Genomic DNA, 288,358 nt, shown 5'->3' on the forward strand with positions numbered 1-288,358 from the left:
TTTTGTAGCAGCAAAGATCTTCTAGTGTGGCACAAATAAGGTAGGGAGAGGTGGTGTTAACAGGGCCCTGTGCTTCACAAGCCTCTAACCCCAGCACACCCACGCACTGTCTTCTCATATCTGACAGGCAATGGCTTCTCTCACTGTGAAAAGAACCCTGCTCCATCGCTCTCTCCTGCTGCAAGCGCAAACCATGGAAACCCAGTAAATAAACAGAGCCATTGTATTCTCCATGAAATCAGGAATCAATGTTTTCATGAAACATTTTTATTAAAGCGTGGGGTTCGTCAAGAGGAATGTGTCTTTTTTTCCCTCAACATTTATGTAAATAGTTGCACTAATGATGAGCGAGCAGGCTAAAGGTATTCACATATTCATTCTCAGTTGGAGTTTAAATAAAAGATGAATCTTCACATGGCTAACGGGAGGGAAGGGAGAGCCTTTAAGCATTCCTGCAAATGCTGCACTCACGTGCCGCTGGAACTGCAGGGGTGGGAATGAGCGAGGAGGGGGCTGCCTGACCCATATTGGGTCTGATTGGTGTAAAACAAAACAAAAAGTAAGGGGAAGCATTGTGCTCGGAGCAGAGGAATATTTTCTTGTGGAAATGCGCTAACTCATGCTTATTGCTGTCTCTCATGCACTGTGTCATCACAATCTGATGAAATATTTAACCTATGACATTTTCTGCTGGTGCAACAACAACACAGCATTTGATTGCATCTAACGTTCCCCATTTTGGCTTCTCGTTTTGCGCTTTGCCACAGGAAGGTTAGCAGCTGATATCACGTGTTTAAATGTGTAGGTGGATTGGTGACTGATGGGCTTTGTATTGCTTGTAACATTTCTCTGTACTTCCTATATGTCACTGTGATGTTTAATCCATGTACAAATTTTAAGAAAAGATGACAGTTGCAATTGTAACCTGCTCAGTTGTGCACACAGCGATTCTATACTGGTTTTTCTTTATGCATCGCATGATCACTAATTTAATGAATTAAATATACAGCACTAAATATTTAATATAATTTGGGTTGTATATTTAATATATTACATTATTTAACATTTAAATATATTGAATAAAATTACATGCACATATTTTAAAGATATATTTAAATATACTAAATATTCCTATTTAATTTATTTTAATGTATTACATATTAATCCCCACAAATTGTTAAAATATTTATTTTACATTTTTAAATAACTCATTATTTACTATTTAATTTTTAATATATAAATGTCCAATATTGTATTTTCAAAATAATAAATATTTTTACATAAATAATTATTTAACTATTATATATACATACACTCTAAAAAATGGTGCTATATGGCACTAAAATAGGTTCTTTGGCTTGTAATCATATAGGGAACCATTTTAAGTGCTGTATAGCACCAAATCTTGGTGCTTCAGTGGTTCTTCAGCGGTTCTTTGGGATGACTGAGGTGCTATATAGCACCGCTATCATATACAGAACCTGTTAAGATATGATACTATATAGCACCAAAAGTGGTTCCCCTATGATTACGAGCCAAGAACCACTTTTAGTGCCATATAGCACCATTTTTTTAGATTGTACACTGCCCGGCCAAAAAAAAAGTCACTGTCTGGATGCAAATGATTCAGAGTCAATGATTGGATCATTATTGCAGTGCTTATTATGTTTCTAGCATGTTATATGTTTGGGAACAGTTCATCTAGCCCTAATTGACGGAGGGTGTAGCTTTTCATTTCTTAAACTTCCATGTAGGAAGACACATTATGGCCATATTCCAGGATGACAATGTCAAGATTCATCAGGCTCAAACTGTGAAAGAATGGTTGGGAAGGAGCATGAAGGATCATTTTCACACATGAATTGGCATCTCATAATCCAGACTCTGAAATCTCAAGAGGTGCATACATTTTTTGGTCAAGATCTTGTATTGACAATGCAAGAGTCCAGCACTCTGTAAAGTCTCCTCCAGCACATCCCAGATATTTCACTGTTGCCCATAATGTTCCAGTTGTAGGGGATGAATGGTGTCGAATAAAATGATATCCAAGCTCGTGTTGTAGCACTTAAACTGTTTGTTTGTATACTGGATACAGAAATCCTGGTAAATATTGATTCCCCTTGTCAGCAACATCCAACATCTGAGACACACATCTACTGCATGGAACCCCAGTATACACACACAGCCCACCATTTATAAAAAAGTATGACATATCAACACTTGTATATTCCTAAACATAATAATAACGGCTAAAAGGAAAGATATATCAAGGACAAAGGTTGCTAAGCAACTTTGCTTTTACCTGTCCTGCTTTGACTTAGCACAGTCACAATCCAGCACAATCCCTTTCGAAAGGGAACTCGCGCTGCGTCAGCTGACGCTACGGGGAACGCCTCCAGCGTGACAGGTGCCTGAAATCACAATTACAAAACGTCAATCCTATTGACCGGCGACAGCCTATGACGTCATCAAGGTGCAACCAGGAAGTATAAAAGGGCGCCTTGCCAACATGACAGTATCTTTTCGTCTTCAGGGACTGTTTGCCGATTTCACGTAAAGCGTCAGAAAGTTACAATCGAGAGAATGAAGTGTGCTCAGAAGCAACGCCACTTCCGCAGATGTGTGGACCCGTGTACCAGGTATCTTACACCTGAGGATACACACACACTCTGTGTTTACTGTCTGGGTGAGGAGCATGCACGGGAAGTTCTCGAGGGAGCTTCCTGTGCAAACTGCGAGCGTTTTCCCCTGAAGACGCTCCGCTCTCGTCTGGCTCTCTTCTCGAGGGGAGAGAGTTCAGCATCTGGGGACGGCCCCGCTCGAGCTGAGGCTGAGCGGCGTCTGAAGTCCTGGGGTTCCCAGATGGATCTGGCTCGTCGTCTGGAGACTGGTGTGGTGCTCGCAGATGACGATCCAGATCGCGAGGGGCAGACATCGGAGGAGGAGTGGGATTTGGGCTCCTCCTCCTCGTCTGCGGCTCTTCCGACTGAGCAAAGGATGGATGAAGAGGTTGGTGAGTCAGCTGAAGCTGAAACCTCACATCCATCCTGTCCCATGTACGGGGAGCTGGTTGAGGTCATGGAGCGCGCTGCAGGTAGACAGGTAAATCGTTTGGATGACCGGTTTCTCTCCGCTCATGACCGCCCAGCTCCCGGGAGTCTTCCATTTCTTCCAGATCTCCATCAGCAGATCTCGGGGGGATGGAAGAAGCCTTATTCAGCCCGCATCCATCGGCATCAGCGAGCTAACTTCGCTGATGTCGAGGGACTGGCGTTTGCCATCGGTCGTTCGATGGCGGCGATGGTAGCCACGGAGAGACATCTGTGGTTGAACCTGGCGGACATCGGGGAGAAAGAGAAGTCCTTTCTCCTGGATGCCCCGGTTTCGCCCTCTGAACTTTTCGGCACCTCCGTGGAGGCGGTGGTCGGAAAGTTCGGGGAGGCGAAGGCGCGCTTGGCGGCATTTAGAACATGCATCCCGCTGAGGTCCGGGACTGCGCCCAGGCAGCCGGGTGTCCCTGGCCCGTCACGATCGGAGGACTGGAGACGGGACCAGCGAACCAGCATCGCCTCTCGAGCGCCCCCTCCGTGGAGGACTGGTGCGCAGAGAAGGCGGGACACCCGCAACAGGAAGAGGAAGGAAGCCGGTGCTGGTAACTGGAACCAGCGTAGGCAGCGGACTCCGCCTCCCAGGGCGCGCAGATGAGCGCTGCCTTTTTCCCTTCCTCCTGTGCTTTCCCCTGGGCGCTTTACATCAGGCCGGTAGGCCAAGGACGAGCAGAAAATGTAAGATTCTGACGGCCCGCCTGGTTTGTTTGGTGAAAGCGCCCCCCTCAGGATGGTGGTCGTATACTAGCTTGATGGCTGGTTTGAAGCGCCGAGAAGAGCGAGTGGTGAGTCCCCCTCGAGAAGGGTGAAACATTTTCTACTAATGTTTTCAGGACTCCGTTTTTCGCTCTCCTGGGAGGGCTCGGGGGATTATGGAACATCGCTGGACATTGCAGGGCCTGCAGTGTTTAGCACCGCACCACTTGGCCTAGGCTTTGCTAAGGATGGGGGGCGCTTCCTTTAAAAGCAGGTATGTCGCCCTAGGCCTGTCTTTAAGTATAAGAACAGTGCATGTTTTTCTACATCCTTGATTCAGCCTCCTCTTATTACAGAGGAGTCCGGCCAAGGCCCGCCCACTTCTCTGCATTCTGGGGTTATTTAGTAATGCAGTGTAGGTGTTGCAGCAGGGATAGCGACCTTGCCAGTGGTCGTGGGGCCGGGCTGAGCGTCTTTCGCTGTGTGCGTCTAAGACTTTAGTTTTGCTGTGCCCAGACTTTCAGAGCTGGTGTGGCCACCACCTTCTGGTGGCCCCCGGCCTCATCCTGGAGGATGGTACGGCCGGTGGGTTACATTTTTGTATGATGTGTTTTACACTCTGCTCTATGTCCTCTGCTCCACCTTCTTTAGGGCTCGGGTCAAGCTGAACATCGCAACCTTCTGCAAAAAGCGGCGGTTTGATCGACTGCTCCCCTGAGGCCCGAGCATTACCAATGGCTGACGTCCTTGCACGAACGGCAGACCGCTGTATGAGAAAGTAAGGCGGCCGCCCTGAAGCAGGTGATGCAAGTTGTACTCCCCTCGCTTTAGAGGGTTCCTAAGCATTTGTTTGCTGAGTGCACTGCTGTTGGCAATGTGATTAGGTTCATGTCTGTAGGCACTGCCCTGTGAGACTGCGCTATCGCGGAGGCCCTTTAGCCTCTGGGATGGAGCCAGCCCCAGGTGCGGGCATATGAAGGCCAGCTGGTTGTGAGTAGCCAGCTTGGGCAGTCTGGGCAGCGGACTCTAGGACAAGAGAGTCTCGACGTCGTGGCCCATAGGTGGGCCCCGGAGGATTTTTTCCGTCTACGTCAACTTCAGCAGAAACCTCGTCAACTTGTAGGCCCTCTTTGGCCTCCTTGGGGATGAGTCCCCAGGTGATAACTGGATGTCCAGTTCTTCGTCAGCAGCAGACAGCTACCGTCAGCCCGGGTGCAGCAGCCAGCCTTCTTATATCCGCGGCAGGGTTCATAGAACCTGCAGACCTCCTATTTGGAGGTAGGCCCTGCCAGGCCTCCCTGAGGGGTAGGCTCCCGTTTTTGGGTTACCCTGGCTCAGATGGTAGGCCCCATCAGGCCTCCCTGAGAGCCTGCTGTGAGTAGCAGGCCTTGCCCGATCTCCCCCGAGGGGGTATTCCTGGGCATTAGTCCCTCGACGGCTGGCACGAGCTGCTAGTAGGTGGTAGGCGCTACCAAGCCTCCCTAAGGGCCTGCTGTGGGGTAAGCAGGCTCACTGGACCTCCTCTGAGGGGTTGGTCCCGGGCCCCAGTCACTGGATGGCTAGCACGAGCTGCTAGTAGGTAGTAGGCCTCACCCGGCCTCCCTGAGGGCGAGTTCCCGGTTCCCAGTCTCTGTGGCGGTGAGCACGGAGTGCTAGCAGGTAGTAGGCCTCACTAGGCCTCCCTGGAGGACTAGCACGTTCTGCTATCAGGTGGTAGGCGGCAAGCCTCCCTGAGATCGTTCCCCGGTCCCCAGTTCCGGTACCACATGGAAGCATGGGTTGCTAACAGGTAGCAAGAGGCACGGGCTTCCCTGGGGGATTCGCTATTGGATTGTAGGCCTCATCTGGCCTCCTCTAAGGGCATGTTCCGGTTTCGCAGTCACTAGATGAGTCTAGTCACTGTGAAAAAGCTATCTCTAGCGCACCTATTGTCAGGTGGCAGGCCTAACTAAGCCTCCCTGAAGGAACGCCCAATGACTAAACAGGTGGTAGGCCTCACTAGGCCTCCCTGACGGAGCGAGTTCCTGTTCTCCCAGCTACTTCGAGGGCTAGCTCGACTGCAGTCAGGTGGTAGGCCTGCTAGGCCTCCCTGAGGGCGAGCTCCGTGGTTTGGACACGCGAGCAGTCGGCACAGGTTACCAGGTGGAGGCCCCTTCTGGCCTCCCTGGGGGACGAGTTCCCCAGGTGGGAACACATAACTGGCTTCACGCTGACAGCTGGTGGTCACCTGCTATCAGGCGCCGGTTTCTAGCCGGTAGCACCTGAAGGCGGTGTTCATACCCTAGCATGACATGACGAGACGACGCTGCTACTATGCGGTCCCTACAGGAAGGGACTCTCATAGATCGCCTACAGCATGGTTACCTACCAGGCAGGCTTGGGAGCTCCTCTCAAGTGAGAGTCTTCTGTGAGCTGATAGCCGCTTGGCACTGATCCGTCGGTTGTAGGCCCCTCGAGACCTCCCAGCAAGGATCAGCCTGTAGGCCTGTTCGGCCTCCTGAGCACGTTTTAAAATAAGTGCTTGGTAGATCCTAGGATCGAGCGGCTAAACTCCCCTCGCTAGCAAGGGTTAGAAAGCACTTCGCTGAGCGCTGCTCTCCAGGATAACCCGTCTCTGAGGTCCGGCTGGTGGAGGACACTGCCTTTTTGCAGTACCCTAGCAGGATGTCTCTCCGGAGGCAAGTACCAGAGGCTCTGTACTTAAACAGACAGGGGTTGGCCAAACTGACGTGTCCCACATAGAGGTCGCTAGGTCAGGCCTCCTTGGTGGCATTCGGTGAATTCTTCCCGAATAGTGACTGGCACGGGTTCCCTCGGGTCCCCTTGCCACGTTCCCTTAAAGGAACCCCTTCTGTCGAATGGGCTGGTTCCAGGCCTTCGAGCGGCCAGGGTAGGACTTCATATGGTATGCGAAGGTTCCTTCTCAGGTTTATAGCTTGGGCTTTGACCGTAGGGAGCGCTGTCACTGACAGCCTAATGTGACCAGAAGGGGAGTGGTTCAGGCATTTCAGTTGAATTTGCTTGTCCTGACAGTTGTCACTGCCAGTGGGCATGCACTCCTTTCGGCATGGCGGCGTTGGTATATCGTTCCCCGTAGCGTCAGCTGACGCAGCGCGAGTTCCCTTTCGAAAGGGAACGTCTCTGGTTACGTATGTAACCTATGTTCCCTGAGAACAGGGAACGAGACGCTGCGTCGCTTTGCCATGCCTCAAGGCTTGCCTGCCAAACAGTCCCTTCAGACGTTTAGATACTGTCATGTTGGCAAGGCGCCCTTTTATACTTCCTGGTTGCACCTTGATGACGTCATAGGCTGTCGCCGGTCAATAGGATTGACGTTTTGTAATTGTGATTTCAGGCACCTGTCACGCTGGAGGCGTTCCCCGTAGCGTCAGCTGGCGCAGCGTCTCGTTCCCTGTTCTCAGGGAACATAGGTTACATACGTAACCAGAGACGGTTACCCAGTTGTTTATCACAGCACCTTATTTTCTCCCTGTTACTGTTAAACACTCAATGACATTAGAGCGCTGTTCTCCACACCACTCCATGCTCACTCGTGTCCACAGAAGATCAGACTGTCAAGGACACACTTCCAGCTCCAGTCTATACTTTAATGCAGGACAGTTAAATAGCTGTATTTGATTGGCCATTTTTGAACAGAAAGCATGGGCCTGAAAGGAGTCTCTATGGTGATGCAGTATTCCCATGATACTCTGTGGAGATATGCAGACGCGTACATCAGTGAATACTAATTAAAGCAAAGTGAAGAATATTTCACTTTACTTGTGGTGCAGAGACAAGCAACAACTCATGGCAACGGCATACTGGAGATCGCATTATAGACAGGCCAATAAACTATGCTAGCTAATTGTATTCAGGGTCATGAAGTGCTCTGAGCTGACCTTTAAAGAGACTGGTTACCTCTCTGTGTGTGTTATTGAGGGCTGACCTCTTTCTTTTCCAATAATGGTGTGTTATGAGAGGTCCCAGGGTTGGATAACATTCACCCTCAATGGCTCAGACGGTCCTTGCATTTCAGCTTTGTATGAAACGAGAAAATGTTACATTCATGCGGCTATCATCAAAATGTAGAATTTGTGAAATTGACACTATGCATACAATAGCTCATATGAGATGGGTCGTGGTGTGTGCAATGGAACGATTCATCAAAATGCATCAGGGAAAGTGCGTAAACAGAAATTCCTACAATATTGTTTTGACAGCATTTTGCTTTATCAGAGATTTCAATAGCGTATCATAAGCGGTCCATTTGTTGAACCTGTCAAAACTGTTCTTGCAGATAATGCAGTAGGATAAAAGCTGTCACTCAAAGAACAGTTTGAATGCTCCCCTCCTCCACACGCTCAAGCCAAACGGCATGTTTACATAAAGAAATGCATGTTTTTTTTATATCACTGATCTCTTTTTGCAGACATCTCAATGTCTGTGAAATCTCCAAACCCTGACAGCTCAGGAAGGCAAAACAGATCAGAGTTTGCTGTATCCCTCTCTCAAATCAACCAGAGTGGACACGGCGCACATGCACAAACAGGAAACCTGAGGTTTATTCGCACGTTAGAAAGACGAGAGATCTCTCGGCTGCTGTACGATGCGGTAACCTTGGTGATCATCCTCAGAGGAGGCGCAAATAGGCCATGCTTGATCTCTCTGTAATGACGATTGTTGGACGCTCTTGGGCAAGTGTCCCAAAAACAGGGGCAGTCCACTGAGTCAACAGCTGATACACCAACCGCAAGACCAGATGCCTGCTTAACTCTGCCAACATAACAGATGCATTTAGTACATATGATCATTGTCGCTGCCTCGCAGTGAACGTGGCACTTCGGAATGGCTTTTAAAACAAACACTTTGGCTGGAAGGATGCATTTTAGATTGTTGATTTTAATTCTGGATTTGTTTTTTGTTTTTTTAAAGGTATATTTGATGCATTTGCTTGTAAGGAACTCAAAACCTGGGAGTCCTTGAAATCCCTGTTGTGAATATGAATAACACACAAGCATAACCACATTACTAAATACTGATAAACGTCCCAATGTCTGCATAGTTCTATCCATTACGCTGCTCTAGCTTCATACATACAGCATCCATTCATCCAACGTCTAATCAACTCAAAGCAAGTGTCACCATTGCAAACGTATTGCATCACTCGCTCTAGTAGTTTTCATGTGCAACTTACACCTTGTGTGATACTTTCACACATTGAGCACAGAACCAGAAAGGTTTACAGATCTCCTGAGGTCTTCACGTCACACACAGAAGTCAATACTTACAACGAAATACAGAAACACACTGCAAATACTCACAATGCAACCAAATACAGAAACACACTGCAAACACTCACAATGCAATGAAATACAGAAACACACTGCAAATGCTCATAATGCAACCAAATTCAGAAACACACTGCAAACACTCACAATGCAATGAAATACAGAAACACACTGCAAATACTCACAATGCAAACAAATACAGAAACACACTGCAAATACTCACAACGCAACCAAATACAGAAACACACTGCAAACACTCACAATGCAACCAAATACAGAAACGTGCTGCAAATAAAAGTGCACACACATAAAGCCATCTCTCAGTACTAAATTGAGTTCTTTTTCGCTGCTTATTGTGCTTAAACAGTCAAATATACACAAAATAATGTCCAAATCTTGGTGAGTATTCATGTAAACACAGTCAGTTGTTTTAAGTGAAAGTGAACATAAACAGTTGAGAAAGAAAACGCATGTGTAACAGTATATAATGAATCTGTGCATCAGGTCTTCATACCAATAAAAATATCTATATGGCAGTTTTCCCCCATGGTATCGTAATAATGTGTCAATTTCTCTTCATGTGTCTGTTTTTTTTGGCAATTCACACAGCTTCACTGGGGCACAATTAGAGAACAAAAAGTGCATTTGCAGTAATGGTTTTTCCGTGTCTGCATCAGGAGAGGATTTTTACAAGCTGACACGGGATCCTGACAGTTGTCTGGGAAACCTTTTTAATCTCTGGTGCATATTACAGACATGCATGGAAGCTGTCGAGTGAGTGTTACATGAAGCTGGAAGTCTGCATCATAAATCACTGCGTCTCCTTGTCAGGATATGAGCTGAGCGTAAAATTATCTTGTAAAGTGTTTAAAGGAAGTATAGTGTTGTCCTTTCTCATTACACACACACAATCTGTGCCCAATCCAGACAACAGCCATCACTCACTCTTGGCAGACAGAGTCTGGTGACAGACTTTTGTGCGCATTATTCAGATGAGATGAATAGAGGCTTTATGGATCCCTCTTGACTTGGACAGTTAAATCCTATGACAAGCTCCAGATTTTGGTCAGTCTGATGGACATATAACATGTCAATTTTTTTACGTCATGGTGTCAGGTGTCATGTCATTCCATGTTGTCATAAAAATATATCATTGGCTGGTGAAATTGAGACAGTTCTGCTATTGGAAAAAATTAAAACTATATCATTCACCATGAATGAATGATCTGGTTGTCTGATGCAGTTTTCGATGACTGACTTAAGAGCATGATCTCTCTGGTTTGCTTCATTGAGACTGTGTGGTGCCTTTCATATTGTGTTTAGCAAACAACTCAATAAAACGTTTAATGAGAATGCTTTCACAAAGAAAAACCCACTGGAGATCTCAAAGCCTTGGATTACCGCTCAACACAGTTACTGATTTGCAAATGATGTCCAATCCTGGCAATGTGAACCGCTGTGACAGAGGCAAGAGGTGACTCATGTGTCTTCTAACAGTTAAGTTGCTGAATAAAAGCAAACTGCAAAGGATATCGTTCATTCGGATGGTCATTATCAGGAAATATTAGACCTTAAAAAGCTGTGACTAACCAATCAGAAACAAGTATTCCAGAAAACTGTGTAATAAACGTATTTATTCTGGTAAAAAATGCAAGCTCATGCCACTCTGTTGCTTTTGTCAAGATTATTATGACCAGTTCCACCCTAATGGAAATCAAATTAATGTTAGTATTAAGGCTCATGGATGAACGCTGCACTCTTCCTGACCTTCTTACTGACAGTCTAAAGGGTGAACTTGTACGTGACCCTTTCCTGCTACAGCTTGGACATCAGAGTATTACAAGAGGACATTTTGATGCAGTATGTTCAACGGACCTCTCTTCAAGGCCAGACATACAGTAGACCACCCCACACCAGGATAACTCATTCCAGGTCCTACTACCACTACATGACAGTTTATGATTTAGTTCCATCATAAGAGTGGGTGATAGCTTGTGTATTACACGGCTCCTCGGCTCCTTATTAGTTTACAACAGCTTCCCCTGAGCCCCGTGGAAAGATTCATGTTAGCTCTTGCAGTGGCAAAAAAATCCAAATAAGCGTTATGAGGTGTATAAATATGTCTCTGCTGTAGAACGTTTAGCCTTTGACCCTCCTGTTCTTTGGGGAATTTAGGAGTTAATGTCAAATATCAAGAACAGGGCTCTTATGCGCAGATTACATCATGTGTAGCAAGTCTGTCTGAAAGAAAAGTATCCTACAAATTGTTCCAGTTGCGCCTCAAACAAAAAGAAGAAAGAAAATTATATTTATGAGACTTCAACAGTCAGTGGTAGCACAAGTTTAAAGGGGGAAAGATATATTAAAGATATAGTTCACGTAAAAAGAAAAAAATCAGTTTGACAGTAGCCATTGACTTCCACAGAAGACAAAAATGGAAGTCAATGGCTACGGTCAACTGTTTGGTTTTCCACATTCTTCAAAATATATTCTGTGTTCAGCAGAAGAACGAAACTCATTCAAGTTTGGAACAACTTAACGGTGAGTAAATGATAAATGAGTAAATGAACTATCCCTTAAAACTCAGTATGAAATTTAAATTCACCCAATCTGTTTTGTAATGCATACTAAATGTTGATTTTTAAAAACTATGTTATATTTAATATATTGAAAATAACAAAAAAAAACATATTTTTAATTACATACTCCTAAATGCGAAATGCTGTTTTTTGACTGGTAAAACAAATTTATTAATTCACCAGCCATTGCCAATTGTGAAAAAAAAGGAAATTTTGTGCCCTTTTTGGATGTATGCACTTAAAAAAAAAATCCCCGTAAAATTTACGGTAAAAAATCGCAGCTGTGGTTGCCAGAACTTTACCGTAAAAAATACGGCAATAACGTTTTAGTTTTTTTTGGGACAGCACCATATAATTTAAAGGTTTATAATGTAATAATTACGTGTACACTATAAAAAAATGTACGGTAAATAACCATATTTCATTAACTGAAATCATGTTAAATTATCAACCTATTGAAATGATTTTACTGTGAATGATTCATCCATAATTTTTTTGACATTATTTTAAACTTGTATTGTTTAATTCAAATGTCAGAACTCGATCTGTACTGGACTTCTCCATCATTTAGACCAGGGGTGTCCAAACTCGGTCCTGGAGGGCCAGTGTCCTGCAGAGTTTAGCTTTTACTTGCCTCAACACCTGTCTGGAAGTTTCTAGTATGCCTAATAAGACCTTGATTAGCTAGTTCAGGTGTGTTATTTGGGGTTGGAGCTAAACTTTGCAGGACAGTGGCCCTCCAGAACACCCCTGATTTAGACCATTAAATATCCCACCCATTCTCAGTCGACTGCAAGCTTACATTCATTTTTGAGTGCAACATCCACATCTCAAAATCCATTAAAAAAACATTCTCAGTCCCTGCCCTACATTTTAGCCTTTTTCGATAATTCGTTTCACTCAGATGTACATTATACAGAAGAAAAGATCTGACGCTACTTCCATTTCATCACAAATTCAAGATTTCACAGAGTGAAATATCAAAGTCTAATGAATCTTTAGAATGCCTATACATAATACTTGTTGAAAAATCATTACAAGCTACCACTATCATGAAAGATCACGGTATTTGATAAGACCACATTTTAGAGCAGATATTGGAAATGGGGGATTTGTATTTAAAATAAAATAATTTAGGTTTATACTTTGATTTACTATGCATGATTATATGGTTAGATGCATTTGATAGATTGAATAACGTAAAAGGGAGAAGAAGAACAATTCCCATATTTTTCATTGTCGATGCCAAAGGCTGACACCCTAGCAAACTCAGAATTTTTGTGCAAATTCATCTGTCACTTGGTAAAAGATGCCAAATCAGGCAGATGCTGGCATAGGCAGTTTGTGTGACATGCCCTCATCCTCAAACATTCAACAAAACCAGACTAGATTAAATATGGGTAGCTGGTTTGAGCGTCACTTGATGTCCGCTGTAAAAATCTGGCTCATGAAGCAAAACCAGTTGAGAAGAACTCTTTGCTATGGGTTTCGTGACCATGTGAAAGTGACTACAGAGTGCTGACTGGAGGTGGTGGCTCAGTGGACGAACATTAGCTTGATTTTTGTCTTTTCCTCATTATTCCAGTGTTTTATTCCAACCTCAGCTAGTAGTTAGTGAATCAGTGAAGGCCATTCTCATTACCACTGGTTTTCTACCCACGGATGCATGAAATGTTTCTGCTATTTCACCTTCAAAAGACTGAACATAATTACTCTGTCCGCAAATGTTGGCATTGCATCTTTATTGTTGATATGTCTGGCAGATCAGATGTCTCTTTCTATACTGGAGGATTAAAGCGATGCAGAAGATCAAAACAAAAGAAAATCTGCATGACGTCTGTTTAATGAAGACTCTCATTGGGTTCTGCAAGTTGTTTTTCCCCCCTGACGATGTAACGTAGTATTATCTGTGTTAAACCAGCTCTGGACTGCAGGCCACATTCAGATTGCCGCAGTAAAGAAAGGCAAATTAAGAAAACATCCACCCTTAAGGAAGAATAAAACACGAGATGTTATATCAAATATCAGCAGTGAGAACCCTTGATCAAGAAGATTAGAAGATCGGAACCTGTTGAATAATAAGATATCCATGCCCATTGGATTACTTATTTCCGTCCCATCAATGGCTTTAATTAAAGGTCTACCGTCTTGTAAGGATGAGTTAAGTTATTTGTAAGCAGAAAGTGGTGGCCATGTCCAGATGGCTCCTCAGCCACCGGGATAATGACATGTGTAAACTAGAGGGTTAAAGCAGCTTTACAGATTGGAATGTACAGCTGCTATTCAAAAGATACCACATGACACGTTTGACTGCCTGCTTGAGCCAAGTGTGACGGAACACCTGATAGAACATTGGGATAAGAGCAGCTCCTGGATGAAAAGGGAGGGGAATTGAGGAGCAAATGGGGTGGTATAGTATTAACCACCCAGGGGATGATTGACAGGTTGGTATTCCTGCTTGCATCCGCCCCTGTCTGTGAGCACATGTCAGATTCTCTCACCACGGATATTGGAGTGGCTTTAGTTGACGCAGCACAACTGTTGGATGCTCACCAAACTGTGCAAACCCCTTGGCCCCAACAATCATCAAATCCACTTCAGTGTAATTTAAGCTACACACCTGTTTCCAGACTTGTCGATAGATCTTTGGTCTTAATCTTCCTCAATTAAAGAAGTGGTGGTGTAGAGTTGACACAGCTCAGGGAGTCATTAATAGTGGTTTCTCTTTCCTATTAAAAATCGCATAAATATGAATTGCATCTGACATCAAAATTTGTGTGTGTGTACAGTCAAACCAAAAATGATTCAGACACCAGATATAATATTTTACTAGTGGGTGCAGGACACTATAGTTAATGTATGTACAGTAAGTGAGGATAGCAAAATAAAGTTAACTGTGACATACCCAAAAATTCTTCATTCAGGGACTACCAGTAAAATTGATAAGAATTTAGGACCAAAATTATTCAGACACTTTGACCTGACCATGTTTTTTCTTTAATTGCTAATGCGACCTTTTGCACCACAGACTGAACAAAATTAAGCATTGCTTGGTCATTGGTTGACCTAAATTGGGATTATCTAATTGTGTACTTAAATTTAACAGCTGATTGGTTGATTGCAATCCATTACATACCTTTCTATCTGTTAGTTATGTGACATTATCAAGATTAGTTTGTTCTGACGCTCTCTCACACTCTGAGTTCTTTTTATATTTTATTACCATTTTCTAAACTATAGCGAATATACTGCGATCATTTGAGAAAATGTTGAAGGTGTCTGAATACATTTTGGTTTGACTGTCTGTATATGGTGAATGCGATTTCACTAAGATGTTCCTGGATCAACATTCCAGTCAACCAAACAGATTTGAGAGAATAGTTTACAGTTGATTAAGTTTAGGCTTACAACCAGGATTAGGGGCTACATCAGTGTTATTCACCTATCATTTCCCAATGATTTAAGGGATAAGTTATGGGAAGGGGTTAGGATAGCATTTTTGCATGCTGTTCTACCAGAAAGGGCAGATGAACGTTTACATGGTATTTATTCAATAAAGTATTAAAGGGTTAGTTCACCCAAAAATGAAAATTCTGTCATTAATTACTTACCCTCATGTCGTTCGACACCCGTAAGACCTCCGTTCGTCTTCGGAACACAAATGAAGATATTTTAGTTGAAATCTGATGGCTCTGAAAGGCCTCCATTGGCACAATGCACGGTTCACTCTCAAGACCCTTAAAAGGTACTAAAGACGTCGTTACAAAGTCCATCTCACTACAGTGGTTCTACAATAACTTTATGAATCGGCGAGAATAGTTTTTGTGCGCAAAAAAACCCTAAATAACGACTTATATAGTGATGACAATTTCAAAACACGGCCTCATGAAGCTTCGAAGCGTTATGAATCAGTGAGTCGAATCATGATTCGGATCGCGTGTCAAACCGCCAAACTGCTGAAATGTGGCGATCCAAACTGCTCATTCGAATTTTCATTTTTGGATGAACTAACCCTTTAACAGATGGTAGTGAACGTCTCGGTTACGTATGGTAACCCTCGTTCCCTGAAGGAGGGAACGGAGACGTACGTCGGTAATACCGACGAATTGGGATCACTTCAGAGAGCCCCTATCAGCTTCGAGAACTTAAGAACAGGCCAATGAACAATTGGCGTGCGAGGTTTGCATCTCGCGCTCCGCCCCGCGCCGCGGGTATAAACAGGAAGCGAGAGCATCGCACTGACGTTTTTCACTGAGGAGCCGAACCAGTGACTCGGCCATGCAGTGATGGAAGGAACTGTGGCGACGGGACGTACGTCTCCGTTCCCTCCTTCAGGGAACGAGGGTTACCATACGTAACCGAGACGTTCCCTTTCAGTCGGTCACTACGACGTACGTCGGTGATACCGACGAATTGGGATCCCTATGGAAAGCGCCACAGTTACTACCACTACCAGCGCCCAGCGAGAGCCCCTCAGACCCCGTTCAGAAGCGGGCGGGGAGATTCACGCCAGGAGAGTCATACTGCTGTTCCGCAAGACCCATTCAGCAGACTGATTGGATAACGCTGGGAAAGCGTGCCCGAAGGACGCTGCGGGAGCCACATCATGCCCAGAGGGAGTTACCATGTGGAAAGAAACGTATGGGCTGGCCGTGGGCAGCTCGACATACGAAAGTCCCAGGGGTGACCCCGGCCTAATGCAGGCGGGGGACGACACCGTACTGAGACGGCAGAGGAACTCTGCCAAGGGAAAGACACAAGCTCGCCGTAGGGAGCTGTACCGTGGAAAATACACGTATGGGACCGCCGTAGGGGTCACGACATACGGAACCCAGTCTGACACAAGTTCCACCAATGCATACGAGTGCCAGACCTGGCGTCGGACGCTCCGCAACATCCGACTGCCGAGGGGTGCGGAGGACTCAACAGGGTTCGCCAATCCTGGGGAACTCGACTGGAGAAAATAAGCACACGTATCCGTTCCAGGGGAAGGGAATGGCGCAGCAAGCCGACACTAGAACGGGCACTTCAGTGAAGCTGACTATGGGAAGCGAGCACACGAGAAGCCACCGGCTCTACACGCAGACTATGAAACCTAGCGAACGTGTTAGGTGTCGCCCAGCCCGCAGCTCTACAAATGTCTGTCAGCGAGGCGCCACGAGCCAGCGCCCAGGAAGAAGCTACACCCCTGGTGGAGTGAGCTCTAACCCCGAGCGGGCAGGGCACGTCTTGGGATTCATACGCCAAGACGATGGCATCCACTATCCAGTGGGCCATCCTCTGCTTGGAGACAGCCTTTCCCTTCTGCTGTCCTCCGTAACAGACGAAGAGCTGCTCTGAGGTCCTAAAGCTTTGCGTTCTGTCAACATAGACGCGCAGAGCATGAACTGGACAGAGAAAAGCCAGGGCTGGGTCTGCCTCCTCCGAAGGCAGCGCTTGCAGGCTCACCACTTGGTCCCGGAAGGGAGTAGTGGGAACCTTGGGCACGTATCCAGGCCGGGGTCTCAGGGTCACCTGAGAATCACCCGGCCCGAATTCCAGGCACGATTCGTCGACCAAAAATGCCTGCAGGTCCCCTACCCTCTTAACTGAGGCCAATGCAATCAGGAGGATTGTCTTTAGAGACAAGATCTTAAGCTCTACTGACTGTAAAGGCTCGAAGGGCGCCCTCTGCAGTGCGGTCAGCACCAGAGTCAAGTCCCAAGAGGGTATAGAGGAGGGGCGAGGAGGATTTAGTCTCCTTGCTCCCCTCAGGAACCTGACGATCAGATCATGCTTGCCTAAGGACTCACCATAAATGAGGTCATGGCTTGCGGCGATAGCGGCAACATATACCTTGAGGGTGGAGGGAGACAGCCTTCGCTCCAACCCGTCTTGAAGGAAAGATAGCACAGATCCGATCGAACACTTCCGGGGGTCTTCTTGGCGAGAAGAGCACCAGTCGACGAACAGGTTCCACTTCAACGCATATAGCCGTCTCGTAGAGGGGGCTCTGGCGGAAGCGATGGTGTCGACTACCGCTTGCGGTAGGTCACCTAGAACCTCAGCGTCCCGTCCAGGGACCAGACATGGAGTTTCCAGAGGTCTGGACGCGGGTGCCAAAGGGTGCCCCGTCTCTGAGACAGGAGGTCCTGCCTCAGAGGAATGGGCCAAGGAGGTGCTGTCGCGAGGAGCACTAGTTCCGGGAACCACGTCCTGTTGGGCCAGTACGGAGCTACCAAGAGGAGTTGCTCCTCGTCCTCCCTGACCTTGCACAGTGTTTGTGCAAGAAGGCTCACTGGGGGAAACGCATATTTGCGCAGAGCCCGGGGCCAGCTGTGTGCCAGTGCATCCGTGCCGAGGGTCCCCTCGGTCAGGGAATAAAACAACTGGCAGTGGGTCGTGTCGTGGGCGGCAAACAGATCGATCTGTGCGGCCCCAAAGCGACTTCAAATCAGCTGGACCACCTGGGGGTGGAGTCGCCACTCTCCGGGGAACACTGGCAACCGTGACAGCTCGTCGGCCGCACGATTGATCAGGCCCGGAATGTGAATAGCACGAAGGGACCTCAGATGCTTCTGACTCCACAGGAGGAGATGGCGGGCGAGTTGGGACAAACGGCGGGAGCGTAGACCACCTTGTTTGTTGATGTACGCAACGGCCGTCGTGCTGTCCGTCCGGACCAGAACGTGCTTGTCTTTGAGCGACCCCTTGAGGTGGCCGAGAGCAAGACGAACTGCCAGCAACTCTAGGCAATTAATATGCCATTGCAGTTGGGGCCCCGTCCACAGACCCGATACTGCAAGCCCGTTGTACGTGGCACCCCAACCCGTGGGTGAGGCATCCGTGGAGACCACATGATGCCTGGACACTTGTTCTAGAGGCACTCCTGCCCGTAGAAATGAAGGGTCCGACCACGGGGTGAGGGTTTGGCGGCATCTCGGCGTCACTTGGACACGGAGGGACCCTGTGCCACGCCCATCTCGGGATTCGGTCGTGTAGCCAGTGCTGAAGCGGTCTCATATGGAGCAGCCCTAGTTACTGCGGCTGCTGCAGCCATATGCCCCAGGAGCCTCTGAAAATGTTTCAGTGGAGCCGCTGTACTGCGTTTGAGCGTACTCAAGCAGCTCAGCACCGACTGGACGCGCTCCTCTGTGAGGCGCGCAGTCATGGCGACCGAGTCGATCTCCATCCCGAGAAAAGAGATCCTCTGTACGGGACAGAGTTTGCTCTTCTCCCAGTTGACCCGAAGACCCAACTGGCTGAGGTGCCGGAGCACCATGTCCCTGTGTTCGCACAACTGCTCCCGCGACTGGGCAAGAATCAGCCAGTCGTCGAGATAGTTGAGGATGCGAACACCACGCTCTCTCATGGGAGCAATGGTCGCCCCCGCGACTTTCGTGAAGACACGGGGCGACAGGGACAGCCCGAAGGGCAGGACTTTGTACTGGTATGCCCGTCCGTCGAAAGCAAAGCGTAGAAACGGTCTGTGTCGAGGGAGAATCGAGACATGAAAGTACGCGTCCTTCAGGTCGATCGCTGCAAAGCAATCCTGGGGACGGATGCACCTGAAGATGCGTTTCTGCGTTAGCATTCGGAACGGCATCCTGTGGAGGGAGCGGTTCAGGTTATGCAGGTCCAGGATCGGTCGTAACCCGCCACCTTTCTTGGGTACAATGAAGTACGGGCTGTAGAACCCGGACTTCATATCGGCTGGAGGGAACGGCTCTATCGCGTCCTTCGCCAATAGGACAGCGATCTCCGCCTGAAGCACCGGGGCGCCCTCCTTCGGTATAGATGTGAAGTGGACACCCCTGAACTTCGGGGGACGCCGGGCGAACTGAATCGCATAGCCGAGTCTGATGGTGCGGATGATCCAGCGAGACGGGCTGGGGAGCGCTAGCCAGGCCCCCAGAGACCGAGCAAGCGGGATCATCGGCACCACGGACGTACCCGGAGCGGGGCAGCGCAGCGGAACGCAGGGGCCCCAGGACGACATGGGAGTGGTCCATGCAGGGGTCTGGGTCTGACACACGACCTGCATCCGCTGAGGGGACGGGCGAGCGTGGGGAGGCACATTGTGTGCGTCCGCACAACCGACGCCCCCTGTTGGCGAGGAGAGAGGTGTCTGAGGGGTACGAGGCATGGTAGCGTCGCATACCGCCAGACGCGCTCACTTGGCACCCAGAGATGTTGGAAACTGCTCTTTTATTGAAAATTTGGGTGCCACTGGCACTGAGGCCAGTGGCGGAACAGACAAACAAATGGTGTTCCCCCGGCCCTCCACCGGGGGAAGGAGTGGTGCTGCAGCCATCTCCTGAAGAGCAGTTTCCTCCATCTCTGGGCGGCCCGTCTCAGGGTCTCTTCCGACGACGCTTGCCACCTGGCTTGGCAGCGGCCTGAGCGGGCTGGGTCCGTCGCCGCCCGGAGCTCCCGGAGGAGCTCTGGGTCAGACCTACCCTCGTGCATGTCCATGAGTGCCTGGGCCTGGTGCACCTGGAGCAACGCCATGGCATGCAAGGCAGACGCGGCCTGTCCGCAGGACCTGTAGGCCTTCGCAGTCAGACTGGACGAAAGTCTACAGGCTTTGGACGGGAGACGAGGATCACCACGCCACTCGGAGGCGGTCGCCGGACGCAGCTGCATCGCGACGGAGCGTTCGACTGGCGGGATCCTCTCGTAACCCTTGGCCTGTCCACCGTCAAGGGTAGTGAGGAGGGAGGAGCCTCCAGGTCTGTTTCTGGCACTGAAGGGTGTCGTCCACGACCTGGAAAGCTCCTCATGCACCTCCGGGAAGAATGGCACTGGGGCGGGACGCTGAGAACCAGCGCGACCCCCCCCCCACCCCCCCCAGGAACCAATCATCCAACCTAGAAGGTTCGGGACGTGGTGGAGGGTTCCACACAAGCCCGACCTTTCCGGCGGCCCGGGAAAGCATAGCCGTCAACTCGGGGTCCCAACTCGGGAACTCAACCGTTGCCACTCTCCCAGAGGGAGGCAGTACAGCTGAGTCCTCATCCTCCGAGGACTGGAACTCCCCCTCCGATGGTGCAATCGACATCTGCTCGTCCGCGGGCGCTCCGAAAGAGATGACTGGGCGCCCGTGGGCGGGACCAGCGATCTCTTCCGGTGGCACCACCAGCAGCGTTGCTTGTGAGGGTTCAGGGACCTGCGTAGGGACACTAGGCGGGTTTGTCCTGAACGTTATCCTCAGATCACCCCGGTCATCCGTCGAAGTAGGTCTATCCTGGTTAGGGATAGCTCTAGATCGAGGTATGGGGAGGGGGACTCCGCCTTCCCGGAGGTAGGAGAGTCTGGATCTAAGCACCGCAATAGTCATGTTCCCGCAGTGAGAACACGAACTATTCACAAACGCTGCCTCAGCGTGCTGTAAGCCCAGGCACGTGATGCAGTGAGTGTGGCCGTCAGCGGGCGAGAGGGAACGACCGCATCCAGAAACGCACGGGTGGAATGACATCTTGAGAAAGACGCAGTCACACCCATGTTGCTCTTTTTGTGAGGAAACGCTCTTTTAGAGAGTGCTGAAGCACCCAGGGAAACCGCGGCAACACACAGGGGATGGTGCAGCCTGTGTTTGCTCTCAAAAAATGGAACGCCCACCGATACCTACAGGTTGCTGTGATAACAGCAGTTGTTCCTTCTTTGCAGCTTGAGTTCGCGGTCCCGCTGGAGAGTGCCGTCACACCAACACACGATCCTCTTCGTTCTCTGATACCTTTTGCTGAATTCAATCAGGAAAGCAGTCTGTACTTCAAAACGCCGGTTCGGCTCCGAAGTGAATGACGTCAGTGCGATGCTCTCGCTTCCTGTTTATACCCGCGGCGCGGGCGGAGCGCGAGATGCAAATCTCGCACGCCAATTGTTCATTGGCCTGTTCTTAAGTTCTCGAAGCTGATAGGGGCTCTCTGAAGTGATCCCAATTCGTCGGTATTACCAACGTACGTCGTAGTGACCGACTGAAAGGGAACTACAATGATTCATGTTTGGTTATATAGAAGTTTTTCGGCATTGCCCCTGTCCTTAGTCCAAATCCTAGGGATGCAGATATGACTGATCTTGCCTGAAGATGAAGGCAGGGGCGGAGCCCACCCCCGATGGATGGACCAGGCCAACCTGGTGGTGGTGGGGAGGATGGAGGGGAACGTCAGCATCATCAACTGCGAACGTGAAACAGAGAATTCAGTGCTCATAGGCTACTTCAGGTGTCGAGCAGTGATTGGGGAGACCTATTATTATGAATGAATGACATGGCATTAGAATCTTCCTAAAGCTATTTCCAGAATCAACAAAATATGTTGATGCAGGAACATGTCTTACTTGGCAACATGGATACAGTATATGCAATGTATATACAAACATTATTATTATTATGGCTAAAAAACCCACAGTTTTTAAACAGGCATGTGAAATTATGCTTATAGGCTTCATCTCTTCCATCTGATGTTATCATATTGTGAATTTCTGCAGTAGCCAGGCTCATGTGATATCCATTAAAAGCTTTTTTTTCTTCCGAATTATGTTTTGCTGTACTCATTTACAAGATAACTTGAGCGTGGAAGGAAAGCATGTAGACTCGCCCACTGCCTCTCAATAATGCATTCAGTCCATATATCTTTCACTGCTGTTGTACAGCACATGTGCAAGCTAAATCCAGCAAAACCCCAGAGCTGCTATCAGTGGCCACCACATGCTTACCCTGAGCTTAAGAGGTCATTCTCCCAAAAGCAGTGTATTGATTATCTCTGGAAATTAATTGATCTATTGGAGGTGATTTTTCTTCAAAATGACAGTTAATTTGCTGAGATTCTAGATGCCATGGAAACAGTGATACTATAAGCTGTAAAATGCTTTTCTCATGGATTTTTTGAAGACATATTGGGGTTACGGAGTGTCTAACCCTTTTGGAAGCAATATTAATTCATACTGAAACAATGGCTTATTATTCAGAACACAGGAAAGTGTGTTTTTAAATTTAAATTGACTAGCCTATATCAACTCACATGAGATGTTAAAAACAGCAAAATCCAGTACAGTAATCAATGTTGATATATATTATAATTAATAATTCACTCATTGGAGATGGGACAACTCATTTCTGATAATAAGCATCATGTTCTTTACATGAAGTATACCATTTGATTTCATTTTCTTTTTAATTTCTCGACAAGATTTCGGTTTTCTTATGTTTTGTCAACACTGGTAGATGTTTTAAAATCAGTTATTCTTTCTTCATCTTGAAGGTTTTATTTCACGTTCTACCTGATTTGAGCTTAACAAAGTCAAAGTCCGGTTGTTATAGCATATTATTATAATAATAATAATAATAATAATAATAATCATTATTATTATATTTAAAGTAATTGTGCCTATATTTTCTGTGTCTCAACCCAAAATGTCAGCTACATCACACATATTTTAAAGAAAATGTTTGGTTTATGGTATTTGTGACCATATGGTATACATGCAATTTTTTTATTACTTTAATGTACAGTATTATAATGAGTTTGCATTGAACAGTTGAGCTGCATTTCTAAATTATGGGTGGCAGATGAGAGAGTAGAGTTACCATGACAACTGCTGCGCATCTACAGACAGCAAAGGGCCGCTTGAGTCTCTCATTTACTGTTAAGGTTAGTTCAATTCATTAAATTTCATATCAAACCTTCTTGGGCCTGTGTATCACTTTCTCACATTTACGTGAAATTACTCGCCTGAGTTATTACCTGAGATGCTTACCTGACTTTTTTATACCTGAGATACTTGCCTGAGTTCAGCCAGTTGTGTGAAATAATCAGAGCATCTGCATACATATTGTTAGGCTTTCTTTCTTTCGTTCTTTACTGATTTATTATTATTTGATTTAAGTATTATAGCTGTAGGCCTATATGTATTTCATATAGCTACTGTACATTTAAAGTGTCGTGTTCACAGGATTGTAAATGCAATGCAAATTTTTGTTCATTTACATTTATACATTTTTAGTATTTAGTAAACTGCAATAAAAAGTGCTATTTATATGTTGAATTAGGCTATGTTTTTTTTTAACATAGGCTACGTGCAGAGTGTGACATAATTTGTGGCCGTTACAATGTCCGCTCTAACGTTAACCTTACTCCTGAATAAGTCAACCTGGTCTCATTGGAATAAGTCTTGGTGTTGTGTAAGGTAGGCAGATTTTATGTGTTCATTTTTATTTCCTGTTGCTGTGCATGCTTTTTTATTGTATATGATAGTGTAAACAGCACAATAACCCTTTTATTTAAAGGCTTAAAGCTGCAGTTCATAACTTTTTGCGCTCTAGCTGTTAATAAACAGAACTGCATGCGTCTTTCGGAAGAACATTGCAGCCGGAGCAACTTCTCTCTGTTTATGTCTATGGCGAGTCACGCAGGGACTGTGCTCCTCCGCAGTGGTTCATACAAGTCTGGTCTGAAATAGTCCCAATATAAACACTTATTATAAGTGTAACATAATGATTCAGGGTAAGCCAAAACACAGTTTGGAAAATGGATTCATGTTGTACATTCTCATTATATATTTTTTGTAAATCTTCAACACAAAAAAAGTTACGGACAACAGCTTTAATTTATGTCCTGTAGACCGCAGGGGCGGCGTTTGTATGGCAGAGTTTGGTAGTTGCCATAACCTGACATTCAGACAAAACAGGGGAATAAAAATAGCTCATAGTTGGCCTTTGGCAGAAATTTCAGCTTTTAAGCAAATTTAAACAGCCTAAAGGCCCTTTCACGTGGGACGCTGCAGTCGCGAGTGTCTAGTTCATTTTCAATAGGAGATGTGTAGAAAAGCAAATGATTTCGCATTTCCTCCATGTAAAGCCCTGCACCGGAATGCATCTATTTCCTTCAAATTATTTGAACCAAATGGTGGAAAAAATATTATTGATAATTAATGACAATAATTATTAATTGAATAATGGATGACAAAATGACACCATCACAAACATTTTCGATTTATTTATTGTTTGTTTGTTTGTCGATGATTGTATTTGTAACTAAGGCAAACGTCCCCCCGGGACCACAACAAATGCACAAAACGCTTCAACTAAAGCAGCAGCCCCGCGATGATTCCACCTGGCCAAGTCCCTTGTCAAAGGGCTTTTTAAATGCTGTGTCCTACTATAGACCGGTCCTACCAGATGCGATAAAAAAATTTTTATCGCATCTGGTAAAAACAATTTGTTCAAGCCAAAGTCATGACAAAATCGATCAAAAAATCACACCCAATCAGAAGAGAGTGTGGGCGGGCCTACACGTAGGCTACAAATTCCTAAATCATACACCATTCCATGATTAAAAATACATAGGCTACTGAGTGACTGAAACATTTTTCACCATTTTCAACATTTTCACTTTGTTCACCTTGAGTTTACAGTTCCTTTAATTTATTTTCAAGATCTGAGGCGAATTAGCCTATGTTGCTTTCAGTAGGCTATTTCTATAAAGGTCACGAAAAATGAAATTCAAACACACATTCAATTCTTTTGACATTAAATAAAGCACATAATCTGCATCTGAGATTATCATTGTCATACTTTGTAAAAAAAAATAAAAATAAAAAATAAATAAATAGGCTATATGTGCATTAAATAGGCTACATGTGTGTTTTGAATAGCTTACTTATTTTGTCACCAACATAAAATTGTTTGCTATGGCAAAATGGATCTGACAAACAGTTTGAGTCAGTTTTATTTTGTATAAATATTCGAAACATTTTGTAGCCTGTCTAACGGTGTAACACTTGAGTGACTGGCAAGAGAAACACGCATTCTGTGAGAATCAGATGATTGCACCTAAACATAAGTGAGTATCTCTGAACATGCTGAACGGATTCATCCGAAATCATTTCTTTACCCATACACTTTTATTATTTTCAGTAATTGTAGTCAGATTTTTCTCATGTCTATTGTGAATAGCCTGTCGATTGTAACATTGTTTAATTTCCATTTAAGCATGCTTTCAGCATGTCTAAAGATATTCCGTCTTAATAAGAATGATAAAAGAGTATCCGGTGTGAAGTAATGCGGGTAAAGCCAAATGAAGCGTCACGTGCTCGCGCGTTCTGCTCACTAGAAGTTTGGCGTGTCACATCAAGGGAGAATCCCGACCAACATAGATGCGCCAAACCCTTTCGCAGTTTTTTCTTTGGATAATGGCTTTTCTTGCTCCACACCTGAAACAGTCTGACATGTTTTGGGATAAATCACTCAAGATTTGTTCATTTTAAAGAAAATCGAAGGACTTACGTCGTTAAGAGACAAAAACTGCATTTGAAAGAGACAAATGGATCGCAGCGAGTCTCAGTCTCGCACCAGAACGGATTTTTCTGCGGTACACTGAAAGTAAAGGAGATGCTTATGGGAACCTCCAATTCCTTATCTATAAGGTGACTTGTTTGTTTTGTTTTGTTTTGTAAGTTGTGTTTAAAAACATTTTCCGTCACAGTAGGTTTTTGTGTAGGAAATTTGAAATAATGTAGAAAGATACAAATATTCATAGCAGCATTATTTTCCACGACAGCTGTGCGCAGATTTGTTGGGATAAGAAATAATTTTCGAAAGGTTTTTTTTTTCATTCAACTTCAGGACTGATTGATTCGTTATCCATGTTATTGTCTAATGTACAACTAGAAGGTTATTGTGATGGAGCTTGATATCTTGTCTATCTGAAGCGCTTATCTCTTCACTGTACAAAACCGCGACAATCAACTATCCTTCATTTAATACACACATATGGCAAGCCGAATTAACATTCACTTGTCTTCACTATTATATTTTATGTGTATTCAATTCAATTCTAGTTTCTATGGACTACGTTTAGTCACTGTTTCTCTAGCAATTCATTTGATGCTAGTAGGCTACTTATTCATTAGATGATATAGTGCATATTACAATATTTAGCACTGTCAATTTAATTGTTCACCATATATATATATATAGTTCTACTAGTAACATTTTGAAATTGAACTGTAACAACCATGGGGCTAGATACATAAAACAAGTAGCCTATAAAAATAACTGGTAGCTAAGATTTAAGAAACGTTAGTAACATTCATAGGTAGGCTACTAGCATAATTAACAGTGTGCTAGTAAAGCTGAATAATACTCTGTAACTCAGACTAGTCTAGTGACTACGAAATATGTTGTACTTAAAGTTAAAAGTAAAAACTGTACCAACAATAATTTACACAATTTACATGCATACTGGTTTTGAATGTTCGATATCTGAACTAGGCTATAGATCTCCATAGAATTCAATGGCAAATTTGCTATATTAGCTAACATTAATTGGGTAATAGTTATTACTACTGGGATTGAAGCAGGATCAAAATACCAAATAATAAAATAATAAATACCAAATAATAAAATAATAAAATAAGTTCCTGCTACACTTGTAGCAGGAACTAATGAATAATTGAATAGATAATGGTGATGGAACAAATACTAATATTCAATCAATAAGTATCCATACCTTGATACTAATTAAACTGAATTCTAATGAAATTTCAATACTAATGAAATTGAAAAAGATCTAGTCACTATTGGATTACTTACTACTTTGTTTTTTTTTACCTTAAACAAATTCGATTTTTTTCTATTAATGACTGAGACTTGGTTGAGGATGGGGGATTCAAGTTGTGCCCTCAGATGGCTCCACCTTGAACAGCCCTAGACTTTCTGGTAGAGGCGGTGGGCTTGCGTCTATTTTAAAAGCAGTTTTTGTTGCCGATCTTTAAAGACTGAATTGTTTACAAGCTTTGAAGTTCTCTTGTTTCAGCTATATATGGATCCGTTCGCCATTGCTATGGTCTATCGCCCTCCAAAACCTAATAAGAAGTTTTTAAATGAGGTTGCAAACTTCTTAGGAGACATTGTGGATCGGCTTTTGATTGAGCGGGACTTGAATATTCATATTTGTTGTGAGTCAAACCCCTTGGCTAAGGATTTTACCAACCTGATTAACTCTTTTGACTTTATTCAAATTTTGAATGGGCCAACCATTAGACCTTGTGTTGTTGTACGGTATTTTGATTTGTGAACTCGAAATCCTTGATCTGAGTTTTTCTGACCATATGCCTGTTACATTTACATGCTCCTTTCCAAATGAAGTTTCAAAAACTATGAGGGTTTCACAGCAGATTCGTACTTAACATTTATCTTCTAGTGATGATATCTCTGTTATTTTCAAGGATGCCTGTTAAACTTATAGTCTTGATTTCCTTTCTAATCTGTGTAATGTAGATGAACATATTGTGCTGTTTAATTCCATCAGGAACTACGTAATGAATTCTGTGGCTCCACTAAGAGAAAAACGGCAGAATTATAGACGGAATCTAGACGGTTTTGTTGTAGAGCTGAACGAAGGTGGAAAAAAGACAAATTACAAGTGTCTTATGAAATGGTACGCGAGTCACTCTCTGTATATCAAAAATCAGTCAAAGTGGCAAAAGTATTTTTCGGACATTACAGTGAAAAACTGCCATAAACCTAAAATGCTTTTTACTATTTTAAATTCTGTCATGAGTCATGTGAGTGCTGTCTGTTTTAATGCATCAACTAAGGTATGTGATAGCTTTTTAAAGATTTTCACAGATAAAATGATTGATATCAGACAGAATATTGTATTTTTAAATTATGATCCATCTGTTCTTTCTCTCTGTGTTTCAACTTTCAAGGAATTTTAAGCCAGTTTAATTTAATTAACTTAAAGATATCATTAAGCAGCTTAAACCTACCACATGTCTGCATGACATTATTCCAACACGTTTTTTACGGCAGGTCTTTGATGTTGTTGGGCCAAGAATTTTAGCTATAGTAAATAAGTCCCTTCGCACAGGTGTTGTTCCCAAATAACTAAAACATGCGACTGTTAAACCTTAGCTTAAAAAAACACATCTTGACCAAACCATCCTTTCCAATTATAGACCTATTTCAAACCTATCTTTTATTTCTAAAATCTTAGATAGGTTGTTTTGGAACAACTGCAGAGTTTTTGGAGTTCAATAGTGTTTTTGAAGAATTCCAATCTTGTTTTAGAAAACGGCATAGTACTGAGACGGCTTTATTAAAGGTTTTTAATGATATTTTATTGTCTGTTGAAAGATTCTGTGATACTCTTCTTACTCTTGGATTTAAGTACTGCCTATACTGTGGACCACATAAATCTTATCTCACGACTTGAACAATGTGGGTATTCAAGGTTGTGCTCTTAATTGGTTGAAGTCCTATCAGAATGATAGGACTTTTCTGTTTGTATTGATGGGTTTTCCTCTTTGGTTTCTGTTTTGGATTATTGAGTCTCTCAGGGCTCCATTCTGGCCCCTGTTTTATTCCCGTTATGATTTCCTTGGGTACTATTTTCTCTAAACATGGGATGTCATTCCACTTTTATGTTGATGACACCCACATTTATTTGCCAATAAATAAAAATACAAAAAAACACAAAAGCCTTAAGTTCATTATCAGCATGTTTTTGTGATATTAAGTCCTGGTTTTTCATAATTTTTTTGCATCTTAACGAGAGCAAAACTGAGGTTATAGTGTTTGGTACCTCGGGTATTTCAAGTACTTCTGATGGCGACCTGGGAGATTTGGTCCCCTATGTAAAGCATTCTGTGAAAAATGTGGGTGTTATTTTTGACTAAAATTTGATAAAGAGATAAATGCTGTAGTTAAATCTAGTAAAAAAAATTTTACAATTAAGATTATTGTCCAAGGCTAAGTGTTTCTTAATATTTTCAGAGTTTGAGAAAGTGATCCATGCGTTCATTTCGTCTAGACTTGACTATTGTAACTCTCTTTATATTGGAATCCAATCCAACATTAGTCGTCTTCAGAGGGTTCAAAATGCAGCAGCCAGACTTTTGACTGGTACCTGAAAATGAAATCATATCATATTATAGAATTGATTTAAAAATTCTGCTTTTTGTCTTTAAAGCCCTGAACGGATTAGCTCCAAAATATATTTCTGATCTTTTGAAATTGAATAACTTCAACAAAGATTGCTGATTGTTCCGAGATCTAGACTTAAGTTGAGGGGTGACCGTGCCTTTTCTATTGTTGGCCCAAAATTGTGGAATAGTCTTCCTCTATCCCTAAGATTAGTTTCCACAGTGTCTAAATTTTAAGTTAAAAACCTACCTTTTCTCCCATGCAGGCCTACAATTGTTTTTGAGTTTTAAGGTTGACATTTTTCTGATGGGTGTTTTGGATGTGAACTCCCTTTATCATTGTTTTGCCTTTGTTTTTTCTTATCTGTCCCTTGTTCATTATTTATCTTTTGTCTTTCTTTTTCTGTACAGCACAATGGTCAACTACTGTTGTTTTTATTGTGCTATATAAATAAAATTTTATTTTATTTGATACTAGCAGATACTTTCATGCTATATAATACACATTTTTCAATTGTAATCTTTTAAAACGGCATATAAAAATAATAAAATATAGTGCAATTTAGTGTTGTTGTCAATCACAGACCCATCCGATGAGCGCATGAGCACAATGGCCAGTCAGAGGTTTTTATGATTTCAGCTAAGCAGCGTTCAAAGTGGCACATTTTTAAAATTTCAGTGCCGACTTTGTATCGCGGTCGATACTTTTGACAACACTACAATATAGTGTTGTCAAAAATAAAAAAATTTCATTATGAAATATCTTAAATGCTTCTAATAATTTTTTTCTACAGAATAGATACACAGCTGCGCTTTCTCACTCTCTCATCTCTCCAAAAGAGTTAACACAAACCCGCCTCCCCTCCCTCACTCATCTCATAATTGCTCTTGATAACTATTGTTGGTGTTACAGGGCTTGAATTTTGGTGTGGGGTTGTGCATATTGCACATCATTTTACTCATTCCAGCAGATTTTGTGCTCACACCCAAAGTGCGCTCACCTCTCAGTTCTAAATTGAGTTTTTTTGCGCTGCGTATTAAACTTAAACAGTCAAATTCACACAAAATAATGTGGTCTCAGCGAGTATTCCCTTAGACATTATGCTTCAAGTGAACGTAAAGTTGAGAAAGAAAACGCATGTGTGTAACAGTATATAATGGATTTGTGCATCAGGTTTTAAAGTGACAGCAGCCTAATATACCTGCTGCCAAATTATGACATAATATTAAAAATATACAGTGAGGAAAATAAGTATTTGAACACCCTGCTATTTTGCAAGTTCTCCCACTTAGAAATCATGTAGGGGTCTGAAATTGTCATCGTAGGTGCATGAACACTGTGAGAGACATAATCTAAAAAAAAAAAATCCAGAAATCACAATGTATGATTTCTTAACTATTTATTTGTATGATACAGCTGCAAATAAGTATTTGAACACCTGAGAAAATCAATGTTAATATTTGGTACAGTAGCCATTGTTTGCAATTACAGAGGTCAAACGTTTTTCTGTAGTTTTTCACCAGGTTTGCACACACTGCAGGAGGGATTTTGGCCCACTCCTCCACAGGTTTCTGGCCTGTCGCTGAGAAACAGAGTTTGAGCTCCCTCCAAAGATTCTCTATTGGTTTTAGGTCTGGAGACTGGCTAGGCCACGCCAGAACCTTGATATGCTTCTTACAGAGCCACTCCTTGGTTATCCTGGCTGTGTGCTTCGGGTCATTGTCATGTTGGAAGACCCAGCCTCGACCCATCTTCAATGCTCTAACTGAGGGAAAGAGGTTGTTCCCCAAAATCTCACAATACATGGCCCTGGTCATCCTCTCCTTAATACAGTGCAGTCGCCCTGTCCCATGTGCAGAAAAACACCCCCAAAGCATGATGCTACCACCCCCATGCTTCACAGTAGGGATGGTGTTCTTGGGATAGTACTCATCATTCTTCTTTCTCCAAACACGTTTAGTGGAATTATTCTATTTTGGTCTCATCTGACCACATGACTTCCTCCTATGACTCCTCTGGATCATCCAAATGGTCATTGGCAAACTTAAGACGGGCCTGGACATGTGCTGGTTTAAGCAGGGGAACCTTCCATGCCATCCATGATTTCAAACCATGACGTCTTAGTGTATTACCAACAGTAACCTTGGAAACGGTGGTCCCAGCTCTTTTCAGGTCATTGACCAGCTCCTCCCGTGTAGTTCTGGGCTGATTTCTCACCTTTCTTAGGATCATTGAGACCCCACGAGGTGAGATCTTGCATGGAGCCCCATTCCGAGGGAGATTGACAGTCATGTTTAGCTTCTTCCATTTTCTAATGATTGCTCCAACAGTGGACCTTTTTTCACCAAGTTGCTTGGCAATTTCCCCGTAGCCCTTTTCAGCCTTGTGGAGGTGTACAATTTTGTCTCTAGTGTCTTTGGACAGCTCTTTGGTCTTGGCTATGTTAGTAGTTGGATTCTTACTGATTGTATGGGGTGGACAGGTGTCTTTATGCTGATAACGACCTCAAACAAGTGCATCTAATTTAGTATTAGTGGAGTGGAGGTGGACATTTTAAAGGCAGACTAACAGGTCTTTGAGGGTCAGAATTCTAGCTGATAGACAGGTGTTCAAATACTTATTTGCAGCTGTATCATACAAATAAATAGTTAAAAAAATCATATATTGTGATTTCTGGAATTTTTTTCTTTTAGATTATGTCTCTCACAGTGGACATGCACCAACGATGACAATTTCAGACCCCTCCATGATTTCCAAGTGGGAGAACTTGCAAAATAGCAGGGTGTTCAAATACTTATTTTCCTCACTGTATATGGCAGTTTTTCCCACTGGTATGTCCAAATTGTGGCAAGTGAAAATGCTGAGTGGCTAGTAACTTTGGAAAACCACAAGCCACAGTGATTGTGAGCAAAAAAGTGAATGTCAAGCCCTGATTACTAGTATTATAAAGCACTAGTAACATAAATGTATTCTAGTTATTTAGTATAAAAGAATAATTGTTAAATAGGCTTGCCATACAGTCATTGTTCATTTGACATTTTTGTTCTTTTACCTGTAGGATTCCATTGTCAGACGCTTTATCATGACTGATGGCGAGGGGAGAGAACACTTTCATTACTTGGAGAGAGGAGAGGTAAGAGTTCCTATTTCAGTCCTGTACCGGGCACCCGGTCCCAGTGAAGAGATTGGTGATGAGGAGGAAAAGAGCAGCACATGGATCCCCGTCCATGAGAGCTCTCAGGCACAGGGGTCCGGGGCTCGGGACCCCATTCCGGATTTGGTCTCCGATGAGGAGGAGCAGCCCCCCTACTCAATGCTTGCACCCGTGGTGTTCTTCTGCGTCAAACAGACCACTCGTCCACGGAGCTGGTGTCTCAGGATGGTTTGCAGCCCATATCCTTTAACTAATGTTTTCATCTGAAACTACTATTTAGCAGTTGAGTATGTGGTTCGAAAGTTTACGCCGATGATTGTGGCATTAATACACAATAGCGTATTAATTCCAGTTTAGTTTTTTTCTTGGACCTGACAGGACTTCGGTTTCAATTAAGATCTGTAGGTGTATGCTGAATGGCTGGCTCGTTGCAGTGGCAGCTTGCAGCTTCCTGTGTGTATTTTGACAGGAAACTTCAACAAATAAGAGCTGAGCTTGTTCTCCCCCGGTGTAGGCTTCCCAAAGATGCGTCCTTTTGGCAGTGTTGCAATTAAGAGCACTATTTTATAAATAGCTTCATTAGCTGTAGGGGCGGCTCAAGCTATCTGCTGAGTCTCTTTAGAAGTGATGCGCAAAATGCAGCCTGGCACTTTGTATATTACTTTATGATCTAGATAGAGATAAGATTAAATATAATGCTTATGATTTCTAGTTTTTAATGATGAAGTGGACTTGCTGGCCTCATATATGCACTGTTTCCTCCATTTTGTGGATTGCTTTTTGTTGCTTAGCAAATTACACTTAGGTTGTAATTGTGCTCTTATTACATTTGTGATGGCCGCATTGTGGTCTGAAGTGCATTATGTATTTCCTCACTTTTTGACTGACAGCTGTAAAGAGAGCAATTAAACCCATGATTAGTGCATATAGACGTAATATATTTGTTGTCATGCGGATCTGCTTGAATATAGAAAGCACTTTGTGGGATATTTGGAGGATGTGGAAAACCTCAATGCAATTTGTATTATTATTTTCCAATTGTGTTTTGCAGGCTTTTTTATGTGAGTTGTTTAAATTTTTCATGGTGGGGCACTTTATATATAATGCATATAAATGGCAGCTTCACTTGCTCAAATGTCTTTTGGATTATTATAATCGCCATTAGGATCCACGCATCAAGCATATAGTTCTGTGTGCAACATCAGAGAAATGGCAATATGCCTCACAGCAACTCTTAGCTGATTATTTATACAAATATACTGAAAACAAGTGAAATGTAAATGATGAGAGGATCTGCCATTTATCGCCAACCCCCCACCCCCTGTCAAAACACAAAGGGAAAATATTGTTATTTAATGGTTATTCATTAAATTACTATTAATAAGTTTGGGTCATGTATATTCTTCCATCTTTCTATCTCTCTTCTGTTTCTCTTGTTTTGTGTACTTGTTTTTGGGTCAGTTTGATACATCAGCATCAGTGTTCAACAGTGGCTGCAAACGAGCATGCTTGTCAGATGAAAGTATGTATCATCTTTATTTTGATTAGTCATACATGAGCTTTCCCGCCCTCAGGCACGTGTTGCGAGGCCATAACACTTGTTTACTGAGGTGATGATTAATCTGTATTCTGACATATTGTAGATATCAATGGCAGAATTAGGACTGTGTGTGTCGTTGTTTGGAATCGCCAACTCTTCTTGAAAAAATGGTTTGGAATATTTTATTAAACATGACTCGTTTTATTTATATTAATATTAATGGTCACATTTACCACTTACCTTTGCATGGAGATGATCTGTTTTCTCGCTATTTTGTTTTTTCTAGATAGATCAAAAGAGCTGCTCTCAAAGGACGAGAAAGGATTTGCATTCGCCTCTTAGGGAGTTATTAATGTGTTATATAGATCATGGGGTGGTTGCATAAACCGCTAAGACAGTTTTGACAGTTCATAACTTTGTTAGGTCAGTTACATAAAAATGTAGATTAGCCTAATTTGATACCAAAAAGTAAGATTGACTGCACCTTGACTAACTGCCCTTAAAAATCTAAATTCTGTCATGTCGTTCCAAACCTGTATGATTTATTTTTTCTTCTCTTTGACTACTTTTGTCTGTACAATGAATGTCAGTGGGGCTCCAAAACAATATTAGTCCCCATTGACTTTTATTGGATGGATAGAAAAGAACACATACATTTTTCAGAATATCTCATTTTATGTTCCACAGAAAAAAGAAAACCATACAGGTTTAGAATGACATGAGGGTGATCCCAGCTAATAGAAATTGAGCTAACGTTCTGGCAAGGTTTCTCATAAAGTTATGAGCAAACATTTTTTCCAGTAATGTTAACAATTAATGTTGTTACTTGTTTCAGAACGGTCAGAGAACATTCAAAAGTAACATTCCCATAATGTTTGGAATTTTTTTAAGTTGAATGTTACCTTAACATTTGCATAACCTAAAAAAACATGTTTAAAACAGAGAGCATCAAGCAATAACGTTTTCATAATTTAATGGGAATATAAGCATATTTTTGTTAGCTGGGATTAAATAATCTCAGAAATTTAGGTGAATTTAGGTGAACTGTCTCTTTAAGTAAAGATTGAAGTAAGACTGTTTGGTTGGGTTCAATTAGTAAAACTGGATTCATTTAATGAGCTTCCGTGTTCATAAGGAAACAAATATTATATCATCAAGAGGGTTTGTAGTGTGTAATCCCAAATTTTACTCTGCATCATACAAGGAGCAAATGACCAAAGAAACAACAATGATGGCTATCAGTATAATTTCCTCCATTATTAAGAATGTTGTAGCCTAGCACAAAGTGAGCTTGACTTGCTGCAGGTTTTATCTTTTTCCGTTCAGTGCAACTTCTCACTATTAAATGGAAGCATGTGTTTAAGGTGTGGATCATTCGGTTTGACTGTGAAGCTTGGCACTGTGGGATAGGTCATGTGTATCGCAGAGAAACAAAGAAAGGCTGTGCTGGCAGAGAACGGGAGAGACAGTGAGAAAGATTACGGTCTCTCAAAATGTTCTCATCGTTGGAAACCCTTCTCATGACACAACACAGACAGGAACAAATGCACTTATAGCTCACGACATAAGCCCACAGTACATTCTAATTTAGGATCGTCATGTTGCATCTGTATATATGTTTAAAGGATGAAATTAGACTGGACGTTTGGAGAGCTGATGCTGTTTCAGTTGAAGACAGCAGAGTCGGATGGGAATCAGTGCTTGTATAACCTCTAGTCTTTGAATGTAGCTATAGGAGAGGAAGCTGAATGATTTATTGGTCTAGGGCATATGGAGAAGAGGAGTCAGTTACAGCCAAAGCATGCTGATTAGAGTGTTTGAGGATTAATATCAGTTCAGCTGGATTTCTGTATATCCTTAGGCCTGCAGCTCGCAGAGTGTTTAGAGCAATGGCACGGAACTAACAAGGCCTGTACGAATCTGCTGTCTTCTCAGAGTTATATGACTTCAAATGAACAATAGCGATAAAGGCACATGCGTCTGTGCCTTTAAAGGACAGCTCGTACACATGGCTCAAATTAATGAACTGTTTCAGATTTGCAGCACAAGTGAGCTTCATGGGTCAGGTCATGACTCTAAACATTTATGCATGTTTAAACTTTCATACTGATCCTCCGGGGTGGTAAAATCTCTGGATGGCATTTTTATGACGCTGTGTGTTTGCGTCTAGATAATGATAATGGATCTCAGGCTGAACAGTAACAGAACAACACCTATTCGTGCCAAAGTCACTGAGGGGCAACGATCTGGATGTGTAGTTTAGACCTGACTTCAAGATTACAAATGATACAGCAGGTGGCAGCCTGTTCCCCGAAAGCAATTTGGACAGGTTTCACATGTTGGGGTTAGGATGGCCGATATTGTAGCTTTAGACTGCTGTTAAAATGCTGCTTGCTGGAACATCAGTCTCTCGAGTGATTTAAAGCTTTTTTATCTTCTGTATCTTAGCAACAGTTTTCTATATTGATATGTGGCCAGAATCTTAATCAAAGTAAAATGAAAACTGCTGTAATCAGTGCTAATCATCAACAAGAAAAGACGCATGACAATAAGTAAGCAATTTTAATTAGACCATATGGATGATGAAAATATAACGATAAAGAATTCACAAGTTCACACTTACAAATAATCAGATTTGAGACGTGTATTTGGCGTGCTGTCCCAGGGGAGGGCTCCGAGTACTGAATTTGACCACGAACCCAGAGTACTCCCCCCGTATCCCTGGCTGGGATAGGAACCATTTGAGAGTGAGTCAGGGTAGCGTAATAATACATGTAATTAGTTTCCCATTTATTTCCAATGAGGTCATTTTTTCACCACGAGTAGTACAAGTGTAACTTTGTAACTTTTTTTAGGACGATTTAACCTTTTCGAATAATGCATGTTTTTTTTTGTGTGTGTTTGCATAGCAAGTGCCAAAACCTTTACCAAATTTCGTACCATGAAGTAAAAATTGATAAAAAAAACAAAACCTAATATTTTTCTGTCAAAAATAACCGAAGAGCACCAGAGGGTTAATAGTAAGCACAAGCCTTTGCCAACCGATTTGATCAACAAAGCCTCAAAAAAACACGTAAACGGTTAGCGGAAATGCTAGCATAGTACCCACTTACCTGCTTTTCTACTAATCAGGGTGCAGATCACATCGCATATATTATATTTTATGTAATATATTATGTTTATACATTATATTTTATGTATGAGCTAAGCATAAGTTTTAAAATAGGACACCCCCACACACACATTTTTTGTTCCTCCGCCCCTGATTAAATATTCAAATCCTGTTGACTATGAAAACGCATTTAATTAATAATTTGTTACATTTATATAGCGCTTTTCTAGGCTCTCAAAGCACTTTAAATAGAAGGGGGGAATCTCCTCATCCACCACCACCAATGTGCAGCATCCACCTGGATGATGCAACGGCAGCCACATTGCGCCAAAACGCCCACCACACACACACACACCAGCTGATTGGTGGAGAGGAGACATCCTGGGATTTTTAATGACCATAGAGAGTCAGGTCCTCGGTTTGATGTCTCATCCGAAGGACGGTGCTTGTTACAGTATAGTGTCCCCATCACTATACTGGGGTGTTAGGACCCACACAGGCCACAGGGTGAGCACCCCCTGCTGGCCTCACTAACACCTCTACCAGTAGACACCTAGTTTTCCCAGTTGGTCTCCCATCCAGGTACTGACCAGGCTCAGCCCTTGGGCTACAGGGTGATATAGCTGCTGGCCAAGCATATCATTCATTTGAATTTTTAAAAGCCTAAAGTTCACCTGTGTGTTTGTTTCATTGTGTATGCCAGTGTAAGTTGTAATATTATGTTAATGTTGTGGGTATTGTATATAATTTCTTATGTATAGGATGCATTTGAATAAAATAAATAACCAGCTGGTTGTTCAGTTTACTGACATTCTTTTAAAGGGGTGGTAAAACACATTCTTTCGAAGGCTTGATTGTGTTTGTGGGGTGCACTGTAACATGTGTTCATGCTTCGTTTTTAAAAAATTGCATTATTTTTCATATATTTGACCTTTATTCTACACTGCTCTGTCCCTCCTTGTAAAAACGGTCTGATAGTTTCCGGGTTGTTTGAAGCCAGTCCCTCAAAAATACGCAATGGGCTCAGATTGGTTAGCTGGCCTGGCCCAGTGTGTTTTGATTCGCTAAACCGCAGTGCACGTTTGTCGGAAACGTCACGCCCCTTACCTTTACCGGTAGACTGTGCTTTGGGTAGTATTAGAAACAATGGCGTCAATAAAACCATACCAATCTGAGCCTGAATCAGACCCAGAACGTTTTAGTGAAGATGATCGAGCAGAACCTGTTCAACCTGTTCATTCCTCAAGAGTAAAGACCGTGGATCTATAGTGATCGCTACTGAATGGCACTGTTACTTTTGTATTTTTAGAACGATTATAGCCAAATATCTGTCGCAAGAACTATTAACCCAAAACGAACACTAAACATTGGCTTTACTAGCCAAATCACACACAGAACCATGTTTAGCATGCCTGTAGATAAACAATACATAAAAAATTTAATCAAAGAATAATTTACACTAATGCCAAGTTCGCTGTTGAGATTTTAACGTTAGGTGTTTGTAACGTTAGGTGTTCGTCGGATAACGTTAAGTATGAATGAGCATTTAACAGACTGGTTTGCAGAACAGCGTTGTCATCTGTTTACTTCCTTGCTACAACGTACAATAAACCTATTACAGGAAAACACATCGACGAAAAATAAATCATACTTACAGGTTGTGGCTCGTAAACAGCTTCTGTTTTTAAATCCATCTTTCAGGACAAGCCGTTGTGCAAATCCTGCATTGAACTCGCGAAGATTGTGGAAGCTTTCCTCCATAAAATGTGCAGCGGGAGCCGCGCGCGCCCGTCGTGCATCCACACACTGGCGGTGTTTGTCTCGCGCAGCTGAACCGCGGCTCGTGAATTGCAAATACAGACGAATATTGTCCATTATGTCAAATTTTTCAGTCTTCTCCTCCGACCCCTGTCTGTCTCGTGCTTTGATTTATGATGGGCAGCATATATCTGCTGCAAATGCGACCTGTTCCCCTCTGTCTCATACACACATGCATATAACATGCTGTATGTTAAACGCAGTGCAACGCACCCCCGTCCCTAGGAAGGCTGAACAAAGCAAGTACCCCAGACCTGCAATCCGGATGAAAATAACTGCGTTTTGTCGGCATTGCGGCAACAACACTCCAGCCTACTAACTACAACAACGCAGCGATACAAAATGGCCTCGCCCCCCCCTTATTTAATATTCTCGGAGGAGGGGTTTATGTAAATATTGGGGCTGGTGATGTCACCAACCCTGGAGGAATGTCTGTAGTCGCCTACTGGCCGTTTGCTGTAGTCCTTAGAAATTGATTTCTTTAAAAGCAAATATCTCCCTTTGCTTTAAACTTTGAACGTTGTAACTTTGCAGATGTTGTTTATGCTCAAGCAGCAACATTACACACTAGATAAAGTTAGAATAGTGAAATCGTGGTTTACCACCCCTTTAAAACCAACCAGTCCCTAATATGATTTGCACCCACTTACCTACTTTTCAGCAAATGATATTCATCAGGCAAGCCTATAGATTTTATAATATATCCTCCTGATTATGTAAACACAAATGACTATGAAAACTAATTTGAGTATTTAATAGATGTTGCATATTTTATGAATGTATTTATGAGTGAGCTTGAAGCACTGGGCCAACAGGCCCCCACAGCAAGACAAAACCCTCTCTCCTTACTCAGTCAACAGCTGACAATGTATATATCCTACATGTCACAGTCTCCAAGGTGTTGTTGATCTCAGTGGTTATTGATTTGTTCATGTAAGGTGTGGTGCAATAGACTTTTGTGATACATTCTCAACAGACAGTTATAAACAAAAGACAGAAAAGCAAAGGGCATAATTGAAAAACTAAGTGGCAATCGATTTTAAAGGCTGCCATGGACTGGTCCCTTTGGTGAACCTCAAATCCACCTGGCTCTGTGAAGTGTTTTTACGAGGTGAGAACTGAAAGGATGATATTTGAGTGGCTGGTGGGAGGTGGCTGTTTAGGTCGCAGTGGACCTCCCTGGGGAGCGGTGGCCAGCTGGGACGCGCTGCATTTGAGGGAGGTGGATGTATTCCGGCCTCAAGAGCCAACAGTGGCACCGTTTTCTGATTTCCCATTTGTGAAAATAAAGGCACTGCTACTTTTTGTTGTGTGACGGCCCCTGTCTGTATTTGCCACTCGACCCTAAACATGCTGGCAGTTTAAATTTTGATGTAAATTTAGTTTTTCTGTCACATTTGTACCCTTCTCCCCTTGTTTTGTCTTGGGATTTAAATATGGATAATGAATAATGCCTTTTTATGCAAGAAATTCCATAAAAGACTAAATATGCAGTCTTATGTTGTCAAGCTTATGAATATAATGCATTTTTAAAGATGTCTCTATATGTTTTGCAGTCTCATTGTGCGGCAGTAAATCTACTGCCAGAAATATCTGAGTTCAAAGAGAGGTTGAAAAGTAGTTCACTCTGAAATTTCCTGTTGTGATAAAATATCTGTGCATCTGATTATCATTTCCTTTTGGCCTTATTCAGAAATTAAATTATTAAAGGGTCAGTTCACCCGAAAACGAAAATTCTGTCATTAATTACTCAACCTCATGTCGTTCCAAACCCGTAAGACCTTCGTTCATCTTTGGAACACAAATTAAGATATTACTGATGAAACCCGAGAGCTTTCTGACCCCCTACTGCAACGTTATTACCAGTTTCAAGGTTAAAATAGCCCATGTGACAACAGTTGTTCAACATTATTGTTATGAAGACACAAAAAACACACAAAAATAATGACTTTTTTCAACAATTTATTCTCATCCGTGTCAGTCTCTGACGCTTTCACGTTGTAAACACAGTGCAGCGCTTCCGGGTTGTACGTCAGAACACCGGCTCAGTATTGCCCGGCCCTGTTCACAGCGACGCAGAATTAGCATTTTTGTGTGAACTAACCCTTTAATGATTACTGCACTTCTTATATGGTAAGGAATTATTTGCTTGGGTCTTGCTTAAATCTGCACATTAGCATCTTGCTCTTATTTGTGTTAAAATGACATCACCCTTGTGTTTTTCCAAACCTTGTTTTCCACAGTCCACTGTTGTTTTGGACTCCATTGGCTTTCATTGTATGCTAGAGAAAAAAAAGCTATAAATAATGTTCTTTATTGGGCACCGTTCCCCACATCTTCACACCTGCCTCAACCAGTCTTGCTGTTTCATGTGAGCTACAGCTCCTGCTTGGCTGTCAATCATGTGAGTTTGTGCTCTGTGTTCTCTGTGCACGATGAAAGCAGAAACTGATGAATAAATAAAAACTGCATTGCAAAAACTGGTGCTAACGGCAAGGTCTTTGTCCGCCACACTGAGGTTGTCATGGCAATGTGGACTATTAGTTTATATGGGGCTTATGAGGCATGTTCTCAGCACAGCAGCGAATTTTGCTGCATGACAGCAAAACTGTGTCCGTTCTGTATTTAGATCCATTTTAAAGCGGAGCTTTTATGCAATGCCGATGACACATTGATACGTGAAATTCAAGGAATCCCATTACAGCTAAAACTATTAGACGGTGCATCCGCACAGGATTTGTACATTTTTGGATTGGTGTGTGCTGAAATGAAGTAGGTAGTTTCGTTAAAGGTAAGTTGGGAGGGGCCTGGGGGCGGCACTTTGGGCTTTCACTGCATTATAGTATGAGGGGATTTCTCTGAGGAGAAGCACTTACTAGGAACTACCTGGTTGCCAGGCAACAGACGAGCTCATGCCTCACACTTCAAGAGAAAATACAGCACCCCTTCATCCTGAAAGCATTGCTGAGTCAATATCATACATTATTAATGACCTGGGTTATGAGATTGGTGTGGAGAGGGGGCAAAGGGGAATTGGGGTGGGAGAGGAAAGGGTGGAAATTGAAAATTCCGTTTGGACCAATTTAAGCCCTCTGTGTTCAATTGTGTTGGTCAAGCAAAAAATAAGCTGCGGTAGATCCTTCAGATTTGAAGTCCTAAGAGCTTAAAATGGTCCCTATTTGGTGTTCTATACCTTGATTTAATCATTGATGTGATAATGTGCTGTCAGGTGTTTTACTCCAAACACTAGTTATTAGAAATTAGACCGTACTAGAGGTATTTTCCCCTATTAATTTTCTCGAATAGGAATATAAATTAATTCCTTAATAAAGAGTGTAATCATAAACCAAACCAAACAGTTCTGAGATTAATCACATTACAAATGTTGATTTGAAAAAGACAAAGAGACAATGAATTACATATCCCATGAAGCATTGCAAATAAATCAATTGACTCAAGAACGACCATACAATATAATTAATATTAAAATATATACAAATATATAAGTAGTTTGAAACTCTGTTACATTCAAAATGCTTCATGGGACAGTTAAGCTGTTTTGGTCTGGTTTGGGTTTCTGTGATAACAGTGACTTGGAGGATCTGATTGGAGGATCCAAGGAGAATCTCTCTCGGGATTCTGTTTAGTGTAGTTCTTCACTGGGAAGTTGGCTATTAGCGCTTTTTAAAAAAAAGTTTACTTTTATTTGCCATGACATGGCTTTTACAGAAGAATACTGTATATCTTCACTGAGCTCATGGTAGGGCTGTTTTTAAAGGTTTATACATAATCGTTAGAATCCATTTCTTCTTTTGGCATTTATGGTTCCATGAAGAGCCTTTAAAATCCATGGAAACTTTCAGTTGCACAAACCTTTGGAAAACGGTTCTTCGGATTATTAAAAAAATCCTTTTAAGAGCTCTTTATGGTGAAACTGAATGGGTCTTTAATGTCAAAACTCCACTGTTATACTCTATAGCCAGGCTTTCATATAAATCTGACTAATATCCAACAAGTTGCTGGTTTCAACCACAAATTAAGTGGTCATTGAGCTAGAAACCCCTTTGCAATCTTGACCCAGTGCTACTCCAGGGAGAATGCCTCTACTTTTATTGAAAACTTATTCTAGCTGTCCTGGTCCTGTTGTAGTAAATGTAGTTTTATTTGTTTTCAAAGTCACCATGAAATAAAAAATGGACAATTCTTATTTTTGTGGAATATTGCAGTATTTATCATAGATGATTTGTCTGTGCCCTCATTATTTTAATAATCAAAATAACTTCCTCTTGCAGCGACATCTCTTTTCTTCTCTGATGTGTTTACTGGCGCGAGGACGGGACAACCTGTCAGTCACATGACATCACTGCAATAGAAAACAATCAATTCCCGATGGACAAAATCAAGTCCTGCACTACATTTTTTCTTGTTCAAGAAGACGTTTCCCATGGCTATATATCACAATAGGGAAGAAAAGACCATCACAGTTTCAATTTCATGCCGACTTTGAGTTCCTCAGAAATCTAAAAGCGCAACATATAATTGCTTTTGACCTTGTAAATTAAGCATGCTGCTTCAGTGAAGCAAATCCATAATTTAGCCAGAATTCTTTGTAGTTTGGCTCACCGGATATGAAATGTAAGGCTGCACTTATGCAGGGTAGGCAACCCCACAGAGAGACTTGTGATAGCTGGCATTTTGTGGTAACTCAATGGTGTTTAAATTGCCATTTAAAAGCACATTAGCTAATGTCAATGATGTAATGAAAAAATGTTGATACTCATTAGCCTTCCCACTAGGCCAGATGGAGCTTTATTATTACTGTATAAAAAGCTCACATTTGCCAGCTCAGTCTACCATGATCCACTTGTATATGATAAAAAGCTTTTTATAGCCCACAAAACAACCAGCAATTGTACAATAAATGGCTTGCTGATAGTGATTTGTTTGAAGAGGCAGATGTAGTCGTCTTGAGAGAGTTGTGTTTCAAGTAGCCATGAGGTACAGCTACATGCCACAGAGCATATATTAGCTTATCTGACAGAACGCCTACGCTTATGCCCTGATCTTGTTTGTTCCAGTTCATGGCCCTGAAGTCAGTTCAGTCCTAACACTTCCTGTCTTGACCGTGTGCCGCCCATCTTGTTGTTTAGCACAGAGAGACAGCCGAAGTTAGTTATCTGTCATTATATGCAATAAGGAAGACAAGAATCACTATTTCTGTCTGCCCCTCATGGCCATGTGTCTCTGATTGTTATTGCTCAAAGGATATCAGATATTACTGTATTGTATTCCAGAGTGCAGTGTTAAAAACAACTTTTCACAAAGCTTAAAGGCAATAATTTGCATGGCTTTTTTTATGGAAACCCATTTCCACCACATAAGAAAAGAAAATAGTGCTTTGGTAAATCATAATTATGGCAAAATTGAGTCATAATTACGAGATAAAAAGTCAAAATTAACATTTTAGGTCAATTTGATATAAAAAAAGGTCATAATTACGACCTGAAAAGACCAAATTGACAAGACAAAATGATCACAAGTCATAATTATGATATAATAAGTCAAAATGATTACATATTAAGTCATTATTATGAGATAAGTCGAAATTATGAGAAAGTCGAGACTGAAGGTCATTGTTAAAGGGATAGTTCACCCAAAAATGAAAATTTTGTCATCATTTACTCACCCTCAAGTTGTTCCAAACCTGTATGAATTCTTTCTTCTGCTGAACACTTAAGAAGATGTTTGGAAGAATGTTTGTAACCAAGCAGATCTTGGCAGCCATTGACCACCATAGTATTTTTTCCCCCACTATGCTAGTCAATGAAATATTTTTCATAATTCTGACTTATGTCAATTCTGATTAATATCCAATCATTTCAACATTATATGTAATAATTATGATTTCCCAAAGCATGACTTTTTTATGCTTCCATCTTATTTACAGTTCATTTATTTAATCATACTTAAAGGTGCTTTAGGAGATCTGGGTAAATGCTAACTTTAGCCTGATAGCTCTGAAAGCGTTCAATCCCACCCTCCCTGCAAATCGCCGTCCAAAGCCACGCCTCCCGAAAGCATGAATGTGCACTGCCCAGAAGACCAGTGAAAATGTACTACTGCAATACATCATGTGTCATTCACCGGTGAGAAAACTTTATAGTAAAGTTAGTAACAGTACAACATAGCAAACTTTAAAAACGGAATTAGATGCAGAGAGTTTTCGGTTTGTTTAGCTAGCAAAACTTGTCAGTGTGTAATAATATTACTTGCATGCCAGGGGTTCCACGATGAGAGTCGGCTTCGCTCCGATGATGTCTCTATGGAGATAAGCACCTTGTCCGACTTGAGTGTACAGATGGACACAGGTCGTGCTAGGGGGCACATGTAGGGGCTTCCGCGGTCGGAGTAACGCTGAAGGAGCATTAGGACTTACACTGGAAGACGCACGTTGTGTTCAAAAACTGCACACCAGATGAATTGCAGATGAGCAGGTAACTGTAGAACGTTGTTTATTAAAACTTGTTAGAAGGCCACTTGTTGTCAGTTCTGAAGGAAGGTCAGGTTGTCGTTGTTGCTTGTCTGCCATTCTCTGCACAGCGTACATGAACGCGCTGATGACGTATAATGGCTGGTGGTGTGCAAACACACATTGACCGACAGGGAACACATTAGGGTGGCCATACGTCCGGATTTTGGCCGGACAGTCCAGATTTTAAGATCCCTTTCCGGCGCATCCTCAAGCCGGATACTCATTTGTCCTCCTTTTTGGAGTTGCGCTGAATCGGCCTATAAAAACCCGCTCTAGAATCTTTATTGGGAAGCAGCAGCATAGCGTCTAATGCCATAAGATCTCTGGTCAAACAAATGATTGGCTGAAAGCGGTGTCAAATAAATATCTGATATATCATTGGTTAAAAATGTAAACAAGCCTCCACGACGTGCTGGCTACGTCATATCATAACGTTAACATGCCTAAACATCAGACGCTCAGACCTCATTTAATCCGGAATGGAAAAAAGAGCACGAATTAATAAAAAAGTACACTGTGTGTCTCTGTGAAGTGGACGTTATTAGTCAAGGGAAAGCATCCATTGACCGACATGCCAGCACGGAAAAACATAAACGTAACATCATCTCAGGATGACAAAATCTCCGCTGCAGAGCTTTGTAAAGTCTACAATGCAGTCATGCATCACCAGTCATACTGTATAAAAGAAATACATAAATAACCAAATAATGAATGCGAAAAATAAATAAATGCACATTTCAGTTCTTAACGAAGAGCTGCCTGAGCTGCTGCAGAGGGTGAACTTCTTTGTTAAGAACTTAAATGTGTATTTATTTATTTTTCGCATTCATTATTTGTTTAATTATGAATTTCTGTTATTTCCAGAAGTCCAGAAATGTTATGTTTTCAGGCACTGTGCACTTTATGTTGTGCACTGAAAGGCAGGTTCATCTCAGTGGTCAGTTTTTGAAACAGACATCACAATGTCTTGAATAAATACAAATACTGTGAACAAACACTTTTTTGCCTCTTCTGTTACACATAGGTCCACATTAAGATATATTGTAGATCAAATTATCTGGCAATGAATAGAGTAGGCTATTGCAGAATCACTGTGTCTCGAAACCATCGATATGATGGACAAAATTCCAATGCAATTATTCTTGCCCCACTAAATTCCGCAAAGTGTCCTCCTTTTTGGTGTTATGGAAATGGCAACCCTAGAACACATGCTGTAGGATCGTTCGGACCGCAAGGATTGAACGAACATTTTATGGTCCTACGCCTTCCACAGACGATATATATTTATAAAAATACATTTAGACCGCTTAACAGAGTGATTGCTATCAGGATATGACTTTCAACCAGCATAACAAAGACATTTCTGCAGAGAATCACCTACAGCACCTTTAATCAAGTACATGTCTTAAAATGTCAAGTTGCCATGATTTAAAATTTGCTATCTTTTAATTAACTATTTATATTAATTTCCTCCAGTTGTCATCTTAAACAGAGGCTTAAGCAAATTGTTCCCTTCATTTAACATGATTTTAAATTGTTCAGTTTTAAATGAAAAATGTAAAATAACAAAACAACCATTTACTAAATGTGACAACAATATTAACAAAACCTGTGTACATAAAAACTATATATATATATATATATATATATATATATATATATATATATATATATATATATATATATATATATATATATATATATATATATATATATATATATATATATATATATATATATATTTGTGCTTCTTAATTTAATATTTAAGCTCTGTGTATTTTGTAATAGAAAAACTGCATTGAAATGAAGGTTTTCTGCAATTGCACATTGGTTAAACTTTGGAATAATAATAATAATACATTTTTAGCATTCAGCATGTGATCTAAGACTCAGTGTCTCTAGATTATATCAGTTACACGTGTGACATTACAGTAGTGGACATTTGTTAACATGATTATGAGGGCAGAAAAGAAATATCCTGTGAAGCCATGTCATAATTCATCTTAGCGGTTGCGAGTAACAGAAATGTCCTATGGCAGTGAGGGCTATTTTAATACAGCTGTCATATTTGCTCATATTTAATGATGTGCTTGCTGTGACTTTCTGTGCTTTACCTTGTTATTTGAGATATCTGCACCTCTGTGTACCATAGCCAACCGTTATTAGAGCGTATGACCTTAACATTATCTATTGTATAAATAGCCCACATTTGGCCTATTCATAATCACAGGTTAATGACAAATGGGAGACACTTTCGTGGTACCGCGACACACTGATATATGGAGGTTGACTTTAAAATCAAGGCTCTTAGGGGCCACACAGGCGGACAGTCATTAGTTGGCACCCTTACTAGATGGCCCTATAGTGTAACTCACACGGTTTACAACGAGACCACCCGGGGGGCTTCAGAAAACACAGACAAACTGCTCAGGCTGCTTGTTTTGCAGTTGCTCGGCATCAGGGCTGTATTTACACACGTGTGTTTGTTGTTTTTCATTCGGCGCTGCTGGATGTTTGCATGACGGGCAGGATTCAATTCCTAATTAGGTAAATTATCAGAATGTGTTAGCGTGTTATAAATGTAAAATGCCAAGGTATCAGAAGATAAATCTTCCCTTACTCTAAACGGCGCATTCCTTTGTCTGTGCTGAGTATAAAGTGTTACTGTTTGTAAGCATTCCTCCCCCAAGCACTCTGGCAGACTGTCCAAATACAACCGCCTGCACCGGCAGACCTGCGGTCCCTCAGTCCGCGCCAGAAAGGAAGGACGAGGGGTTTGCGAACATGCGACTTTCACACAGCTGCTGAAATGTGACGTGCCCTCATGTTGTTTTTGATTTTCTGTTTAAGCCCACCCTATTCACTTACCTTTCAAGAGCTCTCTCAAGTTTAGAGTGTATGCCATGCTCAGTTTAGACTTACATAATTGAGAGGAGTCAGCTCAGGGCCAGCGCTCGAAACTTATGAAACTCCATGAGAGAAGACAGAGGAACATTCCCACTGTGTTTATATCCTGTGAAGTACAGACTGTTAATCCTTGCTGTGAAGAATCTCTCTGTTAGGGCCAACTGTTTATGTATTTGTATTCTCTTACATGGACGAATGTAAAAAAGGCATTGATGTATTGGATTGTGTGCTGGGAGGGATTGTGAAGAGTGACAATTAGGATTGAGATTTATCTTTACATACTTTTGAGTGGCCGATCCTCACAATTTGATTACCATGTAATTGAATCCTTTAAAATAATGAGAAGCTGGAATGATTGTTCATAGTTTCAGTGATGGCTGGATCATAGCCCAGACGGGCCCCTGATAGTCCTGGATTGCTCTGAACAAGCTTTTTATTGATTCTTCCCAATACTCCTGTCATTAACGGAATCTCGGCAGAATCTCCGAGTGAAGGGGAAAATAGTAACTGCAGTGTTTATCAGGCACTGAATGTTTATACTGTATATGAACAGAAATAGTGCAAAATACAGTTTTAAATACCTAACCATTCAAAAGTTTAGAGTTAGTACGATTTTTTTTTTAAATGTTTTTGAAAGAAGTATCTTAATAAAATGGTCAATATCAAACCGGATTCAAACTCCCATCGCCTGTATTAACACTTACTGCAAGGCTTTTTCTCCAACAAAGCTGGTGTGTGTTGTTGGTGCTGCTGCTTTTATCCTAAAATACTCTAATTGTGCCTTTTGCATTGAAGAAGAATCCAGTCTATTCTGGGATGACCTGTGCCTCTAGACACAAAACAATAAGCTGCTTCTCTACAGAACTTCCTGTTCTTCCAGGTATTAAAAAAATGCTGGCATTTTTGAGATCCCAATTCTGCCATATAAGGTTCAGTAAGTAATGGAGCTCAGAAATGACTTCCAAGATGCTCATAGTACAACCTTGAGATCCATGATAATGAAAATTCCCTATGGAGAGAGACTGAGCAGAATACTTTTATCTGTGTTCCGTCCCAAGCATGATGTGCAGTACTCTGCTCTGTGTCAGCTGACATATGTCAAGTGCTGCATCTTTATACAAATCCTCAGTTCTGATAAGAATTACACGCCGGGCAAAAACAAATCGCTTTGTAACCGTGTCAGCGCTGAAAGGCGGTCACTTGTTCCATGCTAAGATAATCATGTTTTATTGTGGCTGCTGTCTCCGCTCTTCTTGTTGCCTTGTTGTCAACCAGTAACGGTTATGAGCATGTTGTTGGGGGTGGAAAGATAGGTGCACTTACGGAGAACTGAAATGAACAAAGGAATTGCTGAAAAACCCCTAGATACTACTAATTTAATATAATAATGTGCAGCGCGGTGGAACGTCTGAGCAGCACCATTTCTCCTGCCGTGGAAATGTAATTAAGAGGCCAGACTCCGCTGCCATGGCTTCTCACACACTCACAGCTCTATTTCATGCTCAGGTAGTCAAACGCATTTGTTTTCTAATGGTTAGAGTCAGTCATTTCCACTCTTGCCGCTGTTTAGGAGATGTTGTTTATGTCATTGTAATTATCCAGAGGACACAATAAGTTAAATGGAGTACACAAGTTTGTTGTAACTTCCTTGCTCAGAGGGTGGTTTGACTGTGTTAATGAATGCATTGTTGCATGTTACACTGGCTTGCTTGGAAGACTCTGGTGCTGGACTTTGAGTACACTTGGAATGCCTATGTAGATGTATTATGAAATATGGCGTGAAAGTCCTTTAGTTATGTGTGCCACTCATCACAATGTCAGAGGGCCCTTCTGCTCACTGCTTCCTGTGGTGCTTTAAAGGGCTCGAGAGGAGCACTCTATAGGGATTCTCATTTGTCATTTTACTCTCATTTTTGTTGTCCGTCGAGGCGTAGAGTAGAGGAAAATTACAGGCAGCTCATAATTTGAGGGTCTTTACTCTCTAAGGACATTAAAGTTGAAGCGTTTTCTGAACAGTCACATCCTGAGAACATTCTGCTGAAGCCCATATTTAGGCACAAGAATAAAACCACAAAACTGTATAAAGGGAATTTATTGCACTACAAAAATCCTATTCTTAATCCTAGTGAAGTGATGTGAAGAAGTGACGTGACGTGAAGGCCAAGTATGGTAACCTATCCTTGGAATTTGTCCTCTGCATTTAACCAATCCGAGTTAGTGAACACAAACACACTGCAAGCCGTGGACACACACACCCGGAGCAGTGGGGAGCCATTCACTGCGGCACCCGGGGAGCGATTGGGGGTTAAGTGCCTAGCTCTGTCGTGGGTATTGAGGGAAGGAGAGAGCGCTGTTCGATCACTCCCTCCACCTATATGTTCCTGCCGGTATTGAGAATTGAACCCGCTACCTATGGGTTACACATCTAACTCTCTAACCACTAGGCTACAATTGCCCCACAACAGTGCTTGTAGTAAAAAGAGTTATCCCTAAAACGATTCAAATTTACTTTGTATTTCCACAGAGCAAAATACTAAAACTAATTTTTAGAGAATGTATTCTGAATAAGTGTATCTTGTCTTGGCTGATATTTTCAATGTGTTAGCGTAATTTCCACTGAAACAGGAAGACAGGGCGGGACTTATCAAACAGCTCCTCCCTTTTAAAAAAAAAATAACCAATAGCGTTTAGTTTATCACAGCTTGGCCAGAGCCGTTGAGTTCAGTAAAGCCGCAGTTTCCTCCTAATATCTACCCGTTTCTCCACCTAATCTCCTCCATGTCGCTTTCCTTCTCCATACTATTGTGTCTCTGGACCAGAGCAGACCGCGTGTGCGCTGTGGCGGTTCGCGTGACACTAGCGTGAAACCAGACTTCATTCGCCCCAATGGAAAACATATTTACACTGTCTGAATCATTCCATATCCCCTATAGACCTATTTTGTGTTGGCAAACAGCGATGACGTCTTTTTGTGGGCAGAGCCTACACTCTAAAGAAAAAAAATGGCGCTATATGGCACTAAAAGTGGTTCTTGACTCATAATCATAGGGGAACCACTTTTGGTGCTATATAGCACCATATCTTAACAGGTTCTGTATATGGTAGCGGTGCTAAATAACACATCATTCATCCCAAAGAACCGCTGAAGAACCACTGAAGCACCAAGATTTGGTGCTATACAGCACTTAAATTGGTTCCCTTATGATTACGAGCCAAAGAACCACTTATTTTTAGAGTGTACCTGGTTGCAGAAAATGACAGTTCTGCCACAGCAATCTGTGGAAGCCATGGAATAAAAGAAAAAAAAAGTAAATTTCGAGTTTATATCAAACAAGTCAGACTCTTTTCTCTGTTTAAAAGATATCTATGTAAAATGTTATAGGTTAAATATTATTAAATATTATTTCATGCTGTAACTGCTAAGTATGTATGTCCCCTATGAACTGCATATGTGAATATTTTGTAGACTTTCAAATTCATGCTTTAATATTAGACTAATCATTGCCGGTTTCATCAGTCCAGTCTGTGACTTACAACATAAACATCTGCGTTAAGCTTCAAAGGGGGATGGAATTCTATAAAAATGAGGGACGTGTCTTTTGCGATTCTGACATACAAAGGTACAGCAAAATATTTGTCTCTTATTCTGCGGATTTTGCCCATTTTCCACCTTAGCAGCAGCTTCAGCGTCTATTTATAATGTAGGGGCGGGATGCTTCGGATTCTAGAGAGCATTTGATTTGACATAAAATCTGATGGGAAGTGCAGAGTGATACCATCAAAATCGTTGATCCATATTGGCAGAAGTGAGAAACTGTTAGTTTTGAATGCTTATATCTTCTAAATATTAATTTTGTCATAGTTTTGGAGCACATTAGCTCATATATTATATTATTATAGCCATTGTTATTGTAACAATTTCCACTGGAGAGGCAAGTTTAGAACCCAAGTGCAGTTTATTCCAAATTATAAACATAAAACAAAGACTTGGCAAAACAAACAATAAACAAAAGACTTGGCTTGATTAAACTTCTTGACAACAGACTTGACTATAACAGAAAACTCACCAACAGTGGTTACACATACAATAACAGACGAAGACACATGGCAAACATGAGGGCTAAATACACACAGACTAATGAAAAGACAAGTGACACCTGTGAACAGTGATTAAACAATGAACCAATGACAGAACACGACGAGATCACATGAGGGCATGGGAAATCACATGACAAGACCAGGAAACCTGACAGAACATGACAAACTTAGAAACGACAGTAAACATGACATTGAACATGATAAACTAAAAACATGAAACATGAACCAACACCAAAACACCCTGTGACAGTTATGCAAATGTGGGCAGTAATTTGTACTCATGGTTGTGAAGTCAAGACCTATACTGTAGTATGAAGTAATTTAATTTAAGGTCATTTTAGTGTATGTCTACATAGTGCATTGAACTCTTATTTCTATAGAGCAGAGAAAATGATGTTGTCTGTGGTACAGTATGTCCGCTTTGAATAATGCAGTAATATTTGATAGCATGTGTTTGTTGACGTGTTATCTGCAGCACTCTTGGTCTGTTATCCGTGTAGCGCGGGAGGACTGTGTGTCTTCCAGCTGCTGCTCTGTGCTACTCTCTGACAGGCTTGTCAGGCTGTGGACACCAGCAGCTCTAATGGTTACGGGGGAATTCTCTGCTCCCCTGAAACCTCAAAGAAACCTGCCTTAATTGGACCCTATAGAGTAGCCAGATCTGTCCTGATTCAAACGGTCCGAATCCCGGCACCACCGCTACAGTCTGCAAAGCTTGTAACCAAGGCAACATTAGGATAAAAGTTAGTGATGAGCTCTCACATACAGAGACTTGTCTCTGGCCATGATAGAAGCGAGTTCTTCTTTAGCTGCAGGCCATTTCTGAAGTTCACCTAGGCTCGTGGACAATTAGTCAGACCACCGAGAGCATCTCATAATACACTCGCGTGTGTCACCGCGTCTACTATGGATGGATGCCAGAGAAGAGCCTGTAATGAGTCAACTCTCAGTGGATCACAGACTCCAGATCAGCCACATTTTCTTTTGCCTCTAATAAAGAAAAAAAAGCATCTGATCCCAGCCAAGAGGCATGCCTGTCTATATTTGTTCTGGAAGCGTTCACGCTCAGATGAAATATGCATAAACTTCTCAAGTGCTGTTTTGTTTAAGCTCCGAAAGGGACGAGCTTTGGTTTCAGGAGGCCTTGTGTGTTCCTCGCTGCATCCGCCTCAGTCTGCCTGTTTCCTTACTTGGAGGACAACGTGAGCACAGGAAGTGAGAAAATATCACTTTCTCAGAAATACGGGGGCAGCTCTGAAATGCTTCACTGGCAAGTTAAATCTGGTTGACAGAGGGAGATACATTTGCAGCACCTCTGTGAATGGATCTGGCAGCAAACTATTAACACCCTGCAAGGCTATCGCAGTCCTCAGCACAGTGACGGGGTCGAACTGAAAATGAAGCTTTCTGCAAGCCCTTCAAGATGCGTTTTGCACATGAAAAGGTGCGACTGACCCCGTTGTGGTGTGAAAGATCATGACCATGAACACACACCAATTAATGGCGGCCCCGTTTCAATCTTTGAGACATTCTTTTGTAGCACTTCACAGTATGTAATGTGAAAAAACTTTAGGCTCTCATTTTGATGGTGGTTTACAATCTTTTCCCTTGTTATTCGATAAAAGTGTGTGCCTTTCTGTTCTTTGCTTGTATTGAATTACATATTTATGCTTTTATATTTTCAGTTAGGCACAAAAGGGAAAAGCAAACAAATGCAGTCGAGTGGAAATGATTAGGCCAGCTAAAAGCTGTCGAGTAATAAGTGCAGCAGTACATGTCTTACACTTTGAGTATTATGGTCTGTATATTTAAAGTTGTGGAAATTGATGTACACTGTTGCCTGAAAAAGAAAAATAAGTTGATATATATTTATTGGAACTGAACAAGAAGACGTAAAATGCCTGGAGATAGCATTTCCATTCATCTCAATGGCAGTTGGTCGAATAGTTGGTATAATCTTGTCTAAGCTGTCAATGTCAATGCGACTAATCATTCTGGAGCCATGGGGAAATTATGTTATGACAACATTGATTGACTGATGCCGTCAGAAATAAACCGTCCTAAACTGTTCACTAGCAATATTCCTGATCTGTGATGGGAAAAGCAGTGCAAGATAAAATAATGTAAGTCCATTTCACATTTTTAACAGCCCTCCAAAAAGAATTGAACTCTGGTAAAATGTCTACATTAATATAATTAAATATTTATAATGTGTATGTTGCTCGCAACACATTTCCTTTAGATTATGCTGTATGACAACATTTCAATGGCTGTTAATGGGAGATATGCTTGTTACTAACTGTGCCATGGTAATCATGCTAACTCCTTTGCTGCCAAATTATTTAAAAATGTATTGGTGGTCATTGTTGTTACAAAAAATCAGGGCTATCAGATCATAAATATTGAGGGGTTTTTTTAGTTGTACTGCCCACATTTGTTTTGGTGAAGTATGTTACCTGTAGTACCAGGCTAGACTTACACAACCATTTAAGGATAAGTTTGCTAATTTTCAGCCAGCTTTGTATTGTTGCAATGTTGTTAGTACTGTATATTTAAATGAACAATGTGTGCTAATTTTTCATGTTATCTGCACCCAAATCTACACATTTACAAATAGATGTCTACTGGTTGACGCAAAATTGTGTGCAGACTTGTCTGCTCCAGCTGGGCTTTTGTTAAAAATACAGATGAATTTTTTGTATTCCCACCCAAGGACAGTCAGATCAGCGGAAGGGTGATGCCAAAATCAGAAGAGAATTATGAGTGTTTCATAGACAGCCACGTTTTATTAAAAGCCAAGGGTGAATTACCCCTTTATAGGGGTCATGAATTGAGAAATCAACTTTCCCTTGAGCTTTTGATATATAAAAGGTCATGGTAATTATAAGAATATCCTGTTTCAAAGTTTCAGAGCTGAAAACTTCAAAGAAAAGCTTTTATAGACACCAGACCCAGCAAATGATCGATTTCAGAATATGCCACACCTTGACGTCATCGTGTGGTGAAGCACCGCCTCAACAGAAAGAGAACAACGCCTATTTATGCAGCCCCGCCCACCGACTCGTGCCACTAACATAGAGCTAAACAGCATCGAACTTTTAAGCAATATACATACCACAAAAGCTTCATTCGGATTACAATATTATGAATGCATGGATGAACTTTATTTTAAATTAATATTCAGCTCACGTGGGTAAGACATTGCACGTCTGTTCCTTCATTTCACCACGGATTCGTTTGTAAACAAGAGACTGGATTTGCAGACAGGATGAGATTACATGAATGAATGAAGCAACACACTTATGGGCGAATATAATGGTTATATTCACCGATCGGGCAGGCCAAGTAATAAAAAAATTACATTCCAATCAATCGCGGGTGGATGAGAGATAAATCATTGTGTTTGTTTGATAAAGACATTTTGCAAGCCCTGTGGGTGATTCCTTCCAGTTGCCGTTTCTCCACATGCTTTCAAAACAATTCCCACATGTACTGACAGGGGAGCAGAAGCTCATTAAATATGCAAATCTGATCCAATCCTAGCCGTGGGCGTTTACTTCCAAGTCTTCAGTGCGGCACGCCCATTAACACTGAGCGTTTCTTGAGAGAGTCTCAAAACCAGGGGAGAAAATAGCCTATTACTTATTCATTATGATGTTTTTGAATGTAAAAACCACACAAACGTCATAAGTTGACCTCGGACAACAGTATAAAAATTTTTAAAAGCCAGTTCATGACCCCTTTAAACTGGTACTTCAAGCTTGAATTGCTCCTATAGTAGGAAAATCCATTATTGTGGAAATTAAATACAGGTACTTTAGTTTTTTTTATCTGATTTTTAAAAAATAATTAATCACTCTAAATGAGCATGCTTATTTGACAGTTAAATTATTATGCAATGGCTTGACCTGCGGCGAAGTGTTTCGTATTTGAAAGGAATGATTTGTTAGCTTCTTTTTTTTAGGTGAGGTGCACAGAAACATGTACGCTCTTATTAATAACAAGCTGTTTGGGGCGGTCTGACAGAACTGACCTTTCAGCGTACTACACTGATATTTTGCGCCACAGGGAGTTCGTTTCCTTGGGGTGAGCGGGAGATGGGTGGAGTTGAAGTGAGAAAACGTAAATGCTGTCAAGACTGATGTGGTCCTTGTGTGACAGCTGAAATGGGAGAGGAGTGGGCAGTCATCCATCCCGCTTTGTGCACGCCTGCGTACCTATGATTAACTGAGAACACCTGTGAGCACAGTGCAGCACATACACAATAAAGAGGACATCGACACGATCCGAGCATGTCACGACACAGACTGCTCTTGCTCTGGGAACATTAGTGCTCTATGATTATACACCTTATGCAATGACCACCATTACCATTACAGTCTAGTAAACAATACAGCCAGCTACCTCAGTGAAACAGACATGCTAAAAAAAATGTTTTAATAAATAAACAGCAAAACACTACAGTTTGGGTTTTTAATACTTTTTAAAAAATACGTTTTTAATATTTTTTAAAGAAATGTAGACTTTGATACTTTTTTTTTTTTTTTTACTTTCTATTCATCAAAGAATCCTGTAAAAATATGTATTGTTTATGCAGCACAACTATTTTCAATATTGGTAATAGCAAAAAACGTTTATTGAGTAATAAATCATCATATCAGAATGATTTATGAAGGATCATGTGACACTGAAGACTGGAGTAATGATGCTGAAAATTTAGCAGTGTCATCAAACTAATACATTACTTTTAAAATATATTCAAAAATTTGAAAAAAGTTAATTGAAATTTAAAAATAATTTCACAGTATTATTGTTTTCAATGTATTTTTGGTCAAATAAATGCAACCTTGGTGAGAATAATATACTTCTTTCAAAAATGTCCTCCAAATGGTAGAGTGTATATGAAATAATTTCAATGAACAATTTACTATACATGTCAATTGTTTACTTCTTTCAAAAAATTTCTATATTTAACTATTATTATTATTTATTTTTTAGCACTTTTGGCAGTGGACAGGGGTCAGCATGGGCACCCTGACTGGTCTCCGGCTATGCAGCCTCATACGCAGCAAATTGCGATGCACTGTGTATTCTGACACCTTTCTATCAGAACCAGCATGAACTTCTTGAGCAATTTGAGCTACATTAGCTCGTCTGATCGGACCACATGGGCCAGTCTTCGCTCCCCATGTGCATCAATGAGCCTTGGCCGCCCATGACCTTGTCGCCGGTTCACCACTGTTCCTTCCTTGGACCACTTTTGATAGATACTGACCACCCCATAGAACACCCCACAAGAGCTGCAGTTTTGTAGATGCTTTGACCCATCACAATTTCGTCTAGCCATCACAATTTGCCCCTTGTCAAACTCGCTCAAATCCTTACGTTTGCCCATTTCTCCTGCTTCTAACACATCAACTTTGAGGAAATGCCTAATATATCCCACCCACTAACAGGTACCATGATGAAGAGATAATCAGTGCGATTCACTTCACCTGTCAGTGGTCATAATGTTATGCCTGATTGGTGTATGTATATAGCTATATACAATAAGTGCTGCAGATTTTTTTTCAAGGTATACTGTGTATATCATGCATATGTTAGCACTTATTATTTTGGAGCTGCGCATCATTAGTCAATGAGCAGAATTTTGAGGGGAACAAAACTTTAACTATCCAATTTTTTTAAGTAATAAAAAATAACATTGAACATTTCAAAGAAATCTAGTCACCTTAATAAAAATGTACGAATCATGACAGACTGTAATGGTAAAGCAGTGCCAGCTTTTGAATACAAAAATTCTTTAAAAGCCATAGAGCAAAAGAGATTAGCAGGGTTAGCACAGATATACACAGCACATTCACACGCTTTTCTCTGCCCAGACTGAGCTGCTCTCTGTCATAGCAGCGTTACCTAACCGTGGGCCAGATCTCCACAGGTGATCCTCTGCAGATCTCAGGTCCTGCGCATGATGCCGCTGAGTGTGGAGGTGGCATTGGCACCGTTGCTCTGCCACACACCCATAATTAGCCTTGCAAACCTCATGACCAAACCTGACCACCCATACTATTTTGTGTGGGGTTTTTTTTGGATGCAATGACAGGGGGGGAAAAAACACAGTTTTGTTACACCATTTTACAGGAAGTTCCTAATTGGCTGCAGAAATCATAGTGCAGGATTGCGTAATGTCTGCCACAGTGTAGTCGTACAGAGAACCAGAGTCCATCAGAATTCAAGATTACAGTGCAATGAGTAGCGAGCTGCATCACTTTAAACGTACGTTGGTTTCGTACAGGCATACATTTGCATAAGCCTTAGAGGAAGCTTTCAGGATTTTGTGTATTATGAACTGTTGTACAGAAACCAATTGTATTAGATGAATTTTAATCTGCTCTATGTGAGTTTATCGGTCTACCTTAAAGGTTTTACACGCCAGAGGATTCCTGCAGCTAAAATGCAAATCAAACTATTGCATGACTCAAATTAATAGAATATGTTAATGGTAATCCTTGAGCACCTCTTGTAGGGTGTTGCAAGCTTGCATTGTGATGGCTATAATGAGTTTTAACATGGAGAAGAGGTGGCTTTTTTGCTTGTGTGAGTGGCTTTAGTTGGACATACATATATACGGGTTAGTCCATCAAGTGGAGTTTGACAATCTGAACTGAAGCTTTTGGAGTCTTGTCAATAGAGTAATCAGAAAAACAAAGCCTGGGGAAACCCTGTCCATTCGAATGCATGACAGTGTCTGTCTTTGCTTTGAGCTGCAGGATATGACACCCATGTGTCTTGGCCTCTGTCATAAGAAAGAATGTGACAAAACACAGACCGCTAAACATGCCACATAGTTAGAGCTAATGCTTTACTTCATCTGTGCTTAAGGAGGAAATCAAATCATAGTCATGCCCTTTGCTATCAAATAAAGGATGACAAACACTATTATCAATTAGCAGCTTGGCAAATTCAGTTTGCAAAATGTAATCAATGTCAGTTATGATTTATGTTGCCCCCCGTAATGTGTAGCACTAATATTGCTTAGATTAATAAGTTTGCTTTTCTATTTCTGTCATGTACTATCTATCTATCTATCTATCTATCTATCTATCTATCTATCTATCTATCTATCTATCTATCTATCTATCTATCTATCTATCTATCTATCTATCTATCTATCTATCTATCTATCTATCTATCTATCTATCTATCTATCTATCTATCTATCTATCTATCTATGTCTGTCTGTCTGTCTGTCTGTCTGTCTGTCTATCTATGTCCATCCGTCTCTATCTATCTATCTATCTATCTATCTATCTATCGATCTATCGATCTATCGATCGATCTATCGATCTATCGATCTATCGATCGATCTATCGATCTATCGATCTATCGATCTATCGATCTATCTATCTATCTATCTATCTATCTATCTATCTATCTATCTATCTATCTATCTATCTATCTATCTATCTATCTATCTATCTATCTATCTATCTATCTATCTATCTATCTATCTATCTATCTATCTATCTATCTATCTATCTATCTATCTATCTATCTATCTATCTAGATTATCTATCTATCTATCCATTTACAGTATATCCATCCATCCATCCATCCATCCATCCATCCATCTACAGTATCTATCTATCCATCTATCTTTCTTATCTTTTTTGTTTTGAAGAACAGCGTAGGCAAACCCGTTGCAATGTTCATCACGGCTCCGAATAATATCCAGTACATCCATAAAAATGTATTTTGAATTTGATGTGAGTGAGTAGATTAAAACAATGGCCGGTAACACATGGATACTGTATGCCTATCTGAGTGTGGTTATTAGCGAATAATCAGAATAATGAAAAATGCATGGTAACTGGAGTGAAGAGTTCTGCTCGTATCATGTAAACATCTTTCTGCAATTAAGACCTTACTCTGATTATTAGAAATAATTGCATTATGGGTGCACATGTAAACGTCGTCATTGATTAGTGCATTTATAGAATCGATAACTAGAAATGCATCCACTACTGCACTACTGCGTCATACTACTGCAATATCAATCAGCACGATATAAATAAATACAAAATGCCGAATGTGCCTTTTAAATAATCACAAAAAATGTTTAGCTCTTGAATGCACTGATGAAACAAGGTTACAATTTTATTGCAGGCATCAAAGTAAAAGACGGCGATGTGTCTTTGCTGACAAGCTCAGCATGAACATAGATTCCGTCTGCTCTGTCTTTTAAGTCTTTACCTCACCAGCATTCGGACAGAATTAATAATATCAGCATTTTCTCTTTTATCAGCATTATCAGTCTTTCTCTTTTTTTTTGGAACAGCTTAAAGTGTCTTTTTTAACATCATGACAAATTATGTCCACAACTGAGAAGTTCTGTGCCACCATCAGTGTTGCTGAACACACACACACACTTACACGCATGCCGACAGCGTCTTTCAGTCATGACACATTCATGTCCAGCATGTAACAATGTAATTTGACAGACTAAGCCATGAGAAAAGGAAAAGCTTTGTCCATTAGTCACGGGGTCGTATCAGTCGCATTTTCACCTGCACACGGATTCCATATTTTCATATTAGCACATCATATTGCTGCTTTGGTGCAATGAACTAATAATCTGAGATAAAGTGGCTGGGCAAAGAGACAGGGATAAAACGCATCTATGATGTACTGGAGGCTGTTTGAGCACAAATATTTGATAAAGGCCATAAGTTATTTATTAATCTTGTTTCATGGCTCTGTAGAGCCCACATCATTCTGAGGCTCATTAAGGCAGAGCTGTGCTGCAGCAGATTGGTGGCAGAGACAGCAGATAGTCCACCCACAGACCCAAACCCGAGACTTTTGTGCAGTTTGACATGCCTTGTGACAAAGCAGTGGTGCTCTTCTATTTGTTGCATTTGCATACATCACTTTTAGAAAAGCTTAGGGAGTACTCAAGCACAGGGTATCACATTTTATTTATTAGCAACTATTTTTATTTTACTTTACTTGGTCACACTATTTCGAATGTCTAAAGTGGACTATCAAAATAAAGTCTACTTTACTCTACACTACTTTATTTACAAGGAGAGGTTAGATCAAGTTGTACAATGTCATGTGTTGTGATTCTCCAGAAACGTAATTATATTTGTAAAGGCCTAAATCAAATAAATACATGAAAATAAACGTTAAAATGTTTTTGAAAATAAGAATGATATGTGTATACAGTATATATATATATATATATATATATATATATATATATATATATATATATATATATATATATATATATATATATATATATATATATATATATATATATATATATATATATATATATATATATATATATATATATATATATATGCACAAATGATTAATTCATGATATTAAAAAAATAATAATAATAATCATAACATTTTTCTTTTGTTTTATCTTATTTGTCACTGACCCATTTTCATTATGGAAAAAGGAGTATTTATTAATAACTACTGCAAGTGATCTGTGATTATAAAATATTTAAAAAATATATATTTTATGTTGGAGGCTGCATTCAAACTCCACTCCACTCACAAATTTGAGGGGGCACATACCCTCTCAGTTTGAACGATCATGGCGCTTCTGCCCATGTAGGGAGTCTTTTTTTTATCAGCTCGGTTTGAAACTCAACCCTCTGCAAGCATCAGTCTCCCTCAGCAGTCTCCAGAGCCTGAAAGGGTAGCACGCAGGGTGATGATGCCTTTATTTGAAAGCCCACGCCGGTTCCTCTGTCCCCTCTTCCTCTGGTGTGGCTTACAGCTGGGATTGACCGCAGAAAACCATTCATCCCGACAGGCATAAAAGGATGAGATCTTGCCTGGGACATCAAGGCAGAGCAGTATGTGTCAGCTGCGTAGCACAGCTGCTCTTAGACACTCAGGAGGAAGAAATTCAGTGTTTTACCTCCTTTAGCTCCTTATTTGTGGATGTGTTTTCACGTGTGTGTGTGCTCCCTGCAGAGTGAGGGGATTTGTTGGCTCAACTAGATCTAGGTCTCTAGAAGGAGATGTATCATTCCTAAGTCATAGGTTGGGACAGTACATTAAGGAAAGCAAATCATCACAAATTACACTCTTAAGGCTTTAAAGCAAAGGGGAAATGAAGGAGAACGTTTTGGCAGACACCATAGCTTGAATTTTATTATCTGTACGAGTACAGTTGTAGATCTAAACAGCGTTTTGAAGAGTGTGGAGGAGTGGTGATGTGACAGCACCTGCCAAACGTATCTCCTGTGCAATCGACACATGTGTGCATCCACTGGAAGAGAAACCCCAGGCCACGCTTTGTGATTAATACAGTCTGAGCCACCGCAAACCGTTTTCCTCTTGTCCCATGAGGTGAAAAAAAAAGTTCTGCAGTCGTGAGAAATGCAGGAGTTATACTGCGTCGCATCGAGGAACTGTCAGGGTGCTAAAATACGCAGGGGAGCTTTCGAACAGCTCAAAAGATGCGTGGGCGTTATAGCGGACTGTGGAAACGGAATTTCTCATTCAAGCAGATGCACAGTCACGTATCTCCATGGCAATAAGGAGTGTGCTAATTGCGTGTCTATGTGATTCCCCTCCACTGCGCTAATGCTAGTTGGAGAACTTACTGCACACACGTAGACTTGGACCAATCCGTTTCAGAGCTGAGGATCTGCTCTTATTGACAAAGTGCCTCTGTTTAAATATTCATTTACTAAGTAAAATTAGAAGCTGTTGTAGCACTTGGTTTTAAAGAGGAATGCGTGTTTTAATTACATGAGCTTTAGCATTTAGCAAAATGGAGCCAGAACTTCTATTGGGTTTAGAAAAATATATGCTGCCTTCAAGTGCACCTGGGAAACTTGTATTTTCCTTATTTTGTCATGTCACGCATTCAAGTGGGAAATAAATGGAAACATGTATTGTGAACAATACACGCAAATAACTACATCTGAATTCAAATATTCTTTCTATCATGTATGTATACTTTGTAAGCTATCAAAACGAAATATTTGCAAATCATGAAACTTGAGTGATTATCTTGTTGTCTATTAGCAGTTCCTTACATCCCATATTTAAAATGTGAAATACAGCATGTAAATGTACAAAAACTTACAAGATTGTTGGTAACACTATAACTAACCTGTATATTGTGATGAAATACTTAGAAATGATTTGCAAATTATTAGTTATAGTTTATTAATAGTTTATAAACTGTAGTTAATCCATTAATAGATTATATACAAATAGTGAGTTCTTCATTCTCTCTGTAATTAACAAATTATTATCGTTTAATTAGCTCATATGTAAAGAGTTAAATAATGCTTTGTTAAAAACGTATTAATTGTAAATAGTTCTCACTTTAGGTTGGGTCATTTTGGTTTACAGAAACTCTCCATATGCGTAATGGTTTTTATACTGTACAAACTGTATATTCCATCCCCCTACACTCACCCTACCCCTATACCCATCACACAAAACTTTCTGTGTTTTTACATTTTTATTGAACATTCATTTAGTATTTTTATTTTGTGTTTTGAATTATCGGCATGTCCTCATAATGTAGGGGGTGTGGCCTAAAACCTGAATACACACCACAATATAAGGACTTTATAAAGATGACAAAATGTAGGTCAGACCAGTTCACACACACACACACACACACATTGGGTTTCCATGTTTTATAGGGACTTTCCATATAAATAATGTTTTATACTGTACAAAACTGTATATTATTTCCCCTAAACGCGATAGGCATGATTTATTTGTAAACATTTTAACAAACTCTTAATAATAATGCAATTAATGTCTAATATAGGTTGGTTTTAAGCACTTAATGTAATTTTCCCATTTTTAAAATCTAATCTAAAGTGAGAACTATTTACAATTAATACATTGTTAAAAAGCATTATTTAACTTATTATGAGCTAATTAAACAATAACACTTTGTTAATTACTGTGACAATGAATGCAGAACTCACTATTTGTAGTCTATTAAATGTATTAACTACATCTATTTGCAAATGATTTGTAAATACTTTATTACATTATTACATTTCAGTTATTATAAAGTGTTACCAAATTGTTCATTATTATGCACTGCAGACATTTTGCTCACTGATCTCTAGATTAGATGATGTCGTCTGTATTTTCAGTGTTTCTGCCATGTTTCAAATCAACACAACCCTTCCAACATTCCAATTTGAAAACTAGGATTGTGTGTTTCCACTTGTAAAGTACTTCTTCACAGTCATTGATGTGCTCGGAACTCATAGTTATGATATTACCAACTCCAAAGGGGACAACAGTTGATGCTTTTAGTACTCTGGATGCTGTTTTTCCTCCTGGATGTTGCTTGTTTTTTGGAACGTTTTAGCTAATTTAATGTTGCTATTGTACGTGGGCTCTAATATTTGTGACCAATATCTGCTCCTGCGTCTGTTTTTCTATAATTTTAGTGTCATACTGTAACTAGTCCATGGCATGGTGCTGCTTCTGACATGCTTGAATTAATGTTGCACAATAATTAGGCTGTTCTTTCCATCTCTGCACCATTTGTAATTATGTTATATAAGTTGCAAATTTCCACACACAAATTAGGCAAGTGGCATATGGAAATATTGTTTATCATCAGCAGATGTGGGACAAAATATAGAGAGCGCTTTCATCTCTTACACCACTGTTGTGCCTGTCCCACTTTTAAAAGACTCTAAAAGTGCACAAGCTAGAATATGACAAATCTATTGTCGGACTAAAATTCAATCTGCTGTGCAAAATGGATCCCACTCTCTCTTTCAGAGGGGTTACATTTATAGTCACAAAAGCTGGTTGCTTTGCAGGTTTGAAGTACAATAAAATGTTGGAAAACATTGTGTGCAACCATCACTTGCAACCATAAGCATCATTCATATTTTTTTTTACCCTTAGACCAACTTGTCAACACGGAATCTCATTGAATCTTAGTAGTTATCAAACTACTTTTTACAAATTAATTTGAGCGAGGATGTCAGCAAGGATAATTTCTCATGCAAAGCACTGTATAATGAGAGATTATATATATATATATATATATATATATATATATATATATATATATATATATATATATATATATATATATATATATATATATATATATATATATATATATATATATATATATATATATATATAGTCTCTCTATGTGCTATTACAAGAACATTAAGAAAATGGCCATGCTTTTCCATACATTAAAAGTAAATGAGGACTAGGGGTGATGAGCTTAAAATGACAGAAAGGCTCCACAAAAGAATAAAAAAAAAAAAATCCATATGATTTGTGTGTTCCAAGTCTTAGGTCATATGTTAGATAGATTTGAGATAAATATTTCCAGTAAATCGGGTGATCCAATTAATACATGGATAATTCGTTCACAAATTGGTTTTCAGTTCAACTCACTGAATGCAGAGGTTAACAGCTCACTGGAGGGGAAAATTATTGGTGATTAACAACTTAATTTTAAGTCTACTAATCACACAAAACTATTGTATAACTTAAGAGAACCTGACATGTAACTTTTATGCAGAGGTGGGAAGAGTATCAAAAACTGTACTCAAGTAAAAGTACAAGTACTTATAGAAATATTTATTCAAAGTAAAAGTAATCCTATAGTTACTTGAGTAAGAGTAAAAAAGTAACAGCTAATCAATGTTTGTAACCAAGCAGATAGAGCAACTATTGACTACCATAGTTGGGAAAAAAATACTATGGTAGTCAATGGTTGCTCTCTCTGCTTTGTTAAAACATTCTTCAGCAGAACAAAGAAACTCATAGAGGTTTGGAACAACATGAGGTTGAGTAAATGATGACAGGATTTTCATTTTTGGGTGAACTATCCCTTTAAGGTGTGTAAACGATGACACGTTTTGCTTTTTCGTGTGAACTATCCCTTTAAAATGTTGTGCCAAACCACCCCATGTTATGCCCTTTTACAAAGTCTTGATTTAGTTTTTTTGGTCTTCTAGAACTGGTTTTTATGCTTAAATGTAAAAAAAAAAAACATTATTATTTACATTGCTGCAGCACCTCTCTTCCCTGTCTGTCAGTGACATTCTGTTTAGTGTCTGTCTCTATGAAGCCCCTCTTTCTGAAAAGTACAATGAGCTGTGATTGGTCATGTGGACCAGTTGTTGCATATGCCGTATTTTCTGTCTTCAATTGAATTATTCAGATGAGGAATATTGTGATGTGTACGTTCCCAGAAGGAAACTCGAGACTGCAATCGAGGCGTTTGTGGGAGTTCAGAAACTGTGCTATACTGCTATAGAGAATAACTCCCTTTGGAGTGACTTTGTAACCTTTTTCATGCTCAAACAGCAAGATTACACACTAAAGCATCATTTTAATAATCTTTAAAAGGTAGTTGTGGAGGTTCTTCTCTCTGTCTTTGTTGTCTTTTTGAGCAGAGCACTGACAGATGAAACAATGTGAAGGACATTAGACAGGGAAGCGCTCAGGGTGCAGAAGATTATAGGCCTGTTATGTGAAATTACAGCGTTGGCAATATCAGACGCTATTGTTTACACTGTATAGATATAATTTGTTGATTTAATTATTAATTCAAGCGAGCTGCAGGGCCTGCATATGATAATAGAAAAATAACCAAAGAACTTGTTGAATATTGCCAGCGGGGATGAGGTGCCAATAATGGTGGATGCTTCAATAGTTTAATGCAACGAACAGCATAAAACATTCTGCACTTATACAGAGCATTGTTTGGAATAATGTGTGTGTAATGGATACTGTAATGGAGTAACAGAAGATAGACACACATTAAAGTTAAGAGCATTGTAATATCTCTTAAAGGTGTTTTAAGGTGGGGTTTTTTTTTTTATTTAGACTCTTAATCTAATATAAGGAAGCAAAGGTTTGTGGGAAGGGAAGCTGCTGAACGCCCCAAGGCAGGCAAGTGTTCCTGTAGAGACAACCAAAGAGGAAACAAATTAGATTATTTTTCTCTGTGCTCCCTCCTTCTCTGTTTCTCCTCCTGATGTCTTTTCTTTCCTTATGAGAAAGGAGGGCAGTTTCAGCCATGTTCCTTTCTATGCTGCAAAAAGCTGAGATGACTGAATACAAGGCAGTGTTTAAAAGTACAGATGAGTGAGTCGGATAAAAGACAATTTTGAATGTCACTTACTGGCTGTTTACTAAGCTTGTTAACGCCACTGAATAAAACAATTTAAAGGATAATTGCGACTTTATCTCACAATTGTGGGATATAAACTTGCAATAAAGTCAGAATTATGATATATAACCTATATCTTGCAATTCTGACTTATTTTCTCAGAATTGTGAAATATAACAACTCCGAAGTCAAATTCTGAGTAAAAAGAATTTTCTTAGAATTGTGATATCTCAATTTATATATAGTATTTATTATGACTTTATAACTCGCAATTGCTAACTCATATCCTGTAATTCTGACTTTTATTTCTCATGTCTGACTTTTTTTCTCACAATTTTGACTATATAACTCACAATTGTGACTTTTTTTTCTTCCAATTGCAAGTTTATATCTCGCAATTCTGAGGGAAAAAAGTCATGATTGCAAGATAGAATGTCGCAAGTACCTTTTTTTTTTTAATCAGTGGCAGAAACAAGCTTCCATAGTTTGCAGCGTGTTTGCTACAGTCTATATTTGTGTAGCCATGTGTTTAAGTCACTTTACTATAATCCTGACGACTTTGGTGATTACAGAACAATATCATAGATATTATTTTTAAATTGATTATTGTATTGGCACAATGTAAAGTTTAGCTGAAATAGCAGATTTTGAATGTGGAATCGGGTTGAATTCAAATAGACTGTTGAATTCGCTCTCTTACAAGTTCGAACAGATATTATATTTTACAAATAGCTCACTGTGACGTAATAACTAAACTAATCTTGCTGTTTAAACCTAGAATTGACAAGATAAATGCTAATTTAGCATGTTACTGTACCCACTGTACACACTTTTTAAGAATTTTAAATTCTTTAAAGCATTAAAATAATAAAAGTAAGCATTAATAGATTTTTAAAGCGAAGAACTGTATACAAATGCTCTATACTGTATGTATTAAAAAGGAGGTTGAGTCAGGAACGTTTTGTGGATTTTGTTACTATAATCACGTTAGAGCGAGATTAGGCAAGTGCTTTTTAAAAGGATTGCAACTGAATATATTTTTCAATTAGCTTATATCGGTGAAAGCGAATGCGCATTTAAGCATTTCCTGGGATTTCCTTTTTCAAATGTTAGTAGTGCTGTTGTTTTTTGCCTCTCAGCATCTGCTTACAGATTTTTATGTTATACGTCATCAACTACTGACAGTCAGTGTCAGTGATATTCATGCAATAATAAGGTGATCTTGCACAGAAGACATAAAACTACAGCACTGCAGCTTCTCTCCCTCTCTAGTGGTTGTAGTCTTGGTGGGCTGGATCTCAGATGCCCATCTAGGACTTTAATGATAAAGTGTCAGTCTGTGATTCCACTTTCTGTTCCTGTATAAATCATTTCTCTGTTGGTGTGTCACACCGCAGATGGCCCGTCCCTGTCAACGGCTGTTCCTGCTGTTACCAAGCAACCAGAAAACTATACAACAGTATCGTTGGAGAATTTTTCATAAGCAATCTAATCAGTGCAATCAATGTTTGCTGCCTCTGTTGTCTCTGTTCCTGATAACCTTTTTAATTCGCTGCACGAAAAGGGGAATCATGCACCTATTTTTTTAGGTGGCGGTTTTGAAGATAAGACATGTCCGCATGAGAATAAAACATCTTTTTATCGGATTAGTAGTGATTTACATTAGTGTAATATACAAAAGTACACATTTTGTATGCAAAGTGTTTATATATACTGAACAGTATGGAGTTTTTGTATGATTTTATCCACTACTGTTCAAAAGTTTGGGGTCAGTATTTTGGAAACAAATGAATACCTTTATTCAGAAGGGACCTTTTATTAAGAAGATGAATTGAAGAAGTTGACTTTCAAAATCCGCTTTATTTATTTTATCTTATAAGTGTACTTGTGTGCTAAAACCAACTGCTGTTCACTTGCAGTCTCCGTGAAGTTTGAAGATTGCAAACATTCAATAACCTTTTATTTAACGTCACCGTTGTCTGTTTTTTCTCCTGTTTGGCAGGGGTGTAATACTCAAGATTATAATGCACACAGCTGGCAGCGGCTGCAGTGGTTCAGTTGAAATAAACGACATCTCAGCTCAAGGACACAGTGGAGGGGCACCACACAGGGCTTGTTTAATTGCCGCTGTACGTCCTTTAGAAACAGACGTAGGTTTAGCGGAGAGAACGGCCGGCACGTTAGCGAAGCCAGCGGTCGACACAGGGGTCTGCTGCAATTCCAGATGCTTCACTATTCCTGGATAGCCCAGGGCTCACGCACACGTCACATGTGCGTTCAGTGCTCTGACTTTCACCTTGGCCTGGTCTCTAGATCATTCTCACTGATGTGAATCCACACATGATGTATATAGGTGTAGAGAGCACATGCCCAGAGGGAGCGTCATGATAGCTTCAGCATTGCACGTAACGATTTCAATTCTCTATTGGAAAAATGAGAAATGTTAACCTTTTGTGAGTAATATTCCCTTTCCCTCAGATGTATGCTGCATTCATCTGAATGCTTTACCATAGATAATGCTCTAAGATAAATTTTCAAGCTGTAAAAATTGTAACCTTCAGAGAAACAAAAGTGCTAAACGTCCTCCTTGTTGAACTAAAAGCACTTCTTTGAGGTAATGATGACCTGGACATTTTTGCGCAAACATTGACTAGGCCTCATGTCATGTTTTTTTGTCATCTGATATTGTAGTGCTGGAAAGGAGCCTTAGTAATTGATTTTTAAAGACCGAAAATGTCCATACAGGAAAGTCTTTTATTTAAAGACATTTTCAAAAGGGTTGCCAGGTTTTGTAATTTATACACCCTGAGGACAGACATTTTTAAAACTGTAGTGGGCAGCATTGGCTGAAATTCGTAATGCATTTTTAAAAGGTTATCCTTTAAAGGTTTCAAAGACCTACGCATGGAAATGCAATACAGATGTCGTTAAATGGAAGATTTTTTTTTTTTTACACTAATCAATTTGCTAATAAATAAATATAAAGCAGGCTAAAATATGAGCAAGCTTGCAAAAATATTGATTTTTTTTTAAGTAAGATTACCTCATGACACCGCATGCTATACTATTCAAGCCTAGCTGTGCAATTTGCTAATAAACTTGAGTTTTTGTGTCACTTTACTATGTTAGAGTGACTTTGCCTGTCAATCAAACCCTGTGACCTCTATTTTCTGCACACAAAAGCATCTGCGGATTCTGGTTCACCAGTGATTGATAATTTGAGTTTGCCTTTGCTCCCGGGACCATTTCACCTTATTGTTCCTGTGGATGAAAGTATTTAGCAGCATGTTGTGGAGACTAAGAGGAACGATGATGGTTTGGATGTGATCAGCAGGTTTTCTTGCAATACAGCTGGCCTGGTGCGTTTCTCAGATCCGCTGGATCTTTCGTGGGAATTCAGCCACCTGACAATGATAAATGCCTCGTCTCTTGCAACTGCATTCTATAAACCTTTTACTTATCCAGGTCCGTGATCATTAAAAGCCACTCAGCTTGTAGAATCTAGTTTATATATCTGGTATATTCCCTGTCGAAAGGACCGACCAGGAATGAATTTCTGTACTGGTTGATGCTGGTTAATGATGGCATCTGGCTGTCGGCTAATTCCACGGCTGGAGAAACGGATGATAAAAGAGGTCAGACCTTCATCAGTATTTAATGTAAAGGATTAATGACGTTAAGTGGTGGTGAATAGAGAGCACAGGAAATGAGAATGAGATTATCTTATTTCTAAGAAGCCGCTTACACTATCACAGCCTGATACATCCACTAAAGCAGGGAGGCTTTATTGTATTTCAAGGCCAGGACTTATTCCTTCCCATCATACTGTCATAGTACATAAATAGTATGCTGAATCAGCGTTTTTAAGGCATGGGATCTGCCATCTCCATTGAAGTCTCCCCAAAGTCCCTTTAAAGCAAGTCATTTTATTCAACGTCCTTCTTGCTAATGGCCTGGGTAGCAATTTTCGATGTAGGTAGGTAGTATGTACAGACATGCACAGCTTCTATCTTCTTGAATGGAATATTCAGCTCTGGAAAAAATTAAGAGACCTGCACTTAACATTGATTTCTGAACTTGGAGTGGTCTCTTAATATTTTTCCAGAGCTGTATATACACATAATTATCACAATCAAGTGATCATTTATTTGCATCCTATTAGGCACCCCGCCAATTCTCTTGTCGGTGTGTAAATCAAGCTATACAATATTCAATAATAAGTCTTAAGTGCTTGAGCTTGACCAGAGAATATCTCTGTCTGGTACATACTTTAATTGTAAATACTTCCTTGAATTACAACAACAGCATATTCTTCGTATTCATATACTGTAAGTCGTAGAGTTCAAATTGTACTGCAAAACAGGAATGACCCAACAATATTGTGTCTGTCCCTGGGTTTTGGACCCTCTGACCTTACTGGAGAATGTTATTACAGACTGCCTTGATTGAATTAGAGGGGATCACTGCATCTCCACTTGCATTGTGATGAGTTGGCCAACTCAGAAGAACCCGGTCACCCTTGTGTCAGTGGGGTCCATTAGTCTAGGTGTCAGGCTGTGATGGAAATCTTGGCTTAATCAATGTGATGGCTTCATTAATCCTTTTCTCCAAAGCTAGCAACAAGCAAATAATCCAATTGTTAGCAGTGACAGTAAGTAGTGAGACTTATGTTTCTCAGAGTCCTTTTTTTTGGTCATGATGCTGCCAAGTAAAGGTGAAACCAGTGCTCAGCGAAAGCCCATTTATCATTTTGAAGGCTTCCGAGAAAAAGGAAACCTCACTTTAAGCTTTGACAGTGCACAATATTTGTATTAATAAAAAAGGAAGTGTATAATGTTTTTATTCTGTACTTCAGTCATTCATAGGTTGATTTCCTGCTACTGCGGCATTATAAAAACATTAATCTTTTAGTTTGAGCAAGAAAGATTTCGGCTGTGAACAAATCTATTTAATCAGTATTTTCTTGTCATATTCATCTTAAACGGGCTGAAAATGCATTTAATTTCCTAACCCTAATTTCCTAATCCTAACTTTCCTATAGCTCAAACAGTAGAGCATGGCGCTAGCAACGCCAAGGTCATGGGTTCGATTCCCAGGGAAAGCAAAAATTGACAAAATGTAAAATGTGTACCTTGAATGCAATGTAAGTCGCTTTGGATAAAAGCGTCTGCCAAATGTAAAAATGTAAATGGAATTTTACTCAACAAAAATAACTCTTTCAGTCTATTCAAACATTGGCAACACTTTATTTTGATGGTCCCTTTTGAACATTCTGTTGACTATAGCCTTGTTTCCACCGTAGGAACTTTCCCCAGGAACTAGGAACTTTGGGTTGGTACTCGGTGTGTTTCGACAGCAGGAACCAGGGTCTAAATGAAGTTCCGGGTAAATATTTCTCCCTCCAAACGGCCCTGCTCGCGAGGTAGTACTTTTTCAAAGTTCAGGATCTTTCAGGGTGGGACTTGGCCGCTGAACATGCTGATTGGTTGAGCTCACGCAGCATTTTATTTCAACCGGCATTTTTAAAAGTCTCGTTCTGCGTTCAGTAAAGATCAGTCTTGCTCTTTCTGTCCGATGGCGCGCGTTGTTTCAGCCATCTCACGGTCAATGTCTGTAATAGCTGATTATAACATACGTTGTCTTATTTTAAATCTAGTTTTTAGAATACGCTTTAGTATCAGTGCTCGTCTCTTTTCCGCTGTTTTGTTAATTACATTTTTAGTAAACCAATACATAACTAGCAAAAGCAGCGCTGCTTGCATCTCCTTTATACTTGTTATTGTTGCAGGCAGTGTTGCGCAAAAAATTATTACTGTCCGTCGCTGACTGGGAGGAGCAGCCGCGCGCAGTCCCGCGTCTCTGGACTAATTTGCCTAATCTTCACAGTACTTTAGACCGCAGTGGAAACGCAGACAGTAGCAGGTCTGGAGGGAAAAAAGTTCCTGTAAAAAAAGTTCCTGGTACAAATTGTACCGGGTAATTTCGGTGAAAACGGGGCTAATAAGTAACTTTGCAACTAAATGTCAACTAGCTCTCATTACAGTATTAGTAGACTGGCTGCTTAATATCTGCAAACTCTTTATTGTGATGGTCCTCCAACAGACATTCTACTGACTGCAACTTTGCAACTACATGTACACTTCTAACCCTAACTCTACCAGTCTACAAAAGCCCAGTTTCCACCGAAATTACCCGGAACCATTTGTACCAGGAACTTTTTTTACAGGAACTTTTTTCCAGCGCGCAACTGCTCCTCCCAGTCACCGACGGACAGTAATCATTTTTGCGCGACACTGCCTGCAACAATAACAAGTATGGAGGAGATTCAAGCAGCGCTGCTTTTGCTGGTTATATTGGTTTACTAAAGAATTAACAAAACGGCGGAAAAGAGACAAGCACTGATACTAAAGCGTATTCTGAAAGCTCATAAAGCTAGATTTAAAATAAGACAACGTATGTTATATTCAGCTATAACGGACATTGACCGTGAGATGGCTTGGACAACGCACGCAATCGGACAGAAAGAGTAAGACTGATATTTACTGAACACAGAACGAACCTCGCAAGACTTTTAAAAATGCTGGTTGAAATAAAATGCTGTGTGAGCAGAACCAATCAGCATGTTCAACGGCCAAGTCCCATCTCCGAAAGTTCCGGAACTTTGAAAAAGTACTACCTCGCGAGCAGAGCCGTTTGGAGGGGGAAATATTTACCTGGAACTTCATTTAGACCCTGGTTCCTGCGGTGGAAACACACCGAGTACCAACCCAAAGTTCCTAGTTCCTAGGGAAAGTTCCTGCGGTGGAAACGCGCCTTAATACTCTACTAACTCTCTAACTTATAGTCAACAGAATGTGTTAAAGGGACCATCAAAATCCAAGTGAAATCCAATCATTTTATATGTTGCTAAAACATCACTTGTAAAACACACGAGAATTTGGAATAACATTTCATATATAACAAATCATAGTTTTTTGCATTCCATTTGACTGTGTAGAAAGAATCTTTTTATTTTCTAAATAAGAAGTTCCAAAAAACTTAACTTAAAAAACAACATCACATAATGTTAAGAAGTTGTCACAGAATAAGAATATGTGAATAACTCAATTTTGACAAAAATGTCAGATAGAACCTTATAATTCCAAGGGGACGATTTTATAATAGACTTATTTGCAATGTATTCTGAATTCAGTATTGCCACTTACTGGGGCAATGATGTAATCGGCAGAAAAGTTCAGTGACTAGTCAGAATAAATCTTTTTAGTCCACTGATTCAAAAGTTTCAGTTAACTGGGAGATATAAAAAATTAAGCAAAAATTACACGCATACGCTTTTAAAAACCAGAACAGTCTTTTGTATATTTTTGACAAACTTTAATACTATTATAATATCGGTAGCTATCAGAGAGAAAACATAAAGGAGCTGCTACTAATAATCTGAACAGCAGTGCCAAAAACCCACATTAGCACCTAGATTGTGTAAATGAACACCTCTGTTAATTATGTATTATTACTATTGCTTTTTTTGCCAACTAAATGCCTCATATATTCAGCGACACAATGCCAACTGCTAGAAAAACAGGGATTTAAGCTCAAAGTGTGATTTCCAAACTTAATAGTTTTCCAGTGAGTCATGCATTTGCATGTTATTGGGTTTCAATCAGGGTGGTAGCTGCGGCTTCCTCAGAAAGGAGATGCTGAAGGTTTGTTCTAACACAGACACATTTTGCAACGCAGCCATATGGCAGATGTTCACAAGAGAGCGTGATAAAGAAGCCAGTCTGCCGTGGCTATGCCCCACTTAGTTGGCAGGATGAGTTCTTCAAGGACAGACAATGTCTTGCACAAACACTGTTCCATCTAGCCATCAAAGTCGTGCAACTTTTCTGTGATGTTGCAGAAAGCCCAGTAAATTACTGCATAAGCCCCATTTCTAGAGCTATCAGAAGACAATAACCGGAGGCTTCAGATGAAAAAACACTCAGACGAACCAGGTTTTTTGTTGTTGCTGTGTAGAGAATGAAGAAAATGAATGTACTGCACCTTTCACACTGACAGCAATTTTCATCACTGCAGGTGACCAGGTCGCTGTATGGATGCCCTAATACCCATAGCTTTTGGAAAATCTTGTCACATTGGAGATCTGTTGATTGGCAAGGTTTTGACAAGGAATCAGTTGAAATGTACATTGTGCAGGGGACGTGTTTGTATATGGCAGTGAATAATTCAATTCAATTCAATTCAAATTTATTTGTATAGCGCTTTTCACAATACACATTGTTTCAAAGCAGCTTTACAGAAAGTGCATTTCATAGATGTACAGTAAAAATGTTAGAAAGACAATGTTAAAGAATAATGTTCGAAAAAGTTAATCAATCGTGTATTGATTTAGGCCATAACAACGCTGGCGTTGAGTCGTCTCTTCACAGGCGTGGAGTCGTCTCATCACAGGTGTCGGGGCATCCGAAGTCTCCATGAGAGGCTGGATACAAACTGGAGCTGATGAACTATTTACCTCGGGACTAGTGTCCCGAGATAACAACAGAAAAGCAGATGGGAAATAATTAGCGTAGCTGCTGTTCAGAATATTAAATTAATGCTTTTGATCCGATTTAACTGTAGTATAAAAAGATAATTATAATGTGAATGCTTGGCTAAAGAGATGCGTCTTTAATCTAGTTTTAAACTGGGACAGCGAGTCTGAACCTCGAACAATATCAGGAAGACTATTCCAGAGTTTAGGAGCTAAATGTGAAAAAGCCCTCCCTCCTTTAGTGGACTTAGATATCCTAGGAATGACCAGAAGCCTAGAGTTTAGTGATCTTAAAGAGCGCGATGGATTGTAGGGCGATAGAAGATCCGTTAGATACACTGGAGCTAAACCATTTAGTGCTTTATAGGTCAGTAGCAATAGTTTGTAATTGATACGGAACTTCACAGGTAACCAGTGTAGAGATGATAAAATTGGTGTTATATGATCATATTTTCTTGACCTAGTAAGAACTCTAGCAGCCGCGTTTTGGACTAACTGTAGTTTGTTTATTGAGGATGCAGGACAACCAGCTAATAAAGCATTACAGTAATCTAATCTCGAGGTCATGAATGCATGAACTAACTTTTCTGCATCAGAAATAGATAGCATGTTACGTAGCTTAGCAATGTTTCTAAGATGGAAAAATGCCGTTCTTGTAACATATGAAATATGATTTTCGAATGTCAGGTTGCGGTCTAATATAACACCCAGGTCTTTTACTGTAGTGGATAAAGTGACAGGACATCCTTCCAAGGTAAAATTGTATTGCGAGAGGTTTTGTGGGCAGTTTTTTGGACCAATAAGTAACACCTCCGTTTTATCTGAATTTAATAGCAGAAAATTACACGTCATCCAGTATTTAATATCTTCAACACACGCTGTCAGTTTAGATAATTTAGCGTTTTCATCCGGTCGTGATGAAATATATAATTGAGTGTCATCAGCATAACAGTGGAAATTAATTCCATGTTTTCTTATAATATTACCAAGTGGCAGCATATATATAGAGAATAGCAGAGGGCCTAACACGGATCCTTGCGGCACCCCATAGTCTACTGACGTCATCTTTGATTTTTCCCCATTTAGACAGACAAAATGGTAGCGGTCTGATAAGTACGATCTAAACCAGTTTAATGCCTGTCCCTGAACACCAGTATAATTTTGAAGTCGATCTAAGAGTAGTTTATGATCTATAGTATCAAACGCAGCACTAAGATCGAGTAGAGCTAGTATTGAGATACAGCCTTGGTCAGAAGCTAGAAGTAAATCATTTGTGATTTTAACGAGTGCAGTTTCTGTGCTATGATGCGGCCTGAATCCTGATTGAAATTTTTAATGCACCATGTCATGAACAAGATGAACAATCAAAATGAATTCAACTCACAATACAGAATCTTATTGCTGTTGGTGGGCAGAGACAAATCATATATAAGAGTGTAATCATTCGAAATAACATTTAACTAAATTGCTAAAAATGACCTTGACCACAGACACACTTTTAATATATTTCTCTACAGGGAAAATGGACAAGACATATTGATGACTCAACCTGCACTACAAAGTTTTTTGACCAATCAGATGTTCTCTAGCATAAGAATGTCCCTCCCCTGATACTGACTGAATATCAAGTAGCAAGTCATGTTCCTGACTGTAATGTACGCTTGTGTTTAAAAGTTTGGGGTTAGTAATATATCTATTTTAAAAGAAATTCATACTTTTATTGAGCAAGGATGCATTAAATTGCTAAATAAAACAATTCCAAGTCAAATACATGTTTTTTTACTTTCTATCGTCAAAGAATAATATATAGCAGCACAACTTTTTCTACTGTTTTATTTGTAATCAAATAAATACAGCCTTGGTCAGTATAAGCAAATATTTAAAAAACATTAGCAATCTTACCAACCGCAAAATTTTGAATGGTTGTGTACATTAAGAGAGAGACAATCTTTTTAATATGTCCAGAAGAAATATGTCAACACAAGAACTGTGTTCTTCGAGTGATTTCATGGGTTCTTTATGTGCTTGTTTAGTAACTCTTATTTTACAGTAAGTTTCTATTAACTATAAAATCACTTGTCTTAAATTTCCAAATCACATCATGTGCAAAGTATTATGAAGCAGTGCATAGAATCTTGTTAGTGAATAATTACAAGAATAGTAGAAAAGGGGGAAGAATGGTGGAATATTAAAGGAGTAGAAAGAAGAAAACAATCTTCACAATGGTTGGGACATTTTGCCTCCTCCCTTGAGGCTCGTCTGCTGGTTGGAAAAATGTTATTTTAGCAGTAATGCATTTCCATTTACCTTTTAAGGGGATTGATAGACCATAGAGCTGGTAAACTTGGCCAGTTCATTTCAACCAGTGACAGATTATCAATTTAAGGCGCCCAAACTGTAGACTGTGTGTGGAAATTATAGCGTGTCATTCACCATGACCCTATCTTCCATGTGTGCCCTTCAGGTCTCTTAACCTCTGGCATGCATTATTAAAGTCCACTCCATTTCTCGCCTTTCCCTGGAGAGCGTAACCATTTTTGAGCAAGTTATGAAGTGGGATTTGGGACCTGGATCAGCTTGGAAGCATGACAGAGACATGATCTCTGGTCCAGCATCTTAGAAACACTTATCAAAGTTTTCCACACCCTGATTTACCACAGCCCCCTGGGCGGCCATTGTCCATCATGGGAAATCATGTCCAACTATAATTTTCTTCATTGTGTGCCAGTTGAATAGAAATACTTAGCTTTTTTTTTACACTTCTGTTGTTTGTGAAGCTCCGACAGAGGTGCGGTGACTTGAAAATCCTCAGGGTTCATCATCAGCTCCTGATTTCAGTCACTGCTCCATTGTGAGGGAGCACAACGTTATGACACCCACAATCCGAAGCTCTGTGATGGCTTATGGAAATGAGCAGTATTCAAATTTCTCATTTGTGTATAGCAAGTGCCCATTATTTGGCCCATTTAGATGAGCAGACCTGCATAAAACATGAGTTGCGAAGCAGTTGGTGGAATGAGGGTGTCATTTCAACACTAAGAAAGTTTATTGTGTCCTTGGAGGGTTTAAGCTCAGATGTTTTAAAGATTGTGTATGAATAGAGCCAGATGATCAGAAATGGTCTCGAGAACATCAGCATCCGCAGGGGCCTGTGGGTGTTGTTGGTGCTGATTGTGGTGTGCGTAGATGTGTGACGGTCGGCCGCTGGTCATGATGGACACGTTGGTCTTGATCTTCAGTGCAGCGGACAGCGCCGATGGAGGTGCTGATAGGTCATGCTTGGTGACAGCAGCAGCAGCTTGTTTCGGCCTCGTCTCTGACGGTTCTTATGGCATCTGACATCTCAGACAGCAGTGGAACCAATAGTCGTGCAGCTGAAACAGACATAACCCGGTTTCTGTTGCACTCACTAAATATTTCAGCAGATAAGCAGCGAAGAACATTTTATGTCTGCTTGGATCCTTGATATGGATGTATAGTTTATTGATGTCTTACGCATTACTCCTCCACTGGTGATAAAACAATGGAAACTACTTTTTATATTGACGCTTTATACACAACTGTTCAAAAGGCTGGGGTCAGCAAGATAAAAAAAAAATGTTTTGACTTTAATCGAGCAAGGATGCGTTAAATTGATCAAAAGTGATGGTAAAGACATTTATAATGATCATATCACAGATTGGAGTAATGATGCTGAAAATTCAGCTTTGAATCTCAATAAAATATGCATTTTAAAATGTATTCAAATAGAAATATTTTTTCACCATAATATGACAATTTTACTATATTTTTAAACAATAAATGAGCATTAGAACCTTCCTTCAAAGATCTTACCCACCCCAAACCTTTGACAGTAGTGTGTAACATTGATTTCTTCTACATGTCTTGGCTTTTACCATTTTATTGGAAATTGGTTTATTTTCATTGAATTTTAGATCTGTGTATGTGTTTTGGCCTTGAGGAAACCAAACAACTCAAATTAAAAGAGAAAAATGTTAAACTTTATTGAATCTGTAAATAATAGGCTTTGCACTCCTTAATCATGCTTTAGAAATTTTAATTAAAATCAGTCAGAAGGAAGGAAGGTTTTTCAATAATGTCCTTGAATCTTTTGCGAATCCATAGTGTTTGCTCCCTCTGTTTGTTAAAATAATTTGCTTTAAGTGAGGGATCAACTAAATCAATATTGGTGTTAGTACCAATATTGGTACTATGTATCTTTATTTTCCATAGAGAAATATTTATTTGCAATTGACTGAACACAATCCAAAAAAAAAAAACATGACTATTATGATCTCTGTGATGTATTCCCTTGACTCTTGTGCACATGGTTTGAGCATGTGAGCATGCTGGTGATTCTGTTGAACTGTGTGACTCTGGGCATGTACCAGCCATGTGAGGACCTCAAGTGCCAGTCCGAGTGGTGTGTCATCTTACAGGTAAGTCTTGCTCCCTTATACTATGAGAGATGGACTCTGATAGCTCATAATATGAAAATATGTCTTCAAACATCATTCAAAGATATAGTATTACCATAATGGTTTTGGGTAGATAGTAAATTGTGGATATAAGCAGGGCTCGATATGAGGGGGATGGCATAAAATTCTCTGTATGATAGTTTACAAAATATAAACAACGGCAATCAGCCAATCAGAAATCAATATTGCAATTAGCTCAAATCAATTTACCACAAGCTCAAATCATGCAAGTTGATTTTCTCGTTGTTCAAAATGACCAAGAGAACAGTTCAAACGCAAATTTTGAATTTCTTTAAAAATTCCCCAGACATAACGTTTGTGAGTATGTGTGTGTGAGAGAGAGACCGTAAGGATGCGTTCAAAAAAACGTCTTTACCGTCCATTGTTAGAGCTTTGGAGCACTCAAAAGTTAACTCATATTAAAGCAAAGAGCCTTCAGATGTCATGGTTTACAGTGCATTTAGAACAGGCTGGACGTGGAACGGAAAACCCCCTGTTGTGCTTACTGTAAACCACGGCTTCACAGGGCTTATTGCTTTAATATAATGGTTATTCAATAAAAATATTTATTTTATTGAGAGAAAATAAACACAGCAACAAAAATATAATGCTATTGATAAAAATGACTAGGCTTGGAGCCGATCACCTCCTTGGCAGCGCCAAAACATGCATCGTGGTTCATCTTCGGGAAACCAGAGTAACCAGAGTTAACAACATGGGGACAGTTTGGTTGGTGGGTCCCCCTCAATTGAAAGCGTGTTTCGAAAAGGGCACTTTCGCTTTCACGATTAAAGCGGCAGAGGCAAATTTTTTGCCTTGTTTTAGCCTAGACTTTAGGGCTGGCTGGATGGATGGCTATTAGACATCTTGTAAACGTAAAATTGCTTGCTGGTTCAGTTTATCCATTTTTTTTATTTTTTATAAAAAACTTTATACATGTTTAAAAAATATTATTAAAATTACAAAATTGCACAACAAGTTTACTAATACTGAAATAAAAAAAATGGAAAATATAAGGATAAAAATGTAGTCAAAATATTAATAAAAACTATAATAGTATCTCTATGATACTAAAATAACACTGGTGTGGATTATATGTCCAAAATACTTTTTGGGGCTGCTATGCATCAGAATTCACATTTTAGTCTTAAAACGTTTTGTTACCCTTTATTTTATTTGTTTATTTTATTATTTTTGTGTCCAATGTTTGTTTTAGGACTGTCCCACCATGAAGTTGGCGTTTAGCCCATGTTTTGTGGCATGCACAGATTTAGGGGTCACTGGAACCTTTGCCAGACATCAGAGACAAGCATTTTGCTGCTTTAGTTTTGTAATTCTCTGTCTTGCCCACGCTCCCACCAAAGTAAGCTTAGTTGTGTATATATGGTACTGTGGGAAATTTTTATGTCCAGAAGAGCCTGACATCAGCATCAGCAGGATTTAGAAGATTGGGTCGGCTGAGGCCAGAGCTGAATATACTAAACAACATGAATCATAGCTGATCTTCTCACTCTCTCCCTGTAAAATGCTCAAAGTGTGCCTAAATTTATATACAAGCTTCTGAAGGTCTTCGTGTCACAATCTATGTGTTCTGTTTCTTTTTCATTGACTTTTAGTTTGTTTATCTTCAGTTAACTGTTCCCTTTGTTTTGAGTTTCCCTTTGTTCTGGTCCTTGGTTACTATGGACACTCGTTCGTTAAGTTCCTCCTTATGTTCAGTTAATTGTCGGGAATTGTTGTGTGATGCACGCTGTTACATTGCCTTCTTGCATATGGATTACCTGAATTTGTTTTATTTTTGGACTTGTCTTCATTATCATATGGACTAAATTGTGACAGAATACCCAACCCGAAAGAAATTAAGATGGAAACCGCTTTCATGAATGTATCCCCATTGAGGAGCATTCACAAGCCCAATGGAGCTGTAATTTTTATTTTTCATGATAGAAGAGACCTTGAGGAGTTCATCAGCGTCAGCCACCTCGCCACAAGCGATGACGTCACACTGATGGAGGGGTTCTGGGTTGGACTCGATGAGGAGATCTGGCTGGTGATGCCCTGGGAAAACTCCTGCTGGACGCTGACCGAGTACATCAGTTTTGCCCTCTGGATAGAAAGATCTTCTTTTACTGTAGGCGATGAAGAAGAGGATTCCACTGCCAGCATCCAGCCCCACACTACATCCGTCATCACCCCAGAGCCAGACCCCATGCCCACTGCATAGACGCAGCTAATTCCTGTCAGAGATCATGCCTAGACTGATGCTCACTACAGAGCCAGAGCCAGCAACCACATCCGTCCCGGAGCAAATGTCTGAGGACTCGGCTGACCAGGTGTGTGAGCCAGCATAACATCTGTGCCAGGGGGAGTATTAGTGGAGCTGGATACAGATGGATGGCTGATTGACTGAGATACTGAGGAAGTGCTTCCCACCCTGCCCACCCACGAACCTTCCTCACCACCAGTCCCTTCCTGCAATAATGTGTGTTCATCGCCGCTGGTCCTGACCAGCACTACGCCTGTTTCATCACCCTGTGTCAGGTCTGTGTTATTGTCATTGACCCCACCCAGCCTCCCTCTCTCACCTCCACTACAAAATTCAGTCAGTCCATCAGCCCCGCTTCTGCTGGTTCCCTTCAACCCCTCGTCTTCTCTAACTCAATACTGTGTGGATAAGCCTTGGGTCTTCTGTTCTCCAGCACCACCCAGTCAAGTAGATCCTAAAACTCCGCCTCCAGCATCTGTGCCCATCACTCCACCTTGGCCCATTGGCCCCGTCTTGGCTCCTCCATCCTTTGGCTCCACCAGATACTATTGTACTCATGGCTCTACCGGGTCCTCGGTCGCACCGGCTTTTGCCTCAGTCCTCTGGTGCTCTGGTTCTACCTCGGATGCTCATCGCTATGGCTCGGCCTTGGTCTCCAGTGCCAATGGTGTCGCTCTGTCCTATCGGCTTTCGGTCTGTGCCCTGGGCTCCACTTCTAAGGGCTCCATCGCTGTCAGTCGTCCCCCTTGTGGCCACAGCCAAGACCCTACCATGGCTCCACCCTCCATGGACTCCACCGTGGGTTGTCATCTAGGTCCTTCCTCCATCCATTCCTCCATGGCTTTTTTCACCGTCTGGTTCATCCCGTCTGCTTCCCTACCGGTTCCCAGCACCTTGCCGGTCCCTTGTCCACCTCCACCATTCTACCCTCAATCAAGCCATCATGTCGCGACTGTCCCGAGAGGTGGTGTTCTGTCACATTCTGTTTAATTTTCATGGACTTTTAGTTTGGTTCTCTTCAGTTACCTGTTCCCATCGTCATTTAGTCCGTTATCACTGTGTCTTTAAGTTCCTCCTTTTGTTCAGTTCATTGTTGGGTATTGTTGTGTGATCTTTTATTCAATGGACCTTTTTGAGACTTTTTGGTTTTCATCATCATATGGAAAAAAATTGTGATGCTTTGCCTGTATAGAGCCCCTAAATTGACATTGTGATGAGAAAAAAAATAGATGGGATGATTCCAATGCTTTTGCATTCTTTCACAGAGATCACAATGCTTTTGTGATATAATGCAAAAATTGTGCAAGCAAATGCAAAAGCATTGAAATATAATAGTTTCTCCCATCTCATGTTCTGCCTCCTACAGTACGTAAAATGTCTGTCTTTCTATATGTTTGAAATGAATGTGGTTTTTGTCCACAGGCATTTGATGACTGCATCTTCGCCTTCTTTGCTGTGGAGATGGTCATCAAAATGATAGCCCTGGGGATTTTTGGATCAAAGTCTTACCTTGGCGACACATGGAACCGCCTGGACTTCTTCATTGTCATGGCAGGGTGAGGAATCCTGTCTCTTTTCTCACTTGTCACTCATGCATTCAGCCATTATCGCCACGGGAAAGCTGAGGGGACCCGCCATTCGATTTACAGGCTGTCAGTTGGGAAATAGAATTACTGTGAGATTTCCCAGCACTCCGATTCATTAACCATTTAAAAAAAAACGTTTTCTTTGTTGTTTAAAATGACCTTTAACTTGACACAAATTAACGCATTATCCTCACATAAGATTGACAAAAAGAAAGGTTATCGAGATTGACCTTTAGGCTATGTGTCCACCAAAGCGTTTTTTTCACGTGGCTGGCGCATCCAATTGTTTTTAATGGGAGCTCCATGTTTTTAGAACGCCATTGGCGTAACGAGGCGCTGAGTGAGTATTTCACACTAAAGCGCTGAACGCTCTGCGTTTTTTACTGGTCGCTGAGAGTTGAAGAATGTTCAACTTTGAATAAAACCAGCGCTAATCGCGGTCACTTTTCACCCAGCCGTCCAATCACAGTGGAGGAGAGGCGGGACAAATACAAAAACCAAATGCCACATTCTGCTTGTACAACGTCAACAGATGAAAACAAGCAGCATAATAACAAAACAAAATAATTTAAAACAAAAGCCAGAGCAAATAATTTACATTGTATCGACATTTTTATATAGAATCAATACAGAAACAAACTATCTGTCAAATGAGATACTAGCAAAGAGTCTCAACTGAAAAAAAAACGCTGCCCTGCCAAAATGCTCTCAAGCGCTCACAGCAAGGCGTTTCAGCTGACTAAAAACGCTTTGGTGGACACGCGGCCTTAGAGTCTGACTCTTGCAGTACGTTTCCTCTATTGTGCTTCCTCCAGGATGTTGGAGTATTCACTGGATGGTCATAACGCCAGCCTGTCAGCCATCCGGACTGTGCGAGTGCTCAGGCCCCTGCGAGCCATCAACAGAGTGCCTAGTAAGTGTCTTTCATGTTGGGAAATCCTAATAAAGTTATGTATTTATGGTCATTGATTGGTTCAAGATGGTTTAAACATATTGATCAACCAGGTTAAGTTGACTAGGTCACCTTGGCTGAGCTGCTGGGGATCCATGTTTGGTGTTTAGTCACATGACATTTACGGCTCAGCAATTGGCTTAAAACATGCCATATTTCAATTTGTATATTTCTGGGGAAATATTTATTTCTGCTATAAATTTCCTTGGCAGCAACAAACCAGCTATTATACTCCAAAAACGTCTCGGGTTATGACTATAACCCTTGTTCCCCGAGAAGGGGAACGAGAGACTGCGTCATCGTGACGACACTTTGGGGAACGCCCCTAGCGTAAAGCATCTGAAGAATGAATGGAATCAGCCCAATCCTGATTGGTGTTGCGTCATGACGTAGTATGTGACGGAATACCCGGAAGATACAAAGAGACGTCTGAACACAACAGAGATAGCGTTCTGCGATGAAGCGAGCACTCTGTCTGATTGGTGTGGACACGAGACGCAGTGTATCGTTCCCCTTCTCGGGGAACAAGGGTTATAGTCATAACCCGAGACGTTCTCCTTCGAGGGAACTCGCAGATCTCTTGCATAGAGGCTCCAAAAAGGAGGGCCACCGAGGAGGCCAGAGGAGGTGAAGTCTGCTCTCTTCCGCCGTCACGTGAGGTGGAGGATGGAAGGCCTGAAGAACCACTGACCGTGCCACATTAGATGGCACCTTGGGCACATAGCCCGGACTGGGATGCAAGATGGCCTTAACTCCGCCAGGGGCAAACTCCAGACAGGTTGGCTTGACAGCTGTGCCCGCATCAACGTCGAATCCCACACGACCCCCAGGAACGTGGTCCTCTGGGAGAGCATCAACACACTCTTCGTCGTGTTGAGTCTCAGCCCCAAGCACCTTATGTGGGCTAGAACGACATCTCGATGTCGAACCACCATATCGCGCGATATATCGATATAATTGAGTATACGGATGCCCTGGAGTCTCAACGGAGCCAGCGCTGCATCCATACACTTCGTGAAGGTGCGAGGGGAAAGAGCTAGACCGAAGGGAAGAACCCGATACTGGTACACTTCGCCCCCGAAAGTGAACCTCAGGAACTTCCTCTGAGATGGAAGGATGGAGATATGGAAGTATGCATCCTTCAGATCTATCGTGACGAACCAGTGCTCGAACTGGATCTGATTCACGATGGCTGGAATTGTAAGCATCCTGAACCTGTATCTCCTCAGAGACTAAGAAGTACTGGCTGTAGAACCCAGACTCCCTGTCTGGCAGAGGAATACGTTCTATAGCCTCCTTGACCAGCAGGGAGCGTACTTCCTGTTCCTTCCCCCGCACCTGCTCTGGGCCGACGACAGTCCGTACCACCCCGTTGAATTTCGGGGGAGGAAAACCGAACTGCAGCCTGTAACCCCGTTCTACAGTACGCAGGGCCCATGGAGATATACCCGGAAGGCATGACCATGCACCGAGATAATCTACTAAGGGAACAAGCCTCTCGGGGCCAGTCTCGGGTGTTGACCGAGCCTCCTCCCCAACCCCCTGAAGCGGCTGACCGGCAGGGCGAAGTTGGGGAAGAGATCCGGCGGGCGCACGCGATTGCTGGACCGCCGCAGGTCTTATTAGAGGCGGCTGGAACAGCGCGCGCGTGCAGGGAAGCGTCTTGGACGGCGTGAACGCAGCATCGATTCCCAGAGAGCCCCAGGGCGGAAGTGACCTCGATCGTTCCACCCTGTGGGGGACAGCTCTCATCAGCCCTGCCACAGCTAGGACCGCTTGGGAGCCTTCTTGGCCTGAATGACGTCCCTCAGGTCGCCTTTAGGCTGAGAAGGCTTCCTGCGAGAGCGCTGTCTCCTTTGCCAAGCTACCACGGGAGGGGCGCGGGAGGCGACACTCTGCTTCTGCACCTCACGGTGCGAGGAGCTGGATGAAGGCCCGGGCTACCCACTCAGACCGGTCTTCGCTGAGGAGCCCGAGCGGCGAGGGATGAACCTCTGGAAGGCGGCCTACTGCTTCTTCACCTCCTGAAACCTCTCGACGACAGTATCAACCGCACCGCCGAAGAGGCCAAAAGGCGAGATCGGGGCATCAAGGAGAAAGTGTTTCTCCCTCTCCTTGATCCCCGACAGAGTAAGCCAGAGATGTCTCTCGATGCATACCAGACCAGCCATGTAGCGGCCCACAGCACGGTCCGTGTCCTTGGTAATGCGGAGAGACAGGTCGGTCGCCTTCCGGTGCTCGGTGACATCATCCGGGAAGGGCCCCTCGACCCGCCGCACTAAAAGCCCTGCCAACCAACCTGGAGGTATCGCGGCAAGGTTTAGTGGGCAGTGTCGGGGCCTTCAATGATGCAGCGGCCCTGGGTGAGAGGTGGCCCGCAAGCGCCTCTTCAACCCGCGGCAACGCTGCATAACCCAACTCAGCCGCCCCCAGCACATTCGCAAAGTCCAGCACTGGGGGATTGGATAAACGGGCTGAGAAGGGTCTTTCCCACGATTTACACAACTCGTTGTGCAAATCGGGGAAGAAAGGAAGGCCCCGCCGTGGAGGCTGAACCCAACGCCTGAAAAAGCGTTCATCCAGCTTAGATGGCGGCTGGATGTCCACTATTTCCTGTGGCCAATCTAAATTAAACTTGGCCATGGCGTGGGTTATAACCTCCACAAGCTCCTCAATAGCGGGCGTGTGGAGTGGCGAAGGCTCCACATCATCCGCCTCGATTCCCATAGCGTCCGACTCCTCAGAGTCGGACAGCTTGAGAACCGGATCCTCCACCCCGAGGGAAGAAGCCGCAGCTCCCTCGAGAGCGGGCCGGGCGTGCTGCACACCGAGACACTGCACTCAGAGTTGATGTGTGTTCGTGCCTGTAATGTAGCGCGGACACGGAGGCACACCCAACCTGAAATGCTCGCTCACCATAATATGCTTGTGACAATCGCTGGTAGACAAACAACACCAAATAAGACTGGCAAACACAGAGCGCTAACGCTGAAGAGCAGAAAGCTATCTCTGTTGTGTTCAGACATCTCTTTGTATCTTCCGGGTATGCCGTCACATACTACGTCATGACGCAACACCAATCAGGATTGGGCTGATTCCATTCATTCTTCAGACGCTTTACGCTAGGGGCGTTCCCCAAAGTGTCGTCACGATGACGCAGTTCGAGTTCCCTCGAAGGGGAACCACCTTTAACCACCCAAGGCTGCTATGACCTGGTTTTTCCAGGAGGCTGATCTTTGGCTGCTAATGCTACCTGCCACTCAAAGACATTGTTATGTGTCATTTCATCTGTGATGAAAGGAGAAATCAGCTGCCTGATATATGACATCTGAAGAAGAGATAATCTCAGTAAATTACGTGATGAGCTTCCTGTGTGCAGGAAAGAAAATTTACTGAACACACTAGTCTAAAAATTACCCAGCAGAACATGTCCCACAAGCTAAGACAGGCATATTTATTTTAGTAATGAGCCTCTGTGTGGCAGACTGACAGTTATATTTGATCTCCTAGATCCTTGTCTATAGGAAAAATAATGAGTCCCATAATGTGTCCCATAAGTCAAAGGGCAAATAAAATTACAAGTGTGTCCCCTTTGCCTCTGGTTACTGTTAACAGACTTCTACAAAGGCAAGCGTACTATACTGTATATAGACAGTAGTACCGTTCAAAACTTGGGGTTGGGGGGCGATTCTAAGAGCCCATGCACTTTTGGGGCCCCCAGAGATCGGTTTTATTAGTAGTAACCATAGACTGTAAAAAAAAATATGGACATAGTGTCCGTAGATTTGAAGCTTCAAAGTCGGCCGTTGTCATTTTGGCAGTGCGTCACCACGTGTCACTCCCGGATAACAGAAAATGGGAAAAGAGGAATCCCACAAAGTGGCTGGAGCTGAGGTGAGATGATGACTAACAGACAGCAGACAACGGCAATCCACCTGTCATTCAAAGTGGCCACGCCCTTAATTATGCTCAACTTTAAGGCTTTATATAATGTAAACAAATGAGTTTAAAAACAATTCACCCCCCTAGCAATTGTCATGAAGGGAAAAATTTGCCGAATAGACCAACACCACAATTTGTACCAGGCTGTAAACATGTGTTTTTTTTCTGCTGTAAAGTTGGGCATTTTAACATGGGGCTCAATGAGATTCTGCTCCCTTCTGGTGCCTGTCCCTAGCGGCCAGATGAGGAAATGCAGCTTAAGTCACTTCTGTATTGGCTTCAAGAGAAACTGAGGGAGGTTGCCGCCTGGTAACAGTACTAGTAGTAAGGTAATAGAAATTATAAATGTATAATCTACCAAAGAGTAACAAATGAAACAAAATTACGACTTAGTTCTGCATTTCCGGCCAACCACTCCCGGATAGCACAACGCTTCAGTTACCGGCCATAAAGTGCGAGATAATATGTGTAGCTAATCTAAACAGCTGTGTTACGATAGACGTTTTAAATGAGAGACAGAAACAATCAGTTGCGAAGACTGTATCAAGCAAAGCTCAGCTTTGGGAAGGGAGATATGCAGGTCTGGAAGGATAAGGTGACTGAGAGAAGAAAGAGAGAAGGTGATGGAGATGAAAAACAGGTATTGTGCTATTTAACACAGATAATGTTGAAAATTGATAGCGGCTCCCCTGAGTCCTTGATTGTGATTGGTCAATAGCTGTGTTTTATTCACAATAAAACACGGCTGTGACCACTTCACCAAACGGTTCTCTGTATCACTGCACATATGTTTGTTCTCATTGAAGTTGCGTCTAGTGCCCATGTTCACACAACAAGTTTTCAGGCGGAAGGAAGGCTTTAAGTGATTTTACTTCATGAAAGTTGCATTTATACATGTATTTTGGCTTTAATATTTGTATTGTTTGGTTACCGTTTTATAAAAAGCAATAAGCCCTGTGAAGCCGTGGTTTACAGTGAATTTATATCCACGGACAACGCAACGCCCCTTAGCTGTTATAAATTCACTGTAAACCACAGCTTCTTGGAACTTATTGCTTTAATTTATTCCTGTGATGGTAAAGCTGAATTTTCAGCAGCATTTCACCAGTATGAAAGTGAGGCTAGATAGACTTGCCATGTGCTCCTAGATAATTTACAATTTTCCACAGCTCATGTTGTCTGGAGTTTTTGTCTACTGAAATATCTTGGAAAGATATTTTTGCGGTGTTTCATCATCAGAACAATCCAAATCCCTCACAGCCTTGCTTTCATTCCCGATAAAAATCAAAGATGGCACTGCTGTAAATAAGGCCTATAAGCGAGATAATGCATGGTTAGCTGTGCATTTAACGGTTTGAATGCTTCGTGTTGGGTAGTTCTTTGCCTACGTTGTGCATTTAAATAATTTAATGCATAGCTAGCTGTGGATTATCCCTTACTTATTATCAATGTTTAAAACAGTAGTTCTGCTTAATATTTTTGTGAAAACACAACATTAACATTGAATATAATGTTCAAAAGAACAGCTTCTATTTGAAGTAGATTTTTTTTGTAACAATGTCACTTTTGTTCAATTTAATGCATCCTTGCTGAATAAAAGTATACATTAGAACAAAAAAAATTATATACACTTATATATATACTGTATGTATATAGGTTTAAAAATCTTGACCGCATACTTTTATATGAAATGTTTTGAAAAACAAAAAAAAACACAGCATGTTTCTTTCGAGGACGCAAACATTTTAGTGCACTTGAATTTTAAGATTCCCTGGGCAGTGCACTCACTACTAAACTAGTGGGTGGATTGAGACACACCCCTGGAGCTGTAGATTTTAAGTATGAGTAAGTCTGCTCTACCACATCAGCTTTAATGACTCTGCTGTTGCCCAGATGGAAGACGAGATTTCGTGATTTATTTGTCTCGGCGGAGTGTTGCCGCCAGCAGAAGTGCTTTTAGTATGGAATGATATTACTATTCGCATCTGCGAATTGTGGATGTTAGTTTGAGTGCATGTTTGCGTCTACGTTATTTTTTTATTGCGGACATGCCATCTCACACACCTGAAGCCGTAATTCAAATACCAAGCTAGAAATGCATGGCAGAGCGATTCTCTATCTCCCCTCTATCTGTTTACGCGAGAGCGAGTTAGAATATTCATCCTCTTCCACTTTGTGACTGCACATTTCTCTAGGGAGCTCATTAGAGTGTCCGAGCGACACTGTGGCTCCACGCTGTCTTTGGTGGGAGGGATGCCTGCAATCGAGAAGATGTCCACACTCAGACAGGCCCATTTAAGGCCCTCTACTCCCCATATCATACACTTAAATTACATCTGCCACACACACCCACCTCAAACAAATTAGTCACACAGATCTACCGGATGCATTGCTTCTCTCCAGGGGCACTTCTCTCAGTGATGTTTGCTGATGTTTTTTATGCACTTGGTGTGAGGAGTACAGTCCTGTTCTTTTGCTCTTTGGTTTGTATTTTGTTAGGGCTGTCAATTGATTAATTTGGCAATTCACTCTATTGCCAAACGTTTTGGCATCCCATTCTTAATCTATAGGGTTTAATATGCAGTTGGCCCACCCTTTGCAGCTATAACAGCTTCAACTCTTCTGGGAAGGCTTTCCACAATGTTTAGGAGTGTGTTTATGGGAAGTTTTGACCATTCTTCTAGAACCGCATTTGTGAGGTCAGGCACTGATGTTGGACGAGAAGGCCTGGCTCGCAGTCTCCACTCTAATTCATCCCAAAGGTGTTCTATCGGTTGAGGTCAGGACTCAGTGCAGGCCAGTCAAGTTCCTCCACACTAAACTCGCTCATTCATGTCTTTATGGACCTTGCTTTGTGCACTGGTGCGCAGTCATGTTGGAACAGGAAAGGGGCTATGCCCAAACTATTCCCACAAAGTTGGGAGCATGAAATTGTCCAACACGTAGGGCTGGACGATTAACCGAAAACGAATCGAAACCGAAATTTAGAACCTCTAACGGACGTAATTTTCCCATGTCGGTTATTTCGGTTTTCACGTGACTCAGCCCCGTCAGTCACATCAAGTGCAGTTTGCAGGCACACAGAAAGATGCAGGAGCAGTTATCTTTGTTTATAGATGCTCAGAATTACTATGGTAATTGCATGTCTTACACAGTTTATACAGGTAAGTTAATCGCCGTTCTTATATGCGCTGGTACACACACAGAGACGGCGCGCAAGCCACGAAGCCAGATCACTTTCACTTGCTTAGTTTAAAGGCTTGCCAGTTTGAACATTAAAGCAGTTGTGCACTATTCAAGAACAACGTTATGGAAAACGTCTCAGGTTACGAATGTAACCATTGTTCCCTGAGAACAGGGAACGAGACGCTGCGTCAGCTTGACGCTACGGGGAACGCCTCCAGCGTGACTGGTGCCTGAAATCACAATGAAAAAACTTCAATCCTATTGACCGGCGACAGCCTATGATGTCATCAAGGTGCGACCAGGAAGTATATAAGGGCGCCTTGCCAGCATGACAGTATCTAATCGTCTGAAGGGACTGTTTTCGGCAGGCAGGCCCTGCGGCATGGCACAGCGACGCAGCGTCTCGTTCCCTGTTCTCAGGGAACAATGGTTACATTCGTAACCTGAGACGTTCCCTTTCGAAAGGGAACTCGCGCTGCGTCAGCTTGACGCTACGGGGAACGATATACCAACGCCGCCATGCCGACGGGAGTGCATGCCCACTGGCAGTGACAACTGTCAAGACAAGCAAATTCTACTGAGATGCCTGAACCACTCCCCTTCTGGTCACATTAGGCTGTCAGTGACAGCGCTCCCTACGGTCATAGCCCAAGCTATCGCCCAAGAAGGAACCTTCACACACATGAGGTCCTTCCCAGGCCCTGCTCGAAGGCCTGGAACCAGCCCATTCGACTTAGAAGGGGTTCCTTTAAGGGAACGTGGCAAGGGAACTACGAGGGAACCCTATGCCAGTCACTATTCGGGAGGTTCTCACCGAATGCCACCAGGGAGACCTGACCAGGTGACCCAGTCTGTTATGGGACACGTAATACGGTCAACCCTGTCTGTACAGTACAGAGCCTCTGGTACTCGCCTCCGAAGAGGCATCCCGCTAGGGTGCTGCAAAAAAGGCAGTGACATCCACTAGCCAGATCTCAGAGACGGGTTATCCCGGAGAGCAGCTCTCAGCGAAGTGCTATTTAACCCTTGCTAGCGAGGGGAGTTTAGCCGCTCGATCCTCGGATCTACCAAGCACCTACTTTAAAACGTGCTTAGGAGGCCAGAGGCCTTACAGGCTGATTATGCCAGGGAGGCCCCGAGGGGCCTACAACCCTTAACCAGCGCCAAGCGGCCGTAAGCTCATAGTAGACCCTCATTCGAGAGGAGCTCATAAGCCTGCCTGGTAGGTAACCATGCAGTAGGCAAACTATGAAAGTCCCCTCCCGTGGGGACCGCATAGCAGCAGTAAGTTCGTCGTGCTAGGGTAAGAACACCGCCTCCAGGTCTCGCGAACGGCCAGAGACCGGCGCCTGATAGCGGGTGACCACTAGCTGTCAGCGTAAAGCCAGTTGTGCGTTCCCGCCAGGGGAACTCGTTCCCCATGGAGGCCGAGAGGAGCCTACACCTGGTAACCCTTGCCGACTGCTCGCGTGTCCAACAGCGGAGCTCGCCCTCAGGAAGGCCAAACGGGCCTGAAACCTGATCGCAGTCGTGCTAGCCCTCGAGGTAGCAGGGAAGATAGGGACTCGCATCATCAGGGAGGCCTAACGGGCCTACCACCTGCAACAATGCCGGGCATTTCTCCATCACAGCCCTCTGCTCAGTGACTGGACCTATCCAGAGACCACGAGACAGGAGCGTGCCCTCAGAGGAGGCCACGTGGGGCCTACTACTCCAAGCGAATCCCACAGGGAAGCCCCGTGCAGCTTTGCCTGATAGCATCCCGTGCTACGATCCGTTACCAAACCTGGGGACCGGGGAACGATTTCAGGAAGGCGCAATGCCTCTACCTGATAGCAGAGCGAGCCGCCCAAGCCATAATGTGCTACTCATGGCACTTCATGGTCACCGCCCCAGCGGCTGCATTAGGGGAGGCCGGTTGAGGCCTACTACCTACTAGCACTCGTGCTAGCCATACAGCGCCTACTAGCAGCTTATACCAGCCATCGAGGGACTCAATGCCAGTCGTGCCCCCTCGGGGGAGACCAGGCAGTGCCTGCTGACCACAGCAGGCCCTCAGGGAGGCCAATCGGGCCTACCATCTGAGTAAAGGTAAACCAAACCAGGAGCCTACCCCTCAGGGCGGCCTTAAGAAGGCTGGCTGCTGCGCCTGGGCTGGCGGCAGCTGTCTGCTGCTGACAAAGCCTGGAAATCCAGTTCACACCTGGGAACTCATCCCCAAGGAGAGTAGCTGACGAGGTTACTGCTGACGTCGACACCAGTGGAGAAGAGCCTCCAGGGCCCACTCGTGGGCCACGGCGTCGAGACTTCCTTGCAGGGAGGCCGGTTGATGCCTACTACCTGTTCTGAAGTCCAACTGCCCAGACTGCCGAAGCTGGCTACTAACAACCAGCTGGCTCCTATGCCCGCACCTGGGCTGGCTCCATCCCAGAGGCAGCTAGGGACAACTTGCATCGCCGTGTCCTAGGGCCCCTAGGACGGCGCAGTCTCTCGGGCAGCGCCTACAAACATGGACCTAATCACATTGCCAACAGCGGTGTACTCAGCGAAAGTGCTTAAACAAAGACCCTCTAAAGCGAGGGGAGTACAACTTACGTCACCTGCCTCGGGGCGGCTGTCTTACTTTCCATGCAGCGGCCAACCATAAGTGCGAGGGCGTCAGCCATTGGTAATGCTCGGGCCTCAGGGGAGCATCCGACCAGAACCTTCACAGAGGTTTATCCGATGTTCAGTTCAACCCGAGCCCTAAAGGAGGTGGAGCAGAGACATAGAGCAAGGGTGAAACAATACCTTTTCTTTTTAGAAAATATAGAACCCACCGGCCGAACATCCTCCAGGAAGAGGCCGGGGGCCGCCAAAAGATGGCGGCCACCAAGCTCTGAAAGGCGGAAACGGCAGATAAAGTCTGATCGCAAAACCAGCGAAAGACGCTTCACTCCGCCCCACGACCACTGGCAAAGTCGCTGTCTGCTGCAACACCCCGACTGCGTTACTCGTAACCCCAGAACGCAGAGAAGAGGGCGGGCCTTGGCCGGACGACTCTGTAACAAGAGGAGGCTGAAACAAGGATGCATAAACCACGCCATGTTCTCATATCAAAGGACAGGCCAGGGGCGAACAACCTTCATTAAAAGGGAACGCCCCCATCCTTGACAAAGCCTAGGCCAAGTAGTGCGACATAAGAACGCACTAGATCTACTCAGGGCTCGGGAAAGAAATATTATCACCTCTAATATTACACATTGAGGCCCCGAACCCCTTTTCCCAAAGCCCCGCAGAGCTGGGCGCAGATCTTACTACAGCTCGCGCATTAGCGCGTACCCGGTCTTCAGCTACTTCCCACTTTTACGCTAGGAAAACACAGCTAGCCCTCTACACTACAAGCCCTCGGGCAAGAGCGCGAATTAATCACCCACATAGTGGGAAAAATAACACGGAGAGGCAGCAAGACTCAACTAGCAAAAGTGAGGCATACACACACAACCACATAATGTTGCAAAGAAGATCGTTCTTAGCTTACTCACGGGGAGCTGCAGGCCCTGCGAAATCCCTCGATGATCCAAAATCTCCCCAAGCAACCCCCCAGGGGAGCGACGGTCAAAAAGTCCTGAAAAACATAGTTTTGAAAATGTTTCGCCCTCATAGAGGGGGACTTACCAATCGCTCCTCGCGGTGCTTCAACCCAGCCATCGAGCTAGTATCCGCCCGCCATCCTGAGGGGGGCGCTTTTAACAAACAAACCAGGCGGGCCGGCAGAGTCTTACATTTTCTGCTCATCATAGGCCCACCGGCCTGATGTAAAGCGCCCGGGGGAAAGCCAGAGGAAGGGAAAAAGGCAGCGTTCATCTCCACGTCCTCGAGGGCGGAGTCCGCTGCCTGCGCTGGTTCCGGTTACCAGCCCTGGCTTCCTTCCTCTTCCTGTTGCGGGTGTCCCGCCTCCCCTGCGCCCCAGTCCTCCGCGGCGGGGCGCTCGAGAGGCGACGCTGGCTTGCTGTTCCCGTCTCCAGCCCTCAGACTGGAACGGGCCGGGGACACCCGACTGCCTGGGCGCGGTCCCGGACCTCAGCGGGATGCATGTTCTAAATGCTGCCGAGCACGCCTTTGTCACAGATGTCTCTCCGTGGCCACCGTCGCCGCCATCGGCGCAATCTGTACGGTGGCCCGGAGAGCGAAAACCGCGGTCCGGCGCGACTCGACTTCCGCCTCAGGGGGTCCCTCCCCCTGATCGAGGTCCCTCAGCAGGTCTGCCTGGTACGCCTGCAACACAGCTGTGGTGTGCAAAGCCGCCGCAGCGTGACCCACTGACATGTACGCCCTGCCATTCAAGCATTAGACCGGCAGGGTGGGAGCCACAGTGTCGCAGGCCGCCCAGAGGCGAGATAAACATAACATCTTGTCCACGGGCAGCCCCGACACATACCCAGCCAGGCAATCCCTCGACATCAGCGAAATTTAGCTCGCCGATGTCGACAGATGCAGGGCTGAGTATGGTTTCTTCCATCCCCTCGAGATCTGCTGATGGAGACCTGGAAGGAATGGAAGACTCCCAGGAGTTGGGAGGTCATGGGCGGAGAGAAACCGATCGTCCAAACTGTTTGGACGCTCAGCCTCTCTCCTCACGCGCCGCAAAGGCAGCTGCAGTCTACCCGCAGCGCGTTCCATGACTTCCAGCAACTCCCCGTACATGGGACAGGATGGTTTGAAAAGCTTCAGCATCTTTAACTGACTCACCCATCCTCTGCTCGAGCCTCTCGCAATCTGGATCGTCCTCAAGAACCATAACTGTCTCCAAGCGACGAGCCAGATCCATCTGGGAAGCGCATTTCAGACGCCGCTCAGCCTCAGCTCGAGCGTGGTCTTTCCCAGATGCTGAAACCTCTCCCCTCGAGAAGAGGTCCAGCCGAGTTGCATGCTCTTCTCCCAGACAGTAAACACAAAGTGTGTGTGTATCCAAAGCGCAAGCTACACGTTCAAAACACACTTCTGCAGAAGTGGCCTCAGCACACTTCATTGTTATCCTTCTTGTAGACGTTTCACGTGAAGACAGGCAAAACAGTCCCTGAAGACGAAGAGATACTGTCATGCTGGCAAGGCGCCCTTATATACTTCCTGGTCGCACCTTGATGACATCATAGGCTGTCGCCGGTCAATAGGATTGAAGTTTTTTCATTGTGATTTCAGGCACCAGTCACGCTGGAGGCGTTCCCCGTAGCGTCAAGCTGACGCAGCGCGAGTTCCCTTTCGAAAGGGAACTTCTCCGTTCAGTGCTCATGAGCGTTTTTCTGTGAGACGCGTTTGTCATGTCTCTGACAACGCGCGCCAGATCACTTTCACTTGCGTCCTTTGTCATTTGTATGTTTTAAGGCCTGCCAGTTTGAACATTGAAGCGATTTTAGACCATCAGATGTGTATTATGTTGAATTAATGGTAGATATATTGTGACACACGAACACTCACAGACAGTAGCTCGCACATCACGTGAAGATCGCGCGCAGAGAGGAGCGCAGAAACTCATTGTCAATGCTGTCCTGTGATGTATCACTAAAGTAGCTTAGAAACTCAACCGTTATAGCATAGATTTGTCTACCTTTGAAGTAACTACAAACAACAAATTCATAATTAATAGAGAAGGTAACAGTAATTCACACACACAATCACTCTCTCATTAATGCATTCAAATAAATGTAATGTAGGCCTATGTTCTAATTTGTCTGTATCTGATGTACAAAAAACGTAAATCTGTAAGAAATGTTACGACCCATAGACAATAACTGCTGAAACTGAGCTGTTTCCTTCAAGTATTTTAAAATCACAAAGAAATGCACTTTTTCCTTAGAAAAAAATATCCCACCTTTAATAGTTGAACATATTTACAGTACAAACCTTATCAGTGAACAATGAGGGCAAAAAAAGGAAAGCAAAAAAAAAGAGCAAAATAATCGTTCATTAATCGTAGTCGAGGTAAAATATGAAATTAATCAAGATTTTGATCTGAGGTCAAATCGTTCCAGCCCTAGTTGCTAGGGTCTTGCTATGTGGTTGCTACGGTGTTCTGAGTGGTGGTTAGCTTTTATTAGTGGTTGTAAAAACCTTCAGTGGAGGATAATGGGAATGAGTTTTTGTTCAGTAGTTTAAGTCTTTAATTTTCCATTAAATTTAGACTCAGACAGTCCCTGTGAACTGTGGTCCATCAGCAGTGCACTTAAAATATGCAATTTCTCTGCTCTGTCGAGCATTATTGCAAGTGGGACCAATTTAGTTTAAAGGTGTCATTCTACAACAAGTTTTTCCATTTGATTTACATTACACTACATACACAGTAAAACAATTTTTTTAGGTCCTCTCAACTATTTGTTTAAAAAAAATTGTCCTAAGTAACATTACTTTGTTTTGTCAATTTGAAATTTTCATTCACTAAATGCATTCGCTAAACTCATTCAGTCAATAAACTCATCAAGGCAACTACATGTAACTGTAAGCTGTCACACTTAACTCCCGACTATGTGTGCCTCACCCTTTTCACCATTCTTATTTATTCACACGCTCACATACAGATTGATTGTTCAACAATTTTCAATTAGCAACAAAATAAATCATTTTGGTAGCCATAGGGCCAGATTTACTAAACAGGGCAAATTAGCATGAGAGTGCAATCCTATAAATGCGTTAATGGGAGTGGAAAGTTCTGCGCGTGATCTACTGATGAAGCGCAAATTACAGAACACAGATCATGACCAACACAATCTAACAAGAGCAGTGCAAATTAGCGTCTAGTTTAAGACATGCTTCTTTTTGGGCTGTAAATAATGGTTCAAATTTAAATCAATTGAGCTCAAACCTTATTAAATTGTGTTGTGTGATTCACTTAAATACTCTCCTCCCATAAATTTTGTGTCCATGCCTTTTCAGCGCAAAGTTTTCACTGTGTCTTTAGTAAATCCTGACATTTTTTTTTAACGCCAAAAGTGTAACAATACTTGACAGCTACTGAAACAGTGAATCAACAGTCCTATAACAGTAACCGCATAATTTCTTTGTTCTGCAATGCATGCTGGGAACTCACAAAAACTGAATATTTCACACATATTATTCAATTTGAAATTCTTTCTTCCAACAACTGTTTCACTGGATGGAGCAACATTTAGGAGGATTCTGTTGGTCTTAATGTAGTTTCAAGTAAATCACATTTCTTAGTATTTGTGACTCAAAAGGTCCTGCAAAGTGGACAATGTAGTTGCACTTTTATTGTGTATATCTAGTGCTCCTTTAGTTAAAATAATGTATAAAAACTCACCTCATAAATGTGTCAATTTGCAATATGATATAATTTAATAACAAAATAGCTGAAATCAAGTCAAGTCAACTTTATTTATATAGCGCTTTTAACAATGTAGATTGTTTCAAAGCAGCTTTACAGTGTTAAACAGGAAAATAATGCAACAGAATTTTATTCAGCTGTATAGCCATTCCGGAGAAAACGGTGATGTCATCAGTTCATTTCAATTATCATACAGTGACAGTGTGGGCTTTAGATCAGTAATTTAGTTTATATGGTTAATTTAGTTTAATAATTAGATTTATTTGGATATTTAGTTGAAAAAATTTAGTGAAATTTAGTGCCCCCAACTGAGCATGCCAAGCCGGAGGCAACAGTGGCAAGGAAACCAAAACCCCATCAGGTGACCTAATGGAGAAAAATAAACCTTGGGAGAAACCAGGCTCAGTCGGGGTGCCAGTTCTCCTCTGGCCAAATCAAATGCACATTTACTTCTCAAAGTATTTAATTAAAATTCCCTCAAAAATTATATCCATTGGTAAATTTTGAACCGGTTATTGGTCAACAATTATCAGTTAACGTTGATAATCTCAAAATATTGTCTGATTAATCCATACACTGGTCTATCCACAGTTTATACCAGTACTTTCAAAAATAAAGCATAGATGTTATGAAAACCCTAAAAGCAGTATGGAGTTTGCACAGGAGAATTAAAATGCGTCTGTGTTCTCTTCTGCCTTTGTATTTCAGGTATGAGGATACTGGTGACTCTGCTTCTTGATACTCTGCCTATGTTAGGCAACGTCCTCCTGCTGTGCTTTTTTGTCTTCTTTATATTCGGCATTGTCGGGGTGCAGCTGTGGGCTGGACTTCTTAGGAATCGGTGTTTCATGCCAGATGACGTGAAAGCGTAAGTACTGTCCTGCTCTTATCTAACGGGCAGCCTTCTTCCCCTCTTCTCCTCTTTTACCCTCTCTCTGCTGGGAGCATGTCAGCGCTACCAACATGATCCAAAGTGGCAGCCAACTGTTGCCAGCAGCAATGGCATTTCAGCCACTGACAGTCTTGTAAACTGAACATTGCACCCTGGCGTCAAATCAGTGCTGAGCATTGGTCCCCGAGCACTGAAGGTACACACACCTCCAACAAGGGTACAAGAGTAAAACCACATTACATAGAAGAGTCTCTAGAGGCATTGATTAGTACAGACTGCAGTCATCAAAATGGGTTGAATTGTAAATCATATATTTTGATGTAATGGGACAAATTGGTGCTCTGTGAATGCATGTGTTTGTGTAATGGCCCTGCGATTCATACATGCTAGAGCAATAACTTTTTCACCTGCCAGTTCTTATTTTGCAGAAAAGACGAGCTAGTGAAATGTCTTGTTCTGAAGTTTATTTTTATTTGATTGAGATTAAATTATATTAAGCCCTGCATATGATGGCAGTAAAAGCAGAGTTTTGACCCGGTTCAGCCTTTTTATGCATTCAGTTGATACATTTTTTTCTTAGCAGTACCATTTGTGCCATGATATTCTCAAACCTTCCATGGCATTAGAGTATATTTTGTTTTAATAACAATGCTTGACCGTCATGTTCTGTTTTAAATTTAATAATAATTGTGAAATTAACTTATTTTTCTTTTAAATCGTACTTCTGATCTAATTTAGACATATTAGGTAGATGAATCAATGACAAGCAAGAGTATTCATGATAAAGAAAAAGAAAACATTTAAAGTGGGGATGAAATGCTGTTTCATGCATACTGAGATTTTTACACTGTTAAAGACTTGGATTCTCATGCTAAACATGGACAAAGTAAAAAAAAAAAAAAAGTTGGACGTTTGATGGAGTATTTCTATGGCAAAAATACTCCTTCCGGTTTCTCATAAGTTTCGGAAAGTTTTTTCCCGGAAGGGCGCACGCGCGACTAGAGCGAGAGAGAAATGCACGCCAATTATAGCGCTGTGCTCGGCTTTAAGGAAGCTGGGTGCGCTGCAGTCACAGGACAGGACGTAACAAAATCAACAATGTCACCAAAGATGTGTGTTTTTGGCTGTCCGGGACAACCCAAGACAACCCTGTACAGCTTCCCAAAGAACCCAGCGTTAATGGGACCCCTGCATTTTGGCGACGATCATTTTTTAAACAAGGCCCAGTTCAACTCCGGAATTGTAGCTCGTCTAACGCTGAAAGATGGAGCGGTTCCAGCGATTAAGATTGGAAGCAGGCGGTGAGTAAAACTGCTTCAAATGTCTTTGTGCAGAACGAACCTCGCAAAAGACTTTTAAAAAAATGCCGGTTGAAATAAAATGCTGCGTGAGTTTAACCAATCAGCATGCTCAGCGCCCAAGTCCCACCCCCAAAAGTTCCCGAACTTTGAAAAAATACTACCTCTGGAGCAGGGCCGTTTGGAGGGGGAAATATTTACCCGGAACTTCATTGAGACCCCGGTTCCTGCGGTCGAAACACACCGAGTACCACCCCAAAGTTCCTGGGGAAAGTTCCTGCGGTGGAAACGCAGCTTAGGTAAACACACACTAGTCTGACTTGCAAAACCGTTCCGCTTGCTACTGCTAACATTTAATCGCATACAATAGTCCATAAATCAAATTATGTCCTCATAAACCATGAGTAAACACACACAAATGTTGTAAAACTCGCGCATGACAAGCAGTTATAAGCAGGTAACGTTATATACAGTACATACCGTTGAGACGTCCTGCTGTAGTCGTCGTTGTTGCTTCTCCTGTTCAATTCCAGCCTCTAGATCTGATTCTGGATCATATATGTATCCATTTCCATGGTTTATTTAGGATAACGTTTTTTCCATGTTTAAGGATGTCACAGCTTTCAACGCAATCGCTGTGCACGCTCGTAATTCTTTAGTTCCGCCCACAAGATACGCCCCCAGCTGCTCGTTTTTTTTTCCGGAAAGACTCGGTACAGCGTATCTTTCTTTTATAAATATAATAAAACTAAAGACTTTTCGGAGATATGAAGGATGCAATACTACTCTATAGGCACTCAAGATTGACATGAGATTGACTGAAACTGAGTGTTTCACCCCCCCTTTAAAAAAAAATCTAGTTTAAAACACATTTGCCAAAAAAAATACTATTTGTGTCCTGTTGGTTTCAGGTGGTATTGGACAATGTTTATACCATTTTCAAGTTTAAATTGAATGACTCTAAAACCACTTTTCCACCGTCGGGCTGAACGGTTCCGTGCCAGTCCAGGCCAGCTGGTACAGTTCTGGTTTCCTTTTCCACTGGGGGGCTGTGGAGGGTCTTTGGAATGTAATACAAAAGCATCAGTCGTTGCCTTGGCAACACAACATTTACTGATGATATGAGATGTAAATAATGGCCACATTATAGAGGATGATCAGATATTTTTATTTTTATTTTATTATGAATTTTTGTTTACATTGCTCAAATAGAGTGCTTAGCCTGCTACAGAAAAACTGGTAGCCAGGCAACAGACAAGTGACCAATCCTGAGTTGCGACGTCACTTCACGGATTCTACCAGCACGATTCAGAGAATTCTTGGCCGTGAACAGTTTGTAATCGCTCCGTGCTGTACCAGGCTCAAGTGGAAACACAACTGAAACCATTCAGCCCGACGGTGGAAAAGTTGCTTACGTGTCAAGTGGTACAACCATAGTAACATATGTGTCAACATCTTAATCCATATTTAAAAAAATATTTTGTCAAGGTAAATATCATGAAATTAATTAATTCATAAATGTCATACTGTTTTGGGGGAATCGCACCACATGACATTTTACAAACTGAACCTGATATTTTAAGAGACTTATTGACCTTGGCACACAGTCATGAGGTTCTGCAGGGGTCCTCTCATGTAAATGACTTGTTTAAAGATAAGGAAGAAGCTGTGGTCTCAGTCCGGGCATATAATGTTTTAGCTACAGTCTGTTTTAGTAAGCAAATGTCAAATATTTCACTTTGTTTTTCATGTGTTTCCACAGCCTTTATAATCTGTCGTTCATGAGTCCATACTACATGAATGAAGACGGTGAGGACAACCCCTTCATCTGCTCCACCAATAAGGAGAACGGCATGCTGCGCTGCAGTGAGGTGCCCAACCTTAAGGAGGGTGTTGAGTGCACTTTAAATGCATATCCACCGGGACATGCCTACACTGGCCTGGATGGGACCAGCAACAGCAGCTGTGTTAACTGGAACCAGTATTACAGTGTGTGTAAGGCTGGGGAGCTCAACCCGCACAAAGGGGCAGTGAACTTTGATAATATTGGATATGCCTGGATTGCGATATTCCAGGTACATTCCTTTTGGAATCATATTTGTTATCCATTTTCCACATATCACTGATGGTCTTTTTGTTGGATGCTCTGGGAATGGGAATGCATTAGTAAGCGTTCTATTTCCTGAAGTCAAAGGCCCTAGTTATTCCAAAGATAGATGAGCCTTTTTACAACTTTTTATTGCTTGATTTTCTTCTTGAAAGAACAAAGTCTTGTTAAGCACGCGCCAACCACACCAAATAATTGAATCTCCACTGAGCAAATGTCTGTTTTAGTCATTTCTGCCCCTTTCCTGGAAGGAGCTGTGCAAAGTGATGAGATTTTTCGATGGGAAAGTGATATCTTGTATCGCAGCCTGTGGAAATTAAATAAAAAAAGAAAAAGCGTCCCGCTGCATATTAACTCATCAGTACTCTCAATCCATCCTCATCAGCAGAGTTGAATCACCACAGACAGACTTATGGCACAGATCCCTGTTTAAGAGTATTGAATATGCGCAGTCATGCTCTTGGTGGTGGGGCGCATTAGGCCCACTGTACGGACATACAATGTGACCTGTGCTCCATTCTGTGGAAATAATTGTCAGTCTCATTTGTCCAAGTGGGTCAGTCACGTGGTGTTCCTTTTTGCTGGGCTATAAAGACCATACAGGGTATGCAATTATAAAAGAGGGCCTAAAGGGTTTTCACCTGTGTCGACATAAGATTTTAATAGGACCTGGATTGTACTCATAAGATGCCACCTCAGGGAGAAGGTTATTCTAAAACAATCTTTTTTTTGTTAACCTATTTACCCTTTTATGTCCAGATAAACCTTTTATATAATGGTTACTGTAAAATTAAACTGACATAATTTATTTTTTATTCATTTTTTTTAATCCTTTTAGGTATATTTGTTTTCAAGTTGTTCTAGATCCAGACGTACATTTTTTAAATCCATACATTTTAAGATGGAGTCATGAATTGTAGCATGAATAATATTTTAGGATTTAATATTTATTGCGTGAAAATGGATTTATATCTGTTTATATAAAGAAAAGAAATGAAATTCAAGGTAGATTTCACTTGTGAGCAGAAGATTTTTATACATTTCAGATATTTTTAATTAGTATTTTCCTAAATTATTTTGAAAATATTAGCTAACTGTGTGTATTTAGAATGCATAAAATGCTATTTATGACATGTTTCTTAGCCACAAATAAAATGTATTCTAAAAAATATATATTTTTAAATTAACATTTCCATAAACTATTTCCATAAGAAATGCTATTAAACAATGCATCATTTGAGGTCTGTTGGAAATGTTGCTTTCAAAAAACAGAAACATTTCAGAAAAATTCTCTTGTGATGATTGTTTGTTGTTGGACATTGTTAGCAGGCAAGTCAAAACTAGTAAAAAGTGTTTTAAGAGAATTATCTTCTAAAGTTCTAAAACACCCACCACATAAGGAAATATTCAAGGATATTAGTGCTATGACCAGCTGAAACCAATCCAAGTAACAAGTTTTTGTTAGTCTGACATCCATTAAATCCTGAGCCCAAAAAACTGAACTTATGCCTGGTTTGGCTGTGTACAGTTTGTAAAAAGAGGCTATAATAAATTATGTAAAATTGTGTGTCTAGCAGTACAGTCTCATTTACAAAATGTAAATGTGGCTAAGTTTTGAATCAGCTATTTTAAAGCCAAGTGTGGATGCACTGCGGAAATCAAAAAAAGAAGATTCATGTTTTTTATTTTTATGTGAACAACAGAAATTAGTCTGTTTAAATAAAAAATGTCTACTTTCCAGAACCAGAAAATGAATCCAGTAGACAGCATAAAAAGAATGAGAAAAACTGGGGTTCAAACATGAGGTCTATGCTAAATGATACAGCTGGATGGGAATGAAATGCAGTGCTGCAGGCGCAGAGCTTCCAAAGCAAATGACTCAATGCTAATAGACGTAACCCTGCACTATACTTTTATTGCAATCAAACTAACAATCAGACCTCTGGCATCACTCTGTGCCATGAAGACTTTGCTATATTTCTCTCTGATTTATATGGCCTTTGTACTTTGTGTGCACTAAAGAGTCTTTATCTTAAAAAAATCTAAATGAATCCCTGGGAAGAAACGTAGTGCGTAGTGTTTAAGCCTAACACTTTGTGTTCAAGATAAAAAATAGAGATGTCTTGATCTGAGTGTGTAAACTAAGGTAATTTATTGAAAACCAAAGTGCAATAGCAGTGCTCTACATTTGAATTTGTTTGAACTTGAACTTTTGAATTTTCAATAACCTGCAGAAAAAAAATACACTAATTTTGCTGGCTTTCCATTCCCCAAACAAACTCTCAAAACTCAGTGTTTGAGCCACCAGCCATCTGCACAGTTGGAAATGTGAGCCAGGCCCCTGAGACTGCTATTCTGTTGGGCCAAACTCAAGATAATGATCACTTGAAGCTTCCGTCTTACAGCATTTCTTCTTAATTTCTCTTCTGTTTTTTTGCAGGTTATTACTTTGGAAGGATGGGTGGACATCATGTATTACGTTATGGATGCGCACTCCTTTTACAATTTTATATATTTTATATTTCTTATTATAGTAAGTATACTCTAATTGAACGTATTTCATATTTTCAGCCTGTTTCACCATATACATGAGTAGAGCACAATGACAGGAAGTGGAATTTACTAAATTACAATTCAGACCAATTTAACTCAACCCTGGTCCATACATTTGTGAAATATTAAGTAGTATATACAAATGTACAGGTGACATTACAAATAGATCTGTTTCTCAGTGTGACCTATAAAAGCTTAAAGTGAACCTTGTTTAGAATTCAGAAATTTGACTTGAGAATGGCTTTAAAATGACAGCTCAGTTCCTGAGTATGAATTGAGCAAATATACACACAACATCGATAATAATAAGAAATGTTTCTTGCATCAAATCAGCATATTAGAATGACTTCTGAAGAATCATGTGACACTGAAGAATAATGTAATGATGGTGAAAATTCAGCTTGGTCATCACAGGAATAATTACATTTTAAAATATTTTAAAATATTATTAATAATTAATACAAATTCATAATACTATTTTAATTTCAAGCAATAATATTTCACAATATTGCTGTTTTACTGGATTTTTTGATCAAATAAATGCAGCCTTGGTGAGCATTAGAGACTTCTTCAAAAAAGAAAAAATCTTGGCGACCCCAAACATTTGAATTGTAGTGTGTGTGCGCACCACTTACATGTGAGGTGTAAAACAGGCATTAAAGAGATTTCACACGTGCATGATGGTAAACTAAAGTGACTTTTGTTTCCCTCAGGTCGGTTCCTTCTTCATGATCAACCTGTGCCTGGTTGTAATAGCAACCCAGTTCGCAGAAACAAAGCAGCGTGAGAACCAGCTGATGCAGGAGCAGCGAGCATGCTACGTCTCCAATGACAGCACCCTTGCCAGCTACTCTGAGCCGGGGAGCTGCTACGAGGAGATGCTCAGGTACATCAGCCACCTGTACCGCAAGGTGAAGCGTCGCGCTTCCCGCATCTACAACGCCTGGCAGAGCAAGCGCAGAAAGAAGGTGAACCCCAACAGCGTGCTGAGTGGAGGAGGAGGAGGAGGAGGAGGAGGAGGAGGAGGAGGAGGAGGAGGCAGTGGCGGCGGGGTCAACGGTCACAGCAGGCACAGGGGTGGTGGACACTGGGTCCGTTCCATCCACAACCTCATCCAACAGCACCAACGACAGCACTGTCACCTCAGCAATGGCAACCCCAGTCCTGTGGCCTCTACTGGGCCCGGCGAGGCTCTGGAAATGAGGTCTAACACAACAGGGCCACAACTGGCCGTGTCCTCTCAGCCAACTGGCATGCACAATCTTTCTTCCAGGACTCAGTCAGTGCACAGCATTTATCAAGGTGACTTTCACGAGGCCCCACAAGGGCGAACGAGCGCCATGGTGGGTCTTCCAGCGCTTGGACGACTAAATGGGGGAATGAACTATCCAACCATCTTGCCCTCCCTCATCTGCACCTATACAGGCAGCAGTTCTTCAGGGAAAGGGAGGAGGGAATCGGATGCAAATACAGGATGTGATGCGATTGATCCTTTTGAGAAGCTGCACCAGCTCATGGGAGAACACAGTAAGTTTTTCATTGACTTCGTTTCCACTTCCAGTCAGGTCCAGTTGTACTCACCCTACACAGCCTGTTTCAGGATAAAGAAAGGCATTCTGAGAAGTAATTGTCAGGCAGTCCTTTATGAATGCGACAGAAAATCGATACCTCAAATGTTAAAGTCATTAATACAATCTTTTAAGGAGTGAGGCGACAGCTAGCACTCCAGCGATTGCGGCCGTCAAGCCCTTTGAAATCCTACGTCGACCGTTGATTCCTTCTGTACAATGGAGGCAGCTGGCTTATTCTGTCATTGGAGGGAAAAGATCAGTTGGTTTTCAATGATTTAGGCTGCTGAGGTTTCTAGTTGAGTAGCATTAAAGATTTAATTCACTCAAATAGAAAAAAAATTATCATCATCTCATGTCTTTCCCAACCCATATAACTTAATTTTTACCACAGCTCTCATTAAATCCACATTCACATATATTCACGCATGTCTGTAAGACGTCAGTGATCAGAAATGCCACTAGCTTGATAAAACTGGAAGTAAATGCATAAAGTCAAAATTAATATACTGTATACGTTTATGCTCTATAGGTGAATTTTCTATTTAAGTCGAAATTGACATTAAAGGTTGAGTTTTGACTGTCTGACACAGAATAAGAGGCAAGACACGGGGCATGAACCAAAGAGGAGTAGACAGTTTTCTTACTAGAGTATTAATCCAAGAAAGAATATCAGACGTTCATTATGCAAGCTGTTACACTCCTTTAGGCAAATGTTCAGAAATATGAAAGATTTGGAAAATGTGAAAGAATTGGATGGGAATGCAGTAACTGGTTCTTCTGTGTTTTGTAACCAATCGTAATGTGACAAATTTTACAATGCAGATTTTCATTGAATAATTATTTAAAGGGATAGTTCACAAAAAATTGACCTTATGTCAACATTTAATCACCATCATGTCATTCCAGGTTTGGATAAACATAAGAGATAAACATGAGATATTTTGAAAAATGTTTTTTTTTTTTTTTTTTTGTCTATACAGTGCAATAGAAGTCAAGGGTAACCAAAACTGTTTGGTTTCCAACATAATTTAAAATCATACAGGTTTAGAAGACATGGAAAATGGATAGAATTTATTGTTTTTTAGGTCAATTGCTCCTTTAAATCTATAATGAGTTTCAGTGACAAATTTACTGCAGGAGCAGTACTATATTCCAGTTTGGAATAAATAAGTAGAATTTAGTACATTTGGTTTTGCAATATATTGTTTGTTCAGCCCCAGAGAACCAAGGCATCTCTTTCAGTTTTCATTTCTATATCAGTCTGTTGCAGAGTGACTATTTGTGGATTTCTGTCTTGGAATATGCATGTTTCCTTTGAATTCACTGCCTTTGCCAGCAGTAATTTTTGATTGCTGCTCAAGTCACCTCCACTTCAGCTCATTACCACAGGCTAAAGTGGGACACTATGTATGATTATGTCCTCAGGAAACACATTAGTATAAGAGTACAGCCACAGACATACTCCGATTAGACTGATTCGTGTTATTTAAAGTAGTGAGATCACAAGGCCAAAAGAGGACTTACAGCATATATTGAGCACTGCCTTGACTGTGGCTAGAATGTAAACCAATAGACTAACTAGTTGAAGTAACTGGTAAAGTGGAACACATTAGGTCTAGATATGTGTAATCATTCAAAGAAGTGACCTTACATTAAATAAACGTTATACGCCAGGTTGAATAAATCATGTGAATGATTTAGACATCATGTTCCTCCTGAGAGATGTGCTCAATCTAGAAGGAAGTAATGGACAATGGCAACCGACAAATCAGCAATTGGTGTTTGGGAATGTTACTTTTAAAAACAACATGATTATTGCATTACAAACTACATTATAAAAAATAACTCTTATGGTCTTTTTATGTGAAGTAATGGAAAACACTTCATTAACATTTTAATTGTACCCTTATACATAACACGCATGTTAGCTTCCTAAAGCAAATGTAATGGTTCATTTGAGTTTCCTTAATGTATTGAAATGCATGAAACGCAGTAACTGTTGACTGACTGTGCTTTCCCCCCATGTAGGCCACAGTCGTGTGCTGTTGCAGATAGCTGGTGTGGTGCCCACTCCGTTGCTTCTTGAGCTCCTGAGTTGCCCATATTGCGCAAGGGCCCTAGAGACCATGGATCTGGAGCTCAGTGATTCAGAAGGGGACGTGGTGTACGAGTTCTCCCATGGAGCAGAGTTCAAACCCAGCCGTGTATCCCGTCATAAAATACTGGAGAAGCGTATCCGCCTGGCTCAGTACTGGGAGGACTTCCGGGACCGATTGACACGCATAGTGGATAGCAAATACTTTAATCAAGGAATCATGATTGCCATCCTTATCAACACCTTGAGTATGGGGATTGAATACCATGAGCAGGTGAGTGCAAGTGTGGGTTCCTTCAGGAATATTCTGAACGCTTGCATTGCTTTGATAGAGTGCTGCAGGGAGGACGTATTCTTGTTGGCCAAAACCCAAAAACTAGATAGCATTTTAGATTTTCCGGCTCTATTGGCATGAAGACAATAGGTTTTTAATGGGTTTTTGGTTAAATGCTTACAACAAGATCTTTGGTTAACACAAGCTAAAGATATTTTCTGATGTTTTATACATCAGTAATACCAGTGCACCACCCCCACACCCCCACTTGTGATTGAAATGAAGCTTTTACTTGTCTTGAAAAAGGCAGCATCTAAAACAGGGGTCACCAACATGGTCCAGATTGAAGCTGAATATATACTAGTGTCTGTAAATATTAAACTGCAAAATACTATTTAAATATTACTCCTGCATGTTCTGCGTCTGTGTGGATGACGGGCGCCGCGCACGCACTCGCTCTTGTAGTCTCTGCCGTGTGTAGTCTCTGCCGACACGAACATGTCACTTCATGAGAATTTACCGTTTCATTTGAGAAAACTGGGTGCGTCTCATTCAGCTCCCTGGTTCAGAAGTCAGGGCACTGATCAGGACACAAGTCAATGGGCTGATCCCTGATGATCAGTGCCCTGACTGAACTAGGGAGCTGATTGAGACGCGCACCCACTGTCATATCATGAACACAGACACTCAAAGGTATTCATGGTATTCACGGCAACCCGTCAAAATAAAAATTTGGTTTAACTTGAAGAAATTGACTACATATTGTAGCCTACAGTAAATTTAACTACGTCTCTATGTAATAATAATACATTTATAAATACTAATAATAATAATTATGAAATAAATAATACTAATTATATAATTTGTAATGGTTGCTTATTTTTCACTTGATCTTTCGTTTATAAACAATGTTTACTTTTAAACAGCATACAGCCTTTACATGTTTGTGTATTATTTACTTATGATTATCATCATAAATAATAAACATTGATTTAAAAAAAAATTGTTAAATAAAATAAAAATAAAAAACATTTTGCTGTGGTACCAAAATTGGTACAGAGTACCGTAAAATGTTTATGGTATTGGTACCGACTAGGGGTGGCACGGTACATGGAAAAAAACCGAACCGTTCGGTTCGCTTGTCTCGGTTCGGAGTGTGTGCGTCGCACGGTTCGACTCATGTACAATGTATCCTCGTGCCCGAATGTTACCTCAGACAATGGGTGTCCTTTTCGCGAGAAATAAGAGGTGTGTGTGTGTGTGTGTGTGTGGACAATACAGTAAAGTAAAAGTGGAGTGCTGCAGGTCACGTCACGTGTAGAAATGCAAGTGGGAGAGATAAGGAAGACTGCCCGGAGTTGTTGGAGGATGCGCTAGCGTCATATATAAGGCAGGGCAGATGCAGTGCGGAGAGCGGGAGCCGCGCGCGCCCTTTGCGCATACACACTGGCAGTGTTTGTCTCGCGCAGCTGAACCGCGGCTCATGTATTGCAAATACAGACAAATATAGTCCATTCTGTCACATTTTCCGGTGTTCTCCTCCGACCCCTGTCTGTCTCATGCTTTGATTTATGATGGCAGCATATATCTGCTACAAATGCGACCGTGTTCCCCTCTGTCTCATACACACATGCATTTATAACATGTTGTTATTAAGTAGTTCACATGATAAATGTAACATTTAAAAGTTAAGATATGCTTCTAGTTTTAAAAATGTAAACATGCCTTTGAAGTTTGGGCAAAAACTTCTGGCAGTGTTGTGTTTTCGTGTATTTTATTTTATTTTTTCAAAGCGCTGGATGTCATATGGTGATTGTGAAACACACGGAACACTTCATGGTGAAGTTTGTTAATCAGGTCAGCTGAATTAAAGCCACAGTGCATTGTTCTGATCAAAAAATGTATATGATTAACATGAAAAATGTTACGCCAATGTGTCGAACTCGGTAGACAGCCAGTTAGGAAACAACTTGATATAACAATTTTTTAATACTGTATCCTAAATTGTGGATGATTAAGCTATATATATCATGTGCTGAAGTACATTTCTGGAGTGTTAACGATGAAAAAAACCAACAAGAACCATACAGAACCGAAAACCGTGACCCTAAAACCGTGATACGAACCGAACCGTGGGTTTTGTGAACCGTGCCACCCCTAGTACCGACTACTGCAGGGGTGTCCAATCCTGCTCCTGGAGGGCCACTGTCCTGCAAAGTTTAGCTCCAACCCCAATTAAACACACCTGAACCAGCTAATCAAGGTCTTATTAGGCATACTAGAAACTTCCAGACAGGTGTTGAGGCAAGTAAGAGCTAAACTCAGCCGGACACTGGCCCTCCAGGACCGAGTTTGGACCCCCCTGGACTACTGGAACTACTACTTCACTCTTTCAGGAGTAAAACAGTTTGGATAGTTGTTAATATGAAAATTATGATGCAATATTTAAGAGTTTTAAGTATTATATAACATGAGTAGCTCTCTGTGACTTTCATTTTTTAAAAGTAGCTCTCAAATGAAAAAAGGTTGGAGACCCCTGATCTAAAAAGTATCTAAATAAGGGCTACGGAGGATGTCAGAGACATTAAACATCACACAGGAACAGGCAAACTCCTCTACTCACTAGTCAGCTTTTGAGCTTTGTTGTGTTTATTATTGCGTTCTTGCAAGCCATTCTAATTTAAAGTTTCAGGGAAAAAGTTTTTTTTTTTAAATCATACCTGAAAGAGATTTCAGAAGCTTACTGGTGGTGACGTTGAAGTTATTTGAATGTGGTGTAGGCCAACCTAGAATTTATCATCACCCTCGACAAAAAGCTAAAAGGGAAATTTTGGATTATTGCAGAAAATAAACTCTGTGAAACAACTCAAATGTATTGGTGTAAAGGAAAAACTAAATTATGATTGATTGTTAATGACAGTTAGTAATGAAAATAAAATAGTAATTTGCAGTTAAACTGACTATATCATAATGTATTCCCCAGCTAAATGTCATTGTGACATGCACAGAGGTTAGCTATCTATTTATTTTTCATTCATAAACAGTGATGAGGATAGCCTTATTGGGCAAACAGATCTCCTGGTGGTTACATAACTGTGTTGTGTTGCAATGCCTCGGACTGCACCTCTATCTCTCCTCACCATGTTGTTGGGATGTTACTACTCATGGTTTCGCACCCAATTCTGTGATTTGACGTTTAGCCAATCTGATAGAGGTCTCACAGAAAGGAATGTGTGTGGAAGCAGTTCTGACATTTTCTGCAGCTGGTATTGAGGATAATACTGAAGAATTGAGTCTTCTTGTATATAAAACTGAATACTGTTATGCGGCGGAAATTAAACATTTACTGACATTGTTGTAATAGTTATAAAATAAATACTTTACCTGGCCAACTGCCAGGGTTTCGGTTAGTTGACTCAAGTGCCAAGATACACTTTTTTTTATTCCTTGAAAACTGTGGTGTACTAAATGTTGCTGTCATTTTACTAGCTTTTTAACACAAAATTTTGTCAAAATGAGGGTTGTGCGCAACAAACTACCATATTCTGTAAAACAGGTTGCATCACTTCCGGTTCAGGTCTTTTGTATGTGCTTTATTAAAGCTGCTGTCCGTAACTTTTTTTTGTGTTCAAGATTTACAAAAATTATATAATGAGAATGTACAACATGAATCCATTTTCCAAACCGTGTTTTTGTCTTACCCTGAATCATTATAGTACACTTATAATAAGTGTTTATATTGGGACTATTTCAGACCAGTCTGGTAGGAACCACTGCGGAGGAGCACAGTCCCTGCGTGACTCGCCATAGACATAAACAGAGAGAAGTTGCTCCGGCTGCAATGTTCTTCCGCAAGACGCAGCAGTTCTGTTTATTAACCGCTAGAGCGCAAAAAGTTATGGACTGCAGCTTTAAATATAGATGTTTTACTCTAGATAGCTTCAAAAGAGCAAGCAAAGGTGAGCATAATCGATGAAAATCGCATATGCAATTGTGAGATGGTGGTCCAGTGGGTTAAACCATGGAACTGACACACAGAAGGTTGCTGGTTCGATCCCAGCGGTCACCACCAGTGTGTCCTTGAGCAAGGCACTTTACTCCATGTTGCTCCGGGGGGATTGTCCCTGTAATATGGGCACTGTAAGGCGCTTTGGATAAAAGGGTCTGCCAAATGCATAAATGTAAATATGCAGATTGATATCTAATAGTTTTTCTTATTTTTCTTCTTCTCACTAACATTTAGATATTTAAATCGAATAAAATTTGCCTAGAAATCTAGACGCACCCTAGCGGCTGAAAATGTATTTTGCCGCGAGTGTAGTCTAGCAACACTTGGTAGACCTGAGAGCTGGAAAAACTAAACTCTGGTCAGGCCAATCACATCGTGTATAGAGTCGGTGCTTAACATAATGACGGCACGTCACGGCCGAGTTGCGGAGGTTCTGCGTGCTACTCGTTAACAAAGAAGCTGACAAACAGCTGTCTTTTGAATCGGCTTTGGCCGCGACTCTGGAAGACTTGGAGTTAAGCTTTTCTTTGTGAAAAAAACAAAGAACGGCACTGAAGTCATTCTTAAGAAAAGAAGATATGTTCGAAGTTTTGCCTACCGGATACGGCGAAAGTCTATCAACTAACGTTAGCTGGGCTTCACCTTCTTCTTTGCTCTGGTTGGTTGTGGCGCTCATGGCGCTATCTTATTGCGTGCAGAGGGAATTTGAAAGACAACCGTTTATCCCACCCCTCGGATTGAGCCCTATCAATGGTGAGTTTCCAGACCCAACATCTTGATGTGGGTCTGGCTTGTCAGGCTAGAATAAAATGGCAACAATAAAAATAACTAGCTAGGTCTGCTGATTACCTTAAAAGTCCATAGAGATCGCCGTCAGTTCGTACAGCCAATGAGACCTGTTTTCCTGTTTGTTAATGTGACGTTCGCCATAGAGCCTAGTGCATAAAGGGCTTGTGATAAATATTGTTACTCTGCTTAAAGGTAGTTTGTAGAGCGATTGGTGTTGAAATAATGTTTAGCTGCACTGGTAGAAATAAGGGTTCAGCTGCACCAGTGCACCTTAACTTTACATCATTGAAAGAGCAATATTCACAATAGGAGGTAAGTACTCTAATAATAGATTTGAACAAACCCTTTTATCTTACATGTAATTATGTGCGATTATATATGATTGATTGGTTGCTCTTTGACTAAAGCGTGGCTTGTTGAATACCAATGCGGCGCCCAGATAGCACGTCTGCTTCTGAAGTGAAAATCTTTAATCATTATGGTACTTTAAAGAACAGTTCATGTTGTCTAATTAACCCAAGACATAAAATAGGGCTCTTTTAATCCTTATTTCAGAAGCAAAAGAGGTGAAAATTGTTAGCAGACATTTGTGACTCTGGGGTTTGGAGACTTCCTTGGACAGAGATTCTTAGATCCATTTTAAATTAACTTGAATTCTTCAGTAAAATGCTTGTTAGTTTTGTCTTTTAAGGAGGGACTACTTTTTTAGGTCGAAGAACTTGTGATTGTGTCACCAATGTCAGTGCTTTACAGTAAGTTAAACGCCGTATCCCGCCGCAAGTTTTTGAGTTATGCTTTTGAGTATGTCTGATAGTAGCACATTTTAAGCGTCTATTTATAGCGCTGCCTGCTTGCTGGCTAGTCTTCCATTATATGTGTACTTAATGTATAAATATCTTTCCAGTTTTAAATTATTGTTGGCATGTCACAAGCTGTTTCCATTTCAGTAAAAAAAAAAGGTTATTACGAGTTATATCACAACTGAATCTTTATTAAAGGAACACTCCACCGTTTTTAGAAATAGGGCTTATTCAACATCTTTCCTACATTTAGATATGTGGGCAAATGCATTTTTGTCTCAGTGCATGCATTGTTTTAGTTTGGCAGGGTCGCCGCTAGCTTAGCTTAGCATAATGAATGGAATCCTATGTTGCCAGCTAGCATGTCCCGAGTAAAAGTGATCCAAAAAAAACAACAACACCTAATTACTTCTTGTGGCCTGCGTATTCACAACGAATACAAATAGCGATGCAGATTAAGACTAGGCGATTTCCTAGGCAGATATTGACTTGGGACTATATTATGGGGAAGCCCAGGCGAAGCACTGCTACATGGGCTCAGAGATATCACGCAACACATGAAATCAAAGTTTCATGTGTTGCATGATATCTCTGCGCCCAAGTAGCAGTGCTTCGCCTGTGCTTCATCCTAATAAAGTGGATACGCAGGCCACAAGAAGTAATTAGTTGGGTTTTTTTTTTTTTGATTATACTGATTATACTGTATTTTTCAATTGCTTGAGGAAAGAGGTTGCCTGTAGTTATACTGTGTATGATGTGATAGACAGGTTGTTTACTGAGCAACTGCCGTTTATTTGAAATCAATTGTTTGCTTATCCATATAGGTGCTTGTTCTGTTCTGTCAGCTATTGGAATAAATTGTCACTACAGTAGTAATTGAGGGAGGATTACAGTAATGAGATAAGGCTGGCTGCATTGATCTATGTACTGAATGCTCTTGGCATAGTGGGGAGAAAGATCAGCGACTCAGCAGAGTCTCCACACTCTCGAGTCAATCAGCCACCTAATCGGATTTACATGGGGCCACTGACAGTCTTCATCATTACTGCATCAGTCAAAGTCACTCCACTGAGCCTACGCCACTGTTCACCCCATCACTGAAGTATGCATGGGAAGTTGACGTATCCTGCAGTCGGATGTGCTATTCCCCTTCTAAATTTTTTTTATTTTATTTTAAAGCCATTTGTTGGTTTGAACATCCTGACTAGCACAACGTGACAACAGTGGCTCAACCCATGGCACGAGTTTGGGGTGGGGCTATCTGTTTCTGTGACCAATGGCAGTGTTTGGTATTTCAGATTTGATCATTTTTCATTATTATTCAGCTTTTATAGCATCATATTAATTAAAAGACTATACAGAATGTTTTGTATGTTTACAAATGAATTTATCACAGTGCAAATGTGAGTATCACATACTGTTTTAATTATGCAAAGATAATTACTGTTTTCAAACAAGTTTCAAACACTCTCCTCATCTTCCATTAGTTGGTTAAACAATGTTATTATGTCTACTGAATTGAGCTGAATAATATCCTCTGTATTGGAAATGTTTCTTAATTGATTAATTGTACAACTTTAACAGTTGTTTACCTCTTTATTAAACCGTGTTTACACCAGATGCGATAAAAGCCGATTGAACTCATTCTAATCAGTGATGCTGTCTACACTGGATGTGGTGCGGCATTAGCCTGGTCCTACCAGACTCTCGTACATCTCATTTGTACAGAGAGTCTGGCCACTCTCCATTGACAAGCATTAACTTCCTTGAAGACGGGTACTCTGTTGAAGTTTAAAACTATTGGATCTGCCCAGAGCCACTATGGATCTGCCATAACCAATCGCTAACGTTTGGTCGTGACGCATGTCATCTCAAACTAGCGCACGACATCAACGTCATTGTTCTCAGCCACTTCCTCTGTTTGCTGATTGGACCGGTTAAATTTTGACCGGAGAAAACCAAAGAATATACCGCAATCCCAGACGGAGTACTGAAGGAAAATGAAAATTGAGCAGAAGTATGTAGGAGGGCGGAGGCAGGCTAGTAAACTGTAAACGGCTGCTCGGTTCTATATCTGATGTACTACAAGCTCTTGTGCTACTTCTGATACAAAGGACAAATGGATTTGCAACAGACGCTTTGTCACGTACACTTTGGATAGCTTCTAGCTGTTACGTTGCATACAAATTCATAAAAAAATATGTACATAGACTAGGGGTGTAACGGTACATGTATTCGTACCGAACCGTTTCGGTACAGGGCTTTCGGTTCGGTGCACGCGTGCAATCTTTAACAGTTAACAGTCGGCTTGTTTTAAGAGCGGAACACACTTCAATCCAAGTTCCCACACGAACATATTAAGTATTCAGTCCATTTTATCACAAAATTCAAACGATAAATGCCGTTTTGACACTTAATGTGGTGTGAATCACTGATCACAGTTCAAGCGGCCGTGCGACGCGATTGATCATCTCTTACTAAAGAATAAACATGAATGACCATCTGAAGGTATGCTGAGGATACATTACAACTGAAGGTCACGTATCATATGCGGTGTAATCGCTCAATCAGTGTTTCAACGGCGGAAAGACCTCAATATAACTGTAAACTAAACAATGTCATGTAGCATCACATTTACCTCAGGCAGTCATTCAGTGTCCACAGAATTTTATTCACTAGAGAAATCAACTCTTTCACTAAATATGTGCACTATATTTGTCACGGTCGTATCGTGCTGCAGTGAAGAGGCGATACGGGACTTCAACAAAGACAGGTATTTATTCAAAAGAACGCTGGACAGAACACAAAGCTGCATCAACATGACATGTAAACATAACTGAGACCAGACAAGGAATGAATGAACACGAGGGAACTAAATACAAACACTGATGACTTCCTAACGAGGGGCACAGGTGATACAGATAAGGATAACTAAACACAGCTGAACAGAACTAGACTAACGGAGAAAGTGGCGGGAAACATAGACAAAAGGAACATGTAACTAAAGCAAACAACATGACAGAAACACAGATATGTGACAATATTAGCCTATATATTCATTATATTCTACTTAACTGTATTCAACTTAGTGATGTCTTGATTATTTAATGTATGTTTAAATAAATAAGTCATGAAAATGACAGACAATGTGTATAAATGATTATATTTCAACAACAAATTGGAGAAGAAACTATTTTATAATTAGATTTAGAAGTTAATGCAAAAACTGCCTAATGTGAAGTTAATATGTTAATATGCATAAAATGTGTTATTTGAGTGTTGATTTATTATACCTAAAAATAAATAGCAACTGAATTTAGGCATATAGTTTGGGCTCTGTGTGAGTAAGGGCCCCCTATATAGCTTACATCAATATCTTCAATAAACTTTTTGTTATAATTTAATTCATTCAAGGACAGACACTTTTTTCCAGTAAACCATTGTTTAATAAAAATAAATAAAAAGCAATTTTGTAAATCTGCTGTACCGAACCCGTACCGAACCGTGACTTCAAAACCGGGGTCAGTTTTGTGTACCGCTACACCCCTAACATAGACACATTATGCATAATCTACTTAGCTTTACCCAGAAATGTATCATCATCATCATCATCATCATCATCACACATCTGTCTCATTATGCCGTGTTTATCTTGAAATTATTCTGGTCACTTGGGTTGGTTTAGAGCTGTAAAATGTTGAGCATTCTCAAATAGCCGTGAAAGTTACAGACAGTGTTGTTGTTTTTCATTCCTTTTGCCTTTTCTGAGTTTTTCTGCACTCAAGAGGTGCATAAAGAAGTGGGGAATGTGTGCTATATGCATCATGGGATATGATGGAGGAAGAGGGCAATAAAAGGTTGCTGCAGCCGACTCCCTTTGGAGAAGTGCAGCCATCCTCTGCTAACATCACTCTCCTTTAGTCTGCCATGTTGCCGCCACTGAAAGCCCAGTGTCCCGACATGCATTTTCACTGTCATTGCTTTTCCATTGCTCTGTCCAGCAAATGTGCCTGATGCAGCAGCAGTGGGAATTTGTAGCTTTGCACTCAGACCATTTTCAGGAAAGCTGGGATGGATATTCGATTTGTGTAGTGTAAATGTTTCAGTCGAAAATAAAAAAAATATTTACTCACCCTCATGTTGAAAGGATATTAAAAGGGTCTTATTAAAGTATTATAAAAAAAATAGTCCATACGCTATATTTCAAATCTGAACTGATACAATAGATTTGTGTGAGAAATAGACATTCACATAATTATTTACAGATAATCTTCCCATTTGGGTGTTACAATAATTGCTGCGATCATTGAGGATCATTAAGTCATTAAGGTCGAGACTCGAGAACCGAATTAGTCTGATTTGTGAACAAATCCATCAGACCACTTTTGTATAGTTTTGTATAATCATTCATTGATCTGACTTACAAGAATGATTTGTTCACGAATCGAACAGCGCTACTTCTCTCATAAACTCACATCATGCTCCAAGGAAATCTCAGTTGGATGACAAGATTGTCAGTAAATTATATTTTGGTTGTGATACTTTCATACCTGTAGTTCTTTAGAGGGTAGAACCCTCCATTGTTTTGTTGTGGCGGGATGAGCAAGAGGATCTGGGGAGAAGGGATCAACAACAATACAATTGTTTAATATTTTAAAACCAAAAATTCACTGATCCTCTCTGTCACTGGAAAAAAAAACACAGCATTTTGTTGGAAAAATTATGCACAGGCTGGAAGATTGTGTTTAGAATGAATCACGACTGAGCTCAGGCTATGGCACTGCATAATGGCACGTGTCTCACTTTATGAGGAAAATTACACTAAACAATGTTTTTGCCCCCTGGCATATTTTTGAATCTGTTGCTTCAAAGTTGTTCTGGCAAATTAGCATTATATTTTTATTTCAAGCCAAATTAGAGTTAACACACTTCAACAATCTTGGCACCTGAGGTGGTGTCCGCTGCTGGAATAATGATTCACAAAGCAACCGGTTCAACACGACACAAGCACATCTGTTTATGTATACATGTACATATGCATAAATTGTAAGCTTTAAATGGTAATTTTCCTACTGAAAATGTGACTACCATCTGTTTTATGTTGACACTGCTAGCTTATATTAGCAAATAGTCTAATATAGTCAGTTTTTTTTGTTGTTGTTTATTCTTGTTACCTTCAATACTAATGTAGCCTACAAAATTTGTGATGCTAAAATTGCGTAGAACTATATATTGGTATAATGAAAGGTTTTCATTTTTCTTTTACTAATCAGTTACTAATCTGTTGTTCCTGGGTAACAAGCAGTCTGGGGAAGTTGCTTATAAATATTCATGAAGTACATTGATTAATGTATGTAGATCAATGCAGGCAGCAGAGGCTGTAGAGCCCCCTAGTGGTGACCTGTCAGCACAATTTTACTTTTTAATGGGTTTATACCATGGTTTATCCTTGCAAACTTATTCAATTATGAGACAGGCATAGATAACCTATATTTTGTAATAGAAACTTATTTAATTGGTAACAATTTACAGCAAGGTTTCTCTCAGCATTCACTAAAATGAACTAAAAATAAACAACAATTTACAGCATTTATTAATCTAGATAATGTTAAGTGTAAATGTATTGTTCTTTGTTGATTCATGTTTGTTCATAATAGATTAACTAATGCTAATGTATACAACTTTAAATATTAAAAATGTGTTAGTATATGTAGAATACATACACCCTTTAAAAAAAAAAAAAAACGATCAATGGGGTTCAATATAGACGAGTTCTTTACTTTTAAAGAAACCGTTATGCCAAAAAAAAAGGTTCTATATAACGAGAAATGTCTTAAATGATTGTTTAATTTTCAAGTTTAATCAAGTTATTTTATTTTGTTTCTAGTGATATGAGTAGTTTAATTATTAAGATGTAATTAAAATAAAAATTAATTAAAACTAAATCCATTAAATAATCCCATGATGGGAACCTCTAAATGATGAAGCGTCTGAAAAACACTTTAAGGTTCTATATACCACTTCTTCTAAGAGTGTAGATTAGTAAATACTGTATAATTTTTTGTTATTTCATTATATGCTTTAATGCAGTTTTATGTTTCTGTAAAAGCGCCAATAGGAGAGAGAGAGAGATATCAGTAGCAGTGAAACCTTAAAGTACACTGTTTTATCTTTCTAAACGAAAGTGTTTAACGTGATGACTTTCAGTTTGCCCGTAGCAAGGGTGATTGTCTAACGGTTTGACGTATTGATTTTATAACAGTGTGTTAACGTGAACAGTATCCAGGTGAACGCCGAGGGTGGCTGCTCTTATAATGGGCAGCGGAACTAAGAGCTTCATATCATTTATGCTTCCTTAAGAATGTATTTATTGATTTGCACTGTGCTAAAGAACTGAAGAGTGCAGTGGTAATACTTCAGTCACAAGAGTTGGTACAGTCTGCATCAGCAAATGCAAGGAGACTAATTCTCTGGCCCTGAAACTGCTTATGATGGACAGATTTTAGAGGTATCGTCCGTCTGATTGATCTGTGTTGCTTTGCTCTCTCAATAAAAGAGCTTATAATGCTTTGGGTTTGATTTTGCTTATCTAAGCTCAGCGCTGGAGCTGTTTGTGTAAAACTGAACAATTGTAATATCTTTCTCATTTGGCCCAGAGGTACTGTGTTACATAAACGCTCCATTTATCATTTGACTGTGCTCCGTAGTTTTGCAGTTCTCTGTATTTATATACTGCACTCTGACTCGCACCCTCAGGCGTTTCACGTGATGATGTGAGAGTAAAGGTGTGTGAAGGTGCCAATATGAGGGTCAGTGATTAAGGTCACTCACATGTTGTATTCCCAGCAGTATCTTGGCATGACTTTGGTTTGCAGAAGGTAATGAGGTGTGGCTCTGTTTCCTCTCACAGCCCGATGTGCTGACAACTATTCTGGAGATCAGCAACATCGTCTTCACTAGCATGTTTGTCCTCGAAATGCTTTTCAAACTGCTGGCCTTTGGTACCTTTGGCTATATCAAGAACCCCTACAACATCTTTGATGGGATTATTGTAGTCATAAGGTAAGATCTGTTATACATCTATATCTATACCCCTGCTGAAAAATCCAGCATAAACCAGCATGAATTCCATGCTGGTCAGAGCTGGTATAGTGCTGGTCTAGCTAGCCATGCTGTTCTCAAGCAAAACCGAGCTGGTGTAGCTGTAGGTCATAACGTTTTCTATGTTCGTGACCAGCAACTAGCATCCCATATACCTTTTGCTGGTGACCGGCAATGCTGGCTGTTTCAGCAGGGAATTATATTATGTATTAAATGTATTATGTTGTAGCATTCAATAAATGGAAAATTGATAAAATACTTCAAATTTACACTACTTTTTTCACTACAGATGTTTTCAATTTTTTTGAAAGAATTATCTTATGCATTTATTGATCAATAATACAGTAAAAGCGGTATTATTGTGAAATATGTTTTCTATTTTAATATATTTTATTTTAATTACTTTGATTGTCCAGCTGAATTTTCAGCATCATTACTCCAGTCTTCAGTGTCACATGATCCTTCAGAAATCATTATAATATGATGATTTGATGCTCAAGAAACATTTATTATTTTCTCATTTCTTATCAATATCAAAAACAGTTGTGCTGCTTTATATTTCATATTTTTTTAGGATTCTTTGATTAATAGAAAGTTCAAATGTTTTTGTAACATTATACAAGTCTTTACTGTCATTCTTTATCAGTTAAATGCATCCTTGCTGAATAAAAGTATTACTATTATTAGTATGTTTCTTACAACAATAACAAAAATTGTATTGACCTCAAACTTTTGAACGATAGTGGATAATTAAATATTTTAATAAAATTATACAATTATTATTAAAGATTTTGTGATGATGAAATGAAACAATAAAAATACACTCACCTAAAGGATTATTAGGAACACCTGTTCAGTTTCTTATTAATGCAATTATCTAATCAACCAATCACATGGCAGTTGCTTCAATGCATTTAGGGGTGTGGTCCTGGTCAAGACAATCTCCTGAACTCCAAACTGAATGTCAGAATGAGAAAGAAAGGTGATTTAAGCAATTTTGAGCGTGGCATGGTTGTGGGTGCCAGACGGGCCGGTCTGAGTATTTCACAATCTGCTCAGTTACTGGGATATTCACCCAAAACCATTTCTAGGGTTTACAAAGAAGGTGTGAAAATGGAAAAACATCCAGTATGCGGCAGTCCTGTGGGCGAAAATGCCTTGTTGATGCTAGAGGTCAGAGGAGAATGGGCCGACTGATTCAAGCTGATAGAAGAGCAACTTTGACTGAAATAACCACTCGTTACAACCGAGGTATGCAGCAAAGCATTTGTGAAGCCACAACACGCACAACCTTGAGGCGGATGGGCTACAACAGCAGAAGACCCCACCGGGTACCACTCATCTCCACTACAAATAGGAAAAAGAGGCTACAATTTGCACAAGCTCACAAAAATTGGACAGTTGAAGACTGGAAAAATGTTGCCTGGTCTGATGAGTCTCGATATCTGTTGAGACATTCAGATGGTAGAGTCAGAATTTGGCGTAAACACAATGAAAACATGAATCCATCATGCCTTGTTACCACTGTGCAGGCTGGTGGTGGTGGTGTAATGGTGTGGGGGATGTTTTCTTGGCACACTTAGTGCCATTTGGGCATCTTTTAAATGCCACGGCTACCTGAGCATTGTTTCTGACCATGTCCATCCCTTTATGACCACCATGTACCCATCCACTGATGGCTACTTCCAGCAGGATAATGCACCATGTCACAAAGCTTGAATCATTTTAAATTGGTTTCTTGAACATGAAAATGAGTTCACTGTACTAAAATGGCCCCCACAGTCACCAGATCTCAACCCAATAGAGCATCTTTGGGATGTGGTGGAAACGGGAGCTTCGTGCCCTTGATGTGCATCCCACAAATCTCCATCAACTGCAAGATGCTATCCTATCAATATGGGCCAACATTTCTAAAGAATGCTTTCAGCACCTTGTTGAATTAATGCCACGTAGAATTAAGGCAGTTCTGAAGGCGAAAGGGGGTCAAATACAGTATTAGTATGGTGTTCCTAATAATCCTTTAGTTGAGAGTAAATGACATTAAAATTACCTAAAGTTTTACTCATTAAAAAATGTATTGGACATGCGTCAGCTACCCAGATGCTATTGTGAAAGATAGTAGTCATTTTAGCAGGGCTTCTTGTTAAAATACATATTGAACAGTCTTTTAAGTGCTTGTAAGCATACATAAGCAATGTTGAGGTTGTGGTTTTTTCATCTGAACTATTAAATATATAACCATGTGTTTCGATGGCAGTGTGTGGGAGATCATAGGGCAGGCGGATGGTGGTCTTTCAGTGCTGAGGACATTTCGTCTCCTGCGTGTTCTCAAACTGGTGCGCTTCCTCCCTGCACTGCGCAGACAGCTGGTGGTGCTTATGAAGACCATGGACAATGTGGCAACATTCTGCATGCTGCTCATGCTTTTCATCTTCACGTTCAGGTGCAGACCACACCCACACCCTCATTCAGCCAGTTAGAACCAGGCTTGTTGCACAGTGCCCCCAACACTATAGCTAATCCTGACAGTTTAATTTAGAAAAGGCTATGCTACATTGATTTGTTTTTATTGAACGTAATTTTGCAGTTATGCACTTAAATGTTAATACATTTCATTTTTATTTGACTGTCAATACAGCATTCTTGGAATGCATCTGTTTGGATGCAAATTCAGCCTGAAGATGGAGAATGGAGACACCATTCCTGACAGGAAAAACTTTGATTCCCTGCTGTGGGCCATTGTCACAGTGTTTCAGGTCAGAACAGAAACTGTGCTAGCTGTACATAGATCTGTCCTTACTTACAATGAATAGAGTAGATATTTTTTCATACTCTGAAATATTGACATATCAAAATGTAAAGTGTGTTGTAAATAATGACTTATTTTTGTCAGGTATGATTTTATAAATATTTTTATATCCCATAAACCAATTTATTAACTCCATATCTATATCTTGAGCTAAAATAGTAGCTACTGTGCAGCTCACTACAATTGAAAGTTTTTGCATCAGCACAATTTTCTGAATTGCTGAACCTGCACTGTATCTTCCTACCATGCACATTTACAGCTATTCTCACTAGATTATCGCAACAGTATTTTGTGGTTAAAAAATACTTAATTGCTAGACTGGGAAAGCCAATTACTTTCACTTCAGTAAGGAGCTGAACTCTGAATAGTTTGTACCGTATCATCACAAAACACTATTCAAACTGGGGCTACAGCATCAAATTCTGTATTAATTTCCCCACTGTAATTCAGATACAAGAAAACATGTATAGGAAAACTTTACTCTATTGCACATTTAATTAATATGTCAAAGTTTTTTGTTTCTTTACTCAGCCGTTCTCTGTTCTCTATTGTTTCTCAGACAAACTGTTTGCGTGTGTATTTCAGATTCTGACCCAGGAAGACTGGAACGTGGTCCTCTATAATGGAATGGCTTCCACCTCACCATGGGCGGCTCTTTACTTTGTGGCTCTGATGACGTTTGGGAATTATGTTCTCTTTAACCTGCTTGTGGCCATCTTAGTGGAGGGGTTTCAGGCAGAGGTATAAAAAAACTTCTATCACAGCTGGCTCTGTTACAGTGTTTTGTTTATCCCTTTAACTGTCACCCCCCTTTTTGAGAATACACATGAAAATGCACGATCCAAACTTAAGGGCTGTAATTCAAGAATGCTTTGGAATATAGACCAAAGTTTGGTCTCGTTTTAAAGACGACATTCTGCAGATTATTGCTGAAGTGAAAGCAATTCAAAATATGAAAGTATGAAATAGTTATGGAAGTTTAAATTTACTGTAAATGAAAAATACTGTACTAAATATTTTTTATTTCATATAAAATATATATTTTACAAAAAAGAATTTACTCTAAAATTAATATAAAATCAAAGCCATATGTCTAACCAATTTGTGTTCCAAATTTGAAGTTGATATCACAAAAATTGAAGTCCCCATGAGATTGTGTTTAGGGTGCTGTACCAAAAATAGCCACCGGGTGTCATTCAAATTCCATTTATTGTTGTTTTGATGCATTTTCCTGTAAATTTCTGTCCAAATATTACTTCCATCACAAAACAGTCACCAAATATGGACCCTTGAGACTCAGACCTTTCCGACAATATGCGTTTTGTCAAGATTGGAAAAGATTTTGAATATAAAGTAGTTAAAATAATTGTTGTAATATGAAACATGACAGCGCCCACTAGGGGAGGAGCCCACTAGAATAATTTAGAGTAACGTTTCCATGGCAACACAATGTCCGATTTCAAAACGGTTTTCACAGGATGAATTTTGAGTTTGTAAGCTTTCAAATGATACCTAATTTGCGATAATTACTTAAATATATGATATGAAAAAAAGGCGATCAAAAAAAGAGCACCAGGCGTCCCACCTGTGGGACGGTGACAGTTAAGAGGTTAAATTTCTTAGTGCAGATAGTCTGGGGAGTTAAACTTCAATACTGCAGTCAACATAAGTATTTTTTCAACGTTTTTATTCTCTACATTACATAAATAAATAAATAATGCATTACATGTATATAAAAAAAGTAATGAATGTAATCGCTGCAAATAATAATGGTTTTCATTAGGGATGCACGATATTTATCGGACAGATAAATTATCGGGCGATATGGGTGAAAATGACATCATTTTTATTGCTCCGATAAATAAAAGAAATCCGATAACTAGATCCGATAAAGTACGTTTGCTGGTAAGTCAGTCAATCAATCTTATTTATCCGAGATTCGTCCGCTTCCCGAGTGCAAGTGAAGTGACTGTGTCTTGCTCATTACGTCATCATCTGTGAACATGTCTTCGCCAGGCTGGAAGTTTTTCCTCTGTGGCAGCGGACTCGGAGGACAATGCCATTGCTATTTGCAAAGCATGTTCAGCAATGATTCCGAGACGTCAAGTTTTAACACAACAAACCTTATATCTCACTTGAAAGGGCGTCATCGTGGCAAAGCTGTGGTATTAAAGGAATATGAAGCAGCCGCGGCAACAGCTATAGAGCTAAGCCTAAAACACGGAGCGTCAATGTCCCCATTCAGCAGACATTTGAAAATTGTAAAAAGTTTTCCAGAGACAGTAAAAAGGCTATAGCCATAAACGACAAAGTAATAGACAGTATTAAAGATGAATTTCTGTCGAGGAAACTGAACAGACAATAAAGTCAAACTAACAATTCAATCTTTAGAATCGGCTGTGGGGCTGAGTTTGCACTGAACTGGTTTGGGGGGAAAAATCAAAATGAGGAAGCCACACCATATTTTGGAGCTCCTTCCTCGATTTGGAGATCTCCAGTCTCCGGCTATACCCTTCTCCAGAATTTGAATTCTTAAGGATGCAGATTTTTGCACAAACTAAGTAGCTGCTTTCTCCAGATAGTATAGGGAGTTAAACCTCATTGCTGATACAGTGCTGCAGTGTTCGGCCCATCTGTCATGCTGGGGACTCTGTGAATTGTGTGAACTTGTTATTAGTAGGTGTAAACCTGCAAAGGCTAAAACAAACACCAACTGAACATGATATTTAGTCTCCGCAATATTTCGAACAGAGTAGCAGAGCACTGATAATACGGGCACCGCAGCTGTCTATATGCACAGCAGGCTGTGACTGAGTGAAGGGCAGTTTGTTGTTGATGCCAGAGGCCGGTGTCCTCCGAGAGAGTGACTCCTGTTTGGCTTACTGCACCATGAATAACACTTTAGTGGGTTGAGCGGTTACTGAAACACTCTGAGCTGTCTACAAAAAACTCATGTGCTTTACAGGGAGATGCTAACAGGTCTGATGCGGATGAAGAGAAGCGATCGGAAAACCTTGAAGAGGAGGAGAAGATGGGGGATACAGGTTACTTCCTTTTTCACTTAAAATGTCATTGCCGGGTAACGTCAAATGACTTTTATGCACACTTTTTACACTACATAGATCATTCAGACATAGTTAAGTCTGTTAAGACCCATTAAAGTCGGCAGTGGTCCTCCAGAGCCACATTAAAGGGATAGTTCACCCAAAAATGAAAATTAGCCCATGATTTACTCACCCTCAAGTCATCCTAGGTGTATATGACATTCTTCTTTCAGACGAATACAATCAGAGTTATATTGAAAAATGTCCTGGCTCTTCCAAGCTTTATAATAGCAGTGAATGGCTGTTACTGTTTTGAAGTCCATAAAAGTGCTCCACACGGCTCCGGGAGGTTAATAAAGGCCTTCTGAAGTGAAGTGATGCATTTGTGTAAGAAAAATATCAATATTTAAAACTTTACAAACTGTAATCTCTAACTTCTGCTAACTGTCGTACATGCATTGACGAGAGACTGGCGTTCCAGCGTATGATATATAGATATTTTTCTTACAACAAAGCACAGGACATTTTGTAATATAACTCCGATTGTGTTAGTCTGAAAAAAGAATGTCATATACACCTAGGATGACTTGAGGGTGAGTAAATCATGGGCTAATTTTCATTTTTGGGTGAACTATTCCTTTAAAGTCAATGCGTACCCATTTCACATAAATTAATCTACTGAAGAAAATTTCCCTTTTTATGCTCTTTCTGCCATATACAACTTGAATTTATTCCTGGATAATCCATTTTAATTTTATTTAATGAATGGTGTTTACTTTCATTGAACAACCTCTTTCATTTTCACCAATAGTTTTGAATATGTTCAGTCCAATGACGTCAGCGAATGGACATGTGGATCCTCGTGGCACTTTGCCCCCTCCAATAATCATGCACACTGCTGCCACACCCATGCCCACTCCAAAGAGCTCTCTTGGCCCGGAGTCAGTGTTTGGTTTGAACGAGTCCAGGCGGGGCAGTGGGATCTCAATTGATCCAAATGCTTTTGATCAGAAATCCCTGGTAAGAAAAAAATTTAAGTGTCAACCTTATGTCCTCTACAGTGACATCACAGATAGATTGCTTTAGTGTACAGTAGTTGTGAAAAGAATATAAAAAGTTTATGTCATAAGGTGAAGTGATGTCAAAATTGACCTTTTTTATGACATAGCAAGGTTAGTTTCAATTGTGACATCATGTAGGGTGACTCCCCAAAAACGTAATGATATTTATTAATAACAATTTATCATATTTTACAAGCAATATGTGTAACATGGGCACTGTAATGTAACATCTTACAAGGACATTATTTTGCTATCTCAGACTAGCCCAAGAAGATCTCCGTGCCACCCCCGTGGCTCAGGGAGTAATTGGGGCAGCCGTAGATCCAGCTGGAACAGTTTAGGACGGGCGCCGAGTTTGAAAAGGAAGGACACATCTGGAGAGAGGGAATCTCTGCTGTCTGGGGAGGGCAGGGGTAGTTTTGAAGACGAGGACTTGGAGGGTGAGAAACTAGCCAATATCAGTGGGGGCTTGCTGCAGCATCCCAGCTCTCTAGATATCCCTGAGCTGCCCCAGACCCCCAGCTTCAGCTCTTTGGGAGAATACCTCGACTGCAATGGAAGAAGCCTGCACTTACCCACTGACCTGTCCACCAACCTGAGCAAAGAAGACTCCATCGCAGAGGAGGACATGGATGATGTAAGTCATGGCTTAACACTGGAGAATCGCACCTGTGCTGTACTGTGCTGTTACAGTCAGGCAGTGCTTATGACTTGTTTTTCAAAGATGTCTTTCTAGGAGGTTGTCTTGTGAGGAGACTAATTGTCATGCTGTAATTGATTCAGCACGGTAGTTTGAAGACAGTAATTATTTTTCTTTGTGTGTGGAAAGTGACCTTTATTGGTGTCAGTGTGATGATATCTGCTCACTCAAGAGGCCTTGTCTTGAAATTGAGTTTCAAGTGCTGTGAAATTAACAGAAACAATTGAGCTACAATAAAGCCCCACATACATACAAACAACATACACAACCAGTCAAACGTCTGGATACACCTAAACATTCTAGTAACACTTTACAATAAGGTTTCATTAGTTAACTACTTTAGTTAACATTAACTAAGATTAATAAATGCTTCGTAAACGTATTGTTTATTCTTAGTTCATGTTAATTCAACATTTACTAATACATAATGAAATCAAATGTTGTATTTGTTAACATTAGTTAATACACTGTGAACTAACATGAAGAAACAATGAACTGGATTTTTTAATAACTAACATTAACAAATATTACTAAATACTGTAACAAATGTATTGCTCATTGTTAGTTCATACATTAACTAACTCTTTATAGAATTTAATCAGATTATTTTCATCATACTAAGAGAAACAACGCAAGTTGACGTTTAGTCACTGGTCTGATTTACTGACACACAGACAAAGAACATCTGACTGTACATGTCATTACATTTCAGATCAGGCATTAGAATTAACAGTTACTTACATGTTGCATTACTGTCGAGCCCAGGCACAGCACAATATTTTGTAATCCTCAACGGCATGTTTATTGCTTGGTAGCTCAATCTGGTTTAACACTAGGCCTATGTTACATGCGTGAATTGGTGGTCGGGCTAAACAGGCAGTGATGAAGTACGCGTTGATCTTCTGCAGAGGCGGCGTTTCACCACACTCAGACGTCACATCCTGGCACATTCTATGATCAAGCTTTTGTTGGGCCTGTTGTCTATAAAAGCTTTTCTTTGACTAACAAGGAAGATTTCAGCCCCCCGAAACTTACAGGATATTCTTATATCACGATTAACTTTTATATATCAAAGGCTGAATGAAAAGTTGATTTCTCAATTCATGACCCTTTGAGTAATTATTTACTCACCATTTACTCAATTGTTGTTCTAATGCCGTAGCCCTACTTGCTTTTTCGGACCACAAAAGGAGAATTTAAAAACTTTAGAAGTACTGCTCGTGCTCATCCATATAATGTCAGTGAAAAGTGACCAGCAGCAAGCTTCTTTTTTTTTTAAATGCAAAAGTATTACAGAATGATTCCATGGGAGTATACGATAGGGTTTGGTGAAAAACAACAGGAAATTTAATGCATTTAATGACTGCTCATTCGTGAAACTCTGACTCACCAGAAAACACAGGTTATGAGAAATCAAGATTAAGAAGAACGCGGCCTGAAATACAACCCATGTGCTTTCTTCTAAGCCGTTGTGTTTGTCATAATAAGAAGTTATCGCGTCGGAGTGAACTGGAGCGCTAATAGTCTTAACGAATGCGTGTATATACCCGCAGAACGCTTGGAATATATGGCACATGTCGCATGGGACCATTATGTGATACTTTTGCTTCTTTTATGAAAAGCTTGATTCTGGTCACTATTCACTGCCATTGTATGGACGAACACGATTGGGACATTTAAAAAAAATCTCATTCTTTGGTCCTAAAAAGAAAGACAACACCAGGGTGAGTAAGTGATAAATTCATTATCATTTTAGGGTGAACTATCCCTTTTATATAACTATCTATATAAAAAAAAATAAAAAAAAAAAAAATAAAAAAAAAAAACAATGGAAAAATGGGTGAACTATCCCTGTAATTGTAATAATATTTCACAATATTACTGTTTTTACTGTATTTTTGACCCCAAACTTTTGAACCATAGAGTATATTTTAGATTAATTTACCACAGTTTGTCTAGTTTCTAGTTTTGCACATTCTGTTCATTTACTCATCAAACTACTTTAAAGAAGTATTAAATGACAGTGTTGGGTTGCATTAGATGATCATATTAACAACTAATGTAATACACCATAATATCCAAGTTTTTTTTTTAAAAAACCTTTCCTGTGAAATAGAATATAAAATATGATGATGATAATAATAATAATGATGATAATAATAACAACAATAGAAATAGGTAGGGGTGTAATAATAGGGGTAATATGTGTGAACAGCCAAACAGTTCCCACATATTTACCCCTATTATTACACCCCTATCTATTTTACTTTTAAGAGTAAAATATTGCATTACTATATATTTAGATAATGTGCCCAAACTTTGACTAGTTCTGTATTTCTATGTTAGATGTGCAGGTTTATAGCACACATTAGGCAAACTCCTCTCATGATTGTCTTGTGCCTCTCACAATTGCATTTTTACAATTGTTTACATTTGTCTTCATGTTTCTATTATTTCTTGTGAAGGAAATTTGAATTATGCATCAAGGAGTCACTGCTAAGTTGTTGGGGGGAAAAAACACTTTAAATTGTTTTATGAAAGGTGCTGCATGGCGTTGAACTGAAACTGCATTATGGAGTGCATAAAATGTCCATAAAAACTGCATAAATGTGTCAGTGCTGGAAATATTCTATAATGATTTCCCACAATCGTATTACAAGCTGCATAATTACAGCTGCATCATGGTGTCATTTCTTCAAGTTCAAGTCTTTCTAGCCAAGTACCTGGCAAATCAATTAGACGTTGAGACAAAGTGGATTTTAATTGCGTAAAATCTATTTAGCAAAAAGCACATTTGTGAAATAAACAGTTAGTTAGTTAAATGGTAATTCATCATTTAAACAAGCATGCATTTGAATCCCTATTTATTGATATATTGAATCAAGACCATTATCCTAATGCTTGTAATGGAGGTTCTTATCTACCTCAAACACTTAAAACTCCTGACAATTTAGAGCTGTAGTAATTAACTGTAGTAATTTGCTGACACCTTGTGTGTTACAGAGTTTCTGCCTCCGTCTCAAGAGGACATTGGAAGCATATAAACCTAAGTGGTGTAAAGATCATGAGGACTGGTCCCTTTATCTGTTCTCTCCTCAGAACAAGTAAGTATTTGCCATCTCCTAGCATCTGCTGACCAGTTTGTTCTTTCAAAGTTTCACGGTCACACCTGTAACTTTTATAATTCTGTCCTAGGTTTCGGATGATGTGTCAAAGGTTAATTTCTTACAAGATGTTTGATCATATAGTATTGGTATTCATCTTCTTAAACTGCATCACTATTGCTCTGGAAAGACCCACTATCCAGCCATCTGTAAGTTTGCTTATCCTTAATAGTCCATGTGCATCTACTATTTGAGATTGTCATGCTTACTGGATGTATGACACAGTATATCATTATTTTTTTCTCATTTCAGGAGCGTATGTTTCTCAGTATCTCCAATTATGTTTTCACTGTGATCTTTGTTGCTGAAATGACTGTGAAGGTATCATTTTTGATTTTCATATATATAAAGAGTGTTCATTCCACAAAACGATTGCACAGATGTGATATGGCTTGTGTTAAAGGTGGTGGCCCTTGGCTTCTACTCCGGGAAGGATAGTTATCTGCAGAGCACCTGGAATGTTCTGGATGGGATACTGGTCTTTGTCTCTCTCATTGACATTCTGGTCTCTCTGGCTTATGGTGGACACCGAATCTTTGGCATCCTGAGGGTTCTTCGCCTGCTGAGATCTCTGCGGCCACTGAGGTGAGTCAGTGAAAGGTCACAACGAGCCTGTCTGAGCCACAATCAATCAATGAAATCCGCTACATAGTCATTGCTCCAGTTAGGAAATAAAATGAAGGTTAGTTATTTGGTTGCATTATGTCCCGAGTCTACACCCTAAAAGCCCCTTCTCACTTACCGATCCAACTAAAGCTTGACAAAATTAAGTCTATTATCCTTGCCATTTATTGGCCAAGCGGTGGTTTATCGATCTTAACCCCTAGAGGACTGCACAGTTTTGGGCCCCTTTAGAAGTTTTGACATGCTCTGAAAAAAGCACAAATGTCAGTGGCAAAAACATCATTACACCGTATTCAGCACAAATTGGGCTACCATAATATGTTAGCAACATGTTTGTACATGCTTGTATTTTTGAGAGAATAACGTTTATGCATGTTTTTTTGAAAAAACAAAAATGTAAGTCACTGAATTAAGGCCAATATATATGTGTCAACAAGACTATTGACTAATGTGTGTTGTTGCCTAGAGTTTTTGCTTCAAACTGATGTGAGAATCATTGTGCCTGCTCATTCACATAAAACAATATATTGGTTTAAATTTTGTATGGAACTTTTTCTTTACAAAGCCCATATGCAAAGGGCTGTGAATGATCATGAATAATGCTGTGATTTAAACCTGAGAGGACAAAGAACCACATAATGAGCCACATAATGAGCAAAATAATGAATGAGCCTTTGAGTCAGGTATGTGAGAGGGAGCTAAGGAAAAAGACAAAATAAATATATTTTATTGTAGTTTATTTAGAATATAGTTAACAATATAAAGTGAGAGCCAAAGGCACATTACAAAGGCCTATTATATTTTAAATTATCAAAAGATTTGACATTACTGTTTTTTATTGCTTTTGAAAGAAGTCTCATGCTAAAAAAAAGTTATATCTTTACAGTAATAACATTGAACACAATTCAGTATTCAGTAAATACAAATAACTGAATAATTGGTCATGATGAATGTTATAAGTAAACAGTGCAATTTAAAACAATGCAATTATGGTTTCATAGAGTATAGGGTGAATTCAGGATTTAGGGTCATTTTCAATGGCAAAAATGTTCGGAATCCTTTGATTTTGTAAAATATCTGATGCACACAATTCTCAAATATCATTTCGAGTTTCGGTTCAATTATGACACGCGTCGGCGCCTATTATAGGCTATTGTCTGCTATATTTTCTTCTTATTTATTAAATCCAGGAAATTGGCTGATGAAACATTGATTAAAATTATGATACAATTTATACAAACGAAATTCACTTTAAAGAAAGGCTTTCTACAAAACAAAATAAATTATAACAGGCTATAATTTTTTCACATAAATATAAAACAAAATACGTTTTAATGGCTACAACAAGTAGCCTATTATACACAAAAGAGATGGTGCAGATCGCACATCATGTTTGTTTTCTTTATTTTGCAAAAAGCACAACATTTTGTTTTTATTGTGAGTATACACAAATAAAAGTAGATACTTAACAGAGTTATTTGAGTTTCTTTGGCACTGATAAGAAAAAGATTTAGGTGGTCACGCTAGCGTGATCTTCGACCTCTAGGGGTTAAAGGTCACCCAGTCTATTATTGTACCATTACATAAATGTTACTGCAATTCAAACATGTTGAAATAGGTTGTATCTTTGCGTCACCTAAATAGAGTGATAAGTCGCGCTCCTGGACTGAAGCTGGTGGTGGAAACGCTAATAACGTCGCTGAGGCCCATTGGGAACATTGTGCTGATCTGCTGTGCCTTCTTTATTGTCTTTGGCATTCTTGGGGTTCAGGTAATTGCTTCAACTGCAACACACTACATGGTTTTCAACAGAAATATAAGTTGTTTTTTTGATAACATAGCATTGATATTATCCATCACAGCTCTTCAAAGGAAAGTTTTACCGTTGTGAAGGTGGCGACACCAGAAACATCACCAAAGAGACTGAATGTACTGAACCATACAAATGGATTAGAAGAAAGTACAACTTTGATAACTTGGGACAGGTAACATCACTAGACATTATTCATTGGTTTGGACACATTGAAGCACAATAACCCTGTTGGGGAAAAAAAACAGCATATGCTGGTTAGGTATGTTTTAAAGCATGGCAGCTGGTTTCAGATGGTTTAAGCTGGTCAAGTGCTGGTCCTAAAATGGTTCTAAGAAACTAGCTCCAGCTCAGGACCAGCTTAAACCAGCTCAGGACCAACTAAGGACCAGCTCAAACCAGCTGCCATGCTTCAAAACATACCTAACCAGCATATGATGTTTTTTTCTACAGGGAAAGCAACTGGATGAGTGAAAAAGTGAGATCATGTTGCCTTTTCATTTTATAGGACCTCCAGAAATGTTTTTCTGATGTAATATTACCAGACTGTCACAATGAACGAATGATGATTTTGCTGACGGTTACTGTCTCTTTTCCACAGGCTCTCATGTCACTGTTTGTGCTCTCCTGTAAGGACGGATGGGTCAATATAATGTATGATGGGTTGGACGCTGTTGGAGTGGGCCAGCAGGTTTGTATCTGCTTTGCTCATTCTAGCCAGTGCTGTTTCAGTTTTTATAAATTCACATGACTTTTCTAATTTGTCATATGATGGATGTGTCCTCTATCTTCCTGTCCTTCACGCCTGCAGCCTAAGCGAAATCACAACCCCTGGATGCTCCTCTACTTCATCTCTTTCCTGCTGATCGTCAGCTTTTTTGTACTGAACATGTTTGTGGGAGTGGTGGTGGAGAACTTCCACAAGTGTCGTCAGGACCAGGAGGAAGAGGAGGCGCGTCTGCGTGAGGAGAAGAGGCAGAAACTGCTGGAGAAAAAGCGCAGGAGTAAGGAGAATTGCGGGTCTGGTCGGTAGTCTATTTTTCTGAGCACTGCCTGCTTCCAGAGCCTGAGAGAGAAAGCGAGATCATTTTTTTTTTAAAAAGGCAGAAGCAGTCATAAGGCTGAGTAAATAAAATAAAAAACGTGCACATTTTGGCACCAATCTAATGTCAGCCTTGGATTGTGATGGACTGCAGCATGTTCCTGCATGAGATTTCCCGCAACGCCTGCATGACAAGCCAACAGAGGAAGTTAGCACAGTGCATATGGGGTCAGCATCAAGACCAAAGCAGCAGCGCGTCCTCCTATAAAAACATAGTGTGGTCGGTTAATAGAAGACAGTTTTATTTTAAATAGAAGATTGAACTAGCACTAATTAGGACTGTTCGTTTAACGTGTTCATTTTGTGTTCATTTTCCTACCATCAGAGCAATTCAAGATTGTAATACCAACCTTGAGTGTGTAGAGTCAACACACCTCAGTAAACCAAACTTACCGAGAACAGGCAGCACAAAGTGAGCAAGAAGCCATTCGCACATTCGTGCATGCAAAAGCAGTTTTCAAAGTTTGCGACTTTGAAACTTGGAAAGTTGCTTTTAATACAATAGAACCATGGCACAATATGCAGCGCAATGGCCAAATATGTCAGTCTGTATGTGTACTTAGAACAAGAGCACATCCTGTGTGAATGTCCACCAAGTCTACACTGTTCAAAACTGTTTGGGGTCGGTAAGATTTTTTTATGTTTTTGAAATAAGTCTATTATGCTCACCAAGGCTACATTTATTTGATTAGAAATGGTAATACTGTGGAATATTATTACACTTTGAAATAACTGTTTTCTGTTTGAAAATGTAGCTATATTCCTGTGATTTTAAAAGCTGAATTTTCAGCAGCCATTACTCCAGTCTTCATTGTCACACGATCCTTCAGAAATCATTCTAAAGAAATATTTTTGATTAGTATTAATGTTGAAAACAGTTGTGCTGCTTAATATTTTTGTGGAAATCATAAAAAAACAGGATTCTTTGATTTAATAGAAAGTAAAACATTCATAATGTTACAAAATATGTTTTATTTCAAATTCCTTTGAACTGTCACTTTTATTCAATTCAATGCATCCTTGCTGAATAAAAGTATTTTTTAGTACTGACCCCAAACTTTTAAATGGTAGTGTATATCGGACAGATTGACAAACTGGACCATAGGCCAGTGATCACAGACTTATGATCAGTGACACTGAAATAAAATTCACAATGTATTGACTTCTAAAGCTATTTTTTTTTTTTTAATGTACTCCTCTGCCACAGTCATGTCATGCCTTTGATTTGTCTTCATTTGGTGGCTTTTCTAAGCAAATATTGCTAAATTAATTGAATTGAATTAATCTGCGAATGATTTAAAATAAAATATAATACCTAGTAGTAATGCATCCAGAGGGTATTGAAAAACTCAAAGGGAGGACATGGAACTATGACGTGAGAGGAGGCGGTTGCTCCGTGGCGATAATTGAAATGGGGTGGGGGATGTGTGCGCTGAACTCAAACATATGTAAAAGGCCATCAAGTTACATCGTATTATCCAGTCAGATCAGAAATTGTTAGTTGGCTATGGTCTGACTGTCTGCCTTAATCAGTTTGGCACACTGAGGGCACTATTAGTGTTGTCTGGTTCACTTCTGTGGGCATTAAGGACTCTGAGAATGCAGGCCATGATTTTACGTGACAAAACGAATAAATGTGAAGAAGTGCTTTCTTTGTTTAAGCACCATGCCTGCCAGGGCAAAGCTTCCTGATAAATGATCTTTAGCATAAAAGCTGGCATTTTTATCCACGTTTGTCACACTTGGCTCCTCTAGCCTTTACTGCAGTCAGGGGATTAATCGTGTATGTGAGTTTGACTTATAGTACTCATAGCTGAGTCCATAGCAGTTGAGTTTTATTTCCCTGGATCTATTCAAAGAGCCCCTCAATGCATTCATCTGGGATAGATTGAAGGACGTCTCACAAAACAGTCCTCACAACACAGAGTGGGCAGGGTAGGAAAGAAAAGAAGGCAAATATTTGAATGCATGGTGTTTCTTCAACTTTGGCCATGTGGACTTTAGACTAAGAAAATAGTCTTGTAGAACACATTTGTCATATTATCCTTTTTTGTTATCAAGTATTGAAAATTCTTACCATATCGCAAATTATGTATTCAGTAGTATTCTGTAATGTAATATTTTAATTAAAATGGCATATTCATTTGACTTTGTTTAGGCTAATTATATGGCTAGCATTTTATGCATCCTAAATACAATTAAATAATAGTTTCACACTTTTGCATAATTTGACCATTTTAACTGGAAAATATTATTCTCATAAGTGAGATGTAGCTAAATGTTTTGCTCAATTATACACACAGTATAATTTGTTAAGATGGTCACATTTGGGACATAAGTTGAAGGAACATCCCAATATACAACATCCAAATAACATCTGTAGATCTGTCCATCATCCAGCCTCGCATGGAATCTGCTCCCACAGAATGCCTCAAATTTAGAATATACCACTCTTGGTATATTTATGAGCTCATTTATTAAATATTGTGGCTAATTTGCTAATAAAGCGTTTAACTATCATTAAGAATACAGTAAGTTCAGATGAACTCATTTAATATTCTGCAAAATTCAGCAGATTTTCTCCAAATTCAGAGCAGAAAATGTGGGAAATATTCACAGATTCCATATGGGCCTGCCATAATCCAATCATATTCAAAGACGAGCTGTTTCTGTGTGTAACTGTAAAAGACTTTCAAGGTGGCCATAAGTGTCGTATCTGCTAGGGGGAGATGTTCCATGTAATTGTTATGCTCTACCTGCATGTTTAACTCAGATATTCAGTAGCTCAAATGGCTTCTCTCTTGGCATATGGTATTTAACTGTAAACATGCTTTCATGGCAGACTCAGAAAGATGGATTCAAACTCAAATCAATTTTATGGTTGTCATGTCCAATGTATCACACACAGTACAACTAACCGATAAACAGTCACCTCTGAGCTCTCCTTGGTAAACACTCAATATGTCCCAGTCACCGGTGCTACTCACAGAAGTCCTTTCATATGTTCTCCCACACACTGTCATGTTTACAACGGCATGTTCACCAAAGCAGCATGCTTGAAACCCATGAAGGCACAAGTGCTGCATGAGAGAACTAAACGGAGAGCACAGTGATGGCAAGATAAAGTTCTGGTCCTCTCTGCAGCAGTCGTCCCCTCACACCCAGTGCCTTTTGCCTCTGCATCAGTGATTTGGTTTATCTGTATTTACCCTGCGCTGACTGTTCTGTGCTGTCTGTCTGTGTGACTGTATCAACAGAGGCACAGCAGAGACCGTACTATGCAGATTACTCTCCAGCCCGGCTCTACATCCACACACTGTGTACCAACCACTACCTGGATCTCTTCATCACCTGCATCATCGGCATCAATGTGGTCACTATGTCTGTTGAGCATTTCGATCAGCCTCAGGTGAGTCTGGGAACACTTCAAACGCATCTTGATTTGTTTGATCTAGTGAGCAACTGTTGCATAAAGTTCATCATTTGAAACCTATTCTGTTGGAAAGTGTTTATTCTCTTCTTTAAAATAAATGACACCTGGTTTATTATTTTTATGTAATGCAAATGTATATAAATTCAAAGGCATTTGTGCATTATTAAATGTGGTTTAAGTCTCAATATGCTACTTTCTTATAAATTCTACTACATTAAAACTGATGAGATCATTGCTCCGTTCTCCCACAGTACCTTGAAGAGGCATTGAAATACTGCAACTATGCCTTCACCATCGTCTTCGTAATTGAGGCTTTGCTCAAACTTGTGGCATTTGGTTTTCGGAGATTCTTCAAAGACAGGTATTGTTGCCTTTATGGCTCTAATGTGAATACCCTGTAAATAATTTTAACAATGGATGTCTATATGGTACTGAAGACGTTTCTAGATGTAAAATCAGTATTCACGAGTGCTTATTAGGGTCGGTATATACATTACATTCTCATTAACATTTTATTTTTCACTAAGCCATCTTATTCTAATTCTTATCCTGATACTAAAGTCAATTTAAGGAGGTATTTGGGGAGTCTTGTCAGTCTCCAAACCCTCCGTCCCTTATCATAGACTCTCTTTGTGCAGTGGATGAACTTGTTTTCTTAGATAACTGTAGTCATGCTGTAATTTGCAAGTGCTTAACCCAAAAAAGTTAAAGGTATAGTTCACAAAAAAAAGGAAATTCTGTCATCATTTACTCAACCTCAAGGTGTTCCAAGCTTATATGAATTTCTTTTTTTGGCTGAACACAAGAAGATATTTTGAAGAATATGGGGAACTAAACAGTTGATGGACCCCGCTGACTAATAGGGGGAAAAAATACGATGGAAGTCAATGGAGTCCATCAACGGTTTGGTTACCGACATTCTTTAAAATATCTTCTTTTGTGTTCAGCAGAACAAAGAAATTCATACAGGTTTGGAACAACTTGAGGGTGAGTAAATGATGACAGAATTTCCTTTTTTTGGTGAACTATACCTTTAACTTTTTTGGGTTAAGCACTTGCAAATTACAGCATGACTACAGTTATCTAAGAAAACAAGTTCATCCACTGCACAAAGAGAGTCTATGATAAGGGACGGAGGGTTTGGGGACTGAAAAGACTCCCCATATACCTCCTTAAATTTACTTTAGTATCAGGATTAGAATTAAAATTCATTTTTGGGTGAACTATTCCTTTAATTAAAGACTCCATCAGCTTTGTGTACAGCTAAATATATGTTTATATTCATTCATAGACTGACTGTTACTCAGAACAGACAGAAAATGTCTATCAAAAATATGTGTACTTTAAGGGTTAGTTCACCCAAAATTGACAAATATGTCATCATTTACTGACCCTCATGTCATTCCAAACCACTAAGACTTTCATTCATGTTCAAAATACAAATTAAGGTTTTCTAATGCCCGTCTATTGACAGTCCATTCAACTACAACTTTTTCACATAAAAAATGTTATAAAAAGATTGTAAAATAAATCTATATGAATTGAGTGGTTTAGTCCAAATTTTCTAAAGAGACTTGTTCACTTTATATGATGAACAGATTGAATTTAGGCTTTTAATTCCACAAATTATGTGACGTACACATCAGTTGTGGTAAACAGAAGCTTAAGCTTGTTCGTTTGACGTGCCAGAACCAATGAGATTCATTCTTGTGTATTAAGGCCCGTTCACACCAAGAACGATGACTATAAAGATAACGATAAAGATATAGTTCTAAATATAAAAGAATAGCAGAGTCCACACCCCAGCTAAAACAATATCGTTGGAATCACTTTCAGAGCGTTTTTTTTCCCAGCTGATTAAATTATAAAAGCATTGACAACCAATCAGAATCCACCAGACTTTAACAAGCTTGAGATCTGTTCATCATATAAAGCCGTCGTTTCTCTTCAGAAAATTTTGACTAAACCACTCGATTCATATGGATTAGTTTTACGATCTCTTGAACTAGGGTGTGGTAGATTAAAATGTGGATTAAGTAAATCTAAGGGTGCTTTCACACTTGGTTCGATTACATGTTCCGAACCCTGAATTTGATTGCTCCCCCAGCTCCCACTGGATTGTGTTCTCATTATATTATTTGAGTCTGAACCGCGATACAATTGCATCAGCAAAACAGTAGCTGTTTACCCCTCCTGCAACAAAATGCATAACGGTACTCACCTCACTTTTATGTTGTGGTTTTTGAAGTTTTGGCTTTGGTTTCAAAGCATCAGCACATAACAGCACTCGCATCTATCTGCCGTGAATGTACTGCCAAAGAGCGCAGGAGTCTAGGAAAAAAAATACACATTCTCTGCTTTCAGTGAGTCAGTCCCGCTTGTCATGAAAGTGAGTGAGAACACACACAAACACATTTTTAATCAAATCATCAATAGCGGTTCACTTCTATGATTTCATATGAGCAGGGAATCATACCAGAGTTTACATGAACCGTACCCCAGACCACCCTTTTTATGCGGACTCGGACGGTTTGTGGGCGCGCACCCCAGTTTGGAAACCAGCGTTCATATCATCCAAACGAATCGAACTCTGACGTCAATCGAACCTGTGTGCGCACCAAAAGTGCTTGTGTGATTATTGTGTTATCCATATCTGCAGTTTTTTGGCAATATTATAAATATAACTGTTATAACAACACCTAATCAAGTATTTCAATCCTAAAATGAATTATGTATACAGTATTATCACAAGACAACTTCACTAACCTCTCGAACACATTGTAAAACACCTCTGTAATTAAGCGTGACAGTGTGATTAAGTCATGTTTTAATATGTGGCGTCTGATGTCATGCATAGGGAATGGGATGAATCATTTGTTTCAGTTAAATGAAACATGCTAAATTAAAAGGAGTCGTGATCCCTGTTGTTTGTCATTAATCTCACATTAGCACATGTTACAGGTGCAATCATCCGTATGTTGTTGTATTTGCAATATGCTTATAAATCTGTGTACGGTTTGTTTGCTCAGCTTGCTTAATGTTCAGACACCGATTAGCTAAATGACATGCAGTGCTGGATGTCGTATTTTAACTGTATGATGTTTTAATGTGTTGGCAGATGGAACCAGCTGGATCTAGCCATAGTCCTGCTCTCTATCATGGGCATCACACTGGAGGAGATCAAGATGAATGCAGCGCTGCCAATCAACCCCACCATCATCCGCATTATGAGGGTGCTAAGGATAGCTAGAGGTACTGCAGTCTTTTAGCTTCTTATTTTTTTTCATAGACCATACAAAATGTATTTGTGTAGTCTATTACAAATGGATGTGTTTTTCTGTGCTTTTGCCCAACAGTACTGAAGCTTTTGAAGATGGCTACAGGCATGAGAGCCCTGCTGGACACAGTAATGCAAGCTTTACCACAGGTACTTAATTTTGTGGGGTTTTATATTCATTCATTCGTTTGTTTTTTCCTCTTTTAATTAATTCAATAATTAATTAATATAAATGTGTTTTTTTATAATAATATTTATTATACATTTATATTGAATTAATTTTTTTATGTAAATACTTTCATTTATATTATTTTATTATTTGAATTATATTATACGTAGATGAGATATATATACAGTGGCAAGAAGAAGTATGTGAACCGCTTGCAGAATCTGTGAAAATGTGAATAATTTTAACTAAATAAGGGGGATCATACAAAATGCATGTTATTTTTTATTTAGTACTGTCCTGAATAAGATATTTTACATAATTTTTTTTTACATATAGTCCACAAGACGAAAAAAAAAAGCTGAATTCATTAAAATTACCCATTCGAAAGTTTATGAACCATTCATTCTCAATATTGTGTGTCGTTCTCTGGATGATCCACGGCTGTTTTTTTGTGATGGTTGTTCTTGAGTCCCTTGTTTGTCTTGAGCAGTTAAACTGCCCAATGTTCTTTAGAAAAATCCTCCAGGTCCTGCAAATTCTTCAGTTCCCTTTCGTTCAGTCACTACGACGTAACGTTAGTGACTAACGAATGGGGGTTTCGCTTAGAAGCCTATCAACTTCGAGTTTTGAGAAAACGCCCAATGGTGTGCCAATGCCATGGGGCATGCGGAATTTGCATACGTAGCTCCGCCTCACTGCGTGAGTATATAAGGAAGTACGAGGCAATATCGCATTATGTTTCTGCTTTCGGAGCCAAGAGTACCTACCTCTTCACTCCTACAGCCTTCTGAGACTCTGTCAGCTTCTTCGAGACGAGCAGCTTTCCAGTCGGTGTTGGTGTGACGGCGCGTTCCAGTGATCGCATACTTCCTGCCTGCTGATCTGTGCAGTGGTCTGCATCCAGCTGGTGTGTGTTTCCCTGGGCGCTTCGGCATCGACTGTGAAGTTTCCTCTCACAAAAGAGCTTGCACGTGACGCGTCCTTTTCAGGATGTTTCGTCCGTGCACTTCTGGGTGCGGTAGATCGCTTTTTTCTTTCGACGGGCACGAGCGCTGTGTGACGTGTTTGGGCTTTCAGCACGCTCAGGCAGCGCTCGTGGATTTCTCATGTTCTCTCTGCGGGAACCTGGCCATCTCAGTGCTACGATCGAGACTCCGTGAATTCCGTGCTGATGCCGGAACGAGAGTCCCCTCCGTCCCCCCCCAATCTGCGGTCTCCTCTGGAGGCGGCACTTTGGCTGGTGACCAGGGTGATCTGAGGGTGACGGTGTGGAATAAAGCTCCGACGCTAGTTCCTCGGCCCACACCCCCCTCTCAGGCACTTGACCCGGCCCGCGCTCAGGCGTCTACATCGGGGCCGGCTCCTGCTGTCCCGACTGTGGCGTTTGGCGCGGCGGAGGAGGAAGTGATGTCTATCGCCGCATCACAAGGTGGGCTGGAGTCATCTGAGGATGAGGATTCGGCTGTGCTGCCACCTTCGGGTGTCCCAGCATTGCCCGAGTCGGACCCAGAGTTGACAGCCATGCTCTCTCGGGCCGCCGCAGCGCTTGGACTGGAGTGGAACCCTCCGCCTCAGCCCGAGCGTTCGCGGTTGGATGATTGGTTTTTGGGGGCGGCGCGTTCGGACACCCGTCCGGCCGCTCCTCCAATACCTTTCTTCCCCGAGGTGCATGAAGAGGTCGCGCGTTCCTGGAAGGCCCCGTTGTCTTCCCGTGAACGTTTGGCGGCCTCTTCCGCCTTCACCTCTCTCGATGGAGCCGCGGCTCATGGGTACACTGGGGTCCCCCCAGTCGAACGTTCTGTTGCGATGCAACTGTGTCCACAGAGCGCTTCGTCCTGGCGTGGTGACCCAAAGCACCCCTCCAAGGCCTGTAGGTTTTCGTCATCTCTGGTGGCGAAGTCCTATATAGCTGCGGGGCAGGCCGCCGCTTCTTTGCATACCATGGCAACTCTTCAGGCTTACCAAGCCAAGTTGCTGTGCGATATGCACGAGAGAGGGGCTGATCCAGGGCTCAGCAATGAGTTGCGTGCCGCCACCGACCTCGCTCTCCGGGCGACGAAGGTGACCGCACGCTCCCTGGGTCAGGTGATGTCCACAAATGTGGTCCAGGAGAGACACTTATGGCTCAACCTGTCTGATATGCGCGACGCCGAGCGAACACGTTTCCTCGACGCCCCCATATCACAGGATGGGCTATTCGGCGGAGCGGTCGAGAGCTTCGCCCAACAGTTCTCGGCCGCTCAGAAGCAGACTGAGGCAATAAAATACATCCTGCCCCGGCGGTCAGCTGCTGCCTCCACCCCACCGCCCGCGCAGGTGCCTCAGCCTGCTCGCCGCCGAGGACGTCCTCCCGCGGCTTCCTCCGCCTCTGCGCCACCCAAGCAGCAGCCTCCACCCGGGCCGCGCAGAGGCAGCCGCAGGAAGGCGTCCCAGTCCGCTCCAGCCCCGCAGCCCGCGAAGAAACGCCAGGCTAAGCGGCGCTCCTGATGCGGACGGCTCAGGGATGGGCAGTTCTTTCCAGGAGACGGCGGCAGGGCCGCTCCTTCCCCCGGTGGAGGGCCGGGGGAGAATCTTTTGTTCAGCTGCTGGCCCCCGGGTCAGCAGCACCCTAATGTGGTTAAAGAAAGAACTGACAAACCCATCCCTGAGCCCCCAGAGATCGGTGACGGCAGTGCGCGCCACCCTCGGGTCACGCCACTCTCGTCCCTCTCTGTCGCCAGCCCCCTGGCAGAGCAGACCCCCGTGGAACGCGAGTCCTTCCCTGGTCTCCTCTGTCAGGGCGCAGCCGTTAACCGTGCTCCGACCCGGGGACGCCCAACAGCCTCCCCTGTCCGCGCCGGTAACGCTGCCTCGCTGCCCCACCCGGGGTACGCCTACTGTCCGTATGACCCCGTTGGTGCAGTCTCTGGAAGCCTGGCTTCAGCTTCCGGGGCTGTCCCGCTGGGTTGCCCGGACCGTCAGGCTCGGCTACGCGATTCAGTTCGCGCAGGCTCCTCCCCGTTACAGGGGAGTCCGCTATACCATGACCGGGGCCCATGCCCCCGTCATGCGTGCGGAGATTGCCACTCTACTGGCGAAGGGTGCGATCGAGCCTGTCCCTCCAGCCGAAATGAGGTCGGGGTTCTACAGCCCCTACTTCATTGTACCCAAGAAAACCGGTGGGTTACGGCCAATCCTGGACCTTCGCATCTTGAACCGATCCCTTCACCGGCTTCCGTTCAAGATGTTGACTGCGAAACGCCTTTTCGAATGCGTTCGTCCGGACGATTGGTTTGCAGCGATCGACCTGAAGGACGCCTACTTCCATGTCTCCATCCTTCCTCGACACAGACCGTTCCTACGGTTTGCTTTCGAGGGGCGGGCATACCAGTACGCAGTTCTCCCATTCGGGTTATCTCTGTCCCCTCGCGTCTTCACGAAGATCGCCGAGGCAGCCCTTGCGCCCCTTTGGCAGCACGGGGTCCGCATCCTGAACTACCTCGACGACTGGCTCATACTAGGCCACTCTCGAGAGCAGGTTTGCGGACACAGAGATCTGGTTCTCCACCACTTAACCCGTCTGGGCCTTCGGGTCAACTGGGAGAAGAGCAAACTCTGCAGAGGATCTCTTTTCTCGGTATGGAGATCGACTCGGTCGCCATGTACGCGCAGCTTTCGAGCGAGCGCGCGCAGTCTCTGCTGACTTGCCTCCGACAAATCGAGAGCAAGAATGCGGTTCCACTGAAACTTTTTCAGAGGCTCCTGGGGCATATGGCATCTGCAGCCGCGGTAACGCCGCTCGGATTGCTTCATATGAGACCGCTTCAGCACTGGCTTCGCGATCGAGTCCCGAGATGGGCATGGCAGTCTGGCACGCTCCGGATCCAAGTGACTCGGGCCTGCTTACAGACACTCACCCCGTGGTCGAACCTCAGCTTTCTACGGGCCGGTGTGCCCTTAGAACGAGTTTCCAGGCATGTTCTCGTATCGACGGATGCCTCTGCCACGGGCTGGGGTGCCATGTGCAATGGACAAGCAGCCGCGGGCTCCTGGACAGGACCCCAGCGCCTCCTGCATGTCAATTGCCTCGAGTTGCTGGCAGTACGGTTCGCCCTGCACCGCTTCCGAGCGTTGCTGAAGGGTCAACATGTGCTCGTCCGGACAGACAACACGGCCGTAGTAGCGTACATCAACCACCAGGGCGGTCTACGCTCCCGCCGCATGTCTCAACTCGCCCGCCATCTCGTCTTATGGAGTCAGAAGCGCCTGAGGTCCCTTCGTGCTGTCCATATTCCGGGAGTCCTGAACCACGCAGCCGACGAGCTCTCGCGGTTTCAGCCTCTCCCGGGAGAATGGAGACTCCATCCCCGGACGGTTCAGCTGATTTGGGAACAGTTCGGCGACGCACAGGTAGACCTGTTTGCCTCCCACGACTCTTCCCACTGCAGCCTGTATTATTCCCTGACCGAGGGCACGCTCGGCACGGATGCACTGGCGCACAGCTGGCCGCGGGGCCTACGCAAATATGCGTTTCCCCCAGTGAGCCTACTCGCACAGCTTCTGTGCAAGATCAGGGAGGACAAGGAGCAGGTCCTTTTGGTCGCCCCGTACTGGCACGGCCGGACCTGGTTCCCCGAACTCATTCTCCTTGCGACAGCCCCTCCCTGGCCTATTCCTCTGAGACCGGACCTCCTTACTCAGAGACGGGGCACCCATTGGCACCCGCGTCCCGACCTTTGGAACCTCCACGTGTGGCTCCTAGACGGGACCCGGCAGGTTTGAGTGGCCTACCACCTACGGTGGTCGCCACCATCACTTCCGCTAGGGCAGAGTCCACTCGGCATGCCTATGCGTTGAAGTGGAACCTCTTCGTCACCTGGTGCTCTTCCCGCCAAGAAGACCCCTGGAAATGTCCGATCGGGTCCGTGCTTGAGTTTCTCCAAGAGGGGCTGGAGCGAAGGCTGTCTCCCTCCACCCTCAAGGTATATGTGGCCGCAATATCTGCCCACCACGATCTCTTGGAGAACAAAAAGGTAAGTCAGCACGACCTGGTCATCAGGTTCCTGAGGGGAGCTAGGAGACTGAATCCTCCTCGCTCTCCTCTCGTACCCTCTTGGGACCTCGCAGTAGTACTAACTGCTCTGCAGAGACCTCCCTTTGAGCCTTTGCGGTCGGTCGATATTAAGTTTCTGTCTATGAAGACGGCTCTGCTGACCGCATTGGCCTCAGTCAAGAGGGTCGGGGACCTGCAGGCATTTTCGGTTGACGAAGCATGCCTGGAGTTCGGGCCGGCTAACTCTCACGTGATCCTGAGACCCCGGCCTGGATATGTGCCCAAGGTTCCCACCACTCCGTTCAAGGACCAGGTGGTGAACCTGCAAGCGCTGCCTTTGGAGGAGGCAGACCCAGCCTTGGCATTGCTCTGTCCAGTACGCGCTCTCCGCGCCTACGTAGACATGACGCAGTGTTTCAGGACCTCAGACCAGCTCTTTGTCTGTTATGGTGGAGAGCGGAAGGGAAGTGCTCTCTCAAAGCAAAGGCTGTCTCACTGGATAGTGGACACCATTGCTTTGGCTTACCAGCAGCAAGGCCGACCATGTCCCCTTGGTGTGAGGGCACACTCCACCCGGAGTGTGGCTTCCTCTTGGGCTCTAGCGCATGGCGCCTCGCTAGCAGACATCTGCAGAGCTGCAGGCTGGGCGACACCCAACACATTCGCCAGATTCTACAATCTCCGAGTGGAGCCAGTGTCCGACTATGTACTCGCCCCCCCGAGGGGCCGGTGATGGGCCAGGCTCAGGTGTCTTCGCTTGCTCGCCACTCCACTCCACGGACTGGATACGTGCGATATTTTCCTCAGGTGAGCTCCCCGAGAGCCCTGAGCTCCTCCAGCACTGTCGACGCCGACATCAGTTCAGTCTGCCCTCTCGAGCCCAGACCCTCATGTCCGGCCAGGTGCCCCATGTGCATGGTTCCCTCCGGCGACCCCCACATGTGTATTTCACCGTAAGTCTCCGCAGTGAGCGGGTTTCTTCCCTTGGCGTGTCCCCGCCACCCCTAGGGTTAAAAATCCACCTTCGGCTGGTACCCTAGAGATCTTCCATATGCAGCCCTCTCCGGGTCATATGTGTCTCTTAAGTCCTCCCCACGGGTAGGCATCTTGGCATTCCCTCACTGGGATATGCTTCCCAGTGTACCTTGGTAATCCTGTGTTAAGTGGGAGTCCTTCGTCCGTACTAGTCTTACGACAGGGAACTCACACTTACGCAGGGCGCTGGAAGACGGCTGAGTGGCGGGATTATATTGGGACCCCCATTCGTTAGTCACTAACGTTACGTCGTAGTGACTGAACGAAAGGGAACGTCTCGGTTACGGATGTAACCCTCGTTCCCTGAGGAGGGAACGGAGACGTAACGTCCCCTTGCCACATCAGCTGTGTTGCCTGGAACGCAGGAGTTCAGTCTTGGCTCCTCAAGCAGGTAACATAATGCGATATTGCCTCGTACTTCCTTATATACTCACGCAGTGAGGCGGAGCTACGTATGCAAATTCCGCATGCCCCATGGCATTGGCACGCCATTGGGCGTTTTCTCAAAACTCGAAGTTGATAGGCTTCTAAGCGAAACCCCCATTCGTTAGTCACTAACGTTACGTCTCCGTTCCCTCCTCAGGGAACGAGGGTTACATCCGTAACCGAGACGTTTTCCAGCATCTTTAGCATATTTGAACCCTCTCCAGCAATGGCTATGATTTTGAAATCCATCTTTTCACACTGAGGACAATTGAGGGACTCAAACACAACTACTAAAAAAGGTTGAAACATTCACTGATGCTCCTGAAGGAAACACGATGCATTAAGAGCCTTATTGAAAACGTATTGAATTTGAAGATCAAGGTAAATTGTACTCAATTCGTCTTCTGGGAAACATGCAAGTATCTTCTGTTGCTTCTGAAGGGCAGAACTAAATGAAAAATATATATATTTAAACAAAATAAGAAAAATGTGGACATCTTCATCCTGTTCAAAAGTTTGTGTTTGTGTTTGTGTTTCCTTCTGGAGCATCAGTGAATGTTTGACCCTTTTTTATTAGTTGTGTTTGAGTCCCTCAATTGTCCTCAGTGTGAAAAGATGGATCTCAATATCATACAGTCCCTGCTGGAGAGGGTTCAAATATGCAAAAGATGCTGAAAAACTGAAGAATGCGCAGGACCTGGAGGATTTTTCTGAAGAACATTCGGCAGTTTAACTGCTCAGGACAAACACGGAACTCATGAACAACCATCACAAAACAAAAAAACAGCCGTGGATCATCCAGGGAACGACACACAGTATTAGGAATTAATGGTTCATAAACTTTTGAACGGGGGTTATTTTAATAAATTCAGCAATTTTTTTGTCTTTTGGACTATACGTTCGGAACATTACTAAATTAAAAATAACATGCATTTTTTATAATCTCTTTTATTTAGTTAAAATTATTCACATTTTCACAGATTCTGCAAGTGGTTCACATCTTCTTGCCACTGTATATACATATATATACAGTTTATATCAGAGACAGAATATTTTTTATGTATTAAGTATGCTGTTGTGTGTATGTGTGATTTTACTTTAGAGAGATTTAAATGCACTGTACAGTGTGGATATGTAAGACATCGAGTTAAAGTTGGAGATAAAGTATCTATAACACAATTCTACTCCCCATGATTGATTGTTTAATAACATACTGTGATAATGCACTTCCTCTCTTTAGGTGGGAAATCTGGGCTTGCTGTTTATGCTCCTCTTCTTCATTTATGCGGCACTTGGCGTGGAGCTTTTTGGGAAACTAGGTCAGTGCTGCAATCCTGCCCACTGTTCATACTGAGCTCTGCATTTCACAGTTTTAGCGGCTTTGCTCTACCTTAGCTGCCACTCTCATTTTTAGGTCAGAAATGCTTCAATTTGGCCCCCATGGGAATGTTTCTCTCCGTGTTAGAGCTCTCCTTAGACTACAGTACTGTCATAATGGAAGAAGAAGCTAAATTAGCTCTGTTGATCTTTAGAGCTTGCTTCTGCAATGGTAGCATTTTTGTGAGATAGCCTCTAGGCTCAAAGAGACATTTCTATGCTACTTATATCCCTGCGAGAGCCCTCTGGAACACAACTGACAGGATTATGCTTTCTCTTAAAGGGCAAGCACTCTAATTACTTTCATTAGCCTTCAACTTTAAAATCAATGCTAATTATTGTGTCAGACGTGTCTGGGGGTGTGTCTGCGGTTCATTTGCTTCTTTAATGATAATACAGAGGACCCTGTCAGGTTATCTTCACTTTTAGCAACGCATTCAGTGATAATGCTTTTTATGTATAAGATGTTTAAAAGTATTTGACTCTTGTTATATTATTGTCTACCAATATTTTTATCTAGAATGCACTGACAGCAATCCATGTGAAGGACTTAGTCGACACGCCACATTTGAGAACTTTGGGATGGCCTTTTTAACATTATTCAGAGTGTCGACAGGGGATAACTGGAGTGGCATAATGAAGGTACTACGCTGCAGAAGATTTTTTCTTTTTTCTTTTGTAACTGTATTGAGAGGGTTTCACAGGTGCAGGTTTGGTCATTAACATATTGCATATGTGCAGGACACTCTGCGAGATTGCCTTCATCCGGACGAATGCTTCACCTATCTGCCTCTGGTCTCCCCCATCTACTTTGTCACCTTTGTGCTAATGGCTCAGTTTGTGCTGGTTAACGTGGTGGTGGCCGTATTGATGAAACACCTGGAGGAGAGCAATAAGGAGGCTAAAGAAGATGCGGAAATGGATGCTGAGATTGAGATGGAGATGAAAATGAAAATGGCTCGGCGTCTCAGCAACGTCTCAGCAGGGAGTTCTTCAGGGCCTGAAGGCAGGGAAACTTGTGCAGAGGTGGGTAGTAATGAAGTATGTTTACTTTGTTACATTTACTTGAGTAATTATTTTTTGTTGAAAATGTTTTCTTTCTTTTAAGAGTAGATTTAAATGTGGGTACTTTTACTCAAGTATTTTTTTACAAAAAAAAAACTAATTTAATTTCGTTACCCTGAGCGACATTCCTCTCGTTACTTAATTTTAATGCAATACATATTAAGAAATGCATAATTTATTCCAAGCATGCTGTCTCTTTTTTCGGGTGCATGAGCAATGCCCCATTCATAAACTGTCTAAATTGGTTCACATATCAATTTTTATTATTTGTTCAGTTCCCTGCACGCACTGAATCGTCTGAAGCTGTTTCTCACTTGGAGCATTAGATAAAGTGGCAGTGGAATCTGCAAATACATCCTATTGTTTGCCAGCGATTAAAATCTTTATTAGTTGAATTCTGTTATGCTGTCTGTGAACGATTCCACAGGTATAGCTTAATTCAATTTCAATTCATACAGCTGATACATTTTACAACCACACAGATTATTATGCCACGATAACATCACTACAAAGTATGTAGCATTTCTTTACCATTTTTTTCTCCAGGGATCCCTCACCAGAACTAACTCAGCAGCAAAAATCCAGATGAACAAATGAACAAAACAGAGCAAATATATATATAGGGCTGGGCAAAAAATAATTGTGTTTTTTTACGATAAATCTTCTTTTTTTTAAATGTGGTCGATTCAAAATCGATTCTCAAAGGCCACGAATCGATTTATTTCCTTGCATTATGAGCATTGTATTAAACTTGAGCGTTCACTTATAAGAACGTACGTTATAGACATATTCAAATCAACTGAGTCAATTGACAGCGCAGGACCAATAATTCAAACCTAATAGCTTATATTTTCCTCCACATAAGTTAGTCCACATAAGTCATAAGTCAGCACATTAAGGTATTGTTGTTCGTTACCTCGGCAACTACTTGTGTCCAGGTATGAATCAGAGCCATAGAGAGAGAGAGTTGCGACAACGGAAGTTCAAAACGCTTGATAGTCACGTGATTCATGTAGACCTCGAATAGTTCCAGGAAGTGCTTTGACGGGCAATTCAAATTGATAGTCACAGTGACAGAACTGCGCTTTTTGGTAATTAATAGTCAATAAATGCATTGATTTTCAATAATTTTATTACACATCGACATGTGTATGTAGCATGAGTATGTAGTTACAGCGATGTTGTTTTTAAAATATATATTTTTTTAATGATGAATAATCTACACAAGCAGGCTTTAATGTACAAGTTATTTTGATTAAAATGTGCTGATCATTTAAAATCTTACTGATTAAACGTCTTACCTTTTAAAAGTGCATCACACACGGTCTGTTCTGCTGTAACTCTATGGCGCGGCTGCTACTTCCGGGAACTATTGAGAGTCTCCGCGAGCCGCCATTGCTGTAAAAAAAACCGTTCCATTGGAGTCTATGGAGTTGTCGCAACTCTCTCTCTCTATGGCTCTGGTATGAATATGCTTCTCATGTATGAAAAGTAACTGCACACATGAAGGTGGGCAAAATCGCAAGAAAAGCTTGTTGTGTACTGAAAATTGCTGAAAATCATCCGATATCCTTTTTATGTTTTATAATAAATATATCAAAATATCCATAAAAACAAAATTGTATAAAATACATCGAATCGAGAATCGAAATCCAATCGATTTGAGAGCTTGCAAATCGAAATCGAATCGAATTGGAACATCTGAATCGATACCCAGCCCTGTATATACTGTATATTTCCTCAGATTTTCCATAAAGCAATAACGTCCGGTTACGTATGTAACCCTCGTTCCCTGAGGAGGGAACGGAGACGTACGTTAGTGACTAACGAATGGGGTTTCGCTTAGAAGCCAATCATCTTCATCGTATTCAACAGCGCCCAATGGCAGTGCCAATGCCATGGGCATGCGGAATTTGCATGCGTAACTCCGCCCCACCTCGTGGGTATATAAGGAAGTACGCTGCGAACATCGCATTATGTTACTGCTGCAGGAGCCAAGACTGAACTCCTCGCGTTCCAGGCAGCACAGCTGACGTGGCTAAGGAAACGTACGTCTCCGTTCCCTCCTCAGGGAACGAGGGTTACATACGTAACCGGACGTTCCCTTTCGTTCAGTCACTACGACGTACGTTAGTGACTAACGAATGGGGGAACCTGTAGAACAGCGCCACTCAGCTGTCATCCAGTGCCCTGCGTAAGTGTGAGATCCCGCCACTTAAGGCCCTAGGACTCCCACTTATCACAGGATTACCAAGGTACACTGGGAAGCATATCCCAGTGAGGGAATGCCAAGATGCCTACCGTAGGGAGGACTTAGAGAATACACATATGACCCGCTGAGGGTTGCATATGGAAGATCTCTAGGGTACCAGCCGAAGGTGGATTTTTAACCCTAGGGGTGGCAGGGACTTGCCAAGGGAAAGACACCTGCTCACTGAGGAGGCTTACGGTGGGAATACTCGTGTGGGGGTCGCCAGAGGGGAACCATGCACACGGAGCACCTGGCCGGACATGAGGGTCTGGGCTCGAAAGGGCAGACTGAACTGATGTCGGCGTCGACAGTGCTGGAGGAGCTCAGGGCTCTCGGGGAGCTCACCTGAGGAAAATATCGCACGTATCCAGTCATGGGAGTGGAATGGCGAGCAAGCGAAGACACCTGAGCGTGGTCCATTACCGGCCCCTCGGGGGGGCGAGTACAAAGTCGGACACTGGCTCCACTCGGAGATTGTAGAATCTGGCGAATGTGTTGGGTGTCGCCCAGCCTGCAGCTCTGCAGATGTCTGTTAGCGAGGCGCCATGCGCTAGAGCCCAAGAGGAGGCCACACTCCGGGTGGAGTGTGCCCTCACACCAAGGGGACATGGTCGACCTTGCTGCTGGTAAGCCAAAACAATGGTGTCCACCACCCAGTGAGACAACCTCTGCTTTGAGAGAGCACTTCCCTTCCGCTCTCCACCATAACAGACAAAGAGCTGGTCTGAGGTCCTGAAACACTGCGTCATGTCTACGTAGGCGCGGAGAGCGTGTACTGGACAGAGCAATGCCAAGGCTGGGTCTGCCTCCTCCAAAGGCAGCGCTTGCAGGTTCACCACCTGATCTCGGAACGGAGTGGTAGGAACCTTGGGCACATATCCGGGCCGGGGTCTCAGGATCACGTGAGAGTTAGCCGGCCCGAACTCAAGGCACGCTTCGTCAACCGAAAATGCTTGCAGGTCCCCGACCCTCTTAAGCGAGGCCAATGCGGTCAGCAGAGCCGTCTTCATAGACAAGAACTTAATCTCGGCCGACCGCAAAGGCTCAAAGGGAGGCCTCTGCAGAGCACTTAAGACTACTGAGAGGTCCCAAGAGGGAACGAGAGGAGAGCGAGGAGGATTCAGTCTCCTCGCTCCCCTCAGGAACCTGATGACCAGGTCGTGCTGACTTACCTTTTTGTCTCCCAGGAGATCGTGGTAGGCAGATATTGCGGCCACGTACACTTTCAGGGTGGAGGGAGACAGCCTTCGCTCCACCCCCTCCTGGAGAAACGATAGCACGGACCCGATCGGGCATTTCCAGGGGTCTTCTTGGCGGGAAGAGCACCATGTGACGAAGAGGTTCCACTTCAACGCGTAGAGACGTCGTGTAGACTCAGCTCTAGCGGAAGTGATGGTAGCGACCACCGCAGGTGGAAGGCTACTCAAACCTGCCGTGTCCCGTCCAGAAGCCACACGTGGAGCTTCCAGAACGCTGGACGCGGGTGCCAAAAGGTGCCCCGTCTCTGAGTCAGAAGGTCTGGTCTCAGAGGGATAGGCCAGGGAGGGGCTGTCGCAAGGAGTAAGAGTTCTGGGAACCAGGTCTGGCCGTGCCAAAGCGGGGCGACCAAGACAACCTGCTCCTTGTCCTCCCTGATCTTGCACAGTACCCGTGCAAGAAGGCTCACTGGGGGAAACGCATACTTGCGTAGCCCGGACGGCCAGCTGTGCGCCAGTGCATCCGTGCCGAGGGTGCCCTCGGTCAGGGAATAATACAGGGAGCAATGGGAAGAGTCCTGGGAGGCAAACAGATCTACCTGTGCGTCGCCGAACCGTTCCCATATCAGCTGGATCGTCTGGGGGTGGAGTCTCCACTCTCCGGGGAGAGGCTGAAACCGTGACAGCTCGTCGGCTGCACAGTTCAGGTCTCCAGGGATGTGGACAGCACGAAGGGACCTCAGGCGCTTCTGACTCCACAAAACGAGATGGCGGGCGAGTTGAGACATACGGTGGGAGCGTAGACCGCCCTGGTGGTTGATGTACGCTACTACGGCCGTGTTGTCTGTCCTGACTAGCACATGTTGACCCTTCAGCAACGCTCGGAAGCGGTGCAGGGCGAACCGTACAGCCAGTAACTCGAGGCAATTGACATGCAGAAGGCGCTGGGGTCCTGTCCAGGAGCCCGCGGCTGCTTGTCCATTGCACATGGCACCCCAGCCCGTGGATGATGCATCTGTTGTCACAACAACATGCCTGGAAGCTCGTTCTAAGGACACTCCGGTCCGTAGAAACTTGAGGTTCGACCACGGGGTGAGTGTCTGTAAGCAGGCCCGAGTCACTAGTACCCGGAGCGTGCCAGACCGCCATGCCCATCTCGGGACTCGATCGCGTAGCCAGTGCTGAAGCGGTCTCATATGAAGCAATCCGAGCGGCGTTACCGCGGCTGCAGATGCCATATGCCCCAGGAGCCTCTGAAAATGTTTCAGTGGAACCGCACTCTGGCCCTCGACTTGTCGAAGGGCAGTCAGCAGAGACTGCGCGCGCTCGCTCGAAAGCTGCGCGCACATGGCGACCGAGTCGATATCCATACCGAGAAAAGAGATCCTCTGCGCGGGGCAAAGTTTGCTCTTCTCCCAGTTGACCCGAAGGCCCAGACGGGCTAGGTGATGGAGCACCAGATCTCTGTGTCCGCAAACCTGCTCTCGAGAGGGACCCAGTATGAGCCAGTCGTCGAGGTAGTTCAGGATGCGGACCCCGTGCTGCCGAAGGGGCGCAAGGGCTGCCTCGGCAATCTTCGTAAAGACGCGAGGGGACAGAGATAGCCCGAATGGTAGAACTGCGTACTGATATGCCCGCCCCTCGAAAGCAAACCGTAGGAACGGTCTGTGTCGAGGCAAAATGGAGACATGGAAGTAGGCGTCCTTCAGGTCGATCGCTGCAAACCAATCGTGTGGACGAACGCATTCGAAAAGGCGTTTCGCTGTCAACATCTTGAACGGAAACCGGTGAAGGTAACGGTTCAGGATGCGCAGGTCCAGGATTGGCCGTAGCCCACCGGTCTTTTTGGGTACAATGAAGTACGGGCTGTAAAACCCGCAATTCATCTCGGCTGGAGGGACAGGTTCGATCGCACCCTTCGCCAGTAGGGTGGCAATCTCCGCTCGCATGACGGGGGCGTTGGCCCCGATCATGGTGGAACGGACTCCCTGGAAGCAGGGAGGAACCCGTGCGAACTGAATCGCATAGCCGCGCCTGACGGTCCGCTCGACCCAGCGGGACAGCCCTGGAAGCTGAAGCCAGACATCCAGAAACTGCACCAGCGGGGTCATACGGTGTACAGACGTACCCGGTGTGGGCTTGCAGCGATGCAGCGTCACCGGCCCGGACATGGGAGGCTGTGGGGCGTCCCGGTGCGGGGGCACGGTTGACAGCTGCGTCCTGACAGAGGAGACCAGGGAAGGACCAGCGTTCCACTGGGGTCTGCTCTGCCAGGAGGCTGGCACCAGAGTGGGATGCGAGTGGCGGGACCCGTGGGTGGCGCGCACCGTCATCACCGGACTCTGTGGGCTCAGGGATGGGAGTGTTAATTCTTTCTTTGACCAACATAGGGTGCTGCTGACCCGGGGGCCAGCAGCTGAACAAAGGATTCTCCCCCGGCCCTCCACCGGGGGAAGGAGTGGTCCTGCTACCATCTCCTCGAAAGAATTTCCCATCCCTGAGCCGTCCGTCTCAGGAGCGCCGCTTGGCCTGGCGTTTAGCGGGGCGCGGGGCGGCCTGAGGGGACTTGGACGCCTTCCTACGGCTTCCTCCGCGACCCGGCCCGGGTGAAGGCTGCTGCTTGGACCGGGTGGGAGGGGCGGGAGCCTTAGGAGGGCGTCCTCGGCGTGGAGCAGACTGAGTTGACTGCGCCGGCGGCGGGGTGGAGGCAGCAGCTGGCCGCCGGGGCAGTACGTGCTTAATAGCCTCAGTCTGCTTCTGGGCGATTGAGAACTGTTGGGCGAAGTCCTCAACCGCCCCGCCGAAGAGGCCGGCCTGGGATATGGGGGCATCGAGGAACCGGGTTCGCTCGGTGTCCCGCATATCGGCCAGGTTCAGCCACAGGTGACGCTCCTGGACCACATTTGTGGACATCACTTGACCCAGGGAGCGTGCGGTCACCTTCGTCGCCCGGAGAGCGAGGTCGGTGGCGGCACGCAGCTCATTTAAGAGCCCCGGATCAACTCCACCCTCGTGCATGTCCTTGAGGATCCTGGCCTGGTAGACCTGGAGGATCGCCATGGCATGCAGCGAAGCGGCAGCCTGCCCCGCGGCTCTGTGCGATTTCGACACCAAGGTTGATGTGAATCGACAGGCTTTGGAGGGGTGCTTAGGATCACCACGCCAGGTTGAAGCGCTCTGAGGACACAGTTGCATCGCAACAGAACGTTCAACTGGAGGGACCCCAGTGTACCCTTTAGCTGCCGCCCCATCGAGGACGGAGAAGGCGGAGGAAGTCACCGAACGGTCACGAGAAGACAACGGGGACTTCCAGGACCGCGTGAGTTCCTCATGCAGCTCGGGAAAGAAAGGTATTGAGGGCAAGGACTGACGGGTGTCAGCGCGAGCCCCCAAAAACCAATCGTCGAGCCTTGAGCGTTCGGGACAGGGTGGAGGGTTCCACTCGATCCCTAAACTCGCGGCTGCCCGAGACAACATGGCTGTCAGCTCTGGATCTGACTCGGGCAATGCTGGCACGCCCGAGGGCGGCAGCACAGCCGAGTCATCATCTCCAGAGGACTCGAGCCCACCTTGTGATGCGGTGATCGACATCGCATCCTCCTCTGGAGCGCCAAATGAGATGCGCGGGGGGGCCGGAGCCGGCCCCGCGATCTGCATCTGAACACTCGCGGGTTGCAATGTGCAAGACGGGGGTGTGGCCCGAGGCATGAGCGTCGGGGCTTTGTTCCACACCGTAACCGTCAAGTCACCCTGACCACCAGCCGAAGTACTGGGCCTCTGGGACTCAGTAGATCGGGGTGTGGTAGAGGGGACTCTCACTTCAGTACGAAGGTCATGGAGTCTTGACCGCAACATTGCGATGGTCATGTTCCCGCAGTGAGAACATGACTCATCCGCGAACGCTGTCTGAGCATGCTGAAAGCCCAAACATATCAGACAGTGTTCGTGCCCATCAGAAGAGGAAAGCAACCGACCACACCCAGAAGTACACGGACGAGACATCCTGAAAAGGACGCGTCACGTGTAAGCTCTTTTATGAGAGGAAGCCTCGCAGAGAACGCCGAAGCGCCCAGGGACCACACACCAGCTGTCTAGCGGACCACTGCGCAGATCAGCAGGCAGGCAGTATGATGATCACTGGAACGCGCCGTAACACCAACGCCTCTGGAAAGCTGCTCGTCTCGAAAGCTGTCGATGACTCAGATCAGGCTTGTAGGAGTGAAGAGATCCTCTTGGCTCCAAAGCAGAAACATAATGCGATGTTCGCAGCGTACTTCCTTATATACCCACGAGGTGGGGCGGAGTTACGCATGCAAATTCCGCATGCCCATGGCATTGGCACTGCCATTGGGCGCTGTTGAATACGATGAAGATGATTGGCTTCTAAGCGAAACCCCATTCGTTAGTCACTAACGTACGTCGTAGTGACTGAACGAAAGGGAATGAAAATGACTCATCTTAAAAAAAATTGTATACTGTAACAGACATTCAAATTAACAAACAACCCTTTTACACAAATCTAATCCCAAAACCTAAATTTCCCATGATTTCCGACAAGAAATATGAATGCTGCAGTCATGGATCCTGACAGAACCACAAGTGAGAAACACAATAGCACAAAAACAAACATTGAATAAAGATTAAGAACCCATACCGCTGTATGGTTCTTCTTTTATTTAGTCACTAGCATGCACTTATTAGAATTATTAGACTATCGGTCTTCACCTTTAATGCACATAAAGGGATATTGTACCGCCTCCAATAACAGTATACAAATATTTGGGGAAATAACATCAAGAAAATAATATAAATTAATACTAATTTAAAAACAAAAAGAAAAGCAACTTTTTTTTTTAACTTATAAACATTTAAATTATTTATTATTTTAGGTATGACCTTAGCCATCACAATATTATTTAAGCCTAATACAAATATTTTTCTTCAGACTTCTACATCTACATACTCTTAATAGTGGGTAGAAAAAAGATACCCTATCTTAATACAATGTAAATATTTAGATATTTGAGAAAATATTGCAACTTTGGAAACACATTGTCTTGATAACATCACACTTAATATGTTTCTTTATACATGAAAATATATAGAATATATTGAAAACCCCTTGTATAATGAACTGGTAATAGTATACAAAACTTGTCCCATTTGTTTTTGTTTGTTTAGTTTAGTTTTGCACTTACTGTGCACCATTAACTCTATAAGGAACAGCCTGAGTTAGCTGCAGGCAACAGAATTGCATTTGTGTTTTATTGGGTGCTGAGTTGTCACAATACAAAGAAAATATGCTGAGGCGATGTGGACAGTGAGAAGTGAGGCTCTACGGGGAGGCCATGAACCATTTGTTACCCCTCATGGGCTGCTCTGGCAAGGAGTATATTTGCTTTGTCAACTGCAGTGAGCTGGTGAATGAACCTGGCAAGCTTGGCTCTAGATGTTTGTGAGTTTATGTGAGGGCAAAAGCAGAGTAATACATTTCTCTTCCGCAGGATGAGGGGATGCAAAGGACACAGGAGAATTTGCTCTCTCCACGGAAAATGTCAGTGTCAAGGATGCACTCTTTGCCCAATGACAGCTACATGTTTCGCCCTGTGAGGCCAGCCAGTGCTCCATATCCACTGGAAGAAGTGGAGACCAGTCAAGGGTATCTTGAATTAGGTATAAAGACCCAGAATACATGACCTTGTGCATTAATAAATATTGACTAAAGACAAAAGAACAAAAACTTAAGAAAAGTCTTCATTAACCTTTTCCATAGGCTCCATTACCTCAGTCCACTCCCAGCCATGCGAAAGCCGTTCCCTGCTCCAGGTCCCTGGTGTTCCTCCCCATTCTCAATTCAGCTGCCTCCCCAAGATTCCCCCTCCCATTTCCTCTCCAACCCACAGCATAGGCAGGACTTTACGCAGACAGGTATACTCTTGCATGTCCCATCGGTCAAAGGTTGGGTAAGCGATATTTCTCAAAGTCGTTGCTGAACATTGTTGATATTTGAAATCTACCCAAACAAACACACCCCTCTCTTCATTGCTCACCCTCCAATTCTATCCGCCCTGCTCCGAGTCGGTCTCAAACCCTGATCACCAGCATTTTCAAATATCGCTTACCCCACTTTTAAGTACTTTACTGTTGTGCAGTGATTGCAGGCTACATGTTCACTCTGTCCTATGTTTTTATTCTTTCAGGTGGCTATTAAAAATGACTCCATCGATGTGCAAACTTTCGACAATCTTGAAAGACAGGCAGGGATAACTACAGGCAGTTTCAAGCTGCATGTTCCTCGAATCACCGGCCCCAGCATCCCTCAGGGGTCACCCTTGCTGCCCCCACATGGACATGCATCCAGTGTCCGCACCTTCCAGCAGCCCCTTAGCCAGCACAACATCCCTTCTCGATCTCCAAGCCTGGCAAGCAGCAGCAGCAGAAGCACCAGCCCCAGTGGCTCCATGTTTGACTCCGCTGATCCGACCGACGAGGAGGTCCGCCACATCAACAGTACAGCACGGCTGTGGGCAGGGGTCCAGGCAGAAGCACGGAGTCACTCCCTGTCTCCTTACGCCACCTCAGGGACGTTGCCTCCCATCCTCGTGAAGAACTGCAGCAGTGCTGCCAACTTGGGCGAGTTAAGTGTCAAAGACCCGAAGAAGTGCTTCAGTGTGGACACTGAGGGTTTTCTGGAAAAACCCTACGGTACCGATGACCATCGGAGGCACTCAATTGAGATTTGCTCTTCAGGAGATAATGGGCTGTTTGGTCAAGAACTCAGCGAAAAGAGGCACGTTCCGATGCGCGGGCAGTCATTGCACATTCCCCGGAAGAAAAAGATGAGCCCTCCCTGTATCTCCATCGAGCCTCCATTCGAAACGAAGGCCCCTGCCTCGCTTGCATCCATGAAAAAGCTGTCAGAGAGCAGCACGTTACTGCGGAGGAGGACGCCATCCTATGACCTGGCCCTGCAGCGGGACTCGATGGATTTGCCGGAGAACCAGCTGTCAACCCAGCCGCTCATCAAAGTAGAGCGGCACCCCTCTCACTGTGCCGAGTATCTGTCCCTGCCGCACCCTGCCCCGATGGGCAGTCTGGCAGGCATTCTGTGTGAAAGCACACAGCCAGCCCCCTTTGATAGCAGATTTGAAGAATCCACAGACTTCAGCTCTGTAAACAGGACAGCCCAATGAGGGACATCGGCTTAGCCAAATTGTACCATTCGCACTTGAGGGTGCAGCAACAAGTTGAATGGGGGATGTTGACCTCTTTCTGTAGCCAAAGTTTTCTTTTTCAAATGTAATATCATCATGAAAGCCAGCCAGAAATGGCAGCCGATCCAAGAGTGGGAACAACGTTTGATCTGACTGTAATCAGGAAGGGTGTTGAACATGGGATATGCAATTTCAGGTTTCCAAATGGAACTCTGGTTCTTATTTTAGTCCCAGTGCTCAATCACATTGATTTGAGTTCAGGATGTGTAGTGTTATGTATCATTTGTATCATATTTGTCAGTCTTTCCTCTCTTTGTCATGAGCATTGCTAATGTTTTCTGTAAAGACAGAGTATACAGATTAAAAGACTAATAAGAACTGTACAAGTTATGTACTTTATTGACTCATAATGTGTAAATAGAGAACATATTGTATTAGTGGAGAAACAAACTCTATTCATATGCACATATTTTTTATAGAGATCTATAGTGTTTTTGCACATATCAATTTGAATTGTCCTCTGTTGTCTTCTTGTGAATGTACAAGGTTTTTTTTTTTTTTTTTTTTTTTTCGAATAGCTGTGGGATCAATTCTAGTCTGTTTAGGCCTACTGATATTGAGATGATTTTTATTTTTCTATTGAGGGGTGTGTCATGGTGTTACATAGATCCAATGAGAACCAAACTACAAATGATCTGTAGCCTGAGTGCAATACACTATACATGTTTCTGTAACTTTACCCAGTTAGGTTACTCACCTTTAACACAAACATAGCCAGTAACGTGCATCTCACATATACAACCCTTTACCATACTCAGGTTCATCTCTAAATGTATATTACAATTTCTGCTACACTCTACATTATAACCTAATTTAACCACAACATCCTATCTTAACGTTTTGTTGCCCTTGGCGGTGGCACAAGTTGCATGTGAAGGACACCGTAATTCAAATGTAAATGTAAGCTCGTTTTGTTTCTCCTGATGTTCAAACTTTATAACTATCAAAGCAGAAGACTAAGGGAGTGTACACCAGTACACGTCTGATCTATTGTTTGATCGCTTCTGCTTTGAAATGGGTTTGTGCCCTTGTGCAACGATGAGACAAATGTTTTATGAAAGGAACACAAAGGTATGTTTTGATTTTTTTTTAGAAGGGGTTAATGTGATTTTTGTATAGTTCAACTAAGCCATGATGTTTTTTGGAAATTCACAGGTAAATGACGCCTGCAGATCCTGCTCTTTAACTCACATGTCCAGTGTCACCTGAGATTTAAAGTAGTCGATGCAGCTTTTGTGCTGTGCTAATTTACTATTTTCCTTCATTTCTGATTCTCCTCAAAAGATGAAGGAGGAAAATCCGTTGCATGTTACGAAGAGGTTTAGAAATATACACATCTGAGTGTTTTTTTGAAGGTTTTGATATTTCGATTTTCAGATATTTTTCATTTGTAGATTTATCTAATTGCACTGAGATGTAATTACAAGGTATTCCTCTTTGTAGAACTGAGTAAACCCATTTGTTGTCTAATGCAATATTTTATGATGAGATGGGTGCAAGAGGTTTAGTTGTAAGCAAAAATCATTGATAAAAGTATGTACTCTGACATCAGTTTAATATTGGGCTTTGAGACTAATGTGTGCAGTGTTTCTTGCATCTTGCGGTACTAGATCCACATTTTTTGCAAGAGAGTTTTTTAATTGCTATTGAATAAATGATAGATCTGTATGGATGGAGTAGTATATAATTGCTTAAAGTGCTTTAATCACTTTGGGCATGTGGACATTATCCGCTGTTTTTTTTTTTTTTTACTTGAGCTTTTGCCATCAAGCAGCCAAATGTCCTTAACCCTTCAATAAATAATCAAAGCATTTTCCTCAAGCTTTCATGATGACAGTAATTCCTCTTTTTTTTTCTCTCTCTCTTCTGTTATTGCAATGGGACTTGTTTATTTACATAAACTGTCTGCAATAAGTTTGATTTATTTTTTTGGATTTGATATGGCTTGGTTGATAAAGCAAAGAATGTGTTTGAAAGAGTGTTTGAAAAGCTATAGAATTGTATTTCTACATTGTATTACCTTGTATTGTGTAATGACCACAACTAATCTGAGGGATATTCCCTGTAATCACATAAATATTTTATAGCAAAAGGAAGATGTGTATTTTGTTTTTTAAATTTATATAGACAGTTCTATATTATTTTAATTATAATTAATAATTATAATTGTAATGTATTAAAGCATACACAAAAATTGTTTTCAGACAAATGTCTTTTGTCCATCACAACGGACAAACACACATAGACAGGGAGAAGCAGAGCCAGTTCAGACCTAGCAGCCTTAAAATAGTTAACTGTTTGAACCATAGACCGTAAAAAAATATGGACGACGCGACTTCATTCTCTTCCGCTGGACTAATCGAAGCCTCCGGAGGTCAGAATATGGCGCTGACATCTTGTGCAGATTTGGGACCGAGTCTGCAGTAGTGATCTCGGGACAGGAATCTGCGCAGTAGAGAACAGGAAGTAGAGACGCGATATCAAAAGCCTGCCCACAGATGAAGAACAATTAATTATGTCGGTGTGAAATAAACAATTATGGAAATGTAGAGATTAAATCAAGTTAGTGCCTCAGTGACAACTTCATTAAGAGAAGCTGTCTGTCACAGCCCCCATTTTTTTGCATCAAATAACTAACTAAAACGAAACTTATTTAAAAAACAAACACTTGAAATGAAATCATCGTGATAAAAACTTCCTACAATGACAGAAACCAACTTTGGGAAAAAAATATTTGAAGTGTAATTTGATTGTTTAGTTTGTCTCGCGTTCATTAGAAAGGAGGGGCGGGTGTTATGACCTATACTGGGACCAACCACCTAGGGGCGATCGAGGCGCCTTTCTGAGAGGAGTGCTACAGGCTTGGTTTGAACCTACCAAGGTAGTGGCATGAGCAGGAATATGAGCACAGCAACTCAGGGATTGCAGACAAACTCCCAGATTTAACCTGTATGTTCCCAGCCATAGGCCCAGTATTTTTAATATCATGAGATGCAAAACATTTTTTTTTTCATTCAGAAGAAGCTTGTGGAAGTAAAAGTAAATAACATGAGAGTAAGACGCATTTAGCAGGCCTCCTGTCTCAAGCGAAGGGTTTAATCTGGCATCCCAATCCAGAATTGTGGAATCCACACGTATGGCTGCTCAGCGGAGCCTGTCAACATTAGTTACTCTGCCTCAGCGCGTGCTGAATACAATATTACTGAACTGAGGGCCCCTTCTACAAGATGCTTTTATGCTAATAAACGGAGAGTTTTTGAGAGCTTGTGCAGCTCAATGCAGGAGGACCCAGTGAATTGCTCAATTACATCATCCTGTCCTTCTTATAGGAGTGCCAAGGCGGCAGCACACCTTCTACACAGTGTATACTGCCATTGTGTCAGCATTTCAAAGCGAGGTTAATAGCCAGTCGGTTGGCATGAATGACATGGCAGTCAAGTTTTTATGAGGTGCAAGATGGTTTACAAGACGGGTGGATTTTGGCCCTGATGACTGTAGAGTTGTCCTCAGACCAAGAGAAGGATATGTTCTTAAGGCGCTGTCAACCCCGTTCAGAACCCAGGTTATTGCTCTATCAGCCTTTGCTCTGAGTGAACCACTTCTCCTTTGCAGTTGCTTTGCCCCATACGCTGCATGATCGAGAGCACTAGACAGTTTAGGCTTTCTGAGCAGCTCTTTTTTTTTTGGAGGCCGCACTAAAGATCTGCCGGTATCAAAACAGAGGCTATCACCTTTGATTGTGGGTTTTCCCTATAGGTGTGCCCTATGGCTTCCTCATGGCCATGGTATGTCCATTGAACACATTTGCTCGGCAGCAGGATGGCTTCCTCAAGCTTTTTCACCAGGTTTTACAATCTGGATGTTTGTTGAGTTGAGCAAAGTGTCGAGATTCGTAGCTTCTATCTCTTGTATTTACTCGCACACTACAGTTGCTAGGTAAATGCCGCCCCCTTCTCTCAGGTGCAGAGTTCCAACCAGGTCCGCCAATGCGTTTGTTGCTGCTGCTTAGCCAACCCATTACTCTGAAACGCTGGTGTTCAACTAGGTCCGGTAGTCTTCTCTGCTGTGTGTTAGCACCGTAAGACATGTTTTACAATGCAACTTGTTGTGATGGTTGTATCTTGTAGCTACTTAGGGAAATTAGCTCCGCTTGTACCCTTCGCAGTAACACTACGCGACTGGATTATGTTCCCATAGTCATAGATGACGCTATGTTGAGAGACCAATATTGAAAGGGAATGTAACCTTGGTTCCCTGAAATGAGGGAATGCGACGTTGTGATCATGCCATGTCACTTATTCGTGAATTGCTTTTTTTCATTCGAAAGATTCTGAATGTCACTCAGTGCCACGTTATATATGGAGAGTTCCCGTCCCTAACTTGCGTCCTTGAACACCATTGGACATCGCAGTGCAATGTCATTTCAATTAGCCTTCATTATTTCTTGGAGACAGGTGTTTCCCCATAGATCATTTCAAGTAACCTGAGACGATTTCATGATGTTTTACCTGTGCCTAGTTGAAACGAATATGCCTTGTCTTCTGCCTTCCATAAAGAGTGTTCGACTTGAGTGCCTTTGGATGTTTTGGCACCGACTCCATGTCAATGTGATGTATGCCATCAAAGTACTGCAAGAGAAAATTGAGAGCAGCCATCTGGTGCAAGTCAGTGCTGCTTCTTCAGAGCGGCTGCACGGGGTCAGATGATGACAAAGCTGTTTTACAATTGCCGATTCCATTTCTGTTCATCAAATGTTTGTGAAAAATCTCAGTTGTTGAATCTTTTTATGTTCCTACAAATGTACCCGTGTTAAGAAATTTGCTGGGGGGAAAGCAGTAGAGATTGGGAGGGCATTTCTTTTTTCTTTTCTTTGTTTACTTTGAATATATAACCAAGTTACCACAGATTTATTAGTAGGCTACACTGTGGCATTTTGGCGGCAGCTAATGTGATCATTTTTGTATGGGTTATTCAAGACTTACCTGGCTGGTAATAAACAACTTCTCAGTAATAACATGCCTAATTTTATAATGACTCTGGTCAAAGATGATTCAGAAAGCTGTGTCGCTCTAATAAATCTTGCTTGAAGGTTTCTGACCAGTCAAATGCAGAAGCAGTAGTGGAGTGTTGGCGTATGTCACCCTCTACTGAACAGTGGCGTATTTACAACGGTTGAAATAAACGGAACTACCAATCTGCAATTGCGATGTTCCACACGGAACATATAGTGTGTGGCTACACTGATGGGCAGTACGCTGCTGCTGCTGTTGTTGTTCTTTTAAATACATATACGGACTAATGTAAAATGAGTACATTATGAGGTACGGGTGTCTGTAACGTATCCTACTACTACAAATAAAGCCGATATTGTTTACATTTTACATTATCTTTATTTGGCAGAATAACATTCCTCGGTGCTATATCAACCGCAGTTAGCACTAAAACTGTCCTCGGTAACGGAAGACGAAATGTGGGGAGAAATCGAGCCATGTATCAAACCCAAGGAGGGTGAAAACATGAAGAGCTACGGGACAGACCAGAGATGGACAGCCTCTCCAGATCGGCAGGTGAGAGATGTCATGGCATACATGTGTTCAGCTCATTGGCATCTGCACAAGGCTCTTTCTGTGAAAAGATGCCTTTTGATATTTTGGTTCTAAAGTAAGGTTTGACATGCTATCATACAAATAATGTTTCACTGTGCAACCTCAAGCTACATTAATATATTTGAATGTTTCACCATAGTTAATAAGAGTGCATATTTCAAGATAATACATTACTGACAAAAAAAAAACACAAGATAGTGTGGTAAAAAGGAAAACATTTGCTTACACTTGAGGAATTCACTCCATTTAGACAACATTTAAAAATAAAATAGTTCATTATTTAAAAATAAAGAAAATATGATGGGTTTGGATAATAGTCTTGACACATAACTTAGGAACACAACTAGAGAATTATTTAAAGTCGAAATTCATCTTTCTAAATGCATATTTTTTTTATCTTATTGGGAATAATTTATCCGTGCATGTTTCTTTTTCTTTCTTTTATTTGGTTGACCTCGGAATGTTTAATCAAAATGTAATAATGACTTCTCCAATCATTTAGTCTGCTTAAACTTCGCCCCTTTCTTACAAACAACTGTAAGGTCACATTCAACATGGCGAATGTAGTATGTCCAGATTACATTCATATTACACACGCTCATACTATATAGAACATTTTTGCAGTCACAAAGTAAATACTTACAAAATAAGTACCTGCTCAAGAGAGTATGCGATTTCTGACGCAGTGCCCATCCTCCATTTTTTTCATCCTTTTTTATGTCTTATGGAAGAAAAAAAATCTGTCGCTACTTCTGTAGTTACATTACATCACAATTTTAAATAAAAAATAGAGAAAAGTGACAATGAAGCCAAAATGCTAACTTTTCTCGTTCAAGTATTTTCATCAAGATGTGCTTAAATGCTATTATTGTATGATATCTTGCCATTTTGTAATGACCCAAACTGATTCTAACCTCTTGAATCTCTGTGGACGCTGCTCTTTAAAGCAGAAGACAGTATTGTGGGGAGAAATTGAGCCATGTACTAAACCTAATACATCTGGCAAGTGCTATGAACCTGCTCCTCAAGAAAGATGTCCTCCTGAGACAGATGTTAAGGAGGCCCAAAACACTACTCCTCCCCAAAGCTACTCTCCAAATCTACTGGTGAGATGTCACCTGGTTCAGCACATGAACTAATATAATTCTAGACATGATTCTAGACATGATGTGACTCTTGCTTGTTTTTCTCAGGATGAGCCATCCAGCTGTCTCAGCGTAATGATCGAGGCTATAGCAGCCAGTGGGAGTCCAGTGAAAAGCCAGCAGCTGGGGGAGCCAGACTTAACTCTGGAGGAGAAGAAGGGGGTTTTAATGGATCAGTACAAATCCAAGCCCTTAGTCTTTCTAGAGCGCTATCAGGTACATTTGAAGCCAGAGCACATGGACGCTTTCTCACACCTGAGCAGTGACTGCAGGGCGCAGTATTACTACAAGGAGATTCAGAGACGGGCATCTGGCAAAGCAGACCGGACAAGGATCCGTAACCATCGATACGCAGCTCTTCGTGTTCTTCAGAAGGGTAAGACCAGGTCGTTTGAAGTGCGTTCCTGAAGGCTGTAGGGCTGGGACAATAAATCAGTGCATCACGAATTGAGAAATGATTCTGGATCAAATCTGAAATTTTCCGAATGCATCGTGATTCTCTCTCGAATCGATTCTGAGCGTAGTTTTTAACAGCAGATGGCACTGTGTGCTTTAGAAACAGCTGTATTGGCTCTGCTTGCTTCCAATTCCTTACACACACCACTTGAACCTTCTGTAAAATAATCATTCATAAAGTTCAAACAGTTTGAAGTGGGCTGTTTACATTAATATCGCATCATAAAAGCAATCTGAGGCAAGTCAATTCTCAGACTCAGCTGTGAGCATTTGAGCATGCGGTTAAAAACTAGCCTAGAGCGCTATCTGCTGTTAAAAACAAAGCTCAGAATCGATGTGAGAGAATCGCGATGCATTCGGAAAATCTCAGAAATTACCCACGAATCGCAATGCTTCGATTTATTGTCCCAGTCCTAGAAGGTTGCATTAGGGATACTGCCATTAAGATGACTAATTTCGGCCAAATTGTAACGCAGCATCACTTGAATCCTAAGGCAATCCCATAATTCATTGCAACAAGTAAAAACTCAAGATGGTGAATGACGCAAGAGAAATGTTGAATAATTCATTAATCTTTTCTATTTTAATACATTTTAAAATGTGATGTCAAAGCTGAATTTTCAGGATCATTACTAGATCATTATCTTCAGTGTCACATGATTCTTCAGAAATCATAATAATGTGCTCATTTGCGGCTGAATATTTTTGACAAGTCAAGTCACCTTAAAGGGTTACTTCAGCGATTTAGCATTAAGCTTTGTATCAGTATAAACCCGGTAGTATATTCGAATGGTCGTGCTTAAAATATTTCGGTTTAAAATTAGCGCCAATTCAGGGCGGGTTGCTTGAACTGTGGGTTCATGAAAACACAACAACAAAACGGTACAATGACAAACTCACTTAAATTGGCACATTTCGCTTTGAAACCAAATCTTCCGCAATCATCTGGGGCCTCATTTATAAAACTTTGCGTAGGATTTGCGTCAGAAGTGGCGTACGGATGAAACATAGGATGTGCGTACGCACAGAAATATTCGGATTTATAAAACCGTGCGCACGCACATCCTACGCAGTTTTCCCTTAATAAATCACAATCCATTCTAAATGTAGCGCAGCTTTTGCGGCTTCATGTCACGCCCATAGTTGCCCATAAATAGTCCGTGAAACGCCCACAAGTTATTATTCATAATTTGCGAAATCATGGCAAATACAGAGAGGAAATAAAAAAAAACGTAACTTCACTCAATGTGAAGTAGAAATTATCGTTGGCGAGGTGGAAAAGAGGAGAAAAATATTTTTTGGAGGGCACAGTGTGGGCATTATAATGCCAAAAAGGCACTTGAATGGCAAAAGGTTGCAGACGCCGTAAATGCTGTAGCCTCACAACCTCGGACCGTGGCCGAAAAAAAAAAAGAGAAATGGTCGGACATCAAAGTCGAGGCAAAAAAGCGTCTAACGCTCCATCGCCAGAGTGTGTCTGCCACGGGTGGGGAAAGGGGACACCGGAGCGGACCCCTCTTGATGAGAGACTGCCGGCAATTATTGGGGAATCCCATTTATCCCAGTCCCTATTATCTACGTGGAAATGGGAAATAGTTCAGTGCAAATGTAATTTCTTGCAGCTTTCTGAATGGTTGAGACATACGTCATATGTTATTTTATCGAAAATAAAACAAACTAAAGGCATTTGCATGAATACCATGATTCCCTAGCTGATGAAAATTTTTTTACTATGAAAACAACTTTCCCCAGCGGAAAATTAATAAATCTATCTATCTATCTGTCTATCTAATTGCATCTATCTATATCTGCTCCGCCAGACGGACACATTGACGAGAATATCAGTTTTGTACATTATTTCGTTCTGTTTACCATATTATTTATGAGGATGAATTGCATAACATGCCAATATTGTTGCAGAACATATTTCACTTTTTTCTTTTTTTTTGTTGCATTTCTGTTGCAATTTTCGTTTGATTTTGTTTGTTTTACACTGCAGATCGATCAAACGGGTGTTCGTGTAGGCTGTTAATTGTAATACTTGCTTTGTGAAGTCTTCAAGTTATTTATGAGAGGCAGTATTGCCATTTCTTTTACACAACGTTCTACAGTTTCACACACTTTCACGTGTTTCTTCCATCTGCCGACGGTGTCGCCATTTCTCATTTCACCCGTTTTTGTGCGTACGCCTGGGTCAGAGCTTGCGTGAAGGACCGCACATTTTCCCGTCAAGTTTGCTTTTTATAAATACCAATTATTGCGTAGAGAGCGGCGTACGCCTTCTTTTGTGCGTACGCAACGTTTATAAATGAGGCCCCAGGTCTTTCATCTCCTCACTCTCTGATGAATGAAATCTGACTCCTGCTGCGTTTGTGCTGCGACACTCATACGGCTCATGCTGTGTTGAGCCGACATGTTCAGTTTTTAATTGTAGTGTCTGTTCTTAACAGATTTAAATAATTTTCTCTAAATGATTTTATTACTATACAAATCAAAACGATGGTGGGGTGGAGCCACGGTGGGCAAGTGATGTAACCGGTAGGCGTGGCTTGGGAGTGACCTCATAGGGCAGTGAAGCAAGTGCATTCTGGGAGTTGTTGTCTTTCATCAATGAGCCAAAAATACATTTTCTGGCTTTTCTCAGTCTAGAAGGCACCAACTTCTAAAATAATTTCGCATTTCTACTACATAAATGACCCAATTTAAAATACACATTCATCTTTTCAGCGCTGGAGTACTTTATAATATAATTTATTTAGCCCTTTTTACAATATTGTTTCAAAGCAGCTTTACAGTGATGATAGTAAATGAATGGAAGATAGATTGTTTTAGCTATACAGAAGCTCTAGAAAAAAGTTGTCGTAAAAAGTACGTTTTAGATTGATTCATTTCCGTTGTAAGAAATCATTAGTTATTTACTTTGGGGCCACTTACACCACAACATTTTTTAACCAAAATGGAAAACTCTCAATGCTTTCCGGCAGCTCATCCGCACGGAAACAGTGCCCGGCAGCTAGAGAACGCAAACTTTGAAACAGGTTTTGAAATGGTACCTGCTTTGTGTAAACTTAAAAAATAAAATAAAAACGGGAATATGTGAGAACGGTGACGGCATGCACGTAAGAATTATGCGTTTAGTATATAGGCAAGCATGTTTGAGGACGGATGTGCGCAGGCGTGTAGTTTTTCTTTACAAAATGACTGCCAAATTAAAGTCTGACATGCATTAAAGAGCACCTATCATGGCATTTAAAATGTTCCAAATATTGTTTTAGAAGTCCCCAACAACAGTTTTGCATGCATGCAATGACAAAAAAGACTTTAGTTTTCTTATAATATGCATTTATTTTTACCTGTTTTGACAGCGATTCTCAAATGATTCCTTTAGTAATTCACTTTTCAAAACCCCGCCTTTACGTGACGCTAATCTGCGGTGATTGGTCCGATGACCCAGTCAGTTGTGATTGGTTTAGTCTGTGCAGATATTTTCGGAAACGGAACGCCCATCAAAGTCTTATAGTGACAGTAATTTGTTAATATGTGTCAGGAGTTATGAATATGAAAACCGCGTCGGTACTGTTTGATTGTAATATGAGCCTCAGCTGATCTCATTCATAAAAAAACTCCTCTATTCTCCTCACGAAGACTCGCGACAAATCAACATCCCTCAGGGCTTTTAGTTCAAAAGTGTGCAGATGAGGAGACATATTGATAGATTCTCATATGTCTGTGTCAAATTTCTAAACAGAGGAGTATTTTTTTATTCAATACTTCCTCAAAATGGGCAGTTATAGCCTAATCATGAGCGATTGAGTCTCTTATGTGTTGTTTTCAATTCATACTGGCAGCCGGAGGGCGCTCTGTGCACATGTAGTCCATGTATGGTACAGACAGACGAAGAAGAACCATGTGCCATAATAAAAGTCCATAATAAAAGCTTCCTGAGATCGCGAAACATACATTTGACGACTAATAAACACACAATCGCGACGATGTATGGTTTGTCTTCAAGCCACTTAGTCTTCAAATGCTCATCCTTGGGCAGATGAAAGAAGTTTGCTTTTGAGTGGCACTTCAGAACACAGCGTCTCGTCGCCATGATGTTTTCTAGTTTTCACTGGCGTCTTGGAGCGCAATAAGTGGGCGTATCGTATTCAAATAACTTGACAAGTTGACGTCATCTAGTCAGAGAAAAAGCTTCGGTCTTCTAACGATTCTTAAAAATGACTCCGAGTCGACTCTTACTTTTGAAAGAAAATAACTATATATACGGTGCACTGTCATATTTCAAGCTATCACAGGATGTTTTTGTTCACTTAGATCTATGTTACACACTACATGAAAGGTAAATTTCAAAATTCCATGATAGGTGCTCTTTAAAAAAAAAAGTCGTTTCTGATCATTTTGATAACGTTTTCATCTGTACAGAGGGAAAGTGAAGTGAAGGAGGCCTTCAAAAGGGAGAGTCTAGTTGAGACTTCAGGGCTGCATTGTGGTCGTGTCTAGGCGCAGGTCCACCACTTGATCTGGCGCTTTAAATAGCTGCGGCTCGGAGTCTTGCACCAAACACATTTCGTTGCATTGTACTTGTACATGTGTAATGACAATAAACTTGAATCTAATCTAATATGGCCTGGATCCGGGAGACTACTGTAAACCTTGGAATAAACAGAGAGACTACTATTAGTGTAGATGCCATTCTTCTTATGATGTAACGAGTACATCAGGTGTTATGGGAAGTGTTCCCGGTTCCGGCTGACCTAGTTAATGCAGTCTAACAATCAATTAACTGATTTGAATAATAGACATTGATAATGTTCTGTGTATGCTATAGTAAAGAGATGCGTTTTTAGTCTAGACTTTAACTGACAGTGTGTCTGCTTCCCGAACAAGGCTAGGAAGACTGCTCTTGAGTTTGTGCTAAATAGGAAAATAATCTACCGCCTGCAGTGGATTTTGATATTCTAGGTTTTATCAACTGGCCAGAGTTTTGAGTTTGTCATAGACGTGAAGGATTTTAATGCGTTAAGAGCTTGTTTAAGTATTGGGGAGCTAAACTCATCTAGCCTTGAGGTCATGAAGGAACTGTTCAGCATTTTTCTGTTGCGGATTCAGGATTGTTTGATGAGTAGAAAGTTCAAAAGAACAGCATTTGAAATCGAAATCTTTCATAACATAAATGTCACTGTCACTTGATCAATTTAATGCATCATTTCTAAGTGAAAGTAGTAATATCTACAAAACAAAAACCTTTTCAATTTAAAAGAGCAAGACAGATCTATATAATAATCCCTCTAGCACTTTGTGAACTTGCTGAAAATATTCTTTTGACAAGAATTAGCATGCTTTGTTGATAACGTTGTCTCGGCAGAGGGCCAGTACTTCAGCGAGGAGCAGATGCGTGTGCGAGATCCACTGCTGTACGAGCAGTACATTGGACAGTATCTCAATGAAGAGGAGATCCTGCAGCGCTCAGAGGAGGCCATGAGGAACGGCCCAGGGGGACTCACTGACCTGCTTATGAACTCCTACCAGGAGAAACTCATCCAGAACCGCCTTGAGGAGGAGCAGGAGAGAGAGCAGTGTGCAGTGGAGGAGTCTGATGAGGAAGGTATGAGATCTCACCGAGTCATAACTTTAATTCCATTTAATCGGTTTCATGGATAAATGAGTGTGTGTGTGTGTGTGTTAGAATGTGAGGAGCCCAGACAGGCAGAGTGGGAGCCAACTGCAGAAGAGAAATCCATGCTGAGGGAGGAGTTCCTGAGTCAAATGCATCAGCGCTTCTTGGATGGCAAAGATGACTTCAACTACAGGTTAAATCATATTATTACTCATTCTCCAGTTTTACTATGTCCAATTCAATATTAAACGGAGCATAAGTGTCTTTCCCTTCTAAATTAGTTGTTAATAAATGCAATTTAATCGCTCATATTTTAGCTCTTATACAATCGCATCTTAAATAACATTGGTATTTCCATTGCAGTGAAGTGGATGAGAATCCAGATTATGATAACCTGGATATCATAAACCATGATGCAGAGGAGCGCTACTTTGATGATGACGATGATGAGGAAGAAGAGGAGGAGGATATGATGCAATAGTCCTTCATGTTCAGAATTTCTCTTGTTTGTTGGTTAAATGTGATTATAAGCACTTATTGTCTTTAATAAAAGAGTACTATTTTTCAAGGTTTCGTTGGGCACATTTGAAGAATTGTTACATTAAAAAAAAAAAGTCCTTGTGGTAGAGAGTCGGAGAACTGCAGGTATTTGGAAACCTTAGGCATTCTCAAGCAAAGCATTTGGTGCTCTTTTATGTTAATTACATTAATTTACAAAGCGGAGGTCAAACCATTCAGCTGCTCGAGATCATTTGCACTTTATAAAGGTGTAGACACGTTTTTGTGTGTGTACATTTCCCCCCTCTGAATCACACATAGGCCTACGCACATTTGAGAAATTTCTATGCAACATTTTATAAATGAGGCTCCATATCTTAAAAGATACATTAAAGTATATTTTAGGCATTTAAATGCATTAACCTCAAAGGCTGTAAAGTACCACTTCTCATTGCAGGGCCCTCATCTATGAAATATGGCATTTGGTTTTTATTACAATATAAGTACAAACCACACTGACAATTCCATGAAATATGGAGTAAATACTTTATTAACATTCAAGATTTCAATAGCATTGCAATATCTCAAATTAAAATTCTACACAAGAAAAATAAAAATTAAATACATGTTCACAGGATAGGGTGTTGGATGGAAAGTAAAGGTTATGCAAGGCAAAAATATACAAACAAAAATTAAACAACTACAATTAGTGAGGGCCCTTGGACATGTAACGGAGCAAAACAAAAACCTGGGAATATGCATGGAGAAATGTGACAATATCAAGCAAATTGTTTATGTGCAGTTTTACAAATGTAACTAGAGCCTTTCACTTTAAAAGGTCATACTTCTAAAAGCGCACCGACTAACATCTGCATTATCTGGTCGGAGCATCCAAATGTGTCTGTGCAACACTTTCTTTCCCTCTATTAGCTACACTAACACCTATAGTAGTAATTTCTACTACACAGCTGTCTATAAATGCCCCACAATATGCAGTGTTAGAAATGCCTAGTTACCTAAATGCCAGTGAAATATCTATAAAATACAAAATACCAACCCTTATAAGCCATATAAAATTATTCTAAAGAATACTGTGTAAATAGAAAAAGTCATTAGCTCCTTCATATTGTGTTAATACTGTTGCAAAAAACTAGCTAGTTAGAATTACTGAGGAGAATACTGAAAGGTTACATACACACCATGTTCCTTCAAATTACACACTTCACAGTTAACTGCCTGAATTACTTACAATGGCAAGTGGTTTAGGGACATTATTTAAAAAAAATAAAAAATAAAGACGACTGAGTGAAATGACAAATATCTCTATCAAACCCACAGGGTCCATAACTTGAACTTTTCAATAGATTTGTGGTCAGAAACCATCACAGTATCATAGATATAGTTAAAAAGGCTGTCTCAGGAGGAAAGAAAAAGTAAACAGTTCATACCTTTCTCCTTTGTAAATGAGCAGGGCACTTAATAGGTTTTAGCTTCTAAATGAGTTTTGCCTTAGTCATGCTTTAATGGTTATTTTCTGTTGTGCCACGATAAACATATATCCTACATGGAGCAGTTGTTTGCCCTAAAATACCGTTAAGATTCGTGAAATTTACTGTAGCAGCCATGTATTCTAGGAAATCAACTGATGAGGCAAAATATAAACGATTTCGACTTGATTAAGCATAAGCTAATTAATGGCACACCGTGAGAAGAGAGGTGACGTAAGAAAAGAGGAATGTTGAAAGACAAACGAAGAAGAAAAACTACTGGGGTTAGTGCAAGCAGCCCCCCTACCGGCATACAGACATTGTGCAATACATCTTGGCTGTTTTATTGCCTGATCCCTTTAAAAGTCACCTCTCAAATGTACCATTTTATGCCCTCTCAAAGGAACCAATGGTTGTGGGGAGAAAAAAGAAAAGAAAAACTGGAGGAAAGGTGAAGGAGAAGATAATAGAACGAATCATTCAGTCTTTTGGCACAGGGGGGAAAAAGTGCAACATTCCCATTGTAAAAACTTGATGAACAATGTTTGATGCAACTTCCGGAGTCACAAACCGCTCTGTCAAGATCCAATTAGAAGTAATGAGCTCAGCTGATGAGTTTTCACCCATAACTGCTCCTGAAAAGGAACATCTTCATTAAGGCTTAAATATGGATGCAATCATACAAACACACCGATTGATCTTACGTTCACTCAAACCATTCTGCACTACCAAACATGGCCACAAGGAGGCAAAGAGGAACAATAAACAAATGTAAAATGGTTATGGCTAAAGGAACGCGCTGGAAAACGTAGTCTGTTCTTAATTTTCTGTTCATTAACAGTTCAGACAATAATGTATTCGGCTTAGTAGGGATTCTGCCTCTCTCATCCTCCTTTGCTGAGTGCCAGCTTGCAGGAATCGCAAAGTGCATTTAGTGAAGCTCTGCATATGTACTTACTAGACAAGGAGAGGGATTAAAAGGTAAAGCATAAAAGGACTGAGGTCATTAGCAAACTGGAAACTATTGTAGCATCTAGCATGTCACAAAGCTTGGGACATGGTGGTGATCTGACAATAAAATAGACAAAACCTTGATGATTCCAGGCATTTTGTGTCTTTATCTTCTACCATCATAGTAGTATACAGCACCAGTCAAAAGTTTGGAATCACTAAGTTTTTGAAAGAAGATCAAAACCATTATTTTAAATTGTATTTTTCCCATTTTACTCTCCTTTAAAACATTATCATTACTCCAGTCTTCAGTGTGACATGATCCTTCAGAAATCATTCTACTATGATGATTTATTATCAAATGTTGGAAACAGGTTATAAAAAAAATATTAAACAGCACAACTATGATACTTTTTTCAGGATTCTTTGATGAACAAACTTTTTAAAAGAACAGCATTTATTAAAAAATATATATATATATATTTTGTAACAATATACACTACTGTTCAAAAGTTTGGGATCAGTAATGTTTTGTTTTCTTTCTTTTTTTTAAAGAAATTAATACTTTAGTTCAGCATGGATGTGTTAAAATGATATACATCTTTTCTAACAATATAATTCTCTAGAAATTTTGAATAAATACTTTTTTTCAGGATTCATTGATGAATAACAATTTGAAAAGAACAGCATCACCGGGTCCCAAACAAATTGTTTCCAACATTTCCAGAAATCATTCGGATATGATTCATTATCAGATCATGTGACACTGAAGATTACAGTAATGATGCTGAAAATTCAGCGGTGACATCACAGACATACATTATATTTTAAAGTATATTTAAAATAGAAAATCTTTTTAAATTGTAATATTTCACAATATTACCGTTTGATGAGCATAAGAGACTTCTTTCAAAAACATTAAAAATAGTAATGTTCCAAACTTTGACCAGTATACATACATATATAATGAATATCAGAATTTCTGAACTAAATCATAAGCAAAAAAAAAAACGGTTCATAAGAACCATTTAAACCCTCTGATGATTTATTTTTTATAAAACACTGATTCATATCAGACTTCATCCGAGACAAATTGTTGCCTCTTAGCAAAAAAAAAGATGCAGCACACATTTTATGCTATGCTACTAAAAACCTTAATATTTCTTAAATATTATGAATACATTTTTAAAACAGATACATAAGGAAAGCACCTATTTACTGGGATTTTGTCTGCATGTTTTTGTATGAATATCTATTTGTGTTGTGTTTTCCCTTGAAATGTTATCTTCGTAGTTTATGTTAATGTTGCTTACTGTAACTCACAGATTTTGTTGGTTTTTCTTTTTTCAATGCCATTTTTTGGTATTTTCTTGTAAGTGTTCTTGAAAAAAAGATGTCTTGAGAAAAATGTCTAGCACAGATCTGCACAATAACTGCAAGGCTCAGTGGGGCCCATGTCCTTAGTCAGACACACCTCCCTTCTGCATCCAATAACAAAGTTCCTGTCTACTCTTCACAGACCACAGCGTACCGCCCACAAGCCTGCTTAAGCTTTAAACGTTCCTCACCTCCAGCTGTCTGTCGGCTCGCCTCAGTTGATGAGAATTCCAGGAGGCCTCCCATCCTCTTCTGTGATGTTCCTGAAGTTATTCTCAGCTTCATCCACAGTCCTAAAGAAGCAAAGCATTGAGGGGAACCCAAAATACACACGACTAATACACCAGAACAGACAAGTAAAGGGCGCTCACATTAAGAAGTCTTTGACGTCCTCAACGGTGAGATCGCCAGTGGTGTCCAGAGTGATGTCAGCACTGCTGTTGGGAGAATCCAGGACGGGCGAGGACAAAGCGCTCCTCATTTCCTCCAACAGACCTGAGAGAAAGACCACATCTCTTATTTTATGCTTTTTCAGCCTAAGCAATGAAATCATTTTATTTCATGAAATACAACATGTTCTTGAAAGCGTGATTTGTATCGTAACAAAGCGGGTGAGATCATAGTCTGAGAAAAATTAACTGCTGTACGAGACATTCAAAATCAAGTACATAAATTAGACCTCAGTCATAAAAATTCTAATTTCCAGTAAAACAAAACCGCACAAATGCTAGTTGGGTGAAGAATGACATATATTTTCCATCTTGTCAAGACTTGAGTAGAGAATCGTTACCTTCGGTTTCAACAGACTTGCTCTCTTGTGTCTTGTGTGTTCCATTAGCCTGTGGTGGGAGCGTTGTGCTGGAACTGCTAAAAAAAAAAAAAAAAAGATTGAAATGTGCTGAAAATGCTGACGTATTCTCTTAATGTCGGAGACATGACTGATTTCTTCAGCAAGATCATCCACCAAAAATAACCCATCTCTGTAACACTACTGTTCAAAGGTTTGGGGTCAGTAACAGTTTATGTTTTTAAAAGAAGTCTTTTCCAAAAATACAGAAAAAATGTAAAACTCAAAAATATTACTACAATTTAAAATAATTATAATCTATTATAAAATGTAATTTGTTTCTGTGATGGCAAAGCTGAATTTTCACCATCATTACCCCAGTCTTCAGTGTCACATGATCCTTCAGAAATCATTCTATTAAATACAACTGTAATACATTTCACCCACAGGATGTTTGCTGAAAATCTCATCTGGAACAAGTATCTTCTAATTGGCTGTGACTGACACCCAGGAGTTGGGCATTCAGAGTTAACAGGCAGATGTCTTGCTCCTGGTTGGGACACCATCATTAATGAAATCGGTGTTACTCACCTGTGTGCAGAGAGATCGTGCGGTCGCTCCACATCCACTCGGCACAGCGGCTCTGTGATCACACGAGCTGACAGCGAGAATCGCTCGTACTCCGAGGGCGAAATCAGGTAGAATCCTAATAACATTTAAGGCAATTTAGTTACCAAGTGGAAAGGCCTGGAGCTAGAAATGATTCACAGTGCAGTTTGAGAATGAACTGCTAACCTTGTCCAGTCTTTGTGAACACGCAGGAAGCAATGCCACTGATGTCTTCTTTGCGAATGCAGTCGTAGCGTACTTGCGGTCTCAGCGCTGGCACACTGAACACGTGCATGTCACCCAGATTGGTAAGGCACACTAGAGCGTTCTCAGAGTACTCTTCAGAGCTCACGCTGGTGAAGTTCGACAGCGCCACCTTCCGTACTCGACAGCCCTCATGGGCGGTCAACTTGAACTTGGTTTTTGCGCTTACTTTAGGCAGCGTGAAAACCTACACAAAGCAGAAGATAGATAATTCACTTCCAGTTTAGCTTTTTACGACCCAGTTAAATGGTAGATTTAGTTGCAAATATCCCAACCTTAAACTGCTCCTCAGAAGCAATGAGAACCGAGTGGCTGCCCTGCATGTCTGGAGCTTTGGCCAGATCTCTGGAGACTTCATACGGCTCTGGCAGAGGGGTCCCTCGGCCATCCAGCACAGCGATGGACACCACTGGAGCTCTGTGCATGAGCTGGATCTCCTTCCCCAGCAGGGCCTCCACACTCTGCTCTGAGAACTTCTCCTGCGAGGGCACGTCCAGAGCGTATGCGTACACGGAGCCAGAGTTTGTGCCGGCCCACATTGTAGGACCATGATGCGTTCCTGAGAAACGGAGGACAGATGATGCTGTCAACCTGGTGGCCTATAGCATGACGAATTGAACAGATTCTTTTCCATGTCTTAAGAGCCTGGAGTCTCATTTACAAAATGCAAGCATGCTTTGATGCCAAATTCCCTAGATTTGAACTGAAAGAGCTTAATAAATGGCAAGAGCAAGCTGAAAAGAATAAGCATGAACATATAAATAGGCAAATGCTTAAGAGCCTATGATTGGATCATTATTGCAGTGATTATTATGTTTCTAGCATGTTATACGTTTGGCTTCTAGCCCTAATTGATGGAGTTTCTTAACTCTTTCCCCACCATTGACAAGTTCTCTTGAGCGTTTTCCTACCAAAGACGGGTTTTCACGGCTTTCCGTATTTTCACTGTTATACGGTAGGGGACGCTAATTTGCATCTTCTGAAAGAGTACTGGATCTTCTTATCAAAACACTGGCGAAGACATTGCAGAAACAAGCGATATCAAATGAATACATATGCATATGTAAAATAACGTGAACAACATTAAATGGCATATTAATCAAAACTACCTAATGTTACTGAATGAAATGTCGACCCAGGATGAACTATAGGACTGTGCAAGCATTCGGACTGTTGATGATCTACTCAATCTATGTTTTGATCATCGTTCTCTCATCGTCTTTGACCAAAATGCGATTTTTCTCCGCTTTTTGCTCAAAATGTTGCTTTTTTTTCTTAAACGAAACTTGCCCATATTCAAGTGTTGATAAAAAAAAAAGAATGCATATATTTTTTAATTTTTTAAATGCTGGTGGGAAAAGAGTTAAACAACCATGTAGGAAGACACATAATGGCCATATTCCAGGATGACAATGTCAAGATGCATCAGGTTCACATTGTGAAAGACTGGTTGGGAGGGAGCATGAAGAATCATTTGCACACATAAATTGGCTCCATGACCTGATTTGGTGGCCTAAAGCAGCATTTCTCAGTTCAATGAGTTGTGTGAACGCATTTTTTAGTTTTCCCTATTCAGTCAGCACAGCTGTTTCAGACAATAGTAACCTGACTTGACCTATTATAATGTTCCAACAACATAAACCACTCACACCCATAACTGCACAGTACAAAAACAAAGTTATTGCCCCCATTATTGTAAAACATTTTAATATATTGCACTAATAAACAATAATACTTAGTTCAGAACTCCCTCATGGAAAATTAAGCTCTCCCAAAACATGATCTGATCACTATTGTGCAAGAGACTGTTCTGAGTTAAGAGGTCATATATTTTGTAGACGAGAGAAATGAGGCTGCCTCATGCTTGTGACCCAGATGTCATAATATGGAGTAAAAGCATAAATTACTTCAACACCACACAAACGCGGGTGAGTGTGTAACAGCCTTGATCAGGTTAGACAACAATATACACATCAGCCTACATATTTCACATAGGACAGACACATTTTTTTATATAATTAAATAAATAAGCAAGTAAATAAGTAAAAGTAAAATGACATTCCTTCTCTCTATACTCGTCAGAAAAATAGCTTATTCTGGTATGATATTTTGGCTTAAAATGGTAACATGATCAGTTGTCCATGCCTGATTTATCCATCTGTTAAGTCAAACTAGGGCTGTGACTAGATTCAATAATTCAATAAGAATAAAATCAAATAATCTCAATCTTAATATGTTCAGTATTTTTGCAATATTTTAAAATCCCATTTGGATTCAATTTATAGAATGAATAGAACGTTTTGCAGCTATAACAGCTTCAACTCTTCTGGGAAAGCTTTCCACAAGATTTAGGAGTGTGTTAATGGGAATTTGACCATTATTCGTGAGGTCAGGCACTGATGCAGGTCAAGAAGGCCTCTGTGAAGGCCAGTCAAGTTCCTCCACACCAAACTCACTCAATGTCTTTATGGACCTTGCTTTGTGCACTGGTGCTGATGTTGGAACAGGAAGGGGCCATCCCCAAACTGTTCCCACAAAGTTGGGAGCATGAAATTGTCCAACATGTCTTGGTATACTGAAGCATTAAGAGTTCCTTTCACTGGAACTAAGGGGCCAAGCCCAACCCCTGAAAAACAACCCCACACCACAATCCCCCCTCCACCAAACTTTACACTTGGCACAATGCAGTCAGGCAAGTAACGTTCTCCTGGCAACCGCAAAACCCAGACTCTTCCATCGGATTGCGATTCATCGCTCCAGAGAACACGTCTCCAATGCTCTAGAGTCCAGTGGCTTTACATCACTGCATCCAACGCTTTTTTATTGCACTTGGTGATGTAAAGCTTGGATGCAGCTGCTCGGCCATGGAAACCCATTCCATGAAGCTCTCTACGCACTGTTCTTGAGCTAATCTGAAGGCCAAATGATGTTTGGAGGTCTGTAGCTATTGACTCTGCAGAAAGTTGCCGACTTCTGCGCACTGTGCGCCTCAGCATGCACTGACCCCGCTCTGTGATTTTACATGGTCAACCACTTCGTGGCTGAGTTGCTGTTGTTCCCAATTGCTTCCACTTTGTTATAATACCACTAACAGTTGACCGTGGAATATTTAGTATGTTGCCGTCAGTGAGGAAATTTCACAAATGGATTTATTGCACAATCACAGTACCACGCTTGAATTCACTGAGCTCCAGAGAGCAACCCATTCTTTCACAAATGTTTGTAGAAGCGTCTGCATGCCTAGGTGCTTGATTTTATACACCTGTGGCCATTGAATTCAGGTGTTCCGATCACTTCCATGATTTTGGAGGGGTGTCCAAATACTTTTGGCAATGTAGTGTAGTATGGAATCTTAATGTCGAATTCGGTTACACACAAACACACAAAAAAAGTCATACTTTACATTAGGTGCCATAACTAGTTAGGTGCACTTAGCTACGTGTTGTTCTGAAAAATGTGTACATTTACAGCTAATGAGTTTGAGGTATGGTAAGGTTTAGTGTTATGATTATAGGAGTATTAGTACAGTGTAACTACAAATGTTGATTAAATGCAAGTACTTTAAATGTAGTAGTAGTTAAGTAGTAGTTAAGGCCACCTAATATAAAGTGTGAAACAAAAAGCTAACAAAAAAAAAAAGCCCATTAAAGTTATGCCACCCTTTTTCTCACAATTCTCACCATCTCTGAGGAACGTGTCAGCGAAGCAGAGGCAGCGCACCACTCCAGACAGCGAGTCGTCTGCAGAACGGGGCTCAATCCGTCTTTGCACCGGCGTCACCTCAGCATCGTGCTCTGCCAATTGGGCGTTAGCCTCATGCACCTGACGAAAACAAGAAGAGCATCTTAAAGGAAACTAATAATCAACAGGTCAGCAGACTCAAACAATGGCCTCATTCCCTGTATCACGAAAACCTGTGAGATGGTGATGCACGTTTGGGTGATTTCCAGACACTCACTTTACTGATGGGACTATTAACAACGACACGTTTCTTTCCTGAGACTCTGCTCTTCCGGATTCTTCTGAAGGACTGGCGCAGGGATTTCTTCAGAGACTTGACTCGAGAAAGCGGGCCCTCCATAGCCAGAGAGTCGTTGGGGTGTAGGGTGCACCTATGGAAAGAACCTTCCTTTGAAGCAAACTCCATTCATACAAAAGTCAGATCTTTATTAATATCCTACGAGGTTATTCTGCTGTAACTGCTGAAGGAAATGCCTATTTAGATTTGGGTTTAATTGCATACCCAATGCAATGCATTAATTAGGTAATTCAATGGATAATCAATTACTGTTACTTTAACAACATTTAAAAAAATAAAATATAATAATAATAATTATTATTACTTAATTATTTACTCTTACTACCGCATTCTTTACAATGCTGAATATGCGAGAATATTGTATGATTTCATATTGTATGAAATGCATCATATGTGAATCCAGTTCAATTGTTGTTGTTTTTAATCATATATATTATTGAGGTTTTTTTTCTGGAATATTTGTAGAATTGGTTTGGAAATGCAGTTTCTGATGGAGACATGCTCATCAAGATTATCATGCGTTTATACATTTTATGTAATTTCATATTTGATGACCCTGCTTAATTTAAAGATGGACTTGTACAAAACAAATTTTACATACATTTCAAATATTAATTTAGTAAATGTTTCTACCTTTACGTTTCCACCATTAAGGTATTATTACCTTAAGATACCAGGGCCAGTATCCTACCAACTCAAATTCTGCTACGGAGCCATCCCCAATTCATAAAACTTCAATATCTTCATAGCAAATGACATCAATCGCTTTCAGTTTGAAGCACTGATTATAAGTGCTCATGAACAAGAATTTGGCCAAGTAATACAGCAGTCTTGGATGGCCCCATGAGTTACCTCGCCAGCACTGGACTCCGCCGATGGTAGTCAAAGAGGCCAAACCCATGACTGGTGCCAAAGGCAATGAGGTTCCACTCTGCGTGCAGGGTTACCGCAGTAACGGCTGCAGGAGGCATGCACTGCACCAGGACAACCGGCTGGAATCCTGGAGCAAACACTACCGAGCCGATCTTAGGAGGCAGCCGGTCATGACCCTTCCACGTAAAACCCTCTCTGTCCTGGAGCAGGTCCACCGTGGCCACATCAAGCATGTGATCTGACTTCTCATCGCTAAGAACCATAACTATAACCTGTGAACAGAGCTCAGGTTATAGCATTCATTTATTTTTGTGCAGACCATAGCCATTTGAAAACCTAGTTAGCTTCCCAACTAGGCAATATTATTAAGGCAAGTTCACACCAAGAACGATAACTATAAAAGGTAACCATCATCTACTGCTTTAAATGCTTGAGCTCTTTAAACCAGGGTGGATGCTGATTGGCTGTCAATGTTTTTATCGTTCATCAGCTGGGAAAAAAAATCTTTCTGAAAGTGATTCCAACAACGTAGTTTCTCTCTGCTCTTATCGTTACAGTTGTGATGTGAACTGATATACTTTTATATTTAGAATGTTTTTTTTAACTAAATCTTTATCATTATTGTTATAGTCAATGTTTCACAGATGGTTTTTGACGAACAGAGTCAAGATGTTATGAAGTTTCATGTTATGTTAGAACGCTGCCTATATAGACAGTAGGCAGTGAGGTCGCTCACTGGGCTTTGAAACAAAGCTACGGAACTAAAAATATATATTTGCATTAATCATTAAAAACTAGTGAACCTACTTGTCCAGCAGTTCCAGCCACCACTAGTTTTCCGCTGTATTTACAGACGCTGATCTTCTGGATTCCTAGTCTAGGATCATCACTGTATGGGTCAAAACAGCCCACCTGGAAATAAATGAAAAGCAAACACAGATTGTTATTCTTCACTGGATCCTAAAGCTGCGCAAACAGTGCTGCAATATCCCATTCATGAGGAATGTATAGTGTAAAAACACACCCGAGCCAATCCATTGTAAAGCCCAAAGTATACTTCGGTTTTTACGCATAACCGAGGGTCCGCGAACAGTACGCGTGACAAATTTCATCGCTAGAATAGTACACGCACCGCCCAATGTGTGTAACCGCATTTGGTGCGTTCAAGTCATGTCGAAAACATATTTACGAGTTAAACGTACATAAACGGCAAAGTCGCAAATATGATATAAAAAAACAATATTTAAATAATATAAAAGAAATATTCAAAAGCAATACACACCTAATGCACATTCTTTGCTCTGATTTTCTGGAAGTAGAGTTTAAAAACCTTGCTGTATTTTTGTGTTAATCAAGAGAAGGTACACCACCATCTTGTTCCGACGAAAGCGACTTGAACACACATGACGTTGTAAACAAAATACGAACTTCCCAGGAGCACTTGAATGCAACATTTGTAGGCGCAAGTCGCACATACAAATTTAATTTGTTTTGCACTAATCAGTGGGCCAGGCCATTGTTTCACAGAAGAAAATAGAACTAAAACAGAACAGAACAACAACATACTACCGGAGACTGCAACAACAACAGACGCCCGCATTGACAAGTGCTTGTGTGAGGGAGTTATGAAATAGACAACTTTAGTTTAAAAGAATACAAAGACATTTTTATTGGTCATAACTTCTGGAGAAAAATAGCACAGACACTGGAAAACGATTAAACTTTCTAGAGCGCGCATGTCGACCATCTACGTTCACGCAAGTTACCAAATGGAGTATCCTTTGAAAGCGTAAAAAAAGAAATTTACTTCAGCATGTGTAAAATTTCTTGTTTGTCTTTGTGACAGTTAAGCCCAAAGGAATAAAATAAATTAAATAAATCAAATCCCATCCATACAGCCTTAAAAGAAAAAGCATCAGACATGCAACATCTTATGAGCAATACATAATGCTATCGGTAACAATATAAGACTGTATTTCCTTCCCCTCTAGACACTTTGACCCTCAACCACGTCTGCTCCCGGCCAAACAGATGCCGACAAAGACAAGAACAAAGAAAAGAGGAATGTGCATGTTATGAGGAGGAAAAAAAAAAAAACAATAAAACAAAAGCAATGCAGCAGTGCCATCCAGAGCAGCAATGAGCTTCATTTACAGCAGACGCTGGCAAAGCATTTCAATCGTCAGACAGTCTGCTTTTAATTAAGGTGCAAGCGGAATCAACTCCAGTGTGAATCCCACATGCTAAAGGGGGCCACACGCCAGACTGCAGTCGGCATTTTATTAAGAAGCTGAAGAAGAGGAAAAGGTGGATTAGGAAAACAAACAAAAAAAAGTGAGAGGTCAAGACACTTGCCGAGCTGATGCTAACCTTGTTGTGAAAGAAAACAGTTGAGTAAAGTAAAATAAAATAACATAAATCCCAGTGTTCATTTGATGTGATAGCTTTGTTTTAAAAGCGAAAAAAATCATCAGAACTCCCAAATAATCTCTGACCTTTCTGAAAGGAGGCCATTCCTCCTCCCCAGCCTGCGTCAAACTGTCATTGTGCTCGCAGTCTGTCTGAAAGATATTCGCTGTGCCCAATTTGTACAGGGGTTTGAGCGACACTCCCGATGCATCCCAGAAGCGCACTGTACCATCCTCATGACTAAAAAACAGAACAAAAATAGTCACACATCATCCTGACAACTCATCCAAATAAACAGTAATGCGTTTCATTAAAGGAGGTGGGTAAGCAGCTGTTCAAATAACTGAAATCATTTTGATTTGTAATTAGTAATGGAAACGGAGCATACAATAATTGTAAAAATATATAATAATAATCATTATAATATTAGTATTTTTTTTAAACTCACCCAGTTAACATCAGTTCTTTCTGCTTTGGATCAGGTGCTAAGTTTTTCCCTCCACATATTGGCCAATTCTGTCAAAATACAGAGGGAAAAAACACTTAGGGCAGCTACTTCAACGAAAAACATCTGGCAAACTTTAAATTCTGTAATGAAATAACATAAAATAAGAACTTTGATGCTGGTTTATGTTTTACTGGAGGTTGTTAAATAAAATCCATTTCAGAAAGTCAAAATCACTTGCTCCTAAGCAATAAAATCTAAAAATACAGTATGAGCGTGCTGTATTAAATTAATTCATTTATATAACAGTAACAACGAAAGGGAGGTGTTTGTTTTATGCTGTTAACGTTATACACATAACAGATGTTATATGAAATGCAAATATTTAGTTTTCTGCTAAAGCGGGAAAAACAAAAAAGACGTATGTAAACGGAGGAAAGCAAACTATATGTCAGTTATTTAAACGGCATACACATCATTTGCAACATTCTACACATTCCCCAGCATTTGCAAGTTGATTTTTTGGCCTTTTCTCATTATACAGTATTTTGGAAGAATTTGAAACAAATGTTTAAAACACAACAGTTATTTTTGTATATAACTCAATAATACTTTCAGCCATCAACAGGAATAATCCCAGCTCCAACATTTTAAAACCATTCCACCAAATTTCCTTTTAAACAAACACTGAACGAAAAAAGTTTTGGGTCTGTGTGGAGTCCTTAATTCTCCCACCTCGTAGTTCTGCAGAGGACACTGCTGTTGGCCAGCACTGATCACTCTCTCCCACAACTTGGGAGGCACATTTGAGATGTGACATGAACAGGTGATGGCGGAAGAGTGCAGAGGAGCCAGATAGGGAGCAGGGACAGTGGGCCAGCCAGCCATCTGAAGATCAATCACCACCAGCTCCTCTTCCAAAAGAACCACAAGGGCTGACGGGTCATCAAATTCTGTGAGGCACAAAAATAACTGAAGTCCATGCACAGGAAGTAAAAAGAACCATTTAGCAGACGCATGTATCATCAGTGATTTATAGGACACTTATTACAGGAATGGGTTATTCCTACCCGGGTCCAAATGCCCTGATCAAGTGTGCAATGGTGACAGTTTAGTGATTGCCCCATGTATGAGTCTGAACATATAACTATGGCTGTGAATATAAGATTCTGCTGTATCGTTTATGACAGCAATTTTACTAGGGGGGTGAAAAACGTGTCACGCTGCTGTGTGGTACTACTGTGAAATACTGAAAGTACGGAAATACTGTGTGTGAAGAAAATGTCTCATGTTCAATTTAGGTCTGTTTAAATTAAAAGCACACAATAACGCATTAACAGTAAAAAAAAAAAAGTGACGTTAAAGCTTGCTCTACTCTACTTATCCAAGTTATAGCACGAAAAAACATGCATGAACATCAAAAGGTATGTTGAAAGATACAGTACAACTTACCGAAATGTATAACATCTCATGTAATCACTTTCAACTACGGAAAGACGTCAGTAAAAAAGCTTGTAAACAATGTCACTTAACGTTGCATTTACCACAGGAAAGTTATCTGACGTTCACAGTTTGTTAGTGCGCCATACAAAATAAATAAAATAAAAAACACGAGATGGGCAGTTGAATATAATCGATTAGGCTCTGTTGTTAATTTGAACCTCTAATATTATAGTAATGTACCAAATGAGAGCTATTAATATTAACAAAAACAACATCATTAGCAATAACAATACAATTATTTGTATTATTATTACTGAATAATTATTATAATAATTATTGAATAATTTATTTATTATGATTGATTCTTAAGGCTGCACAAACAGAGCTGCAATATCGCATTAAGGAATTTATAGTTTCTTGTTTGCACCTTTATAATTATATTTATTTATTATATAATTATATAATTCAATAATAATGGTAGATTACTATTATTATTAGACAGGTACAGTGTTTGTATTATTCAACAACAACAACCCTTCTTTAACCACTATGCCACACCACATGACCCGCTCACCCTTATCTCTGTCTGTGCAGTGAATGGTGAAGAAGTCAATGACACGCGAGGTGAAGTCGAGGGTGACGTGGCTGCTGTCCTGCAGGATGGTTAAGCAGTGTCTGTCTCCATAGCTGGCTCTGGGCATACCGCCACTGAACAACACTAGAGGAGCTCTACAGAGACAACAGAGGACACCCTTCTGAGTCAAACAAGCAGAGCTGAAACATGAGATTATGGGATTTCATTTCTCACACATTACGGCACAAACCCTGATTCTGTTGTCCTCCACAGGATCTTGTTCACGGCTTTGCAGGGAAAGGGGCCTGAGACGAAAAACACACAAAAAGAGGAAAAAGAAAGACAAACTGAGTTCGAGAGAAACCACCAAAAATACAGAAATCTTGGCAGAGTAGATGTTAAAAATTGGAAAATATCCGTAAATCCCCCAAGCGGTTTGTGTCAACAAACCATCAGCTAATAGTGAAGAGTGCATTTGAGGTTTACGATCCTTTTAATAGGTCTGGAAAAGGATTTTAATGGCCTATTACAAAAATTGAACAGACTCTAAGCTTTGCTATAGAACAACATTTCCTGACATTGTGCGAGTTAAACAAACATTACATGACCATCTATCAGCTAATGGCTACTGGAATTACTACAGTATATCTGCAGCAAGCAAAACAATAAAGCACTAAACATGATGTGCATTTATGCATGTTAGACATTTGATTTAATTTAGAATAAAACAATAGCTAGTCTTTTTAAAAACGTCATGTAAATGCTTTAGGACAGTGGTTCCCAAACTGGGGTTATGACTACCCATACTAGTTTTTAAAATGTTGATAGTATATTACACAAGGAAGAATGCAATTTTTCCCGAATATCCACACGATTGCAAATATGACGTTTTATACAACATTTCAACAAGCAAAAGGGTAATATTACGTGATGTACATTTTAAACATCGTATTGTCAGAATTGTTTGCTCTATTCTGAAACAATAATAGTTCAAATGAAAGCCACAGTAGAACTGTTGGGCGTCTCCAAGCAACACATAGCAGTGTTTTGTTAGTGAACGAATCCACGGCTTTGAACAAACTGGGAGAGTCAATAATTTTATGACCCATTCATGGCTTCATTACTGAATGAATGAATGACCCGATGACTCAGACACCAACTGGCAGTTTTAGTTTTTAAAAGTAAAGAGATATAAAAGTATCACTTTGTTTTTAACCCTCATTTAACCATCATATTTCTGTTGAACTTTTTCCATATAAAACATTAAATCATAACATTATTTATGCCATTGTAATTGTATTTATGCCACCTCTGAGCAGCATTAAACTGTGTAAATGCATCTATATGCAGCTTGAGCCACTGGAGTGCAAAGATGACTTTTGTTGGTTTAATTTGATTGAAATTATTGGTTTACTGAAGTTTAATTCATTGCTTTATTATATTAATGATTACAATTATTGGAATAAAAAAAAAAGACAAAACATGCAATAGATTTAGAGTTTGCCTTTATAAAAAGGTAATAAAAAAATGCAACTAAAAATCCATTAAAGGGGGAAAATTGTGTCCCTCCACATAAAAGGTGTGACAGCGGTCTAAGTGGAAGAGAGGGGGTACGCAGATGTTAAGTAAATCAGAGGTAAAAAAAGTAAAAAAGTATGGGAACCACTGCTCTAGTATGACAGAAATTGTACCAGACTTTTATCAAACGATTGGAGCTTGGATTTGTTCAAAATGTATATGCATTATACAACAACTGGCTTCAGTGATGTTGACTCATGTACATGACACTATATTTAAAGGATTAAATATATTTCATCCTTCATATTGTGTCATACAGTACCATTTAAAAGTTCGGGGTTGGTAAGATTTATGTTTTTGAAAGCAGGAGCCATTACTGCAGTCTTCAGTTTCTCATCACTCTTATATATGGCGATTTGCTGCTCAATCATTTCTTATAGAATTGTGCGCCAAACTCACTGCTAACAAAATCTGAGTGTGTGAAACAAGGGGGAAAAGTGAAAGGCTGTGTAATTGGCATGTATTACGGCTCACCATATGGTATGGTGGATGAGATCGGGTCATGGGTGCAGGGATTGCTGCTGCTGACAGCCCACACCATGTATCCGCCATCACTATGGGAACTAACAAAGCTGTTCCCGGACCGTTCCCAGACCAAACTCTCCAGCTGCTGCAAGAGTCCCACACAATACACAATGTCAAAAAAAGGAGCAAAGACGATGAAAGGAAGTCAAAAGGTTTGACTTAAACCATCTGGACGTCTTAACATCAAGCATGGATGATTTAAAGATGCAATTTAAGCTGTGTTATGAATCTTGGACAGATCTTTTGACCCGCCCCTTTTGTCAGGAGTCAGGAGTGCAATTATTTGACATTTACAGACAAACTTTAAACATTGATGTCTATGTTTTTCTATTTTAATTCAATGCGTTTCAAGCGCATGACCGCAGACTAGAGTGTTGAAAAGCATTTGAGAGACATCAAACAAACCTGCTTTCCCATGAAAAGGTTGTCTACATGACGACTGTTGAGGTCCCAGAGTACAACCAGACCTCTGCTGTAACCGATGAGGATTTTATCAGAGTCTTTCGGATGTTCCTGCAGGGACTCCACAGGCCCCAATGATTTTCCACACTTGTACTCCTCTGGAACGCTGAAGAGGGGAGTGAGACGACATGTGAATAAACAACAAGATTTTATTTTGTGTACATCGAAGATGCAAAAAACCTAGGGATAAAAATGACAAAACCAAGTGCTATGCTGCACCAGAGAACATTTGGAAGATGTATTCTCTTTGTAGTGCCGCTCAACTGCACTCCTATTTGGTGAAAAACTCAAATCTGAGTACACACTACTTAACTCCCCAAACACAGAGCGCTACTGAAGTACACATCAGAGGTTACAGAAAACCTTCACTGCAAAACTTCACTCAGCACTTTTATTCTCAGCAGATTGAAACGCAGGCTTGTGTGGAAAAGCATTTCGCATGGAAAAATGTGCAGGTCTTAGGGTTCAGTGAGCGAAGAATAAACCAAGCTGCAAGCTTTGAGAACAATGTATTGAACATTTGGTAACAATTACTCTTGATTCATGTTTGCAAAGTCTAGCGGGGTGAATGGAAAGAAAACGCAAAGTTCAATAAACAACTCTGCAAAAAATATCAGTGGATCAAACGCGAAAAGTAACACGGCAGAAGTTGACACAACATTATCAGACGCTGACATGCTTAAATTCATGCTTAAATGCTTAAAATTCAGCCAGACAAATGATGACCAATCAAAAGCCACAGTTTGGGATTCCTCTGTGGCTGTGGCATGGATTCAAGAGCTGGAATGTGCATGGTACACCCACAGAGTCGGGATGAGATGTAGCCATGAAGGGGGAGAGGAAAAGCGGAAAGCGCATGGAAAAGTAGGACTGGAGTAATCGTTTGATGGCATGGCTTGAAACAATTCACACAAACAACTGAAGGCTTTTACAAGAAAATGTAAACAATAATAGAAAAACAGATTTGCACTTCTTGAAAAGACATGCCACATGTTAATAGTCACTTGTAGGGCAACACTGAAATTATATTATTGCTCCCAGATATACAATATGATATGTTAATGGGAGATCTTGCAATTTTATATTTTATAATTTATATTTGTATAAAAACTGAAAATGTGTAACAAGGCTGTAAGGTTTGAATAAAGTTGAATTCGCTGAATTAAAGCGTTAGTTCATCATTAACCCTCATGTCGTTCCAAACCCATAAGACTTCTGTGATGATATTTTAATAAAACCTGAGAGATTTCGGTCCCTCCACTACCACAAGCCTAAATTCAATGTGTTCATCATATAAAGTGATTGTGTCTCATCAGAAAATTTAGACTATACCACTCAATTCATATGGATTATGATCTCTTTATGAACTTTTTGAAGCGTCAAAGTGGTAGTTGCATAAACGGTCAATGGAAGGACAGAAACCAGTCCGATTTCATTAAAATACCTTAATTTTAATGAAAGAAAGTCTTAAGGGTTTGGAACAACATGAGGGTAAGTAACTGATGACAATTGTATCATTTTAAACTATCCCTTTAACAAATGTTCCCACACCTTTTGACCAATAAATCTACTGATTTTTCCAATTATTCATGAATTAATTAAGTATTCTGAAGACATTAAAACTCATATACATGTCAATCTAGATGTCCCAACATGCCTTAAAGAAAAAACTAAAATCACCACAAAACAATGTTTTTCTACCGAGCCACAAAGTCTACTCTGGCATTCTGGATCCTGCTGATTCTCAAAAGATGAGTGCGCAAAGCTCATATCCTCTGTTTTAAATGCCGCCTCGGCTGGGGCACAAAAGATTTTGCACTTGGTACAAAAGCATTTTGTTCAGTAGTTTCCTGGCTGACACATACTTATTACCAGTGGCTCAGATAGGATGCCCATTACCCCAAGTTAATGAGCAGTTCACGGTCTCTCAGAGGCAGATGAGGTCCACATTTAGCCACCCAGACTATATCTGCAACAGGGCACACTGGGAAAGCTGTAATTTATCTCAGAGTTAAACAACATCTTTAAAGAGGAAGATGAATAGCTAGTGTGATTTCCTGCCTTGTAACAGACATAATTATAGCCATTAGGAAAAACAGGTTTTCTTCTTAAAGACTGATGTATTAAATATTTATAAATTCTTACAATGACAACTGAATAGAAGATAATTAAATATCTCATCAGATCGCAGGGATCAATGCCCTTCTGAACTCCAAACTTCTAACTGTGGCAGTGTGAAGTCAGTGCCTTGGCAGTGGGACAGGAAAGCTCAAGCTGCATATAACCTATTGACAGAGTAACAGACAACCACAGCTGGGGGCATAAAGGTCAAACAGCCTTGGGTGAATCACAAAGTTTGATCCGTTGCCTGTTCAAAGTGTATGAGAGAAGTGTGACAAAGGCAGCTTGGATAGGGGCTAAAGGAGGGAAAGAAAATAAACAAATGGTCTTGCTGCAGCTTCATTAACCCCATGCAGAATCCTTTCAGGTGGGGGGAATCCACAAATGCTTATTTTATGAGGTAAGTGGTGTGAACTCTGTCTGCACTGCCATCTTTATTAGAGTCCAGTGTAGACATCCTGAGTCACAGAGACTTAAAAATACTCATGACATTAAACATTAAAGTGTCCCTATTTTAAAGGCGCATCATTTTGTTTTGGGGTCTCCTACAACAGGTTTACATGCATCCAAGGTCAAAATCACTTTAAAATGTTCTCATAATATACATTGTGCATCACCTCATTTCTCAAATGGTCTGAAAACAGTTTGTTCGAAGATTCAGTCTTTCAAGCCCACCTTTCTGAGAGCCTGCTCTGCTTGGTCAGACGGGTCTGTCTGTTGTGATAACAGCACATGTCAGAAACAAAATTCCTATTATAATATCTGAATTTCAGCTCCGGAGGCTTCCTCAATAGTTGATACACAGTGATACAAATAGTTATGACAGTGTTGTTTTTTTTGCAACAATTTTATAATATATAAACACACACATATACGTGTATGTATGCATGTATGCATGTATGTATTTTTTTTTTTTATAAATCTAACATGCATAGGTTATCATAACTACCTGATAATGTATTTTATTAGCTAATTAAATGCTTTTAATTAGTTTCAGTTTTCATTAAAACCACACCAACACTGAATCAAACAGGTTTATTTTATTTAAACTCAAATAATGACAACTCAATGCGCCTCCTGAGTCTGAGGTTTTTTTTATTTTTATTAATTCAGTATTTCCGGTTAAAATAGAGTCTAGGCCTTTAAAACATCAAGGCTGTGAAACATTATTTATTCTAGAGTATCATCCCGTCCCTAATATGAGCTTTTTCTGCATTATTACAGACTTTTTGAATGGATTTCACATATTCTCAACTTTGCTCTGTGTTACAGACACAGTGGTTCATATGTGGGTGTAAGTGTACGTGTGTGAGTCTGTTTGTACAATTAAAAACTGAACATTAATGGCAGAACGAGAGTGGCAGCACAGATCAGCAGCAGGAGTCAGATTTCATTCATCACGAGAGTGAGGAGCTGAATGAAAAGATCATTGTGAATTGTAAAAGTGCCTATTTAAGGGAGTTTGTCATTGTACTGTTTTGTTGAAGTGTTTTTGATTAAGAATAATAGGCTAATAAATCCACCATTCAAGCAACCCGTCCCTGAATTGGCGACAATTCTAAATCAAAAGTAAAAATGTGCACGGCTGCACAGTGCACAAGCACTGTAATGTGACGGTGAGGTGAAATTTCCCTAACGGGTAAAATAGGCGAATACATTTTGATTCTATTATTCTAATTTCCACAATGTCAAACGAATGCAGCTTAACCCAAAATGCAAGCTCAGGCTTCTTCCAAATAAGCTCATGCAGTTGTACGCTCTAGAATGAGAATACTCAGTTGCAGCCTTGCAGGGAACACTTGGGCTAAGAAGCCGCAAATATATTTATTATTAAGTATAACGAGGTTGGGTTCCTATTCAACTGTCTATCCTATTAAAAACAGCTAGGCTACAAGATAATTGTAAAAGAAATTGGGTGACATGATGATGTGACCAGGTCAAGATGGACAGTGGAAGGGCAGCTCTCACCTCTGCATGATCTCGTCCTGGAACAGCGACTTGTTCAGCAACGTGAAGGTGGGCAGTTCCAGAAAGTGTACCCCGCCACCTTCAGTGCCCAGAGCAAGAAGACCACAGCCCAGCGTCAACAGCATGACGGTCACACGTGTCGCACTACAGAGGAGAAGGAAGCAACATCAAGGTCATAGGTTGGACAAGATGATAAGGGCATCTTTAAGCAAATTTGGGGGGTGGGGGTGGGGGGGGGTGGGTACCTGGTGCTCTCAATGCCTGGCCTGCCAGGCAGATTGAAGCTGTGAACCTCTATCAAATATAAGCGGTTTTCTCTCTGCACAATCTCCCATAGGTGAATGGTATTATCATCCAACAGAGAAAGTATCCTTCCCTTTAAAGAGAGAGAAAACCCATCCCAAACAGATTATAAACTGTTCAAATGGCAATAAAAAACAGGGGGACCAACAACTTAAATAAAACACACCCAAGCTACAATGATTGATGTAAACGTGCAATTTATGAGAACAGGATTAAAACATGATCTTACCAGTCCACAGAGGAAGTGTATCTGAGTGACAGCAGCAGTGTCTTTATGAAGTCCAGTCATCTCCACCCCAGGAGCCCCATATCTTAACACGCAGTCAAGGAATATTTTACAGTGGTATACTCCAGTGTTCCCATCTGTTTTGGGAACAGATTACCTCAAGGGGAAATGTTTCAGACTAGGCTTTGAAAGCTGATCAAGGAGTTGATTATTTCTTCAATTTATCAAGCATTCATTCCTGCTTTCTTCGAACAATGCACAAACTTAATGTGCATTAAGCAATTAAAAAAAAAAAAAAAAAAAAAAAAAACTCTTATTTGAAAATCAACCCCAAACTTAACACACCCCTCCCTTCATTGCTCCGGCCCAAAAAGCTCAAATACGCAATGCAAGAGTGGATGTCTCTATCATAGCTGAAGCGAAATAATGCTTCGCAAAAAAAATTAAATGAAGTTTTTATTTAACATTTACAAACGACATGGAAAAACAAAACAAATTTACAAACAGTACACAAGAGTATATACAAGCAAGAGTTGGTTGTTAGCCAGTAGCTCCTGACACTCAGTCCAACAATAACACTCAAAACTGTCCTGTTACTATAGCTAACTTTACAACAACAGCAAATGTTTCTCACGTAGTGTAATCAAAGAAACTTCAGCGTCCATTTTTCAGGCCTTCCCGCTTAGGCCTCTCCAACACTGGAAAGCTTTTCAAATATTAACTAAAGCTCTTGCCTGATCATAACCCTTCTTTTTCCAGTGATATTCCTCTGACCATGTCTCTTTCTATAGTCTTACTTCAAATCTCCTCCTTGCTCACTCTTTCTCCTCCCCCATCATGAGTGGACACACCCCCTACTGCTGATTGGCTACAAGTGTGTTGTGCTGCTTGGTCTGATCCACTTTCAACAGCGTTTCTCAGAAATCGCTTACTGCACCTTCAAATCTTGATAAATTCTTGCTATTCGTATTCACAGTGTACAAAAATTGTTTAAATGGACATGCATGTGTGTGCGCTCTATGAAGTATTTGAAATTAGATGGCGACATGTTAATCACTTGATTTATTTTATGAAAAGTTTTTCATGAAATGGTAATGCTTGTGTATCTGAGAAATCAAAAATGTATTCATTTACTTTTATTGATCGATTGCAGCACTACTTAAGACATGTCAAATTTCAGCTCCAATGAATCACTTTCAATCTCGTTTTTTCGAAGGGAAAATCAAGCCAATCAAAACGGAATTACATGTGGTGAATGTAGTGAAAGGTCAAGAAGCAACACTGTATAAAGACTTAAACTCATGAAACTCATTCTCTGAGAGAAGAAATTTCAGCCATAAAATGCGCATTAAACAGTCCACAGAGCAAAACACTAAGAAATGAGCCAAAATAAAAATCAAAACTAAATAGCTCTGATCCTGAATGTTTCCAGAATCAAGAGAAATCACCTCAGAAAATCTCCTCCATCAACAGCAGCTGACAAAGCTAGACTGTTGCTCAAATGATTTCTGGATGTATTGTAGCATGCTTTTCATTACTAAACTACACAGCCTTCCACTTTCATAACAAAAGAGTGGATATCTAGGTCAAATCTGATCCACGAAAAAACTATCCAAACTCTGCGAGGAGGAGGAGGAGACATCCGCAGAAAAACTAAATTCAGCAGGCCTAGTGAGAGAGAGCAGCTCTTTAGAAGTAAAATCTTGATTTTAAACAGAGCATGAATATGTTTGGAATGGTGCACCTTTGAAGCGGTGTGTATACGGTGCAAAGCATGCTGATTTTCTGTACACATGGAACACCCAGATGACCAAAACATGGGGCAAAATGTGCAGTATACAACTTAAAAACACTGCGTCAAACTCTTTATCCCACAATGCAATGCCCCAAACCTGACCATCCATTTCCAGCTTGATGGATAAGCTGAAAGAGTGTCACTATACCAAAAAGCCATAAGAATGACATTTTCCCATAATTGAATTAAATGTGACTTTTTTTTTTTTTTTGCACAGCATGTTTGTAAAGTAAAAAAAAAAAAAAAAAAAAAAAAAAAAAAAAGTAGTAAAACTTGATTTAACAACCTAAGATTTAATTTGGTGTGTTTTAATTAAATTTATAATTTAGAGAACAGAGTTCAGACCTCCACCAAATTTATAATCAATATCTTATTTTAATATTTAACAAATCAATAATTTAAAAGGCATACATTTTCATTATATGGACGCAAATTTCATTGTTTTTGTATTCACTTTCAATGGGATGGAATGGACATGATCCTGAGCACAGTCCATTTCTCTCAGCAAACTTGCTTATGAGGCAGGGTAGAACACATCTGATTCGGACTAATGAGAAGAGATGCATTCATGGGGCGAAGGGAGCACAGGACACACCGTCAGCTCGACTGAGCCCAGAACAAAAGCTCAGGCTGTGTGGCACTGCCGCACGTCACCCTGCCACCTCACACACAGCACTCTGAGAGCCTCTTCAGCTGCTGCCTAATCAAGCCCATAATGTCTTACACAACCAGGCTCTTGAAACAGCACCCCAGACGAACTGCTCCATTCTGAAGTCCCCTTGGTTGCCATGGCAGCATCTCTATTATGTCACACGGGAACAGGCATACTGTTATTTGCAGAAGAGGCTCATATGCCCTAAAAATGCAAGACAATGAAAAGGTTCAAAAGCTGTGAAACGTGACAACTAGAGCGTTTACAAGCACAATTACACTTAACACAATTACAAGCATTTAAACCTTATCTGGTTGTTTATCATTAAATGGTTAATGCAACATAAACATGTAGATTTTTGTCAACATTAACTCCTTTAACAGAAAAAGCATAAAAAAATTAAAAGCAAATATGATTCTTATTCAGAAATAAATAAATGTAAAATATATACATATATAACTTGGTAGTGTTTATGTATATGTTTATGTCTCCATTTCCAAAAGTATTGGGACACAACTCCAAATCATTGATTTCAGGTGTTCCAATCCCTTCCATGGGCACAGATTTATAAACTCAAGCACCTAGGCATGCAGACACAAACATTTGAGAAAGAATGGGTCACTCTCAGGAGCTCACAGTGAATTTCAAGTGTGGTATCGTGATAGGTTGCCACCTGTGCATTTGTCCATTTGTGAAATTTCCTCACTATTAAATTTCTACGGCCAACTGTTAGTGGAAAAATAAAGTGGAAGCAATTGGGAACAATAGCAACTTAGCCACGAAGTGGTAGGCCACGTAAAAATAAATAAAATCACAGAGTGGGGTCAGCGCATGCTGAGGCACACAGTGTGCAGAAGTCGCCAACTTTCTGCTGAGTCAATAGCTCCAGACCTCCAAACTTCGTATGGCCTTCAGATTAGCTCAAGAACAGTGCACAGAGAGCTTCGTGGAATGGGTTTCCATGGCCGAGCTGCTAAATCCAAGCCTTACATCACCAAATGCAATGCAAAGCGTCGGGTGCAGTGGTGTAAAGCTCGCCGCCCACGAGACTCTAGAGCAGTGGAGATGTATTCTCTGGAGTGACGAATCACGCTTCTCTGTCTAGCAATCCGATGGACGAGTCTGGGTTTGGCGGTTGACAGGAGAACAGTACGCCTAACTGCATTGTGCCAAGTGTAGCCTAAAGTTTGGTGTTTTTTAGGGGTTGAGCTTGGCCCCATAGTTCCAGTGAAAGGAATTCTTAATGCTTCAGCATACCAAGATATTTTGGACAATTTCATGCTCCCATCTTTGTGGGAACAGTTTGGGCATAGCCCCTTCCTGTTCCAACATGACTGCTCACCAGTGCACAAAGCAAGGTCCATAAAGATATAAATGAGAGCGTTTGGTGTGGAGGAACTTGACTGGCCTGCACAGATTCCGGACCTCAACCGATAGAACACCTTTGGGATGAATTAGAGCGGAGACTGAGCCAGGACTTCTAGTCCAACATCAGTGCCTGACATCACAAATGCGATTCTAGAAGAATGGTAAAAAATAAAAATCCCATAAACACTCCTAAACGTGTGGAAAGCCTTCCCAAAAGAGTTGAAGCCGTTATAGCTACAAAGGGTGGGCAAACTCCATACTGATAAAAAGCTTATGCCAAATACATGCAATAGGAATTACAGTGAGATTGGAAGTTTCAGTCCTATGGGAAAGAAAGCTTTATGCAATGAGTGTGCTTAAATGTACAACAACAACAAAAATGTCCAATCCATAAAACAACAGTAAAGTAAAACAGGCCCCTTTGACCAGCACCACTCCATTTTTAAGCATCATGCACCTGCACAATAGCCAGAGGAAAAGGAACGACTGAGAAAGAGAGGGAGATTTTTAAAAGGGAGATCTGAATACAATAAGTGAGGGAAAATAAAAGATTAGTACAGGACCAAAGGAGGTTCCAAACGCAGAGCACATAAAAGGCATGTGAAGCATAGTGTAAGTGCAGAGCCCCAGTGTTGAGTGTGGGAATTAAACAGAGGAGCGAGGAACAGAAACATCTGTAAAATTCTCTCACACTCAGCCCTGATTACCCAACAGGTCATTAACATGAACAGAGAGGCCCTGTAATTTTTTCCCCTCAACAACTCCCCCTACAGTCAATTTCAGCCTTTCTGAGCCAATCCATCCACCTCAGTGCATTGCTAATGGTGCATGAGATGGCTGCACTCGGAGCAGGGCACAGCATGGTTTTGGTTTGTTGACATGAAGAAAGAAAGGGATTTCCTTTTTGTGGTGAACCATTTTTTTTTTTTTAAATTATGAACCATTTGACATTTTTGACACTGGAATTTCTGTTCTCATACTCTCAGGCAACTAGGAGTTAGTCTCTTTTTTGAAAGCCCGTCACATGTTGACATAACGTCTTTCAGAAACGCTCTGAATTCTGAATTAATTTTCCTCAGCAACATGTCTCACATGAATACTAAAGTTTCTATTGAAGTAACATGCAGACACTCAAAACAGAACCTGATATTCCCAAAACACAAAGAACATGAATTTTAAACGAGTGAAGGCATCCAAATCAGCTCAAAAACATAAAAAAAATAAAAAAAACATTCCCCTCAAGAAATCCATGAAAGTATCGCCAGTATTAGATGTAAATTATTTTTGACCAAGATGATCAATATTAAAGCCAAAGAAGACAGTTTTCAACAATGCAAACAGAAACCGAACCCATGTGAGCAGAAAATGTTACTTTAAATTGCTAATCTGGAAATACAATATACCTGAGCATTGGTTTGGTTAAGACAAATGAGGGGGTACTTTCATTGTAAAGAAAAAGAGAAGCATCAACAGTTTTAAAAACGTCTCATTTTGTGGCCAACAACAAAAGTCATGAGGTTTAGAAAAAAACAATTGAATGACTAATATATATTTTGTGACGAAAATTGTGACGTCTCATCTTTTGACCCACATACACAATACCAGTCAAAAGTTTGGAAACAGCTTGAAAGACTCTTCTACAGAAAAAAAAATATTGTGAAATATTTTTACAATTTAAAATAATATTTTTTATATTTGAATATATTTAAATCAATTATTTTTAAACATAAATCATATTTTTTATTATTAAAATGAAATTGACTTCTGTGATTCAAAGCTGCATTTAACACAACTGCTTTCAACATTGATAATTCTGGAAGCAGTTTCTTGAGCAGCAAATCATCATATCAGAATGATTTCTGAAGGATCATGTGACACTGAAGACTGGAGTAATGATGCTCAATTCAGCTTTGCATCACAGGAATAAATTACATGTTAAAAAATATACAAATAGAAAACAGTTATTTTACTTTTTAATAATATTACAGCATTTTTGTATTTTTAATAACATAAATGCAGCCTTGGTGAGCAGAAGAGACTGTTCAAAAACAATCAAGTTTCTAAACTTTTGACTGGTAGTGTGTATGTATGTATGTATATGTATACAAGTGTGTGCACGATTTTTTTATATACATAAAAAACATGTTAAATGCAAGTAAAGTGTCTACTTTAATATTTCAAATAACTTCTCAAAATGTCAACATATGGGGGAAATAATGTTCCAAAGTGTAAAATTGTCATTCAGCATAATGGTCCGGACTTTGATTTTGCCATTACATGTTTAAATAAATATATAAAATACCAAGTTACAAAATATATTGGTTTTCTTGGCATTTTCAAATAAGTGTTGGCTGTGTTATATTAAAAGGACTAGGTCTTATTTATTTTTTAAAGTATTTAAATAACCAGGGGACTTTTGTCCAGTGTAACAGGATCAAGAAGCCATTCTGAAATCATATTAAAAAAATTGACCGTCTGTGACATCATCAAAAGGAACCCTAAAGACCATGTGGTGCTGCAGAAAAGTGAATTAATTGCTTTTAAAAGGTCCCGTTTTTCCTGTTTTATTGAAGCTTTGATTGTGTTTACAGTGTGCAATATAACATGTGTTCATGTTTCGCGTGTAAAAAAAAAAAAAACAGTATTTTTCACACAATTTACTCATCTGTATACCGCTGTTTTCACGGTCCTAAAAACGGCTCGAAGATTTCTTTATTCTATGAAGTCCCTCCTTCAGAAATACGTAACGAGTTCTGATTGTGCCAGCGGTTCCCATGTTGTGATTCGACAGATGCTTAGCGCACGTTGCCCGGAAAGGTCACGCCTCTAACCATAACGGGGAGATGCATGCGCTCAAAGTACAGCGTCCCTGAAAGCCAAACAAAGGTGATTTGACTCCGGGATGAAAATAACAGCGTCTCTACGACATGGCGACAAACACACTCTACGAACGCAACACTTCCTCTTCTCCACGTGGGAGAGCAACAAGACCACGCCCCCTTTTTGTGTATTCTTGTGGGCGGAGGTTAGTCAACAAACTATTCTACTGACATCATTAAAGCAGGATGTACAGGGATCATGTAGTCCAAACCGGCCGTTCACTGTAGGCTTTGAAAGGGAACTTCTGTTAAATAAAATATCTCGCTTGGCATTGAACTTTGAGCTTTATAATTTTACAGGTATTATTTATGCTCGAACAGCAACATTACACACTAACTAAAGTTTGAAAAATGGGATCACGAAGAACAGGACCTTTAAATATTGTATAATTCCACCTTTTCATGGTGTGGTAGCCTAAAGGCCTGTTCACACCGGGACGATTTTCGCGCGCGTTTATCGTTGATGTTTAACGCCTCGTGACTAAACAAAGGGCGCCAATGTGAGTGTGCACACTGGCGCACAAAAACGGAAGGCGTAAAAGCGTAATTTTTAAAAACGCCTCAGGTTCGTTTTTTTTTATTTTGACGTGGCGCGTTAAAAACTGCCCGACCAATGAGATCAGCGCTTTTGTTCACGTGCCTGGAGCTGCTGAAGTGACAGTAAAACACAACTTGTCGCGCTTAAGCACAAAACGGTCTTGCCGAGCACACATTGATACGACAAAGAAGTAGTAAGTAGACAAAGAAGATGAGCTGCTAATGCTGCTTGCCAGTAAGAAAAAAAAAAGTGTGTGAATGGTTTTGGCCATAGACACATTATGTCTATGGTTTTGGCAAGCTCGTAAATACTGTCTCTCTTCTTCTTCTGTGTGACAAGCGAGTGTCAGAAGTGTAAAGTGCCGCAGCACCACCTTGTGTACCGGTAGCGGCATCTATTGAATTTGCACGTTCACTTGGCGTGTCGCCAGTGAAGAAAAAAATAAAAAAAATATTCGCTTGGGTGTGAACACTCAAGATGCGCCAAAAAAGTCACGAAAAACCCTAGCGATAAGCGCACGCGATAATCGTCGTGGTGTGTACAGGCCTGAAATTACAAAAACATACAGTACGTCATTCAGTGAAATGCCAAAAACACTTACATTGTTAGATTTTTTTGAAAAATAAGACGATGTTGTGAATAATTGTGATTAACTTTACTGGTCAAGCTCACGGTTTGATATGGGTGGCCAGATGATGGCCTGCAATATAAGCTGAAGTAGAAGTTTCGCCACTCAGAGTAATGCTTTTTCATTCAGTGTAATGCAAATATACTTATTTTAATAATTACAGGTAAGTATTACAGAATAATATGTTATCATACTAAATGTTATTATATTTTTAAGGATTTTTTACTTCCTTACAAAAACGTATTGCTGATAAATGGGTAAAACCTAGTTGTTTGAAGGATAGTGGCAAAGTATAAAGATTTATAATTAATTAGTATTTGAGGCCTGCACTGTGATCCTTAAATAGAGTCTTTTAATGGTATAAGTCATTATTATTTGCTCAGAAAAAAATATAAAATTAAACAGGACACATTCTAATATACAGGGGAAAAAACTAAATTCAAAGCTGTATTACGCATTTTTTTGATGCTTGAAACCTTGCTTATAAAAGTACTGTAATATATATATAAGGGCTGTAACGATTTGACCAAAAATAAAAACCTCTATTAATTGAACATTTCGCCTCGATTACGATTAATGAACGATTATTGTGCTTTTTTTGCCCTCATAAGGTTGAGTAAGTTCACTGATAAGGTTTGTACTGTAAATAATTTCTACTATTATAGGTGGATTTTTTTTTCTAATGAAAAAGTGCATTTCTTTGTGATTTTAAAATACTTGAAGGAAACGGTTCATTTTCAGCAGTTATTGTCTATGGGGCAGATTTCTGCTTGTTGTACATTAGATACAAATAAATTAACACAGTAGGCCTACATTACATTTATTTGAATGCATTAATGAGAGAGTGATTGTGTGTGTGAATTAGGCTACTCATACCGTCTCTATTCATTATGAAGCTGTGGTTTGTACTTACTGCAAAGGTATTAAAATGTATGCCTATAACGGTTGAGTTTCTAAGCTCCTTTAGTGACTTTAGTCACAGGACAGCGTTGACACTGCGTTTCTGCGCTCCTCTCGGCGCGCGGTCTTCGCGCAATCTTCACGTGATGTGCGAGGCTGCGAGCTTTCTCGAGTGTTGGTTTGTCACGTTTGTCAGGCATTAGTTCAACACAACACACATCTGATGGTCGAAACTCGCTTTAATGTTCAAACTGGCAGGGCTTAAACCACATACAAATGACAAGCTTTGTGAGGACGCACTTGATAGAGGTCTGCCTTCAGGGCGCGCGCGTGTTGTCAGAGACACGACGCGGCTCGGCTCTCTGTGTCACAGAAAAAAGCTGAGCACTGAACGGAGAAGTTTTCCGTATTGTTGTTTTTGAATAGTGCACAATCGCTTTAAATGTTGAAACTGGCAAGCCTTTGAACGCATACTTGACAAACTTTATGAGCATGAAAGTGAAAGCGATCTGGCTTCGGGGCTTGCGCGCGCCGTCTCTCTGTGTGTGTGTGTGTGTGTGTGTGTGTGTGTCAGCGCGTAGGCTATAAGAACAGCAATTAACTGACCTGTATAAACTGTGTAAAACATGCAGTTACTATAGTGATTCTGGGCATCTATAAACTGCTCCTGCATCTCTCTGTGTGCCTGCAAACTGCACTTGATGTGACTGACGGGGCGGAGTCACGTGAAAACCGAAATAACCGACATGGGAAAAATACGTCGGTTAGAGGTTGTGAATGTCGGTTTCGGTTATTTTTCGATAAATCGTACAGCCCTAATTATATATATATATATATATATATATATATAATATTACAGTACTTAAATGATAAAAGAGAGAACTGAATGTAATGTCACAATTAATTGCAATTTAATTAAATGTATTAGTTTACTACTGAAGATTTGAAGTACAAGTGCACATTCAACACAATTAAGTGTACTGCTTTTTCACAAGGGAAACTACAGCTTTAAAATAACTAACTTAAGCATAAATTAATCAAGATAAAAATAGTATAAATATTTAGCCACACTATAGATGCTCTCCACCCTCTCCATTACCACAAAAAGAGTTTTAACATGTCAAAGTCATGTAACAATCAGAACTCCCTTCCTGGGCCCCAGACTGCTCTCACAACATAAGCCAAACACTCTCTCTGAGGGCCAACGCCGGCCATCTCCTCTCCACAATGCTCCACAATTACTCACTCAAGCGCTAACAACAAGTTAGCAAAGGATAATGCAATTTCACGGTCTGAATAATGACAAACAGCAGACATTGTGTCCGAAGTCTAATGTAGTAAACATACGTTGTCCTATATTGAAAGACAAACCCCAAGTAATTAAGGGGGTTCTCTCTTTTTTTTTTTTTTTTAAACACAATTACAAGCGAGTTCTGTTGAATGAGTCATTGAATGATGGATTAAACCCAGTCCGTTTATGCTAAAACGCAAAAGTATGCACCATTTTTGAGATGGAAAACAAAATGTTCCAAAGACTCTCATAGTAGATTACTTAAAAATATCATCTGATTTGAGATGCATATAAATGCACTTTTAGATTCTTTCCTGTAAACCATCTAGTAAAAAAAAAAATTTAAAGGCAAGTGACGAAACTTTTGACATACAGCAGCTCCAGCTGAACTTTGGCTTTGTAAGCATTTCTAGAAACTGCTGTTTCAGTAACCAAGAATGAACCGTGAACTTTGTTTTACCCATAGTGCATGGTCATTTTCAGTTCATGTCACCACCGATTAGACAAAGTGGAAGGAGATTCCTGCGTCTGTTCTGCTTATTTCCAAACCAGACTAAGGTCATTATAAAGAAGCCACAAGCAAACCCTTTCCCGTCCAGTAACTTGCCACAATTTGTAATTAAACTGTGGCCCTTTAAGTGGAGGGGTTGGCAGCAATGAACATAAAACAGATTTCAATGAGTCTTCACTATTCGAGTTTCTAAAAAGGTCTATAGATTGCTTACCGGCCACAGAACTGCACTACAGGGGGGAAGGGGACTGATTTTGAGCTCCCTGTGTGTGTCCATGAGGTTCACAACAGAATACTAATGGCTTTAGGCTGAGACACATGAGAAAAGATATGCAAAGAGACTTTTAAATTTCCTTCAGCAGCATCATCGAAAAACCATCAGGAAGAAACAGCTCAAGCAAAACAGAAAAGTTATGAATGAACCAATGAAGAGGCTTCCGTGTGTTTCCTCAGCTGTGTTCAATAAGAAGAGAGGACATCCCTGTGGGAATGTGAAACGTGAGAGTATCAGTTGTTCATGAGGCAAGCTGCCAATCTAAAAGTTGTGATAAGTCTATGCCTCCAGACCAGACAAATGTTTGAGTGTTTGCAGTGGCATAGATGCAAGCTTCCTGGCTCAGATCAGAGAGCTGCAGCAATGCCGCTGGGAGAAGAAAACGGATAGATGGCACACTAGGATAAGACTCTATGCATACAGATCCATTCATGCAAAGCTGCGTCTGATTGAGATAACCAACAATAAAAAAGATGACTGACATTTTCAAGATCTAGCAAGAAATATTTTGTGGAAGTGTTGCGCATTGTGTGCCGAGTGTTATAAGTGTTATACTCAAATTCTTTAATAACGGAGAATAACTGCACTTTAAATCCGGCATGAAACAGAAGTCTTTTCAATTCTTGTGTATACGGTACAACCTTTTTGGGCCAGCGCCCCCCTCCCAATTAACTAGGACCCTTACCGCCCCACATTAAATAATCAATATAAATAAATAGTATACTTTATTATATGCCTGTTATTATATACACTACCATTTAAATGTTTGGGGCCAGTACAAATCTTATTTTTTAAAATAAACAGATACTTTCATTCAGCAAGGATCCATTAATAAATTGATTCAACAATAAGTGTAATCATTTGATTTACAAAGTTTAAGCATATTGTTGGTGGTGATAAACACTGATATAGACTTTGGCGATGTTGAGGTGTGTTTGAATTTCTATCGGACAGAGACTTAAAGGTTAAAGAGACTTGTTAGAAAACCGAGATTATATCCAATATGGAAAGTTTACAGAAGAGTTTTGAGTTTGTTTAGCCTTCACTGAAAAGCGGTTTTACTATACTGTGATTTTACCTCTACATTTTTGGTAAATGTTTTAATTGGTTTTCAGTGAAAATTAACCATAGTTATTCCTTAGTTTTAGAAAATATGTTTTGGAAGAATATATTCATTCATATACATCTTCAAGTCACAAGCCCATTTCAAATATTGTTTTTTGGATGTTAGTAAGTTTGTGTGCGACTTCCATAGGTGAAATAATTGATATTGTCCATTTCGGACTTATATTTCAATCTTTCTATTCAATCAAAAAATCCTGATAAAAAATAAATAAAAAAAAACACCTCCACACATTCCACATTTCTATAAGAAGCATTTTTGCTTATAATAATAAAAATTCTTATGACACTGAAGACTAAAGACTGATCTTATGACACTGAAGACTAAAGTAAAAAAGTTTAATTTAAAACAGTTTGTTTTAATTGTAGTGATATTTCTTAATATTACTTTTACTGTATTTGAGTCGTGGTCAGCATAAGAGACTATATATATATAAAAAAAAGTTATAGGTTTTTTTATTATTATTATTATTTAAAAAGCACATCTTTGAATGCCACATAAAAACCTATGATTTGACTGGATAGTTAAAATATCATTTCCCAATGAGCAAAAAAAGCATGTGAATAGTAATTATATCTATGAGTGTTAAACGCTTTAGAAATTTGGCATTGAAACTTTGATTACGTAGGTTATCACAAACTGCAGCCAATCAGCATTTATATAAATTTTTCCAACCGGAAAACACGAACAAATAACAAGAACCTACGGTGTAGACACTGTGTTAGAATGTTGCAAACCATTTTCTTTTACATGTATAATCAAGTTTAATCTTGTAAATCTCTGGCATATACGTGCCTTAAACAAGGACAGCTTAAACAGCTCAACGCCCGTTTCAAAGATATTGCTTCCGAATGCCCCCGTTGAGAAACGCTATGATAGAGTATAAGTGCTGCCTGTTTGATTAGGTTATGAGCTCTAAGGTGATGATACTAATGGTAATAATGACAAAATTCATTTTGGGGACAGCACCTCATTTCAGCAGTCATAATCAACAACAGAAGCAGCCTTTCTGATCGTTACATAGCTCAGCCTGCCAGACACTGTCAATCATGGAAGCTGTCGCTACAAAAATCTGAGGCACATCCTGATTACCAGCCTGTTCCAGCAGTGGCCCGGGAAACCATTTCAAAAGATGTCTTTAGGACAAGGACTAGCAACAATAGTGCAGAGGAATGTCCTCCTACAGCAGAGGGTGAACTTCGGGCACAGCCACATGCATTCTTTAGGAGTGAATCCGGCACTTCCAACAGCGCCTCTGTCCCAGCAGTACCATTACTTTCCGCTCTTACCCCTCGTCTGTCCTCCCCTTTAGCTTTAAAATATAGTCCAAACCCCTGCACCTCAATTTGTGGTTGTAGCAGAGACACATTTATGATCAGACAAGCTCAAATTACATTGAATGCTCAGTAAAACGAGGCCAAAAAACAAAAGGCAACTGTATACATCTAATCTAAACAAGCCTTCAGAGAATCAAAATGATTGGCTCATAAAAAAAACACTATTTTAAAGGTTTGAAATTTCTGTACCAATAATGGCAAACAAATAATTAATAGTTAGACATTTTCCTGCCCTGTCTTCCATTGTTTGGCGGAGCGGTAAGCCATTCGTAGGTTTGGGGAGTGGAATTCCTAATATCTGTCCGGATGAAATGTTGCAACGATGACGTATTGTGTAGGCCAACCAAGAAGTTACCGCCTCCCTTGTTCCCTTGACAAAAACTCAATAGGATTTTCCATTGGCTTTTGGATTGCACAAAATAACAAAAGCTTGATTCTTACATGTTTTATTCCTCATGACAATCTTCAAAAAGGAATAAACACTCCACCACTGTCGCATGACTTCAACATCATCTCTAAGATTAAGACAACTCTCTTTATTTAAAAACATTTTCCCTTAAAGTTTGAGCTCGAATAGCGCATAAGAGTGAGATAACACAAAGATGCTGTGAAAATGGACTAGAGAGTAGGTAAATTTTAATGTCTCTGACAACCTCTGTCCCATTTAGTCACTTGTTAGCAACTGCCTTTTTCAAGTCAGGTAAAAGCCTAATAAAATCACGAGTGGGGCATTACTTATTACTGCTAAAATGCTCATTTGTTTTTGGGTTTTGGCCAACAAAAATACATCATCCCTGCAGCAGTCTATTAAAATCCAATAGGAGGAATAATTCTGTCATCAGAGAGAGAGAAAAAAAAAGAACTTGAGAAGTTTAAAATAGCTTTTTTCACTGGTATGGTTAATGGCTTTGTCACATAATAAATGAGTATATCAAAGCTTCTGTTAACAGCTTTGCACAGGATGAAGTGGACAAACTCTGATGACAGCCTCCTTGATCAGACACGCTTCAGACTGGGCCGTTCTGGCGTCTGACATCAGGATGACCGGAGCTGTAGAGCTATGCACATCACAGCAATCTAGCCTTTGATGTGCAAACCACACATCTGGAGCTGGAACCAATCCAGATAAAATGGAGCTTATCAAACCACAGCAGCGTTCCAGTTTCTGCCTAACTAATGAAGAAAGCAATGACAGCTTAATCAAATAACTCCCCAGGAACTGATAAAATTCTGTGCTGGATTGTATTCTGTATTCACTAAATAAATTGTTCATGAAGATCTAGCTAGTTTTCTCATCCAACAGATTATGGCTATTGATTCAGCCCAAGTCCTATAGGATGAGAGTTTGGAATCACTGGGTCTACACTGTGCTTAATGAACTAAAAGCGGCCGACATAGGATCTAAACGTGTAGATTTCCACATTAGATTTTCCTCCATTTCACAATGTTGTACACATCCCCCATCCATTGCATTCATGTTTCTAACAGCAGTTTTTAAATTATGGGACATGCAAAGTCTTACAGGAATAACATGAGGGTGAGTAATTAATGATACATAAAAAAAAATCATTTTTGGGTGAACTAACCCTTTAACAAGTTTGTTAGTTAGCATAACTTATGTATTTATTAGCAGTCAACGGATATATCGCCAAGACCGATAAAATAAATTATATGTGTGGGTGTGTGTGTGTGTGTGTATATATACACACACACACACACACACACACACACACTTTTTTTAAACCACTTTATTTGTGAAAAATATTATTATATCATTACAGTATAGCATGTTTATTTTACAGATTTATTTTTATCAAGTTCAAATTATTTTTTCATATAATTTATTTCTAATTTAGTAAATGTTATGTAAAATAAATGCAAATAATATAATAATGCAATGAAGTTGATAAATAGGTCTACTACCTAATATAATGACAAGGGGGGGTTGGGAATCAAGTTTTTAAAAAAAAGTTAACTATGAAGAAATGCATTTTTCCACTCATATTTCACTAGAAACCATTTACGGGTCTTGAGATTGATCATGCTCTCTAGCTGGGTCCTATATAATAAAAAAAAAACTGGTTTATTACATGTTTTGGCTAATTTGATTATACTTTAGCATCCATTCCGCAGAATTCAGCACATAAAATAGTGACGCCAAGTCGTTTTCGTTTTTTTTTCTCTTCTTGTAAAAAAAAAAATAAAAAAGGAAAATCCCAAGTCTACATTGAAAAGAACTTTCAAAACTCTCAAAAAGGGATAGTTCACCCAAAAATGAAAATTAGCCCATGATTTATTCACCCTCAAGTCATCCTAGGTGTATATGACATTCTTCTTTCAGACGAATAAAATCGGAGTTATATTAAAAAAGTCTTGGCTTTTCCAAGCTTTATAATGGCAGTAATATTTGCTCTGTTTTTGAAGTCCATAAAAATTGCATCTGTCCGTCAAATAACGTGCTCCACACAGCTCTGGGGGGTTAATAAAGGCCTTCTGAAGTGCATCGATGCGTTCGTGTAAGAAAAATAACCATATTTACAACTTTATAAAGTAAAGTTTCGGCCAATCGCCTTCCGTATTCACTTTATGGAAAAAGTGTTGAAAGTGCCTCTGCCGATGAAAGGCCTCCGTTACCAGGTACGCTTGTCAGACGTCACGTACGCATCTTGAATTGCGAGAAGGCACTTTCAACACTTGATTGGCTGGAACTTTACTTTATAAAGTTTTAAATATGGATATTTTTCTTACACAAATGCATCGATTCGCTTCAGAAGGCCTTTATTAACCCCCCCAGAGCCGCATGGAGCACGTTATTTGACGGACAGATGCATTTTTTATGGACATCAAAAACAGAGCAATAGTCACTGCCATTATTAAGCTGGGAAGAGCCTGGACTTTTGTAATATAACTCAGATTTGATTCGTCTGACAGAAGAATGTCAAATACACCTAGGATGACTTGACGGTGAGTTAATAATGGGCTAATTTTAATTTTTGGGTGAACTATCCCTTTAGTGCAGGAAAAAAACAGCAGAGAAACTGACCAACACTAAACTAATGATATACTACAAATGTTATTCAAAAACATTCCGTTTTAATAAGAATGGATTCAGAATGGGTAAACCAAACTTTGATCTCTCATCACACACCCTTCAACAGCCAATAAAATGCCTTCAAAGCCAAATCTCTCATTACTCAACCCTTTATTTACACCCAACCAGTCTCTGTCTTCTCTCCATCCTGAGTCTTCTTGTCTGACGGATGAGGCATTAGCTTCTAAGAGCTGACAGATATTTGCTCAGATCTGGTGAGTGGCAGGTTGTCAGATCAGGCTGTCCACAGCTACCACCCTCCCCACCGAGTGAATCAAGGCTGCAGACTGGGCGTCTCTCAGCTGGGCTGTGCCTGACACTACCAGCCTCCAAATGCTCAAAGACCTGCACTGTACCATCACAATCACAATATCCCTGATCCTGCCCGTATCTCAGCTTCCATCTCAGGAGAAAAAGCAAGCATTACTGTGAAAGAATGTTGGATATATTACTTCTATGATGTTTTGGCTGTTTGACTCGTCCAGTCCAAGACGACTAGATAATGACAGCTTACCAGAGGAGTCTCCAAACACTTTATTCTGATAATACCCTCCTAAACATTCCTTCAACCCACTGGACACTCAGGCCTGGACAGTGTCAACTATAATTATGATCATTTAGAACAGTTTGTTTTTAAAGTACCAAGTTTGATATGGCTAGCACAACATGTACCGAGTCGCACTGTGTACATAGGCAGATGACTCAAGTCTTCAACACAACAGACCCATACATCCAGAGTAATTAATCACAATCAGTGAACCATAAACTAGGACGGTCCCTCGCTCCATTGTGTCATCGATTGAGATAAATAGTACATTTCATAAAATGTTGAGAAAGATTTTGAGAGTTTAGACAAGTATCAGCAAAGATGCAAAGAGTTTAATACTATAACATTGAAGAAGACGGTGTTCAATAACCCTGTAAATGTTAAATGTCAATGGTTCTCACAAAAGTTTGGATCCCATTACAAATACAAATATCTCCACTGTCCGAGCATCCGAGATTCAGATCATGGAGTTAACAGAGAATCCCAGCAATCTACATAAACTTATGTCTACATTAGGGATGCACATTAAAGGTGGGGTAAGAGCTTTCTATTAACCGATGTTGATTTCAAATCACCAAAACAAACACGCCCCTATTTTGATAGCTCCGCCCCACACATACGTAACCCAGGCAACGACTATGGCGGAATCTGCTGTGCCAGCCGGCCAAGGGTGTGATGTCATCAATAAGTGAAAGCATTGTGTGTTACTATGGTAATCCAGGTCAAATGTTCAGTGGAAAAAGTCATCGCTTACATCCCAAACAGTTCTCATGAACAGCTCGATAGCACGAGCAAGACAGTCCAACTAACAAACATATTACAATTATGACAATATTAGAGGGTTATATCAATCACGAAAAGAGGAACCAAAGGAAACAAATATATATTAGGAGTATATTATCTTACTTTTCGGACACATTTTGAGAGCTGACACTTGAAACACACAGTGGAGGAGGTTTAGACGCTCCAGGCTTATACGGTGTGGAAATGAATGGTTAATTATCATAGCTGAAGTGAACGACAATATGATCGCAAATGGACAAGCAAGCAAACATGACACTGAGCATATTCAAGCAAAAGCCAGCATATATTAGTTCTGTGAAACAAAATCTTTACTTTAACAAATGTACTCGCCTATCAAAAAGAAATGAAGCAACCTCGGCCTTCACTCCTTGAGTTCTCTCCAGCGCTGGAAAGCTGATCCGATATTTCCACATTTGTTTTTTTATCTGCCATCTCTCTTTCTGTCGTCGCTCGGCTAATGTCCGTCCTGGGTCGTGTCTTTTATAGACATGCCATTAGTAGACACGCCCCTTACTGCTGATTGGCTATACGTTTGTACGTTGGTACTCGGCCTGAGACACTTTTCTAAAGCAGTTTTGAAATACCACTTACCCCACCTTTAAATAGGCCACCATATCATTATTGGCCAATATATGTAATTTTTTACATTATCGGCTTAACAAGAAAATTAGGTCATTATATTAACGCTGATAAATAATGGATTATTTCCTGCAGCGGAGATACTTCAGATACCCACCATTCGCCAAGATGGTTTTGAATTGCTTGAAATATGATTGAAATCACAAAAAGGAAAATACGGTTGAGTTCAACATGCAACGCAAGTCTGTCATATAGGCTACATAAAATTATAATAAGAACATTATAATGGTGCTTGGAACATAGCTTTTAATGGTGAGACTTGTTTTTGTAATCAGGCTTTCAAAAATTATGTAAAAACGCAGATTTAGATTTATCGGCTTCATCGAATTATTGGTTATATCGGCCAAAATTCTCATATCGGTGCATCCCTAGTCTACATGGGAAAAAAAGTTGTGCTGCTTAATATTTTTGTGAAAACATACATAGGGTCTCATTCACTAATGACTGCGCGCTGTGGATTATTTTGAAATTGTGGGCAGTCTGGGCACAGGAGAAACATTTCCACTCAATTCACAACACATGTACACACATTAATTTGTTCTTAACCTTGTTCTAATGTTAGTGAATTTGGAGTATTCTAAAGGGCTTTCCACACAACTTTTCATCGCTTTCTGCAGACACGCTCACCAGATCCTCGAGCAATGCCAAGGGTGTATATTCTCAAAACCAGTTCAAACACAACAAACACATTTTATACCGACCTCTGATTAGCAAGCTGTACATACGCTTAAATCTGTGTTCTTCAGATACCTCGCAGCTGATGTATATAACGCAGGTTTCTTTCACTATGATGAAATATAATATTGAATTTAATCTTATATATATATATATATATAATAAATAATACAATTGAATTTAATCTTAAATATATTTCATCAATAAAATATCATATAATTTAGGCCTAATAAAATAACAATATATGCTAATTATATTCACGAGAAGATGAGATATAACTTTTTAACACGATCATAAGGCTGCACAGTGCAAGTGCTTTTTGGGTAGGGTTTCAGTTGTGCCTATTTTTTTGCATAAATTTAGAATACATTTTAGTACAAAAGTTTAGTGAATCATCTGTTTGTGCAATTGTTTGTACACAGATTTCACCTTGAAATGTGTGCATACGCATGCTTAGTGAATGAGACCAATTGTTTACCAGGATACTTTGATGAATAGAAAGTTCTGCGCAACAATTTCTTGAAATATTTTTTGTAACAATGTGAAAATATTTACTTTCCATTTTTGTTTAATTTAATGCATCCTTGCTGAATAAAATTTTTTATTTTTTTTATGTAATCTTATTCACCTCAAACTTTTGAATGGTAGTGTACATTAACATAAAAAAATGGTTCCTTTATCATCAATTCCATTTTAGTAAAGCACTCAGAAAAGGATACATTTTGATGGCCCCGGATTTAGTTCCAATGGCCATAAGCTGCAGTTTGGGATCATAGGCCAAAGCACTTGGCTGGTTTGGGAATCCATGTTCAACTGTCTGAGTAAAAAAAGAAAAGAGAGAGAGAAAAAAACATCTCACATTCAAGACTAAAACTCACACGTAATGTACATCAGATTAAGGATCAGATCAGGTTAAAAAAGAAACCAAGTCATACTTCATTGACCTCTAATGAGCCCTGATGCTACGATCAACAATGCAGAAGTGCGACCCTGACAGGAAGGGGATTTCCTTGTTTTTACAAAAAAAGAAAATGAGGAAAATAAAGAACCAGAAATAGTAAGGAAGGAAACCTAGTAGATTTGACAGGCAATGTCAAATTCATCTTCACACAAGCTATCAAAAATGATTTGCAGAAAAGTGTTTTGGGGCAAAAAACGTCACTTTAAATACAGAAGGCAGGGATTTAAGCCAAACAAGGCTTGAAGTTGGCCGAAGGACGCAGATATTTTTTCGCAGGTTGGCAAAGTGTGACATGGCCGAAGGACGCAGATCTTTTTTCGCAGGTTGACAAAGTGTGACATGGTAAATAACAGGACCTTCCTGTAACATTACACACAGTGTCATGACGCTTAATCAGCATGACACACAAACACCTTACTTCCACATCACCGCTCTGTTTTTCCTAAACCATCTGTGGATAAATGTCATCAGCAGCATTTGAGAAATTAAGAAACTGAGGACTAACCTAAAAACGTGAAGAAAAAAAAAAAGTATTTATCATGTCCTCCTGCAGTGTTTTACAATGAGGAGGAGGGCTAGAAATGCTGCCAGAGTTTGGTCATCAGTAAAGAGCCTACAATCAAACCTTTTCTGTGTTTCTGGCAGGGGAGCAGTAACATGTTCATTATGATTTAAGAGCAGCCTCATTACAAAGAGCTCTACAAATCCTTACTATCACCCTGCTGCTGCCAGCACCACTATACACCCAAGGCTCAGTAACAAACATTATTTTTAATTTAATAAAATATGAAACTAAATGGAAATATTTAGCCCTTATATATATATATATATATATATATATGCTATACTTGCATGCAAATAAGTAAATAAAAAGTTTTTTTTTTTTTTTTTAATCATAACAAAATGAAGTAAAACACTGCATGACAGAAACTGCATGTTCTGGAACTGAAATTAGTAGGGAAAAAATAAAGTACGCCGTTTGTAGCATCTGAAGATCCAAACATGAGTAAACTTTTGAGGTCAACGCGCCCTGATCTCGTTTTATTGAGATCCACTGATGAAGATGGATATCAAACACAACACATATTTCATTCTTGTAAAGATATATAAAAGTCTAACTGTGCACTAACAAGAAGAAAAGCTTGCTATATTTAAAGTACTAATGGTTTCAAACAACTTTCATGCGCTTATATTGTTGATACTTAGCCTTTATATCTGGCCCTGATAGTTGGAAAACATCGCTGTTAACAGACGCATGTTAATAAAAACAACATTCAAACAGTGCATGTAATTATGAATATATTTGCTTGAATTAAATGTAAATAACAGTCGATTTCAGTGCAACCCGAAACCGCATGCAAGCTCGAGAGGCAGGAGACCCAACGCTATGTATCCCGCACATACCTTATTGAATGCAAACAGATCCTGCTTGATTTTTTCACGATGAGGGTCATTTCCCTGCCGTCTGAACCTAAACTTCATCATCCTGAAGCCTAATCAGAGATACCACAGCCCGCACCGTCTCAAAATGATAGAAATTCCGTTAGGCGTGAATCGGTGCAGAGAAACAATGTGATCCTTCATGCAAGCTCCAGTTTCTTTTGTATCCACTCCTCAAACCGTGCAAGTTTCAGCTGTGTGTTTATGCAGTTTGACCACAGGGCAAGTTCACAGGAACCACGTCTTAGGCGAGCCAATCAGAGGCACGAATCTGTGACCAATTCACCAAGCCACGCCCACCGCCAGTGTACGTGTGGAAAACACGGATCGGGACTCCGCTGGATTAACTTGATTTATTCACACGTTTGAATTGCCTAGCATCAATTTAATTACAGTACACGAAAATAGCAGTCAGTTAAAACTTTTAATGACATTATTTTCCATTGTTTACTTTTTTACAAACATTTAACAGCATGATGTTAATATTCAATGTGCATTCAGTGTAATTAAATCATAAAAAATTGGGAGAAACAGTACATCTGTGATTTTTTTTATTTAGAATAAAGACTTCATAATAAACCTACATAAACATACAAATAGTGCATTTCCTGTCCACATAGAGAATTTAACAATGACACATAAATGCAAACATTGATTTAAAACATATCAGTTTCAAGTAGTGCAACTTTTTTCTCTCTCATATAAAAATGTGTCCAGAACTAGAGGTAGAAATATACTATAGAAATAAATGATGGGAGCATATTTTCAACATAACTGAAAGCATGCAAATTATTGTGAATAGCAAGCTAATCCTGGAGCTTGGTTTTGAAATTGCAACCAGACATATTGCACTATCAATAAGGACAGGTGGCTTTGGACGTGTAGGAGTTTAATAGTGTCTGATTGCAATTATTTCCATAAAAGTATAATGCATAACATCTGTGAGAAGGAGTTCTAGAGCAGAGTGATTTCACTGGGCGGCAGAGTAAGTCTCTTCTCTCGTACTGTTAGCAGGTTCTCCACATGCATGGCGATGACACGACACAGCTCAAGACTCTGTAAAATCAAACACAGTAATAAGCTCCGCCCCCACACTGGCCCAGTGAAAATGATCAACTCAGACTAACAACACAACTTAAAAATGACCAGATATGACTCTTTTTTAGACCAAAGTCCATACCTGCTCCAGCTGTAACTGTGTAATGCGTTGAGACATTAGGTCACCCAGCATTATCTCCACGTACGGGTAACAGGAGCCAGCTGTGGGCCTCTGTGTACGGGTGGACTGGACCTCCTTTAGCGGGAACTTCACCATTGGCTCCTGAGGAACATTGAAAACAGCTGTGAAGTCTATACATGACCGTGTTATATAATATCTTGGGGGGAAATGCAGTACATTTGCAAATATGGGGTAATGTACACTTCAGCAGTGCCAAAGCAGATTACATATTCAAATCCCAGAATAATTGCATACTTTTGCATAAATTGATACATATATACCACATGTATCATATTTACTAACATACAGAAAAAAGTAGGAGCCTTAAAGGGTTAGTTCACCCAAAAATGAAAATTCTGTCATTAATTACTCACCCTCATGTCGTTCGACACCCGTAAGACCTCCGTTCATATTCGGAACACAAATGAAGATATTTTTGTTGAAAGCTGATGGCTGAGAAAGGCTTCAGATAGGCCTCCATTGGCATTCAGTACATTTACACTCCCAAGACCCATAAAAGGCACTAAAAACGTTGTTACAAAGTCCATCTCACCACAGTGACTCTACAATAATTTTACGATGCGACGACAATAGTTTTTGTGCGCAAAAAAAAATCAAAATAACACCTTTATCCAACTTGTTCTTGTCTTCCGTGTGTGCCTCCACGACGCATGCGCGAGAATATGACATAGCGCCAGGGTTCGGGAATCCATGAAATGCACACTTTAGCCCGATTTTGAGAACTACGCCGAGACCTAAAGCACGATCAATGTAGAATTCAACAGCTTAGATACGCGCGTCTTCCTCTGCTTGTAAACAAATCGCTTCTGGGTCATATGTCCGAACGCCGGATCTGCGTCATATTCTCGCGCATGCGTCGTGGAGGCACACACGGAAGACAAGAACAAGTTGGATAAAGGTGTTATTTTGATTTTTTTTTGCGCACAAAAACTATTGTCGTCGCATCGTAAAATTATTGTAGAGTCACTGTGGTGAGATGGACTTTGTAACGACGTTTTTAGTGCCTTTTATGGGTCTTGGGAGTGTAAATGTACTGAATGCCAATGGAGGCCTATCTGAAGCCTTTCTCAGCCATCAGCTTTCAACAAAAATATCTTCATTTGTGTTCCGAATATGAACGGAGGTCTTACGGGTGTCCAACGACATGAGGGTGAGTAATTAATGACAGAATTTTCATTTTTGGGTGAACTAACCCTTTAAAGAGATATACTGCCATTCAAAAGTTTGGGGTCAGTAAGACTTTTGAAAAAAAAAGAATACTTTTATTCAGCAAGGAGGCATTAAATTGATCAAAAGGGACAGTACAGACATTTATAATGTTACAAAATATTAAAATGTTCTATTTATCAAAGATCTCTTTTAAAAAATGGTCACGATTTCCACAAAAAAAATAAGCAGCACTGTTTTCAACATCAATAATAAATCAAGCATTCTGCATTAGTTCAGGCAGGCCACGTAGTCCGCCCATATCAGCTGATCCGATTCCTATGCACTCAATTGGCAACTCTCAAACTGCCTTACTTAAGCGTAGCTTCAGTTCAGTCTGCCTGCTTGGCTGATTCCACCGCTCGCTGCTTTGCAACCCACCTCCACCCCAACTCCTCCTTAAACTGTGTTTAACTTAATCAATGTCATTCTGTTGTCATTGATGCATGCTCTGTTCTCAATGGGGGATTTACACTGCCCTCCCAGTTTGAAAAATGGGAGGTTGTCCCCAGAAGCTGCTGCTGTTTCTTGTCTTGGTTTTTCACAGAGCTCATGAAAAGGATGAGGAATTTAGAACAGAGCCATATCGCCAAATGTAAATTTAGCAAAACATGCCTATAAAAAAGTTGACAAAGTTTGTCTATGGTGTTTTTGACTTAAAGAGTTAGTTCACCCAAAAATGAAAATTCTGTCATTAATTACTCACCCTCATGTCGTTGGACACCCGTAAGACCTCCGTTCATATTCGGAAGACAAATGAAGATATTTTAGTTGAAAGCTGATGGCTGAGAAAGGCTTCAGATAGGCCTCCATTGGCATTCAGTACATTGACACTTCCAAGATCCATGAAAGGCACTTAAAACGTTGTTACAAAGTCTATCTCACCACAGTGGCTCTACAATCATTTTACGATGCGACGACAATAGTTTTTGTGCGCAAAAAAAAATCAAAATAACACCTTTAACCAACTTGTTCTCGACTTCCGTGTATGCCTCCACGACGCATGCGTGAGAATATGACGTAGCGCTGGCGTTCGGGAATCCATGAAATACACACTTTAACCCCATTTTGAGCACTACGCCGAGACCTAAAGCACGATCAATGTAGAATCCAACAGGTTAGATACGCGCGTCTTCCTCTGCTCGTAAACAAATCGCTTCTGGGTCATATGTCCGAACGCCGGATCTGCGTCATATTCTCACGCATGCGTCGTGGAGGCATACACGGAAGTCGAGAACAAGTTGGTTAAAGGTGTTATTTTGATTTTTTTTTGCGCACAAAAACTATTGTCGTCGCATCGTAAAATGATTGTAGAGTCACTGTGGTGAGATAGACTTTGTAACGACGTTTTAAGTGCCTTTCATGGATCTTGGAAGTGTCAATGTACTGAATGCCAATGGAGGCCTATCTGAAGCCTTTCTCAGCCATCAGCTTTCAACAAAAATATCTTCATTTGTCTTCCGAATATGAACGGAGGTCTTACGGGTGTCCAACGACATGAGGGTGAGTAATTAATGACAGAATTTTCATTTTTGGGTGAACTAACCCTTTAAGTGGACCTGACTGAATGTGTGTTTTTTTTAAAGTCAGCATATCAGAATGATTTCTGAAGGATCATGTGACACTGAAGACTGGAGTAACGATGATGAAAATTCAGCTTTGCCATCACAGGAATACATTTCATTTTAAAGTATATTAAAATAGAAAATGGCCATTTTAAACTGTAAACTTTTTTAACATTATTACTGTTTTTGCTGTATTTTTATCAAATAAGGGTCACCTTGGTGAGAATAAGAGATTTCTTTCAAAAACATTTTTATATATCTCACCAACCTCATTATTTACTCACTCTCAATTCATTTCAAACATATATTGCTGTCTTAATTATGACACAATTATAATTTATAGTGTATCTTTACACAAGCTTTTAGTAGAAATTGGGAAAGGGGTTAAACTTACATGAGTATCTTTGCTTAGAAAGTTCAGACCATTTTGATTGACAGCCAGTACACACGGGGTGTCGATAGCACCGTTGCTGCTGCTCTGTATGTAGAAGAATGACGAGCCAAACATGGGAAAAGCACTCACGAGCCCTGAAACAGAAATACAAGTACAACAATAAGCCTTTTGAATAAATGTCTGCACGCCTCCACGTTGGCTGTTCTCCTAAGTCAACACCTCACCCAGAAATTGTGCTTTGGCCTGATGAGGACTGAGGGGCTGCACCTGCTGCATATGCTGGCTCACCATGTTTAACCACTGCTGGGGCCGCTGGAGACCACAGAGCTGGGTGGGAATACACTCCTGCACCTCATGGCTGATGGCAGAGAACAAGAGAAACTTACCGTATAAATGAGATGTCAAACTTAATTTACCTAAGGGACACTTGTGATGTCAGATTAATGGCATTACATGGAAGGCAGGTAGATTGAGTCCTTGGCACGATGTTGCAGAGCTGCCAATTTTGACACTTGCTGAAGCTGCTGCTCACTGGCCTTACCCTGTGGGACAACATTGAGCAGCCCTTTCAAGTAGTCAGGGGATACCTACAAAATATGAATGAAGATCAGATTAGTAGCCTGAACAGAGAAAACTTAGATCAAAACGAGAACAAATGCCTTAGATCTTTGTAACTTTGCACAAAACATGAAAGGAATGTCTGGGAAATTGAATCAGACTGGCTGATGTACCTGATTGTAATGCGTAGTGACTCCGAGCTCATTGTCAAACTTTAGTGGCTGCGTCCATATCACTCTCCGAAACCACAGACTGTAGTTGCTATCAACGCGTTCAGCCTCTGTAGCAATATCCAAGATGTACTCCCTTTTGTTTAGAGGCCGGACATTCTGACCTGGAGCAAGAGAGACAACACCCAGGTGAAAAGGAAATATACTTAAATTGTGCTTATTTTGACATACTTAATATATTTGAATTATAATGTACTAAGTGTGTATTAAATGTATTATTTTGAAACAACTTCAAGTATAATAAGTTTCATTTTATATGTATTTAAGACCAATTTTAAGGTAATTTCAATATATTGTTGTTAAAACGGAACCACTTTAAGTACATTTAGTGTAATTTAATTGCACTTCTTTAAATTGTATTTGTAATACACTTTAAAGCTGTACTAGAACTACAGCTGAAGTATATTTTAAGTTTCTCATTAATGTGTTCCCTGTATATTTTAAATATAATATCAGCTCATTAATAAAGCACACTATAAAGAGCCACTATTAGTATATTACAAAACCATTCAATGACAATAATATAGTTTAATGTATTAAAAATACAGTGAAATTAAGTACGAGAAAACAGCTTTCGATCCTTGTATTACTTGTATCATCTTATAAAATAATCCTTTCCTAACTACCATCTCAGCAACTGAAAACAACCAGTGGCAACTTATTTAAACTTATTTTCCTTTTTGTCATCTCACCTCTGTTTGTGACCACAAATATAGCATATTCATTCAAGGCCTCAAGTTTATGTAGACCCATCTCATAGCACAGCTCTTCAATGGCATCCAGAGCCACCTTTAAAAAGTAACAAAAGTGAATTAAAATCAAACGTTTCCTACTAAAAGAATATCCTGATTGGTCGAGCTGCAATAAATATCACAGAGGCAACTTACTGAGCAGGTTTTGATCTTTAGGTGGCGTTCAATTCCACCAGGAAGAAGAAACAACTGGCGTTTGGAGCTCCTTCCAGCCTTGAAAACGATTGCGCACGATTAAGCATAGATTGGTGAAAATGTGACTGAAATTAGCATTGAAATTTGCTTATATCCAACTAACCAGCATAGCTATCAATTCCATCCCATTAGGATGCACAACACGTCCACCATATTGGAACGTCTTCCTTAGGTTCTGCTCACAAGCCTTGGAAATGCCTGTCAATGTATCGTGTTATTCCTATTCATCAGTCAATACGTAATCGGTTTGACCTGTGTAGCTGTAAAACAGCGGAATACCTTGAAAGTGCACCCCGGGACTTGCACAGACATCCTGGAGGTATTTAAGCAGGTAAGGTTTAAGCGCCTCTGAACACTTGTAGTATGCAGTGAGGATGTACAGCAGCCTCCAGCCCCTCTGACAACTCTCCCTGTGAAACACAGTAAAGATCATCATTTACTCTACTTGGCACACTACAATGAGTCCTAAATGGTTTGCTCATTAAAAAAAAAAAAAAGCAGGCTTATATACGTCTTGGAGCTGGTGTTCCCAGTGATCTGCTTGAGGACTTGGCAGTATGCTTCATCCTTCATTAATCCATATTCGCCACTCAACTGTAACAGAGATTGAGCTCATGTCACAGTGGCATTGAAAACATTAAGCACATTCCTGTCTGGTATCTTAATATTTCATGATGGAAAGGCTTGTTGAGCTATTTAAAGAGTTGCATACCCTTAGGATGGTGCTGACAATGTCCTGCTCGGCCTGACCTTTCATAGGGTAGTCTCCCATAAATTTCATTATACCTTAAGGAGTATCATTTTTATTAGAAAATAAACATTACACTTTAGTTGATGACATAAAAAATATCGGTCACTCAATTTGTGTTATGTAACATTCTGCTTACCAAGAAAAATCTCTGCAGCTACTCTGTTCATGTTTTCATCAGTGAACTCGATCAAGGACTCTTGAATTGGAGACTATAAAACCAAAGCAAAAATCAGAAAATGCATTAAAAAGCTTTATAAAATATACCAACCTTGTTTATTATTATTATAAAGATATATTTAAATAGTATAAAAGGTGTTAAAAGTAATCTGGTGCACTGATTATATACACCCAAGATGTCCCAATGTACAATATCATTATTTGAGATGGTAGTTTTCATTGAATGATCCAATTTTAGTGAATATCTAATTCAATTATACCTCACACAAAGCTATCGTATGACTTCAGTAGACTTGGTTTATAGTGCACAAGATGTATGGGCTACTTTTATGATACTTTTATGGTTTTTACAGCTTAAAAGCCTCTGTTCATTATAATAGCATGGTGGGTAAATCATGACAGTATACTAATTCTAAATTAACTATATTCTTTGTTTTAAAAATCAATGTTTAGAAATTGATGGTATGGTATGTATTCTGTACCTTGGAAAATTTCACCATTTCTGATGGTTCCCTGGAATCCTTTGTTTTCTTTGACTTTTTCTTATATGAATCACTGCAAAATACAAACATAGCTCAGTGCATCTATTAATTTTTCTGAATTCAGCTATGCAACTGTGAGAACTTGAGCTCGCAATGCCCCATGATGTAATCAACAGACCCGTTTTGTCTCTGGGCCCCTCTGAAATATTTCTTGGCAAACTCCACCATGTTGTATTGGCTGTCCTGCAAGATTCTCTCATCGATGTCCATATCAGCACTGTCGGTGTAGGCCTCCGCATACTCACTGACAGGAGACGCCACCTAGAGGTGAGATGCAGTGACACAACGGTTCTCAGAGGGATACATATAAATCATTATTTCAGGCTACATGGCCAGTGAAGCACATATACCTCAATGGACCGGTCCAGTTCGTGGGCTGCGGCAGCGGAGCCCACAGCTACAGCCACAGCGGCTGAGGCGGCCACGCGACCCTGCTTATTCTTGGGTTCTTCTTTCTTGTCCACAGGAATGCTAATGAAGTCAGGAGCAGCCACTGGCTGAACAAACTCCATAGGAAAAACCCCAGACCGCCCATGAATGGCCCCAAACTTCCAGCCTTTGCACGAAACAAGACATGGTGTGTGAAAATGTGCGTGTGGTGGTAGTATAACATTTTAAGAGTAGAAGTCCCTGTATAAAAAGCATCAGTGAAACCATCATGCTAAGAGAAGGAAGACCGTTTCTATACATGCAACTAAGGATGCATAAATCAGATGAATCTGCACACCAGAAATTCAACAGCAATGACACTGCTAAGTGCAACTAAGTAAAACAGCACATCAAGAAAACACCAAACAGCACTCCATGCAGGTTCCACGCATGACCCACCAAAATCAGGCGTGTCTCTTTTTAACTCCTCCAGGAGAATCACCTTCTTTTTCACTATCCAACCATAACACTGGCCTGTGAAACAGCCATAGAGCCAGTATGGCTTAGGTAAGTTATTGTCCCTTTTACATCATCTTGTATACCCTCTGCATACTATTTAGCTATATTACATCATTATACTATCATTCAAAAGTTTGGGGTCACTAAGATTTTTTTTGTACAGAAAATTACTTTTCTGTACAAATTCACATTCAACACATTCAATTCATCATAAAACATAAAGGTGACAATCACTTGAAACAGGATGTATGTATGTATGTATGTATGTATGTATGTATGTAAAAAAAACAATTACCTAGTAAAATGAAAGTAATCTAGTAATTATCTAGTATATACATGTTCCAGTTTATAAATAACAAAGTAATCTTTGTATACAAGTATATTTTTGTTTATTTAACCCTCTGGGGCTCTTCAGTCATTTCTGACCCGAATTTTAAAAAAATAAAAAATGTAAAAAATCGTAGCTTCATCGGAATGGTCCGAAACTTGGTGACTTTATTGGTACTTGGTATATGAACACCCCAAAAAATTGGGGACAGGATTTGAAAAGTCTAAGTGGTCGTAAAAAAAATTGTTACACTCAGGACCTTCGGGTGAAAAATGACCCCCGTAGGAAATGAATGGGAAATTGGCAAAAATGTGAAAATACAGAGTTTTTTTGTGCATACAATCTACAATTCAGCCAGGATGCAGAAAAAAAAGGACTCAACAGTGAAGGGGTAAATCTCTAAAACATCAAGAGTGCAAAACAGACAAAAAAAAACTCACACACACACAAAAACACAATTAGCTTTTGGAATGGCACGAGTTAATTTGTGTGTGCGTGTGTTTTTGTGTGTATAAGTGTGTGTGTGTGTCTGTGTGTGTGAGTTTTTTTGTCTGTTTTGCACTCTTGATGTTTTAGAGATTCACCCCTTCACTGTTGAGTCCTTTTTTTCTGCATCCTGGCTGATTTGTAGATTGTATGCACAAAAAAACGAATTTCCCATTCATTTCCTATGGGGGTCATTTTTGACCCGAAGGTCCTGAGTGTGACTATTTTTTTTTACGACCACTTAGACTTTTCAAATCCTGTCCCCAATTTTTTTGGATGTTCATATACCAAGTACCAATAAAGTCACCAAGTTTCGGACCATTCCGAGGAAGCTACAAATGTTTTAAATTTTTTATAAAATGCAAGATCCACTGTAGTGGTAAAAATTTGCTATTGCGTGATAAAAATGCTCAATGTGTCCACCGGATGGCACCGATCTTATTTAAAAAATTGCTTTCATGAGGCCTAGGCTTGACTCTAAAATGAAATACAGCTTTAATAAAAAATTAAAAAAATTATATATAGATATACATTTTTTATTATATTCAATGGGAAAAATGGGTCATAATTATTGCATAAATATTCATTATAAATCATAAAACTATCTCAAAACACCAAAAAAGAAAAGAAAAATATTCTTGAACAAAAATATATTTCATTGATTTTACTCAAATCTTTTTTATCTTAATCCCGCCCTCCGGGTCATTTTTGACCCGAAGGTCCTGAGTGTGACCCATAAATGAAGAACCCCAGAGGGTTAATTCATTATTTTAAAACATGTTCATCATGGAATAAGTTATTTTATGTATAAAAAGCAGCTTATTGTTTAACATAAATTAACAGATTACATTATTGACCTTCAAGTGTTATATTTCAGAGCTGCTGTCCTAATTTTTTAGGCTCTTTCCCCCCCCCAAATATGAAGAGTAATGTAAGGTCCACTTTTGGTTTAAAGCAGTCTCACCTGCATCCAGACCTTCCATTTTCTGCAAGCGAATGATGTCTCCCTTGTGGAAACTCAGCAGCGCTCTGTCATCAGTAATGTAATTACGCACAGCAACTACATAGTCTGAGTCCTAGAGCGAGAGAGGGAGAGAGCACAATTAACGCACAGCACCACAGCCAATCATCCCCGAAGTGAATCAATGTATGATGGAAACTGACCTTTTTCAGCTCTGTGATAAAGTAATCAATCATGGTTTTAACCTGAGGAGCTTTGGCAGAGAACAGAATCAGTTTCTCATTGGTGAGGTTGAACTCCAGCATGTTTTTGGAAGGAATGGTGACGAACATGATGTCTGTATAGCTGTAAGAGGTGATCACAACAAGGAATATTTATGATGGTGGTCTCATTAATTGACATTTAAAGCCTCAGCAACTGGTACCTGTAGGGTCGTAGAACTCTGAAGTAGTCTGGGGCCACCGCACTGCTCCTGACCATTTTTAAAAGCTTGATCCCTCTATGAGATACAGACAGCACCTGGACCCCTGTGCCAACACTGCCCTGTTCAGGACAACAACAGGTCGATTTTCTCACTTAGGCATGGTTTAAAATATCTAGTTCAGTCATAAACTCTAGCTGGCGCATGCTAATCTGTCCTTTACATGCAATCTGCAAGCAATGGCACAAGCTGATTGCAGCCCATCTCATTGCAAGTTTGCTAAACATTTAAATAGACTGGTACAGTGTTTACTCTATAGGCTAGTCCTGCAGCACATTATCAGAGTTCCTCTGAGCCACCAGCACTGACCAACATAGACCATCCTCTATGCAGGTCTTTTTACCAGGGATAATTTGAGAGAGTTTCCTTACAGATGCTGGGAAGAGGCGTGAGAAGTAGATCTCCCAGGTGTCTCTTGCAGCAACCACAATCTTCTTCTTCGCATTCTCATCCTGGATTGTGGCATTGAAGTCAACGTTGTGCTCCGCTGTCACAATACAGAAGACAAAATTTCAGAGAGAGTTCACATACCACAAGAGGATAATGCATATGAAAGTGAAACATAAATCATACCAAAAATGGATTTCATCTTCTGCCTTTCTTCTGTTGTAATGCGAATGCAAGCCTCTGAGAATGTGTCATGCACAATCTGAAAGTTTCATTATAATTACTGTCAATAAATGTTTTAAAAAATCACAAATGAATACACTATAAAGGTTTGGGGTCATTAAGATTTGCTACAAAAGATTAATATTTCAAATAAAAACTGTTCTTTTGAGCTTTCTATTCATTAAAGAATCCTGAAAAAAAAATTATTACAGTTTCCACAAAAATATTAAACAACTGTTTTCAACATTGATAATAATAAGAAAATTGTTTCGAGCGCCAAATCAGCATATTAGAATGATTTCTGAAGGATTGTGTGACACTAACTTACATTTTAAAATGTAAAACTTGTGGTTGTAAAGTTTATATTATTGAACTATTGTTCAGTGTTTTCATTTATTGTTTAAGAAATATAGAATAATGTTTGTGTGTGTGTGTGTGTGTGTGTGTGTGTGTGTGTGTGTGTGTGTGTGTGCGTGCGTGCGTGCGTGCGTGCGTGCGTGCGTGCGTGTGTGTGTGTGTGTGTGTGTGTGAGACATTGTTGCATAATTTTACACCACAAGTTTCATTAACCCTAACCCTGTTGTTTCATTTTTTAGGAACTGAATGCATGAATGTGTTAAATAAAACAAAAGATGAGATACAACACAATTAAAACTTTAAATGATTGACAGCCCTAAAACTAAAGTTAACAGAAAGAAAAAAAATAAATCCAAACCTGCTTAAACAATAGGTCTAGTATCAGCGGGTGGTTGAAGCTGTCTTTCGGATAAAAAACCTAAAAACACATAACAGCAATTTAATGTTTCATAATCATTTCCATATTTTAGAGCAACGGCACTGTGTCCCATTGACCCAATCCAAAACAAATGACACTAGCCTCTTTCCTCAGGTAGATTTTCCATGGTACATTGGTGTAGGTGTAATGCTCTTCACTGCTCCTCTTGTGCAGTTGAGTCTGAACGTTCTCCTCTTCTACTGGAAGTTCTCTAGATACTGTAATGTGACACACCAAAGTGACGTTATAGCCATGCTAATATGGTCTCTATTTCGAAATGAAATGACAGATGAGATGAGTTTACCAGGAGCAGGAGCCGGGAATCTCTGACTAACAGCTGGCACAGGAGGTGATCGTTTCATCTTTATGCTTTTTGCTGGTTTTAGTGCCCCACCATCATAATCAAACTCCTTGGCAGATGATGAAGGTGAAACTGGAGTGTAGGTTTTCTTTCGCTGGTCAGGTGGGACATGAACACATCCAGCATTAACCGCAATGATAATGCTAAAGCCCACTGATAATCATTTTAACTCATAACACTGTCAGTTTATCTGTAAATTAACTATGGCTGATCTACCTGTGGAGGTGGAGCACTCATCTGGTCCTTAAGAATCAATATAGCTTCGTCATGGGGGTCTGGTTTCTTCAAAAACACTTTAGTTTCCCTCCTGTATTGAAGACCAGCGTAGTTAGAGCTTTGGCCTTTGTTCTGTTCTACATTAATGATCTCTTTTGATTAATATTTGATCAATGTTTTGTTACAAGGTCAAGGAGAACATTGGTTTGCTGTGTATCAGTTTTCAGTTCAGGTCATTCATTATTAAACATGTGGGACTGCCGTTTTGGATCTAAAAATGTTCAGTTCTCACCTGGGCATCTCTGGTGGTTTTACAGGGTTAGTCTGGTACTGCCTGATAATGTCTTTGATGTTGTGACTTGGCTCTAAGTGTTCTGAGTTTGAGATAGTGGCTCTCACCACACCCTCCGCTGGTGGATCCCTCTTAGTTGGGCCTTTGGAAACATAGAAAAACACTGATGAAATGGTAACACTTTACAATAAGTTTCCATTTGTTAACATACATTAGTTAACATGAACTAAAATGAAAAGTATTTATTAATCTTAGTTATAGATTCAAGTTATAGACTTTTAAAATAAAATATATATATAAAATAAAAAATATATATAATATATATATATGTCTCTGTTAATATTATTTCATGGACCCAAGCTAACATGAACTAACAATGAACAGTTGTATTTTTATCAACAAACATTAACAAAAAAATACCATCACAAATGTATTGCTCATTGTTAATGCATTAACTAACATTGACTAATGGAACCTTATTGTAAAGTGTTACCAATGAAATAATAATTTTAATGAATGAAATTAAGCATGAAGGTATACAGATTGAACTAATGACATACTATACTGTCGCTGTGAAGGTTTCTGTGGTGGGGAAGGAGGGATTGGTTTGTAGGAAACAGGTCCAGTTTCTTGTTTAGTCTTCAAATAAGATACATGTAATGATTAAAAATCATAACAGCTTTTTTGAATGTATCCACTATTTTTACAAATGTACACCATCCTTCAATAGTTTGGGGTCAGTAAGTTTTTTAAAGAAATGGATACTCAACAAGGAGGCATTAAACTAATCAAAAGTGGCAGTAAAGTAATTTATAGTGTAGATTTCTATTTCAAATAAATGCTGTTCTCTTGAACTTTCTAAATATCAAAGAATGCAGAAAATAAATGTATTACAGTTTCCATAAAAATGTTATGCAGCACAACATTGATAATAATAATAAAAATGTTTCATGGGCAGCAAATCATCATATTAGAATGATTTCTGAAGGATCATGTGACACTAAAGACTGATGCTGAAAATTCAATTTTGCATCACAGGAATAAATTACATTTTAAAATACAAACACTTTATTTTATGGTGATGTAGTTACGTGTTACTACATGTACTTAATATAGTAACAAATCATAACCGTAACTCTATATTAAGTATATGTAGTTAATTCATATTACTCAGTACTTATCTGAGTAAGCGCAATGTAACTACGCCGTTTTAAAATAAAGTGTAACTTTTAAAATACATTAATATGGAAAAGTTATTTTAAGTTGTAATAATATTTCACAGTATTGCTGTTTTTACAACATTTTTTTAAATAAAAAAATACAGCCTTGTTGAGCATTAGAGACTTCCTTCAAATACATTCAAAAATCCTACTGATCCCAATACTGTATTTGGAAATGTAAAGTTCTGATATGACATCTGTCTATGGCATAATAATAAAGCTTTGACCTGATTTCTAATGATTTATCATCCATATTGTAATCACTGCTCAGAGATACTCACAGGGCTGTACTGACTGGAGCGGGGAGCTGGCACATGCTCGCTGTGTGTGTGGTGCGCTGAATTATACATCTGCTGCTGGAGGGCCATGGCCTGCATTGTCATCTGCTGAGCCTGTGGTACGTTACATTAGCTCGGTATTCAAACTCATTTAGCATTTTGCTACATACAAGTCTAAGTCATGCCTTTTTTGCTCACCAATATAATCGCTTGCTGGTTGATGATGGCTTGCTGCTGTTGTGCTAAGACAGCTGGATCTACACATTTAGAGATTTAAATTATAGAGATTTAGCCTCATGTCATAACTGTGATTAGAACGCAGAGAAATAAACAGTGCAGTGTTTCAAAAAATGATCCCAGAGAATAAATCAGTGCCAAGCATCATTATATAGAAGGATGAATGCAGCATTCATACCTGACATATCATGCATTGGTGGCACATTAGGCATAGCTGGCAAAGGTGGCATAGCAGGCAAAGCTGGCATAGAAGGCATAGCTGGCATTAGGGGTACTGAAGGTACGGCGGTAGGGGCGTGTGCATGTGGCACAGAGGGCATAGCTGGCATAGGTATAGGTGGCATCATTGTTCCTCCCATAACAGGTAGAACTGGCACCGCTGAGAACAGTAAATATGGCTAAGGATCAGTAAGCAAGGACCCCTTTCACATATCTTAATCAAATTATTTCATGCAAGTTGGCAGAGGTAGAACCCAATATGCACAATACTGCTTATAGTGAAAAACACCTTGCCGCTTTTTCATATAATAAATATTCTGTATTTTACTATTTCAAAGTATTTTAAAGTCAAGAAAAGTGTTAAACTGTACTAAATATTATATTACTGTGTATTACTTGTTTATTTTGTTTATTACTAAATGTTACTTTTTAATTAAAAAAATTAAAACAGAAATAAAGAATGAAATAAAATGTCTGGATTTTAGTTGATTAGAAAAATGTCTTGTAAACATAGCAAAAGTTGTCATCAGCTATTTATTGTTAAGTATTTTTTACACATACATATATGAGGAACACAAATGACACCCATTTTGTAGAATGATACAAATACCAATCACCAAAAGCCACAGTCACTTAAAATCCCCAAAACATGAAATCAATCTACATGGTAAATTGGTTATTTATCATGCAAAGCTCTGATAAATATGCGGTTTACAAAAATTTGCACTTCTGAATGTTTATCTGGCAATTAACTGCTTTTAGGTACAAATTGACCCAAGGGGGACCCATGCATAATTGATGTGTGGTAAGAAGAGAGCAGAAAGAGAACAGATGCAGAGCTCACCACCAGGCTGCAGTCCGGGAGGATAAGGCCTGCTGGAGAGGGGCTTCTCTATGTCCCCATCCTCCCCTCCAATCCCACCAGCTCCCTTCATACGGCTGGACATGCTGGATGACTTCTCAAAATCCTGTAGAAGAGATAAGGCAAAGCAAAACAGGCTCTCAACTCAGGGCTGGACCCTTCCCAGCTCAGTCATACGAGAACTCAATCTCCCCATGGGAGTACCTTATACTCTCTAAGAGGGGCATGGCCCATTTACTATCGCAACTGAGACAGAGCCATGCCGGCCTTAGCCACAGTAGTCTGGTTTCCCGTTACCTGTCGAAGATCTTTAAGTGAGCAAAAAAATAAAACTATTACTTTTTGACTGAAAAGTTTCCTGTGCTTATTTTCACAAATACCTCAATCAAATAGTATTATTATGTTTGCCTAAAATATATAAATCATCCCACTGCCATACCGCAATAAGTGTTTAAAAACACCAGATTTTATTTCAAAATGATAAAGCTAAGGGCAAAAAATAAAGTCCGCTCAATGCTGTGAGAAATACGGTAAACTGGTAACTTAATCACCTTCATTGTAAGGGACCTGGCTGCCATTGGGCACATTGACACACTCAATCACTTACACTATGAGGATCAAGTGGCCAATTGTGTTCTTCATGCATTCATGTTATATTTTTAAGCTTCTTTCTATAAATACACTGCTGAGTGAAGTCACAAGTGAAGCAAATATCATTGATCATCTCCTAACAAGGCCACATATTAAGGTCTGGGAAGATTAGATGGAAAGCAAACAATCAGTTCTCATAATCAAAGTGCTGGAAGCAGGAAAAACTAGCAGGGAGAAAGATCTGAGTGACTTTGACAAGGGCCAAATGGTTATGGCCAGACGACTGAAATGGCAAGGCTTGTGGGTCACTCCAGGGGCCTATACCATGAAGCCGGTTTAGCTGGCTAGCCAGATATGTTTATGCTTAGTTTGTGCCAATCCTGGGTTATAGGTACTATTAAAGTGGTTTGGCTTTTAGCAGTGTTCATCTCCATAGTAACTAACGGTCCACGGCTAACCTGCTCCAGGGCAGGTTATGTTCTGGATAAGAGATCTCAAAATGAAATTTGAAACACCTCTGAGGCAATAAAGTCATGCCCCACTTTTCTACTCCAAATTAAAGGTTACTACATAGTAAATGGTTTATAAAGACTAAAGTGTCTGGCTTTTAACAAATGCTTATTTATAATGATAATAATTGTGAATGATTTAGATATGATTTATGTAACTATACCCTTAATCAATTACACATATAATTTTAGTTAATCGATCATTAATAGGCACTTTGTTAAAATGAATATAAATAACCTAAAGGTTATACAAATAAGCTTTAAAATCAATAAATAAAGCTATAAAAATTACTACATGTGAGCTTAAATGTTCAATTCTCTCTATATATCAACTAAACTAACTTCATAACTTTTACTTGCATTGACGTAGTAAGATTTTCTTCTATTTTCTTTCTCTTTTCTTCTTGCTGTGTAAATTTGTTTAAATTCTTAATATTTTTCAATCATGTAATATTCTGAAGGAGAGAGAAGAGAATCTCAGTTTCACTGATCCACAGCATGTGATTGGCTGTTCACTACTGATGTCACAGCTAAACTCCTAAACTCAGGATCAAAGCCTGAGTTGACAGAGAAAGCTGATGATCAGCATCATGGGACCAACAAAGCCTGAATAGATTGGTTTGGTTTTGTCAACTCGAAACTAATCCTGTAACCCTGAGTTTGCTAAACTACTATCATGGTACAGGCCCCTGGTCAGCAGTGGTGAGAATTTACCAATAGTGGTCCGAGGAGGTGCAAATCACAAATCTGTGACAGGGGATTGGGCGCCCAAGAGTCATCGATGGGCATTGAAGGGCAATGAAGGTCTTTGTTCTGCTCGGAAACCCTCGGTCCGGCCATTCATGTGAATGTAAATTTGACACAGACCATTTGTTGCAGACCAGGCACACCCCATCATGAAAATAGTTTTCCCTGGTGGAATTGGCCTCTCATCAAGAAAAAATGCACCTGCCACACTGCACACATTGTTCAGGAAAGGTTTGAGGAACATGATGAAGAGTTCAAGGTGTTGCCCTGGCCTCCAAATTCCCCAGATCTCAATCCAACTGAGCATCTGTGGGATGTGCTGGACCAAGAAGTTTGATCTACGATGGCTCCCCTCACAATCTAAAGGACTTGAAGAATAACGTCTTGGTGTCAGATACACCAGGACATCTTCAGCTGTCTTGTAGAATCCTTGTAGAGTGCGGCGCCTATTTGGCAGCGCACGGAGGACAGTGGCCACTGTCCTTTTCTTACATTTACACTTGTTGAAAACTCATGAACTCATGCTGAATTGGGGGAGTGAACAAGAGACACTTACCCCATTACCATCAGACAGCACTGGGTCAAACAGGCTGTCGAGATATCTGTCCATGCCTTTCTGAGTTGGTGCTTCACTGAAGTCTGATTCTATTGATTTTTTTTAGTTATTGTGGAGAAAAAAAATAGAATGCATGCCATTAGCATCATACAGAATATATAAAAGCAGCTTAAAAGCATACCCAAAAAAAAGAAAGAAAGAAATAGCTGACCGTGGCTGTAATACCCATCTGAATCTGGCAGACTGGAACTGAGCATTGTCTGAGGGAGCAGAAGTGAGCTGTCATCATCAGAATCAAATCCGCTTCCAAACAGAGCCCTGTGAAAATTCATATTGAGCGCAAAATATTAGATAACACTACAAAGACACTGCAGAAATATTTCCCCTGAAGTTAACTATGCAATGTAATTTTTTGCTTATTAAAAACAAATAACGATAAAGAAATGTGCCCTATGGACCACCCTACTAGGTGCAATTCCAAAGTTCAAGTCAAATTCAGTCAGAAAGGAATGAACAAAATTAATTTAGAATATTAATATTATTTGTACCTTAAAGGTGAAATTTGAAAATGTCTGTGTCACCAGCAGCAATATACAGAATTGAAAAATTACTGTTTTTGTCTATTTTCAAACACTCCACTGTCAGTCATTAGTTTGGTGCCAGAGAAATTACACACTCACATTTAACTCTTACTTTTAAATTACATGCAAAGCAGATCTATAAAAACATAATTCACATGTATGATCATGTATCACATATCCAATGTAAATAAAAGTAATATAAAATGAAAGACTATTATGTAGATACTGACAGGCTGGCATTGGGTCTGGTTCTGTTGGGACTCTCGGCGGAGATGATGAAGTAGGACTTTTGCTTTGGAAAATTTCTCATCAGTTCCATGTCTGCGATCAAGTCCATTACATAATCGTGTCCTGCAAGCTCCGCCCACTGTCCGTGCTCCTTCATGACAACAGAGCACCCCTTCCAGGCCTCGTTCACACCCCTGTGGACCCAATTAATGGGGCTATTCATTTCAGGCAAATTACAGATGGATAATGAAGGCCTCATTATAGACTGTACATATCCCAAAATGCCCGGAAGAAAGAGCCAAGCACTAATGACATGGAATACAGCATATTAAAAAGGTTCTTATTAAAAGGGTTCTTATGAAGATGAATGGGTGCAAAATCAAAGATTGTGTGTTGGCTGACTCTAGGAAATAGTAGAGTGAAAAATGGTTGGAAGAAAAGACATAATATGGATAGTTTGTGTACTGTTGTATACCTGTGCTGTAGAATATCCCCAGCCAACTCCTCCCCACTCGTCCAGGAGTGCACAGGGCACAGGAAAGACGCCCCTGTCAATACAACATGACGTTTAACAGCTGCGGTTTGACAGGCGTGCACGTCTACATGCAATTTACTTTTTCTATTCTGTGTAGCACCACAGATCAGGTATCACCTGATATAGATGCGCTGTACACAATTGTCTGCGGAGGGTTTTAAGAAACAAAGAAAACTGCCAGGCAGATTTATGGACATTTTAGTGATGAAAAAGACTTTCAGGGCTTTTTTTAGTGTTTGTAAGCTTTTGTATCCTTATGTAAGTCTAATTGGCATAGTCTATTTTTAAATGTGCCTTTAAACATCCATGCTTTTTTTTCACAAGGGTTTTATGATATGTATAGGAGTGGAGTGGTAACACTTTACAATAAGGTTGTATCAGTTAACATTAGTTAATGCATTAGTTAACACGAACTAACCATGAAACACCTCTTTTCAGCATTAGTTAATCTTTGTTAACGTTAGTTAATAAAAAATCCAGCTGTTCATGGTTTGTTCATGTTAGTTCACAGCGCATTAACTAATGTTAACAAGATTTTAATAATGCATTAGTAAATGTCGAAATTAACATTAACAAAGATAAATAAATGGTTTACAAGTGCAGTTCATTATTAGTTCATGTTAACTAATGTAGTTAACTAATGTACCTTATTGTAAAGTGTTACCATAGGAGTTAACAATTGCATTCAAGTGCTGAAATATGGATTTGAAAAGCAAAACTAAGGGTAGGTTGCACCAATAAAGATTAAATTAGGCAGAAATTAGAGTTACTCAAGGATTTAATTAAGGTTTTACTTGAATAAAACTTCAAGCTTACTGTAATTGAAATTTAGCTTAATGGATCCAGGTTAATCCCATTCACTTTTTGGATGCAACCCAACCTACCCGGTAAACACTAACTGAAGGTTGCAGAAACTCAAACAGTGCAAGTGAAACTGACACACACCATCAAAACAGTGTACTTGCAAAACCATGTTTGCTTTCTTCCTATTGGCTGTCCATTCCAGCAGGGATAGTGGGTAAGTCCTCGCTGTCTCCGGTCCATACAGGGACTTCTGCATGGCTTGAATGAGCTTGTGTTGACCGACAGCTTTGAATCCATTATAGGCATGATCTGAGACAAACCTTAAGCCAAAAAATAATGAATGCTTACATGTTGCCTATGAAATATCCAGCATGAATACTGGTGCGTTGCTTACTTCAGAAGGTATTTCTCCACTTTGGCTGATGGTGCAAATGCACTCAGACAGGCCAGCAGCAGCAGCCAGCCCCTCTCGGAGTTATCTGGATTGGTGTTTCTCCAAACCTGATTGGCAATTTGACATAAGACTTCATCCCGCAAGCCAGGGTTGGTAAGCCCCTTCTGGATGATGTAGTTTCCAAATAAATTCTCCTGAGCACCATTTAGATGTGGGTCACCCATAAACCTTAAGATCTAAAAAGTGAAATAAATAATACTAATAGAGATCTAACAGAGTTGAAAGCACACTGACTTATGGCTACAACAGATTCATATATTTTAACTTAATCTCATGCTCATAGTAGGTCAGTGTTGAAAGGTTTATGTGTTAAAGATCTGTTTCTCTATAGAGAAAATTAATGGGATTTTTACTTCCGGAACCAAGACACAAATAAATGACAATGGCAAAATCTTCAACTGTACGTAATGTATTGTACCATGACAAAGGCGTCAAGAGCCTCATGTGTAAGATCATCATCAATGTGTGTTAGTGGTGTCTTCAAAGGTGCAGTTAACATTCCAAACTTTGGCTCCTATTATTAACAACAACAACAAAAACAAACAAACATACAAATCAATATACAGTATATCAGTTATTCCTGAATGAATATTATGAATATGAGAGCTTATTTGAGATTTTGGAATAAATTACTCAAGTATGTCTTACTTTGAAGTGAATCTGGACAAATTTAGAGATAGTGTAGTTGTTGATGTCAAGAGGTAGCGTGAGCTGTGACTCCACTTGCACTGTGGGAGCCTGGACTAAAGCCAAGCAATCAGAATGGAGCTCTCTACCACCTTAAAAAAACACAGAGGTGAGAGATGACACAGGCAGTGCACATTATAAATACATTTTATATATGCTACTTTAAAAAATGTCTGGGGTCGGTAAGATTTTTTTAAATCTTCTATGCTTACCAAGGTTGATTTATTTAATTAAAAAATAGCCAAATTATAAAATATATTTTCTATTTTAATACATTTTAAATGTAATTTATTCCTGTGATGGCAAGGCTGAATTTTCAGCATCATTATGCCAGTCTTCAGTGTCACATGATTCTTCAGAAATCATTCTGATATGATGATTTGCTCAAGAATTTGAAATAAAAAAAAATCTTGGTTACACTTTATTTTAAGATGATGTATTTACATTGTACATACTGAAATAAGTACTGAGTAATATTAATTAACTACATGTACTTACTATAGAGTTACAGTTAGGGTTCGGTTTAGGGTTAGTTGCCTGTAATTATGCATAATTTACAGTTATTACTATAGTAAGTACAAGTAGTAACTAAGTCACCTTAAAATAAAGTGTTACCAATGTCTTTCCCTAATTTCTTTCAAAACATAATCTATTTTACTGACCCCAAATTTTTGAGTGATATAACAAAATATATATTTGAATTTATTGTGAGAACATTGTCCTGCAGTACCAGCCGCTGCCTGCAGCAGTGCTCCAAGTTCAGCTGGAATGACCAGATGAGTGACGTTGACCACTTCCCGTTTTGACAGCTCCTGCAAAAAAAAGAAGATATGGCCTGCATCTCAATGTGCATACTATCCATCCTAAATAGTATCTGACATTAATAATATTCGATAGGATTTAGTATGCACATTGGGATAAGGTTATAAGGTCTCATTTGTTAACATTAGTAAATGCATTAGCTAATATTAACTACCATTAGCAATACATTTTTACAGCATTTATTAACCTTTTCTAATGTTAGTTCATAAAAATATTCATGTTTATGTTAGTTCACAGTGCATTAACTAATGTTAACATATACAACATCTTAAAAATGTATTAGTAAATGTTGAGATTAAGATGAACCAAAATTAATAAATGCTGTAGATGTATTGTTCATTGTTATTTCATGTTAATCAATGTAGTTATTTCATGACAAATGTTACCAACAATTGTTACCGAATATATTGAAGGTGTTTTTTAATGAACGATTCCACCCAGTCTTTTATTATATTTGGTTATATACTATATACATAAGAAATGCACTAAAATGCATTTCAAATTTAATTTAGGCAGTAAATGTCATTATAACCATTTCCATTCTCCTTTGCTCCTCTTCTGCCTTTCTCCGGGCCTCGTATCTCAGCTAAAAGTATAAAAAGAAGTAAAACAATTGAACGTGGGATTATATCTTAGCGTGTTCACTACACACAAAAACTGCATTGTTCTTACCTTAATATATCTCCTGCGATCAACATACATGCGGATCAGAGAGCGTAATTTCACCAGGCTAGCTCTCATTTTCACATACCGCTTCCTGTGAAGAGAAAACACATTTATAGAAATGTTGTCAAGCTCTAAAACATTTTATTGGATAGAAATGATTCTATTAGTGGGGTGAAAACACTAATCACAAACTAGAAAAATAATGTCAACTTATTGGTTATAAAAAAATGTAAACAATGAAGAACAGCTATCAGAGTTCAGTTATTGAAATATTTTAATTATTTTATTTAAGTATTTAAGATTACCACTCCTAGGGCCAGAATTACTAAACAGGGAAAAATTAGTGTGTGGCTGCAATTTAAAAAAAGCACTGATGGGAGTGATCTACTGAGCATGCACAAATTCAATGCCATGTCAGGCAGTTAAATAATGCCGCAAATGCCAGTAATTTGACTACCGCAAACTTTGATAAATCACATTGCATGATTCATTTAAATACTCGTTAACAATCAAGCATAGTGTTAGTTCTGGCTGGTCACGTTAGTCAAGCTCGCATCAGCTGACTCTCAGCTGGTCCACATCTACCTATAGGAATACAATGTCTATCACAGCATACATAAGGTCCTTCAGTACTATCAGCAGCTATCATGTTTCTCAGGAGGTCAATGCTGCTCTTCCTTCTCTTATCCAGGCTGCATGGATGTACAGGGAGTTCTTGCCAAGAACAGAACCATAGCAGCAATCCAAACTGAATGCAAATTGTCAATCATCTTTGACGACAGTGGTCCTGAAAGAACTTTAGTTTGTGGACCAATTCTCACTATTAACTAGTTGCTTATTAGCTTGCATATTGGCTGTTTATTAGTATTATAAAGCACATATTAATGCCTTATTTTGCAAGACCATATTCTACATCCCTTAACCCTACCCCATACCCAAACTTAACCATTACAACAACTACCTTACTAATTATTAATAAGCAGTAAATTACAACTTTATTGTTCCCCATGCTGAAGTGTGACCAATTACTCTCCTCCCATAAATTTAACAGTCTGACAGGGAATCTCCTACAAATACATATGCAATAAGGTCATCCGCAAAAAATCCACACTAATGTATTACTGCTTGTCTTTAGTAAATCCTGACAGTAGTTTTTTAAAACCAAAAGGGGGTTTGCGCTGGCGCAAGCTGTTGTAAATCTGACTGTTTTTGTACATAAAAAGTCTGACAATGAGCAAGTTTGTTATCATAGCAGAAGCATCAGTAATATTGTTATTGACAATGAGTGGGCCTTTGAGTCAAAAAGGTCGAGAACCACTGATTTGGAGTTAAATTCTATACCTTGCGAGAAATCCTCGGCAGTGGGCCTGCAGCCGTATGATCTTCATGCGGAAGGCTGTATAGCGTTTTCTCACAAAGAACATCCTGGTGTAACGCTGCAGAGTCAAGGCAGCAACATGCCTTACTCTGTCCCTCTTACTCTCCAACAGGAAGTAGATGTCCTCTTTCATGAACAACTAATAAAAAATAAAAGGTGCAATCAAGTACTTAAAAACAGATGTGGAGAGTAGTCTCACATAGCCAGACATTTCTCATCATAAAGTCTAGTCCACATTGCAAAGATAAGCTGCGTTTCCACCGCAGGAACTTTCCTCAAGAACTAGGGACATATGATGCGTTCAAGTCCTCCTGGGATGTTCGTATTTACGAGGTGAGAAGTCGTGTTTTTAAGACATCATGTGTGTTCAAGTCTCTTTGGTTTGAGAAAGATAGTGGTGTACCTTCTTTTAATGAATTTCACAAAAATACAGCAAAGTTTGTTAACATTGCTTATAGAAAATGAAGAACAAAGAATGGGCATCAGCTGAGATTTAATATTTTACGTTTGTAATTAATCTATGAAGCCATTGTAAACTGTATCGTTATATATTAGGCTAATTGTAATATTACAACGCTAGCTTACTTTGTTGTAAATGACAAAGCCTGACAGTGTCACTGCTAAATATCCGTTATATTCAACTACAGACATTGCATCCATTGATTCCACCATGTTTCTCACTGACACGCCCCTTCGTACAGATCGGGGCTTCCCGAACTTCCCACTGGCATTTACGACTTCGTGGTGGCGTTCATGTGCTTTCAACTCGTAAATATGATCTTTACGACATGACTTGAACGCACCATTAGGGTGGTACTCTGTGTGTTTTGACTGCAGATTCCAGGATCTAAATGAAAGTCTGGGTAAAAATGTCCCCCTCAGAAAGTCCCTGCTCGCGAGGTAGTACTTTTTTAAAGTTCAGGAACTTTCGGGGGTGGGACTTGGGTGCTGAACATGCTGATTGGATGAGTAAACGCAGCATTTTGATTGGTTGCCTGTTGAAGTCTGTTGCAGTGCGCGCAGAGTTGTTTACTATTCAAATCCACAATGGAGTTTTAAAAATATGACCGACAACGAGGTTCAGGCTTTATTAAGCTTATATGCAGAGGATGAAATTCAGCACGAACTGGAAAGGGGTTGTTCCAAATTGTTCCAGCTAATTTACATGGAAACGCGGCTATATTTTGGACAATAACTACCTGTGGGTGGTCCATGGTGTGGGTCACTGTGATTTTGCCAAGTAAGACATGTTCCTGGATCAACATTTCTGTCCAAAAAGTCCTAACCCTACCCCTAAACCTAACCCTACCCACAACTTATCCCTTAAATCAGAAGGATTCGATAGGTGAATAACCTAGATGTAGAAGCACCTAACCCTGGCTGTAAGCCTAAACTTGACATAAACTGCAAACTTGTCCCTCAAATCTGATTGATTGACTGGAATGTTGATCCAGGATCAACAAAGATGATGATCCAGGAACATGTTGTACTTGGTCAAATAACGTTCACCGTGACGTCTGACGGTCTGAAGTGCACTAATCAGAATCATGCTCACCTTGGTGACACCAACTTGAAAAGATCCTTGTCTGACAGGGCAAAGCTTCGCTAACATGATGACACAGTTTTCACCATTGGCAGGTGGAGGCTGTTTGAGGCCTAGCAGTGACTTGTATCTGAATTCAACCGAATAATTGAGTAATTATTATCATTAATATATTTTAAAAAGATACACAAGGGAAAAAACGTTGTGTTAATGGCCTCAGACGTGTTTGACATGTCTAGCTCTTACCTGAAAAGGAAGACATCAAATGGCATTCTGATCGGGTAGCCCTCTCTCCTGATTCGAATGGTTTCTAAAATCCCAGAATAATTCAGTTGGGCACTGACCAACTCCATGTCAAACACAGCAGGCTCCTGTAAGGTTACATACTCTCTCAATGGATTTCAATTCCAGCCAAGATGCAAATAGCGTAATACCCCTGAACCCAGTGACCACGGTTCCTTACCTTGTTTTGATTTGGCTTTATGCATCGCACAAAATATGGGTTGGCTCTGTTAGTACAAAATGGAAAGAAGTACTTGGTGATAAAAAACGTACATGGGTCTGAAGCCAATAACAGAAGAGATTCATGCAGACAGCGTAATGCACTATTCAGGTGGTCTACCTCTCCATCTTTTCAATGAGCTCCATGAGGGATTGTTGGAACTTGGCCGCCACCGTTGAGGCCTGATGGCGCCGTGTTACTGTGCTGTTCTTCCTAACATGAGATCTCTGTTGGTCGAGGGCCTCAGCATAGCTCATGAACAGATATGCAACCATCTAAAACCACAGTGAGATAAGGGTCAGTTTATTGGGGTCATTTCATTCCTGGCTCATGGCAGTTAAATCATTTCTCTTACCTTGTTTTTGCTATGAATAAAAAGGTCAAGAACATCCTGGCGAACTTGATCGTAATTCTTATCCAGAAATTTATGGACCTGTGATGCATGTTTTCAATCACAAAAAGTTTGGTGTATTTCTTCACTAATACTTGATTTGGGAATAAGTAAAAATGTTTGATGGTTCAAGGCAAGTAGTTTAAATGCACCTGATAGGAGACCTTCCCAGCGTAATGCTTGATAGTCAATTCTGGGAGAGGCATTTTTGGCTTGGAATACAGTGGATTGTTGCCATGGTGATAGTGGCATTTCTGAAGGAAGGTATGGTCTGTAGCCTAGAGGAAATTCATCCAAAAGGAGGTTAATTAAAATTAAAATTATGCAAACTAGTAGTGATGAATAGATCACAAGAACATCACTGAACAGTAAGAAGAAATGACACCTGTGGAAACCCGCTCTGATCGTCAAGAATTCTGAGTATCCCATGGGGCTTTGCTGCAATGAGGTCAATGCAGGCCTGGTTGTCAGAGAAATGCACCTCTTCCCAGATGATTTGCTCTCTGCTATATTCATCCTTGCATATTCAAAAGATAATCATTTTTTAGATGCATACCACAGGCAAATTACGAGCGGTGGTATTAACATTAAGTGACATGGCATTTGATGCACAGAAGCCAATGGCACATGTCGCTATGCTTATTGGCACATTCCTCAACTGTCTTTATTTACAGATTCACTCCTTGTGTTTCCTAGAATGGGCAGTTTGTGTGATCAACATTGGGATTACATTTAACATTCAGTGGCACATGCCACTCAGATACTGATGTGCCACAAACTGACAACATGTTGGAAAAAATATTACTGACTTTAATACGTTTAATTGACATTTATTTAAAATATCACTAAAATAGGCTATTTATTTTGGATTTTGTGTCACAATTACGTCAGTATAGCTTCTCAGCTCATCTGTACTATCCACAGACAAATGCCAAAGAAGACTGGATGTGCAACCAGATGTGCCAATGAGTATCTTAATGTTAAAACCGCTACTGCAATTTACTCATCTACAGTTCTTAGATGATTAGAGTGAACAGAGACAGCTTACTTGTTCTTCTTTGAAAATGACCCTGTTGAAAAAGAACTGAAGGTACTCATTTGCATAATTTATGCAAAGCTGTTCAAAGCTGTTGAAGGTAAGATCCTACAAGGCACAAAAATTTGATTCAGTCGAATGCAATCCAAATTGTACCACAATGAAGAGTATTAGCAAAACCTTTTACTGTCGTGGGCAAATCAGTTACAGCGCCATACCTCAAATCCATAGATATCAAGGATGGAGATAGAGAGTGCTTCATTCCGAGGATAAACCTGCGTATTTATTCTGTCTGTTAGCCAGCTGAACAGAAGGGAATATAGGATCTTGGCAACTGCATCTCTGTTATGTTTGAGAGGGAACATTACCATAATTTGATTACCTCAATGCATAGAAGTTAGACAGCAGTTTTCATGACACTGGTTATAATTCTAATACTCTCTGAAAGTTCATTACTTTCTATTTTCAATTCCAGATTTCATCCTTGCTCAGTCTTTCTTTAACCATTATTATTTATTAAACTCCTTGAAAATGTAATTCTTAAAAAAAAAAAAAATCTAGAAAGTATGCCTTGCCAAACAATTTCACTTGAAGTTATAGTATGTGTGTATATGACATTCTTCTTTCAGACAAATACCAGAGTTATATAAAAAAAAAATGTCCTAGCTAATCCAAGCTTCAATGGCATATCACAACTATCTTTTTCTTTACTAACCCCCCAGAGCCGTGTGGAGTATGTTTATAATGGATGGATGCACTTTGGTGGGCTTCAAATTTTGGGCTGAAAGAAGAATATCATATACACCTAAGATGGCTTGAGGGTGAGTAAATCATTGGGTAATTTTCATTTGTGGGTATACTTTTAAGTTTTTTTTATGGAATTATGCAGAAAATGTTCCTACTTGCAGAAAAAAATTACCACCATTACTGTCATATCACGATTATTTTGGGATTGCCAGCAATAAAATAAAAAGGCCTCGTCATATTCAACCAATTAGAAGACCTCTGGGGCACTTTCTGCCTGTGTCAGTTTCATTTACCGTGCCAACATAGAGGAAACACTGAGAGAGTGAAGATAATAGACTTTAATTAGTAAAAAGATAATTTTTTACCATTTATTTTTGGTAAAAAGAGAATTTGAAATACTATTCATGAGCTTGTAGAGTGTGTTGTTGTAGAGAAATGTCCGATGCGAACAACGGCTTAAAAAGCCAAACGTCGTAACGGAAGAGGAAGAAGAAAATAAAGAGACCAAAAAGCGACAAACCCAAAAAAAGAAGCAAGACGAGAGTGATGAGAATTTTACAACGCTTGAAAAAAGATGTCGAGCTTGCTTTTCTTCAGGTTAAAAAAAAAAACTAACCACCATATTACACCATTTTTTACAGTCTACATGCTACACCAAAGAGATGTTTTAGAAAGAAGGGGCGTGGCTCATTCGGTGGCTAAATCTGGTGGAAGTTCTAGAGCGACAAACAGCGCTTTTAGGCTGATTGTTTTGAAAGTTGTAATGAACTATTTTTCTTAGCTGAAGCTTTTAGATAATGTACAAGTAAAATAAAAGTAGATGAAAAACTAAACAAATCAATATTTATTTTTTTATGAATTATGAGATTAAAAAAAGTCTCAATTATCTTTTTTGTACATTGAATGAATTATTTTTCAAGTAAAATAAAAGTAAAATAAAAAAATTCAACTGAAATCAATATTTTTTTTTGTATGAATTGTGACATATAAATTTGCAATTGCAAGACATTTTTTTTATACCTTTTTATTTTATTTTTATTCCGTGGTTGAAGCAAGCTTCCAATTGTTTTTATTTAGCAATATTTATTTATTCATTCATTTATTTATTTATTTATTCGTTTATTTAACAGGGACAGTGTATGGCACTCAGCCACACCAGAATTAGCTACAAGCTAAATTTCATCTGTAGTTTATTTGGCAATTAGCAAAGTGTAAGCATATAAAAATGCATTGAAGGAGTTTCCCTACCTGGCATCAATTGCACTCTCAACAGTCAGGGGTGTGTAGATCTTCTCCCTCATTGTTTCCTATAAGAAAGTACAGAATTATCAGAAATACTGGTAGCAAAGTTCCTAAAATTGGTGAACTGGAACGTACTGTTATAATAAAACACAGCACTTTTATTGGAAACCAGCTTTGTTTAAATACTGAGATGAAATGTTGCTGAGGCAGTGTCTTTAGGCAAGTGAAACTGATATGGCCCTTAAGAGGACCTAGCCTACAGCACTATTGTCGGTAGATGTAAACACATCCCGGCATCTGTGGCAATACTATACTAATCCCTTTCAAATGATGACATTAAGGCCTTTAAATAAAAAAACATTCCTTAAATAGTTTAACATTGTGGTAGAAGAATTTCCTTTCTCATTCACTTTACTTGGATAGATCTCTTGGATATCTCTTAGCAGGATAAAAACCTGGTGTCGATGTCTGAAAACAGGGCTTAATGGTTTCATCAGATAAGATAAGCCTGGTAGCATGAGATCACCATCCAATTCAATGTGCAAAGGGAAATTACTTTGAGTATGGCCCTCTCCTGTTACATAGAGAGTACCTGCTCCTTTAATGAAAAGAATTAGCTAAATTACATTGAAGAGCCCTCAAAGGTGTCACACCTGCAGCCGTGAGTAGTAGTCTAAATGCCTTAGCACATTTCAGCATGGCAATGGGACTGTGAACACTGATGAGCACTGGCTCTAACCAAGACTGAGACAAAGGCTGATCTGAAACAAGCTGCTGTGTAAAGGATCATATGAACGTTTTTTTCAACGATACATCTGAAATCAGGAAGTGATGTGGATCTGATGTGAGGAAAGATGCTGAAATAGAACACAGACATGGTGATGGTCTCCACCAGAGGAAGGTTGAGGAATCAGCTCTTGATACCTTAAAAGGAAAATATGTGGAATGGAAGCAATTGGGATTTCATATAAGAAAACATCTTAAAAACACTGGATGCTTCTTTATTTACAGAAACTGTACTGGACAAGAAATGATGGAACTTAAACACTTTACCTTCACTTTACCTTTGTTGGTGCGGAATATTGGATAGTTTCAGACATATATCAGGTTTGAATAGGGACTCTATTTAAATAAGCTCTCTATTGGGTTTGAATGACACATTTGAGAATTTTTCTATTGGGCCTAGGTTTTTCATTAAATTATGTTTTAATTGAGGATTTTATTATGGATTCTAGGGTCTGTTTACGCGACATCATTTTCAATTAAAAACTGAAAACTTTTTATGCTTTTGGCCGTTCATTGACAAGACAACTGGGTTTTTGGGACCTGAAAACGCAAACTTTTGAAAATGGGTTTCGAAGTGCAAGTTTTTGAAAACTATATTGTTATCGTCTCCGTGTAAACTTCAATGGATTCTAGGGTCTGTTTACGCGACACCATTTTCAATTAAAAACTGAAAACTTTTTATGCTTTTGGCCGTTCATTGACAAGACAACTGGGTTTTTGGGACCTGAAAACGCAAACTTTTGAAAATGGGTTTCGAAGTGCTACTTTTTGAAAACGATATTGTTATCGTCTCCGTGTAAACTACAAAACCATGAATCTGTGAAAACGATGATTAGTCCTACGTGTTTGGCTCGAGTTCTCTGTAGTAAAATAATGTGTATGTGCGCTGGCGCATAGTCTTTCTTTTCGTGGATCTGTGTGAACAGGGATCATTTTGTCAATGTCATCTGTACAAAGAGAAAACCTTTCAGTTTTTTGTACATCATTGTCGTGTAAACGTACCCTCAGAGTACAATATGGGAATTGATTTTGAACAATAGCTTAAACCTCTAAAGACAGACCTACTGTGAGCTGTGAATTTGTTAGACTATTACATGCTTGTGTTGAAGCCATCAGCCCGCACTATTTCAACGTATTAAATAATGCTGGAATCCTGGTAAAAAAACTTCATCATCCATGATTCTATACTCGGAAATTGCATGATATAAGGTATGAATTGGGGGGCAATTGCGAGAAAAAAATTGTGAGAAGTTGTGATGTCTGAGCTTAATGGTCAGGGCTTAATGGTTTCATCAGATAAGAAAAGCCTGGTAGCGTGAGATCACCGTCCAATTCAATTGGACAAAGGGAAATTACTTTGAGTATGGCCCTCTCCTGTTACATATAGAGTATCTGCACTCTAAAAAAAAAAGGTTCTATATGGCACCAAAAATGGTTCTTCGTCGTAATCATAGAGGAACCACTTTTGGTGCTATATAGCACCATATCTTAACATGTTCTGTATATGGTAGCGGTGCTATATAGCACCTTAGTCAAAGAACCTCTGAAGAACCGCTGAAGAACCACTGAAGCACCAAAATTGGTGCTATTTAGCACTTAAAAAGGTTCCCCTATGCTTACGAGCAAAGAACCATTTTTGGTGCCATATAGAACCTTTTTTTTTTTTTTGAGTGTGCTCCTTTAATGAAAATCAGATACAATTCTGAAGGGGGGAAAAGTCAAAATTGTGAGATATAACTTGAAAATTCTCAATTGCGAGAAAAAAATGGTGAGATAAAAAGTGGTAACTACCATTTTAATATTTTATTCCGTGGTAAAAGCAATTAAGCTTACAATTTTTTTTATTTAGCGATATTTATTATTTGGCCATTAGCAAATTCTAAGTGCAAGCTTGCATATAGAAATGGATTAAAGGAGTTTCCCTACCTCGCATCACTCTCAACAGGGGTGTGTAGATCTTCTACCTCATTGTTTTCTTTTTTTAATTTTTTTAATATATCATTTAATATCTTTTTTTAAAAATAATTCTGTTCAACAGTGGAATTCATTGTGAAAAACTACATCATGATTCCGCAGGGAAATCATTCTCCACTAGAAGTTGCTGGAGTCGTCCAGCAACTCTCCGTTGGCTTGCAAGCTTGAAAAACCAAACTCTAGTCAGGCCAATCACATCGTGTATAGAGTCGGTGGGCGGGCTTAACATAATGACGGCAGAGTTGTGACGGTTCCGCGTGAAATCCCTGCTACTTCCCTGCTAACAAAGAAGGTTACGGCACTGAAGTCATTCTTAAAAAAGGAAGATGTGTTCTGAGTTTTGCCGACCGGATGCGGCAAAAGTTTAACTAGCTCCAACTAGCTCCGCTGGTGGGAAAACTCATGGGACTCAGCCACAACCCACTTGTGATTGTTGTCACCACTGATAGCGCCCTGGTTGGTTGTAGAGCTATCCTATTGCGTGCAGAGGGAATTTGAAAGACAACCGAACCGTTTATCCCGCCCCTCGGATTGAGCCCTGCCAATGGTGTGTTCCCAGACCCAACATCTTGATGTGGGTCTGACTTGTCAGGCTAAATCTCCACCAATCAGCGAATCAAACACTAGTGCCCAACCACTCCCATGAAACTCCCATTGCGAATGAGGATGTTATAATGTATGTAGAAATGAATGGGAAATACTTGTGGAACCAAGGCTGCTGAAAAAGTGGGCAGGCACTGTTGTACTCTATAGTGAAATTTACACAGTCCTTTTGATCAACGGGTATTCACGGTAGTACTGCCTTTTAGGTTTTGGTATTACTACACAAGCAAGTTTACTGTGTTTGTGGCCGGGTTAATACTTCGACAGACCTCTTGGTGGCACCCCTGCAGAGGGTGAAATGGCATCTGCTACACTCTTAGGACTGTAACACAGTCTATGATGGGAGTCTGATATTGCTTTAGGGTTTCCCCGACTGGGTTACACTGGTTACCATAGGGATATGGCCTGCTGCCCTGCCATAATCAGCTTTCCATGTTATACTATATGAGGGTTGTGGGGCTTATACACACCATTTACGGCTTTCTTTTGGTGTGATGTGCCTGCTGTCTAATTGAACAGTGTTGGCATTTGGATCATGTTTCCAAAGGACTGATGTAATGATAAATCCGTCACTAGCAGTGTGCTGATACTTGGCATGGGGCCTTGATGTGAGTTCAGCCAGGAGGTCATGTAAGGTCTAGAGGTGAGTTGCAGACTCTTCCTGTTGATATCCTTGAGTCCAGTCAGTCTCAAACAACGGAATACGCAATATACAGTGGCCGGAAAACATGTCACACTTAAAAATACATGAATGTCATATAACAGTATGACATTGCAAGTATCATCTAGTGTAGGGAAAGACAGCGTGCCTTTTATAAACAAGAAGTTTGTTCAAAATTGACACTTTGCCAACTGTTAGTGTAGCACGTTTATAGTTATTTTGATCAATTACATGTGTGGACTTGGAGGAAACTGACTTCCTGCATAGTAAAAATAACCTAGGCACCAGTTGGTTAAAGTCATTGCGAAAGTTAGTAATGGCTTTGCATTGGTTTGCTCTTAAACTATCTAATGCAACAATATAATAATGTGATAGGATCATTTTATTACCTAATGCAATAAAACCCATTTTAAACATGCTTTAGAGTAGACCCAGAGTAGGGTCTAACCCAGCACAATAGGAAATACCACTGATGGATGATTGTTCAATAAATGATTGCCAATGTAAAGCAAATGTAAAGGCCAATTCACACTGCACTGACAGACGGCAACCAACACGGACCATCACCAGATTACAGTATGTCACTTCTCAGACATTCTTAGACATTCCACAGCTCGACAAATGCAGACTGAACAAATTCAATCAGTGAAAACAAACACATGTGAAACACACTGATCCAACAAAACGTGTCTGGTGCTGTTGGTCAGTGAAATTGTCCTAGAAAGTGGGTAATGTGAGAACAGTTCTGCATGGATAGCAGCATGCAGAAAATACAATAAGGTATAGGCTATAACATATCCACAAAAAAAAAAAAAACGACATTATCTTTTGTCAAGTTGAATCTAGTATTGAAGACATTAGCAGGCAAGTTTTTTTACCGTGACTTTGAAAGTAATGGACTTCTGTAGACCCTCTGGGGAAATCTGTAGAAGTTCAGCCACCACTCGGATCTCCTGAGCACTCACAACTGATGCCACTTCCTGAGATTCAGTCTGCCAAAAAAAATTCAACTTATCGCATGGCACCACTGAAATAGATCATTATAGTGCAGCAACATGAGAGGAAGCCAAGTGAGGAGAATACATCCATTTGATTGAGTTTCACTGTACCTCATATCTCTCGAAGAAGACATTTCCTAAGTGGAGGATGGAAGACAGGACTCTAAAGATACCGTTCTGGTCTTCGGCACTGAAGTGAAGTATTTCCATGGCACTGACAAGCCTGCGGAAATCCTCCCCATCACTCTTGCCAACAATCTCACAGTCTCCGCCCTTGAGCGTCCATGAAAGAGAACAGCCATCTAGCTTTTGAGGCTTTTTTGGCTATAATAATCTAGCTGATTAAACCATGGCCTCACCTGATTGAGGTAATAATACGTCTCGGCGTCTTGAAGGTAGAAAGACTGCTTCTGCTGTGAAGGAAGGCCTGCAAGCATCTCGTAAAAAATGTGATAGTTTCTTTCATCTTTGGCCTGAGAGACAAAAATTAAGAAAATAGAGAAAAATTAACATTGTATTTGTAATTTGTTTAATAAATTAGTATTTTAAATGTCTAAATGAGCATTATGAAGAATACCTGAAACACAATCCTGGACTTTTCAAGTAGATACTGTGAGGTTATGGCACCGCTGATTACCCCTCTGTTTGGAGCAGGAAAAGCATTAATATGTCATTTGCAATTTAACCCATGCACTCCAACATACAGTAATTTTAACCAGCATCATGGTAATCTTGACCCTGTTATCCTCTTTCAGTTATAAAGGTACTCCAAATAAGTGTTTCCTCTTGCTAGGTGTATCAATAAAATATTGTAAAGAGATATTGATGAATGAGATATTGGTTTTGATGAACTTACTCTTCCATACATATTTCCATATATTTCCCAAATCGACTGGAGTTATCATTCCGTACAGTTTTGGCATTTCCAAAAGACTCTAAAAGAGGAGTTGCTTCGAGAATCTGTAGATTAAGCCATTAATTAATGTGTGAAGGATGTAGCAATAATTTCACATTTAAAAGATACATTTACTTGAGAAACAACAATGCATGAGACTTGCAGATTGTATCTTGAATGTATTTTGTCTTACTGCACTGGCAGCTTTTTTTACTTGTTTCTGAACATCAAAATAATCTGCCAGTGTAATAAGAAAAAATGCCATTTTTAAAAGATACAATTTATGACAGCAAATCATAATATTTACTATCATGCATAGCAATCCAAAATAGCATTTTTTTTTTGCTTTGCTTTGCTGTTTCTAGAAAGCATGTGATGTTCTTTTAGTTGGAGATACTTTAACATTTCTGTTAATTTGTTTAATACTCCATAGGTAAACTTTTGCACACTTGCATATCACAAAGTGCAACAAGCCATGCAACAAGGTTGCAAACAACAGAAAAGTACAATACCTCAATCTGTATCATGGCATATAAAAGTAAAATAGGAGAAAAGGGTAAGTTATAAAATGTGCATGAACTGAGTTGAACAGTTTTCCAAGATTTCATTAGCTTAATTCATACCTGCTGTGTGATGTTCTGTTTGTGATGTATTGCGGCTAAGTACCGGAGAACTAGCTTTGTGGTCTCTGTTTTACCAGAGCCACTCTCCCCACTGAAAGACAATAAGCACATTTAGACCACATGATGACTGTTACCCTCTAAAGTACCAGTTTAACTACTTAATTGGCATAGAATGCTGCTTAGCATGTGAGGAAACGACGTTCTTGTCTTTTGCCATGCACTTAAGTAATGAGCGAGGTGTCTGATCATCAGACAGAAGTGAAATTGAATGCTTGATTGTGGCTTTCGTTCCAGATACTCTGAACTGCCATGGGTACATTTCACAGAGACATGATCTGCTGGTGCAATCATGGCCTAGACATCAGTAGTCTTTCCTTACAGGTATCTTCGTCAGAGCTAGGTTTAAAGTGTTCCAGGCGATCAGCTGTGTCAAGTAGAACTAACACTGATGACTCCATCAGTGCAAGACTACTTAAGGTGACAGGACATAGATTAGCTCTTTGAATTCTGTCAGTTATTTTAATTGATCTTTCCAAAAACACATTATGAGTTAGGTTAGTTGAACAATGTGAACAAATATATACTTGATGTATTTAAAATGTTCTGTGAGATAATCTTACATGTTTACCCTAAATTGATCCTACCTGATAATAATGCACTGATTTTCTTTGGCATCCATCATTTTTGTGTATGAGGCATTTGCAATAGCAAATAGATGTCTGCAGACACAATGGATAAGATCAAAACATTTAAGAAAAAAATACAAAATAAGGTATTAGCCTAGCATTGATAAAATAAAATAAAAAACTGTTATCTTGTTAAAGTACCGGTACATACTATATATATATATACGGTAAATACTACTGAAGTTTAAAGTAAAGGGTTCAAAGTATTATGAATGAATTAATGAATTAATTAAAGAACTTACGGAGAATTCTCTCCAAGGGCATGCCCTTTGTGTTGCAGAACCATGTCTGTTCCGTAGATGTTGAACATCTTGTAAGGATTAACAGACACCAGAATACTTCCAATGTAAGTCTTGGGGGGGAAAAAACACAACAAAATTGTTTTTTCTTTAATTTCTTTTTTAAATTCATCCAAAACTCTTTGTACTAAAGATATTTACAGAAAAAAAAGTATTTTAATTTTATTTAACCAGTGGTCAAAATACATAATTCTTAGTTCTAAAGAAAAACATGGATAGCTGTTAGTAAAAAACAAACACATGAATGTACTATCATAATAGATTTTGCATTTTACTTACATATATCAAATTGCGTTCAAACCTTTTCTTCAAATTCAGTAACACAGCACCTTCATGCAGGTCCCTGGAAAGATTTTTATTCTTTATGAAAGCATTTAAAAGTGAACACAAAATGTCACTATATATGTGACCCTGGACCACAAAACCAGTAATAAATCACACGGGTATATTTGTGGCAATAGCCAACAATAGATTGTATTGGTCAAAATTATCGTATTTTTTTCTTTTATGCCAAAAATCATTATGATATTAAGTAAAGATCATGTTCCATGAAGATATTTAGCAAATTTCCTACCGTAAATATATAAAAAATGTATTATTAGTGTATTATTAGTAGTAATATGCATTGCTAAGGACTTAATTTGGACAACTTTAAAGGCAATTTTTTTGCACCCTCAGATTCCATATATTCGAATAGTTGTATCTCGACCAAATATTATTCTATCCTAACAATCCATACATCAATTATTTATTTCAGCTTTCATGTGATGTATAAATGATGGTTTCATGGTCCAGGGTCACGTATAGCTTTCATCTTATTCAATAATTTCATACTCAAGCTGTGTCATGTCTTCGAACCCATCCTCCTCTGCACGTTCACGATACATCATTGTGGGCAGACTTCGAATTGAGTACATCTAAAAAGCATTTCAGTTAAAGAAAAATATTGTGTAAACAATGTGTAAACCAAACATGACGTAAAAGCCAGTATTTCACACTATAATTATTTATAGACCTTAGTCAGGGTAGACGCTATATTGAATTTTACATGGATGAAAATGAGGCTGTGAGGGATATATTTCCGAGTCTTATAATCCTTACAATGGCATGTGTAACCCCTCCTATTCGAACCGCCGCGCTCTAAGCGGGACTCAAACCCGGGTCTGCCGGCATGAGAGTCGGATGCTCCAAGGAGGCTAAAGGCCGCAACCTCTAGCGTCAGTCACTAGAGCGTCTCTTGAGATCAGAGGAGTGAGGTTTACTCGCGCAGCAACTACTAGCTGGCCTCCGTTACACTCACCCCCCTAAACCTCACTCCCATCAGGGTCAGGCCACCTATGTAACCCCTCCTGTTCAAACCACCCCGCTCTAAGTGGGACTCGAACCGGGTCTGCCGGCATGAGAGTCGGACACTCTTAGGCTAGAGTGTCTCTTGAGATCAGAGGAGTGAGGTTTACTTGCACAGCAACTACTAGCTGGCCTCTGTTACACATGCACTATTTTATTGAGTCTTACCACTGAAAGATTTTTGGAAAGATGTTTCATCAGCAACTGGCATATTGTTAAACAGTAGTACAATCCATTGAACACACTGTACTTCTATCCCTCACGGCACTGTTTTCATTCCTTTTAAAAATTAAATGTGCTGCTACCACTAAGGTCTATTGAAATGATACCTGTACATTGTTGTGATATAGCAGGCATTGTAGTTGTATTTTGGTGCATTGTATATTTTAAGTATACACAAATTTAAATACAGTATTAAATTATCCATCCATCCTATATTGTCTAATATCCAGTCAATACTAAAGTCATAATATTTTTCTTTGATATTTGACATTGCCCAGCATCATTTTTGACACATAGATTTACATTCAAATTTCAGTCTTTCTAATCTAATTGCTTTAACCTGACGATTCAGTTATACCATATCATTATTTTTGTGGCACAGATATTGTACTATTATTTTTGTATTTGTTTCCACTGTAGAACAATTTCACAGGAAACGTCTAGATAGCAAAAAAAAAGAGGCTGAGCAATGTTTTCTTATTAAAAGTAACTATTACCTTGTCATACCAGTTCCCTTGAGGTTCACCTTCTCTATCTGGTAGCCATGCAGGTTCTGTGCTATCTGTCTCTTGGCCAGGAAACACAGGGATGTCAAAATTCTCCAGTTCTTCATCCCTATACATGGACCATTTTGTGAGGTTCTGAACAGTATGATGAGGGAGGACTCTTTCTGAAGACCAGACATCATCTGGCTCATGAAGATCTATTATTTGATTTTGAGCCCAGTGTTCACCAGACTGACCCTGAATCTGAGGGGTCACTACTGCGTACCTTGGGTCCTCTGGAGAACGTCCCAGTGTTGACGGCAACTTGTAGGAGGCTTTGCGCAAGTTAACATTCGTCAAGGCATTTCCCAGAAATGGTGATGAGGGAGAATCACTTTGAGCTGGTTTACCTCTTGTCATGATTGATCCATCGGGCAATCTGTAAGATGCTTTACGAAGGTTTTGGTTGAGAAGGGCACCGGAAAGTACTGAAGGGGTAGCTTGCTCTTGTTTAGGATTTCTAAACAGGCCGGAGGTATTAGGTAAGCGATAGTTGGTCTTACCAACATTTTGTAATGCGCTTGACAAATGAGATGAAATTGATTGCTCTGGTTCCTGTTCAGAGCTCTTAGTCAAAAGTGTTCCATCAGGAAGTCTGTAGGAAGCCTTACGAAGGTTTGAGTTCAGAAGAGCATTTGAAAGAATTGGAGAGGGTGACTGCTCTGCTGGTTGGTTTCGGGAAAAAAGAGCACCATCAGGTAGTTTATAGGCAGATTTACGTAGGTTAATATTCTGTAGAGCACTTCCCAAATATGGTGAGGATTTCGATGTGTCCTCGGTTTGATCAGTGCTACTGGATACAAGTGTTCCATCAGGAAGCCTGTAACTTGCTTTTCGAATGTTGGGATTCTGAAGAGCATTGGAGAGCACTGAAGAAGGTTGAGCTGGTGCTGGCTGATTTCTCATTATCGTACCATCAGGGAGCCTATAAGTTGCTTTCCGGAGACTGGGATTTTGCAAAGCATTTGACAGAGCAGATGTAGTAGCCTCCTCTTTTTGGCTTCCTAAATTCCTAGATATTATTGATCCATCAGGTAGCCGAAAGGAAGCTCCTTGAAGGTGTGGATTCTTTTTTAATGCATTTGACAAAGGTGAAGAATAATCCTGTGCTTGCAGGAAAGGAGTAGGACTCTGTAAAGGAGAGGTATAGGATGCATTTCTTAAGTTAGGATTCTTAAGTGCATTTGATAATACTGATGTTTGCTGTTCCGGTTGTGACATCACCGGAGCATATAATGATGTATTTCGCTGAAGAGGTGAGATATACGAGGCACTGCGTAATTGAGGATTTTTTAGTGCATTAGTTAGTGCTGAAGATGATTGCAAAATGCTCTGCGATCCCTGCTGAACAGCTGTGGGAGAATATGGAGATGTGCTTCTTTGCAGTGGGGAAGTTAGGGAGGCATTACGTAGGTAAGGGTTTTGCAATGCATTAGAGAGCATTGGCGAAGAACTCTGATTGATTACCTGAACCTCTTGAGGTGCCACTATAGAATGAGGAGAAGCAGACCTCTGCAGAGGTGAGCGGTAATTGGCATTACGGAGAAGAGGATTTTGTAATGCATTTGTTAACCCTGGAGAAGAGCTCTGAGATAAACTTTGGTTGATCTGTGACATTGGGGATTTAAACCTTGGAAGAGGTGAACTGTACGAAGCAGCAGCAAGATTTGGGTTCTGTAAAGCATTTGTTAGTAGATTGTCATTACGGAGGAGTGGATTTTGTAATGCATTTGTTAAGCCTGGGGAAGAGCTCTGAGATAAGCTTTGGTTGATCTGTGACATTGGGGATTTAAACCTTGGAAGAGGTGAACTGTACGAAGCAGCAGCCAGATTTGGGTTCTGTAAAGCATTTGTTAGTAGGGGAGATGGCCCTTGTTCAACTGTCTGGGAAAATTCAGTTATTAGCTGAGGCTGAGGAGTGCTACTCAATGGAAATTGTGATCTGAGTGAGGCGCGGTTGATTAATTCATTATGCAGAGCATTTCTCTGTGAGAGGATCGGCGATGGAGAGCGTACAGACATTGGTGAACCAGCTCTCACTGAAAGCTGAGGTGACGGACATGGGGTTGGAAAATGTCTTACAGAGAGTTGTGGTGAAGGTACTCCTGGATGTTTTATTGGAACGTGTTGGGTAAAATGTGGTTGAGCATTCATTACAAGAGGATGGTTCTGGCTTCTTATTGATTGTCTGAGAGGAACAGGACTTATTGGTACTCTCACAACAGGACGCCCTCTCCCAATAGGTCTATGAAAACCTCTCTGTGGATTTGGTGTTCCAGGTGGAAAGAATCTCTTTGAGTCTTGAAAACCTGCTGGTCTGGAACCTCGCCTTGCCAACATGATGGGTGAGGATCTAGCACTCTGGTTCAAAGCTCCCAAACTCATGTTTACATTATGGACTGAAGTTCTGAACGGAGCAACATTTTGCATTTGAGGAGTGCCATGATGACTTTTTCTTTGCAAAATTGGATTAACAGGAGATGGCTTAACAGTTCCCATTGGCACTTTGTTGCCACCAAATCCTCTGAATCTACGTGTGGAAGAACGAGTTGGTAGATGTTGTGGGTCATGTTGAATTCTGCCAGAAAATGCTGATGGTGATGGAGAAAGAGGTCTCTGAGATCTAGAAGCAAAGGGGGATATTGGTCTTGGAGACATAGGTCTTTGGGTGGGAGATGTGGCTCTGCGGGGTGGGTATGGAGATCTCTCCTCTAGTGAGTGCTGGCCTATTGTTGGAGACCGTGGAGGGCTCCTCCTCTGTAAAGATGGTTGTGGTGAAAAAGAGCTTTTCCTGATAGATCTTGATGACATTAAAGACTCCTGATTGCTTCTACCAATTGGCCTGAAACGAGATTTTACTGGAGGGGCAGGACTAGCTTGGGAACCTTTCCTCAGTGTCTGTCTAGGCGAAGAAGGAGGACTTCTCCTTCTCATTGAGCCTCGTGGAGACATTGGAGGACTCTCTCTTCCATTAACAAGAGGGGATGGGGCTCTAGAACCAAATGGCTTTCTCTGGGGAGTTGGAGATTTTCCCCTTAAAGAAGCTAAAGGTGATGCTGCTCGTCTGGGCAGTTGTGGAGAAGAAGGGGGGCTAAATTTCCTCCTTTGAATTGGAGAGGACTGCCTTTGTGCATTATTATTGTAAGATGTTGGGCTAAACATTCTAGACTGCCTTGGTGAGAACCCTGGACCCATTTCCTCATACATATCAGATCGTTGGCGAGGTATAGGGCTGCTTCGACCTGGTGAAAAATTGCTTTGTCTTATGGAGAGCTGTGGAGAGGGGAGATTGTGAAATTGTCTCAGGGTTGTTGGTTGGACATTTTCATATGGAAAATCATGTCTCTGAAACATAGGATCTGGATAGACTAAATGGGTAGATACTGGTTCAACCATAGTGGGATCAAATCTTCTAGCAGACAAAACCGGAGATGATGGTGTTGAGAGTGGTATGAGCCCAACAGGTCCAAAATAATGTCTACTTGGGGCAGGTGACACTGGCATTGGAGAGGAAAAGTGTCTTGCCTGAAGAACAGGTGAGGATGGCATTTGGGGTGTTCGGGTTAAAATGGGACTACCAGGTGGTATATTAGATGCTGGTACTTGCTGAATTAATATAGGTGTGGGAGAAAATGACCTTTGTACAGCTTCTGATTGCTGTGGAGTATATAAAGGAAGGCTCATATGTGAAGCAAATTGCTGGTTCTCATATTGGTCTGGAATAATCTCATAATCATTCCTGGGGAATTGCATTGGACTTGCAATTTCAAGTTTTTCTTTTCCAAACAATTTTACTTGTGGTCTTGGGAATCTGAATGAATCCTCAGTCAATATTCCTTCTGTTGGTATTTGTACATATTCATTACCATACATTCCTGAGGGTTCTGTTGGTTCCATGACATCCTCCACTGTGTACATAAATGGCTGGTTAGCAACCATCTGAGGGTCAAGGTAAACTGCAGTGGTTTCTCCATTGTAGATATACTGATTTGGATTGTATGCATATGCATAACCTGGATACATCATGTTGGCATCTGAAACACCATCATAGAGACTGTAATAATTTTGCTGATCACCATAATATTCAAACTGTTCTGGATAGTATCCATAGTCATAGTATTCCACATCATTACCAGGGTAGCCAAATTCATCTTCCGCAGCATAACCCATTTCATCATAGTATTCCATACCATCAACAGGGTATCCAAATTCATCAATTCTCTGGTGCCTGTAATCATAGTCAATTCTATCATCATAATAACCATATGGTTGTCTTCCGTCATACTGATACGGATCGTAATAGTCTTCATCAAAATAGCCATATTCATCCTCATACATAGGATCATAATAATCATTCTCCTCATCATAGAAGCCATACTCATCTTCAGGATAATCATAATACTCCTGGTCATCTTCAAAGTAGTCATACTGATGTGGTCCTCTGTAGCGCCCCTCACCATAGCTGTCCTGATTTCTGCTCCTATAACGTCCCCGGGGGTTATTTCTGCTATAACTACTTTGAACATACTCATCTTCCTCATAGCTGAACTCGCCCTCGTCATATTCATATCCTCCATTCTGATAGCCATGATTTCGGCCCACACTTGACCTGCCATAACTAACAGAGCGACCCATTCTTCCAGATGTTTTGGATGAGATGAATTTGTTTGTTAGCCAGTTTGTTGCACCTGCTATCTTCCCCAGAGCCCATCCTTTACTTTTGAATTGTGCAACTCCAGTTTTCTTTTTGCCAAAGAAGCCTTTGAATTTGCCTCCCAGTCCAGAGGTGGCTGCTGCATTTTTGTTTGCTTTTCCACCGATATTGAGCAATAACAGTGTTCTTCCACCCTCCTGTTTTTTATTTTTGTCTTCTGTAGCTTTTGACTTTCCAAAGCCTGAAAACATACCTTTTTTCTTCTTACTAGCAGATATTCCCATGAAAAGCCTAGATGTGAGTTTTAGCCCTCTTTTTGATTGTTTTGGGGCTGGCTTTGCTAATTCTGCACCATTCTGCTTACCCTGAACAGCAAAGCCTATCATAGCCGAAGACGCCCCTTTCAGGTTTATGTCCTTCATTTTACCTAGCTGAAGTTGTGGCTTCTTCTCTTCAGGTTGGAATCCTGCCACAATTTTAGATGCAGCCTTGATATTGGCACGCTTACCAGTTTTTGGATCAACAGCTTCTTCTGCTGCTTGGCCACGCTTTGGCTTAGCTACAGCTTTCACTGCCATAGCTTTGGATGCTCCCTTCAGTGCAGCTTTCCCTTTCCCTTTTTTACCACCATCATCCTCATTTTGCACATCCTCTTCGTCTACTGCCTCACTGTCCTCAGCCTCACTCCTTTCCACCTCGGATGCCTCCTCGGATTCACTAGGAGCTTGTTTGCCCTTTCCTTTTCCTTTCTTTGGATCCTCTTTCCCTTTCCCTTTAGGAGGCTCTTTGCCACCTTTTGCCGCCTTTGCATCTTCTTTTGCACCTTTCTTAGGTGCAGCTTTGTCTGCTTTCTTTGGTGGCATTTTATCCTTCTCCAACAGTCATGCTAATATATGTCACTATATCAAAAAGTAGTGGTCAGCGACAGAAAACAGTAATACAAATGTTCCATGTGGAATGCAGGTTCAATGTAGTGTTAATGAGCAAGCAGATCTCTTACATCACAAAAAAGTTATGAATTATGTCTAATAATTCTCTTGAATGTAAGCCCAAGTCAAAATAATTTCCACTCAACAAAAAAAGCCAAAATGCTGATAGCTCCTTTTGTTCAGGACTCTACCTTACAGGTGTACTCCTCACTTTTCAGAAATGTCCGACAGAGTCTTGTCCTTGGGCTGTAGTGCTAATTTTGGCAAGAGATTTCCCACAGACAAAAAGCCTCTTTATCTCAGGCATCCATGAATGTCATAATCCCTTTTGTCATGTGCTACAAGCTTTTTCATGCCTTGGGAAAGTACTCCAGTTACACTTTTTGTCCTCTTGAGTTTTGCAGGTAGTGTCCATCAAAAGCTCCAGACGCATGTGTCTGAAAGTATGCGAGGGCTCCCCGTAATAGCCACGAAGGGCACCTTAAATGTATCATCTACACTGACTTAGGGTAACATTATCTGTTTGGCTCATTCCTGTATAAATAATGCACGTTGGCTGAGCTGTTACTAAACTGTGTCTGAGGACATTTCCAAAAAGTATGGTAATAATACTGACCAAAGAGGAATGTGTCCTCCATCACATCTGAGGTGGATTAAATGGTTGATATTATTAGAGTACCAAACAAATAAAACGATTGTAATTTGATGCTGTCATGTCAAATATTTATTTAATTTTCAGTTTTTTATTGAGCTGTGACATTTTGATTCAAAGCAATGTTATCAACCACCTAATAGAACTATTGCCGATAAAAATAATTTGATTCTTTAAATTTATATAACTTAATTTTTTTGATTTGTTGATTTTGTATTGTTTAGGCCAATAAAACTGAAAAAAAGTATATTATTTGTACAAATAATAAATATCTAGCTTGTAATTGTCCAGACTGACATGATATATGCTTTGGATAGTTAATTAGCATTTCTTTATCTTTTGACTATTTTTATGAGCAGGAGAAAATCCAAACAGGTATTAACATCCATTATCATGATGCTACCAACTCTCTGATACATATGTTTATGTCAGCTCTGAAAAAAATAGCAGTTATCGTGGATAAGAATCACATATATACATTTTAAGCTGCGTGATTATGTCTCTGTTGACCACTTAATATTCCAAGAGTTCATGACACTGGTAGGGATAAATTCTTAATGGCTGGTCTGTATTCAGTTCACTAAGAAATAATTAAATATTAATCAGAAAAGTTCCAAATATAGAGTGACCCCATTCATTGTTAACAGATATTCGCCATCACATGCATATATTGCATATTTATGTGATAATACATTTAGGTGATATTTAAACTGAAATTCCTTTTTATGATTTCATTTTTTTTTTGTAATTTTCTTTGCTTGAAGAGATGGTTATCTGTAATTTAAATATTAATTCTGCCTCTGCTGTGCATCAGCTATTCAGCTGTTATATTTTGAAACAAGTCCAAGAGGAGGTTCTTGGCTGCTTTCTTTCAAGGATGTCCAATTAATTTCCAATCCACAACACATATGTCTTTAACTTTAGCTGTCAATTTAATTAATAAAATGCAAAAATAAAGAATCAGTAAAATAAGTTGGCTTGTCTCATTTCATTATAATACTAAATGACGCTCTTTTCAGCTTCTTTTTCAGCAGGATATATACAGCACTGCTTTCATCAGGAATTAAATACATATTAGAGTATATATGGTTAAGTAAAGAGAAGACGTAAACCTGTGTAGACACTTAGCTTAGTCTCCCTGGCAGACGTAATGCATACCCCAAACCCTAAATGAACCTGTTTAAATCCAAGCCTAGCTATTCACCTAGGCCAAGTGCTGGGTAAGGTTACAATCAAGAGGCTTGGGGGGAGGACTAGATTCAATTTCAGTGGTGTTAGAAATGGTTAGAAGCGAGTTATCCAAGTGAATAAAACTATACATTGTCTCACACTGAACATATATATGTCAAACATCATCTTTGCCACAATGAAATTAGTATAGATAGTTATACTAATAGTTATATTAGTTCACCCAAAATGGAAAGACTCACCCTGTACCAAACCTGTATGAATTGTTGTGTTATGCTGAACACTAAAGAAGATTTTATTAATTTGTTACATTTATATAGCGCTTTTCTAGGCACTCAAAGCGCTTTACATATAGAAGGGGGATTCTCCTTCTAGATATTTGAAGATATTTTAAAGAATGTCAGTTTCCAAACAGTTGGACCCCTTTGACTTCCATAGTATTTTTTTCTCATACTATGGAAATTTAGTTGGGTCCATCAACTGTTTGCTTACCCATATTCTTCCAAATCTTCTTTTGTCTTCAGCAGAAGACAGAAATTCATACAGGTTTGGAAAAAGTTGAAACCTTTAAATTGCTACTTTTCTTATTAATGTTCAATTTATTGTTGTTGGTCTCGGGGGAAGAAGTCACTGAAGAAACTACACTTTTAAAAGCAATGAAAATCAATCATGAATTGACCTGTTAAACTGCCTTTACAATGACTTATCTGATTTAATGCAATTAAGCCAAATGACACAAGTGCAATTTTGTCACACACATGCAAACAAAGTGTTCGATTAGTGTAATGAACTTCCTTATGCTTGTCGATGCTAGCCATTAATGAATAAATAATGAAGGGAAATCCTTAACAAGGCACCTGGGGTCTATAGAATGGCCGTCAAATGTCCAAGATATGTCCACATAGTGATAAATCGGCAGATATTAAAAGGAATATATAATTATACATAAATAAAAATATAAACAGCTTTATTATTTTTTTATATCCTAGTGAAGAAATATTTAAAAACTAGCACAAGAAACACTTTCAAATAAAAGGATAAGAAGTCAATTTTGATATTGTCATGATTATGACACTTACCTTGAAAATATCTATATATTTTTTTCAAATCATTACATCCAATCCCTTTTCCAAAAGAGGCGCTCAATGGCTATGCTGTTCTGGAATATAAGATCCTTTCTCAGTACAATTAGTGTGCTGCACTGAACTATGCTGGATCTAAACATTGTATGTTCACTCAGTATAAGGGCTGATCTATTATGTTGTTCCTCTGCCAAAGTGCTCTCTTTCAGACGTAAAAGCTGCGCACACGCAAACAGTCCTTTTTCCAAATTGCAGAGATGGAACAAAAGCCATGGTAATGTGACTTGCTTGTTTTCTGATTTGGACAATATCATATATGTCTGAGAAGCTAGCAGGTAAACAGTTTCTATTATTTGGACAATATGCATTTTAGCACACAAAGCATAATCATATTCCTCTGAGAAGCTAGCACGTAAACAATTTCTATTCTTTTAGAAACCACAGGCCTGGCTCTGTATGCAAACAATCCCACTCACTCCTTTTACAAGCTAATTGTTACAAGCGGAGGCTGCAGACATGTTTCAAAAATCTGCTCTTGCCCCTAGTTTTTTGCCCCCATCTTTTCCATTAAAGTTCTTTCTCATTGTGGTCAAAACAACACTTGTTGACTTAGTCCCTGTAACATTTGTGATACCAATAATTGTTGAGTACAGTAGGCAGGCAGCTGCCCTCAGGAGGAAAAAAACTTCAAGGGTACAGCAACTTGTAGCAGGACACCCGTTTTAACATCAGTCCGAAATGTTTTTGTGGTCTCCCCCTAAAGGATACACTATTAGCTTAAAGTCAGCATGAAATCCAAATTGACCATTCTTGTTTTTATGGGACATTGCAGTTTATTATAAATGATTGGTAACACTTTACAATAAGGTTTCATTAGTTAACATTAGTTCATGTATTAACTAACATGAACTAACCATGAGTAGTGTATTTGTTACTGTATTAGTTAATCTTTGTTAAAGTTAGTTAATAAAAATACAGCTGTTCATGGTTTCTTCATGTTAGTTCACAGTGCATTAAACAAGATTTTAATAAAGTATTAGTAAATGTTGAAATTAACAAAGATTAATAAACGCTTTTCATTAGTGCAGTTCATTATTTGTTAATGTTGACTTATGAAACCTTATTGTAAAGTGTTACCAAATTATTTATATGTGCACAACATAATTTTTTTCATTTGTCCTCATAATCTATAATCAAAAAACTCCTCCCTCTTACAGCAACATCTCTTCTCTCTTAAAGCGTTTACTGGCCCGAGGGCGGGACAACCTGTCCCTCACATGACATCACAGCAATAGCAAACCACAACCATCCAGGGCCTTAGCTAGTGGGTTGAAAGGTGGTGACAATTAGGGACCCACCATGCCCCTGGGCCCACTAAATCCAATAGTTATGCTATATATTCCCCTAATATTATGTATCATCATAGCGTAAACGTGTATGCCTGAGAGTTTAAAGGTGCAGTGTGTAGTATTCATGAGGATCTATTGACAGAAATGCAATATAATATGTTTTCAGTGGTGTATAAGGAGCTTACATAATAAATCGTTATGTTTTTATTACCTCAGAATGACCCATTTCTAACTACATACACCGCCGATCCCCTTACAGTGAAGTCGCCATTTTGCGCCGTCATGTTTCTACAATAGCCCTAAACCCTAAAGCAGTGGTTCTCAAAGTGTGGAACGAGTACCACTAGTGGTACTCAGGCTGCCTCTAGTGGTACTCAGAGGAATCACTAAATAAATTAATGTTAAAACACAATACTCTTTGAGTAAAGATTTTTTTTTTTTTTTTTTTTTTACATTTAAGTACTGTACAGTTTAAATGTAACTTTACAACACATTTTAATTGAACCATTATTTTATTATTTTATTGACCTGTATGTAAGCGCAGTGCAGTGTTAATATACAAACTGTATTTACAATGTTAAAGTGGCTGACAACAATAAGTATTCCTATTAGGAATAAACTGCCACGTTTTTTAACTGTGCAGAGCTGTAGCTGAATAGTTAGGCATACTACGCTACTGCATTTTAATGTTGGTCATTATGGTGGTACTTAGAGAGCCAAATATTTTCTGAGGTGGTACTTGGTATAAAAAGTTTGAGAACCACTGCTCTAAAGGATATTTTTGTCCCGTGTGGGCCCCCGTAGCTTCTCTATGTGCTACGAAAGGGCGGGGTGATCGTTGGGTGATTACAATTCACAACCTCACCACTAGATGCCGTTAAAATTAACACACTGCACCTTTAATGACAGCTATAAAAACTGGGCCACTCCGCAGCGGTGCCGACCCGACTGGTCTAAAATAGTCCAAATATAAACACTTATTATAGGTGTACCATAGAGATTCAGGAAAAGACAAAAACACTGTTTCCGTTTGGAAAATGGATTCATGAGGTACTCGCTCATTATATACATTTTGTAAATTTTTAACACATAAAAGCTACGGACTGCAGCTTTAAATACGTTTTGCAAGTATCTCACCCCTATGTAAAAATGGTTTAGTCAGATGGTTATTAATTATTTCAGCTAAATTAGCAACAAACAGCAGAGGGACCCAATAAAATCGCAAATGCCACCCCAGCTAGTGAACAGAACCAATCAGAGTTGAGGCTGCTGGGATCAGGTTGCATAAACCGTTAAGACTAGTCTTACAAGTTAGACATACATTTTTTTCTTTAAGACTGTTCAACATTTTTTTAAATCAGTTACATAAAAACATGGACTGGCCTAATTTGATACGATAAGTAAGACTGAATGCCACTTGCCTAACTGCTGGTGGCTCATACTAGATCTTAAGACACTGTCTTAACATAATGGCTTAGTTTATGCAACTGGCCCCTGGATACAGTATCGTCCTGAAAAGGAGAGGAAGGCTGGGAGAGCTGCTTAATCAATCTATCAAAACGTTCTTTAACAAGACAGTATAGTGTACTATATGGATGTCAATGTAATGCGATGCCGTGCCCTGATTATTACACTACCCGATTTATTTTAGCAGGAATAGGACACCTAATAAGTAAGAAACACCCTCCTATCTTAGCACTCAAAGTCCACGTCTGTTTGCGCTGTTTGTATTATGAAGTTTGTTGGTTTGTATAGCCCTTATGTAGCCCCACCCCTTTTGAGCGCTACACTTGTCTGTCTTCCAGTTTGTATTTCTACAGCATGAAGGAAAGATCTTATGGCTTTATGAATGAACCGCTCATTTTAAATTCTTACCAGTCTACTGATTTGTTAAGACATCCGCTTCAAACATTATAATGCTCATGATAACTTCCATTAACTAAATAAATAAATCCACTTCACCAGCTAATTACTACCGCAAAAATGGAAGTTCAAAGACAAAATTGTAAAGATGCCTGGCGCATAAGGTCTAAAACAGGCAGGAAAATGGATATGCATGTCACAAGGATTGTATTTGTTGCTGATGTGATAAATTTAAGATAATAATTTCTGTCAAGAAAACTCCAAATATTTAATAGAATATCCTGCAGAGTATTATGGAGTAGCGTCTTCACCAATTATGAAGACAATGAGAAATTTAAGTGGTTTTATTTTACATTTGACTGCATTATTTTTCATTTCTGAATGTTTTCCTCAGCTGTTTTTTAATGTTGAATGCTTAATAATTGCTTAATGCCATTTTGATAATATTTATATCAACTATATAAATGTTTATAAATTAAGCAAAAGCAATATTGTCCAATAAAAACCTTAATTGCATTGATTTAATTATCTGTTTTATTATTTTGTAATCCATATTAGGTTACATGGCAACAGATGGGCATCCATGCCCATATCTTATACTGTGATATGAGTGGAGGGCAGTGGGGGCCCACATTAATGTTATTTATTTATTTTTTTTCAGGGGCCCAGAATTCCCTAGCTACGGCCCTGCAACCATCCAATCAATTCCTGATGGACAAAATCAAGTCACGTCCTGCATTGTTTCCATTTTCAAGAAGCCGTTTCACACGTATATACGTCACAATAGGGAAGAAAAGAAAAGATGCAATGCCAAATTTAAGGTGCACTAAAGGTACAGGAGGTGTATCTTTGAGAATGCCGTCCCACTGCTAGCTTTTGTACCCCTATGGGTTGAATTTTTTCACATTTTCTACTGGTAAATCACTAGGGGGCAGCAAACGCTCATTTAAGAAGAGAGTTGAGATGAACGTCATGTGTGAAATTGCACTGCTGTTTGTAAGACCACACAGGAACCTCATGAAATTATACTGTTGACCTCAGTTATTCCCTTTATATGCCAACATCAATGTTGTTCATGAATAAAATATTGTTATACTCATTAACTTCCCTCATACTGTGTCCTAACAATACATTTTATTGTGTGTCAAAAGCACTTCTACTTTGCCCACTCATTCTAATCATTTGCTATGGGTCATCTTAGCACCTTCCATGCTTTAAATACTGTAGTCACATGACCTATTTGGCCCTCTTAAAGATGATGTCAGTGCTCTCTAAAATATGAAAGTAAAATCATCTTCTTTCTGTTGAGTCTTATTGGCCAACTGAGCAATTATTTACACTAAGTTTCCCACCAGTTCCCAACTGCGATCAAGAATAAAGCAAATACTTTCACTAACTTTTTAAAAACTTCAAGAAAGGTTATGCAGTTTAGTTCACTGGGCTGTTTAATGAGTGAAATACATTTGCTCACTTAGAAAAAAAAATATGGGATGGTCTTAAAGAGCTTCCATCTTCACTAAGTTACTAAAAGCTACATAAAAGTTGAGCTATTTCACATTGTCAGACTGCTGTATTCAAAAGTCCATTGTTCAAAACCACATGATCGGGACAGCAGTAAATGATGCAGTATATCAGAATGTTGTAAAAGATAAAGTACACGGTCCCTTAGAGCACACACACACACACACACACACACACACACACACACACACGCAGCACCATATGGGCCCAGCATCAAGTGTCATGTTTACAAGCGTAGCTCATTGGCACTGCACTTAAAGTCCATCTTACCATTATCTTTCCATCCGAACTCATTCAAAGTAACTCCAGCATAGAGACATCAATCCTCAAGTTATTCCAAAACAGTTTCTTGCCATCCTGCTCATCATTTTAGCGCTTTGAAATGTGGGCTAATTTCACAAAGCCCCATCAAGCCTGCCGTGGAACAGCCTTCCAATGGCTTGATAATTCCCCACTCCACACTTGTGTAGTACAGCCCGAGTGCCTCAGCATGCATATTTAATGTCGTCTATTATACTAGTTTTCTGTAATGAATAGGCAGCTCTAGGTTTTCAGATAAATACAGAAAGCTAACCGTTCACATCTTGTAATATAAAGAGGGCTTCTGAGTCACCACCCATGTTAAAGTTGAGTTGAACTTACTGGTGTGTCGTAATCATATAAAGTCTTCACGATATAACCATACTTTACTACAACGCATAAATGTAAGTTTTATACCGGATATGCTACATTTAAAACTCTCTCAGCAAGTAAAAAAAAAAAAAGAGATTTCATGTGTTCATGTCTTTCTATGATAGCCTCCTGGGACCCAGAAAAAAAAAAGTGTTTTGAATTTAGTATTTTTTCCTGTCATAACATTGTTTAGAGCATAAGAAAAAAATGAAGAAAAAAGAAAACATTTTCGAAAAATGATATTTTATTCATGTTATGATATGTCCTCTGTAGTTGACACCAGGACTCAGTTGTTTAAAAAATAAAATGACGTGAAATTGCATGTATAGGCAAAAACAATGGGATTTATTTTTAATTCACCAATACATTTTTAGGTTTCAGGATTTTTTTTAAACAAACTTTGTTTAAAGATGATTCTGAACTAAGTTATGAAAGATATAATGAAATGCGTTGATATACCATTTTACTTTATGAAATATGAGGGTAAAATGACCATACTTGGATTTTCCCATTCAATACAATGTATCTATACGCTGCATCTAATTTGCATATTAATGTGTTCTTGGTGCAACATGTAATGAAAATAGAATTGTAATAATGGGAGTAATAATTGGCAATATTTTCATAATATTATCTAATATTTCATAGGAATATTGATATGTAATTTCTTTCCCTATTCACTTATGTCTCCAGAATGCCTGATAAACATGATTTAAGTCCTGGCGTCCACTACAGTGCTCATTTATTAAATCAATGCCCTGTTTTGTAACAGAAAGTCATATTTTGATCAGAAACCCCATATCATTTTCCTGAGATGTTGATTTATAACAAACAATTTGAAAATGAATCAAATTTAAATTATAATTTAAAAATATTATCATATTTCCATAAGAGTGCTAAACATTAATGTCAGCCATTTTTAAAGACCAAGAAGTTGTTGTTGTCCTGGTGAAACCTCCAAACATTTGGTATCTCTGCAAAGCCCCGAATGTGCTCTTTAAAGGACATCCAGACTGTGACATGTATGATGTCAGAGAAATTTCCTAAAATATAACGTCCACTGCAGTGGACAAAAGTCTATTCGTGGGGTCCCAGGAGGATAGTAGGCTACGTGTAAATGGTCCTTGGAAATGTGCAGTAAAACATCAAAATCTCACCGCATTACAGATGCAATTAACCCTTAACAATGATTTAAATGATTAACTAAAACACCATAAAATATGAAAAATAACCAACACACCTGGTGAGAATTATAGTGAGTTCAACATAATTCGCTGCTCCTTAGAAAAACTTCTCTAGCTATCTTCAACAGGACAAGTTTTCTTGTCTAAGTGCTTCAAATAAGAATGAACTATGATCATTTAAGACAATGTCATGTTGGTTTTAGGGGCTTGTAAAATACAGCTAACCCAGGATTGGTTGAATCCATCTGCAAATGCACAATTTAGATCTTTATGGTGGTCATTGCTTTGTGTTGAAACACTTTTCTTTGTCACATTACCCTGGTAATCTTTTACAGTATATTTTCAATGTATTTTATGTATTTACACATCTATTTTCTATCTAGTAGTGTTTCATCTGACTGTATGCACAAATTAGTTCACATGATCAATGTCATAAATTTGGTTAGAGACCTAGAAAAGTGCAGAATATACAATATATCTGAAATATCATATTCCTTTTCTTTTTTTTCCCACTTTATGTTGAATGGCAGATTTGTCACGTCTTGCTGTACATGTTTAATTTAGTTGAATAAAAAAACACATGAAAGGCACATAAGAACAAAGATCTGAATATTTATTTGAATGGGTTTTGTTAGGATGTTTTTCATAAACAAAATATTCACTTTTTAATTGCTGACCACATGTTTTTCCTTGAAGTTCTGTGATACATTGCAGTTGTTAACAGGAAAATGTTCTGTTATGCATGTATCAAATGTTCTGTTGATACTGTAGTGGAGCTGAAGACTACATTTTATTTCTTCACGATCTGAATGACATCCTCGTGTTCCATGATGTGTGTCAGTCCTACTCTCTGAGGACTGTACTTTGTGCTTGTTCCCTATGATCCAAAAAGAGTAGTTGTTGAAGAAAAGCACAAACAGAACAAAAGCAAGACTTTATTTCACTTCAGATGAAGGAGAATCTTACCCAGACAAGTGCGTATTTGAACTGGCTAGCTAATGTCCTGTGGATTCTGTGACACTGGAAGAAGTACGAGGCGCAATCATTAGTTTGATCGATACTTCATACAAGAAATTAAGATATACAGAAGTGGCTAAAAGTAATGTCCAGCCTAGGAAATTTACATCTTCAACCTTAATTCAAATATTGTTAAAAATGTGTTAAAAGATTTTGTAAGCATATTGTGTTGCTGTGCTTGGAGTCAATTTATAAGGCAATGAAACTGGCCAATTAATTGGCCAGGCTGTCATAAAAAGAAACTACAAAATATTAAACACTAATCATGTTGTGGCCTTTTCCTGTGAGCTTTTTTCTTTATGCTTTTTTTGTTTTGCATAGTAAAATTAAAACTGTAGCTGTAACTTCCCTTTTTCTGCCAAATAATTTTGTCAGATAAATACCTCAGGGTTAGTTCACCCAAAAATGAAAATTAGCCCATGATTTACTCACCCTCAAGTCATCCTAGGTGTATATGACATTCTTCTTTCAGACGAATACAATCAGAGTTACATTAAAAACGTTCTGGCTAATCCAAGCTTTATAATGGCAGTGAAATTTTGTAGACTTTTTTTTTTATAGACTAAAATAACTAACTTCCGTTGGATTGCCGTACGCATCGATTTCCAGTGAAAGAGTAACCCCTGACCCATGTGTTTTTGAAGAACGCAGAAGGATAGAGCAAAACAAAACACTGGTTATGAATTAGAGTCTAAAACGAGATTTTTTAAAAGAGAAATGGCAGAGGATTTCAATATAAGAGAAAAGGGGCTTGAGAAGTTAGTTATTTTTGTCTATAAAGTTTTAAATATGGATATTTTTCTTACACAAACACGCCACTTCACTTCAGAAGGCCTTTATTAACCCCCCGGAGCCGTGTGGAGCAGTTATATGATGGATAGATGCACTTTTATGGACTTCATAAATGAGACAACAATTCACTGCCATTATAATGCTTGGATTAGCCAGGACTTTTTTTTATATAACTGAAAAGAAAGAATGTCATATACACCTAGGATGACTTGAGAGTGAGAAAATCATGGGCTAATTTTCATTTTTGGGTTAAAAGGTTACCCTTTAACCCTTTTAATGTTCACCCAAAAATGAAAATGATCCCGGGTTAATAAAGGCCTTCTGAAGCGAATAGGTTTTGTAAGAAAAATATCCATATTTAACACATTATACAAGTAAAATATATAGCTTCCGGTGGACCACCTCCCAAATATGGATATTTTTCTTACAAAAACCCATCGATTCACTTCAGAAGGTCTCTATTAAAGGGGCACTTCAGCGCTGGGAAGATGAATGTTTAATTAAACTGGGTCATTTATGTAGTAGAAATCTGAAATTATTTTTTAATTTGGTGCCTTCTAGACTGAGAAAAGACAGAAAATTTATTTTTGTGGATGAAAGACAACAACTCCCAGAATGCACTTGCTTCGCTGCCCTACGAGGCCATTCCGTACACCGCCCCCAGCGTCGTTTTGATCCTCATAATAATACAATAATTTCGTTCAGTTAGAGAATAAACACCACAATTAAAAACTGAACGTGTATTTTCAATAAAGTGTGAGTGAGCCGAACGAAAGTCACAGGACAAACGCAGCAGCAGGAGTCAGATTTCATTCAGCACAAGAGGGAAGTAAGAGCTGAGCAGAGCTGAGGTGAGGTAAGCGCGGCAGTCATTCTCAGTGCGTGTCCAGTCTGGCGCGTTTTCTGGTCGCATATGGAAGCTAAACTTTCATAGGAATTCATTGAAAAGTTGAAACACTCACTTTGCTCCGCACCACTCCGTTATGAATGCCTGAGGACGAGCATTTACATTTACATTCTGTGTGCGAGATCTCTCCCCTGTGGGCAGGTTGATAACATGTGGAACAGCTCCTTCTACAGGCTGTAGTTTTTAGCCTCTGGCCAAAAAATCCTCAGATGACGCAAAATGACGATATTTGCGTCATCAGAGGATTTTTTTCCAGAAATAAAATGCATAATTCTCTCGTCTCAGGGGGATATGAGGGGGGAAAGTACCATAATTCAAATCTACTACAGGGCTTCTACTGATACAAAGTTTAATGCTAAATCACTGAAGTTACCCTTTAACCCCCCGGATTACTTTTATAATGGATGGATGCACTTTTTTGGGATTCAAATTTTAGGCTGCCATTTACTGCCATTATAAAGCTTGGAAGAGCCAGGACATTTTTTTATATAGCTCTGATTGTATTCGTCTGAAAGAAGAATGTCATATACACCTAGGATGACTTGAGGGTGAGTAAATCATGGGGTAAATTTCATTTTTGGGTGAACAAATCATGGGGTAAATTTCATTTTTGGGTGAACTATCCTAAGTTTAATGTTTTGTTCTTTGCTCATATTTAAAATATTTACAGTAAAAAATATATAATATTTTCTAAATATTCTCAATATTAATCAAACTTGTAGTGTCATTAAAAACAAATATCCCCTCTGGACATCACCTTAGGCCACTAGTATATATACAGTATATATATATATATATAGTATATATATATATATAGTATATATATATATATAGTATATATATATATATATATAGTATATATATATATATAGTATATATATATATATAGTATATATATATATATATAGTATATATATATATATATATATAGTATGTATATATATATATATATATAGTATGTATATATATATATATATATAGTATGTATATATATATATATATAGTATGTATATATATATATATATATATATATATATATATATATATATATATATATATATATATATATATATATATATATATATATATATATATATATATATATATATATATATATATATATATATATATATATATATATATATATATATATATATATATACACACATACAGTCAAGCCCGAAATTATTCATACCCTTGGTAAATATGACCAAAGGAGGCTGTGAAAATACATTTGCGTTGTTAATCCTTTTGATCTTTTGTTTTAAAAATGTATAAAATTCTAACCTTTCATTGGAAAAGAAGAATTTAAATGGGGGGGGGGGGGGGGGGGTCTTAATATGAAATGTGTTTTTTCTCTAATACACATTGCTCACAATTAATCATACTCTTTCATTCAATACTTTTTGCAACCTCTTTTTCCCAAGATAACAGCTCGGAGTCTTCTTCTATAATGCCTGATAAGTTTTGAGAACACCTGACAAGAGATCAGAGATCATTCCTCCATACAGAATCTCTCCAGATCCTTCAGATTCCCAGATCCATGTTGGTGCTTCTTCTCTTCAGTTCACCCCACTCATCTTCTATAGTGTTAAGGTCAGGGACTGGGATGCCCATGGCAGAAACTTGGTTTTGTACTCAGTGACACATTTTTGTGTTGATTTTGATGTTTGTTTTGGATCACTGTCCTGTTGGAAGATCCAACCTTGGCCCATTATAAGATTTCTAGCTGGGACAGTCAGTTTTTAATTTTTTATCTGTTGGTATTTGCTAGAATCCATGATACCATGTATCTGAACAAAATGTCCAGGATCTCTGGAAGAAAGATAGGCCCACAACATACAAAGATACATATAACAAAATGCAGAGTATTTAATTTTACACATGGGGTACTTTTTGTCCCTGTGTGCACCAAACCCATTTTGAGTGTTTGCTGACAAAAAGCTATTTTTTTCATCTGACCACAGAACGTTTGAAAAGTAACTGACACTACTGGAACTTCAGACGGGACCTGGTTCTATGCTCAGATGGAAAAGAAATAGCTTTTTGAGAAGCACCAACATGGATCTGGGAATCTGAAGGATCTGGAAAGATTCTTTATGGAGGAATGGTGTTTGATCTCTTGTCAGGTGTTCTCCAAACTCATCACGCATCATAGGAGAAAACTCAGAGCAGTCATCTTGGCAAAAAGTGGTTGCAAAAAGTATTGAATAAAAGGGTATGATTAATTATGAGCAATGTGTATTAGAGAAAAACATTTATTTCATAATAAGATTTCCCCCCCATTTAAAATTCTTATTCTCCAATGAAAGGTTAGAATTGTATTAATTTTTAAAACAAAAGATCAAAAGGATTAACAACGCAGATTTATTTTCACAGCCTTCTTTGGTCATATTTACCAAGGGTATGAATAATTTCGGGCTTGACTGTATATGATGAAGATTTTGCTAGACAGCATATAAAATAGAACAATTTTTACAGTGCACAACACTTCATCTACAATGTGGTTTTCTAAAATGAATAACTTTGAAAAGAAACATTTTGGTTAAAGATGCAGTGAATATGTTTTAACACAGGTTAACCACTGCGTAACAACTAAAGTTGCAGGTAGTACAGGACAATAAAACAGAGACATACCACATGTTCAACTGATGCACCTCGTCTCATGATTATAGGGTCACCGAAATCTGGTCGTTCTACACAACAATTAAAAAAAGGGTAAGAATTGGGGAACAAAAATCACAATAATTATAGAAATTCAAATACTGTCCTGGCATTTATTTTTACCAGGAGGAAATGAACATGAGGCTTTTCAGTACAGATCCCCTATTATAACCTTAGGTTGAAAATCACCCAGATTATTCTTTAAATAACATAGATAACCGGTTAACTCTATAGAATAAAATCTTTTAGTCAATGCTATGTAAAAAGTACTGTACAGCGAAGAAACGTAGCACTCTTATGACAATCTCTGAAAGGGAACTTCCCAAATTTAAGTTAAGATTTAAATATAGGAGGAATGCTTTAATACCAAATGTGAACCTTAATCCAGATCACCTTTTCAAGTCAATGGAAAACTACTTCCCCACAAAAATAAACCAAAATCTGATGGCAAACAGACTTGGGTTACATTAAAAACTCTTATAATTATTAATAGATCAAAATAATCCAACTGTTATCTCAATTAATTTAATGTATCAATACAAAACAAGCAACTTTGTCATAATTAACGCAGAAATACTGTAAATATAGGGAGGACTTCAAATATGTTGGACAATGAGAGGCCTTTGAGTCAAATTTTGAGAAGCACTGCTCTTCTGTGAAAGCCCCCTAAAACTTTAAATTACTAAAATATGAGGACAAAAAGGCATACCTCCTCTCTTCTTGGTATATATGCAGATCAGAGCCAGGTATTCCCATAACTGCTCAAGGAGGTAATCTAGATTCAGTTTCATGCCACAGCTGATCACTACACTGTTAGGCCTATGGGCCAGACGATCCACTTCCTCTATTGCAATCTGGTCCACTTTGTTGTACACCTGTAACAAGATTAATCGTATTCAAATTTAACAACATACTTTTTAATCTGAGAAGCTTTGCATTAGGCTGATAACTGAATTGAAATATATATTACTCACATATAAGCAAGGCATGTACACTCTGTTGCCCACAATGACATCAATAAATTCATCTGGAGTGCTGTCCTCTCTGAACAAAACCTCAGCATTGAAGATTTCTGCAGTCATGTTAAGGTAGATGCGTCGCTTATCATTAGAGGAAAATTAAACAGTGACTAAACTAAGCAAAAGGATACTGTACTCATGAAGAATGAGCTGGACAAGCTTCTCAGAGCAGTGTGTGAGGGGAACAGTTGAATTGTACGATAAGCCACCCCCTTTTTTAGGCTGAAAAACAGATATTTCACATGTGAACAGATAAAATATGCAAGAGGTATGTTTCAGTATACCTGTGTGTAATCCTAATAGTCTCTAAACAGTATCTCGGAAACTTCTTTTTTCTTTTCAAAAGGACAATTTCACATGTAGGTGCTTCATGTTGATATATCGTTATGTTTGACACAATGATTAATAAGTACTTATACATTACTGTTCAAAAGTTTGGGGTCAGTGAGATTTTTTTATGTTTTTGAAAGAAGTATGTTCACCATGGCTACTTTTATTTTATAATATACAGTAAAATATTTTTGTTAACAGTCAATTGTTTTCTATTTGAATACATTTTAAAATGTGATGTCAAAGCTGAATTTTCAGCCTCGTTACTCCAGTCTTCAGTGTCACATGATCCTTCAGAAATCATTCTTATATGATGATTTGATGTTTAAGAAATATTTATTATCATCATCAATGTTGAAAACAGTCATACTGCTTAATATTTTTGTGGACTGCGATACATTTTTTTTTTCAGGATTCTTTGATGAAAAGAAAGTTCATAAAATATCATAAAATTAACAAGTTTATAAATGTCTTTACTATCACTTTAGATCAATACATTCTTGTTGAATAAAAAATATATAATTCTCTTTTAAAAAAATGTTTTTTACTGGTCACAAACTTTTGAAAAGTAGTGCACATTCTTTAAAAGGCTGGACAATCTGCAACAGCTTGACACTTTTGTTATTTGCATATTACTGTCAACTAAAATATTATTGTCAACAAAAATTATATGGTACTTTGGTGAGAGTAAAGTGGTCTAAAACTAATGAATGAGACTCAACAAAATATATACTAAATGTAAATGACATGTCAAATGTCAAATAAATGAGAGTCAATAGACAGACTGAAACACTGACCTTAAAATAGATATTTGGTTTGGGCCGGTTGAGTCTAATGCCAACAGTTTCAAGTTCTCTTTCCAGAAGTTCCCTGAAGAACAAAACAACAATCGTCAAACAGGACAATAGTGCAAATATTGCAAACATTTTCCAAAGACTATGGCCCGGTTTCAAATACAGGGCTTAGATCTTGGTTCAATTAAGGTATTGAAGTAGCTTTTATAAACATGCCTTAGAAAAAAAAAATTACTGGTGTGCATCTTGAGACAAAATAGATAAGATATCTCAGTGCAAGTTACTTTCAGTTAAAACAGCTCAAACATGCATGTTAGTCTGGGACTAGCTTAAGCCTGGTCTGTGAAACCAGAGGTAAATGTTTCACCTCACCTCTGAACCTCTCCTTTAGTCGCATCCAACATCATGATGACCACATCTGCAGTTCTGGCCACAGCAATGACCTGTCTACCTCTGCCCTTACCTTTAAAACAAAAACACATGAATTTCACAGAGAAAGGACACATGTAAACATGTCAAAAAATACACATAAAAATATACATTACAAAAGAACATACCTTGCGCAGCCCCCTCAATGATACCAGGCAAATCCAGCAGCTGTATGTTGGCACCTTTGTACTAGAAATACATTTTTAAAAAGTTAAATTAAACCAATATATGAGATTATATACAAAACTGGATATTATATTATAATAGTGTGATTACTTTAATAACAACAGTAATGAAGATAGTAAAGAAGATAGAAACAAAAACAGAGAGGAAAGAGCAGTATTTTAACATAAATGATACCTCAATGACACCAGGAATGCAGGTCAAGGTGGTGAACTCGTATGAAGCAGCTTCACTTTCTGTTGATGTCATTAAACTGAGAAAGGTAGACTACAAAAAAAAAAATACCATAAATTTGAGCATGTCTCAGAGTCGGACATCAAAAATATGGCACAGTTGGTGTCATTTGTTACCTTGCCAACTGAGGGGAATCCAATCAGAGCCACTCTAGCATCGCCAGATTTCATAACATCAAAGCCTTCACCTTTGGCTCCAGCTGATTTTGAGGGCTCCAGAAGCTGGGCTCTGTACTTGGCTAACTTGGCTTTCAATAAACCCAGATGGTACTCAGTTGCTGCAAAACAAGTTAGGAAGAACCATGATTTAATCGATTAAGAATAAATAGATACAAAGCAACAAAAGGCCCATTTGACATTTTAAACCGGGGTCTCTTGACTTACCTTTATTCTTCTGTGTTCGAGAGATTTCTCTCTCTATCTCCGCTATCTTTTCCAGAATCCCCATTGTCAATGAAGTGTGCTATATGTCCTAATGTGAAGCCTGTGAACATTACAGTAGCATGAAATAAAGCATGTCCATCTGCTCTCTAGCTACGTTGTCAGTAGTAAGCTAAGCTAGTAGGCACTTATATCAAACTTATTAAACACTGTTGCAGATTGATATGTAATGTCATACAAATATCATTACCAAATGGCTATTTATATAAAGTCAAATCTTCAGAAAGTATTAGACACTGTCACGCGTGTGTTTAAAGAAGTAAATGGTGCAATAATTACAGTTTTAGGCAGCCCGAACTCTGCGGCATGGACTGCTGGTGACGTCACCACTCGCTGGTGGACAGTGCTGCACAGAAATCGCTCCGGTGTGAAACCAATTCTCTAATGTTTAACACCTTAACATATATTTCCCCCCCCCTAATATACCGCTTAAATGTATTGTGATATGTCATTTATATTTTTACCCGTTGTTGCCACAGTGTTGATAATTTCCACAATACCAACACGTGTTAAGCGTTCCTATTATGCATAACAGTGGTTGGAATTAAATGCCGACTCATTTCTGCGAATCGGTTCATTCGAACAGTCGTTTCACAAAACCGATATTGTGATTATTTCACGTCGTCAGCATATAATTACTTCGGAATTTGGTCCCTTGCATACCGTCGTGAAATAACGTTCTAGTAAAGCCAGGTGAACGCACACATCGTCGTTCGTGAATAATTAAGTGTGCTCATTGAGAAGAACCGACTCGAAAGAACGATTCGTTCACATTGAACTGAACTACATAACACATCGTGCGATTTTAAACATGGCAGCCGCTGCCGGGTCGCGATTCTCCACGCAGAACAACGCTGGAATGGAGGGGTTCCCTTTCCCCGTGGTTGACAGACCACCCGAGGACAGTACGAGTAAAGATCAGACCACTACCGGAGAACCGAAAAAGAAACCGTGCCGAGCGTGTACGGATTTTAAATCATGGATGAAGTTGCAGAAACAGACGTCTTCGGTGCAGGTGAACAGAGTATTGATCTCTGACAGTGGAACTACATTGAATATAGCCTGCCATATTCCGGAATCAGAAGTAAAACATCTGTGAAAACAAAATAGATTGAATGACAACAACACATTCATCTCTGTCAGTACAATTGTATCGGCATTGGACTACAATTATATAGGTTTGGTGTTCAGAATGACATTTTAATCTTTCCTCTCATGTACTATAGTTTTACTGTAGTAACACTAAATTTAGTAATAACTATGATATATGTTGTCATATTATTCATAAGTATTATAAAGATAGTAGGAGTAAGGGAATCTATTTGTATGGCAGTTTTAGTTACTTTCTAAATACTTGCAGGATGACTTATTTATGATTATTTATGTTATTTGATTATTATTAATATAATACTATAATTATAATGCAATAATATATTAATATAATAATACAATAAGTAATATATACAGTAATTTAACAATAATATAAATTAAAATGCTAAAAAAAATCAAGATATAAACATATTTCTATTTTCCCACTCTGTACCTTGTTTTTAATGAAGAACATGTATTTCTTGAAACTTCTGGAACCGCAAAATTCATTTAATATATCAATACTCTCAGATTCTTTTAATAAAAGTAGTTTAATTAAATCTGAAATATCTGAGCTTTATGAGGGATGGGGAACTTATATAATGTTTAACATCAGAGGGCCTTTGAGTCAAAAAGTTTAAGAACCACTGTTTTATAAGGGTCATAGTTACACTGAACTAATTTGTTGAAGAAGCCAGTCATGGTTATAGTTGTCAAGAACTATAGTTCAGCTGCCAGTGCATGGCACCAACCCAAGGTCATGGGTTTAAAACAGTATTGTTGTACTATGACAGTTGCTACAATCCTTCACAGTAAACAATCATATGATATTTGAACAGGAGAGCAGGGCGGTGGAGGAAACTAAGCCGGTTGAATGCCCTCTGGACAGAGAGGAACTGGGCAGGAGCTCGTGGTCTTTTCTTCACACAATGGCTGCATATTATCCAGATGCACCGACCACAGTACAACAGGGAGAGATGACACAGTTCATCAACCTCTTCTCAAAGGTTTTCCCGTGTGATGAATGTGCAGAGGACCTGAGATCAAGGTTGTCATCATTTATTGTTGTGTTTTTTTTTGTTTTTCCTCTACCATTTTCTAGCAGAACCATTACAGTGTTTACATTCATGTTTGGTAGCATATGTTTCAACGATCTTGTCTCTTATCAGATTGAAAACAAATCAGCCAGATGCTAGCAACCGGCACAACCTCTCACAGTGGCTGTGTCGCCTCCATAATGACATCAACATCCGGTTAGGCAAGCCGGAGTTTGACTGCAGCAGGGTGGATGAGCGATGGCGAGACGGCTGGAAAGATGGTTCTTGTGACTGAAAATCTCCAACACAGTCATGAACATGAGCTGAATGTAGTCGCATGCTGATTCTGTGGACCTGTCATTTTTGTTGCAACAAATGCAGGTTGCAGTGCCAATCAGGAGTCATGCGTAAACACATAGGCCTACATGTTGACTTTGCACTTAAACTTTGTTCTATTTGATATAATGATTTATCAATATACAAATGTCTAAATTGTGCTTTTAATCAAGAGTTTGTCTGTCTACAAGAGTATGGCGTTATGGCCCGTACTTTTTTTTGGAGTGGTTGAGCTCGCGGTGGACGTAAATAGCCCAGAGGTAAATGGATGAACTCTGTTCCACAGCTGGAAATAAAAATGTTCTATTTGTTTAGAGCAGTGGTTCTCAACCTTTTTGACTCCAAGGCCCCTCATTGTCAAAGACAATATTTGGACCCCCAAAGATATTTCTGATACTTCTGCTATAATGATAAATATTGGCAACATACTAACATAATTAAATAACATAATACATAATTAAAACAATTAAATGCCATATCAACAACAGTGTTCTTCATGGTCTACACTTTTTAGTGTATTTACATGACTTTTCTCATTTGTAAATGACATGTTTTTTAACTCTTTTAAAATATTTAATTTTAAAATATTAGAACTTGTTTTATATAAATTAGTATAATACACAATTAAATGCCATAATATCAATAACACTGTTCTTCGTGGCATTTAATTGTTTTAATTATTAATAATTTTGCCATTTAATTATGTTTGACAATGAGGGGCCTTGTAAATTAATTCCATGATATTTCCAGGTCTAGAAATTACTTTTAAAATTTCCTCAAA

The 288,358-nt window shown here is 40.1% G+C and overlaps 7 protein-coding genes across 11 annotated transcripts in view; 3 read left to right on the plus strand and 4 right to left on the minus strand.

The window, feature by feature from the left end:
- The first annotated feature begins 25,773 nt into the window (after positions 1-25,773).
- cacna1ha (calcium channel, voltage-dependent, T type, alpha 1H subunit a) lies at positions 25,774-166,591 on the plus strand. Its single transcript, XM_079823823.1, has 35 exons — positions 25,774-26,073; positions 32,637-32,971; positions 80,771-80,882; positions 84,610-84,743; positions 85,589-85,686; positions 100,880-101,039; positions 104,124-104,436; positions 106,909-107,001; positions 107,735-108,548; positions 110,621-110,961; positions 123,470-123,621; positions 125,918-126,103; positions 126,299-126,416; positions 127,055-127,210; positions 129,435-129,513; positions 130,325-130,533; positions 130,834-131,211; positions 134,278-134,378; positions 134,470-134,587; positions 134,691-134,759; positions 134,842-135,023; positions 136,707-136,833; positions 136,925-137,047; positions 137,474-137,563; positions 137,684-137,876; positions 141,232-141,383; positions 141,659-141,768; positions 144,526-144,659; positions 144,764-144,834; positions 152,587-152,665; positions 153,244-153,365; positions 153,465-153,749; positions 162,740-162,908; positions 163,009-163,163; positions 163,436-166,591. Exons 2-35 carry the CDS (start codon positions 32,661-32,663, stop codon positions 164,426-164,428), a joined length of 6,927 nt encoding a protein of 2,308 aa, XP_079679949.1. The 5' UTR covers positions 25,774-26,073; positions 32,637-32,660; the 3' UTR covers positions 164,429-166,591.
- Positions 166,592-169,724: 3,133 nt separating this feature from the next.
- Positions 169,725-178,371, plus strand: ccdc97 (coiled-coil domain containing 97). 4 transcript variants are annotated; one of them, XM_079823870.1, is made up of 7 exons: positions 169,725-169,830; positions 169,910-170,076; positions 171,063-171,221; positions 171,309-171,636; positions 177,088-177,327; positions 177,409-177,532; positions 177,703-178,371. In XM_079823870.1, exons 2-7 carry the CDS (start codon positions 169,978-169,980, stop codon positions 177,818-177,820), a joined length of 1,068 nt encoding a protein of 355 aa, XP_079679996.1. In that variant the 5' UTR covers positions 169,725-169,830; positions 169,910-169,977; the 3' UTR covers positions 177,821-178,371. The 4 variants fall into 4 exon arrangements, with proteins under 4 accessions (XP_079679996.1, XP_079679998.1, XP_079679995.1 ...); XM_079823872.1 differs by having other exon boundaries at positions 171,066-171,221; XM_079823869.1 differs by having other exon boundaries at positions 169,725-170,076.
- On the minus strand, positions 178,366-221,976 carry llgl1 (LLGL scribble cell polarity complex component 1). 2 transcript variants are annotated; one of them, XM_079823833.1, is made up of 23 exons: positions 221,696-221,976; positions 220,050-220,147; positions 200,282-200,363; positions 199,995-200,125; positions 199,750-199,893; positions 195,604-195,766; positions 195,148-195,283; positions 193,346-193,400; positions 193,096-193,250; positions 191,814-192,031; positions 191,082-191,149; positions 190,720-190,873; positions 189,032-189,136; positions 188,204-188,496; positions 187,271-187,424; positions 186,993-187,134; positions 183,588-183,871; positions 183,235-183,499; positions 183,031-183,145; positions 182,443-182,516; positions 182,024-182,147; positions 181,844-181,945; positions 178,366-179,959 (listed from the first exon to the last, which is right to left on the minus strand). In XM_079823833.1, exons 1-22 carry the CDS (start codon positions 221,774-221,776, stop codon positions 181,867-181,869), a joined length of 3,120 nt encoding a protein of 1,039 aa, XP_079679959.1. In that variant the 5' UTR covers positions 221,777-221,976; the 3' UTR covers positions 178,366-179,959; positions 181,844-181,866. The 2 variants fall into 2 exon arrangements, with proteins under 2 accessions (XP_079679959.1, XP_079679958.1); XM_079823832.1 differs by having other exon boundaries at positions 182,443-182,519; positions 221,696-221,961.
- Positions 221,977-222,288: 312 nt separating this feature from the next.
- On the minus strand, positions 222,289-261,587 carry myo15aa (myosin XVAa). Its single transcript, XM_079827293.1, has 65 exons — positions 261,165-261,587; positions 259,933-260,015; positions 259,378-259,441; positions 259,042-259,151; positions 258,758-258,832; positions 258,114-258,204; positions 257,452-257,555; positions 257,173-257,236; positions 256,955-257,068; positions 256,707-256,868; positions 256,476-256,589; positions 251,580-251,638; positions 249,803-249,926; positions 249,597-249,692; positions 248,934-249,065; positions 248,701-248,826; positions 248,513-248,590; positions 248,278-248,432; positions 248,119-248,164; positions 247,902-248,026; positions 247,668-247,785; positions 246,076-246,251; positions 244,741-244,825; positions 244,601-244,654; positions 243,977-244,058; positions 243,208-243,338; positions 242,978-243,073; positions 242,500-242,735; positions 242,247-242,425; positions 241,242-241,314; positions 240,769-240,960; positions 240,169-240,275; positions 239,958-240,046; positions 237,537-237,660; positions 236,652-236,852; positions 236,435-236,493; positions 236,240-236,350; positions 235,299-235,377; positions 234,739-234,880; positions 234,447-234,537; positions 234,174-234,324; positions 233,972-234,087; positions 233,810-233,869; positions 233,059-233,134; positions 232,857-232,972; positions 232,429-232,547; positions 232,208-232,349; positions 232,008-232,119; positions 230,170-230,244; positions 229,692-229,897; positions 229,460-229,602; positions 229,282-229,354; positions 228,759-228,831; positions 228,584-228,657; positions 228,383-228,465; positions 228,151-228,281; positions 227,975-228,069; positions 227,812-227,889; positions 227,617-227,713; positions 226,868-227,028; positions 226,590-226,723; positions 226,361-226,494; positions 226,137-226,270; positions 222,912-223,052; positions 222,289-222,787 (listed from the first exon to the last, which is right to left on the minus strand). The coding sequence occupies exons 1-65, from the start codon at positions 261,570-261,572 to the stop codon at positions 222,686-222,688; spliced, it is 7,581 nt and encodes a 2,526-aa protein (XP_079683419.1). The 5' UTR covers positions 261,573-261,587; the 3' UTR covers positions 222,289-222,685.
- A 211-nt stretch (positions 261,588-261,798) lies between these two features.
- LOC307122717 (uncharacterized protein) lies at positions 261,799-262,829 on the minus strand (the record flags this gene model as incomplete). The annotated part of the gene is made up of 2 exons (XM_079810893.1): positions 261,799-261,818; positions 261,932-262,829. 2 exons carry the CDS (start codon positions 262,827-262,829, stop codon positions 261,799-261,801), a joined length of 918 nt encoding a protein of 305 aa, XP_079667019.1.
- A 14,021-nt stretch (positions 262,830-276,850) lies between these two features.
- On the minus strand, positions 276,851-285,641 carry drg2 (developmentally regulated GTP binding protein 2). The gene is made up of 13 exons (XM_079830724.1): positions 285,395-285,641; positions 285,059-285,158; positions 284,792-284,952; positions 284,619-284,708; positions 284,387-284,447; positions 284,202-284,292; positions 283,833-283,905; positions 282,837-282,927; positions 282,661-282,758; positions 282,396-282,561; positions 281,660-281,718; positions 277,273-277,326; positions 276,851-277,183 (listed from the first exon to the last, which is right to left on the minus strand). The coding sequence occupies exons 2-13, from the start codon at positions 285,120-285,122 to the stop codon at positions 277,097-277,099; spliced, it is 1,095 nt and encodes a 364-aa protein (XP_079686850.1). The 5' UTR covers positions 285,123-285,158; positions 285,395-285,641; the 3' UTR covers positions 276,851-277,096.
- Positions 285,642-285,874: 233 nt separating this feature from the next.
- Positions 285,875-288,358, plus strand: part of gfer (growth factor, augmenter of liver regeneration (ERV1 homolog, S. cerevisiae)) — a 2,550-nt gene continuing 66 nt past the window's right edge. The window contains exons 1-3 of the mRNA XM_079813416.1: positions 285,875-286,130; positions 287,044-287,252; positions 287,374-288,358. The exon at positions 287,374-288,358 is cut by the window's right edge and continues 66 nt beyond it. Coding sequence (XP_079669542.1) covers positions 285,927-286,130; positions 287,044-287,252; positions 287,374-287,536 — 576 coding nt within the window. The 5' untranslated portion in view covers positions 285,875-285,926 and the 3' untranslated portion in view covers positions 287,537-288,358. The remainder of the gene's footprint in view (positions 286,131-287,043; positions 287,253-287,373) is intronic.

Source organism: Gobio gobio, assembly GCF_949357685.1.
Source record: "Gobio gobio genome assembly, chromosome: 1".
Lineage (NCBI taxonomy): Eukaryota > Metazoa > Chordata > Actinopteri > Cypriniformes > Gobionidae > Gobio > Gobio gobio.

Excerpts from the sequence above, each read along its gene's own strand:
- cacna1ha (XM_079823823.1), top strand. The coding sequence starts at position 32,661 with ATGACTGATGGCGAGGGGAGAGAACACTTTCATTACTTGGAGAGAGGA. Across the intron at positions 141,384-141,658 it reads AGCATTTCGATCAGCCTCAG|TACCTTGAAGAGGCATTGAA; the intron begins GTGAGTCTGGGA and ends GTTCTCCCACAG. Across the intron at positions 163,164-163,435 it reads GCAGGACTTTACGCAGACAG|GTGGCTATTAAAAATGACTC; the intron begins GTATACTCTTGC and ends TTATTCTTTCAG.
- ccdc97 (XM_079823869.1), top strand. The coding sequence starts at position 169,978 with ATGTGGGGAGAAATCGAGCCATGTATCAAACCCAAGGAGGGTGAAAAC. Across the intron at positions 171,637-177,087 it reads TCTTCGTGTTCTTCAGAAGG|AGGGCCAGTACTTCAGCGAG; the intron begins GTAAGACCAGGT and ends TTGTCTCGGCAG. Across the intron at positions 177,533-177,702 it reads AAAGATGACTTCAACTACAG|TGAAGTGGATGAGAATCCAG; the intron begins GTTAAATCATAT and ends TTTCCATTGCAG.
- llgl1 (XM_079823832.1), bottom strand. The coding sequence starts at position 221,776 with ATGATGAAGTTTAGGTTCAGACGGCAGGGAAATGACCCTCATCGTGAA. Across the intron at positions 182,148-182,442 it reads CAAGTCTGTTGAAACCGAAG|GTCTGTTGGAGGAAATGAGG; the intron begins GTAACGATTCTC and ends TCTTTCTCTCAG. Across the intron at positions 181,946-182,023 it reads GACGTCAAAGACTTCTTAAT|GACTGTGGATGAAGCTGAGA; the intron begins GTGAGCGCCCTT and ends TTGCTTCTTTAG.
- myo15aa (XM_079827293.1), bottom strand. The coding sequence starts at position 261,572 with ATGACAAGAGGTAAACCAGCTCAAAGTGATTCTCCCTCATCACCATTT. Across the intron at positions 242,426-242,499 it reads GTGGAGAAATACCTTCTGAA|GTTTGTCTCAGATCATGCCT; the intron begins GTAAGCAACGCA and ends TTTTGGCTTAAG. Across the intron at positions 228,832-229,281 it reads AAATGGTGAAATTTTCCAAG|TCTCCAATTCAAGAGTCCTT; the intron begins GTACAGAATACA and ends TTGGTTTTATAG.
- drg2 (XM_079830724.1), bottom strand. The coding sequence starts at position 285,122 with ATGGGGATTCTGGAAAAGATAGCGGAGATAGAGAGAGAAATCTCTCGA. Across the intron at positions 282,562-282,660 it reads TGTACATGCCTTGCTTATAT|GTGTACAACAAAGTGGACCA; the intron begins GTGAGTAATATA and ends ATCTTGTTACAG. Across the intron at positions 281,719-282,395 it reads ATATACCAAGAAGAGAGGAG|AACGACCAGATTTCGGTGAC; the intron begins GTATGCCTTTTT and ends ATTGTTGTGTAG.